Source organism: Pseudophryne corroboree, chromosome 3 (assembly GCF_028390025.1).
Source record: "Pseudophryne corroboree isolate aPseCor3 chromosome 3, aPseCor3.hap2, whole genome shotgun sequence".
Classification (NCBI taxonomy): domain Eukaryota; kingdom Metazoa; phylum Chordata; class Amphibia; order Anura; family Myobatrachidae; genus Pseudophryne; species Pseudophryne corroboree.
The window spans coordinates 358,704,013-358,992,370 of record NC_086446.1 but is presented as its reverse complement, the minus strand read 5'-3'; the positions used below and the strand labels follow the sequence as shown (position 1 = coordinate 358,992,370).

General features: G+C 42.5%; 2 protein-coding genes and 1 long non-coding RNA gene across 5 annotated transcripts; 2 read left to right on the top strand and 1 right to left on the bottom strand.

The window, feature by feature from the left end:
- Positions 1–52,529: 52,529 nt before the first annotated feature.
- LOC135055586 (keratin, type I cytoskeletal 19-like) lies at positions 52,530–114,748 on the top strand. Its single transcript, XM_063959818.1, has 8 exons — positions 52,530–53,010; positions 81,763–81,845; positions 88,964–89,120; positions 92,626–92,790; positions 100,848–100,973; positions 103,573–103,793; positions 108,414–108,436; positions 110,441–114,748. The coding sequence occupies exons 1-8, from the start codon at positions 52,633–52,635 to the stop codon at positions 110,530–110,532; spliced, it is 1,245 nt and encodes a 414-aa protein (XP_063815888.1). The 5' UTR covers positions 52,530–52,632; the 3' UTR covers positions 110,533–114,748.
- On the bottom strand, positions 67,115–228,565 carry LOC135055587 (uncharacterized). Of its 2 annotated transcripts, none has more exons than XR_010243780.1 (5): positions 228,444–228,565; positions 111,283–111,317; positions 88,945–89,057; positions 67,807–67,885; positions 67,115–67,218 (listed from the first exon to the last, which is right to left on the bottom strand). It is a non-coding gene; the product is annotated as an uncharacterized LOC135055587 (long non-coding RNA). The 2 variants fall into 2 exon arrangements; XR_010243779.1 differs by lacking the exon at positions 228,444–228,565 and adding an exon at positions 134,964–135,055.
- A 209-nt stretch (positions 228,566–228,774) lies between these two features.
- LOC135057786 (keratin, type I cytoskeletal 15-like) lies at positions 228,775–272,060 on the top strand. Of its 2 annotated transcripts, none has more exons than XM_063963540.1 (8): positions 228,775–229,143; positions 242,953–243,035; positions 243,339–243,495; positions 258,460–258,624; positions 260,834–260,959; positions 264,272–264,492; positions 265,619–265,671; positions 271,778–272,060. In XM_063963540.1, the coding sequence occupies exons 1-8, from the start codon at positions 228,796–228,798 to the stop codon at positions 271,861–271,863; spliced, it is 1,239 nt and encodes a 412-aa protein (XP_063819610.1). In that variant the 5' UTR covers positions 228,775–228,795; the 3' UTR covers positions 271,864–272,060. The 2 variants fall into 2 exon arrangements, with proteins under 2 accessions (XP_063819610.1, XP_063819609.1); XM_063963539.1 differs by having other exon boundaries at positions 271,757–272,060.
- The last annotated feature ends 16,298 nt before the right edge of the window (positions 272,061–288,358 follow it).

Here is a 288,358-nt window from a genome sequence, read left to right as displayed (position 1 = left end):
CGCAGAAGCTGCAAAAATCAAGACTAGTGTTGTCAAACAAAAGTTTCTATTACAAATACAACTCAATGAACAAATACAGTAGCTGAAAAATAAATAAACTGAACCGAGTTATGTTAGCATGGAATATAAGGACTGTACAGTAATGCCATGAAATGGATATTATTATTATTATTGTTGTTGTTGTTGTTTTTTGTTTGTCTGTTTTTTTGTGGGGAGGGGGGGGGGGGTTGGGGTGGGCAACATAATGCAATTCAATAAGAATTGCATAATTTTGGCACTGCCCATCCCTAAAGACCTGTGAATTGCATCATTTATCCATGAGAGGGCAGGGCCTAATGATGCATGTTCTCATCTTTAGCCTGCTGTTGAATTTCACTTAAAGTATAGCTGTACTAGTGACTCTGTGTTTGAGAGGTCAAAATGTTGACACAAGTTTGTCATTGGTCTGTTGTGTGTATGTCGACATAGGTCAACATGGACACCATATAAGTGTACCGCGTCCCCTCACATGGCTTGCTACGCTCACCATGCTTCGGGCATGGTGCCTCGCTGTGCTTGGCACCATAGGCGGATCCGGAGGAGGGGGGGCACTCGGGCCCGTGCCCCCCCCCTGTCGTTTCTGACTTCTTTTTTTCAAAAGGAGAACAGCAGCAGCACTACTGCTATTTCCGTCAGTCAGATTTGATAAAAGAGCCTGCAGGCACTAGGAGCAGGAGCAGTGTGAGCAGGGGGAGGCTGCAGCTCCAGCCTTCCCCTGCTCACACTGCAACCTACCTCCCCCACTGCCAGCCAGCCAGAGTCCAGCCCAGGCGCAGGGTTCAAATGCCAGCATCGAGTAAGACTGTTACTTATGACGGCGCAGAAGGCTTCATTAGCCCTCACTTAACCGTACAGTTTCCCAGCACTTCCTCCGCCACTTCCTTTACCACCATGCTAGGTGCAGTCAAACTCAGCCTCAGCTTTGAGAAGGTGGTCCATGTGATTGTGACAGGGCTGTCCTGCAGATGTCTTATGCTGCTTGTTGGAGAGCCATCTGGCTGCTTTTGCTAATCAAAGATGGGCAGTTCATGTTCTGCAGTCTGAGTCTCACTGCAGTGCCCAAAACAAGGAATGCTGCACCTGCCAGCACCAACTGAAAACTTTAATAATTATATTGTTCTGGGGTGCCCTCCAGGCTCCCATAACTAATGGAACAGGTGACCAACATTTGAACGCCCAATCAGCCTTTTCATCAGCGTGAAATATTGGCAATAAACCAGGATGCGCTCCTACAGCCAATCATTACCTGATGGCGTATTCTGTGAGGCCATGCCCCCTGTGATACTACTCCTCTTATCTGGGAGCACACGTGCCTTAGGTGCATGTAAATATAACTATTACCATTCCCCTATCATGGTGCCCCCCCCCCCCCCCCCCCTATCATTTTCTTCTGGATCCGCCCCTGCTTGGCACACTATTATATTCCCCCTCCAGGTCCACTGGGATGGTAAACTGTGAACAAGTCAGTTTCAATGAATACCTGTTGACATTTTAAATGTCGGTATTTTGACCTTGTCTGTATTTTAAATGCCGGTATTTTGACCTTGTCGGCAATCTGACCGTCGTTCAATTGCTGTCAGTAATTTGACCGTCGGGATTTTCATTGTAGGTAAATTGACCGCATCCCATATATATATATATATATATATATATATATATGGCATGGAAATGAGCTGGCACTCACAGAGACTTATTATTAAACATGCAAACAACACACATCAAACTGTGTTGTTTGCATGTTTAATAATAAGTCTCTGTGAGTGCCAGCTCATTTCCATGCCATATACTGATTCCAGAGGGCAGGGCACCGGAGCAGATTGACGTTATTCACAAGCTTAGAGTGCCGGACTTCTCTTTATCATATATATATATATATATATATATATATACAGGTTGAGTATCCCTTATCCAAAATGCTTGGGACCAGAAGTATTTTGGATATTGGATTTTTCCGTATTTTGGAATAATTGCATACCATAATGAGATATCATGGCGATGGGACCCAAGTCTAAGTACAGAATGCATTTATGTTTCATGTACACCATATACACACAGCCTGAAGGTAATTTTAGCCAATATTTTTAATAACTTTGTGCATTAAACAAAGTGTGTATACATACACACAATTCATTTATGTTTTATATACACTTTATATGCACAGCCTGAAGGTCATTTAATACAATATTTTTAATAACCTTGTGTATTAAACAAAGTTTGTGTACATTGAGCCTTCAAAAAACAAAGGTTTCACTATCTCAGTCTCACTCAAAAAATTCTGTATTTTGGAATATTCCATATTTCGGAATATTTGGATATGGGATACTCAACCTGTATATATATATATACAGGGGTTAAAGTGTGTGTGGGGGGGGGGTGTGGTGGAACTGAGTTCCACCACCTGTAATGGTAGGGGGAACTAGTTCCACCACCTCCATTGCCCTGCATAGTAATTCCTACAGAAAAGCCAGTCCCATCACCTACTTGAATCAATGATACAGGTGGCGCTAGTGTTACTGATGAGCTGCAGCCACCTCCTCTTTTCTCAGGTCCTGGTGGCTTCATGGTCCTCCTCCAACTACAGCTCACCCCTCCTGGTACTCACACACGCTGTGTAAGTTGTACAGCATTCATCCCCTCCTCAGGTCCCAGAAGCTTCCTTTTCTGGCACGGCATATGTGATGTCATGCTGTCACCGCTACTGAAGTGAAGAAGAGCCACAAAGAGGAGCAGGTTCTGTGCATCTTGAAGACAATATGAGAGGGGACTGTAGATACTAGATAGGTGGGGAAGATGCTAGAGGGATACAGGGCATGGAGCTGCTGGAGTGTCAGAGGCAGAGATGTGTATAAGGGGCACTAGTATGGGCATTATGTGTGTAAGTGACTCTGGTCACTATGTGTAAGGGGCACTACTATTGTGGGCAGTATGTGTAAAGGGTACTACTACTTTGGGCATTCTGTTTATAAGCGGCACTACTACTGTGGGCTCTTGTGTATAAGCGGCACTTTGGTGGGTATTATGTGTATAAGCAGCTTCTTTGTGAGATCACTGTCCCTTTAAAATGTATGGGAAGTAGGTGGCGGGTTGATGAGTTTCAGCACTTCTCCAGGACCACTTTAAGCCCTGTATAATATATATATATATATATATATATATATATATATATGCTACACCTGTTAGCTGCTGCTCTTGGGGGAAACTCTTTTAGTAGGAACCAGTATGACATGCAAACAAATACCAATTCCAGAGTGTGCTTGGTATGTAATGAAGTGGGAATATAACCTATTTTCAATGTTCACATACACATAACCATCAATGTATTTGTTTTACTTGAAGAGCATACACCAAACTTCTTTTTTAGATGGTGGTAGTCCAATCTGTAGCGTAATTATAGTCCAGTCTTGGATGACAATCCTGTAGGAGATACCCTCTCACTCAAAAAATTACCCATAAAAAGAAGCCAAATGGCCAATCAGTAAAATATATCAAATATTTATTGCAAATATTAATATAATCCAGTAGTCTTAATAAAATTATTTTACATATATAGATAAAAGATTCATTTATTCACAACCCATACAGGAGAGTATATTAAGGTGACCTTCCACCACCTTATTCGGGTGTGTGCTTGAGGAAGGATCCTCACTGGGCTTGGATCGTTTTAACCGATAAAACCCTACGTGTTTCATCCTTAAGGACTTCTTCAGGGGTAGGTATCAAATAGACATCTATGAAATTAGAACAGGGTGTTTTCCCAAATGGCTTTATCCAATCAAAGGATTTAAAAGATATTTTCCCATATAGCTTTTTCCAAGAGATGGATTTATTACATCAAAAAATATATGAAATCAGATCCAAATAGGATAATGAAGTACAGGATGTTCACCTAGTTTATGGGTTGGTAAAACCCAATGGTGTAAATGTATGAAGCAGTGATAAGAGTGGAGAATAGAGCCAGTGGAGAAGTTACCCATGGCAACCAAATAGCTGTTCTATATAATTATATAGTATGCAAATTATAAATGTTACTGCAATGCTGATTGGTTGCCATAGGCAACTTCTCCTCTGGCTCACTTCTGCACTCTCATCACTGTTTCATGCATTTACCCCATTCAAACAAGGCTTCTTTATAATTTGAAGCCCAAATGTAAAATGATAACAATTATAATATGGCAGCTTGATCAGTGTTTAATTGAAGTGAAGCCTCCAATGTACCTCATATATGCAAAAGGTGCTTCTTCAATAAGGAAACAACCAAGTTGTGAACTTGTCTCCAGATCAAAAGTACTGGGAGCTGGAGACCAGTACAGAACTTGGCTGTTTCCTTGCCTGCTGACAGGTGGAAACTTAGGGAAACATGATTCAGTCCAGGGAGTATATTTACTAAAGTTTGATTTGGGATTCATTTTATGGAAAAACTGAAACCTCAAGTCAGTCTATTTGCATGTAGGCACAATTACACGTTCAGCTATGGCCTCAGCCTGGGTAGCTAAGACTATTGAAGCCTGGATGGATGTGCTTGAGGACAGCCTCTCACCTGATGCATCCAGGGAAAAACTGGCCCACATATCCCATATCCAGGAGGCAGCCTCTTATCTGGGAGAAGCGGCCTTGGATACTGGACTAGTAGCCTCTAAAGTGTCTGCAACATCCATTGGCACTGAATTGGATAAGATAGTGGTAACCCTTGCAGCTTCTAAATATGCCTTTCTACCCTCAGTGTCTACCCCAAAGCCTAGACCATCTCTTTTCTGTCCTTTCACCTCCAAAATAAGGCTAAAATCCATTCCTATCCCTGGCAGACCAGCTCTCACAAGACCACCAAAATTGCCCTAAACAGGCTTGAAATTGCCAGACAAAGTCTGAAGACAAACCCTCTGCCTGATGGGATGGCCCTCCCCCCATCAATTCTTTTGTACAGGTCCTCTATCAGATCCAATTAAGGCCATGCCATCAGATCTAATTAAGTCCCTGACCCTACGGACAGCCATTTTTCATTCAGGTGTGATTATAGAGGTCACACACACACACACACACACACACACACACACACACACACGTACAATGGGGGAGAGGTTTCTATTCCACACTATTTCTGGTTCAGAAGCTGAATGGTTCACATTTGGTTATACTCAACCTCAAATCACTCAACAAGTTTATCCACGTTCCCAAGTTTTGCATGAAAACTCTCCATTCCATTGTCTTTGCATTGGAACCTGGGCATTTTATGGCATCTCTGGACATTTAGGATGCCTACATGCATGTGTCTATTACTCTCAAACATCAGCGATTACTCAGATTTGCTGTCCTTCAACAACATTTTCAATTTCAGGCAGTATCCTTCAGCCTGTTTATGGCCCCTAGCGTCTTTTTTTATATTCTTTATTGTTTTTCAACAGATAAACATATAAACCAGACCAAACTTTAACATTACTTACACATAGACATAGATATACACTTACATTTAAGTATGCATGGCTTGATACATTTACAGATTTAGATATATATAAATATAGGGTCTTTACTAAACCCCTAGGGTCTTTACTAAACCCATAGGGTCTTTACTAAAATAATGGCAGCATGAACAGCTTAACACAGAATACAGGTTGAACCCGATGGGCAATTTGCCTCTTTTCAACCTCACTAACTATGTAACTATCTCAGGCATCAGGTAGTGCCAATACTGCCATACCTGGATGACCTTCTGTTGTTAGCACACTCGCTGGAAGTTCTCCAACACCATCTTCAGCTAACCAGTACCTTCCTACAGGAATATGGCTGGCTCATCAACTAAAAAAAGGCTTCCCTGTATCCCTATTAGAGGATGTCACATCTAGAAGCATTCCTGGATTCTCAGGTACAGAGGATTTTCCTGTCAGCTGACAAACTTATGGCGCTTCACCTGTGTATATGCCAATTACTTCAAAATTGACGAGTCTCTATCTGCTCTGCAATGCACATTCTGGAGTCCATGGTTTCCACCTTCACAATGGTGGAATACGCCCAGTTTCAGTCCAGGCCTCTTCAGCACCTCATCCTGTCCTGGTGGAACAGTCAGCATCATATGATCTGGGCTTAGACAATAGTCCTCTATCCAGAAGTTCAGCTTTCCCTCTCATGGTGGCTGTACAAGCCTAACTCGGTCAAGCGTCGCCCCTTCTAGTTTCTGAATTAGGTGCACCTCACGAGGGATGACAGCCTCCAAAGGTGGGATGCAGTGATTGGCCAACATCCCTTCCAGGGATGTTGGACAACCCATGATAGTTCCCTACCTATCAACATCCTGGAGCTTCTGGCTGTATACACGGTGCTCACGCTAGCACAGGACCTTCTCCAGGGCAGACCTGTCCAGTCCGACTTGGATGCACTCCCTTGTTGCTGCCCCTTCTTGATTTTTCATTTGGACAGGGCCTTTCTATGAACCCAGTCTGGCTACCTTCCTAAGGTGGCATCCAGATTCCACCTCAATGAATAGATTGTGGTTCTGGCCTTCCAATCCCAGACCTTTCTGCAGGTGAAGCTTCTCTTGATGTGGTCCATGCTCTTTAAATTTATGTGGATCGCACTAGCTGCCTCAGAAGATGTGATGCTCTTTTAGTATTATATGGATTTCACAAGAGGGGCTGGCGTGCTAACAAACAGATTTTGGCTCGATGGCTTCGCATGACCATTTCAGAGGCTTACAAGCAGGCTGACCTACCTGTTCCTACTACAGTTACTGCCCATTCTACTCAATCTGTGGGACCCTCGTGGGCGGTCCATCATGGCACCTCCACTGGAGAGGTGGTCATGTGGTCTTCCATTCACACCTTTCTTAGGTTCTATGCCTCTCAGGATGCTTCCTTTGGATGCTGGATTCTTTTATCTGCTCAGGAGCATTCCCCCTCTTAAGAAACATTGCTTTGGGGCATCCCCAGAATAAACACTGTGGACCCCTATGGACACTGAAGAAGAAAATGAGAGTTATGGTAGACTTACCTTTGTTAACTTTCTTTCTTTGAAGTTCATAGGGTCAACAGGGCAGGCACCCATGCTGATGCATCTGGCTTCTCTGGGTCTTTTTCTATCGTCACTGAGTTCCCCTCTTTTAGCGTGAGTGTGTTTCTTGAGTGTGCCACTCTTCCTTCTCCTCTATCCAACTCCTGCCTTGGGCTTGTTCATTAAACTGGCTAGCCTGGGGCTGGGGGTAGGGTGTAGGGACCTGGAAGCAAAAGCTTTAACTGTTTGCTGCCCAGGAATCTCCAACCACCTACACCCCAGTGTAATACCTGTGGACCCTATGAACTTTGAAGAAAGAGAGTTAACAAAGGTAGGTCTGCCATACCTCTCATTTTTCAGCGCTGGCATTTATTCCAACCTCTACATAACATCACCAAGTATAGTTTCCTAAAACTGTACTCTAAAATCTATTATATCACCCTTTTAAATGCCACAGCTATATTAATAGCAATTGAAGCCTATATTTTAAGAAGAAGTATACAGAGCATACAGAACACTGTAGTTATTGTGGGGTTGCTTTCTTCCTATTGAGCCTCACGTGGCCACTTTCATCATGCTAAACATTTATCTAAAATAGATGACCTGTAATGTGTTTATGTTATCACTAGAAGTTTGAAAAAGTATTAGTAGCCTAATATTTAAAATATTAAATATCAAAATATTAAACATATTTTATAACGTATGATGTAGCACAGTATGATATATATTGTTTTATTTCATATTTATTACTTAGTGTATACAGCACATCTAAACAGACATATTACTGTAGACGGTTGAAATACTGTAGATGTATCTATCCATTCCACAGGATGTTGTACTATAAACTTATACAGGAATAGCTCTAGAGTCTGATTGTCAGCGATAGTACAAGGCAGAAGCTCTACCATCTCTCCTAATATATAATCATCATAAAATATGGGATATCAGAATGATTTCAGGTTGCAGTTACCTGGGATAAGAGTCATGTGCACTCAACCACAGCATAGATAGCATAGAGATGCAGCTAGTTAGTGTTAGTATGAAAGCAGTTCTTATTTGTACACTACAGTATAACGTAATGAAGTGTCATATATAATAAACAAGAGAAAAATGTGTCAGCAGTATTAATAAACATTAAAGATGCATTTTTCATATTAAAGTAATAAATTAAGTAGAGATGTGCAGCGGGCATTTTTCGTGTTTTGTGTTTTGGTTTTGGATTCGGGTCCGCGGTCGTGTTTTGGATTCGGACACTTTTTGGCAAAACCATCCTTTCGGGTTTTGGATTCGGATGTGTTTTGGATTCGGGTGATTTTTGAAAAAAAAACACAAAAACAGCTAAAATCATAGAATTTGGGGGTAATTTTGATCCTATAGTATTATTAACCTCAATAACAATAATTTCCACTCATTTCCAGTCTATTCTGAACACCTCACAATATTATTTTTAGTCCTAAAATTTGCACCGAGGTCACTGGATGACTAAGCTAAGCGACCCAAGTGGGTGGCACAAACACCTGGCTCATCTAGGAGTGGCACTGCAGTGTCAGACAGGATGGCACTTAAAAAAATAGTCCCCAAGCTGCGCATTATGCAAAGAAAAAAAGAGGTGCACCAAGGTCGCTGGATGGCAGTCGCTGGATGGCTAAGCTAAGCAACACAAACAGCTGGCCCATCTAGAATTAGACTCCAGTATCATGTGAATTATAAGGCAATATCACTGGAATTATTCGTTATAATCAATGGAATTATTGGTCCAATTCACTGGAAGAAAATGACAAAATCACTAGAATTAAAAGCGAGTATCACAGGAATTATTCTTTCTAATCAATGGTATTATTGGTACACATCACTGGAAGAAAATGACAAAATCACTTGAATTAAATGACAGTAAGGTCGGGGATTATATCAAATGGCAGTACCACTGGACATATACGAAAGTGTCAGAAAGGATGGCACTTTAAAAAAAAAAAGACCCCAAACAGCACATGATGCAAAGAAAAGAGAAAAAGAGGTGCACTGTGGTCGCTAGATGGCTAAGCTAAGCGACACAAACACCTCAGTATCACAGGAATTATTCGTTCTAATCAATGGTATTATTTATTGGTCCAAATCACTGGAAGAAAATGACAAAATGACTAGAATTACAAGCCAGTATCATGGGCAGCATTATATCAAATGGCAGACACTGAGCAGCACGATGCAGCACAAGACACTGTACTAGTATTAGTAATGTAGTATTACTGAGCACCACAAGACAATGAGCAGTGATACTGAGCACTGATGATACTACTGAGCACTGACACCGAGCAGCACGATTAGCACAAGACACTGTACTAGTATTAGTAATGTAGTATTACTGAGCACCACAAGACAATGAGCAGTGATACTGAGCACTGATGATACTACTGAGCACTGACACCGAGCAGCACGATTAGCACAAGACACTGTACTAGTATTAGTAATGTAGTATTTCTGAGCACCACAAGACAATGAGCAGTGATACTGAGCACCGATGATACTACTGAGCACTGACACCGAGCAGCATGATTAGCACAAGACACTGTACTAGTATTAGTAATGTAGTATTACTGAGCACCACAAGACAATGAGCAGTGATACTGAGCACCGATGATACTACTGAGCACTGATACTGAGCACTGATGATACTACTGAGAACTGACACTGAGCAGCACGATTAGCATAAGACACTGTACTAGTATTAGTAATGTAGTATTACTGAGCACCACAAGACAATGAGCAGTGATACTGAGCACTAATGATACTACTGAGCACTTACACCGAGCAGCACGATTAGCACAAGACACTGTACTAGTATTAGTAATGTGGTATTACTGAGCACCATAAGACAATGAGCAGTGATACTGAGCACCGATGATACTACTGAGCACTGATACTGAGCACTGATTATACTACTGAGACCTGACATTGAGCAGCACGATTAGCACAAGACACTGTACTAGTATTAGTAATGTAGTATTACTGAGCACCACAAGACAATGAGCAGTGATACTGAGCACTGATGATACTACTGAGCACTGATACGGAGCACTGATTATACTACTGAGAACTGACACTGAGCAGCACGATTAGCATAAGACACTGTACTAGTATTAGTAATGTAGTATTACTGAGCACCACAAGACAATGAGCAGTGATACTGAGCACTGATGATACTACTGAGCACTTACACCGAGCAGCACGATTAGCACAAGACACTGTACTAGTATTAGTAATGTGGTATTACTGAGCACCATAAGACAATGAGCAGTGATACTGAGCACCGATGATACTACTGAGCACTGATACTGAGCACTGATTATACTACTGAGACCTGACACTGAGCAGCACGATTAGCACAAGACACTGTACTAGTATTAGTAATGTAGTATTACTGAGCACCACAAGACAATGAGCAGTGATACTGAGCACTGATGATACTACTGAGCACTGATACGGAGCACTGATTATACTACTGAGAACTGACACTGAGCAGCACGATTAGCACAAGACACTGTACTAGTATTAGTAAAGTAGTATTACTGAGCACCACAAGACAATGAGCAGTGATACTGAGCACTGATGATACTACTGAGCACTGATACTGAGCAGCACGATTAGCACAAGACACTGTACTAGTATTAGTAATGTATTATTACTAAGCTCCACAAGACAATGAGCAGTGATACTGAGCATTGCTGATACTACTGAGCACTGATACTGAGCACTGATGATTCTACTGAGCACTGATACTGACTAGCACGATTAGCACAAGACACTGTACTAGTATTAGTAATGTAGTATTACTGAGCACCACAAGACAATGAGCACTGATACTGAGCACTGATGATACTACTGAGCACTGATACTGAGCACTGATGATACTACTGAGCACTGATACTGAGCACTGATGATACTACTGAGAACTGACACTGAGCAGCACGATGCAGCACAAGACACTGTACTAGTATTAGTGAGCAGCACAAAAGCACTCTGGAATTGTCACCCCCCAGATACCACTGTGACTGGAATGATGGTGACCGATTCAGTCACAGGACACTACTACCACAGCACCCTACAGCAGCAAGATGCAGCACAAGAGAGACACTGTACTAGTATTACTGAGCAGCAATAAGCACTGATACTGAGAACTGATACTGAGAACTGACACTGAGAGAACGTATCCATGTCCTCTCTGTACCCTCTACAATGCCCGAGTGAAAATGGCGGTGACGCGCGGGTCTTTATATGGAATCCGAATCTCGTGAGAATCCGACAGCGGGATGATGACATTTTGCCTCGTTCGGGTTTTCCGAGTCAGGCGGGAACAACCTGTGGACACACATGGACACGTTGAGTTCGGGGGGGTTCGGTTCTCGGCGAACCGAACCTGCTCATCTCTAAAATTAAGTACCCACAACGGTTGTTTTCCCATTTAAAAATCATCTCAAGGAATGTGCTTCACTCATGTGAACACACCCTCAGAGCATTATTTATTTTATCATTTCTGAAGTTAAATAGTGGCAAATACAGCTAAACAGCCATATTGGGGGATAACTGCAAAATGTAAGTATCCTTAAGATATATGGGGTGAGTACCACAGCAGATATATGCAATATCAGTTGTTGTCCCTCCATTTATGACAGCGAAAGCAGCCCCCATATAAATCTGTCAGATTCTAGTGCTTGTCACCGGCCAAATGTGACATCTGATTAAAGGGTACTTATTGCAAATTTTGCTGGAAAGGGATCCTCCAGATCTCTGTCCATTGGCCTCGACTGATGCTAAAGCTATCACTCTGCTTCCAGCTTTTCACTGGGATGGGCTCATATTGATAGATTCAAGCAAAAATATAAATGTTTGCTTTTAAACTTAACAATTCAACATATAGGGAACAAGGTTTGACTACTCTGTCAGGAGTGGGGTGCTGCATGCTACACAGATGTGCTGGTGGCCGTGAGGCCGATAGAACGTATTTTCCATATTGTGTATTAAACACGTCAGCACACCAGTGCAGGAGGGGAAGGGGCTCTGCTAAATTGCTCAACCTATCTGTATTTCCCCCTCTAGATCAATCACTGCTTGAATTTTACAGTCTACATTTTGAGTATTTCTTATGAATTTTTTAATATTACAGCTGATCTAACAAACAGGTTTGAAATAACTGTTAAACAACTTTGAGCATCTCTGCTTGTTAAAGCTTCTAAAAAGCGTTGTTCCATAAAGAAGCCCAGCTGAGAGGTGAAAGATAACCTGACATATGATAGGCTTGCTGAGTTTATTTACATCTATTCCTCCACGTAGCATCTCTCATCCAATATTATATTTATTCCATTCTACATATTAATTTTATGGGACATCTAAATGACAAAGTGGGAATGAGTGCCATGTGAATAAACCAATAACCACTATACAGTGATGACTGAGCTGACACAGGATGTGTGATTCTCATCTATAAACTGACTGTATTATAAAAAAACTTAATAAGGAATAAAATTGTAGGGAATATAACATGACAAAACACATTCTTGTCTCAATGTCATAACAGAGCAATTTACATGTCAGTGAATTGTGGCACGGGACTTACAGTAAATCATACATGTAATTTCAGTGTAATGCAGTGCTTTGGCATTTTTGGATTTGGAATTTTATTAACAATGTGTACAAAGTGTCTAAAAAAATCCGGTTGTTTTTTTTAATGTCTTTTACGTGTCCCTAAGAATGGCGTCTGATTTTACTTTAGCAATCTCAGAATGGTTGTCTTTGCAGGATAAGTGGAAATAAACTTGCATACAGTATGTGTAATTTGTTTGCCAAAAGAAGAAAGACAGGAGGGTCACATGAGCTTCACTGGCTTTCGGTTAAAAGTTATAATAGCCCCATATGTACAGTAGTTCCTTATTTTACTAAGGCCCAAGGTTTCTTGGGGGCCCAGGACAACTAACTTGTTGGGGGCCCCTACTACACTCTCCTCAATGCCATAAAATAGTTTCTATAGGTGAAGAAAATAACAGAATGAGTCCCATATAGAGGGTGACAGAGACAGACATATGGCAGGTGGTGCAAGGAGCCTCAGCCATAGAGCAGATGAGCAGTGGCGCCGAGAGGGAGGGGGGGGGCAGAGGGTACAAATTACCTGGGCCCAGGTTTGATAGAAGGGCCCTCTGAAAAGTGTGAGTGGGTGTGTCTCCTGTGCTAGACACGCCCCCAAAAAGGTGTGACCATGTCCCCAGCATGCTGTGGTCAAATCCCCTCCAGGGGGGGTGAGGGGGCCCAGAAAGTTGTTGTACCGGGGCCCAGGATTTCTCTTGGCAGCCCTGCAGATGAGTCAAACTTAGAGGAGAAAGCAGTTAGGGGATGGACAGGGGAGAATCGTGAGATACCTATGAATTCTGTTTTCTGAAAGGGTCCTGCAGTTCACTCCTGGCCAGCGGAGGAAGAAGTCTTTCCCACTGCGGGTAGAAAGATGAGCAGCATTTAGAGGATTTGGACATTTGAGAAGGGATGTATCGCACAGTGTCAGTGAGTGACAGATGTGCATAAATTAGCAATGCTGTCTGTGTCTGAGCACTGCCATTCTGCTACCTAGAGGGAGAGCCCCTAGTTTTCTATATAAAAAAGAAGACAATTCAAGCAGTAGAGCTCCATCTGCCCTTTTATACAGATGGGTCCATGACTATCTTGAACTTTAATAGGATTAACCGAGACTGGGCAGTCAGACTTAATCCCCTGCTGTAATGACTTAATACCCTGCTGTATTGTTCTCTCTGTATTGTATTGCAGCTGAGAACAATAGATGAAGGGTTTATGTTAATAAACCATGTTTTGCCTAGGCGCAGCAAACTAGCCAAGATAACTGTGTACCCATCTGTATATTTCCATGTGTGGTGGCCCCAGTACAACTACCCTGGAAACCTTGTCGGTAATCCTGGACTAATTCTACAGTTATTTTATTTCAGCCCACTATTCAACAAATGCATTTACTAAATTTACTAAGCAGTTTTGGCATCCAAAGCAAACTAAAGAACATCTGCAGCAGTTCAGAGTCTGAAAGTATAGTATTTATTAAACATCATTGTTGACTTTCTATTCAATTCCAATGGTGATTCCCACTGGTGTTGGAAGTCTTATAGCCTCACCGGTTTCTATTTTTCCAATGGATGCCACTATCAGATGAACCTGTGAAACTGATCCTGTCATCATGCTGTTGACATTAAAGCCATGTTAACTTTCTCATGTCAACAAAATATACAACACCTGTCTTGTCTTATTTTCTGTTGTCCTGTGTACCTTTGAAGCCTTGTCTGTGTCATACTTATTCCAACTATATTCAGCACAAAATGAAAACCGGTGAATCCTTGCCCGAAATACACACACAACTATGGGACTACATACACCACATACTGTACCTGACTGCAAACACTTCATCTAAAAAGATATCTAGATTTCAAAAAGAGTAAAGCTATATTTTAAATTTATATTTCTATGACAGCTAAGAATTCCTAAAATCATAGAAATATACCTGAGGTCTGACTCTGAATGCTAGTCAGGTATGATTTGAGTATACTTGGGATTTATGGGTTTGGGAGAAATTAGGTATCTAACCAATCACAGCTCACAGCGATGGCTCAGTTACATTCATTTTATAGATTAAAAGAGACTACTGTGATCACACCAAATTTTGTGTAGTTATCACACAGGGAGATCCTTTAACTCATCCATTGCATCAAATGCACCATCACAGCCATGTTGTTGCATTTTTTTTTTTACAGCACCATCAAGAAGGTCAGCTACATCTAGGGGCAGACAGACAACTTATTAGGAAGTAGCAGGTAATTGTTTAAACTAAATGTATTGATACTGCTGGCAGAAGTCTTATCAAATGTTTTTGTCATAATTAAAAATATTTTATTCTATGGCAATGAATATAAACTAGCTCACTTTGCTGATGATTTATTGGCAAGAATTAAGAATCCCATGATCTCATTGCCAAATCTCCTAGATGAAATTTGAGTTTTTGGTGACCTATCTAATTTCAAAGGTAACTACTCCAAGTCAGTAGCCTTGAACATTACGGAACACCCTCATATTGTAGTAGGCCTTAAAACTGAATTTCCCTTTACCTGGCACGCCTCTCAATTAAAATACTTGAGATCTGTCTTGATTATTTGAGGCTAATTATACCCCACTCTTGAACAAAATGAACTAAGATTTGCAGTCCTGGAAATCCAGACCTTTCTCTTGGTTCGGGAGGTAGTGAATTCTTAAAATGAATTGCCATTCTAAAATTCTCTATTGGGTCATTCCATGGTAACAAACGTTACATTTTTAAAGATATTTAATGTGAAATATATTTTTTTGAGCATGTGTTTTGAATATTTTGTGCAAAGTAAATGTTGTTTGTGTGGTACATGATATACTTTCATTTTGATGCAAAGCTTGTCATGAAAACTGGTAACAAACATTATATAAAAAGACCAGTTCATGGAATGACCCTATTTATTGCAGACTTTGTCTATTACATCACCTCCCAAATGGTTTCTGGCTGTTCAGGCCTTAATTAGAGACTTTGTTTGGGGAAGTAGTTGACCTCGTCTGAGATTGGATCTGATGTTTCATCAAAAATATAGAGGTGGATTGCTTCTCCCTAATAATCAGGGGTACTATCAGGCCTGCCTACTACTTAGAATTTTAGAATGGCCTAGGATAGACACATCTAAACAGTGGGTGCAAGTTGAGAACAAGCACTAACTGTCCCTACTGCTATCGCCCCATGGCTCCCCAACCTCCCTTGCATCTCCAATCCTACCAAAGGTCCCAATCTAACATGTTGGAAAGCTGTAAGGAAGTCCCCTGCTATATCCTCATTGGCTTCCTCTATATGTCATTTCTATTTACTGAGCAATTCCTCCCTTATAATGACATTAGGACTTTTTGATCATGGTATAATGTGGGTATTTTCAGGATTGGACTGCTGATGAGTGGAGGCAAGATTGTCCCTTTCAACGATCTACAATCTAGGTGGAACATACCACTGATGAGTACTGGCGCTACTTACTGGTCCATAACTTCCTACAATCTATTGGCCCTTTGAAAGCAAAGTTTTTGGCTCCTACACCATCTGAGCAATTGTGCGCCAGTTCAGCTACTCTGACGCATGCCATTTCTTTGATTTATAACCTCCTTTTGGTGGATACTTGCCTTACTCTTTCACTTTTTACTAAAATTTGGGACAAAGAGATTAGCGAGGAATTGGGTGAAGACAAATAAGAAAAAAGATTCTGCTTAGCTAATACCTGTTCCTCCAGTGTTTGTGTTGTAGAAACCCAAAACTGCTATCTCGTTGGTACAGATGTTCAAATACCGTTTCTAAGATGGGGATTGGTGTAGCTAATATTTGCTGGAGTTGTTCTAAAGACCCGGGTAATCTGATTCATATTTGGTGGCAATGCCCTGTGCTTCAACCCTTTTGGACAGAGGTACTCACCCTTTCTGCTAAAATTCTGGGGGAACCTGTTTCTTCAGATCTGTGTTTTGGTCCTTTTCGCTAATCTTCCAGACCCATCTCGAAATATAAGAATTACATATTGGGTCAATTGAATAACGCTGCTAAATTGATGATTCCTATATGGTGGCACTCCTGCTCTTCTCTAACAGTATTGGGCTGGCTTAATAAAGTAGACTTTTACATGGAAATGGATGATATATTCACTTCCGCAGATGCCGGGCATGCATCCTTCAGTGAAGTCTGTTTCCCGGGGATGGACTTCAAGGATTCTTCAGCCTTTAAGGATATCCTTTCTTCCAACCCACCCTTGGTTCCTTAGGCTTGCCCTGACTTGTGGGAGAATATTACCCCTGGGAATAAATTCAGTGTTGTACCCTTACTATGATATGGCTTTCACCCAGCCTAATTTTTTTTTGTTCTGGATGTCACTAGCATAAATCATTTAATTTGGATTGAGTCCACTCCCCTCTATGGATCTCTTTCCTTTCCTACTTTACACTCTCTTTTCTTTCCTTTTCCCTTCCTCCTCCATCTCTCTTTTTTTCATTATTCGGTATTATGCTTTTTTTTTTATCTCCATATATGTATCCAGGTTTTGTATTATAGATTTATGCCTTTATGGTCTTTTTTTTCATTGGTCTTACTGATTTTTTTTCTCAGATGATCTGGGGCTTTTTACAAATTCTAATGTATTTATATTTTCTCTTTTTAATGTTTATATGGGTTCGGTATGATATACTGGTGGCCTGCATGGTAAACCGACAGCGGCATCCCGGCTACCAGTATGCTGGCAGCAGGACGAGTGCTAGTAAGCCCCTTGCGGGCTCACTGCGCTCACCACTCTGCGGGTACAATGACTCGCTGGACTCTCCACAGGTTATATTCACCCTCTATGGGTGTCGCGTACACCCATAAAAGAAGAATCACCTCCCTTGGCAGTATTCCGGCACCGGCAATATACCATTGTGCGGGATTCCGGCATCAGCATTGTGATCGCCGGGATCCCATGCAGCAGTATGTTAAACGTTTACCGTTTATATGACGGACCTGTCTGTTGTTCTTGTTTCATTTCTGACTATACTAGTCTACCTTGTTCTCTCTATGTTGAACTTTAATAAAAATATTTTGAACTAAAAATGTTTTATTCTTTCACAAGACCATTACCTGCAGTTGCTTGACCATCTTCAAGGTCAGAAAGTGAAGAGAAAGGACCTACTGTAGTATTTCTAGAAGCAGTTTAATGCCATCATCACCAGTGCAGCTCAGTAGGAATCAACTGGTAGGTGCATTCTGGGGGAAAAAAGCTTTATTAAGGAAAAACAAAAAAAGACAAAATGTTACTACCTTCACTTCAACAGCCACAATACTATCCTAATAATGTCATGCAGCAATTATTATGACGGATACCCCTTTTATTAGGGAGATTAAGCACTTTAGCCACAACCTTCCTTAATGGTGTATGTTTTTGTTATATTTGTTGGTCCTTTTGCTGAACTAATGTTACCAGCTTTATCTGTAATGCTATTCTACATTTGCATTGCAATGGGTTGCACTTGTTTTAACAATAAATATGCAAGAAACATAATTTTTTAATTGACCTTAAAAACACATATATTTTGGCGTTATTGTTATTAGTTTACAATAATGTAGCTCTTAATTTCATTTTTGTGTGTTCTGAAAAAATATGGAAAGTGTTGATACTTGAATTAACAATTAGTATATTGTTTGCAACACAGTTGTCTTTTCTCATCTCCAACAGAATATCCAGAATTACAGCAAGGACAACAGCAGGAAAATCTCTATTAGTTTTACTTTATTTTCAAAAAGCCCAAGAGCATCTGAACCAGAAGAAGAGCTTACAGCTATCACCTATGCTGCAGCACTACCCCTATCCTGTAATAGACATAATTGAGGTCATGGTGGAATTTCAGAATACTCAGTGGACTTTGTGTCCACTCTGGCAAAACAACAACATAATGCACCAAAGGAGACAATATATTTTGTGCCATTTTTGTGGACAAATACAGTCTCATCTACCGTGGTTTCTTCCACAAATCTGCCAGCAGCATACTACCATCAATTTCTGTACCAATAACTCTGAGCAGGTGGAACCTACACACTAGAGGTGGTCATTCACGAGGTCACCATGAAGACTTCTCCCATGCCTCACATTTTAAAAGAAAAAAAAAATATTGTGTTCAATGTTGTAAACATTCATACTTACAAAGACTTTTTCAAATTAAGACCATAATGTAGCTTTTGGTTTTCGTAACAGGTATAAAACTATTTTTTGGGGGGCAAATATTTGATTTTATACACAATTTCAGGTTCTGTTATGGAGCTTTATTGGTAATTTTTTGAAAACAATGTAATGCATAATTATACTTGTGAAGCTTACACCTGTGTTAACACGGTGAACATGTAAACAATAGAGATGAGCGCCGGAAATTTTTCGGGTTTTGTGTTTTGGTTTTGGGTTCGGTTCCGCGGCCGTGTTTTGGGTTCGACCGCGTTTTGGCAAAACCTCACCGAATTTTTTTTGTCGGATTCGGGTGTGTTTTGGATTCGGGTGTTTTTTTCAAAAAACACTAAAAAACAGCTTAAATCATAGAATTTGGGGGTCATTTTGATCCCAAAGTATTATTAACCTCAAAAACCATAATTTACACTCATTTTCAGTCTATTCTGAATACCTCACACCTCACAATATTATTTTTAGTCCTAAAATTTGCACCTAGGTCGCTGGATGACTAAGCTAAGCGACCCTAGTGGCCGACACAAACACCGGGCCCATCTAGGAGTGTCACTGCAGTGTCACGCAGGATGTCCCTTCCAAAAAACCCTCCCCAAACAGCACATGACGCAAAGAAAAAAAGAGGCGCAATGAGGTAGCTGTGTGAGTAAGATAAGCGACCCTAGTGGCCGACACAAACACCGGGCCCATCTAGGAGTGTCACTGCAGTGTCACGCAGGATGTCCCTTCCAAAAAACCCTCCCCAAACAGCACATGACGCAAAGAAAAAAAGAGGCGCAATGAGGTAGCTGTGTGAGTAAGATAAGCGACCCTAGTGGCCGACACAAACACCGGGCCCATCTAGGAGTGTCACTGCAGTGTCACGCAGGATGTCCCTTCCAAAAAACCCTCCCCAAACAGCACATGACGCAAAGAAAAAAAGAGGCGCAATGAGGTAGCTGTGTGAGTAAGATAAGCGACCCTAGTGGCCGACACAAACACCGGGCCCATCTAGGAGTGGCACTGCAGTGTCACGCAGGATGTCCCTTCCAAAAAACCCTCCCCAAACAGCACATGACGCAAAGAAAAAAAGAGGCGCAATGAGGTAGCTGTGTGAGTAAGATAAGCGACCCTAGTGGCCGACACAAACACCGGGCCCATCTAGGAGTGTCACTGCAGTGTCACGCAGGATGTCCCTTCCAAAAAACCCTCCCCAAACAGCACATGACGCAAAGAAAAAAAGAGGCGCAATGAGGTAGCTGTGTGAGTAAGATAAGCGACCCTAGTGGCCGACACAAACACCGGGCCCATCTAGGAGTGTCACTGCAGTGTCACGCAGGATGTCCCTTCCAAAAAACCCTCCCCAAACAGCACATGACGCAAAGAAAAAAAGAGGCGCAATGAGGTAGCTATGTGAGTAAGATAAGCGACCCTAGTGGCCGACACAAACACCGGGCCCATCTAGGAGTGTCACTGCAGTGTCACGCAGGATGTCCCTTCCAAAAAACCCTCCCCAAACAGCACATGACGCAAAGAAAAAAAGAGGCGCAATGAGGTAGCTGTGTGAGTAAGATAAGCGACCCTAGTGGCCGACACAAACACCGGGCCCATCTAGGAGTGTCCCTGCAGTGTCACGCAGGATGTCCCTTCCAAAAAACCCTCCCCAAACAGCACATGACGCAAAGAAAAAAAGAGGCGCAATGAGGTAGCTGTGTGAGTAAGATAAGCGACCCTAGTGGCCGTCACAAACACCGGGCCCATCTAGGAGTGGCACTGCAGTGTCACGCAGGATGTCCCTTCCAAAAAACCCTCCCCAAACAGCACATGACGCAAAGAAAAATTAAAGAAAAAAGAGGTGCAAGATGGAATTGTCCTTGGGCCCTCCCACCCACCCTTATGTTGTATAAACAGGACATGCACACTTTAACCAACCCATCATTTCAGTGACAGGGTCTGCCACACGACTGTGACTGAAATGACGGGTTGGTTTGGACCCCCACCAAAAAAGAAGCAATTAATCTCTCCTTGCACAAACTGGCTCTACAGAGGCAAGATGTCCACCTCATCATCATCCTCCGATATATCACCGTGTACATCCCCCTCCTCACAGATTATCAATTCGTCCCCACTGGAATCCACCATCTCAGCTCCCTGTGTACTTTGTGGAGGCAATTGCTGCTGGTCAATGTCTCCACGGAGGAATTGATTATAATTCATTTTAATGAACATCATCTTCTCCACATTTTATGGATGTAACCTCGTACGCCGATTGCTGACAAGGTGAGCGGCGGCACTAAACACTCTTTCGGAGTACACACTTGTGGGAGGGCAACTTAGGTAGAATAAAGCCAGTTTGTGCAAGGGCCTCCAAATTGCCTCTTTTTCCTGCCAGTATAAGTACGGACTGTGTGACGTGCCTACTTGGATGCGGTCACTCATATAATCCTCCACCATTCTTTCAATGTTGAGAGAATCATATGCAGTGACAGTAGACGACATGTCCGTAATCGTTGTCAGGTCCTTCAGTCCGGACCAGATGTCAGCATCAGCAGTCGCTCCAGACTGCCCTGCATCTCCGCCAGCGGGTGGGCTCGGAATTCTGAGCCTTTTCCTCGCACCCCCAGCTGCGGGAGAATGTGAAGGAGGAGATGTTGACAGGTCGCGTTCCGCTTGACTTGACAATTTTCTCACCAGCAGGTCTTTCAACCCCAGCAGACTTGTGTCTGCCGGAAAGAGAGATCCAAGGTAGGCTTTAAATCTAGGATCGAGCACGGTGGCCAAAATGTAGTGCTCTGATTTCAACAGATTGACCACCCGTGAATCCTTGTTAAGCGAATTAAGGGCTCCATCCACAAGTCCCACATGCCTAGCGGAATCGCTCCGTGTTAGCTCCTCCTTCAATGTCTCCAGCTTCTTCTGCAAAAGCCTGATGAGGGGAATGACCTGACTCAGGCTGGCAGTGTCTGAACTGACTTCACGTGTGGCAAGTTCAAAGGGCATGAGAACCTTGCACAACGTTGAAATCATTCTCCACTGCACTTGAGACAGGTGCATTCCACCTCCTATATCGTGCTCAATTGTATAGGCTTGAATGGCCTTTTGCTGCTCCTCCAACCTCTGAAGCATATAGAGGGTTGAATTCCACCTCGTTACCACTTCTTGCTTCAGATGATGGCAGGGCAGGTTCAGTAGTTTTTGGTGGTGCTCCAGTCTTCTGTACGTGGTGCCTGTACGCCGAAAGTGTCCCGCAATTCTTCTGGCCACCGACAGCATCTCTTGCACGCCCCTGTCGTTTTTTAAAAAATTCTGCACCACCAAATTCAAGGTATGTGCAAAACATGGGACGTGCTGGAATTTGCCCATATTTAATGCACACACAATATTGCTGGCGTTGTCCGATGCCACAAATCCACAGGAGAGTCCAATTGGGGTAAGCCATTCCGCGATGATCTTCCTCAGTTGCCGTAAGAGGTTTTCAGCTGTGTGCGTATTCTGGAAACCGGTGATACAAAGCGTAGCCTGCCTAGGAAAGAGTTGTCGTTTGCGAGATGCTGCTACTGGTGCCGCCGCTGCTGTTCTTGCGGCGGGAGTCCATACATCTACCCAGTGGGCTGTCACAGTCATATAGTCCTGACCCTGCCCTGCTCCACTTGTCCACATGTCCGTGGTTAAGTGGACATTGGGTACAGCTGCATTTTTTAGGACACTGGTGACTCTTTTTCTGAGGTCTGTGTACATTTTCGGTATCGCCTGCCTAGAGAAATGGAACCTAGATGGTATTTGGTACCGGGGACACAGTACCTCCAACAAGTCTCTAGTTGGCTCTGCAGTAATGATGGATACTGGAACCACGTTTCTCACCACCCAGGATGCCAAGGCCTCAGTTATCCGCTTTGCAGCAGGATGACTGCTGTGATATTTCATCTTCCTCGCAAAGGACTGTTGGACAGTCAATTGCTTACTGGAAGTAGTACAAGTGGTCTTCCGACTTCCCCTCTGGGATGACCATCGACTCCCAGCAGCAACAACAGCAGCGCCAGCAGCAGTAGGCGTTACACGCAAGGATGCATCGGAGGAATCCCAGGCAGGAGAGGACTCGTCAGAATTGCCAGTGACATGGCCTGCAGGACTATTGGCATTCCTGGGGAAGGAGGAAATTGACACTGAGGGAGTTGGTGGTGGGGTGGTTTGCGTGAGCTTGGTTACAATAGGAAGGGATATACTGGTCAGTGGACTGCTTCCGCTGTCACCCAAAGTTTTTGAACTTGTCACTGACTTATTATGAATGCGCTGCAGGTGACGTATAAGGGAGGATGTTCCGAGGTGGTTAACGTCCTTACCCCTACTTATTACAGCTTGACAAAGGCAACACACGGCTTGACAAATGTTGTCCGCATTTCTGGTGAAATACTTCCACACCGAAGAGCTGATTTTTTTGGTATTTTCACCAGGCATGTCAACGGCCCTATTCCTCCCACGGACAACAGGTGTCTCCCCGGGTGCCTGACTTAAACAAACCACCTCACCATCAGAATCCTCCTTGTCAATTTCCTCCCCAGCGCCAGCAACACCCATATCCTCCTCATCCTGGTGTACTTCAACACTGACATTTTCAATCTGACTATCAGGAACTGGACTGCGGGTGCTCCTTCCAGCACTTGCAGGGGGCGTGCAAATGGTGGAAGGCGCATGCTCTTCACGTCCAGTGTTGGGAAGGTCAGGCATCGCAACCGACACAATTGGACTCTCCTTGTGGATTTGGGATTTCGAAGAACGCACAGTTCTTTGCGGTGCTTTTGCCAGCTTGAGTCTTTTCAGTTTTCTAGCGAGAGGCTGAGTGCTTCCATCCTCCTGTGAAGCTGAACCACTAGCCATGAACATAGGCCAGGGCCTCAGCCGTTCCTTGCCACTCCGTGTGGTAAATGGCATATTGGCAAGTTTACGCTTCTCCTCCGACAATTTTATTTTAGGTTTTGGAGTTCTTTTTTTACTGATATTTGGTGTTTTGGATTTGACATGCTCTGTACTATGCCATTGGGCATCGGCCTTGGCAGACGACGTTGCTGGCATTTCATCGTCTCGGCCATGACTAGTGGCAGCAGCTTCAGCACGAGGTGGAAGTGGATCTTGATCTTTCCCTAATTTTGGAACCTCAACATTTTTGTTCTCCATATTTTAATAGGCACAACTAAAAGGCACCTCAGGTAAACAATGGAGATGGATGGATACTAGTATACAATTATGGATGGACTGCCGAGTGCCGACACAGAGGTAGCTACAGCCGTGGACTACCGTACTGTGTCTGCTGCTAATATAGACTGGATGATTGATAATGAGATGAAATCAATATATATATGTATGTATATATAATATCACTAGTACTGCAGCCGGACAGGTAGATAATATATTTATTAGGTATTGGTAATGATGACTGATGACGGACCTGCTGGACACTGTCAGCTCAGCAGCACCGCAGACTGCTACAGTAAGCTACTATACTATAGTAGTATGTACAAAGAAGAAAGAAAAAAAAAAACCACGGGTAGGTGGTATACAATATTATATATATATATATATATATTATATACAATTATATATATATTAAACTGGTGGTGATTGATTATTAAACTGGTGGTCAGGTCACGTTGCAACTTGCAACTAGTACTCCGAGTCCTAAGCAGACAATCACAAAATATATTATTATACTGGTGGTCAGTGTGGTCACAACAATGGCAGTGTGGCACTGACTCTGGCAGCAAAAGTGTGCACTGTACGTTATATGTACTCCTGAGTCCTGCTCTCAGACTCTAACTGCTCCCCACTGTCAGTGTCTCCCCCACAAGTCAGATAATACACTTACAGTCACACTATCTAATCTATAAATATCACTTCAGCAAGTAGTATAGTAGTATACAGTATAGTAGTACTCCTCCTAATAATGCTCCCCAAAATACTGTTTCTCTCTCTTCTCTAAACGGAGAGGACGCCAGCCACGTCCTCTCCCTATGACTCTATAAATATCACTTCAGCAAGTAGTAGAGTAGTATACAGTATAGTAGTACTCCTCCTAATAATGCTCCCCAAAATACTGTGTCTCTCTCTTCTCTAAACGGAGAGGACGCCAGCCACGTCCTCTCCCTATGACTCTATAAATATCACTTCAGCAAGTAGTAGAGTAGTATACAGTATAGTAGTACTCCTCCTAATAATGCTCCCCAAAATACTGTGTCTCTCTCTTCTCTAAACGGAGAGGACGCCAGCCACGTCCTCTCCCTATGACTCTATAAATATCACTTCAGCAAGTAGTAGAGTAGTATACAGTATAGTAGTACTCCTCCTAATAATGCTCCCCAAAATACTGTGTCTCTCTCTTCTCTAAACGGAGAGGACGCCAGCCACGTCCTCTCCCTATGACTCTATAAATATCACTTCAGCAAGTAGTAGAGTAGTATACAGTATAGTAGTACTCCTCCTAATAATGCTCCCCAAAATACTGTGTCTCTCTCTTCTCTAAACGGAGAGGACGCCAGCCACGTCCTCTCCCTATGACTCTATAAATATCACTTCAGCAAGTAGTAGAGTAGTATACAGTGTAGTAGTACTCCTCCTAATAATGCTCCCCAAAATACTGTGTCTGAGTAGTATACAGTATAGTAGTACTCCTCCTAATAATGCTCCCCAAAATACTGTGTCTCTCTCTTCTCTAAACGGAGAGGACGCCAGCCACGTCCTCTCCCTATGACTCTATAAATATCACTTCAGCAAGTAGTAGAGTAGTATACAGTATAGTAGTACTCCTCCTAATAATGCTCCCCAAAATACTGTGTCTCTCTCTTCTCTAAACGGAGAGGACGCCAGCCACGTCCTCTCCCTATGACTCTATAAATATCACTTCAGCAAGTAGTAGAGTAGTATACAGTATAGTAGTACTCCTCCTAATAATGCTCCCCAAAATAGTATACTGTGTCTCTCTCTTCTCTAAACGGAGAGGACGCCAGCCACGTCCTCTCCCTATGACTCTATAAATATCACTTCAGCAAGTAGTATAGTAGTATACAGTATAGTAGTACTCCTCCTAATAATGCTCCCCAAAATACTGTGTCTCTCTCTTCTCTAAACGGAGAGGACGCCAGCCACGTCCTCTCCCTATGACTCTATAAATATCACTTCAGCAAGTAGTAGAGAAGTATACAGTATAGTAGTACTCCTCCTAATAATGCTCCCCAAAATACTGTGTCTCTCTCTTCTCTAAACGGAGAGGACGCCAGCCACGTCCTCTCCCTATGACTCTATAAATATCACTTCAGCAAGTAGTAGAGTAGTATACAGTATAGTAGTACTCCTCCCAATAATGCTCCCCAAAATAGTATACTGTGTCTCTCTCTTCTCTAAACGGAGAGGACGCCAGCCACGTCCACTCCCTATGACTCTATAAATATCACTTCAGCAAGTAGTATAGTAGTATACAGTATAGTAGTACTCCTCCTAATAATGCTCCCCAAAATACTGTGTCTCTCTCTTCTCTAAACGGAGAGGACGCCAGCCACGTCCTCTCCCTATGACTCTATAAATATCACTTCAGCAAGTAGTAGAGTAGTATACAGTATAGTAGTACTCCTCCTAATAATGCTCCCCAAAATAGTATACTGTGTCTCTCTCTTCTCTAAACGGAGAGGACGCCAGCCACGTCCTCTCCCTATGACTCTATAAATATCACTTCAGCAAGTAGTATAGTAGTATACAGTATAGTAGTACTCCTCCTAATAATGCTCCCCAAAATACTGTGTCTCTCTCTTCTCTAAACGGAGAGGACGCCAGCCACGTCCTCTCCCTATGACTCTATAAATATCACTTCAGCAAGTAGTAGAGTAGTATACAGTATAGTAGTACTCCTCCTAATAATGCTCCCCAAAATACTGTGTCTGAGTAGTATACAGTATAGTAGTACTCCTCCTAATAATGCTCCCCAAAATACTGTGTCTCTCTCTTCTCTAAACGGAGAGGACGCCAGCCACGTCCTCTCCCTATGACTCTATAAATATCACTTCAGCAAGTAGTAGAGTAGTATACAGTATAGTAGTACTCCTCCTAATAATGCTCCCCAAAATACTGTGTCTGAGTAGTATACAGTATAGTAGTACTCCTCCTAATAATGCTCCCCAAAATACTGTGTCTCTCTCTTCTCTAAACGGAGAGGACGCCAGCCACGTCCTCTCCCTATGACTCTATAAATATCACTTCAGCAAGTAGTAGAGTAGTATACAGTATAGTAGTACTCCTCCTAATAATGCTCCCCAAAATACTGTGTCTGAGTAGTATACAGTATTGTAGTACTCCTCCTAATAATGCTCCCCAAAATACTGTGTCTCTCTCTTCTCTAAACGGAGAGGACGCCAGCCACGTCCTCTCCCTATGACTCTAAAAATATCACTTCAGCAAGTAGTAGAGTAGTATACAGTATAGTAGTACTCCTCCTAATAATGCTCCCCAAAATACTGTGTCTGAGTAGTATACAGTATAGTAGTACTCCTCCTAATAATGCTCCCCAAAATACTGTGTCTCTCTCTTCTCTAAACGGAGAGGACGCCAGCCACGTCCTCTCCCTATGACTCTATAAATATCACTTCAGCAAGTAGTATTGTAGTATACAGTATAGTAGTACTCCTCCTAATAATGCTCCCCAAAATAGTATACTGTGTCTCTCTCTTCTCTAAACGGAGAGGACGCCAGCCACGTCCTCTCCCTATGACTCTATAAATATCACTTCAGCAAGTAGTATAGTAGTATACAGTATAGTAGTACTCCTCCTAATAATGCTCCCCAAAATACTGTGTCTCTCTCTTCTCTAAACGGAGAGGACGCCAGCCACGTCCTCTCCCTATGACTCTCAATGCACGTGTGAAAATGGCGGCGACACGCGGCTCCTTATATAGAATCCGAGTCTCGCGAGAATCCGACAGCGGGATGATGACGTTCGGGCGTGCTCGGGTTAACCGAGCAAGGCGGGAGGATCCGAGCCTGCTCGGACCCGTGGAAAAAAGCTGAAGTTCGGGCGGGTTCGGATTCAGAGGAACCGAACCCGCTCATCCCTAGTAAACAATACACCAACCTAACTTTATAAAGTGTCAGAAAATATGAGTAAAATATCAAGAGCAATTCTATTTACATGCAAAAAGTTTGATAATCAGAGACTGCCTCTCTACCTCTGACCATCAAAGCTCTGTGAGTCCTCGATGATAGCAAAACTCCTGCTAACTCAATATATATTACATAATCTAAGGTGGCAGGTTGTTTAATACCAGATTATGCAATATACAGCAGCAGGGCACAATATATGTGACATTAGATGGACTATATCATGACTGCAACTAGGGGGGCCCTAAGAGGTCACATGCCCCAGGCACTGGATATGAGGGGGCGCAGAGACAGTCCCCCATTCAGGTGAACAGCTGCAGCCCAAACCCAGGGCTGTCTTTTCGTATGGGCTCAATGGGATCTTTCCCAAGGGCCCCAGGAGTATAAGGGCCCTAGGCTGATAGCTGAGGGTCCCCTCTTTCCAGGAGTACCAGCTTTTTGAAAATCGGCCCTGGGGAACCGGAGATATCCAACTTGAAAGCAGAAGTCCCCATCTAAGCCTGTTAATTGCTCTTCCCAGCCAGATATATCGGGTTCAGTCTGACTTAGAGTTTTTCTGACGGTATAAACCAAAAGCTGAGACTCTCCCCTTTTGGTGGACACTGGCAGCTTGTCTCTACTATGCCCAGAACCAGTGGCGGATTTAGCGGGGGCGATTAGGGCGAACGCCCCCCCTACACATACCGGCACCGGGATGGATGGCCGGGTCCCGCCACGGTGCCGGACTGGAGAGCGGTGCAGCGCGGCGGGAGAAGGGGAGACAAAGAGAGACAGTGTAGGAGTGCACACGGGGGTTGCCTTGTGCGCACAGGCATCCCACCCTGCACACACGCTTGCTGCTGCCACTGATTCCCGTCTCCTTGACACTGAAGCGAGGAGAGCGCTGCGCGCGCCTCTCCTGCCCACTGTGTCCCCGTCTCCGGCATTCATTTTAATTGTCTGTGGCTGTCATCCAATCAGAGCTCACGGACCGGCTCTTGATTGGCTGCCGGCCCGTGAGCTTTGATTGGCTCACAAGCCGGCGCTATATTTCAAATAGCCGCCGGAGACATGGACTCAGTGAGGGGAGGCGCAGAAGAGACACGCGGTGCGCTCGCTCCCCCTCAGCATAAGAGACGGGAATCGGCGGCAGTGGCACTGGCAGCAGAAGGGTAAGCACCACTGGGGGCATTTGTATCTGGCACCACTAGGGGCATTTGCATTCTGGCACCACTGGGGGGATTTGTATTCTGGCACCACGTGGGGCATTTATATTCTGGCACCACTGGGAGCATTTGTATTCTGGCACCACTGGGGGAATTTGTATTCTGGCACCACTGGGGGAATTTGTGTATCTGGCACCACTGGGGGCATTTGTGTATCTGGCACCACTGGGGGCATTTGTGTATCTGGCATCACTGGGGGCATTTGTGTATCTGGCACCACTGGGGGCATTTGTGTATCTGGCACCGCTGGGGGCATATGTATCTGGCACCGCTGGGGTCATGTGTATCTGGCACCGCTGGGGGCATATGTATCTGGCACCGCTGGGGTCATGTGTATCTGTCACCGCTGGGAGCATTTGTGTATCTGGCACCGCAGGAGGCATTTGAGTATCTGGCACCGCTGGGGTCATTTTTGGATCTGATGTGAATTTCGGCTCATTCTATGTGCTATAATGTAAATTTTGGCTCATTTTGTGTGCTATAATGTGAATTTCGGCTCATTTTGTGTGCTATAATTTGAATTTCGGCTCATTTTGTGTGCTATAATGTGAATTTCAGCTCATTCAGTGTGCTATAATGTGAATTTTGGCTCATTTTGTGTGCTATAATGTGAATTTCGGCTCATTTTGTGTGCTATAATGTGAATTTCGGCTAATTTTGTGTGCTATAATGTGAATTTCGGCTCATTCTGTGTGCTATAATGTGAATCTCAGCTCATTCTGTGTGGTATAATGTGAATTTTAGCTCATACTGTGTGGTATAATGTGATTTTCGGGTCATTCCGTGTGCTATAATGTAAATTTCGGCTCATACAGTATGCTATAATGTGAATTTCGGCTCATACCGTCTGGTGTAATGTGAATTTCGGCTCATTCTGTGTGCTATAATGTGAGTTTCGGCTCACACCGTGTGGTATAATGTGAATTTCGGCTCATTCTGTGTGCTATAATGTGAATTTCGGCTCATACAGTATGCTATAATGGGAGTTTCGGCTCATACCATGTGGTATAATGGCAACAATAGGAAATTTTTGAAGCAAACGGGAAGGGCATCTCTAAGTGGGAGGAGCTATGATTAGGGGGAGTAGTCATAATTCTTAAACCGCCCCCCCTAAAAGTTAAGTCTAGATCCGCCACTGCCCAGAACCAGACATATCAGCCTTCAAGCAGCTGGTCCCTGCTCCAGCTCCACATGCCTAATATGCAGTTTTAGATTTTCATTGGTGAATTGCTCTGGCTCCTGAACTATGACCCCCAAGTCCCTAGAACCTCCTGAAAGGCGGGACTCTCTACTTTTTTATCCCATTCAAAGCTAAGAAATATATTTTCAGGAACTTGAGATATCTACAGTCAAGCAAGCTGCCCTCCCACAGGAAAATTATAAATATTAAGCCCACTCCACTATCCTCTCCTCCCCTACGTATTAAACACCCCCTACCATCCTGGAATTCATGTACCAGGGCCACTACATTCAGCCCAATGCCCCCTTCTACAGTTTAGCCCCATCTGTGCAGTACAGGAGTAATTAGCAGAATTTAGTGCTCCAGGTCCTACATGCTGAGCGGAAGATAGAACACCCCCTACCACCCACAGGACATCAAAGCTGCCACTGACAGCACCTCCACCCCTACTGCTAGAGGATGGGTATGGGGCCCAGTGCATTGCTGTGCCCAGGGGCCTACACTGCTGTTAAGACAGCCCTGCCCAAACCTCACATCCCACCCATCCTATGGAAGCTGCCATCATGAACCATAACCATACCCACCCCCCGCAGTGGTGCATAGAGACAGAGGAGGAGAGTGACCTGGCAATCCTGCCCAATCTGGAAGAAAAGAGCCACTGCCACTGGGTGAAAGGCTCCAAGGAAAGCTGCTCTGAACTACAGTATAAGAGCGTGCAGCCAGAGCCGGAGCTATCATTAGGCAACTGCCTAAGGGTGCTGGCCATTGGACGGCACTGTGTAGTCCTAAACTGACTGACAGCCACCACTGTCAATCAGTCACCTCATGCTAGATTGTGCAGAGCTGTCCCTTGGTCTGTTGAAGCAGGATGCAGAAGTAAAAATCCAGACATGAACCTGTGCTGCCACCTCCCCACACGTCCCGAGCACACTGCCTGCCTCTGGCTTTACACACCATAGCCCAGCCTGACTGCTCCATGCGTGGCACAGAGAGGATGATCTGGCATGTGCTGCTGTGTCTGGAGGGAACATCATATGCCTAATATGGAGCATGGCTGCCCCCCTAAAAGCTGGCCAACGAAGACACTGTTGATGTGGAGCCTGCCCCCTTCTGTCTATCCTTGGCTGGCTAACAAATAAAGGAGGCACCCCTTGTCACCATGTCCAGCGCTGGCTGATGGGACTTTCTACATCACCTCACTGTCATCAGCTTTGGTGAGTACCTGTGTTCCCCCTCAACAGCTGAGGACAGCAAATCTCCAGTACCATGAATTTCCACATATGTGTAACTATATGCACTGTAATATATGGGTACATATATGCACTGCATATACAGTGTATATGTATATATATAAATAAATAAATATATATATATATATATATATATATATACACACACACACACACACAGAAAATATACCCTTTTACGTGCTGAGGGTAGCCGCACCACAAGAAGGGCCCCTGTTAGTAGGACCTAAGAACATGAACAGAAACAATAGAAGTCCAGTATGCGCTAATCAATAGATGTTTGCTGATTGTGAAGTACCCAATTCAGAGTTCTCATTTAAAGGTCTTCTCAAGTTCTTTGAATTTTTGGGTTCCCAAATTGTGCCCTGTAAATATACCCTCTCACCAAGAAATAGATCTCCCGACAACAATTAAGACAGGTTATTAGGTGGTTTTAATTGGCAATTTCGAAGATGTTAGACATAGAAAAATCTTCTACTTAAACCATGACATTACAAAGATACAATAAAATTACAACAAAAGTTGGCAGTATTTTGGACTTATACACACATCACAAATGCTAGTTGACAGATAGAGTATCACCCTCACCTTGAAAAGGTGTGAGCTCTATGGTGAATATTTGGGCAAATGGGTGATGAGCCAATATTAATAAATCCTATGCGTTTCACCCAGAAGGACTTCTTCAGGGGTCAGTGACTTCTAGGTATATATACATACAGTAATTACTTCCTTGGCCCGGGTGACAGGAATCCTAGTTTCGGCCCTGACTATATAATAATTAGTGATGAGCAGGTTCGGTTCCTCGGAAACCGAACCCCCCCGAACTTCACCCATTTTACCCATTTTTGTGCTGCTTATTGCTTAATTGTGGGGACTGGGGAGCAGCTGTATTATATAGGAGGAGTACAGTGCAGAGTTTTGCTGACCAGTGACCACCAGTATACGTTGTCTGCCTGAAAAACACTCCATATCTGTGCTCAGTGTGCTGCATATATCTGTGCTCACACTGCTTAGTTGTGGGGACTGGGGAGCAGCTGTATTATATAGGAGGAGTACAGTGCAGAGTTTTGCTGACCAGTGACCACCAGTATACATTGTCTGCCTGAAAAACACTCCATATCTGTGCTCAGTGTGCTGCATATATCTGTGCTCACACTGCTTAATTGTGGGGACTGGGGAGCAGCTGTATTATATAGGAGGAGTACAGTGCAGAGTTTTGCTGACCAGTGACCACCAGTATACGTTGTCTGCCTGAAAAACACTCCATATCTGTGCTCAGTGTGCTGCATATATCTGTGCTCACACTGCTTAGTTGTGGGGACTGGGAAGCAGCTGTATTATATAGGAGGAGTACAGTGCAGAGTTTTGCTGACCAGTGACCACCAGTATACATTGTCTGCCTGAAAAACACTCCATATCTGTGCTCAGTGTGCTGCATATATCTGTGCTCACACTGCTTAATTGTGGGGACTGGGGAGCAACTGTATTATATAGGAGGAGTACAGTGCAGAGTTTTGCTGACAGTGACCACCAGTATACGTTGTCTGCCTGAAAAACACTCCATATCTGTGCTCAGTGTGCTGCATATATCTGTGCTCACACTGCTTTATTGTGGGGACTGGGGACCACCAGTATATTATATAGGAGGAGTACAGTGCAGAGTTTTGCTGACCAGTGACCACCAGTATATATAGCAGTACGGTAAGGAAGGCCACTGCTCTACCTACCTCTGTGTCGTCAAGTATACTATCCATCCATACCTGTGGTGCATTTCAGTTATGCGCAGTATATATAGTAGTAGGCCATTGCTATTGATACTGGCATATAATTCCACACATTAAAAAATGGAGAACAAAAATGTGGAGGGTAAAATAGGGAAAGATCAAGATCCACTTCCACCTCGTGCTGAAGCTGCTGCCACTAGTCATGGCCGAGACGATGAAATGCCATCAACGTCGTCTGCCAAGGCCGATGCCCAATGTCATAGTTGTTAGGCGCCGGGGTCCGCTTGTCCGCGCGACCCGGCGCCTAGCAACTAGGGACGCCGTGCACGTACAGCCGCCGGCTCCCTAGCAACGCTAGACGCCGGGCGCGCTGAAGCCGCACGGACCCTAGCAACGGGGACGCCACTGGCGGACCGCGTTCCCCGTTGCTGGGTTTTAGGATTTAATGCGTTCACCTGTTCTCTGGCCGTGCAGCAAGGCAGCTGCACGGCATTTAGTCCAATCAGCCTCTAAACAGCTGATTGGAGGACTCCCTGTTAAGTACACTCCCAGGGCTTCTCACAGACGCCGGTAATAGCTTCCTGCATGCTGCCTTTGTTTGCTGAGAGTCTGTTTCCAGTCCTGCTGTATCCGGTCATTCCAGTCCTCAGAAGTCCTGTACTCGGGAGTTACCATCTCGTCCCTGGAGTCCTGACTGATCACCGTTTTATATCCAGTGGTGTTCGTGAGTTGCGGCTCTGCCATGTGTTGCGGCTCAGCCGCTTTACCTTTATATTTTGTGTTTGGAGCATTTGCGGAGGGTTCCGCTTCCACAAGTCCTCTCTGGTACTCGGCGGTGCCGGGTAGGAGAATTGGACAAGTGGATATTTTGGTTGTCCTTTTCCTTGGCGGTTTCTCCGCACATATTATAGTTTTGAGTTTGCTTAGCCCCTGGCCTGGTTGTTTAGTTAGAGGGCCTCTTGTTATCACCCTGTCTCGGGTTTCCCTTTGTCTCTCATTAAGACCGGGGGGCATCGAAGTTGGGCAGACATAATCCGCCCTTCAAACGCGGCTGCCAAGGGCTCAAGAAACCATTGTCTCGCAGGGGATTTCTGACAACACGGGTGAGACAACAGAGTTAGGGCGCCAGGGGCTATTTTCCTGTCCTGCTCCCTTCCCCAGCATTCCGTTCCAGTGCTCCGGTCCTTGCCATAAGATCTCCTCTGACCAGAGTGCTGGAATCATAACATTATTACCGGCCATACCAAAACTTAAAATTAAACGGGGTTTAATTTTTTCCCATTCAGTTTTGTGAGAGTTTATCGGCCTCATGAATCCAACAGGTTTAGGGCCAAATCCTGGTCAGCTCTTAGTCAGCCAGATTCAAGAACTTACTCAGATGGTTCAGGATCTTTCTCTTCGGGTGAAGTCGCAGGAAGATCTTTTGCGAGCTTCCCCAAGGGTAGTCCCTGAACCAAAGATGCATTTGCCTGACCGTTTTTCTGGTGATAGAAAAGAGTTTTTTAATTTTAAAGAATCCTGTAAACTTTATTTTCATTTAAGACCGACTTCCTCGGGTACTGAATCTCAGCGGGTCGGGATTATTATTTCTTTGCTCCAGGGGGATCCTCAGACCTGGGCATTTGGTTTAAGAGCAGAGGATCCGGCATTGTTGTCAGTTGACGCTTTTTTTGAGTCTTTAGGGCTCTTGTATGATGACCCTGATAGAGAGGCGTCCGCTGAAAGTCAGTTGCGCGCTCTCAGACAGGGTAGAAATCCTGCGGAGGTTTATTGTACGGAGTTTAGCCGTTGGTCGAACGACTGTGGCTGGAATGACCCAGCCCTGCGCAGTCAGTTTCGCCTCGGCTTATCAGAGTCTCTAAAAGACAGTCTCCTTCAGTACCCCGCTCCTGAGACTCTCGATAAACTCATGGAGCTTTCTATTAAGATTGATCGTTGTCTCAGAGAGCAGAGGGCTGAAAAAGGAGCACCTGTAAGGTCAACTCCGTGTGTATATTCCATTCCTGAAGACGTAGAGGAGCCCATGCAGATGGGTCTCTCCCGGCTGTCTCCTGAAGAAAGAGCCAGAAGGCAAAATTCTGGTCTTTGTCTGTACTGTGGGGGTAAGGGACATTTTACTCGTAATTGTCCGAACAAGTCAGGAAACGCTTTGACCAGGTGAATTGTGAGGGGGTTCACCTAGGTCTGCAGCTTATCTCCTCGAATAACTCCCTTTTAGTCCCAGTTAAAGTTTCCTTTGGCAGCCTCAGTTCTTCGGTTTTGGCTTTTGTTGACAGTGGAGCTGCAGGAAACTTTATGGATTTAACTTGGGCTAAGGCCTTAGGCATTCCTCAGTTACCTTTGGGTAGGTGCGTCACCATGCATGGCTTAGATGGGAGTCCGCTGTCTAATGGGATTATTTCTCTCCGTACAGCCCCTGTACTACTTACAGTAGGAGCTCTACATTCCGAGAAAATTGAGTTCTTTCTTACACATTGCCCAGCAGTTCCAGTTGTTCTGGGTCACCCTTGGCTGGCCTTTCATAATCCCACCATTGATTGGCGGTCGGGGGAGATTTCACAATGGGGTACTTTTTGTGATAAGGAATGTATCACGTTTCCAGTCAGAGTAGCAGCTATCATTCCAGAACCCATTCCGGTGGAATACCAGGAGTTTGCTGATGTTTTCTCCAAAGGCAATGCGGACATTCTGCCTCCCCATCGGCCTTACGATTGTGCTATTGAGTTAATTCCTGGTGCCGCATTGCCAAAGGGAAGATTATATGCATTATCCGGGCCAGAAACTGCGGCTATGAATGATTATGTAAAGGAGAGCCTTGAGAAAGGATTTATTAGACCATCAAAATCTCCTTTAAGTGCAGGCTTCTTCTTTGTGGAGAAAAAGGATGGCTCGCTTAGACCTTGCATTGATTTTAGAGCCCTGAATAAGATCTCAGTTAAAAACACCTATCCTTTGCCTTTGATTTCTGTACTCTTTGATCAGTTACGTTCTGCTGTGATTTTTTCTAAAATTGACCTTAGAGGAGCGTACAACCTCATCCGAATTAAATCTGGAGATGTGTGGAAAACGGCCTTCAGTACTCAGTCGGGTCACTACGAGTACCTGGTGATGCCGTTCGGCTTGTCTAATGCTCCAGCAGTTTTTCAAGACCTCATTAACGATGTGCTCCGTGACTTCCTAGGGAAATTCGTGGTCGTTTACTTAGACGACATCCTGATTTATTCTGAATCAATGGAACAACATGTTACCCAGGTGCGTCTGGTTCTTCAAAAGTTACGTGAGAATCATTTATATGCCAAGCTGGAGAAGTGTGAGTTTCATGTCACGGAAGTATCTTTTTTAGGGTACATTATTTCCCCTCTGGGATTTTCCATGGAACCAAAGAAGCTCCAGGCCATCCTTAGTTGGGCGCAACCCACCAATTTAAAAGCAATTCAGCGCTTTTTAGGGTTTGCGAATTATTATAGGAGGTTCATTCATTCTTTTTCTGACCTGGTTGCTCCCATTGTAGCTCTGACAAAGAAAGGAGCGGATCCTACCAACTGGTCGCGTGAAGCTGAGTTGTCCTTCCGGGCCTTGAAACAAGCCTTTGTCTCGGCTCCAGTCCTCAGACATCCCAATCCGGAATTGCCCTTTGTTGTGGAGGTTGATGCCTCGGAGGTTGGAGTGGGGGCTATCCTTTCTCAAAAGGATCCGGAGTCTCTGGAGTTACATCCTAGTGCCTTTATGTCCAGGAAATTCTCCTCCGCTGAATCCAACTATGACGTTGGTAATTGGGAGTTACTGGCGGTAAAGTGGGCTTTCGAGGAGTGGAGGCATTGGCTGGAGGGAGCAAAACATACTATTTCAGTATTGACTGATCATAAAAACCTGCAATACATCGAATCGGCTAAACGGCTTAATGCCCGGCAGGCACGTTGGGCTTTATTTTTTACTCGTTTCAAATTTATAATCACTTTCAGGCCTGGTTCCAAGAATACTAAGGCTGATGCCCTGTCACGCAGCTTTCTTCCGGTTCACAATAACAGTCCTGTTACTCCCATACTTCCATCTTCGGTCATCTGGGCAGGCCTCACACAAGATTTATTTACCCAGTTAAAACAGCTTCAACACCAAGCTCCTGGAAATACTCCTGCTGGTCGTCTTTACGTCCCTGAGTTTTTGAGAGCTACTGTTTTAACGGAATTCCATGATAACAAAGTTTCCGGGCATCCGGGAATCTCTAAGACTTTGGAGTTAGTCTCTCGCTCAGTATGGTGGCCTGGTCTTTCTAAAGACGTTAGGGGGTTTGTTTATTCATGTCAGGTTTGTGCACAGCATAAGGTTCCCCGTTCCTTGCCTATCGGGCAACTTATGCCCTTAAATGTTCCTCTCAGGCCATGGTCCCATATTTCCATGGATTTTGTGGTTGACCTTCCCCTTTCAGCCGGATTCTGAGTCATATGGGTGGTAGTTGACCGTTTTAGCAAGATGGCTCATTTTATTGCTCTCCCCCGATTGCCTTCTGCCCAAGGGTTGGCAGTTTTGTTTCTCCGCCATGTTTTCAGACTTCATGGGTTGCCTACTGATATTGTTTCTGATCGGGGTCCACAATTCATCGCACAATTCTGGAAATGTTTTTGTGCCTCATTAAAGATGAAATTGTCGTTAACATCCGGTTACCACCCACAATCCAACGGGCAAACCGAGCGAGTTAGCCAATCATTGAAACAGTATTTGCGCTTGTATTCTGCCAAACTCCAGAATGATTGGTCCGAGTTTCTTCCGTTGGCGGAGTTTGCTTACAATAATTCTTGTCATTCCTCCACTAAAGAGTCTCCATTCTTTTGTTTTTGGTTTTCACCCCAGAGCTAATTCTTTTTTTCATCATTCCTCAGTTTCCTCGCTAACCTTTACCTCCCATCTCAGAGCCATTTGGAAAAAAGTGCACCTTGCTCTCAGAAAAGCGGCCTTTCGAGAGAAGAAATTTTCTGACAGGCTCCGACGTCCTTGCACTTTTAAGGTGGGAGATAGGGTGTGGTTGTCGACTCGTAACATCAGGCTTCGACAATCCTCGGCTAGATTGGGACCCAAATTTATTGGGCCATTTCTTATTATTAAAAGAGTCAACCCAGTTGCCTTTCGGTTACGTTTACCAAGATCTCTCAGGATTGGAAATACGTTTCATTGTTCCCTGTTGAAACAATACGTTTCTTCCAGTAGATTTCCTCGGAGGATCTCTCAGGGTAGATCTCCGGTGGATGTACAGGGACAACAGGAGTTCTTGGTGGAGAAGGTTCTCGATTCCAAATTGTCCCGGGGCCGGCTTTATTTTCTGGTTCACTGGAGAGGCTATGGTCCGGAGGAAAGGTCTTGGGTCCTGGATAAGGATCTTCATGCCCCGAGGCTCAAGAGGGCATTTTTTCGGGAATTTCCTCGGAAACCTGGCTTTAGGGGTTCCTTGACCCCTCCTCAAGGGGGGGGGTACTGTTAGGCGCCGGGGTCCGCTTGTCCGCGCGACCCGGCGCCTAGCAACTAGGGACGCCGTGCACGTACAGCCGCCGGCTCCCTAGCAACTCTAGACGCCGGGCGCGCTGAAGCCACACGGACCCTAGCAACGGGGACGCCACTGGCGGACCGCGTTCCCCGTTGCTGGGTTTTAGGATTTAATGCGTTCACCTGTTCTCTGGCCGTGCAGCAAGGCAGCTGCACGGCATTTAGTCCAATCAGCCTCTAAACAGCTGATTGGAGGACTCCCTGTTAAGTACACTCCCAGGGCTTCTCACAGGCGCCGGTAATAGCTTCCTGCATGCTGCCTTTGTTTGCTGAGAGTCTGTTTCCAGTCCTGCTGTATCCGGTCATTCCAGTCCTCAGAAGTCCTGTACTCGGGAGTTACCATCTCGTCCCTGGAGTCCTGACTGATCACCGTTTTATATCCAGTGGTGTTCGTGAGTTGCGGCTCTGCCGTGTGTTGCGGCTCAGCCGCTTTACCTTTATATTTTGTGTTTGGAGCATTTGCGGAGGGTTCCGCTTCCACAAGTCCTCTCTGGTACTCGGCGGTGCCGGGTAGGAGAATTGGACAAGTGGATATTTTGGTTGTCCTTTTCCTTGGCGGTTTCTCCGCACATATTATAGTTTTGAGTTTGCTTAGCCCCTGGCCTGGTTGTTTAGTTAGAGGGCCTCTTGTTATCACCCTGTCTCGGGTTTCCCTTTGTCTCTCATTAAGACCGGGGGGCATCGAAGTTGGGCAGACATAATCCGCCCTTCAAACGCGGCTGCCAAGGGCTCAAGAAACCATAGTCTCGCAGGGGATTTCTGACAACACGGGTGAGACGAGACAACAGAGTTAGGGCGCCAGGGGCTATTTTCCTGTCCTGCTCCCTTCCCCAGCATTCCGTTCCAGTGCTCCGGTCCTTGCCATAAGATCTCCTCTGACCAGAGTGCTGGAATCATAACAATAGTAGAGAGCATGTAAAATCCAAAAAACTAAAGTTCAGTAAAATGACCCAAAAATCAAAATTAAAAGCGTCTGAGGAGAAGCGTAAACTTGCCAATATGCCATTTACGACACGGAGTGGCAAGGAACGGCTGAGGCCCTGGCCTATGTTCATGGCTAGTGGTTCAGCTTCACATGAGGATGGAAGCACTCATCCTCTCGCTAGAAAACTACAGTGCCACTCCTAGATGGGCCAGGTGTTTGTGTCGGCCACTTGTGTCGCTTAGCTTAGTCACATAGCGACCTTGGTGCGCCTCTTTTTTTCTTTGCATCATGTGCTGTTTGGGGACTATTTTTTTGAAGTGCCATCCTGTCTGACACTGCAGTGCCACTCTTAGATGGGCCAGGTGTTTGTGTCGGCCACTTGTGTCGCTTAGCTTAGTCACACAGCGACCTTGGTGCGCCTCTTTTTTTATTTGCATCATGTGCTGTTTGGGGACTATTTTTTTGAAGTGCCATCCTGTCTGACACTGCAGTGCCACTCCTAGATGGGCCAGGTGTTTGTGTCGGCCACTTGGGTCTTTGTGTCGGCCACTTGGGTCGCTTAGCTTAGTCACACAGCTACCTCATTGCGCCTCTTTTTTTCTTTGCATCATGTGCTGTTTGGGGACTATTATTTTGAAGTGCCATCCTGCCTGACACTGCAGTTCCACTCCTAGATGGGCCAGGTGTTTGTGTCGGCCACTTGGGTCGCTTAGCTTAGTCACACAGCGACCTTGGTGCGCCTCTTTTTTTCTTTGCATCATGTGCTGTTTGGGGACAATTTATTTGAAGTGCCATCCTGCCTGACACTGCAGTGCCACTCCTAGATGGGCCAGGTGTTTGTGTCGGCCACTTGTGTCGCTTAGCTTAGCCATCCAGCGACCTCGGTGCAAATTTTAGGACTAAAAATAATATTGTGAGGTGTGAGGTGTTCAGAATAGACTGAAAATGAGTGGAAATTATGGATATTGAGGTTAATAATACTATGGGATCAAAATGACCCCCAAATTCTATGATTTAAGCTGTTTTTGAGGGGTTTTGTAAAAAACACCCGAATCCAAAACACACCCGAATCCGACAAAAAATTTTCAGGGAGGTTTTTCCAAAACGCGTCCGAATCCAAAACACGGCCGTGGAACCGAATCCAAAACCAAAACACAAAACCCGAAAAATTTCCGGTGCACAGCACTAATAATAATACACAATCATACATATCAAGATATTGTACCTGAACCAAGTTTTTAAACTCCAAAACTGTGCTCTATCACAGGTCTGGTGGTTGTGTGGGCCTTATTATACTTATGTTCAGCAGGAGTCTGTGGTAGCAATAAAGGAGTCAATACACAGGAGGAACATCTATACTAGAATCATCTGTGGGTTGCAAATAAAAGTAAAGTAAGTATATAATATTAAATTTTCCACCTGGCACTAATCCCTGAAAATTTCAAGCGGCACATTGAATATGAGTGCAGGCCATACTTGCCTACTCTCCCGGAATGGCCGGGAGGCTCCCGAAAATCGGGTGACCCTCCCGGCCCCCCGGAAGAGCAGGCAAGTCTCCCAATTCGCGGGGTCCCCCCTGCCCGTCCGCCCAGTTAGTGTGTAAAGTGGGCGGTCCGGGCAGTTGATGACGCGATTCTTGCTGAATCGCGTCATCATAGCCACGTCCCCTGCAGTGTAATGCCGGCGATCGCGGCATTACAGAGCGGGGGCGTGGCTTAAAGGAGGCATCATCGTGACCCCGCCCTTGCTCCTCCCCCACCCTCGCTCCGCCCCCATACCGCCTCCGGCCCACCCCCATATCTATGTCACAGCCTCCCCTGCCCTCCCTCTGAGCCGACCTGGCTGCACTCTCCCGCAGAGAGCAGCCAGAATGTCGGTAAGCATGGTGCAGGCAGCTTTACATTTTCAGCTCCAGGCTGCCACTTTGTAAATATGGCACAGCATCTTAAGTTACAGCATTATAAGACTTTATTTAAAAACAGCTTGGTGATTAACATTTGAAATCTAAACAAAGATTCAGAAATCAGCTGTGTTATGTACAGAGAAAAGTCAAAGACACACAGTGCTGGAGAGTATGGCAACTGAAATGAATCTTTAAGCTCTCACTATCATTATGTTCATAGCATCCAGGATAAATTAATACTTGTAGACTTTCATAATGAAGATTTAAAAATATAGTATGTTATTATTGTACATAGAGAGGAATTTTACATGTGTCATAATTGGACAATCCTGTTTTTCCAGGTAATGAACTTCTGCAGAAATCCCAAAAATACTAATCGTTTCTCTCAGCAGGCTGGGACATTACAGTGAGCAATGAGAGAGATATGTAAGAGAGGCTTGTCATCCCATGATTACTTTTAATGTGTAGGATGATGTCAGTCAGAAAGTAGCTGTAGAGAACCTCACCTACAGGGGGGTATAGAGTGTATGAAGGTTACACATTTTACAAGACACAAATGGAGACTGTCATGAGAAATATTTTTATTTTTACAGCTTAATAAATATATTATTATATATAGACACTTGTTGTTCTTATGATTGAATTTGGTTGAGATGTAATTTATGTACTTGTTTATCTCTTTACTGTACAATAAATCAACCACTGCAAAATGTGTTGTTCTTAAGCTGTGGTATAAGAAAGGCAAGCTGATGGAAATACAGCACTTGTACATAAGTATGTGAAGAAATTGATTTTGAAATATAAGATTGTATCCTTCAATACTTTTACATTCACCTTCTAATACGATCTACAGTATCATGCAATGTTCACATGGTTCTATGTTTACAAATATCCAGTATGTCTGCATTGTGAGCGATGTTGGGATCCCAGCTTCAGCCTTCTGACCAGTGTCGGGATTCTGGCATCTGTATTCCACCAGCCGGCATCCTGACCGCCGGAATGCTAACCAGATCCCATCAGGAGTGTGCACAGGACCATCCTGCAGTGCTAAAGCAGTGATCCCGACTGCAGAGTGCTGTTCCGAGCACCTGTCTAACCAGAAGCAAGGGCCATGGGACATCGCTTTGTGCTGCGACACCGGCTGCACACCCCTATTTACAGCCCTACTGCCATATACTTGAGCAGGTATAAAATGTTTGCTTTATGTCTGCAAATCTGATGCAAAAAAAGGTATTTAACAAACAGCGGCTGTAACTAGAGATGAGCGGGTTCGTTTCCCTGAGAACCGAACCCTACCAGACTTAATTACCCGGCTCGGGTTTTCCCGCCTGACTCGGAAACCAGAACGAGGCAAAATGTCACCATCCCGCTGTCAGATTCTCACGGGGTTTGGATTCCATATAAGGAGCCGCGTGTCGCCGCCATTTTCAATCCGGCATTGGAGAGTGTAGTGAGAGGACGTGTCTCTGTCCTCAGTGTCTGTGGAGGGAAAGTGGGGTGGTGATTCCAGTGCTGTCTTGTGCTGCTCAGTCCAGAGTAGTGTCTTATGCTGCATCAGTCCAGTCACAGTGGTGGTGTCCTCTGCTGCCATATGTCCAGTGTAGCTGTATAAGTCCAGTGCAGTGGTGCTGTGTTGTGCTGCATATGTCCAGTGATACTGCTGTATATGTCAAGCGGTACTGCTGTATATGTCCAGTGGTACTGCCATATAAATGCAGTGATACTGCCGTATATGTCCAGTGGTACTGCCGTATAAATCCAGTGATACTGCCGTATATGTCCAGTGGTACTGCCATATAAATCCAGTGGTACTGGCATATAAATCCAGTCCAGTGGTACTGCCGTATAAATCCAGTGATACTGCCGTATATGTCCAGCGGTACTGCCGTATAAATCCAGTGATACTGCCGTATATGTCCAGTGGTACTGCCATATAAATCCAGTGGTACTGGCGTATAAATCCAGTCCAGTGGTACTACTGTATAAATCCAGTGATACTGCCGTATATGTCCAGTGGTACTGCCGTATAAATCCAGTCCAGTGATACTGCCGTATATGTCCAGTGGTACTGCCGTATATGTCCAGTGGTACTGCCGTATATGTCCAGTGGTACTGCCATATAAATCCAGTCCAGTGATACTACCGTATATGTCCAGTGATACTGCCATATAACTCCAGTGATACTGTCGTATATGTCCAGTGATACTGCTGTATATGTCAAGCGGTACTGCTGTATATGTCCAGTGGTACTGCCATATAAATGCAGTGATACTGCCGTATATGTCCAGTGGTACTGCCGTATAAATCCAGTGATACTGCCGTATATGTCCAGTGGTACTGCCATATAAATCCAGTGGTACTGGCATATAAATCCAGTCCAGTGGTACTGCCGTATAAATCCAGTGATACTGCCGTATATGTCCAGCGGTACTGCCGTATAAATCCAGTGATACTGCCGTATATGTCCAGTGGTACTGCCATATAAATCCAGTGGTACTGGCGTATAAATCCAGTCCAGTGGTACTACTGTATAAATCCAGTGATACTGCCGTATATGTCCAGTGGTACTGCCGTATAAATCCAGTCCAGTGATACTGCCGTATATGTCCAGTGGTACTGCCGTATATGTCCAGTGGTACTGCCGTATATGTCCAGTGGTACTGCCATATAAATCCAGTCCAGTGATACTACCGTATATGTCCAGTGATACTGCCATATAACTCCAGTGATACTGTCGTATATGTCCAGTGATACTGCTGTATATGTCAAGCGGTACTGCTGTATATGTCCAGTGGTACTGCCATATAAATGCAGTGATACTGCCGTATATGTCCAGTGGTACTGCCGTATAAATCCAGTGATACTGCCGTATATGTCCAGTGGTACTGCCATATAAATCCAGTGGTACTGGCATATAAATCCAGTCCAGTGGTACTGCCGTATAAATCCAGTGATACTGCCGTATATGTCCAGCGGTACTGCCGTATAAATCCAGTGATACTGCCGTATATGTCCAGTGGTACTGCCATATAAATCCAGTGGTACTGGCGTATAAATCCAGTCCAGTGGTACTACTGTATAAATCCAGTGATACTGCCGTATATGTCCAGTGGTACTGCCGTATAAATCCAGTCCAGTGATACTGCCGTATATGTCCAGTGGTACTGCCATGTATGTCCAGTGGTACTGCCATATAAATCCAGTCCAGTGATACTGCCGTATATGTCCAGTGATACTACCATATAACTCCAGTGATACTGTCATATATGTCCAGTGGTACTGGCATATAAATCCAGTCCAGTGATACAGTGATACTGCCGTATAAATCCAGTCCAGTGGTACTGCCGTATAAGTCCAGTGATACTGCCATATAATTCCAATGATACTGTCGTATATGTCCAGTGATTCTGCCGTATAAGTCCAGTGATACTGGCGTATAAATCCAATGGTACTGGCATATTAATCCAGTCCAGTGGTACTGCCGTATAAGTCCAGTCAAGTGGTGCTGCCATATAAGGTCAGTGGTGCTATCCTGTGCTGTATATTATTTACTCCATATAAAGGGGTTATTAATATTTAATCCAAATAATTTTTACAGGGTTTGCCCTGTGTGGTGTAGAGGTACACTCTCCTTTGCTGCATCTTGTTATATAACTCCAGAAAAATAATGGAGCACACAAATTTGGAGGATAAAATAGGGAAAGATCAAGAAACACTTCCTTCTACTGCTGTTGCTGCCGCTGCTGTTGCTGCTGCTGGGAGTCGATCATCATCCCAGAGGGGAAGTCGGAAGACCACTTGAACTACTTCAACTAAGCAAATGACAGCAGTCATCCTGTTACAAAGCGGATAACTGAGGCCTTGATAGCTACAGTATGTTGGTGTTAGATGTGCATCCGGTATCCGACATTAGTGCAGTGGGACTGCAGTGCCAACCCTAGATGGGCTAGGTGTTTGTGCCGCACACTTGTGTTGCTTAGCTTAGCTATACAGCTACCTCATTGCACCTCTTTTACGTTTTTGCAGGATGTGCTGTTTGAGGACTATTTTTTTTAAGTGCCATCCTATCTGCCACTGCAGTGCCACTCCTAGATGGGCCAGGTGTTTGTGCCGCACACTTGTGTCGCTAAGCTTAGTTAACCAGCGACCTTGGTGCACCTCTTTTTTTCTTTGCATCATGTACTGTTTGGGGACTAGTTCTTTTAAGTGCCATCCTGTCTGCCACTGCAGTACCACTCCTAGATGGGCCAGGTGTTTGTGCCGCACACTTCTGTCGCTTAGCTTAGCCATCCAGCTACCTCATTGCACCTCTTTTTCTTCTTTGCATCATGTGCTGTTTGGGGCCTACTGTATTTTTTAAATCTGCCATCCTGTCTGCCTCTGCAGTGCCACTCCTAGATGGGCCAGGGGTTTGTGCCGCCCATTTGTGACGCTTAGCTTAGTCATACAGCCACGTCTCTGCAACCTTTTGGCCTAAAAACAATATTGTGAGGTGTGAGGTGTTCAGAATAAACTGGAAATGAGTGGAAATGAATGTTATTGAGGATAATAATACCATAGGATCAAAAGTACCCCCATTTCTGTGATTTTAGCTGTTTTTATGTTTTTTTTAAAAACCATCCAGATCCAAAACCAAAACACGAAAGGGTGGTTTTGGCAAAACCAATCCAGATCCAAAACATGAGCATGGAACCAGAACCAAACCTAAAACACAAAAAGTGCCCGCCACACATCTCTAGTTGTAACCAATCATATATTGAAGATGGGCTCCCAGGAGCAGTTACTAGGCTTTCTCACAATGGGTTTGATTCAGATTTGGGCACAGAAGTGCCCACAGGTATGTCTGTTGGCAGTCACCCATCAGTGGAAAGACTACATAATAACCTGCACTGGCATGACCTAAGAATAAACATCAAATTTAAAGAAATTTATGTTAAAAAAGGAAGATAAATTTACTTACTAGTGCATAGACAATATTTATAAAACACCATTCATAGTCACTCATAGGCTAGACCAGTTCCAATAATTTACAGTAACAAATTACCAGCTAAAAACTTACTGTGTATATCAGTGTTTAATAATCTATATTTTGTGGCTTAAGATAATGTATATTGTAGCAAATTAGTCAAGGGAAGTTCATTGAAGCTAATCATACATTTGTAGCCAGTAATGACATATACAGTAACTGCTATAACTAATGAGCTTGCAGCAGTCCCCAGTTAGCTCATATGCGACTTTATGCAAATGCTACTATAAAGTCCTTCCCTTGTGTACGTATGAATGTGCAAGAACTGATACTCCCCCTTTCAGCATCTGTAATACCAATTGGTGCATCTTAGACACACCATCGGGTGCACCATCAACACATGCACTAGCCCAATAGCAGCTACTCTCCATCTGGGTATGGCCTCCTATGTGAGGAGTTCAGCGTCTGTCTATGCAAGCACTGTTGCCAACACCCCCATGGTCAGAAAATGGTTCGTCTCTGTATGTGCGCTAAGATATTCAATACATTTCTCTGTGCGTGCGTCTAAAAACCCACCTGTGACTCTGTAGAAACAATCAGAATGTACAACTTAAATGCAAGCACAGTAGCAAATATCACTTCACTATGTTCGACATCTGCGGTGCGTCCACCTCTCTATCAGGCCCTAAGAGTTAGATTTCCATTTCAAATTGTTTCAAATAAATTATTATGGTTGAATATAGAAGTTTTATTTACTTTAATAAATTACATCTGGTAAACCAATGTCAAGCTAAAGTTATGTTAAACAAAATATGTTTGGCAAGGAAAAAGAGCCAATCAGTGCCTAGAGTTTATTATATGGGTGCAGATATCAGTAACTCCTGATCCGTTAGACACATTGGGGGAAATGTAAAATTTAGTCAAATTCTCCTGTTTTTTTAAAGTGGCAATCACTTACATGGCAAAATCAGCCTGGTTTTACCATGTAAATGATTGCCACTTTAAAAAAACAGGAGTATTTGACCAAAATCTCTCACTTTCTGATTCTCACACCCTATTACATTACCCCCATTATAATTTTTAGTAATTGTGTAAAAATTTCTTTATGTTTCTATTGGAAATTATTACAGCAAACACTCACTCATAAAAATAACTGATACTAGGAGAACCAATGAGGGAAGTTAGGTACACATACAAGGGGATGCAGTTACATGACCGGCGTTCACAATACCTCCCCTTACATCACGCCCCCTTAGAATCCCGACAGTCGCCATGCCGACTAGTGGGGACTATTCACACTTCATGACACCCATAGAGTGGGAATAGAATCTGTGGGACAAGGGGCTTGTTGCGCTCACCCCACACCCCCCTGTCGGCCATCTCGATAACCAACCCCATACAAGAACCTAGTGAGATAGCGATATTGGTACCACTAGCTTAACGGTAGCACTGTCATTATTTTGCATACAGAAGGGGTATATTTTTATTTATTAGAGATAAGCCTCTAAGATAGGGCTTAGGGAAGTCTGTTTGACAATGACAATATATGTACATGTATTTCTATTGCTGTCATCATCTTAGCATAGCGATAGTTGAAATCCCCTACACGAAAAAAAAAAAATCTTATTAATTAAAATAAAGCATTTTTCCTTAGGAAAATCTAATATTTTGATTTATTATTTATAGAAACTAAAACTGTTTGGGCTTCTAGTGCACCGTAAATGGTTGAAATGTGCATTCAGGGGAATAGGCCCCAGTGGAGCAGAAAGTTCTTCTTTAATGTTGAGCCATACTTGCCAACTTTATGGCTGCTCTCTCCGGGAGAGAGCAGCCAGGTCGGCTCAGCAGTGACGTGACGTGCAGAGGGGGTGGGCCAGAGGCAGAACGGGGCGTGGCGGAGGTGGTATTGGGCGTGGCTGCAGGATCTAGTCATGTAAGCCACGCCCCTCCCCCCGCTGTGTAATGCTGCTATTACCAGCATTACACAGCAGGGGGCGTGGCTATGATGACGCAATTCACCAAGAATCGCATCATCGCCTGCTCGGACCACCCACTTTACTCGCTAAGTGGGCAGCCGGGCAGGGGGGACCCCTGAAATCGGGAGACTTGCCTGCTCTTCCGGGAGGCCGGGAGGGTCACCCGATTTTTGGGAGCCTCCCGGCCATTCTGAGAGAGTAGGCAAGTATGCGTTGAGCTGAACTGCAAATTATTTTTAGTAAGTAGTGGACTTAACTGATTTTCTGTTGTGAGAATAAAGAATATGGTGTATCCCATACTGCCACTCACGGTGATAGGGGCAACACAAATAAGCTGTTTCCATCTTAAACAAGTACGGTATGCCTGATGCTTACAGTGTGATGCTTTTAATTTTACAAACTACTACTTCTTTTACTCAGTAGCACTGAGATGGGGACATGAGTACTAATTACACAGGCCCATAGTGATGAAGGAACCCGGCGGGGGGCCCACGTCTGCCACAACAGTTCTCCCCAGCTCGACACACACTGTGCTTTCAATCAAAGGAGTCTCACTCTGGCGGCTCAGCTGTTCATTAACAGTGGCTGCTGAGGAGCTCCTCCATGTATAGTAAGTGAAGGTACAGTAAATCCTGCAAGACACTGACTATGAGCCGCTGGCATCTGCTGCTCCGGTGCACTGTACCTGACCAGGCTGCTGCTCTATGAGTGACATCCAGGTAGTGTGTGTGTGTGTGTGTGTGTGTGTGTGTGTGTGTGTGTGTGTGTGTGTGTGTGTGCCAGGGGAGGGATTTGGCAGCTATTTTAGTTGCCCTGGGCCCCCACCAGCCTTAACCTGGCCCTGCTATGACTGCTACTACTACTTCTACTGCTACTACCACTTCTACTACTACTAATACTACTGCTGCTGCTGCTACTACTGCCGCTGCTACTACTACTTTGATTGCTACTGCTGCTACTAATACTACAATGACTGCAACTACTACTGCAGCTACTACTACCACTTTCACTACTACCGCTAATACTACTACTACTTTGATTGCTACTACTGCTAATATTACTATGATGACTGCTACTACCTCTAATACTGCTGCTGCTAATACTACTACTGCTCCTACTACTACAATTATGACTGTTACTACTGCAACTACTATTATTACTGCTATTACTGATGCTACTACTGAGGATACTACTATGACTACTACTACTACTGCTTTTACTACTACTACTACTACCACTACTACTACTACAACTGATACTGCTACTATGACTAAGCAACAGCAGCAGTCATCTGCGCCTGGGTGGAGGTAGGAATCACACTGATTAATCACACTGATCTCAACGACTGGTACTACTACTTCTACTACTAATGCTACTACAGCACTTTGACTGCTACTACTACTACTACTACAACTGCTACTACTACTGCTACTACTACTACTAATACCACTATGACTGCTACTAATACTACGACTACTGCTACTACTATGACTGCTACTAATACTACTATTACTGCTACTACTATGACTGTTACTTCTGCTGCCACTACTGCCACTACTACTATGATTGCTACTATAACTGCTATTGTTGTGACTACTACTACTGCTACTACTTGTGGAACAACAAGTGCTAGCTTGCCTGGATATTAAGAGCCTGCTGGGACATGTAGTCTGACTGTAAAGATAATATTAAAATAATTATAGTACTCACACCGAAGGGAGAATTCTTTTATTTTTAATTTATTTTAAATCATACTCAACAACCTATTGACTTGGATCACCTTTGGTCCATGTAGTAGTGCACTGGTCTTCATAAAAAAAAACTAAAATTCTGAGCCCAAATAGACAGTACTGTACACTCGTTACAGTATGACTGCATAATGGAAGTGTCACAGTTACATCACGTCACATTGCGACTAAAACACATATTCAAGGAAAAATTAGCTTATCCCAAGTTGAATTGCACAGGACCTGGTACACTGAGGAGGGCTGTTTACCGCTACTCTCGCAATAATATATGAGGACACATCTGTACATAAAATACGTGTGTGTTGGTTACCTCAGACAAGAAAGTGTAAATAAAATAACAAAAGGAGCATATTATATAATTGTTAAAAAATATTCTTTAACCTATGCCAACCATCTAAATATTATTAGTAGTAGAAGTAGTAGTTATAGTACTGTAGTAGTAGTAGTAGTAGTAGTAGCAGTAGAAGTAGTAGTGGTAATTGTAGTAGTAGCAGTGGTAGAAGTAGTAGTAGCAGCAGTACTGGTAGTAGTTGTAGTAGTAGTAGTAGTAATGGTGGTAATGGTAGTTGTTGATATTGTAATAGTAGTTTTAGTAGTAGTAGTAGTAGTAGTAATGGTGGTAATGGTAGTTGTTGTTGTTCAAGTAGTAGTTTTAGTAGTAGTAGAAAGTTGTGGTAGTTGTTGTTATAGTAGTTTTAGTAGAAGTATTGGTACAGTAGTAGTAGTAGTAGTAGTAGTAGTAGTAGTAGTAGTAGCAACAGTAGTAGTAGTGGTAGTGATAGTAGTAGTGGTGGTAGTGGTATATTGTTGTTGTAGTAGTAGTGGTAATAGTAGTAGTAGTAGTAGTGGTAGTAGTAGTAGTAATAGTAGTGGTGGTGGTGGTAGTAGTAGTAGTAGTGGTAATTGTAGTAGTAATAGTAGTAGTAGTAGTAGTAGTAGTAGTAGTAGTAGTAGCAGTGGTAGTAGTAGTGGTAGTTGCTGCTGTTGTAGTAGTAGTAATAGTAGTAGTAGTAGTAGTAGTGATGGTAGTTGTAGTAGTAGTCATAGTGGTAGTGGAAGTTGTTAATGTTTTAATTGTAGTTTTAGTAGTAGTATAAGTACTAGTAGTAATGGTGGTAGTGGTAGTTATCGTTGCAGTAGTAGTTTTAGTGGTAGTAGTAATAATGGTACTGTAGAAGTAGCAGTAGTAGTTGTAGTAGTTGTAGAAGTAGTGGTTGTAATCATAGTAGTAGTAGCAGTAGTAGTAGTAGTAGTAGTAGTAGTAGTAGTAGTAATAGTAGTAGTGGTAGTAGTAATGGTACTGTAGTAGTAGTAGTAGTAGTAATAGTGATAGTAGTAGTAGTGGTGGTAGTGATATATAGTCCTAGTAGTGGTAGTAATCATAGTAGTAGCAGTAGTAGTGGTAGTGGTAGTAGTAATGGTACTGTAGTAGAAGTAATAGTGATAGTAGTAGTAGTAGTGGTGGTGGTAGTGATATATAGTCCTAGTAGTGGTAGGGATAGTTGTAGTAGCAGTGGTAGTTGTTGTTGTAGTAGTAGTAGTAATAGTAGTAGTAGTAGTAGTAGTATCATCATCACTTTTTTGTTATATATGCCTAACTGGTAGAATAAGCGTACTTTATACAGATGGTATATGGTAGAGATTGGGGCTATAGATCTGTATGTCGTTACTAAGTACAAGGAGAGCATCAAAAGCAGCTTGGGAGGGAAAGTAAGGGGCATCCAGTTACCAGACTACTGGCTTGGTGCTGGGTGGCTTCTGCTGGTAATTAGAAAAAATAAATAAAAACAAAAACCAAGTTATTCAGTAATGGTAGCAGTTTTTAAAAGAAAAAAAATGCTTTCTAAGTATACAAAACTGTCAAACACTACATTTCATACTACCAGCGCTGAAGAAGTTAATGTATTAGACAGTGTAATTATACTCTGCAGTCTCTGGCTCTGCAGTAGAATTCTTTGTGACTGAATTCTCCATGTACAATGTTGTGGTACACTATAGTACTTGTACATGATTATAGTGAAGTTTCAGCTTAGCAGATCAGCCTCCACCTCAGACACACCTTGTTGATATAATATGAATGAGTTAAAGAAAGAGAGAGAGAGGTTCAGTTGTTATTCAAAATAATAACACAGAGGTGCTGGATTGAGCAATGAGAAACATACTTAATGAGATGACACAATCCTATTTGCCTTGCTCGGCAACTCCCTCTCTGAGAGGCATAAAGTAGACTAGCAAAGATACACTTCTAGAACAGAGCAGCCGTGCAGAAGACAGTTGATGTTTATTGAAGATTCACAGCTGATGTCATCATGAGCCACTACACTAGTAGCTTCCTATCCTCTCCCAGCTTAATTAATGGAGGTCTAGAAAAGTCCTACAACTCCTCTACATACAGCATGGGAGGCAGAAGCGATGTCTCTATTTCTAGATCCAGCTCCCTTTCCTCTGGGATGGGGGGCTATAATTACACCACGGATTATAGTGAAAGGCTGCTGTCTAACAATGGCAAGGAGACCATGCAAAATTTAAATGACCGGCTTGCCTCGTACCTGGAGAAAGTACGTTCCCTGGAGGATGCCAATATGGAGTTGGAGAAGAAGATCCAAGAGTGGCATAAAAACAGGACACAAACCAAAAAGCGAGACTACAGTGTGTATGAGAAGACCATTTCAGAACTTCAAACGCAGGTAAAAGATGCTTAATGTGACTTAATAGACCATACTGTAATATCTCAAACATCCACTAATGTGTCAGTGTCAGATTGAATCATTGGGCCTAATTACATCACAGGCTCACTTATAGTAACAGGCTGTGCTACAGAATGTCAGATACACAACTTCAAAAAGAAAACAAATGCATTCAAGTCTAAATTTCTGTATTTTTCTCCATTTTTCTCTGTTACTTTTAGGATAATTTTTGTCTTGGTATAAATTAGAGATGAGCGGGTTCGGTTTTACTCGGATTTACTCGGATTTACCCAAATCTTATTGGCTCACGGACGTCACGTGTTTTGGTTAGCCAATAAGAAAAATCCAGAAAAAAAGAACTTGCAATAATTCTGGCGTTAAGAACCGAGTAAATCCGAACCTGCTCATCTCTAGTATAAATTGTATCACAGTATTTACTATGTACTTCCACCCTGTTTGGTGGGTTACTTTGTCCTGTATATAATACCCCACTTGCAAGTTATTTGTTGCTCTACAATATTCTTTTCAGTCTACACGTGTTGGTTATAATGTAGTCTTCATTCCCTTAGTTTGCTTAATCCCTTATGATGTGAAAGTTTCTAGTAAAACATGTCCCTCTTTTCTCTAATACTGCCTGGATAGAAAGCATCCTTTCCTCTTTCCTGGGCAAACTGGTTTCACAGTCCTTAGTTTCCAGCTGTCAGAGTGTAGCACGTGTTTTCTCTTGTCCAGCTTTAAGACAGTGTATACTGCTCCTTAGATTAGTAAGTCTCTTTAAGAAAGCAATTATGCCATGCTATGCCATGTAACACCTGAAAAATATTTTATCATGTTAGCATTTGGATCTAATTTAAATACAAAAGGTTCTATAAAAGGGGATGCAATCAATTTTCCGGCTGTCGGGATCCCGGTAGTCAGGATATCAACGCCGGAATCCCGACAGCTGGCAATGCCGATAGCCGGAATCCTGGCGCAGAGGGGCTATTCCCACCCGTGGGTGTCCACGACACCCGTAGAGTGAGAATAGAATCTGTGGTGAACGCAGCGAGGCTTGCGCTGCCTGTTGAGCGCAGCAAGCTCACAAGGGGACTCTTAGCGCTTGCCCCGCTGCCGGCATTCTGGCGGGTGGGATGCCGCTGTCGGGATCTTATAGCCAGCATCCCGCCCCCTGGTAAATAGTATGTATTCCCTATAAAAGTAACTAGAAGTATATATAACTTTAATGACACAGTAATTCACCTCATAGAAGAGATGTCATATTAAGAACATACAATCCATGTTGAAAAGGGCATGCAAAGATTAAACAGGTTCCATCATATTACACTGACCAACATTCAGAACCTGCCGACATACTGGTGTCAACATTCTGAATGTTAACCTTCTAAATGGCAGCTAGTGATACCACACCTATTTAGCAAGTGCATTTGATTTCACACAGATCGCTAGCACCACGTATACGTACTGTAGGTGTGGGCAAGTGTGCATTTGTGATGATGATGATGCTAGGAAAACAAGCATGCGGGTAGGGGCGGTGCTGTCACATAGATGCCTGCAACTCAGCACATTGGCGAATATCCACATTTAGCACTGTGCAAGTGTTATTGCTGCTGATTTGTGCACAACACTGAATTGGTCCCAGTATTGCTCCTTATTTATAGTTAATTATGCTAGCATGACCTCATGTTATTCATATATGCCCTTTAGAAAAGGATAATGATTATATGGAAGATCAACTATTATTTGCTTCATTAGTTACTAAGGGCAACTTCTCCACTATTACACTTCCCTACTCTTTTCACTGCATGATACAAAGGGCTGTATCCAATTAATGGTAATTTACTGTAGTTAATGGATTTGGCCGGGGTTATCCAATTATCCCAGATAGCTGGCACTTACTGTCAGTGGGTCAGTGGCATAACTAAAAAAAATTCTCCCCCAAGCCAAAAAATTATCTGGCGCCACTCCCACCCCCCATAATTGGCACTAGTAAAGCGATAAATCTGCGAGTGCCTTGGGGCGTTGCCTTGCTGAAATGGGCGTGGTTTTGCAGGAAAAGACTACCTTATACCCCAGTTTTGCAACCTGCATGCCAGACGTTGGCCACCACAGGAAAAAAATAATAATCAAGATTCATGCCCCTTACATTATTTGTCATTTTCCTTCGTATAGTAATGCCCAGTATACAATATGCCACATACTGCAATGGCCCTTAGACATTATGCCACACACAATAATGCCCATGACACAAAATGCCACACACCATAATGCCCCCGACACATTATGCCACGCACCGTAATGCCTGTGACACATTATGATAGGCATTGAAATGCCCGTTATTCATTATGCTACACACTGCAATGCCCCTGATACATTATAGCACATACAATGCCTGTGACACATTGTGACACACACTGCAATGTCCGTGATACATTATGCCACACACTGCAATGACCCTGAGACATTATACCACATACCACAATGCCCGTGATATAGTATACCACACACCGTAATGCCTGTGACGCATACCACGATGCATACCACAATGCCCGTTATACCCTTTGCCACACACCACAATGCCCGTTAAACATTATGCCACACACTGCAATGCTCCTGAGACATTATACCACATACCACAATGCCCGTGATATAGTATACCACACACACCGTAATGCCTGTGACACATACTGCAATGCCCGTTATACCCTATGCCACACACCGCAATGCCCGTTATACATTATGCCACACACTGCAATGCCCATTACACATTAAGTCCTACAGTAAGGGTTCTAATTACTTTTAAATTACCTGCTCGTTGCCAGAGGTTTCATGCTCTTGGTTCCATGCACGGTGTCAGGGGTTTTCATGCTCAGGGTGTCATGCTCGTTGCCAGGGGTTTCATGCAGTAGGTGTTATGCTTGTTGCCAGAGGTATTATGAGCTGGGTTTCAAGCTTGTTGCCAGGTGGTAATATTCGTTGCCAGGGGTTTCATGCACTGGGTGTCATGCTCGTTGCTAGGGGGATTTCATGAGCTGGGTGTTGTGCTTGTAACCAGGAGGTAATGCTTGTTGCTAGGGCTGTGCTCCCAGTGCCACATATGCCTACAGTGCCAGGTACACATATGTCCCCAGTGCCAAATATGGCCCCCCAGTGCCAAATATGCTCCCCCAGGACCAAATATGCTCCCCCAGTGCCAAATATGCCCCCCAAGTGCCAAATATGTCCCCCAGTGCCAAATATTCCCACCCCCAGTGCCAAATATGCTCCCCCAGTGCCAAACATGCCCCCCCCAAGTGCACAATATGTTCCCCCAGTGCCAATTATGCCCCCCCAGTGCCAAATATGCTCCCCCAGTGCCAGGTACACCCTCCCCCCCGGGCTCCTCTGCTGCTGTGCTGTTTTGGGAAGGAGGGACATGGAGGGCACAGCGCGTGCCTCTCCTGTGTGTCCTTCCTGTGTCTCCAGCGATAAAACGGGCTATAATTGGTTAGCCCGATAATGAACATTGGGCTAAAATTGCAATAATAGCCCATTTTATTGGCCGACAAATTAGTCCAGTTAATTGGATACTCCCAAAAGACTTTAGTAAGATATATAAGGGCTTCCCCTGCAGAACATCACTGGGTTTCTGACTTGCATTGTGGAGAGTACTGCCATGTAGCCATAAACTAAAACTGACAACTACTGTATTACACTGGCCTAATAGGAGTTTGTGTCACAATGTAGTGACTTCACTCAGATAAAGTGACCATTATACTATTTTAGTTACTCAGGTAAAGTGACCATTACTGTATATTATTTTAGTTACTCAGATAAAGTGACAATTATACTATTTTAGTTAGTTATAGAGCATTACAAGTAAAGTTCTCCTTTATATTTCTATGGAAGCATTGATCTATATGAAGAGCCACCTGTGCAACACAGTGGAGGAAAGATGACGGAAAGTAGATTACGTTTTACTTTATCCTACACATGTAACATCATCTGCCTTGCTAAATGAAATTCTCCTCTCTCTCTACATGAACTTTCATCTCTTCTCTGTTTGTGCGTTACAAATGAAATGGAGGCGAAACTTATATAAATAATCCTAATGTACGTTCACTACTCTCAGATATGTTTGTACATACAGTAAAGGCGGAAGGGATGTCAAAAGTTCAAACTTGAATCCTGATTGGTTCAGTTGCTATAACCAAAATAAAACATTTGTGGAAATGATAAGTACTGTAGTACAGAACTTTTTCTATTGGCTGAATTCCTTTGCACAGCAAATTTGGGATGGTCATCTTTGGAGCTTCCAAAAAGATCTTGAACTTACATAAAATATTGTAATTACTAACTGCTACAGGGGGAAATGTATCAAAACTTTGAGAGAGATAAAGTGGAGAAACTGCCCATAGAAACCTATCATCTTACACAGTATCTATAATTTGTCTAGCACAGTCTATAAAATGAGAGTTCAAAGTTGATTAGTTGTTATGTGCAACTTCACGTCATCTCTCTCCAAGGTTTGATACATCTCCCCCTTTATGTTTTATTAACACAAATGAGATAAATGGAATATTTTATTTACAGGAGTGCATGTGGTAAATGCCTGTGAATAACAAAAGAATGAGTTGTTTACTATAATTATTATCAAAATGACACAGTGCATTATTGCCCTAACAAACATGATTACCCATCCTTTGTACTGCTATGCAGTAAATGAGTCAGTAACTTCATAACACAATACAGCTCTATGCAAGGAAAGGACAGCAAGACTGTTCTAAATCTATTCTATACCCCATATACTATTATCAGGGTGTTTGATAAGAGACTAGCATTTCTAAAAACTGGTGCAAAGGAAATGGTAGTGTTCCCTAAAGCAAGCAGTCAGATGTGTATTGTCTTTTCCTAAGCTGTCCTAGAAAAATGACCACAAAAACCATCTGGCTCCTGCTGCATGAGTAACACTAACAGTTTCCTTTAGAAGTCAACAATAGTAAGTTGCTAGTAAGCAGTGCTGATGTTAATACTGCTGTACCAAGCAATATAGAGAATTTTTGTAAGTTTTACCACTTTCTCTTGAACACATATTACTAAACTTAGAGGGTGACCCACATGATCGCTAGAGGGATATGTATCAAGCCTAGAAAAGAGACAGAGTGGAGACGTTGCCCAAAGTAACCAATCAGCTTCTGTCATTTATCGGGCACAGTCTTTGAAATGGCAGTTAGAAGGTGTTTAGATGCTTTGGGCAACTACTCCACTTTACCTCTCTCAGAAGCTTCATACATCTCCCTTTTATCATAAATGTATAGCATATTTGTAATGACCTCCAGATAAAGCAGGGTAAGCTTTGCTGTAAGTGGTACAGACTGCTTCTTTGAGGTAACATGAGGTAACACATGGTATCCTGAGTTACACCTTTGTAACCAGACTATAATGTCATCTTCTGGCACCTTGCTGCACTCTGCAGAGATTCCCAAAGTGCCCTCCAGGGGATGGAGATCAGGAGTTTGTTGAACAATATTAATGTAGAAATAATACTATACTTTATTCAACTATACTATACTTTGTGTGTTTAGTCAGATATTTTGTTTTACATGTAATTTTTCAGTAACTAATCTTAAAAAGTAATCAATATTCCTTTTCTCTTTCCCAAAGCTGTTGTTTCTAGTTATTATCTTCTCTTCTTGGGGCATGTGGATCAGCTCCTACTGTAACTGTCATTTATCAAAAACAGCCTATAACAGTTAGGAGCTGATTGGATGGTACTTTATCTCCATCCATTTTATATCTCTCCAAAGCTTAGTACATAGACCCAGTAGTACCAACCATGTTACAGGCTGTGTTTGTAAAATGACAGGAGAAGGTTGGTTGGTACTTTATCTCTAGCCACTTTGTCTCTCTCTTAGGGGTCTATTCATGAATCTGTGAACAGAGTGGAGAAAAGGACCAGTGGAGAAGTTGCCTATGGCAGCCAATCAGCTTTGAAGGAAGCCTTTATCAAGTACATTCCATAAAATGTAAGGGAGATGCTGATTGGTTACCATGGGCAGGGTCGGACTGGCCCACAGGGGTACCAGGGAAACCACCGGTAGGCTCCACTGCCTGAAGGCCCACTCCTTCCTCTAGGGATCAGGTTCCAGACTGTGCATTTGTATTATACATGGTAGATAAGTTGCATTACACTGCACTAAACTATTGTGTATTTCAAGCTTCTGCGAATGCTGGCCACACACCCTTTGTAGGCTGGCCACACCCATAAGTATGGGCCCCTATAACTGAATTCCCCTGGTGGGCCCTTCATGTCCCAGTCCGACACTGACCATGGGCAACTTCTCCACTGGTCTGTTTTTCCACTCTTTTCACTGCTTCGTGATTAGACCCATAAGGCTTAGTACATCCGCCCCCATTATCTCTCTCCACCATATTTATCTCCAAGTGTTGATGCATATGCCACCTTAGGTGAGTATGTTAGCATTATTTTTTTTTATGTTTAACCTTTTTACTATCCATCCTGTCCTCTTTCATTGACATAAAAAATATATTGTGCTCAAGCTGCATCTCATCCAGATGCCATACCCGCATAAGCTTAGGTAACACCAATAAGAGCCAATTCACAAATAAAAATATCTGAACTATTTCATTACACATGTGGGGGGCTGAATCACTTAATCACTAATAGGGGTCTATTTACTAAGCCTTGGATGGAGATAAAGTACCAGCCAATCAGCTCCTAACTGCCATGTCACAGGCTGTGTTTGAATTATGACAGTTACTGTAGGAGCTGCCTGGCTTATACTTTATCTCCGCCCACTGTATCTCTATCCAAGTAAACAGACCCCTAAAAATCACTAAATGATATGGCCACACACACAACAATTGCTGGGAAATTTGAAAACTACATCACTGGCCAATCAAATCTGCTTATATTGCCAGTGTATGTTGTTGCTTATCCCTAATTATCTTGGGCTCAGGAGCAATGATGTATAATGCACTACATTTGTCTAATTACAACTTGGATAAGTGGGCACTTCTCCCCTCATGTATTCTAACACTTTTCTATTTGGTCTCCAAACATTGCCGAATATCGTACTAATAAATATACAGTATATCTTCTTAAATCTGTCTTATTATCTGCATACTGCTGGGGGGTTCTAATATTCACATTTAATGATGTACTTTATTCATTTTTATCTGATGGTTTAGAGGATTTTCATGTAATTAAAAGACCTACTTTAAGGTAACTGCAGTCTCTACATATCAAATTCACTAAACATTTGGCATCTGAGCTACTGGAACTTTCAAAACGTTACCAGAATGTGGTCAGCCAACTGTTTCCAAAAGCAGGGTTAAAAAGTAACCGTTCTGAAATGTCTGAGCTCCTTTGTGTGTGAAAGTTCTCTGAATGGGGATGTAATTTCAGATGATCAGACATCAGACCTTCGTAGCACGCTAATCCAGCACCAGGCACTATATTATGTTGACACTTCTTGATTTTCATAAACAGACAATAACTTCTGCTTCAGGCAGAAACTCAAAGACTTTTATTTACAATGGGAAACTGAGTGAGGAACACAGATCAGGATCATACAGTAGCAAGGGATTGTCCTATGATACCATGGCTACTTAAAGGTGTCATCTGTGTAAGTGGTGTACACAATTAAACATTACATTTTGTTATTTACATCAGTATGACATCTAGTAGCAATGTTAAAATCCCATATATTTATGCACTTTGTACTTGTTTTGTTCATGTGCCTCCATGAGGCATATAAAATGTCATATGAAAAAAAGTACTGATGTTCAAATGATTGCCTTGAAGCATTGCAGCATCTTGTGAAGTCAGTAATGCCTTCATCTACATGCAATCTACACATCTGCCATTTTATAAAAATAAGTTTCAAAAGTAATACATTTCTATGTGTATAAGGAGACCTACTGTGTACTGTATGTACATATATACTGTATGTCTACGGCTGGTGCTAGGTTCTTCTGCCACTCACTAGACTCCTACTTAGACTTCCACTAATGCCCCGCAGAGCAGGAGACTTGGATTGTGGAATGGCCACATCTATCAGCTTACTGTGAGTGCTAGCTCTGTATACATATAGGGGGTCATTCCGAGTTGTTCGCTCGTTGCCGATTTTCGCTATACTGTGATTAGTCGCTTACTGCGCATGCGCAAGGTTCGCAGAGCGCATGCGCTTAGTTATTTTACACAAAAGTTAGGTATTTTACTCACGGCATAACAAAGCTTTTTCATTGCTGTGCTGATCGTAGTGTGATTGACAGGAAGTGGGTGTTTCTGGGCGGAAACTGGCTGTTTTATGGGAGTGTGCGGAAAAACGCAGGCGTTCGAGTTGCAAAACGCAGGAGTGGCTGGAGAAACGGGGGAGTGGTTGGGCAAACCCTGGGTGTGTTTGTGACGTCAAACCAGGAACGAAAAGGACTGAGCTGGTCGCAATGGCTGAGTAAGTCTGGAGCTACTCAGAAACTGCTAAGAAATTTCTATTCGCAATTCTGCTAATCTTTCGTTCGCACTTCTGCTAAGCTAAGATACACTCCCAGAGGGCGGCGGCTTAGCATGTGCAATGCTGCTAAAAGCAGCTAGCGAGCGAACAACTCAGAATCACCCCCATAGTGTATTACAAATACTGCGTTCAGTATAAGGTTCGCTATTAGATCCTATTCATGGGCATGCAACACTCATAAAATAAGATTAATCTGCAGATTTATTTATGTAGCAAAAACCTCCCATTCCCGGAGGGTTGGAAGTGAAAATTTAAAGTGCCACTCAGTCAGTGTAAGACATGCTGTGCTTTATACTGACTGTGAGTGCCACTTTAAATTTTCACCACCAACCCTTATGGAAGCATCAGATTACAAAATCTGCCACTTCATAAATATAAAGCCTGTAGTCATTAAAATGGTCACGTTATCTACATGCACTGGTGAGACATTTTTTGGACAAAAAAATTACTACACAGTGGTCACTTGTGCACTTTAATGCGGATATTTGTCCCCAGAGTTTTTCTGTTTAAAACAGATTTCTGTCATGAAATGTTCCAAACATTTGGGAGAGCACCAGAAATGTACATACTGTACTGTAGCTGTGTTTTCATAACTTTTAGTGCATACTGCTTCAGGGATAAATTCTTGTAGATTAGTTAGAGTTGGTTGTAAGAATACCGGGTCTTGCCTAATTAGGTAATAAGAAATCCAAGTATTGCAAATGAGAGGTGCAGAATACTGTATATGATTCAGCATCTCATGGAATGCTGTAAAACATTCAGCATTCTCTGGTGTTGCCACATACAGTATGCAAAGGGTGACCGTGCCTTGTAATTAGACTAATAATAATTGCATACACTTCTTAAAGGCCAAAACAGAAGATTAGTCATAATTATATTTTTATGAGTGTGTGAAACGTGTGGTTTTGCTGTTCATAGTCTCACAGTGTTTAACCTTCTGCTATAACATGGCAAACAAACAGGATAATAGAGTGGCCTACACAGATCTGCTGCTAAGACAACTGACATTGTAGTGATTGTTGCAACAAAGGAGCTTGAAATTGGGAACTTACTATACCAATCAGTCTCAGAAATATGACAATAAATCAGAATAACATAAACAACCATTTATTACAACTGCATGTTTTCATGTATGTCTTCCATCCATTTGAATACAATAGTTTATCATTCCTAAAATTCCAACATTTACTAAGTGATAACAGCCACTATGATACTAATAGTAATATATGACAACTTGGAGAAGATCTTTGGATTGCCCCTTATTATTTTTAACTACATCTTAAAATGTTGTTATACAGAATATGGAAACTACACTGGATTGTACGCTCTTGAATACTTAAATTTAGAGCAAAAAAAGTTGAATAAAGAAGCCATTAGCACAAAAAGATATATTGTACATGGACACTGCACATGACTTCAGCTTTTATAGTATGGTGCCTATAACATTTTAGATTTATTGCAAGAAAAAAATATTATTTTCTACCTTCATCATAAGCTATTTTAGTCAGTGCAACTCAGTCAGTATACAGTATGTTCCTATACTTCATATCAATGCTTTAAAAATGTACTACATTATGTTATACACAGTACTGTGTAGGTCATTTGCAGAGCCGTAACTAGACTTTTTGGTGCCCTGGGCCAGAGAGATAATTGAGCTCATTGTTATTCAGTTACAATACCCTTTATTAAATAAAACATTTCAATATACTGCCATACCCATGATTCAAACCTATATCCTGTTGAATTCTAATCAAACACCCTACTCATTGATCTATTTGATCCTGCATAAAAATTATGAACAATATATGAAGCTACTGCTACTTTAAAAAAAAATAAAAAATAATCACCATATCTATGTAGTGTGCAGCCACACACTACATAGATCTGCTCAGCCACAATGCTGATAATTTTGTTTCACAAAGTACAAGGTAATCTTTAAATAGTTAGAATTCTCTAGGTTAGAATGATCTACCCTTCTATACAAGGGCAGATTGCTCAATGAATAGATTGTCTGACTGCAATGCCACAGGCAATGGGTTCAAATCCTGGGTATGCCAGCATTTTGAAAATGTAGTAAAGGACAGTGTGACTGAATAACAAAGAAATCTCAAGTTGAGTTCATGAATTTAGTATAGGTATTAGTGACAGAAGGGGTCAGGGTAGGAGATGGGTGGTCAGGAGATGCTACCTTCAAAAAGGGGTGAAGCTGCAGTGAAAGTAATTAAAACAGATAATTGACAAGTGCCACCAACAGCGCCCCCTAACCTGCAGCGCTATGTGCAGTGCCTCCTCCGCACACACCTAGTTACGGCCCTTGTCATTTGATGCTATATGTGGCCCTCATCACTTTGCAGGGCTGAATTCTGTCAAAGTAACAGTGAGGCTATTCTGGTTGGTTAAATTGGAGGAAAAAATATGGCTTCACCTGTTAAAAATTTATAATTTACCTCACTATATTGTATGTTTTTTGCAGTATAGTTATCTGTCTGTAGTTGTGCACTGTTACTACATGTCTTCTGTGTGTTGCTCAGATAATTATTATAATTTCATCAGCATTACAGAGATGGTTCTGTCGTAATGATTACTTGAGTTTTTGAACAATATGTACAGGTAAAGAATATATTTCTGATGAATTGTGCCAAAACTCTGGCTCAGTCATTGCATTCTTCAGATGTCTTCTGACACCAGTCAAGTGAAGTCATTCAAATGACTGGATCAAATAGGCAGATATGAGGGTGCATATCTTGTAGAATGCATGTAAATAATTACAATGAGTGATTATACATACAGGTTGAGTCTCCCTTATCCAAAATGCTTGGGACCAGAGGTATTTTGGATATCGGATTTTTCCGTATTTTGGAATAATTGCATACCATAATGAGATATCATGGTGATGGGAACTAAATATAAGCACATAATGCATTTATGTTACATATACACCTTATACACACAGCCTGAAGGTAATTTTAGCCAATATTTTTTATAACTTTGTGCATTAAACAAAGTGTGTCTACATTCACACAATTCATTTATGTTTCATATACACCTTATACACACAGCCTGAAGGTCATTTAATGCAATATTTTTAATAACTTTGTGTTTTAAGCAAAGTTTGTGTACATTGAGCCATCAGAAAACAAAGGTTTCATTATCTCACTCTCCCTCAGAAAAGTCCGTATTTCGGAATATTCCATATTTCTGAATATTTGGATATGGGATACTCGACCTGTATTATAATACAGATCAGTGGTTGTTTTACAGCTTAGTGAACAAATCTCAGAATGTGGATCTAAGTATGATCTGTATACAACTCTGTGTCTATAGAATAATTTGCATACTGAGAGACATTTATTGATTCTGTATCTATGTAGTTAAGTCAAACTATCTTAAGATGGCTGCAGTACTGAAGGATATAAAGAGCCATACTGTTTTTTGAGAAGTGTAGGAAGCTGAACTTGCTTAAAACAGATGTATACTTATGGACCCCTGACATCGTTCCCTTCCTCTAATCTACAAAAGCTAATTTTTCTTTAGCGACTTCCTCTCATCTTGCTTGACATTGTTTTTCCTATATCCACTAGAATGCCTTCCTTTACACAACTTGAACCAACTGCAGGTATCCATAGGCATAAGTGGTGGGAAAAAATCCCAATCGCTAGCAAAATACTTCTGCTGCCCCCTGTGTGTCTTACAGACAGTGAACGGGACATGAGAGAATCTTTAGCACAAGGTCAAAAGGGCAGCATGGATGGTGTAATGGTTAGCATTACTGCCTCACAGCACTGAGGTCATGGGTTCAATTCCCACCATGGCCCTAACTGTGCGGAATTTGTATATTCTCACCGTACTTGCGTGGGTTTCCTCCGGGTACTCCGGTTTCCTCCCACAATCCCAAAATATATTGATAGGTTAATTTGCTCCTGACAAAAATTAACCCTAGTATGTGTGTGCGTGTACATGTGGTAGGGAATATAGATTGTAAGCTCCACTGGGGCAGGGACCGATGTGAATGGCCAAATATTCTCTGTAAAGCGCTGTGGAATATGTGTGTGCTATATAAATAACTGGTAATAAATAAATAAATAAATAATAAAAGGATTTAGGGGCCTATTTATCACCATCCACATCCAGGATGCGGATGACAGGTGATAAAATCGCCCAAGCATCACATCACTAGGATGTATCAATTATCGCATGCAGGGACAGAGCTTGTGGTTAAGCTCTGTCCCTGTGATCACACTCTGCAGCATCATCGGGGTATTTTTCATAAATAATACCCAGATGTCCTGCTGCGTGTTCGCCGCCCCCACCGACATCGCCACTACTGTCGCTGCCCGGTCAACCCCCCATCTCGACTACCCCTGCACCCCACGGACACTCCCAGCAGATCAATATACTCACCAGTCTTGGGAGCTGGTCTGCGCTGCTCCTGCTGGTCTGCCGGGCGCCAGATCCTGTGCGCTGCGGTGACCCCCGGTGCTGTAAAGTGCGCTGCCGCTTTGCAGTGCCACTTTACTGCACCAGGGTCACGTTGCAGCACATGGGAGACCCGGCACCCGGCAGTGCTCAGCGGAGCAGCGGACACCGGCTCTCTGGACAGGTGAGTATGTTTTTTTTTTTGGGGGGGGGGGGGGGTTTACTTTTTTTTCTTTTTTACACTCTGATCAGCTTGTGTGTCCATCAGGGGGCTGTGAAAGCCGGGCAGATGCCTCCCTATCGCAATGCTGCCCTGTGATCTTGCCAGCCTGAGCTGGCGAGATTATCACAGGGCACACTGCGTTATTTTTTCACACTGGTTTTTTTTTTGGTAAATTTGTCCACATCACATTTCCCATTATAAGTATAGGGAATGCGATGTGGCTTACTAAAGAAAAGTGAATTAAAGGGTGTGGAGCAGTTTTTCATGACCTGAATGTATTAATGTGAAAAGGGTGTGGAAACACCTTTTTCACATTATTTTAGTAAAAATAATGTTAATAAATAGACCTCATAGGGCAGTACACATTGGGAGAGATGTGTGCTAAGCGATCTATCACAGACCGCTCAGCACACAGCGCGATGTGTGCTGAGCGAGGGGGGTGCTCATTTCACTCGGCAGGTGAAATGAGCAATGTGCTAGATTGTGCCTGCAGGCCAATCTCGCTGTGGGGCATACATGTGGAGAGATCCATGCTTAAAATCTAAGCAATCTAGTCACATTGCTTAGATTTTAAGAACGGATCTCTCCGTGTGTACCCCCCTTATTATTGGTAAAGTATGCACCTGCTGCAGCAAGGGTTTTCTGTGCCTAAAATGGAAGAAAACATCTACTGGTGGTGAGTGTACAGTAAAATAACTAGCTCATTGATCACCAGAACTTGGAGTCAGGAGAAATTCCAGAGTATGCACTACAAGATGCCATGTGCATCTGACGGGCATTTTGATGCAACTGGCTAGAACAACTGACTCTGTGACATCCCAGCCCAGTATGGAAACCATCCCTTCTCCTCCATATCCATGATAGGTGGTAGAGGAGTTGCTGGTTGCTTTGAAGTGCATCAGAAACTAATTCAAATATTAGTACAACAGACAACATTGACATATTTTTATTTTTTTATTGAGTGCTTGCATTTTTTGTAGAAGAATTCATTGTGCTAGGCTAAGGCCTCAGGCAACATGCCCTGTCTGGTTTTCACAATACTCCAGATTCAAGGATCTGTGAGACAAAAAAACAACACTAAGACACCACTGAATATATAAAGCTTTCCTTTTATAAAAGGAAGAGTAAACACTGTAAAATGTCAGAATAACAATCCATTAAGATGGCTACATAAAGAAAAAATATATTAAAATGAAAAAACACATACAGTATATTCTTCACATCTGATATAAATCACAAAACAATAATCATAACACCATTATTCGTGAACTGCTAATATCATGAAGATAGGACATAAGTTATTGCTCTAATTAGGAAGTGAAAATTAGAAACTATTATAGTCCCACCATGCACTGCAAGATCCAGATCCACTTCCATCAGAACAAACTCAAATCTTTTCCGCCAGGAAGCACAGTCAGATATGGTATTATTTGTCGGCAGTTATTATGTCGACAGCCATCAGGTGTTAATGAAAGTTTTGACACAATCAAACTGTCAACATGCAGCATGTTGACAATGACAGTGACCATGTCAACATTCATGTCTACCTGTCTACCTGGATTCATGTTTACCAGTCTACCTGGATGATATGCCGACATGATGTACGGTCTGCAAGCCGTCCCTGGTGGACTAGTGGTCTGTTACCTTCTCCCGGCGTCAGGGACAGCTCCAGCATCTTCTTCTGGGTCCCAGCAGTGCTGTAAGAGTGACTTCAGATGCAGACCTGTGATGACAGAACATATCCTTAACTCTAATGCAGCCTAACCCTATCCCTCCTGGTGGCACCTCCTGTAACCCTAACTGTAAGTGTCCTCAGACTGTTGACATGATGCTGACAAGTTTAGACATACATGAGCACAGGCGAATAAATTAGTTCCTCGGTTATTTTGATTAAGCATATGTGCTCAAGCATGGATATCCTTAAAATCTGGACTGTTAGTATGCCTCGAGGACTGAGGTTAGGAACCACTGGTCAAGAACCAATGAACCACATTGGATTGATGAGATTTGTTTTGGACACAAGCTACACACATACAGTCTTACTTTTTCAGTATATTGTAATTTTTTGTATCATACTTGCCAATATAGATTAGTAGAATTAGTACATCTGCCCCTAAGGGGACTATTTTTGACAAATTTGGATTTTGGATTTGCCTTAAATCATGCGGAAACTGCATATATTAGTATTAAGACTATTTAACAGTAGGTTAGAGCAGGAAATGTTGCAGATATTTACTGCCTTAACCAAACTGCGGCTCCATCCCTCTGTCCCCATAAGTTTAATGAGGGTGACAAACTGCAGTTATTTATCAAGCTCCAAAAAGCAATGACAGAAAGAGCTATCAGACATTTAGGAAGGATATCTTCATATCCCTCCTCTCCATATAATCAGTTAAGGTCTGACATGCGCAGTAACAAAGCTAGGACAGAACACTGCTTATTAGTGCAGATGTCCCAGCATGAGAGAAATGATAAATTACAGTATATATTACTATATATCCTTACTTCACTGCGAAAAGTGGCCATAAGAAATGTTAGTTTATGAGCACAATATACAGTTTAAACATTCTTAAATAGACCCCTGAAACTTTGGGGATTGTGACCACGGGCAGCTCCAGAGGTGGGGGTTTAAATTTCAAATATGGGAGTTGCACCAACTGCCAGTGAGTGAGTTTGAAATGCAGTTGGTGACATTTGAAGTGACCTGCAGCCCCTGCTCTGGAGCCGCCACTGATTGTGACCCTATTCAAAATCAAAACGATATACTCGGTCGATGTTATGTGAAATTTAGAACTGACACACATAGCCATATTTCTTACTGATCTCTATTTTTTTTTCTTGCTGAGAAGAAAAAATAGTAAATTGGGGCCAACGTAGAGTTGGATGCAAGTCAGGTGCAGTTGCTTCTGCATTGCATGCATGGAACTAAGGGGGTAATTCTGAGTTGATCGCAGCGGGAACTTTGTTAGCAGTTGGGCAAAACCATGTGCAATCCAGGGGGGGGGCAGATATAACATGTGCAGAGAGAGTTAGATTTGGGTGTGGTGTGTTCAATCTGCAATCTAAATTGCAGTGTAAAATAAAGCAGCCAGTATTTACCCTGCACAGAAACAAAATAACCCACCCAAATCTAACTCTCTCTGCACATGTTATATCTGCCTCCCCTGCAGTGCACATGGTTTTGCCCAACTGCTAACAAAGTTCCTGCTGCAATCAACTCAGAATTGCCCCCTAAATGCTTATATTTGCATGTGTTTGCTCCTATCCATGCATTGGCTTTAGTTTGATACTTATCATCATCAACCAGGTGCACTGTTAGCAGCCCCATTTTAAATGTAAAATATATACTAGAGATGTGCACTTGAAATTTTTCGGGTTTTGTGTTTTGGTTTTGGGTTCGGTTCCGCGGCCGTGTTTTGGGTTCGACCGCGTTTTGGCAAAACCTCACCGAATTTTTTTTGTCGGATTCGGGTGTGTTTTGGATACGGGTGTTTTTTTCAAAAAACACTAAAAAACAGCTTAAATCATAGAATTTGGGGGTCATTTTGATCCCAAAGTATTATTAACCTCAAAAACCATAATTTCCACTCATTTTCAGTCTATTCTGAATACCTCACACCTCACAATATTATTTTTAGTCCTAAAATTTGCACCGAGGTCGCTGGATGACTAAGCTAAGCGACCCAAGTGGCCGACACAAACACCTGGCCCATCTAGGAGTGGCACTGCAGTGTCACGCAGGATGGCCCTTCCAAAAAACACTCCCCAAACAGCACATGACGCAAAGAAGAAAAAAAGAGGCGCAATGAGGTAGCTGTGTGAGTAAGCTAAGCGACCCTAGTGGCCGACACAAACACCTGGCCCATCTAGGAGTGGCACTGCAGTGTCACGCAGGATGGCCCTTCCAAAAAACACTCCCCAAACAGCACATGACGCAAAGAAGAAAAAAAGAGGCTCAATGAGGTAGCTGTGTGAGTAAGCTAAGCGACCCTAGTGGCCGACACAAACACCTGGCCCATCTAGGAGTGGCACTGCAGTGTCACGCAGGATGGCCCTTCCAAAAAACATTCCCCAAACAGCACATGACGCAAAGAAGAAAAAAAGAGGCGCAATGAGGTAGCTGTGGACTCTCCTTGTGGATTTGGGATTTGGAAGAACGCACAGTTCTTTGCGGTGCTTTTGCCAGCTTGAGTCTTTTCATTTTTCTAGCGAGAGGCTGAGTGCTTCCATCCTCATGTGAAGCTGAACCACTAGCCATGAACATAGGCCAGGGCCTCAGCCGTTCCTTGCCACTCCGTGTGGTAAATGGCATATTGGCAAGTTTACGCTTCTCCTCCGACAATTTTATTTTAGATTTTGGAGTCCTTTTTTTACTGATATTTGGTGTTTTGGATTTTACATGCTCTGTACTATGACATTGGGCATCGGCCTTGGCAGACGACGTTGCTGGCATTTCATCGTTTCGGCCATGACTAGTGGCAGCAGCTTCAGCACGAGGTGGAAGTGGATCTTGATCTTTCCCTAATTTTGGAACCTCAACATTTTTGTTCTCCATATTTTAATAGGCACAACTAAAAGGCACCTCAGGTAAACAATGGAGATGGATGGATACTAGTATACAATTATGGATGGACCAGCGACTGCCGACACAGAGGTAGCTACAGCCGTGGACTACCGTACTGTGTCTGCTGCTAATATAGACTGGATGATAATGAGATGAAATTAATATATATATATATATATATATATATATAATATCACTAGTACTGCAGCCGGACAGGTATATATATTTATTATGTAATGACTGATGACGGACCTGCTGGACACTGTCAGCTCAGCAGCACCGCAGACTGCTACAGTAAGCTACTATAGTAGTATGTATCAAGAAGAAAGAGAAAAAAAAAACCACGGGTAGGTGGTATACAATTATGGATGGACCAGCGACTGCCGACACAGAGGTAGCTACAGCCGTGGACTACCGTACTGTGTCTGCTGCTAATATAGACTGGATGATAATGAGATGAAATTAATATATATATATATATATATATATATATATAATATCACTAGTACTGCAGCCGGACAGGTATATATATTTATTATGTAATGACTGATGACGGACCTGCTGGACACTGTCAGCTCAGCAGCACCGCAGACTGCTACAGTAAGCTACTATAGTAGTATGTATCAAGAAGAAAGAAAGAAAAAAAAAAACACGGGTAGGTGGTATACATATACAATTATATATATATTATATACAATTATATATATATATATATATATATAATAAACTGGTGGTGATTAATTAAACTGGTGGTCAGGTCACTGGTCACACTATCAGCAACTTGCAAGTAGTACTCCTAAGCAGACAATCACAATATATACTGGTGGTCAGTGTGGTCACAATGGCAGTGTGGCACTCTGGCAGCAGAGTGCCAGCAAAAGTGTGCACTGTACGTTAAAATATGTACTCCTGCTCTCAGACTCTAACTGCTCCCCACTGTCAGTGTCTCCCCCACAAGTCAGATATACAGTCACACTATCACTTCAGCAAGTAGTAGTACTCCTCCTAATGCTCCCCAAAATTACTAAAGTAAATAATACTGTGTCTCTCTCTACTCTAGTAGTCTCACTCTCTATAAACGGAGAGGACGCCAGCCACGTCCTCTCCCTATCAATCTCAATGCACATGTGAAAATGGCGGCGACGCGCGGCTCCTTATATAGAATCCGAGTCTCGCGAGAATCCGACAGCGGGATGATGACGTTCGGGCGCGCTCGGGTTAACCGAGCAAGGCGGGAAGATCCGAGTCGCTCGGCCCCGTGTAAAAAAAACTGAAGTTCGGGCGGGTTCGGTTTCCGAGGAACTGAACCCGCTCATCTCTAATATATACACAACTTAATACTATCAACACACCCTCAGTAAACATTGCCTATGTCTTCCATGCACTTGTGGTACGTTTGCCATGGTGAGAAGGACACAAATTCCAACCAATGGGTGCTGTCTGGCCTCAGTGTGGATATGAAATACTCTAGACTGAATGTTTGCACAGGAATTAAATTAAACAATTGTTTGTGTACTGCAGATCATCAACACTGTGTAATTAAAGTAAGTCAAACATCAAAATGTATATGAGATTAGCAGTTTTGAAGTAGGTTTGTGCTACAGTATATTAGCCATTACATTATTGAAGTAGTCAACATAAACGTTAAACTACTGTAGGTTATAATTGTGCCTTCATGCTATAATATATATGAGAAAGAATATCTGTAAATTAAATCCATTTATCTTCATACTTAACAAGAAAAAAAATGCTATAAATAAAATATGAATACTAAATTAAAGATTTCTTCAATTTCTGCACATTTTTCTTATTTATAAGTTTCAGATCTTCAAAGTAAATTGAATATGAGACAAAAACAACCTGAGTAAACAGAAAATACAATTTTTAAATGATCATTTCATATGAAAAAAGTTATCCAACACCAACAGGCCTTGTGTGGAATAGTAAGTGCCCTCTCAATTACTCATCCCACCAATGAGCCAGATTGATATTTGGGTTCAATTAGTTTGGATCCAATTAGACTTGATTACTGCCAGCCCTGCTGAATGTAAACATCACTTAAATAGAACCCTTGGACTTGGAACAGCAATGAATGTTCTCAGAAGTGGACAGCCTTCCAAAATTCCTCCAAAAGCGCATTAACCTCTGTTAATGTCAGCGTTCATTATTCTGACTTAAGAAAGAGACTAGGTAAAAATAGTATCTAATAGAAAGCTACAAGATGAAAACCACTGCTAACCATGAGGAACATAAAGGCTTGTCTCACATTTGCCAAAAAAACACATAGATAACAATCGAGTCTTTTGGGCTAATCTTTTATGGACTGAGAAGTCAAAAATTTAACTTTTTGAATTACATGGGTCTTTTTACTTCTGGCGTAAAGTTAACACCGTAGGGGGTATATATTATAGGGTCCGAGTTTGCACAAAATGCTGGATATCAGCCGGGAAAGGAAGTATTGTTAAAGTGGCAATCATTTACAAGGCAAAACCAACCTGATTTTGCCTTGTAAATGATTGCCAGTTTAAAAATATGGCAATTCTCAGACAACATCCCACACTTCCAGCAAACTCAGACCCTATTACATATACCCCCATATCAGAATCAGAATCGACTTTATTGGCCATGTACACTCACGTATACTAGGAATTGTTTGCGGTTTACAATGCTTTGCCAAATAACAACATACAGTATCACAATAGAAACATCATACCAACCGTCAAACATGGTAGTGATAGTGTGATGGTGTGGGGGATGCTTTGCTGCTTCAGGACCTGGTAAAATTGCCATAATTGGTTTATTCTATTGTCTAACAGAAAGTTCTGAGTGATAATGTCCAGTCATCAGTTCATGATTTGAAGCTTAATAACAATTAGACTATGTGGCAAGAAAGTGATCTGAAGCACAAAAGTAAGTACTGTACAACTCTGAATGGCTCAAAATAAACATAATTAAGGTTTTGGAGTGGCCTAAATAAAGTTCTAACTTGAATCCAGTTGAGATGCTCTGGCAGGACCTTAAATGGACAGTTCATGATAGAAAACCCTCCAAAGTAGCTGAATCAAAGCAATTCTGCAAAAAAAGAGTAGACCAAAATACTCAACAGCGATGTTAAAGACTGATATTCAGTTTTTGGAAGCAATTGATTGCAGTTGTTGCTGCTAAAGGTGACAAAACCATTTTTTAAGTTTAGGGGGCAATTTATTTTTCACAAGGGTGACATAGGCGTCAGATGATTTTTTTCCTTCGAAAAATAAAATTATCCTTTAAAAACTGTATTTTTTATTTACTCAGGTTGTCATAAGGGGGGTACACACGGAGCGATAATCTAAGCAATCTGACTAGATTGCTTAGATTTTCAGCAACATCGCTCCGTGTGTAGCCCCCTCAGCGATAGCAATGCGCGGCCCCGCACATCGCTATCGCTGCTGCTAGATTGGCCTGCATGCAGGCCAATCTAGCGGGTCGCTCACTTTACCCGCTGGGTGAAATGAGCGGCTCCCCCGTCTCCCCCCGCACGCTCAGCACAGATCGCGCTGTGCTGAGCGCCGGGAGAGATGTGTGCTGAGCGGTTCGCTCAGCACACATCTCTCCCAATTCGGGCCGTGAGTACTGGCCTTTATATTCAATTTTCTTTGTTGATTTGAAACATTTAAGAGTGACAAATATGCAAGAATAGAAGAAATCAGTAAGATGGCTAAAAGTTTTTAAAGCCACAGTAAATGTAATTTAATAAGGAAGTTGGTCCAAAAGCACACAGATACCTTAGGCAAAGCTTAGAGTTGTTTAGTGCTATTTCTCACGTATAGGAAATCCAATAACCTTATGAGAGCAAATGCAAGGGACAGAGGTGGGGAGGTTGGGGAAGACAGATGTAAATAAAAAATGGCAGGCATGATAACTAACAACTTGGTGAATGGCGGGTACAAATTATTAGCAGCAAATTATGGATATTGTATGTGCACTGTATGTGCGAAATTCACATACTTGATTGCCTAGTGCAATCATATGTTCAGCGATGCTTGCTGGTTTGGCAATTACAACTATGCAAATGGTTTGTCTGATTGCTTGTGGGATTTGTGGAACAATAATTTTTTTTTTCAAATTTCTGAAGTTCCTGTATTAGTACTATAAGAAGAACACATCCGTGCTAAAAACAATATGTATTTATGCAAAGACAGGCACGTAGGGCTTTATGCAGAGTTGAAAGCATATTGTTCTTTAGTTTCAAATGACACCAATGATATCCTATAGTTATTTCAGGTGACAGAGATACAAATGGCTTTTGTTTCTTATGCACTATGTATTACAACAGATTTGCACTAAATCCTCATTACATTAAAGGGATACATTTTACTTTACATTGATATAAAGTACCCACCCGAATTAGCTATTGTATTATTAAATCCCTTATCCTGCAGTTAAGACTGAAAGAGCATTGTGCCTATTTGACAATACTTATGCTGTAGTAAAACAAGTGGGCAGTTAAGTGTGGTATCATGTGAGTTGAGTACAGTAGTTATTGAGGTCAGAGAGATGTTTTGTTTAAATTATGTTCATATGGCAGGTTTAGATGGTCCCACCCTTGATCACAGCTAATATTACACATGGTTGGATTAACACATTTACTTTAGTAAATTATTGGTGGAACTTCAAACATGAAGCCCACGCCTTGTCAGTGACAAACTATCAAGAAACTAGGCTGCGTCTACAAGAAATACTGTACACCAGAAAATTTAAAGGAGACACTGCAAGGTAGTGATTAGGAAAGATTCATCGTGACCTTTTCATTTATTACATAATATAAGGGTAGTACAGGATGAGTATCCCTTATCCAAAATTCAAAATCCCACATTTTTGGTTCCCCTACTGAGATAGTAACACATATACATGTATATTATTTGATATATCTATATAATATATCTATATATACACATAATATATAATATACTGTATATGTCATTATCTCAGTAGGGGACACAAAAATGTGGGATTTTGACTTTTGGATAAGGGATACTCAACCTGTACAATATATGGTATACAGGTTGAGTATCCCATATCCAAAATGCCTTGGGACCAGAGGTATTTTGGATATCGGATTATTCCGTATTTTGGAATAATTGCATACCATAATGGGATATCATGGTGATGGGACCCAAGTCTAAGCACAGAATGCATTTATGTTTCATATACACCTTATACACACAGCCTGAAGGTCATTTTAGCCAATATTTTTAATAACTTTGTGCATTAAACAAAGTGTGTGTACATTCACACAATTCATTTATGTTTCATATGCACCTTATACACACAGCCTGAAGGTCATTTAATAAATTATTGTGAATTATTTTGTGTATTAAACAAGGTTTGAGTACATTGAGCCATCAGAAAACAAATGTTTCACTATCTCATTCTCACTCAAAAAATTCCGTATTTTGGAATATTCCGTATTTCGGAATATTTGGATATTGGATACTCAATCTGTACTATAAAATGTTCTCCCATTTATATTAGTAAAGCAAGTTATAACAGTGAATAAAAACAATAAAAAGATCTTAAAAATAAAATTGATTGATCTCAATATTTACAGCTCTTTATAACTGTGCATTGGGAGCATTTATATCAGTAAAAGACAGTTCAGGGGTACCATTGGTAGCACAGTGTGAAAACTAGAGCACTGCTGTCCCGACCTTAGCCTAGCACTCTGTCTTCCTTCTTTCCTACTGGCTGCCGGCTGGTGAGCGCTGTTCTGACTGTTATGAATGGACATGGTGCTTCCCGATGGCATCATCATCTCCCTGATGTTTAGAGGAGGAAGGTCCCAGCTGGTCTCTGCTGTATGACTTACTTACCCACACCTACCAATGCATTTCACGCCACAAGGAGAGCTTTGTCAAGAATCAGATAACATTGTAGCGAGTATTATATAATATAGAGCTCAAACTAGTAGCCTTATACAATACAGATTTTTTTTATAGTGACCACAGTGCAATATATACAGCATATTAGGGACTAATATACAATGCATACCCTCCAACATTTTACACATAAATATCGGTACAAATAAGGAAAGGGGGCATGGCCACAGGTAAAGAGGGCATGACTACACCCCCTTTCCTATACTTTCAATGGATATTTGAACAGTCAAAAATCGGTACAAAGCTCTTTTTGGCAGTTACAGACCATAAAAAAAAGGTACTGTACCTGTCAAAAAGGTACAGTTGGAGGGTATGACAATGCAGAGAACATTCTAGTGAAAATAAACAGTATAAAACAGAGAGCATTTATACAATAATGGGAACATTATAGTGACCTACTGTATATGCAGTACAAAGAGTATTCTCATGCCTACTACACAAAACACAATGTATACTAGTGACTATTCACTATTACCTTTGTTCTGGAATTCACTAACAACAAGATAAAACAAATACCTTGTTGGTTTACAAATCCCTAATGTTACAGTGTAGACCCTTCAGATATCTGGAAGCTATATAATGGATGTCCAAACAAATCTGTTGTAGCTTTATTAGACAATTCAAAATGGATCAGAATTTGCTACAATACTTAACTTGTGCTGCAAACCTGTCAATTGCTTATTAACAATACTTTAATTTGAGGTATGCTGTATGTGTAGTTTAATTGTGTGTGTGTGGGGGGGGGGGGGGCAGGCAAATTAATTTGTTAAGATGTCCCTGGTCCATGCTGTACCTTGTAGACAGCTCCTAGCAGACGATGAAATACTTCTAGCCATTAAACAATCGGTTTTAAGGGGGTTAGCACTATCCAACTCAAGGGAAGATGTACTAAGAATTGGAGAGTGATAAAGTGGACAAAGATAAAGTACCAGCCAATCTGCTCCTAACTGCCACTAACCTCTCCTCTGATTACAGACGTAGGGGGAGATTCAATTGTTTGAAAAGTCAGTTGGGAGTCTGTTTTTCCTCTCTAATAGACAGGAAAAACCAGACACCCAACTGACTTTTCAAACATTTTAATTCCCCCATAATGTTACAAGTTTGAATATGTAAAATACTTAACTATCACGCCACAGATTTAAAAAAATAAAATTGGTGTGATGAAATCTATGCAGGCATAGTTTGTCTAATGATGTTGTTGTTTTATAAAGCCTATAAAATGTGTGAAAAATGTAATGACCTATAATAAAATATAGTGACCTCTGAACATATATTAAATTCAGAAACTATTCTGTGGATTTCTAAGGCCGTGGACATTACAGAGTGCATTCTATTGACGCCAGAAAATAGAGCATTCCAATAACCTACTACAGTATATATATTAATGTCTCCATAAACTCATCATAACATCCTCAGTTGTTGAGAGCAAGCCGCCAGTAAATAAATCTCCACATTACACAGGACACAAGCACTTTTGAAATTCATTCAAAGGGCGGTATTCAATTGTTTGAAAAGTCAGGTGGGTGTCTGTTTTTTCCTATCTAATAGACAGGAAAAACAGACACCCCACCGACTTTTCAAACAATTGAGTATTCCCCAAAGAATTTAGATCTGAGCTTTTTATTTAATTTTATATATACATTTCAGAAACTGAGCTATACATTGGAATTCTGTTTATAGGCAAGTGGGAGATGTCAGATGTTTAAATGCCTTGATGGTTTTAGAAGTTTGATCATCTACACAACATACTATTGGATAATCGTTACCCCATGTGTATTAATTGAAATTATTTTTGCTAATTGCCCTCTCCCCCATTGTAACTACTAAAAGTAAGTTTAATGCCTGCTGGCAAGCACACTTGCATTGGTAAATTCTGTAGTTGGCCAAGGACATTAACCAAGATTTCATTACAATTGTGCATAACCAATTTTAAGCTATATATTTCACTCATACAGTATTTAGTTACTGTTATCTGCTCAGTATGGCAGCCAATCCAACTGTAATTTGGGTGGGCTGCTGTGGATTGCTTGATGACTGGATATATCTTATACCATAGTTGTGTAATTTACCCAATACAAGCAGATATAACTTCCAAAGAGCCGACAGATTTTTGCACTGTAAGTTTCAAATCTGCAGATAGGTGATAATTGGTGGTGAGAGGGGCATCTATGGATATAGAAAAAAACTGCAACCCTGAATAAACACACTTAGTTGTCTGAAGCAGTTTTTTCCTCAAGTAACATAGTACAGGTTGAGTATCCCATATCCAAATATTCCTAAATACGGAGTATTCCGAAATACAGACTTTTTTGAGTGGGAGTGAGATAGTGAAACCTTTGTTTTTTGATGACTCAATGTACACAATCTTTGTTTAATATACAAAGTTATTAAAAATATTGTATTAAATGACCTTCAGGCTGTGTGTATGAGGTGTACATGAAACATAAATGCATTTTGTGAATGTACACACACTTTGCTTAATGTACAAAGTTATGAAAAATATTGGCTAAAATGACTTTCAGGCTGTGTGTATAGGGTGTATATGAAACATAAATGCATTCTGTGCTTAGACTTAGGTCCCATCACCATGATATCTCATTATGGTATGCAATTATTCCAAAATACGGAAAAATCCGATATCCAAAAAACCTCTGGTCCCAAGCATTTTGGATAAGGGATACTCAACCTGTATTTAATGATTCCTAAAGTAAGTACAGTGGTCATGTCTTGGGAAATTTATTAATGGAGGAACAACATAGCCCAGCAGCTATTATTAGGTAAGAGTGAAGTTCCCAGTCGAAACTGCCAAATGGGATGTTTATAAAAAAACAAAACAAAATACTATGGCCTGGTGCTTTTGATTAATGAAGATAGATACAATATATAAAGAGACCGATAACGCAGCAGTAAAAACCACTACACATATGCTTGTGAACATATGTTAGTTCTAAATGGGTCACAAAAACCCAAATATAATAGCAGCCACTTAATATTTAGAGATCTGCGCTATTATCATTCATCATATACGTAGTCTGATATGGGGAAAAAATACAATGTACCACTGTTCATGCTCTATATGATTATATTTATTTTTAAATAATATATAGTATATTGAATAAAAATATTTATAAAATGACACAAACAGCAGTGAACATAATTTATATAAAACAATAATAAACAATAACACTTGTTTATCAGGCGCAAGTTTCCCTTAAGTCTAATTGAACACTTGTAAATAAATAATTGTAGTTGCTGCTCCCAACAGGTGATTTGGATTATCACCTAATTAAAGACAATATTTGGAAATAAATGAGAGCGCAATTGCAATTAAAAATATAGTAAATACTTTAATACATGCACAACATATATTAGACAAAATTAAAAACAAAGTTATTCTAAAAGGTTATTCTAAAAGGTTATTCTAAAAAGTCAAATAAATTATTGGTGCTTGACACACCTCCAGAGGGTTCCACAACCTGTAACTGATCCGGTAATTGTCTGTAAATCAATCACTGTCTCAAATGTTGGTAGCTTTTTCTACTATGTTTGAATAAAGTTCCACAGAATGATGGTTTTTTAGAAGTAAATCTGATGCTCACCGCTGCTGGAGTTCAATAGCAAAAAACTTCCCATTATCTGATGCAGCGGAGGGAGAAGGAGCATACACCTCTCTGGATCCAAATGCCGTATGAAGAGAGGAAGGAGTGGCTGTCAGCAGCGCCGCTCACAGTGTCCCTGTCAGCCCGTGCTCCGTACTCCACAATTAGGGGCGAGCTTGATGAGATGTTTCTCAGGGTACACGTGGAAAGGAGCGCGGCTGTAGACTGGCAGTGGAACAGTGGAGACAGAGCCCGGCAGTGTTGTGGTCCTCACGGGGGTAGCCTTTACGCGTTTCTCCGCTGTCAACGTATAGCGGTTTCCTCAGAAGGTATGAGGTCTGAGGAAACCGCTATACGTTGACAGCGGAGAAACGCGTAAAGGCTACCCCCGTGAGGACCACAACACTGCCGGGCTCTGTCTCCACTGTTCCACTGCCAGTCTACAGCCGCGCTCCTTTCCACGTGTACCCTGAGAAACATCTCATCAAGCTCGCCCCTAATTGTGGAGTACGGAGCACGGGCTGACAGGGACACTGTGAGCGGCGCTGCTGACAGCCACTCCTTCCTCTCTTCATACGGCATTTGGATCCAGAGAGGTGTATGCTCCTTCTCCCTCCGCTGCATCAGATAATGGGAAGTTTTTTGCTATTGAACTCCAGCAGCGGTGAGCATCAGATTTACTTCTAAAAAACCATCATTCTGTGGAACTTTATTCAAACATAGTAGAAAAAGCTACCAACATTTGAGACAGTGATTGATTTACAGACAATTACCGGATCAGTTACAGGTTGTGGAACCCTCTGGGGGTGTGTCAAGCACCAATAATTTATTTGACTTTTTAGAATAACCTTTTAGAATAACTTTGTTTTTAATTTTGTCTAATATATGTTGTGCATGTATTAAAGTATTTACTATATTTTTAATTGCAATTGCGCTCTCATTTATTTCCAAATATTGAACATAATTTATATGTACTGTTAATTTATATGTTCACAGCTGGTTGTGTCATTTTATAAATATTTTTATTAAATATACTACATATTGTTTACAAATAAATATTATCATATAGAGTATGGATATTGTGCTGCCTTTTAATTACACACTTAGAAATGTGACAAATGGGAAGACCAGACAAACAGTATAGATGTTAAAAGACACTAACGCTGGGCACACACGCTACGATTGCCAAGATAATTACAGCATGTATGCAGCCAACCGATCCGGAAATAGCAATCGGATGGGCATGCCAGATCGTCCAGCAAGTATTCTACAACTGTAGAGATCATTTGGCACTGCTCTGCAGAAGTGTATTAATAATTGCGATTGATACATCAGCAAACAGAAAGGCAGCATCCACCCAATAACAACTGACCATCAAAGTTCATTGAATCTTGTCCCTAAAATATACAAGGATAGTATGCTATAAGGTAATGAATGGAAGGACGATTAATTATAAGAGTGCAATACAGCGGTAATATGTAATTCATCAAGTTAATTGTAGTTTTTCATCTGTCCACAGCTCATCAATGGACAGTTACATGGTGCTAGGCTGACACTACAGATGGAAAATGCCAAGCTTGCCTCGGATGACTTCATGCGCAAGTATGTTTATATCCGCATTACACCTGCCATTCTGCATGGATTCTTTTCTGTTCCAACCACCCCAACATATTCCCCCTGTACTCTGCTCAGTAATCACTGCTTTGGCCTGGCTATTGTGGTACCCAGCATTATATTATATCTAATAATACCTCTAACTCCCAGGAATAGTCCCAGTCCTGCCCCTAGTTTGAAAACTAATGATAAGTGAACATTTGGCAAATTTTGTTCAAATGAAGTTTCACCTGCAGAACATTTCATTTGCTGAGGTTCCAAGTTCTAAAGTTACATTTGCATTGTCTTTCCACTCTGTTCCATTCCATACTGTCAGCCTGATTCAGAAATGTCCGCAAACCCAATTGTACCGCAGCTGAGCGATTATCGGCTGTTTGTGCATGCATCTAAGTGTTCCGATAGTCTTGTGATGGTGGTCACAGAGAGGATTTATTCGCGAAGTGACTGACAGTCAGGGACCACTTGGCGAGGGTAATGGGAAGTTGCAGCAAGATGCAGGCGTGTCACTATGATTTTGTGGGTGACTTTGATGCTGTGACTGCGGTCCCATAGGCTTTCACAATGTCTCTGGCATCTTACTTCCTGCAGCCATGCTGCATGACCATAGCACTGCTCAGAACTTTGCTACTCGTCTGATCTGAGATTGATGCTGCATCATTATATGCAGCCACTAGGATATGCAAATATGCTATCGGCGGCTCCGACAAGTCCAGACAGCAGTGACATTAGCACATTTTCACAAAGTAGCTACATACAAATTTGCAATGGCGAATGCATTTGCATACATCTCTGAATCAGGCCCTGTGTCTGTAAGTGTGCTTTTTAAAGACTGTATAGTCTGTGAATAGCACTGACATGATGATGATACGCTCAGTGTACTGTGTTGTGTGTTTGGGGTCAGATTTTACATTTGACCAACACAGTATCTGTTTTTTATATTTGTTTTTTTAAGACCAATCCACTGGGAGTTGGTATATTATGTTGACATTCATAATGTCAACTTGAGAATGTAAAAATGGTCATAATGTTGACTGCTATTTAATGTCGACCTTTCTTATGCGACATTCTGTACATGTTGACATTTTCCAGCTGACGACATTTGTGATGGTGTCATTTTGGATTCGGTATGAAATGAGATGCTGGAGCTCAGAATAACGACAGTGGCATCCCAAGCATCAGAATACCGACCGTCCCCCAAGAAGTACCCTAAACCTCCCCCACCCTCTACCCTAACCCTGCCTTGTGGGTGCCTAACCATAACTGTCCCCGGTGGTGCCTAACCCTAACCCGCCCCAGTGGTGCCTAACCCTAACCCACCCTTTGTCACTGCCTAAACCTAATCCTCCCTGCTTGGTGCCTAACCATAACCTCCCCTTGTAAGTGCCTAACCATAACCCCCCTCCCTGGTACATAACACCCCCTTCCAGTCCCTGCACCCTAACCACCTTCTAATGCCTATACCTTACCTCCCACCACTTGCGACAGAGCATTCAGGATTCCGGCATTGATATTTCGGCCGTCGGTATCCCATCCGGCGCCATTGTAACTACATTCCATAATTTTAACCATTCCTTCCAATGTCAATGATGTAGAATCTATGTCATGGATGGCTCCACACTTAGGTGGCCAATGATATTGTATAAATGATAAGTCTCATCATCTGCTCCAGCTGCGTGCTCAGTGGTCACTGGCATCGAGCTTCTGTTAGCTAGGGGTATCTGGCTCATGGATAAAGAGTTATTGGATGTCCTTTAGAATGTCCAATCATTATTTAAACAGGTTGATTACTACTGTCCAACAGTTATCATGGTGACATCATTATGTCTACACAATTGAAACCTGTATGTCAACATGATTAACTGTTTCCAAATGGTCCCTGGTGGTCTAGTCATGTCTTACTTTGTTTCGATGACAGCGGTGGCTCCAGTATCTTCATCTGTGTCCCGGTGACCAGATTAGGGTCCGATCCAGTGGCACTGTCTCAGCAGTGGCATTCTAAAGAGTATTTTTCCCACTACCCATAACCCTCCCCCAGTGCTTAACGCTAACCTTCTCCCCACACCCGAGATTAACACTTACACTACCGGTGGCACCTAACCCAGAATCAGGGCCGATGCTAGGGTGTGTGGCACCCCCATGCAAACAAAAATTTGTGCCCTCCCATATTTTACAAAGGGACATCATGCATCAAAAAAGGGGAGTGGTCTCACAAGGAAGGGACATGGACACACAATAGTACCCCCATTTCAAATTATGCCCACAGTAGCACAATCTTATTCACATTACCCCGCGTATCGTAGTGCTGCTTATACACATATTGCACCCAGTAGTAGTGCCGTTTATACACATAATGCCCCTAGTAGTGCATATTACACAGATAATGCCCACAGTAGTAGTGCCACTTATACATAATGCCCATAGTCAGCAGTGGATTTAGGGGTCATGCCGCCCCTAGGCACAAAATTTTTGGCCGACCCTCTAAAAAAAATAAACAATTATATGTCTCTTACTCTTAAATCCATTGCCACTCCATTGCCTTCTCATTATCTCTTTCATAGCTCTCTCCTTGTCAGTTCCCTCAATATCTCACTGCCCTCCCCACTTCCACAGCTCACAGTGCTCTCTTCACACTTCACTGCTCCCCACAGGTCACACTGCCCCGTTCACACCTTACTGCTCAATAACCCGTCACAACTCACTGCCCTAACTTATGTCAGTGCTCCCCCTCACACACACTGCTTACCTATTGCTCACACTGTACACACACTGCACACAGAGAGTCACACACATAGACTGTGACATACTGCACTACTGGCTGCAGTGATGTGCGGAAAAGATAGGCAGGGAGGTAGAGCCTCTCCTGTTATACTCCAGTATACTCCAGAGTTTTGACTGTAAAATTCTTAGAATAATACAAAGAAGATATTATAAATATCTTCTTTGTATTTTTCAGATTTTTATAGTTTAAACTCTGGAGTATACTGGAGTATGACAGGAGAGGCTCTGCCTCCCCGCCTATCTTTTCAGCACATCACTGATCAAAACTCACAAAATTTCCAGCAATATACACTGCTGCACCTGTGAATAATGCCCACATGAACCCTCTGGTTCATATATATGTGTGTGTGAAAATATGGCTCTGATAAGATCCACTGAGTCCCCAGCCATTTACCTCACTGCACACTAACCCCCTCCCCCAAGTGTAAGGAGAATGAGCCACATCCTATTAGCCCAGCTGAACTGGAATCAGTATGATATGCCGGCTGACAGTATCCCGACGTTCATAATACCAACGCCGGGATCCCAATGAGGAGAAGACCGACAGAGGTGAGTGAGTGGTGTTCTCCCCTCTCTCCACCCCTTAGCCCTCCCTGGCCACAGCCTAACCTTAACCACCCCCCGGAGTTACCTTATCCTAACTTCCGGTCCATGCTGCCTAAACCTGAATTACCCTCCCCTGCAGCCTGACCCTAACCCTTCCCGGGGGTGCCTAACCCTAATCATCCCTGGCCACAGTCTAACCTTAACCACCTCCTGGAGTTGCCTAATCTTTACCCGTCCCTGCTGCCTAAACCTAAATCTCACACCCGCAGCCTGATCCTAACCCTCCCTCCCCACTGCCTAATCTTAACCTAACCCCCCTGTCTGGTGCCTAAACCTAACCCCCCTCTCATGACCCTAAACCTAACTTGCCATGAACACTTCCGGTCGGGATTCCACCTGTTGGGATTCAGCCTCATGGATTTTATCCTCAGCCGCCAGACAGGGATGTTAATAAGCTGCAGGATCAACCCCCACCTCACTACCACCAGCTTCTCTCTCTCTCTCTCTCTCTCTATCTGGCAGAGGGTGTGTGTGCTGGGGGCAGGAGCAGGAGGAGGGGGGCAAGATGGCACCTGAGAGAGGGGGAAGGCTCTGTGCAACACCTCCCTCTCCTCCGCTGGCTGCTATGTTTCCTCATAATACTCCCTCCCACTCACACCCCACAAACACATACACTCACACACGTGCACAATTGCACATACTGTACTATACACATATGCCTATTTCCCTCCACTCTGGCTTACAGTATAATACCTCACAAGCAGCAGCTGTCCCTCTCTGGCAGCCTGGTCCATGTAGCTCCACCCCTTATGCGCCATGAAGCCCTGTCCCCTTTCTGCCGAACACTATCAAGTGGGGGAGGACTGGAGGCTTGAAGCTGCCGGCGCTGGTGCCTGTCATACAGTGTGACAGGCGCAGCAACCAGCAGCAGCAGCAGGGGGACAGGCGCAGCGGCAGCACAGGGATGCAGAGCAGGGAGAGCGCCTCTCCTGCCTGGTGCCTCCCTGCACTGCATCCATTTGCTGAGCGGGTAGAGCCAGGCCTGCCCAGAATCCTCAGACTGACAACATTTCACATGGCAACAGTTCAGATGTGAACATGTTGCATACTTCCCAACTGTCCCAATTTTCGCGGGACAGTCCCATTTTTTTTGGGACTGTCCCACTTGTGGGTTGCAGTGTCCCTTGGTGATGGGGGGGCGCGGTTAGGGGGCTGCCTGTCACTCGCTGCTTTGCTGGAGAGCAGCAGTGAATAGACACTGTGTCTATTCACAGAGACAAGAAGGACTGGGAGCATGGCCAGCAGCTCACAGAGCGCTGGCCATTCCCAAACAGTAACAGAAGATGGGGCCATGTACGCAATTGCGGCATTACCGCAAAGCCATGGCACCTTTTTCTGAGGCCACACCCCATTTTTCTGGGTGGTCGCAGCTACGCTACGCCGAAGTCCCGCTTCTATCCTCCTAATAGTTGGGAAGTATGCATGTTGTCATTCTGAGAATGTCGACATAGTGCCAGTCAGCTTCTGACCAGATATCATTGTCCTGAAGAACAAATTTGTCACAGACAAATGGCTGAGAGGTAACGGCCCCTGACATATTTTCAATCATTTTTCCTTTTGAATTCACAGATCTATATTTACCAGACATAACCTCTTATCCCTTTATGAATATTGGTATCACTTTTGCTACCTGCCAATTCATAAGTTTCACATCATAAAGTAAGGAAATGGGAAATAATGGTTAGGAAATAACTGAGGGAAGCTCTCTGGGGTCTAGCAGGTTCAAGACATTTGGTCTAGGTTCATTATAAATATAAAATTTTGACTTACTGCTTTTGGGCCTGACCTATCTGTAAGCCAGTTAGTAAGAGCAGGTCTGTGGGGTTCAGTATAAATTAGCACTGACCGGGACACCCACAGAGGGAGAATAACCTGTCTTGCCAGTATTCCAGCGTCAGCACTGTACCATTTTTCGGTATTCCTGTGTCGGCATTCTGATCACTGGGATCCCGAGCAGTGGTATATTAACTGCTTCCTGGTCTGTGGCATGAACAAATCATGTACAGTAGCTTACTGTAATTAGACTGAATTTATTGTAACTTGGATAACTAGCATAGCAATGTATAACACAAGAAGGTGTACTAAATGTATATGAGGTATTAAAAGTTATAATAAATATACTAATAACAAATATCAACACTTCTAATGTAACTTATGCAAAAATACTGTATCACATATCAATAGTACAATATTGTCTATTCACTTTGCAAATACTTAGTTACTGGAAGTGCAAAATAGGGTATATGAGACTGCATTAAAAACTTATCCTTTAAATAGTAAAAAGCAGCACTAGCAAAATAATATCTTCAGTTTAATACACATATGCTAAGACAATATAAAACAATATGAAAAGTAATAGAAATAATTTGTTTTATAATTAAACCCTTTAGTAATTAGTTTTTCAGTCTTATATAATGTCCAAGATAAGTCTGCACCACAAAGTTCCAATGACAGATGCTTAGGTGATTAAGGGACTTTAAAGAACATCCTGTTTAACTTCCTTTGGAGACAGAAATAGTCACAAGAAGTATAGCTCACTAGTAAATGTCTCCATTTATGGGTTCTGGCTATTTGACCACCCTGTCAAAGATTGATAGATAGATAGATAGATAGATAGATAGATAGATAGACAGACAGACAGACAGACAGACAGACAGACAGACAGACAGACAGACAGATAGATAGATAGATAGATAGATAGATAGATAGATATGCTCCTGTTGTGCTCTGACCCCATGCACAATGCACAAGCATGGCTGCTCCCATTCCCTTGAGCAAATGCAGATTCAACAACAGTGATTGCGGTCACAAAGTAAATCAGCAGCTTTCTCTATGCTGCAATCTAGAAGTATATGTGATATCTGCTGCATTCAGCATTTGATAAATTGATACTTAAATAATACTAAAACTGATGTTTCCATATGGGGTTGATACATTTGATACAGTAAATAGAACCCATAAAAAACAACACAAGAGTATCTAATCTTTTCACCATTAACACATAGCTTGCAGATCAAGTCATACAATTATCATATGTTCCTAATAGTGTTACTAAATTGCATATTAAAAATGTATTTAGTGGTTGCTATTTTTTGTTTATATACAGTATATCCTTAGATAGAATGCTTAGTATCTGCAAGGTCTAGATGAAAGACAAATAAACATTACCTTAAAGAACACCCTCCAGTCCTACCAAATTCCAGCTAGAGGAATGTTGCACATAGGTTTCAAATGTAGCATTATACCCATACATGATCTCAGCGATGCTAAGGAAATATTTGTAGATCTGAAGATAGTTTTCAAAGTAATTGGCCATATGATATTGGTCAAATACTTTAGTTTTATTTTCATATTTTTGGACATAGTTACTCAATAATTGCCACATTTATACATATGACATGAAGTGCACCTGGGACAAAGATCAATGATACTAAATGATAGGGACAGCTGGGTTCTCAGACCACTCACACACACACTCATTTTTGAAAAGGCCTTGATTGTAAGATGTTACACCCTACTTCATTTCAGTGTTGCAAATCAGAATTGTTCTGTGGAAATTTGGATAATTGTGGAGTATTGAGTAGATGCACTTCAGTTTAGTTTACAGTAGTGTGAGTATATCCACAGGCTCAGAAGATTCCTAAATTTGCTCCAGAAATGAATGAGCGCAAAATAAGCTGTTGAAGTTTCCCTAAAGACCCACCTTTGATTTGTGGTTCCAGGTATGACACAGAAAGGGCCTATCGTACAACCTTGGAGACAGATTTGGAGGGCCTTCGAAAAGTGATGGATAATCTCACCATTGTCAGGACAGACCTAGAGATGGAGGTTGAAGGAATGAGAAAACAGCTGATTTACATGAGGAAAAGCCACGAGGAGGTTCAGTATCAGTTTATTCTTTGCATATATTGTTCATACAGTATGTACATATTCACATGTACACCCAGTAAGGTGTGGGCAAAACTAAATATACTGGGTGAGGCTTAACAATTACCTTAAACACAAAAAGAACATTGATTATTTGTATGGGGAGAGCTATATACACTTACATGAACAAAAGTAACTGAGCAGTTCTCAGGACTAAAACTTCTATTATAAGAAGACATAGAATAATGAGTTGATACATTGGGCACAATCAGTCTGGTTTCTGTCTATTGCTTTCATTGCTATTGGGAATCAGACTACAACACTGCACACCCTGCACTCATGTATTATACTTACCCCTCCGGAATCCCGGCCATTTCTGAGTGATTTTTGCATGTACACTGAAGATGTCCCCATAAACAAAGCACAGGTGCCATGTTCCCGGAGACCTGCGCATGAGCAGTAGGCTCTGGCATTCAGCCAGAGTCTACTTGCTACCGGAGAGAAGGAGGCCCACAATGGAGGCTGCACGCGGGTCCCTTCCTCTCTTAAAATGCCCCTGGTCGCCAACCCTACAAAGATGAAAAATGCATCTTTAAATTTGTGGCACAATACTTATTGCTAGTGACTTACATGCGTTGCATTAATGATTAATAAATATTGTGGCATAAATTTAAAAATGGTATTCTGGTATGGATCCATATGAAGAAAAAGGCTTTCTTTATGCCTGAAGATGGTGGAGAGGTAAACTGATGCGGCCACACAGGCAGCCCACGCCCATATCAAGTGCTTCCAGCCACATTCTTCTCTGGTATAAAACATTAAAGGTCTAAGGGGGACATTTACTAAGCAATGATAAGAGCGGAGAAGTGAGCCAGTAGAGAAGTGCCCATGGCAACCCAGCACTGAAGTAATATCTATAATTTGCATACTATAAAATTATACAGAGCTTCTGATTAGATGATGGGGCAACTTCTCCACTGTATATTTGCCCCAACTTTTCACTTCAAAATAATATGAACTCTGCAAAATCAATGCCAAAATGTAACATAACAGTTAGTTTTGATGCCGTTTCTTAATCAGTGAAGTCTGGTCATCACCTCTGTAATCAGGAGATGTGTATTATATAAGACATTATTATCTGACTACTGTAGATTATTGAGGCTTTTAGAAGTTTCTCCTGAGGTCCTTGATCTTTATAAAAGCCACCAACCTCATCAGCCAGTTGTACCATAATATACATATACTTTTTAATAGTAAAAACATTATCCTACAGTAGTGCACAGAAATTATTTCTGACAAAAAGAAAGTGAACAGAAACAATAAACAGTACAACTCTCCAGTTTTATAGGTAAGGATAATCCTACATACAAAAGCTCAATAATGCTGTAAGCAAATACCTCCACCCAAATAACAAAAGCCACATTAGTAGTAACATCAACAACAATAATTGTTAGGTGAATAAAGCAGGAGCAGGTTTTAATTATTACTATTGTTCAGTACATAATAATGTGTTCATGTTCTGTATATACTTTCTATGCCATGGTGTGCCATTTATGAACAGAAACTTTACTCTTGCTTTCTGAATAACACACTGTAGAGTAAGAATACTCCAGATAGGAGTGCATCAAATAATAGTTTATTGTAAGATTAGTGTTCCATAACAAAGGGATGTAATGTATGTTGTAAGTAGAAATGAACAAACCTCCTCTGGTTTGGTTAGCCAAAATAATTTTTCGTATTAGCCATTCATTTAGACATTCATTTTATATTCAAAAGGTCCCCATTTATTTTATTTCCTGATTAAACAGAGAAACGTAGTTGCTATTTTTGTGTATAAAACTGGTAAAAAACTAAACAATTGTAGCAATTTCATATGCAAAATAATATTGAAGGTTATATAAAAAAATTGCTAAAATGTGCAAATCTGCACTAAATTAATCTAAAAATACATTTTAATTAATTAAGGCTTAGTCACAAACAGCAAAATCATTGCAGCCCCATGCCTCTTTTTTTGTGCAAGTTTGCCTATTTGAATGCAGGTGCATTTAAGTTATGTACCCAACTCCTGTTCTTTGGAAAGTCCCTGCAAAACAGAGATAGCCTACATTTGTATATTTTTGTAGATACTCAGAAAGATGCTCACAGTAAAGCAGCAAAAAATACTGTCCAACCTGCTTCCTTTTTTACATTTTGCTCTTATATTACTCTTCAGTTTTGGTTGATCTATCTCAACAAAGCTACCATAGTTCTTGACATTGGTGCTCTAATTCCAATTGGCAGCCCCCACCCCCATGTAGATGCCATGCTGGCACAATAAAGAAGAGGACCATTGGGAATAATCCTTCTCTTCATAACGTTTAAATGTTAATAAATAAATGTTTTTATTACTGTTTTTATTACATCTGACTTTTGTTTTTTGAGGTTTTTACTACATTAATTGAAGTAAACCAAGAATCCATTTATCTGCTTAAGTGCCACACAAAGGCGTAAAATATGGGAAACAAAGTTTTGGACAAGGTCTTGTTTTACCAGTTGGGAGCAAAAATAGGCACATTTGTGCTTACAAGACACATCCCAATCCACCCAACGTCTTCCACCTTCAAGTACAATGCCATATTGATCTTTATATAAATGAGGACTTCCATAAAATCTCACCCAGTTACATAAAAGTAGGCACAAAGACATCAGAAAGAGCATTTGCCCTGTATATTTGTATTTGTGCAATCAGAAATGATCTTTATTGTCTGAGTTGCTCTAGATGAAGAACAGGTTGTAAGATTTTTGTGTCTATGAACAGTTTAGGACAAATAATTATTATTTGATTGCTATTTTTTATTTGTGACAGATGTTCCATCAGATTATTAAACATACAGAATTGCTGCTTTACTCATCTTTAATCATAAAAACTGTTTTTTAACCTCACTTTTCAAGGCAATAGAGGGGCTATGGGCCTAATTTAAGTTTGTGGCTGATGTTCATGTAACAGAGCAATTATCAGCAGACTGTGCATGTGCTGCGATCGCAATACGCGTCCGTCAAGGCACCGCTGCAATCTCGTTTGCAATGAGGATTTTATGGAGACGTGATTGACAGGAAGTGACTGTTTGGATGTGTTAATGGGGAATGGTTGGAAAAACACAGGTCTGTCATGGCCGTTTTCTGTGTGTATCTGCCTTCGGCTGTGAGCTTTTATGTACAAATACATGGCTCCTGCATCTCTACTATGTCCAGTCTGCATAGCCATAAGGCTACACTAGCATTAAATGCTCCTCGTTATTTTGTATACTGTGCAATGGCTCAAATGGGCATCTCTCTTCATTTCTGGGCAGCAGCTTCCCTTGCTAACATTAGCAGTTCCGTAGCCTCGAAAATCACAATTGCAATGGCTTACAAATATGAATTAGGCCCAATATCTTATTAATATGTTATGCTATCTTACTTGTTGTCATTGTTTTGTAGTGTGCACTAATGCATGCAAATATATAAAGCTGTGTTTTTAATTGCTTTAATAATTCAGGATATGAGGCAGGCTCAAGCTCGAAAGCAAGGTTCATCTGTCAATGTGGAAGTTGATTCCCCAAAAGGAGTTGATTTAGCAAAGATCATTGCAGATATGAGAAAAGAGTATGAATCCATCATTGAGAAGAACCGCAGGGATGTTGAAGAGTGGTACAAACAGCAGGTAAGAGGAATTAACATATGTATCTGGTGCATAAATTGCATTTGAAGCATTGGACCCATAGAAAAAGTTTAGTCAGCATTCTGCTTATTTCTGTCCATCCTATATTCTTCTATTTTCCATATCAGTTTCCTAAACTTTCTCTTCAAGGAAGCCAATAGCCTAGATTTGGAGGCTATATATGATTGAGCAAATAAAAATTACTGAGATACTAAGTAAGTCACTTGGGATAACCTTACAACCTGTCGTAAACATTAAGCTATATTGTAAATTTTTTCCATAGTTTGCACTTTTCAGAGCCTATATAAAATGGCCAATAATCCTTAATAACAACCTATATGTTTATAAATAATCAACCAAGGTTTCCCATGTACTAATAGTGATGATGATGATGATGATGATGATGATGTTGTTATTATTATTATTATTATCATTATTATTATTATTATTATTATGTTACCATTGGATTTGTCATATAACAATAATCCTACGGAAGGCATATCAACAAGTATGACATATAAAAAAGGCTGGGCAGACAAGTAGAGTATTATTTAAAATGCAAAACAGAACACTGCACAAAATGTTCATGCTAAATAGAAATATATGCAAATATATTTCCCCCCATTTTTGCATATTTCTCAGTATTAACATTAATCATTAGGACAGATCTACCGAAATGTAATGTTAATGACACGTTTCCTTTTTCCTGAGAGCTCAACACATGTATTTAGATAAGAAAGCCTAATGTTTGGCGGCTGATATACAAATTGACACTCAAAGTTGGCAAGCAGTAAAAGCAGCCTTGTACTTATCCAGACTTGATGGAGGCTTATGACAAGCCACTGCTTGCTTATTGCATATATTAATGTTCTCTTAGTTCCTGTGGAAGTATGAACTATAGAGCTCTCTAATGTTTGGTATATACACCACGCTAATACATGCCCCTTCAGATTAGGTTTAAAGGAAAAAATTAATTTGTTCCACATTTTATGTTATTCCAATATAATTTCAGCTTTAGTTTTCTCTGGCTTGTATTCAAACTGGAATAAGTTCAGTCATTTTTAATTTTCCTCTGGCACTACACTTAAATACTGTTATTGTAAAAGAATGAATTACTTTGATGCAGACACAATATATTATACTACATATCCAACTGTACCCACCATTATACATGGGAGTGATCATTTTTACCCTCTTTTTCTATCTGCTCTCTGTGGGGGGGGGGGACAAAAGGGTCAGGCGAATTGTAACAGCGTGGCACCTGAGTCTACGATTGGACAAAAAGAAACAGAGAAGGATTGGACTTGAAGTGGCGCACTTAAACATTAAATTGATACATAAAATATAACTTTTATTAGAGTATATTTGTTAAAAAGACCTGTAGCTGTGAAATATTAAAATAAAAAACATATAAATTGACAAAACAAAGTGTAATGTGTGTGAATAAAAATACACACTGTGCTGTGTAGTGCTACACATATATAATATATTATAGGTACTATGACCCTTGAATCAGATTATATGTGTTGTTAGGCTGAGTGCCCAATGGCGCTTTGAAGTCACTGATCAGTTGTACTAGATAGGCTTGCTGAGGGTACTTAAAAGTGCAATATTCCAATAGAAAGCTCCACTTCAGTTTGGGCGCTGTGACCCCTCACTTATGTGCAATCATATGCTTGTACAGCTATGAGTCAGTGTTTATCCTCACTAGTGATCTCAATGTAATTAGCTGTTCTCAATCAGTTTACAGCCGGTAATATCTGAAGTCAGTATCACTTTAAGTGAATAATCTGTTTGGGCGCTATGACCCCTCACTTATATGCATTCATATGCTTATACAGCTATGAATCCGTGTTTCTCCTCACTGGTGATCTCAATGTAATTGGCTGTTCTTAATCAATTTACAGCAGATAATAACTGAAGTCAGTGTCACTTTAAGTGAATGATAATTGATGTTCACTTATATGCTTATACAGCTATAGATCAGTGCTTCTCCTCACTAGTGATCTCAATATAATTAGCTGTTCTCAGTCGATTTACAGCAGGTAATTAATAAAGTCAATATCACTTTAAGTGAGTAATCACAATGTTCATTAGTGATATTGTTAATGAGGGACACTGTAATGTCCAAAAATGCATATAAGCTGACAGTTTTCCACAATATTCACTACTATTATAGTTGAATATAGATCATAGCTGTAAGGCACAGGGTTTAGTGAGTTGTTTGAGTATTGCACTCTTGCCATACACTGGAACACTCCATCAGCTGTTAATAGCAGTATATCCTAACTAGCTGTTTTGTAATTATCAGCAGTGTGATGGACCTCTATATATAAAAAAACAGCATTTAACCTGAGTAGCACATAAACACTGCTAGATAATTGTTCTATACTTGTAAAGTAACAAGCAGTGCTGTAGAGATGTCTCAGCTGCTACATTAAGCAGTGTATCTTAGTCTTGCTACAATGTTGCTAGTACATGCAGCTTGCTGAGTCATATGTGGTTAAATAATCCTCTCAGTGCAGGAAAGCTTGTGAGCTCCATCAGTGTCATGAGGCTTCACAATAGCCAGCTCAGCTTTAGTATAGATCTTGCTCTATTCCTAACAACCCAATACATTTAGCACATTGTTATTATACACAGCAGCACAGTGTGACTCGCCGACACGTGTTTCACAGTTAAGTTTTTTCAGGGCTAACCAGAATGCCTCCAAATAGCCCTAATTTAACAGTACAGATACACCAATCGTGGGGCAGATTCCCGATCACATGACTGGGCCATCCAATCACGTCACGTCTCCTGTTAATGGGATTTGGACTGTGCTCAGTCTAATCATGTGACACCTATTAACCTCTCAGAGAGCTCAAATTACGTGCACCAGAGACAGACATAATATTAAATCTGTGTCTCTGATTCTGGGCTACGGTTCAAGTCATCTGACTGGTTAGATCCAATGGAATCATAATAATAGGTTCCTGAGAGTAATATTAAAGGGATACTCGGTGTTTCCAGTATGAGAGATAAACTTGAATATGCTTAGTAAGTGAGGTGAGTGTGTATTGGAAAAGTGATGTATAACAGTTGTCATTGGCAACCACATGTCTGCTAAAGGTACGGATCCTGGAGCACGCCAACAGCATTAAAAATGCCAAACAAGATGCAAGGAGATTCAAAACATTAACACCAGTGGCCAAACACTTCCTACATTACCATGGATGTGAAACTGGCGGTTTAAAAGCTTTTGGCATGCAAAATATACAACTGGGTATCAGGGGAGGTGACCTTGATAATGAACTGCTCAAATTAGAGACCAAGTTAATCTTCCTCATGGACAGTATACAACCACTGGGCATGAATGAACTCAACAGTTATTTGCCATTCCTCTAGGGGTGCTGAGTGGGATAAGCACCATCACTTACCTTGTAAAGGAAAATTTTGGACATTTTTTGTTACTTTTTGGCTCCCTATCCCTAATTGATGGGGAAGCATAAAGGAAGTTCGTAGGTGTGACATGGGGAAGAATTTTTTGATTAAGGGTTGAGTGGACCTGTTCCCTGAGTAAGGGGGTTACAGACCCTTTCATCCCCAAAAGTATGAAGAATACCAATGTATTACACTTCATAAGATCCTGATTTAACATCTTGAAAATTGGACTATTAAAAGACTGTATGTCCTAACCTTGACATAAATTATTGCTCTGTGATGAAGATTTATGATTTTATTGATCCCATAGGGTACTTCAGTGTAAATTATCCAGATGGGCCTACGATAAACTAGGTGACAAACAACAAGCAAAACAAATAATCCATATGTGATCCATTGGTTATCTATGTTGGAATAATGAGTATATAGGAGAAATTATACTTACCGTCTTGAACATATACCTCGAATTTAAAAAGAGACAACTATTCCAGGAATAATGGGGACAAGGAGATATATGCAGATTTGGGAATAATATGGGAAAATACATCTGAGAAAATTAGGGATGTGTACATCCAATCATACTGAGAGGAATAGGTTCCATAGGTTCCTACGATACAAGATAAGGGATGCTACCGTGGGATGAGATAGTAGGTATATTTATATACAACAGGTAGACTCAATATCTGTCAATTATAAGGTGGCTCAACATATTAAATGTATTATAATAATGAGATTGCTGGGAACTACTCCATGAATTAGTATTCTGTAGGACCACCTTCATAATATATTTGTAAGTGTACAATTTGTATGCATATCACATATTTTTAATCACATTTATTTGGAGGGTCACTATTAGATCAAATCATCATTATAATTTCACCATTTTCAGTTCACTCACCAGATACTAAACACTCTTGGCAATGAAATATTTACATGACCATTATAAATAACATACAGTCACTATCTTATTTTCACTGTATTAAATTAAATTCTGACACAGACACACATAGTATACCACTCAGCTGTTTTTCACATTTTTATTGTTTATTTTATTTTCACATTGCACAGTTTGAGGTGTTAATTTTGTTGTTTTTCCTATTATGTGGTTGCCAATGACAACTGTTATACATCACTTTTCCAATACACACTCACCTCACTTACTAAGCATATTCAAGTTTATCTCTCATACTGGAAACACCGAGTATCCCTTTAATATTACTCTCAGGAACCTATTATTATGATTCCATTGGATCTAACCAGTCAGATGACTTGAACCGTAGCCCAGAATCAGAGACACAGATTTAATATTATGTCTGTCTCTGGTGCACGTAATTTGAGCTCTCTGAGAGGTTAATAGGTGTCACATGATTAGACTGAGCACAGTCCAAATCCCATTAACAGGAGACGCGACGTGATTGGATGGCCCAGTCATGTGATCGGGTATCTGCCCCGCGATTGGTGTATCTGTACTGTTAAATTAGGGCTATTGGAGGCATTCTGGTTAGCCCTGAAAAAACTTAACTGTGAAACACGTGTCGGCGAGTCACACTGTGCTGCTGTGTATAAAAACAATGTGCTAAATGTATTGTGTTGTTAGGAATAGAGCGAGATCTATACTAAAGCTGAGCTGGCTATTGTGAAGCCTCATGACACTGATGGAGCTCACAAGCTTTCCTGCACTGAGAGGATTATTTAACCACATATGACTCAGCAAGCTGCATGTACTAGCAACATTGTAGCAAGACTAAGATACACTGCTTAATGTAGCAGCTGAGACATCTCTACAGCACTGCTTGTTACTTTACAAGTATAGAACAATTATCTAGCAGTGTTTATGTGCTACTCAGGTTAAATGCTGTTTATTTGATATATAGGTTTCCATCACACAGCTGATAATTACAAAACAGCTAGTTAGGATATACTGCTATTAACAGCTGATGGAGTGTTCCAGTGTACGGCATTAGTGCAATACTCAAACAGCTCACTAAACCCTGTGCCTTAGAGCTATGATCTATATTCCACTATAATAGTAGTGAATATTGTGGAAAACTGTCAGCTTATATTCATTTTTGGACATTACAGTGTCCCTCATTAACAATATCACTAATGAACATTGTGATTACTCACTTAAAGTGATATTGACTTTATTAATTACCTGCTGTAAATCGACTGAGAACAGCTAATTATATTGAGATCACTAGTGGGGAGAAGCACTGATCTATAGCTGTATAAGCATATAAGTGAACATCAATTATCATTCACTTAAAGTGACACTGACTTCAGGTATTACCTGCTGTAAATTGATTAAGAACAGCTAATTACATTGAGATCACTAGTGAGGAGAAACACGGATTCATAGCTGTATAAGCATATGAATGCATATAAGTGAGGGGTCATAACGCCCAAACAGATTATTCACTTAAAGGGATACTGACTTCAGTTATTACCTGCTGTAAACTGATTGAGAACAGCTAATTACATTGAGATCACTAGTGAGGATAAACACTGACTCATAGCTGTACAAGCATATGATTGCACATAAGTGAGGGGACACAGCGCCCAAACTGAAGTGGAGCTTTCTATTGGAATATTGCACTTTTAAGTACCCTCAGCAAGCCTATCTAGTACAACTGATCAGTGACTTCAAAGCGCCATTGGGCACTCAGCCTAACAACACATATAATCTGATTCAAGGGTCATAGTACCTATAATATATTATATATGTGTAGCACTACACAGTTAGCACAGTGTGTATTTTTATTCACACATATCACACTTTGTTTTGTCAATTTATATGTTTTTGGTTTTAATATTTCACAGCTACAGGTCTTTTTAACAAATATACTCTAATAAAAGTTATATTTTATGTATCAATTTAATGTTTAAGTGCGCCACTTCAAGTCCAATCCTTTTCTGTTTCTTTTTGGGCATAACTATATATTGGCAACAATATATTCAGTGGCAGCACCCCCTATATAATTCAAATATCTGATATAGAATATAACTAGGGGTTTCCTTTGTTCTAATTTGGAACTTTTCTATAATATGCTAGTGCAGTAGTATCCCTTTCCCTTCTAACGTACAAAGAGTCTACGATTGGCAATGATAAGATGATTCACAGGTAATCACATCATCACATTCTCTACTCAATTCACTGGAGAAGTGAGTGCAATGAGAATATAGTATGAGGCATCGTATAACGTCTTCAACAGAAAATAGATGGCATAACATATGTACTGAGTGCATCAAGGCCCATATACCCCTGTCACTCTTGGGTGTATGTTTCCATTAAATAATAAATACAGCCTCAATATTCAACCTCAGTCTTTCTAATGTCAGTTTAAAGAACTAAATAATAAAAAAACAAACCAATAATACTAGCCAATATTCAAACTACTGTATGCAGCTACAGCCGCACAAGAAATTGTAGGGGGAAGGGCGAATGCAGCTCTGCAACTGGTTAAATCTGCCACTAAATTACATCCCTCTGGGACATGTAGTTCACCTGTAAAAATAACAATATGAAAAAAGCACACAGGAACTGTCTTCAAAAAAACATATTTTATGTAAATAAACACTCCCAAAGACAAGACCTCTATCATCACTTTAACATTCACCAAGCTCTAAGTTAATCCATTTCTAGCTTCAAAGCTCTGAATTCACAGAGAAAAATAAAAATGATATGAATGATTAAAGGACTGTTGTTATAAGCATGAGAGCTTGTTGATGTAAGAAGCCTGTCTAAAGAAACAGTCATTCTGCTCTGATTGGTCAGAATGTGTAAAAAGATGCTCTGTTTAATCAGAAAGTGGGGTCTGCAATGGAGAACTCAGTGTTATGATGATGCAAATTCACAGTGAATCATGTCATCACACCCCATACAGCTCACTGACGAAGCAGACAGAGCCTGGGAGTCTCACAGACATTCAGGAAGAGTAGCCAAGTATGCCTAATGGTTCTTGGCCTGCATGTTCCATCTCTGATCACAAGGAGAACAACGCTGAAGATGCATGCAGCAATGCAGTTGCACATTTGTATGTGCTTGCTTACTAAGCATGTGCAGTGTGAAATTATGCAAAGTACTCTACACTACCTGGCGCATCACTCACTCTGCATCATGCCCAAAACGTCTAATTGTATTTTTATTCAGTGACTAGCTGTAACCACACAATGAAATTGCTTCTGCCAGAAAAAAAGTTGATTTGAGGTGTTAAAGTTGTATTGCTTTGCATAGGGACCCTGTCGCAGGAGCGGCCCATGTGACCAGCAGCGCTATACAGACTGGTGGCAGCAGCACCTTCACCCAACACTCACACCGTTGTCACTGTGTGCACTGCGCACAGACTACTATATAGCCTATCCTATTCGGTTGAATGCAAGCCCAAAGCACCTCTCCCCTCACCCCTCTCTGGCTACGTGCATGGTGCCACACCTATCTCTTGCATTGATGACGCCAATCAATTTTGTTTTTGTTATTGCTCAGCTTTAACTTGATGGATTGAGATGAAACAATTATGCAGTTTTCATGAAAATCGGTTTGGTAGGTTTTGCACCAACTGGGAACAAGCCAACAGACACAGCATTCTTATAATATTAGTATACATTGTTGTAATACTGTATATACCATTCTCTTCCAGTCAACAACAGTACAGCAGGAAGTGAATACACACACTGAGGTACTTCAAAGCAGCAGAAACCAGATCAAAGATTTGAAACGTTCTCTACAAAATCTGGAAATTGAGCTACAAGCTGAGAACAGCCGGGTAAGTAATATTCTCCATTCACGGCCTAGGTCTTAGGCTTGCTCCACTGCAGTATAAGTGTACAGTATGTGCTTTTTTTTTTCTTTCTCTGTAATGTTTATGTGAAGTGGTCAGGTTAGAAGAGACCTACAGTATGGCAAATTACTGTACTAGTGTAGTGGACAACCACCAGTCAGAACTAGAATATTGAGAGGGATAAAAAAGCTACATTTCAATAGTTCAGTTAGATCAGGCATGGTACCAATGAACTGGCGTATAGCTGAGGTAGTGCCATTATTTACAAAGGGATCTAAAAATCTTCCAGGAAATTACAGACCAGTTAGTTTAACATCTATAGTGGGGAAATTATTGGAGGGAATTTTAAGGGATAGCATACAGGAGTATCTGCATGCTGCTAAGTTTATTAGAAAAAAACAGCATGGGTTTGTAAGGGACAGATCATGTCAAACTAACTTAGTTAGTTTCTATGAGGAAGTGAGCGGCAATCTTGACCAAGGAAAAGCAGTGGATGTGGTATACTTAGATTTTGCAAAAGGCTTCAATACAGTGCCTCACAGGAGACTGATCATCAAATTAAAGGAGCTTGGCCTAGGAAAAACTATTTGTACATGAATAAGTAATTGACTGGATAACAGGGTACAGCGAATAGTGGTCAATGGGATGTCCTCCAGCTGGGCACCAGTAGTCAGTGGAATACCACAAGGGTCCGTACTCGGGCCTCTACTGTTCAACATATTTATCAACGACCTGGAAATAGGCCTGGAAAGCCCAGTGTCAATCTTTGCAGATGATACTGAATTGTGTAAGGTAATTAATTCGGAAATAGATGTGGAGTCTCTACAGAAGGACTTATCTAAACTTGAAATCTGGGCGTCTAAATGGAAAATGGGATTCAATATAGAAAAATGCAAAGTTATGCACTTCGGAACTAAAAACAAACTTGCAACCTACATATTAAATGGGGAAAATCTAGGGGTAACAGTATTGGATAAAGATTTGGGGATACTCATTGATAAGCAAAGAAGGCAAGTAAGGTGCTAGCGTGCATAAAACGGGGAATTGAGACAAAGGACGAGAGTGTAATCCTGCCGCTATACAAATCATTGGTACGTCCGCACCTGGAATATTGTGTTCAATTTTGGGCACCACATTATAAAAAAGATATCTGTGAACTCGAAAGGGTTCAAAGGCGTGCTACTAAATTGATTAAAGGGCTTGAGGTACTGGATTACGAGGAAAGGGTGACTAGGTTGAAATTGTATACACTAGAAAAGAGGCGTCTAAGAGGAGACATTATCAATATCTTCAAATATAGAAAGAGAAATTACAAAGAGTTATCAGAGGAATTGTTTATTAAAAGAACTCTGTATAAGATGTGAGGTCACTCGTTGAGGCTAGAGGAGAGAAAATTCCATACACAACATAGGAAAGGGTTCTTCACTGTTAGGGCAATAAGGATCTGGAATTCCTTGCCAGAGAAGGTGGTAAGGGCGGACTCTATATATGCATTTAAAAACGGATTGGATTAATTTCTGACTGAAAAAGATATCCAAGGTTATAGCATTTAAAATATTGACATTGTTAATCTGGGAGGAACATGATTTACAGTTGATAACTAAACATAAAACATTATTTCAATTGGGACATTATAATGAACTCGGTTTAAAACAGATTACAGGTTGAACGCGATGGGCATTTTGCCTCTTTTCAACCTCATTAGCTATGTAAACTATGTAAACATTCAGATGACATTTTAGCACATTTGTGAAGCTAAACCAATCAGTATACAAAAAAAATAAAATAAAAATAGAATGTTTAATGGGTGAAATTAACGTACTGTATTGATAATATGGTAAACGTTTTATTGCACCAACTCAGTATGGAACTTATAAATGCATTAGAATATTTATGATATTAAACAATCCAATATTATACCATTATATTTTAGAAAATGTATGTTATCCAACATAAATGACACCCGCAGTAAAAGCAAAGGAAAAGTATATGGGTGAAACTTGAATCTATAGTAAACAAAGTTCATGTACATAGCTTGGCAATAAAATTATTTTTGAAGACTTCAAACTGAGGACATTACCATTTATAATGTCTTCCATTACATGTGGGATCTATGGGTTGAGCATGCCTGCTCATTTGTGATGATCAAGCACCAATACAGACTATTCCTTGGCACGGGTTTGTGGAGAAAGAATAATGCAGCATCTGCATTATGAAAGATCAGCCTATTTGGTGCTCATATTATTGAATGGCCGGCATCATCGTATCCGAGTGTGGATCTAATTTTGGAGACAGCATGAGAACGACTATTCCTTGCTTAATGGACCCTTATTGCTATGACTGAGCTCTGTTTAAGATCTCCTTACAGCATGCCAGACATTTGACTGAAAGGTTTCTTATTATTAAAACAAATACAGTATGTTAATTTAGTACTACATGTATGAATGTTTGGAATGTACAGTACCCATCCATTAACAGTAGAAAGAGAAATTGGGTTGGTGGGAGGATACACCCAGGCATGAGACTGGAGTTCAGATTTAGAGTCAACACATTGTGGTGGATAACAACCTTCTTCATCTTTTAGAAACATGGGCTGGAGATCACATTAGAGGAAGTCCAGAAGAACTCAGCAGACCAACTTGAGAAGATCCAGATGCATATTTGCCAATTGGAGACTGAGCTGAGAAAAGTTAGGAATGACCTAGAAAGGCAGAGCAATGAGTACAGGATCCTTCTGGATATAAAGAGTCGCCTAGAGAATGAAATTGCCACATACCGAAGACTGATTGATGGAAATAACAGCAGGTATAAATGCATGTTTCAAAGGGAGAAAATCAACACTGACAGACACCGAGCACATTCACTTGTAAACATATTGGAACGTCAAACATATTGGAACAATGTAACTACTGCTCAACCAATTAATGCAGTCAGTGATCTTGGTACCCAAAAGAAATCTATTACCGACAAGCAGGAGGTCACAGGGGATTGAGAAACAGCAATATGTTTCACTATGAGTCACTATCATGTTTGGTTAGTTTTACAATACATAATTTCCAAAAAGAATCCAGTAAAGATCTGATCTCTTTTGTTGCAAAAGAAGCTACCAGAAACACTATATAATGCTCCAGACAACATAACACTAGTGAACACGTACCACTGGCTCGGGCCTGTTAAGTTTATGATCTTGTGCACTGGTGTATTTATAAAGGGTGCAGAGTGTGCGGTGCACACTGGCCTCCACCACACACCCTGCAACCATTAATTTAAATACTTACCCTCCGGCATCCCGCAGCTCACTGGGAAAATGGCATGCGCTCTAGGCTCTGGGACAGCGCTAGGGTCCCCTAGGGACCCTAGTGCCCAGAGCTGTACAGCTCTGCAAGCTAGTGCGGAAGGGGCACCAACGTATTCTGCACACGGGCCTCCTCCTCTCTAGAGACGCCTCTGGCTAAATGTTTATATGGAGATTTCCATTTTACACTTTTTCAACAAGCACCGGTCATTTAAAAAAAATACTGTTCATTCAGCTGCTTTCTAACCTATAGAGTTTTCTATTTATGTTGTGAATACATTGCTTCTTAACCACAAACACCGACATTATGGTATAACAGCAGGCAAACATATTCCCAGAATTTCTATTCTGAAAAATGTGTGTATGAATGTATAGGATACATACCTCCTGATTTTCATGGGACAGTCCTGTGTGTCAGACACTGTCCCGCTATCCTACCCATGGCACACTTTGGTGCAGGTGAGTTGGAAGCCCCCCCCCCCCCCCCCGTCACTTGCTGCTGTTTAGCAGAGCAGGGTGAATAGATGCTGCACTCATGCACACAATACTGTAGCTCAGATTTGCACTTACAAACTGTTGGGAGGTATGAGGTCAATAGCTGTAAAGAGGTATGAGGTCAATAGCTGTAAAGTTCCTGTGAATGTAAACTTAATATCAAAGAAAGACTGCTTAGCAAAAGATGTTGCCAAGAGTATGTCATAAATGTAGACACACATATTGACACTTTAAAAACACCATCATTAAATATTGTTTATATCATATAGGATTTGTAATACAGACTATAGACAGCAAAATACATTTTTAATTAGTGACTCTGACCTCAGGCAATAGCTTAGGTGTCATCGTTGTCTTTGTTTTCAAGATCACACACTCCCTTCTCTGCAATACAACACCTCTTCAGGTTAAAGATTACCAAAACACATGATAGACAGCCATGTTCTTCTTTGCACGGTGAAGCTGGCGGGCACCATCATGTGTATATTCCACTAGTGGGACTAGTCTCACTTTATACAACCACACTGGCTTTCAGTTCAGATTTCATTATTAAATATTTTGCAGTAGTCAAGAAAATGTGTGAAGAAAGATGTTATAAATGGGAAACTGTGACAGACACTGAATACATTCCATTTACATTATAGAGTATGGGAAGCAGATAGCTTCCCGACAAACGGGATCCCGGCGGTCAATATACAGATGTCGGGATCCCGAGGGAGGACACAATACTGACATCAATATACAGACGCCAAACGGGATGCAGGCATCAAAATACCGACAGCCGGCATCCCGATTGTCCTGACAGCAGAACGTGCTGCCGTCTGGCCTCACATAGGGGGGTAGGTTTAGGCAGAAGAAGGGGGGTTAGGCTTACGGTGCAGGCGTGGAAACATTAGGGTTAGGGATCAGGGAGGGAGGGTTAGGGACCGGGGAGGGAGGCTTAGGGTTAGGCACAAAGGGGAGGTTAGGGTTAGGCACCTAGTGTGGAGGGTTTGGGTTAGGCATTGGGAAAGGGAGGGTTAGGGTAGGGAAAAGGTGAGGGTTAGGGGGGTAAATGGGGGGCAGTCAGGATTATGATGGATGGGATGCCGATGTCGGTATACTGACAGCCGGCATTCCATCCATCGGTATATCATGTACATATTTCTATGGGAATTTTTTTCAATTCTTTTAAAGGTTAACTGTAATGGAATAAAGATAATTTGATTCTGCAATGATCATGTATGCACTACTCATGATCCTACTGACACCAGAGGATATATTTACTAATGTTTGTTTACAATTTTAATGTTGATTTAAAATTGAATGAAGTCGAATCAAATCGACATTCTTTTTCTCTGGCCAAATTGTTCTTCAAATAACTAACAATTGATTTTTAAATTGATTTTAAAATCTATTTTGATGTGTCTCGATTTTGACTAGTGGTTTTTGTTCGGTTTTGAGTGTCCATTTCCAAATTAAAAAAAATTAAAAAACAAAATCACCTATAAAATTGAATGAAGGTGAATAAAAATCCTCAAAAACACTTCATTATGTACTCCTATTGGTCAAAACATATCACATGCAAGAAGCTGCTATGGCTCCTCTAAGTCTGGTTGGTGGGGCATTTGCACATGCACAGGACCCCTTCTGTGCATGTGAAAAATGGGTCCTGTGTTGTCGCACACAGTGCCCCCTAAGCTACAGCCTGTCACTGTTTGGGAGCTGGTAATTCATAGACATAGGAGCAATCTGCACTGTGTATATATCTGAATGAGGCCATTAATTCCTACAGCCAGTAAACCAGACGTTTGAGTCCCTTTTTATTAGAGATGTGCACAGATCCAAATTATTAATATTTGGCCTGATTTATTGACAGATGCTATGGCGAGTGCAGCTGCCATTATGCATGTTGAGGATGTGCAAGATTAATCAAAAAATCCAGCAGCCATGTAAAGTACAGAGCTGCCCAGTGGAGCAATCGCAAAAGCACAGCAACTGTGCACGCATTCCCAGCACACACACATCCTTTGCTAATCAGCAGCCTGAACAGAGATGCTAGAGGTATGCTGCTTGAGCAAGGATTCATAAGTGCACCCAGCAACACATCCCAAAAACAGTTGTGACGTGCCTGAGTTTTTTGCCACCAGTCCCCAATCAATGCTCACAAATGGTGCCAGACTGTGAATCACTCTGTGTAAAGTCAAATGTTGTTTATTAGACTTTGGCATATGCACAGTGTGAAGCATACGCATGCGCAATTTACCAATAACTGCTCAATTGCAAATACATTGGCATTGCATCTGCCATCTCTCCTTTTATAGGCATCATTATGGAGGTTTAGGAAATAGAATGTTGTTTAGAAGCTAAAATCGTCCATCTGCTATTAGTGTATTATTTTGGGTATTGTTTATTTTCTGTTTGATTTTTGCTAGATTTTCAAAGTGAATGTTAGTCAATTAAAGGAGCCTATATTCGTCTATGTAAAAGTACCAATGTTTTATCTTTATTCAAGTTTGAAGGGTATTCGGTTTTATATTCTATTTTACATTTGATTTTGCCTTTAGAAAATCTCCAAATTGCAAAATCAAATTAAAATCTAATACAAATACACCAAAACCCCCAAATCAACCAAAATTTAACATTAGTAAATACAGCATACCCCCAGATCTAATAGAGGGAGTTTTATGGCTGAAAGTTTTGGAGAACTGACTGATGGGATATTAAATGACTTATAGTTATAGGTCCAATTATTGAAACCAATTATTAGTATTGCTCTTTGTATTTTTTTTATGCCATCTTGCAGCAAAATAGACAGTATAAAACTATGTAAATGAATTATGAATCTATAAACATATTGGTGCTGACGTAAAGTTGTATGCACCTATACCTGCTCCAGCTTTGTCTTGCATACGATGAGTTTCAGGCATCTCTGTGACCAGACTGTCCTTATCTGCACATTTTGTTTCACAGCTGTCACCATTATTAGTGTGCACCTGTACCAGCATATACTAGTGCAAAAGATCTCTCTGAAAAATGGCGTATTTACATACCTCCCAACTGCCGTGCCCGAAATGGCCTGGAGGGGGGTGGGTGGGGCCTCTGGCAGAGGGGTGAGGCATAGCGGCGTAACCCCTGTTTTCGTAATATTGGGAGCATGCCCATAGCTCCCAGAGCAGAGCAGAGGTGATCACTTGCTCTCCCATCTGTCTCCCCCCTTGCCCGTGAGACACTGCGGCCCACAGGTGGGATAGTGTCCAATTAGCTGGACTATCCTGCTGTATTCGGCACAGTTGGGAGGTATGATTGTTGATACGCTCACTGATCTTAGCCTATTTGTGGTCACCCCATTACAACCTGGTTACAACTCTTCATTTGCAAACAGAGATGCATGCAGTTTGTCTATACATCATGAATATGCTCTGTTCTGAAGCATAAGCAGAGCAAAAACACATATGATATGCTCTGCAAATTAGCTTGCGTTAAACTGTGCATCAATCCCATGGACAGCAAATGTAAAAATGTTGCTTTATATGAATAAATGTACAATATACCCTAATAAATGTATATGTAAATATGTTATTAGCTCTTGAAATGTCTTTCAGCATGATAACATAATATCTGTGCTCACATATATCTGTATCTTTTTTTTGCAGCGAAGTGTATACTCATTCATCAGGTAATATTTTACTTTTCGCTATTTATGAATATTGGCTCTATAATTACAGATACATAATATTATTAGACATTTACTATAGTTTTCTAAGTGGGAATATGAAATATGACAAAAGTTTATATGTGAACTAAAATCTACGAATCATAGGGATCTATGGGCGTAATTCAGCTTCAGTTGTAACATTTGGTATATTGCAAATGGACGCTTATCGGCCATTTGAGCATGCGCAGATTCGGCAGCTATCGTGTGCGGGCATTCACAATGTGATCACATTCCGGAAGGATGCAATCGCAATGTGAGTGACAGGCGATGGGCGTTCAGGGGCGGCAATGCGGCACTGGGGGGAGGAGAGCAGGAAACACAGGTGTGTCATGGCAGTTTTCGGGGAGGTCTGATGACGTCGCCTGTGTTTCCTGTGATTGTAAACATGGCGGTTTCTGATGATTTCTGTGATGCGATCGCAATTGGATTGCCATCGCGTGGCTGGGTGGCACTTACCATGCTGGGCAGCCCCCAGCTTGTGATTGTAAGCAGCAGCAGCAGCAGCTTTGTTGTTTTAGCAAAACTGCTACTAAAGTTGAATTAGGCCCTATGTATTAAGGCTTTGAGAGAGATAAAGTGGATGGAGATACGTACCAGCCAATTAGCTCCTAACTGCCATGTTACAAGCTATGTTTGAAAAATGACAATTAGAAGCTGGTTGGGTTGTATTTTATCTCCATCCACTTTATCTCTCTCCAAGGCTTAGTACATGGGGCCTAATTCTGAGTTGATCGCAGCAGCAAGTTTGTTAGCAATTGGGCAAAACCATGTGCACTGCAGGGGGGGGGGCAGATATAACATGTGCAGAGAGAGTTAGATTTGGGTGGGTTATTTTGTTTCTGTTCAGGGTAAATACTGGCTGCTTTATTTTTACACTGCAATTTAGATTGCAGATTGAACACACCCCACCCAAATCTAACTCTCTCTGCACATGTTATATCTGCCCTCCCCCCCTGCAGTGCACATGGTTTTGCCCAATTGCTAACAAACTTGCTGCTGCGATCAACTCAGAATTACCCCCATAGACCCTAAAGTATTTGAAGTAAATTGTTATTCTTACAAAAGTTTTGCAGGTGTTCTTTTAAGTAAACCTAATTGTTTTGCACAATTCCTACACTACTTTGCAAATGCAAATCATCATGCATTTGTAACAAGTATATCATAACAAACATGCTTATCTGTGAGTCTGACTCTTAAAAGATTTAAAACTTTACTAAAAATAATAAACTAATAAATAAAATGAATTAATTAATGTGTTTCCTGTAAACTTTAATTGAGAAAAGATGCAATTCATTGCTAATACATTTTCCCTGTATGGCTATCTGCATATTTTTGTAGGGAATGGAGATTTCAAGCCTCTTAAGTACATACTCTAGATAACTAATGCAATCAAAACAACAGAGGGAATGCACTTTCTCCCTTTACTCCCACCACTGAAAGAAAAAATGAATGGATTTGTTGACTTTGATAGTGGAGGGACTGTGCATGGTGTCACTACTTCTTACTAAGTCTATAGGCTACATCCTTATATGTATTGGTTCAGCTTACAAAATGTCTACATCCATTGTGTGTTGCTGATGTTTAGTATTTAATTCATTTTTATATTGTAAGCTCGCAAGTGCAGGGACTTCTTTCCTCATGTGCCTTTCCTTTTCTTACTTACACTATCTTATACTCCATACTCCCTTTGATGGCACCTAACCCCGGGTTTTCTATACCTGTCCTATATTGTCTTGTACTGTAAGTACTGGTTTCTTGTTTGCTCATTTGATTATGTACTGTGTATTGGGCGCTGCGGATCCCTTGTGGAGCCATATAAATAAAGGTTAATAAAAATAATAATAATAATAATTACATAAAAACTTTGGCATGTATTATACACTAACAATGACAAAATACTTATTGTTTATCATGGAATAAGCATCCAACTGTTAAAATTTTATTCTCTGTATGTCTATTTTTCAGATACTAGCCGTAAAGTCAAGACTATAGTCCAAGATGTGGTTAATGGAAGAGTGGTAAACTCCAAAATATCCGAAATACCCCAGAAACTGTGAAAGTCATAAAGGGTTGAAATAGTGGATACAACACATTCTATATCATGAGCGGCCGATCGATATACTGTTTACATGTGCCAATATTTATCATTGTACAGCAGGAATAGTCTAATACAAACATGTTAAAAAGATATTTATTAAGAAGAGTACAGTCAGTTTGTGTAGATGGGGTTTTGTATCACAGCCATAGTAAAACCTCTAGGTAAGATGAATTTCAGGGAAGTATGATATCAGTGCTACCCATTCCATCATACACTTACTGTGTATTTAAAAAACATTATATACCTTGTAACTTAAGGGCTGCAAATTATAGCATGTTCCCGAAAAATGTGATTCTGCTGAGAATTTATGATGCATTGCTTTAAAAAATGCTTCGATTCTTTTAGAAAGTGGTGCAGAACTTTGTAGATTTTTAAACAGAATAGGTGGCACCAGTGCTTTTTTGTGGTGGTTCTCAGGAGCATGAGGTACTGGAACCTTTATTTGGTCTAATTTTTAATACTTATAATTAGTTCCACATATAGGAGAAGACATCAGTGAAACCATTTCAGAAAGTAATATAATTGTCATCATAACATTTATCCAGATTACGGAAGCTATTATGCATTTTGAATCAACGTGTAACTTTAGGTGAGTGCTGGCACCATCTTTTATAGAAGAAAACAGTGGGTGGCACTCTTAACAGATTAGGGCACTGATCCAACAACATGTATTTTCCTTTGTGAATTATTTACTGTAGCTAGAACTCACCTTGTAGAACTTAATTGTACTGGCATCTTCACCTTCTGTAAAAAATAAAATAAAATAAAACTAAAAACAACAGCAAACATTGAAAAAAAAACATTCTTTACAAAGCGATGTGGAACATGGTGCTATATAAATAAATAAATAAATAATTATAATAGAATAAACGGCTTTTTAACTGCTACGTAATATTTAATTTACCTACATACATAATATTTTATTACGCTAATGCAAATACTGTACCCTACAACATGCCATTTTGCAATCAGATTCACACGGATTATTTTAGTTTCAAAACGTACATAATATAATTGTTTAATTGTATTTGTTTTTGGATAAAGAATAATATGATTTTTTTTTTCTTGACAAAGATGAACTTTTATACTGAACACCTTTAAAATAACAAAAATATATACATAAAATAAATACTTATACAGCAGTGTAGAGTTCAATTCTTTAAACTCTGAATGAAGGTACTCAGAGCACTGTAACCATTACTGTTACCAGAATAATCCAATATCCAAAGCCAAGTATGCAGCATTAAAATGACATTATACCAATATGGCAACATTATGTGTTATATTATTAACACAGGAAAGTTATAATGGGATATTGTACCTATTCCAACAAAAGCATATCTTGAATATTTGTTTTCTGGATCGTTCACCAAACACTACATGCCTACTGTATCTACATAGACCCACAGCACCATATGCACAGCCCTCATCAGGACATATGGCCATAAGTCTTCAGGGTTTGCTCTACTTTGAAAAGAAAACTTAATAGTGGATGACTTAAACATGTTACCATACCAACCAAAACTGCATTCAATATAAGGTAAGGCAAAACACAGAAAAATAAATCCTTGTGGGAATATAATGAATAGGAACCACAGGTGTTCTCACACTGTATAAGTTAATACACTATTATATTTTAATGATAAAGTGATATTTTAACAGATATATTTGATAGATGAAATCTTTGCAGGACACTAGAGAGAATGGCATAATTAAGATGCATTGTACATTAGATTATACCAGTTGTTCCAAACTTTATTGAATCACAGCGCTCTAGAGTATAAAAATAGTTTTCAAGGCACCCCAAGACCAAAAGTGTCTTATTGAGAAATTCAGATTTTTTTTTAAGTTAAGTAGATTGTTATTATATGTCATGCTTAGGGTCAGTTATGTGGTGAGGGACAGGATTCGCTTTTGTTTGTCCGCATAGTTATGAATGACAGTCACAGGTACTAGTTTTGCCTATTACATTGACTGTAAATAATTTGAATTGGTCCTGGACCACCTACCCAGGGCACCCCTGCAAATGTCCTGAGGCACCCCAGGGTGCCACAGCACCCAGTTTGGTAACCACTGGATTATACAGTATGTGCATAGCTCTTTTATTTTGCAATCACTCACACTGATGTCTTTGAAGAGGTGATTTTGCCTGCAGTTGTTTTCTTTCTTTTTATTTATATTGTATAGATGTTTTAATAAAATATTGTTATTTTTTTGTACTTGCTAAAACATGTCTTTTCATAGCACTTACAGTATTTAGGTTTTATATTTTAAAGGTGAAATTGAAACAAAATTTCGGACTAATGTGATCAACAGTTTGGTGCAAATAACCGCTCATCAAATCAGGCTGTAATGGTTCTATCACATAAAGCCAATTGTCATGGAGTGACCACCCTCATACTCCCCCTCATGCAGTATACAAAGGCATTTAATCTTATCTCTTTACAGAAAGGCTTAGATTTCAAATATTGTGAGTGATGTTTTATTTTGAACACTGATAAAAAAGTGGATGAAGTAGCACTAGCAGTACACGGCTTTGTCATTTAAAGCAAACCACACAACTGACAGCTACACAGTTAGATTGTTCTTTCTTGAACATAATGATGGTGCACAGATGTGTTTTACAACATAAAGTAATGTGATAATGGAGAAAAAAAATTTAAATTGGGGTTTATGATATAAAAGAGTGAGACAAGTAGCACATAGCCAGTGTGTGTGATACTGTAGCACTTACATCGGGTTTTTCATCTCTGGTTCTCAAGAGACACTAATGCTGCTGACACACATGCAGTCACATATGGTCACTAAACTCAGTTTTGGAATGACTGGATTTTAGGGCCAATTTTGCAACCATCATCTATGGGTAAATTGACTACATTTGAGAATTTAGGGGCAGATTTAAAAGTGGATGCTAATTTGATTTTGAAGCAATTGTGCATTGTTGTTTGATTTGTGCCACACTCCACTATTAACTTTGTGTGGAATGTGGCCACCATACAATCAATATGCAGAACAGGGGTAGTGAAGTGGCATGCTCTCTTGGCAGTGCAGTGCCAGGCTGTAACATTGTAACCTGACACCACCCTCCAGCCCATTTCCCACATGGAAAGCAGCAGTCAACAACATCACACGTAAGTAACTGCTGACCGCTGCCTGTACATGTTAGCAGTTGTCTTAAAGTGAAAGGGTTGTATGGTTGCGATAAAGACACTGGAGGAGTAACCTTATGTTACTCATTGAGAGGTTTAGCTGCCTTCTAAAACCCTGGTGCCATAGCCATCCACCTACTGTAAGTTTACTTTGTGGTAGCACCAGCACCAATTTTTGTGATTTTGAAAATCACTTTTAAAGACCTTAATTAACACACTTCAATACTGCTTTAATTATATAGAGGGATAGATGAAATTGGGTCATGCTGTGTTAATGCATCCTGAGGACCAGATCTGAAAAGCGCTTCTCTTAACAATTAAAAGAGAACTATCATTAATAAACATTTTAATAAGTTTGTATTATTGCTGTTAAACAACTTTTAAAAACCATGCACTGTTTTGACATTGTTTACTGTATTTTGTTCTTAGACTCTTTCTTTTATAGTATTGTACTATACAGTAGGTCAAACCTCTTAATGGGCAGAATTTAAAAAGGTAACACAAATAGATTGTACAATATATACTTACCAAACTAAGGGCAGAATTATAAAAACATAAAAATTAAAAAAATATGTGTTACATCTTACAAAGTAATTTTATTTTCAATTCCATTTTAGCGCAAAAGACATGTAGGATGACTGTATTCCTTTATATGATGTAGTGGTAAGGTAACTGTTCAAAATTTTGAATGGTCTTGGGAGGTCAGGAAGGTTAGAAATGTTACTTCTTTTTATAATTTATATACTTGCAGGTACAATGTAAAGGAATTTAGAAATGATCAATATAGGAAGTTTAAAGGAATGCTTGTAGATGAATATTAATTATGGCAATTGATGAAGACCCTTATAGATATATAAAATATATATATTGTTTCAGTCACCTTAGAATGTTTATTTATGATCTGCTATGTATTGCTCAGTAATTTTGTATTTAAGCACTTAAATGTTAGCTGTGAATGTTAATATACTGTACTTCTGTGTATGTTCCCTCCTCATCTATGTTTTGCTATCTATAATCTGAAATAAAGCAGCCATTCTTCCACATTGTTGTGACGTGACAATTATTATAGTTAGATAATTGTGATTGGACAATATATGATGTATCAGACATTAGAGCAATGAAAAGAAACAAACTAACTTTAGATAAGAATATTTGAAGGATATAATTCTATACAATGAGGTGCAGCGAGGTCAATGGCTGAGGAGGCAATAGCTAGTATCAGAGCCAGAGTCACACATATTACACACAAATATATGATTTGGATGTGAGTCTTGATGGGTGCGGTATACAAGTTAGACAGTTAAAAGATAGACAGTCACTAGGTCGACACCATATGGTCGTCAGTCAAAATTAGTCAGGATCAAAAGTCCGACAAGGTTAAAAGTCTGACAGTCAAAAGGCAGACGGGGTCAAAACACCAACAAGATTAAAAGGTCGACAAAAAAAAGTTTGTGTTTCTAAACATTTGTTTTTCCAAATTTGTTGAAATTCATTCTCTGGCCACACTTCGGGCTCAGTGGCTCCCTCCGCTTCGCTCTCCACACGGTTACTAAAGGTAATAGTTTGTGATATGGATAGTAAATGAAAAAAAAAAGCTTTATAAGCATGAAAAAAACCCTAAAAAACATGTGTTGACCCTGTCAATCTTTTGATCTTGTCAACCTGTTGACTGTCGGACTTTTGACCCTGTCGACCTTTTAACTGTTGGACTTTTGACTCTGTCAGACCTTTGACTGTCGAACATATGGTGTCGGCATAATTGACTGTCTATCTTTTAACTATCAACCACCTACCAGTCTTGACTATTTAAATGTTTGAAATAATACAAAGATGATGTGAATAATGCAAAGATGATATTTATAAGATATATATATATATATATATATATATATATATCTTCTTTGTATTATTCTAATCATGATTTTAGCCAAAACTCTGGAGGTTCTGCCTCTCCTGCCTACCCTGAACACACCACTGTTCCACATCACTGTTCTATACCACTGTAGCTATGCTACATGCACACAAGTTGTCCCCCCGAAAAAGTCTATTCTATAAACTGTAAGTAATTCTTTGGCAAAGAACTTAAGTAAGACACTGTTACAGGTTGAGTCTCCCTTATCCAAAATGCTTGGGACCAGAGGTATTTTGGATATTGGATTTTTCCGTATTTTTTAATAATTGCATACCATAATGAGATATCATGGTGATGGGACCTAAATCTAAGCACAGAATGCATTTATGTTTCATATACACTTTATTCACATAGCTTGAAGGTCATTTTAGCCAATATTTTTTTATAACTTTGTGCATTAAACAAAGTGTGTGTACATTCACACAATTCATTTATGTTTCATATACACCTTATACACACAGCCTGCAGGTCATTTAATACAATATTTTTAATAACTTTGTGTATTAAACAAAGTTTGTGTACATTGAGCCATCAAAAACAAAGGTTTCACTATCTCACTCTCACTCAAAAAAGTCCGTATTTCGGAATATTCCGTATTTCGGAATATTTGGATATGGGATACTCAACCTGTATTATTTAAAATTCTATACAGTGCTGTGTTAGCAGCAGTTCAGAGCATGTACAGAAATGATCAGTGAGAACTTGAAGGGCAGGGATATCCATTCCTCGCCACTGCAGAGAGTGCATAGTAATGTAACACAGCGGAACGCCTTGCATGACTGGCATTGTGGAACGCTATGTTTTGTATTGTACAGTAAGTCACTTTTTTAATATTTTGCTCATACTGTTTCTGTTTATATACTTTGTAAGGCCATTGTGGTGCTAGTAGGGCTAATATGCACTTGTAATCCAGTCCATGGAGACACTACATTTTAATATCTGTACACTGGTGCAGCTGCTGGGCCAGGATGGGCGCAGTGCTGGGCCAGGCTTCTCTAGGTGTTTGTACATCAAACCTCAACCCAACTCCTTACACCTAAATGACTGGTCCGATGCTCAATAGCATTGTAAATTTAGATAATGTAAAGGGTAATACTTTGCTTTTCTTTATTAAAATGTCTATTTTTTATATTCTGACAGATAAAATAGCTCAATCTGCATATGATATGAGGTACAGTACTGTATCTCTCTGGTCAGAAGCAGATTATTTGACATGCATCTGCACCTTATGGTTTTTATTTCGAGCATTAGGAAAAATCATTATGTGGTTTCCAACTATGCAGTGTAAAATCGTGCTTTTTCTTATGTGACTTTGCCTTTAGCAAATCTCATGTTTTTCAAAGTTCATTGCAAGTCGTCCTAAGTTTGAAACATGTTGCAAATGCCGTTAATGTAAAATTTTTACTTATAAATGTTTCACTTAATGACAGTGCTGTAATAATGTAAATCACTTGTACAATGGCTAGTCTATTTGCTGTATATAGAAAATTAATTTGAAAAGTGGTTAACATGCTGAACTGCCCTCCAGCTGAGACTGCAAAAACACCCCAAAAAAGTAGCTAAGAAACAAAACTTAAAGGGTAATTTCATTGATCACAGTTTTACTATCCTGTATACGCCCGATCCTATTCAATTAGGAAGCTCAGTAGGACAGACCTGGCTAGTACCCAGTTGGGAGACCAATCGGGGAACTCCTGGTACTGTGGATTTCTCTTCATTGGATGAAATCTTTCACATACTTTTGCCTTATCTAAATCGTTTACCCACCAGCACAGACCTTCAGAACCGAGTATAATTGGGTACCACATTCAATAACTCATATTTTCACCTTCTAATTTTAATTTAATTGTACACTGGTCAAAACATGTATATTGACAGTACAAATTTCATGTCATTATTTTAAAATCATATGGAATAAAAGTTACATTTTAAATTCATCCATTAACACATATTCACCTGTTTTCTGACATGTAACATTTATGAATTGCAAAGAGTGCTCCCAAAAGAGTTTTTTTTTGTGTGTGGCTTTTTCTTCTTTCATATTGTAATTTATAAAGCATAAAGCAGTGAGGCTTTTATTTTCCTATTTGCAGATCTGGCCATTTGTGAACTGAGTGCATACAAGGATGTCGCTTCATTTTGTGGTAATGAAAAGGTTCTATGACTGACTTGCTCAAACCAGCCACCAACTGTTTTTCTAACCAATTGATTGAATAAAATCAACAATTCACTTAATACCCTTTTTAGGGATCTATATACTAAAACTTGGAGAGAGATAAAATGGATAGAGGTTATGTACCAGCCACTCAGCTCTGAACTGCCATGTTACAGGCTGTGTTTGAAAAAAGACAGTAAAGAGCAGAGTTGCTGGTACTTTAGCTCTCTCCACTTTATAACTCTCGAAGGCTTAGTACATCTGCTTCATAGCCAAAAACCAGGAATTTGCCAGGGCACGCAGAGTTGACCCAGGTCCTCCTTGTATTGGAAAGGATCAGACCTGGGTTAACTGTCCTGGGTCCATGACCCTGCAATCAACCAGGGTTAACTCCATTGCTTGCAACCTGGGTCAGTGATCTGGCTTATGTCTAAATGGTGCGACCTGGGTTTTAAGACCTGGGTTGCACAAAGAGGTAGCGGATTGGTAATACGGGGCTGCCTGGGGCTGTTACTGATGACCACATTTTTGTGAGCCAAAAAAGCAACACCTTTAAATGACTTCACACAGAATACCAGTGCAGACATGGCTTATGTGTAAAAGGGGTCGACCAGGGAAACATCTGGTTCTGCGGTATAGTGTTAATTGGGTTCTCCGATCTGAGACCCAGGTTACAGCAGTGTTGAAAAACTCAGGACAGAGCTTTGTATGCTGGTGCATATGTCTGAAAGGGGTATAAATGTCTTGAAGTTTAAGGTTTCTATTTACTAAGCCTTGGATGGAGATAAAGTTGCTGGAGATAAAGTACCAGCCAATCGGCTCCTAACTGCCATTTTTCAAACACAGCTGGTAGCATGGCAGTTAGGAGCTGATTGGCTGGTACTTTACCTCAAGCAACTTTATCTCCATCCAAGGCTTAGTAAATAGACCCCTAAATCTCTTATCAGGAAATAAAGCTGAATTTGAGCAATTTGAACAGTTTTGACCATGTACCAAAAGATTTGATTGAATTCTACCTCCCGACGAAGACGCCCCAGGTGCGGAGAAAATGCGTTGAGGAAGGGAGATCCCTGGAGTGACACAGCACACCCTATACAACAGCGGCTGTATGTGCCGGCTATTTATACCAGCAAGCCTTGTGCTTTATCTATAGTGGCTTTGGAGACCACTGGACCTGATACACACGTCCATACGGCTGCGTTCAGTGGCTTACTGCATTACAACAGCTGCCTCTATAATGTTATGAGAGCTTGGTAATACCGCTGGACTCTTCATCAGTTACCAGTTTATGCATTTAGCGGCTTCCTGCAAAACTGTACCCACAGTTCCTATACTAACGGATACTCACAGCGGCTGGATCCGCTGCCTGATACCAGTGATTGCCTGTGGCGGCTCTCCACACAATCGTGTCTGCTGCATGCTCACTAAGCGGCTGGTTCCAGCTGTTGCCGCATCAGGACTACTACCCACCACCTATGCATACATCTTTGGCGTTGAGACTGACTGAAACAATACTGAGAGTCTCTGCCTGCTACAGGAACTGGGGTAACTATATGTATCTATTTTATACGCTTTGAATACAAATTTTGAACTCCAAGGATTCTCAACACTACATATGGATGTGATATATTGTATCACTATATATATCAAGAGTATCATTTGATCATTATTATCACCTTTTTAACTGTGTGTTGTTTAAATGTTTTGTAAATGTGGAATAAAATATTTTATTTTTAATTGATTGTTCCTGTTCTCAAGCGCCTACCAGATATATATTCTACAATTTATAGTTTTAGTTTTTTGCTATTTAGAGGAGGCTGGCTCCCTCCTCACCTGGTGGCAGCTGATACACAGGTTTTTACACATATATTTATTAGTGATGAGCGGGTTCAGTTTCTCGGAAACCGAACCCCCCCGAACTTCACCCTTTTTACACGGGTCCGAGCCATACTCGGATTCTCCCGTATGGCTCGGTTAACCCGAGCGCGCCCGAACGTCATCATCCCGCTGTCGGATTCTCGCGAGATTCGGATTCTATATAAGCAGCCGCGCGTCGCCGCCATTTTCATTCGTGCATTGGAAATGTTAGGGAGAGGACGTGGCTGGCGTCCTCTCCGTTATTGTTGAACTTGATTGTGCATTATTGCTTAATTGTGGGGAGGGCTGGGGAGCAGCTGTATAATATAGGAGGAGTACAGTGCAGAGTTTTGCTGATCAGTGACCACCAGTTATCCGTTCTCTGCCTGAAAAAAACGCTCCATATCTGTGCTCAGTGTGCTGCATATATCTGTGCTCACACTGCTTAATTATGGGGACTGGGTAGCAGCTGTATTATAAAGCAGGAGTACAGTGCAGAGTTTTGCTGACAGTGACCACCAGTATACGTTGTCTGCCTGAAAAACACTCCATATCTGTGCTCAGTGTGCTGCTTTATTGTGGGGACTGGGGACCACCAGTATAATATTATATAGGAGGAGTACAGTGCAGATTTTTGCTGACCAGTGACCACCAGTATGCTATATATAGCAGTACGGTAAGGAAGGCCACTGCTGTACCTACCTCTGTGTCATCATTAAGTATACTATCCATCTACATTCTATACCTGTGGTGCATTTTAGTTTTGCAGTTTGCTGACACAGTGACCACCAGCATACTATATATAGCAGTACGGTACGGAAGGCCACTGCTGTACCTACCTCTGTGTCGTCATTAAGTATACTATCCATCTACATTCTATACCTGTGGTGCATTTTAGTTTTGCAGTTTGCTGACACGGTGACCACCAGTATACTATATATAGCAGTACGGTACGGAAGGCCACTGCTGTACCTACCTCTGTGTCGTCATTAAGTATACTATCCATCTACATTCTATACCTGTGGTGCATTTTAGTTTTGCAGTTTGCTGACACAGTGACCACCAGCATACTATATATAGCAGTACGGTACGGAAGGCCACTGCTGTACCTGCCTCTGTGTTGTCATTAAGTATACTATCCATCTACATTCTATACCTGTGGTGCATTTTAGTTTTGCAGTTTGCTGACACAGTGACCACCAGTATACTATATATAGCAGTACGGTATGGAAGGCCACTGCTCTACCTACCTCTGTGTCATCAAGTATACTATCCATCTAGATTCTATACCTGTGGTGCATTTTAGTTTTGCAGTTTGCTGACAGTGACCACCAGTATATATAGCAGTACGGTATGGAAGGCCACTGCTCTACCTACCTCTGTGTCGTCAAGTATACTATCCATCTAGATTCTATACCTGTGGTGCATTTTAGTTTTGCAGTTTGCTGACAGGGACCACCAGTATATATAGCAGTACGGTACGGAAGGCCACTGCTCTACCTACCTCTGTGTCGTCAAGTATACTATCCATCCATACCTGTGGTGCATTTCAGTTGTGCGCAGTATATATAGTAGTAGGCCATTGCTATTGCTATATAATTCCACACATTAAAAAATGGAGAACAAAAATGTAGGTTAAAATAGGGAAAGATCAAGATCCACTTCCACCTCGTGCTGAAGCTGCTGCCACTAATCATGGCCGAGACGATGAAATGCCATCAACGTCGTTTGCCAAGGCCGATGCCCAATGTCATAGTAGAGAGCATGTAAAATCCAAAAAACAAAAGTTCAGTAAAATGACCCAAAAATCAAAATTGAAAGCATCTGATGAGAAGCGTAAACTTGCCAATATGCCATTTATGACACGGAGTGGCAAGGAACGGCTGAGGCCCTGGCCTATGTTCATGGCTAGTGCTTCAGATTCACATGAGGATGGAAGCACTCATCCTCTCGCTAGAAAAATGAAAAGACTTAAGCTGGCAAAAGCACAGCAAAGAACTGTGCGTTCTTCTAAATCACAAATCCCCAAGGAGAGTCCAATTGTGTCGGTTGCGATGCCTGACCTTCCCAACACTGGACGGGAAGAGCTTGCGCCTTCCACCATTTGCACGCCCTCTGCAAGTGCTGGAAGGAGCACCCGCAGTCCAGTTCCTGATAGTCAAATTGAAGATGTCACTGTTGAAGTACACCAGGATGAGGATATGGGTGTTGCTGGCGCTGAGGAGGAAATTGACAAGGAGGATTCTGATGCTGAGGTGGTTTGTTTAAGTCAGGCACCCGGGGAGACACCTGTTGTCCGTGGGACGAATATGGCCATTGACATGCCTGGTCAAAATACAAACTAAATCAGCTCTTCGGTGTGGAATTATTTCAACACAAATGCGGACAACAGGTGTCAAGCCGTGTGTTGCCTTTGTCAAGCTGTAATAAGTAGGGGTAAGGACGTTAACCACCTTGGAACATCGTCCCTTATACGTCACCTGCAGCGCATTCATCATAAGTCAGTGACAAGTTCAAAAACTTTGGGTGACAGCGGAAGCAGTCCACTGACCACTAAATCCCTTCCTCTTGTAACCAAGCTCCTGCAAACCACACCACCAACTCCCTCAGTGTCAATTTCCTCCTTACCCAGGAAAGCCAATAGTCCTGCAGGCCATGTCACTGGCAAGTCTGACGAGTCCTCTCCTGCCTGGGATCCTCCGATTCATCCTTGAGTGTAACGCCTACTGCTGCTGGCGCTGCTTTTGTTGCTGCTGGGAGTCGATCGTTATCCCAGAGGGGAAGTCGGAAGACCACTTGTACTACTTCCAGTAAGCAATTGACTGTCCAACAGTCCTTTGCAGGGAAGTTGAAATATCACAGCAGTCATCCTGCTGCAAAGCGGATAACTCAGGCCTTGGCAGCCTGGGTGGTGAGAAACGTGTTTCCGGTATCCACCGTTAATTCACAGGGAACTAGAGACTTCATTGAGGTACTGTGTCCCCGGTACCAAATACCATCTAGGTTCCACTTCTCTAGGCAGGCGATACCGAAAATGTACACAGACGTCAGAAGAAGAGTAACCAGTGTCCTAAAAAATGCAGTTGTACCCAATGTCCACTTAACCACGGACATGTGGAAAAGTGGAGCAGGGCAGACTCAGGACTATATGACTGTGACAGCCCACTGGGTAGATGTATTGCCTCCCGCAGCAAGAACAGCAGCGGCGGCACTAGTAGCAGCATCTCGCAAACGCCAACTCGTTCCTAGGCAGGCTACGCTTTGTATCACCGCTTTCCAGAAGAGGCACACAGCTGACAACCTCTTACGGAAACTGAGGAAGATCATCGTAGAATGGCTTACCCCAATTGGACTCTCCTGGGGATTTGTGACATCGGACAACGCCAGCAATATTGTGCGTGCATTACATCTGGGCAAATTCCAGCACGTCCAATGTTTTGCACATACATTGAATTTGGTGGTGCAGAATTATTTAAAAAACGACAGGGGCGTGAAAGAGATGCTGTCAGTGACCCGAAGAATTGCGGGCCACTTTCGGCATTCAGCCACCACGTACAGAAGACTGGAGCACCAACAAATAGTCCTGAACCTGCCCTGCCATCATCTGAAGCAAGAGGTGGTAACGAGGTGGAATTCAACCCTCTATATGCTTCAGAGGATGGAGGAGCAGCAAAAGGCCATTCAAGCCTATACATCTGGCCACGATATAGGCAAAGGAGGGGGAATGCACCAGACTCAAGCGCAGTGGAGAATGATTTCAACGTTGTGCAAGGTTCTGTAACCCTTTGAACTTGCCACACGTGAAGTCAGTTCAGACACTGCCAGCCTGAGTCAGGTCATTCCCCTCATCAGGCTTTTGCAGAAGAAGCTGGAGACATTGAAGGAGGAGCTAAAACAGAGCGATTCCGCTAGGCATTTGGGACTTGTGGATGGAGCCCTTAATTCGCTTAACCAGGATTCACGGGTGGTCAATCTGTTGAAATCAGAGCACTACATTTTGGCCACCGTGCTCGATCCTAGATTTAAAACCTACGTTGTATCTCTCTTTCCGGCAGAGGTTCAAAGACCTGCTGGTGAGAAAATTGTCAAGTCAAGCGAAACGTGAACCGTCAACATCTCCTCCTTCACATTCTCCCGCAACTGGGGGTACGAGGAAAAGGCTAAGAATTCCGAGCCCACCAGCTGGCGGTGATGCAGGGCAGTATGGAGCGAGTGCTGACATCTGGTCCGGACTGAAGGACCTGCCAACGATTACTGACATGTCGTCTACTGTCACTTCATATGAATCTCTCACCATTGAAAGAATATTGGAGGATTATATGAGTGACCGCATCCAAGTAGGCACGTCAGACAGTCCGTACGTATACTGGCAGGAAAAAGAGGCAATTTGGAGGCCCTTGCACAAACTGGCTTTATTCTACCTAAGTTGCCCTCCCTCCAGTGTGTACTCCGAAAGAGTGTTTAGTGCAGCCGCTCACCTTGTCAGCAATCGGCGTACGAGGTTACTTCCAGAAAATGTGGAGAAGATGATGTTCATCAAAATGATCAATTCCTCCGTGGAGACATTCACCAGCAGCAATTGCCTCCACAAAGTACACAGGGACCTGAGATGGTGGATTCCAGTGGGGACGAATTATTAATCTGTGAGGAGGGGGATGTACACAGTGAAAGGGGTGAGGAATTGGAGGATGATGATGAGGTGGACATCTTGCCTCTGTAGAGCCAGTTTGTGCAAGGAGAGATTGATTGCTTCTTTTTTTAGTGGGGGCCCAAACCAACCAGTCATTTCAGTCACAGTCGTGTGGCAGACCCTGTCGCTGAAATGATGGGTTCGTTAAATTGTGCATGTCCTGTTTATACAACATAAGGGATGGTGGGAGGGCCCAAGGACAATTCCATCTTGCACCTCTTTTTTCTTTAATTTTTCTTTGCATCATGTGCTGTTTGGGGACAATTTTTTTGAAGTGCCATCCTGCCTGACACTGCAGTGCCACTCCTAGATGGGCCAGGTGTTTGTGTCGGCCACTTGTGTCGCTTAGCTTAGTCACACAGCAACCTTGGTGCGCCTCTTTTTTTCTTTGCATCATGTGCTGTTTGGGGACAATTTTTTTTAAGTGCCATCCTGCCTGACACTGCAGTGCCACTCCTAGATGGGCCAGGTGTTTGTGTCGGCCACTTGTGTCGCTTAGCTTAGTCACACAGCGACCTTGGTGCGCCTCTTTTTTTCTTTGCATCATGTGCTGTTTGGGGACTATTTTTTTGAAGTGCCATCCTGCCTGACACTGCAGTGCCACTCCTAGATGGGCCAGGTGTTTGTGTCGGCCACTTGTGTCGCTTAGCTTAGCCATCCAGTGACCTCGGTGCAAATTTTAGGACTAAAAATAATATTGTGAGGTGTGAGGTGTTCAGAATAGACTGGAAATGAGTGGAAATTATGGTTATTGAGGTACATAATACTATGGGATCAAAATGACCCCCAAATTCTATGATTTAAGCTGTTTTTTAGGGTTTTTTGTAAAAAACACCCGAATCCAAAACACACCCGAATCCGACAAAAAAATTTCGGTGAGGTTTTGCCAAAACGCGTCCGAATCCAAAACACGTCCGAGGAACCGAATCCAAAACCAAAATGCAAAACCCGAAAAATGTCCGGTGCACATCACTAATATTTATATATACCCGCCTGCACAGCGCCAACAAACCGTATATTGAAATAATGTACCAAAATATTTGAAAATGTTGAACCTAAGTGACCATGCTGGTGCTTCTATGTACATGTACATGTGCTTAAAATATATATTTAAATATTATTTTTATGTGAATGGTACAGTATATTGAGAACCTGACAAAATTGTGATGATTGAACGCAACCCTCATACTGAGAATGTGAACTTTAATGCAAATAGAAAATGGCAAATCTAGAAAGTGAACATCAAACACTAAAAGCAAGTTGAGCCAAAAGATTGAATTAGGGTCTATTGAGGATTGTACCCCAAACATGTTGGAGCCATTGAACTGGTGAAATGTAATAAAAATTTTGAATCACTTGAACACTTGAGCATCTCAAGATGTTCCACATATGAGAAAATGAGTGTCCTGTTTACACAACCATATAGAAAAATGGCAGGCAATTTATATAATATTTTAACACATGTCCTTGTGTTTGACTTTTACTGACTCTCCAAGCCAGAGGCATTACTATTTGCTACAAGTGCCTAGAAAACAATCATTTTATTTTTGTAACTGCGACAAATGAATTGGTACATAAATGACGTGTTCTTTATTTTTAATTATTATTCTGTGCTGACAACGTAAATTTAATCAGTCCTGTTGCAGCAATGGTTTCCTATTTAGCGATGATTCACAGAGTTGCAAGCTATAAAGGAAACATATGATGCACTAGACAGAGTATCTATTCCAAGTTTCACTACTTAAATCATGGTTGTCCAGCAGGTGGCTAACTCCTTTGTACCATTAAAATGCTTTTTTGGGATCTAGCATCAAAATCTTTGTAAACTTTTACTGTGCAAATGTATATATTAGTTTGGCTATATGCAAATACTGGCAAACAGATCTTTGGGGTGAGACAGAGGGGTGGTCTTCAGTTTTCTGGCTGTCGGGATCCCGGCGCACAGTATACCGGCGCCGGAATCCCGACAGCCATCATACCGACACTTTTTCTCCCTCTTGGGGGTCCATGACCCCCCTGGAGGGAAAATAAATAGCATTGGGCACGCAGCATGCCACCGTGCCCACAAGGGGCTCATTTGCACTCGCCACGCTGTCGGTATGCCGGCGGTCGGGATCCCGGCACCGGTATGCTGGTCGCCGGGAGCCCGGCCACCGGCATACCATAGTTCACCCGAGACAGAGCGGGTCTACTATGATATTCCAGCTGTCGGGCTCCTGGCGCCCAGCATACCAGCGCCAGGATCACAACCGCCAGAATGCCGACAGTGGGGCGAGTGCAAAAGCGCCCCTTGGTGGCTCGCTGCGCTCACAACACTGTGCTCGCCACGCTGCAGGCACGGTGGCACGCTATGTGCGCCACGCTATTTATTCTCCCTCCAGGGGTGTCGTGGACACCCCAAGAGGGAGATTAGTTGTCGGTATCCCGGCAGTCGGGATATCGAATGCTTCCCAGAAAGTGCAAGTGCCTGAGATCCCAGACAGACATCCGCTTTCCTAAAGGGAGACAAAAAGGCAATGCTATATCATTAATTATATGTAAGACAACTCACATCAACTTTACACTGTTCAGAGGGATAAGAATGTTTATCTTACTGAAGAAATGACAACCTAAGCAATATAATACATAAAGTTTATAGGTATTGTGAATTTCTAAGGGACAGGATTAAATCTACATACACGGTTTGTCTTTAATAGAAATATGTAGCTTGCAACATTGCTGATTAATGCTACAGGGAATAATGAATTGTGTTTGTGAGGGCATTCTTCCATCACCAAGATTTTCTATGGTAAAAGTCCTCAATGCTCAGTATCTTTTTGTGTTTTTAAGTGACTTAAGATTCTTATAAAGGGAAACCTTTGCTAACAATGAATATCTTTTTCACAAGGAAATCAGACAGCAGTTTGTTCCTTATTGACTTTTGAGATTTTTAGATTCAACAGTAAGTATAAGATTATACTTACTTTAGCAACAGCCAGATGATGTAAGCCCTGCCCCAACCAGAAGCTTGGCATTTAGATTGATAAACATGCCTTTGAAAGGTATAACAAAGAACATTTCTGCAAAACATGTGAGTGGGATGGGATTTGCAGCCTCTGCATGTCACATATTTTGCATGTCTACCAGATCTCAGCAGAGCTCTCTTATCCTCCTTCAACAACCAAAAAATACATCAATGTAAATGAAATAGAAATTACATCATTTTAGAAAATGCACAGGCTGCGTCATCTACCTCAGGGGTAAAGCTATTGGATCTTTGCCAGCCTGGCATCGGCAAACTACACAACAGTCATCCACACGATTTTTTCCCTTTCCAGCTCTTGTAATGGAATAGAGGACAAATACCCCTAGAGCTGTAAGAAAATCCAGTTAGTTGAGTTAGTTACTGTACACACGAGGACTTAGTGGTAGCTAGAGCAGTGTGGCTGCAAAAAGGGGTGGAGCTTCATGGTAAGGGGCCCGTCCCTCATTTTCAGTCACTTGAGGTACAAAAAGGGGTGGGGTTTCGCATCCCAACACCCGTTTTTCATCACTTGCGGGGGTTTGGGAGGTGCGGGATGCCTCCCGGGGAGTGCTGTACTTGCAGTGTTGGCTCCTACACAGTGACAGGAGCCGAGTGTTGCACATAATATAACAGTGCAGCAGTTGACTCCTGTCACTGAGCAGGAGCCGGCATTTTGGTGTCCCCCCTCGGTGGGTGACACTCGGGAGCGGGCCGTACCCCCCGCACCCCACATGTGACGCCACTGGCTAGAGCATACTTCATTTAGACAAAGTGGACGGAGATAAAGTACCAACCAATCAGCTCCTAACTGCCATGTTACAGGCTGTGTTTGAAAAATAACAGTTAGGAGCTGGTTGGCTGGTACTTCATTTCCATTCATTTTATCTCTCTCCAATCTTTAGTACATACTCTTCAAGACTTAGTATGTACTAAGCCTTGTAGAGAGCTAAAGATGATGGAGATAAAGTACCAGCCAACCAGCTCGTCATCCAACGTTGGAAGATGGGTCTTATGCAGTAGGGTAAGTATGTAAATGTTTGCAAGTGTGTATAATTGTCTGTGAGTGAGTGTGTGTGTGTATGTGTGTGTAAGTATGTGTGTGTGTGTGTGTGTGTGCGTGTGTGTGACCATCCCCCTGTCAGTGTATTCCCCCCTCCCAATGCCAGCAACAGGAAGAACTATATCTCCCAGCAGTCTTTGTGCCTCCCAGCATACCAGGAACCATCCAGCAGCCCCATCCCCATTCGGAAGAAGAGGGAAGACTACCAGAGAGAACCAGACAGGTGAGTATCTTTTATTTATTTTCCCACACAGGGTCGGTTCTAGACCTTGTGGCGCCCCCTCCAGGTAAAATAGAGTTGGTGTGCCCAAAAATAGCGATGTGGCTTCTTCATAGGGAAGGGGCTGGGCCAAAGTTATTCCCCTGTACTTGTGCCCCCCCTGTAGCTTTGCCCCTAGTAGATGTGCCCCCAGTAGCTGTGCCCACTGTAGCTGTGCCCCCAGTAGCTGTGCCCCCTGTAGCTGTGCCCCCAGTAGATGTGCCCCCAGTAGCTATGCCCCCTGTAGCTGTGCCCCCAGCAGATTTGCCCCAGTAACCGTGCCCCCAGCAGCTGTGCACCCTGTAGCTGTGCCCCAGTAGATTTGCCCCCAGTAGCTGTGCCCCCAGTAGATTTGCCCCCAGTAGCTTTGCCACCTGTAGCAATGCCCCCAGTAGTTGTGACTCCTGTAGTTGTGCACGCTGTAGCTGTGCCCCAGTAGCTGTGACCCCAGTTGATTTGCCCCCAGTAGCTGTGCCCCCCTATACTTACCAGCTCCGCTCCTGGTTCCGGATCGCTGCTGCTCTGTCCTCCATCTCCGGCCGCCTGCTCCTCTCCATGGGAGAGACGTCATGACGTCTCTCCCACAGCAGCACTGTACAAACACTAGAGGTCAATTATGACCTCTAGTGTCTGTCACTGGAGCCGGCTGCATCGGACACCCACACAGCTCACGGCGCCTCCTGCAGCCGGGGAGAGCGGGGATCAGGAGTAGCAGCTCTTTCCATGGCGGCGGCGCCCTCGGGGCAGCAGCGCCCCGGACAAAAATCCTGCTTGCCCGTGGCAAGAGCCGCTACTGTACCCACAGTAATGAAAAACCTGGGAGCGAAGTACGGTAAGCAAGATTTTTTAACCTCGCTAAACCTTGCGCTCATTTGAATTCCCCCTAAGTGTAATAGATTGGGTTAACTTTACTAAGCATTGATTTTTGGGTTTTCTGCAATTTTAAATTTGATTTTCAATCCAGATATCAGAACTGATGGAAAATTGCATGAGACCACCGGACTGAACATAGTTTTTGTAACATACAGTAGACAATAATATAAACCTATTGAGCTCGGGATATACTCCTAAACTTGATCCTTACACTGGCCCTCATTCCGAGTTGTTCGCTCGTTAGCTGCTTTTAGCAGCATTGCACACGCTAAGCCGCCGCCTACTGGGAGTGAATCTTAGCTTTGCAGAATTGTGAACGAAAGATTTGCATAATTGTGAATAGAAATTTCTTAGCAGTTTCTGAGTAGCTCGGGACTTACTCTGCCACTGCGATCAGTTCAGTCAGTTTCGTTCCTGGTTTGACATCACAAACACACCCAGCGTTCGCCCAGAAACTCCCCCGTTTCTCCAGCCACTCCCGCGTTTTTCCCAGAAACGGCAGCGTTTTTTCGCACACGCACATAAAACGGCCAGGTTCCGCCCAGAAACACCCACTTCCTGTCAATCACACTCCGATCACCAGAACGAGGAAAAATCCTCGTTATGCCGTGAGTAAAATACCTAACTTTTGTGTAAAATAACTAAGCGCATGCGCTCTGCGAACCTTGCGCATGTGCAGTAAGCGACTAATCGCAATATAGCGAAACTTGGCAACGAGTGAACAACTCGGAATGAGGGCCACTGTACGGTCATTTGCCATATCAGGCCTGCAGCCAGTATATTGTTTAAACATGTCATTCATTGGATTATCCCACCTGCTGTGCTGCACACCAGATGGGGCGATGTCATGAACGACCAGTGCTAATTTCGTGGAGGAAAGGTCCGGAATGCCAGTCTTGAAGCTCTTTTGAAAAATGCAGTCACCGGGAATGGCATGCTGAAAACCTCACGCCGACGTTACCATGTTTTATGTTTTTGCAGTTGGGTGCAAGGGTGAGGGAGGAACACAGTATGTTCTTAGCCCCGTTTCCCATTTATAGCAGGAGACAGATGCTAGAGGACATACTTGCCGCCTATGCAATAAAGGGTTGGCCCGCTCATCAAAAAAGGGGTGTGGTCTCAAAAAGAAAGGGGCATGGTCACACCATAGTATCCCTAATTCAAATTATGCCACACAGTAGCACAATCGTATTCACATTACACCACATAGCAGTGTCCCTTATTCATGTTATGACACACATTAGTGCCCCTTATACATAAATCCAAGAGTAGTAGCACCCCTAATACACATAATGCCCACAGCAGTAGTGCATCTTATACAGTAGCCACAGCAGTAGTGCCCCTTATGCAATGCCCCCAGTAGTAGTGCCCCTTATGAAGTGCCCCTATAAAATACCCTCATTAGTAATGCCCCCATTTGTAATGCTTCCAGTGGTAATACCCCTGTGTAGTAATGCCCCAGTGTAGTATTGCCCCCCAGTAGTAATGCCCCTGTATAGTATTGCCCCCGTAGTAGTGCCCCCAGTAGTAATGCCCCCTGTAGTAGTGCCCCTTGTAGTATTGCCCCTGTCTAGTAGTGCCCCCAGTAGCAATGTCCCCATAGTTATGCCCCCATTTAGTATTGCCCCCAGTGGTAATGCCCCCATGTAGTATTGCCCCCAGTAGCTATGCTGTCAGTAGTATTGCCCCCACAATTATTCCCCCAGTAGTATTGCCCCCTGTAGGTATGCTCCTGGGTGTGGTATGAGTTGCCAGCGGCCGGGTCCCCGGCGGCCAGCATACCGACGCCGGGATCCCGACCGCCGGCTTGCCGATAGCAGGGTGAGCGCAAATGAGCCCCTTGCGGGCTCACTGCACTCACCACACTGCGGGAATGGTGGTGCCGTGCCACGCTATCTATTCTCCCTCCAGGGGGTCCGTGGACCCCCAAGAGGGAGAAAAGGTGTTGGTATGCTGGTTGTCGGGATTCTAGCGCTGGTATACTGTGCGCCGGGATCCCAACAACTGCTTTACTGAATACCACCCATGCTCCCAGTAGTATTGCACCCAGTAGTAATGCCCACGTAGTTATGCCCCGATGTAGTATTGCCCCCAGTATTTATTCTCCCTGTAGTAGCATCGCTTACACACACAACCCCCCCCTCCACAACTCTTACCTTTAGTCCCACTCCTGCGTCCGACCGCTGCTGTCCATCCAGCGCCTGCTCCTCGGAACTATGGGAGAGAAGTAATGATGTCTCTTCCATAGTGCACATCGCCAGAGCCGGAAGCATGAGCTCTAGAGTGATCTACCTCCAGTTGCCATTGTGCGGAGGGAGCTGGGTGCTTGCTGGTAACAAAATCTCAGCAGGCGCCTGCACCTCCCTGTGGCTCCAGGCACACATTGTGGGTTGGGTGGGATGAAGGAGGTGGAACTGGTTCCGTCTCCAAATTAAACTGACGGAATGCAGTTCCACCCCGTTCTGTCTTACTTTAACCCCTGGGCCATCGGTTCACTGATACCTATTACAATCAGTTCCAGTCTAATACCTGTTGCCATTGAAATCCAGTCTGATACCAATTACCTTTAGTTTCAGTCCACTATCAACTAGTATTGGTTGCAATCCGATACCAATTATCATCAGTTCCATTCCCATGCCAATAACCATCGATTCCTGTCCGATATCAATTACTATTAGTTCCAGTTTGGTTCCGGTTACCATCGGTTCCAATTCCCTGGGTTTAGATTGCTAGTTATCTCTCACAATTAATGTATTTCTAGCTCCAAGTGACCCAGAAAGAGGGTCACCACCTGCCCATCGAGTGCAGCAAAGCACACATTCCCTGGTGAAGACCACCGGTCATGCTAGTTTTAATCTCCGATATACATCTCCTGATACCCTCCAAGCCTCCAGTCAATCCAATTCCAAGTTCCAGCTGATAATTGTCTCTAATGATGCGAAGAAATTACATTAAACTCTCTTGCTTTCAACACTCCATTAATCCAGCTCTGTTCTGTTCTGACACTGGTTTGGAGACACTCACATAGCAAATCCTGACACTATCTTAATATGGAACTTTTGTGTGTGGGCAAATCAAGGGTCATGAATGCTATAAAAAGATTTTCTTCCTGGTACCATAGTTCAGAATTTAGAGTGGAAACTAGGTAAATTATAAAAGAGCCTAATTGTCCCAGGAAGGCAATTTTACGTCTGTATGCAACAGAGAAACTAGACATTGGGTCTTGTCTGCTAGTCCATTGCCTCCAAGCCACTCCTCCTTGCATATATCTGTATAAGATATTTAAAATAAGGGTTTCCTGTAAATACAATGATAATACGACACTTTCTGGCTGTGGGGTAGAAAGGTAGGACAGCCTGTGTAAAAAGTTTGCCCTTACAGGGGATTCAGTCCTTTCTAAGTGGCATTAGCTGTTAGGGGATTGGGGTTTATGTGAAGTTTCTAAACAGGTTTGAAATGTTTCTGGAAGTCTGTCTCAACTATTATATACAATTTTTGTATTTGAATATTTTTTTGTATTTGTATATATATTCTCTATTTTATTTTTTTATTAATCATATTATTTTAATTAGTCTAATTAGTTAATATCCTTATTGCTCCCAATGGTTCAAAGCCTTTTAAGAAGACTGAGGTCCAGATTTATCAAGCCTTGGAGAGTGATAAATTGCACAGTGATAAAGTACCAGCCAATCAGCTCCTAAATGCCATGTTATAGGGCCTTATTCAGGTTCAGTTGTAAATTTGCAAAGACTATCAGCCATCTGCACATGCGCTGCAACTGCATTGAGCGTGTCCGCGATTCTTCTGTGATTGCATAATTCCAGGATGCGATCGCAGGTTGATTGACAGGTGGCGGACATTTGTGGGTATACACATGGCATTTGTGGGGAGTGGTTGAGAAAACGCAGGTATGTCATGACAGGTTTCAGGGCTTGCATATGGCATCAGCTGCGATTGCTGCGACTTAAAACATGGTGCCCGGTGAGACTGCATTCTCATCATTCTGAGTAGCCCTTAAGTCAATTGCGAATGCACTGGTGGGCGGCTTGTTCTGTGCTGGGTGGCCTTTTAACATGCCGGGCGGCTCTTGCTGTGCGATTCTCAGCAGCTGCATTTCTGCCACATTGTGGGTGAAGGAAATACTAGCTGGCTAGCTGATCAAATTGCTTCATTCAGAAATGAAGGTAAAGGTTCATAGGGGCATTCTTCAATGGAGTGGTCCAGAAACTTTGACATTGTCAAACATGTACAGTATTGTCATACATGTATTTTTAAGTGTTGTGTAAAACGATTAAATTTCTCTTAAATAATAGTGTTGCAATGGAAATTAGCAACTTCAAATGCTATACCTCTAATCCTAAACTGTTCTCCTCGAAGTAAACATCATGGACCTGCTTGTTCTTGTCTTGCTGGGTAATAAAAGTGTCAAGAAGTGAATTATAATAACATGTTTTGTACACTAATCACACATCTGCAATCAGATTTACATACATACATACACCTAGAATCCCACCCACAGTTTAACAAACTAGTCACCAGCAAGAATAAATTACAATATAAACAACAGACCTGAATTATAGAGAGGTGAAAGAGTTATTATAGATCTTCTCTAGCCACAGTGATTCATTAAACACATACTGCAAATCACTAATCGTAGCACAGTTCTCTGGCACACATACCTCCAAACTGTCCCGATTTTCGCGGGACACTCACGTTTTTTTGAGACTGTCCCGCTGTCCCCACCCGTGGGCCACAGTGTCCCATAGTGGCGGGAGCTGGGAGGCTCATGGACTTGCTGTTCTGCTATAGAGCAGCGGTGAATAGATGCTGTGCACGTGCGCACACAGCTTCTATTCATGGAGGCAGGGGGACTGGTGGCATGCCAGCAGCTCACAGAGTGCTGGCCATGCCTCCATAGTAATGAGAAACGGGGGCTGTGGCTCGCGATAGCGGCATTACCGCGAACCCATGTCCTTTCTCCAAAGTCACGCCCCTTTTCAAAAGCCATGCCACCTTCTACTGGCGGGCACGGCTGTACCGCGCTAGGAGTCCCTCATTCGAATATGGAAAAGTTGGGAGGTATGTATTATTATAGGCACTAGTAGACTTCTATAATGTTATCCTATATTATTTTGTCTTTTTGGGGGTACAGGCATATTTCCTCATTTTCAGCTATACTTAGTACATGAAAAAGCAGCAAGGATTATCAGGTGAAACACTTAATATGCATTCTCAAATTGGTTTGCACGATAAATTAACACCCAATAACAGGCTATAGGTGAAATTAATGGGCAATATGCACGATAAGTTAACACTTGAAAACGTAACACTTTATCACCTCTAATTGAATTTCCCCAGCTCACTGCCGTTTGGGACTTGAATCACTCGCTTTTTCTATTCCAGTTAGTTTATAGACCAGGGATACACTTACCTGGTCACAGGACCTTCAGCAAGCCGGAGGTGAGTTTACCTGAGTACTGGTAATTTATTTCATAGGAAAAAGCACAGTTGGAAGCCAAATATTCTTTCCTCTGTGCTGACTACATATGGGAAGCTGACATGTTTGAAAACATTACAAAGCAAACATACTGTAGAACTATTCTCCCACACTTGAAAAGGGTCAGAAATCCAACTCCCAGTAAGTAATGAAAATATGTTCCCACATTACATAAACAGAATCTCCAGTGTGAAGGAGAGATTAAGTCATATTATTTATCAAACATGTAAGACCTGGACAAACTGGATTTACCAGATCTCAGTTTGTTTTTACTGTACAATCTAACACAAATAACAATAATACAATGCTATAACATCAGGTTCAAAACCTCAGTGCAACTCCTATTTACATAAACCACCTTATAATGCCTCTAGCCTGGGTAGTCTCACCTTTAACGTAATAAATATGTCTGTCTAACACCTCCTTTTACTTCATATAATGTTTCCCTTTTTCTAATGAGGATATCAAGTAATAATACTATGACCCTTTAAATGTACACTGTGAGGTGTAGCTACGCATTCACTTTATCTGTGAGCATCATAAGTATGGGTGACATAACTGGTATATTCAGATTAAGACACTGGTCAAATTTTAAGGCAGAATACCACTGCTGGGTGGCTATGGACAATGCATTAGGATTAAGGATGAGCGGGTTTGGTTCTGAGCCGGGATCTGAGTCCAGCTTGGGACTTCCCGCCTTACTCGGATCCCAAAACGAGTAAAAATTTCATCATCTCAATGTCGGATTTTGCAGGTTTTGGATTCTATATAAGTCCCATTTTCACTCCGGCATTGTAGAGTGTGCTGGACGGACGTGTCCATCTCAGTAATGGGAGGCGTGACATGGGGCGAGTGCTCTGTCTGCTGTATCTTAAAAAGGGGTGCTTTGTCTGCTACATCTGAAAAAGGGGTGCTCTCTCTGTCTGCTATATCTGAAAAAGGGGTGCTCTCAGAGCCTGCCCTAGGCATAGGCAAACTAGGCAAATGCCTAGGGGCACAAGCAGGTTCTGCTGATTAAACTGATATGCGGTATGCCTATATTCTGTGTATGACTGAGGCTGTATCTGCATACGAAATGCTAAGTTGCAGTGTATTCCTGGAAATCACTTTAATGTAGCATTTCGTCTGCAGATACAGTTGCACACAGAATATAGGCATGCCGCATATCATTTAATCAGCAGAAGCTGCTTGTGCATCCTAGCCACACAGCAATGCAAATAGGATACATCAGCAAAAGATGTTCAACATTAGCAGAGTTGCCAGCTGCTTCACGTCAGGCATCTTCTGCTGCATGGTGTATTGACGCAAGATGTATGAGGACAAATCTGTATCCAAGCAGAGGCAGAGTTCACAGTGTTAGCAGCCGTGTGTGAGTTCTGTGTGTGGGTGGGTTGGTTGTGCAATAATGTGCTGCATATGTGCAGGGCCGGATTAACAATGGGGCGGATGGAGCTGCAGCTCCAGGCCCCCCACTGAAAATAGGCCCACAGGATCCACTGCAGTGCTGCAAGTGTTGACAGGGAAAAGTTTTTCCTGTCACCACCAGCAGCTCACTCCCTTCCCTCACCCCAGCCAGCCGACAAAAGTCCATCCTATCTCACAATTAGACTGTGGGCCAGCCGAAACACCATCCCCGACCAGTAAGAAGCTCCGCCCCCGTTATTGCGAAAGCTCCACCTCCCGTACCCTAAGAAACTCAGCCTCCCACACCAGACAGAAGCCCCACCTCCCTCACCTAGCAGAAACTCCACCTCCAGCAGCCGTCAGAAGCCCCGCCTCCCTCACCTGACAGAAACTCCGGCACCCTCACATGACAGAAGCTCCGCCTCCTGCAGCCGTCAGAAGCTCCGCCCCCACTGCCACCAGAAGCTTTGCCCCCTGCGCACAACAGAAGCTCTGCCTCCCGCCCCACCCCCACAGAGGCTCCACCTCCAGCAGCCATCAGAAGCTCCACAGCCATCAGTAGCTCCGCCTCCTGCACTCATCAGAAACTCTGCCTCCCGCACCTGTCACAAGCCCGCCTCCTGTACCAGTTGAAAGTTTATAAGCTCTGCAGTCACGATGTCAGGGTAAGAACTTGAAGTTCAGAACTTTTGAAGCAATGTTCACGTGAGTAGAGCTGGGGGTCAGTGGGGATGACTGGGGTGGTGGTGGTGAGTAATTTACCATTTAGGATAGAGGTCTACTACTTGTTTGCTAGGAATTTCACAATGCAGCAGTTATCACAGGGGTCACAGCTCTTCCTGTGGATATGCTCCACCCCATGACTGCCCCTCCCCACCTGTATCTCTACCCCCACCCCACCTGTATCCCTGCTCCCTCTCCACCTGTATCTCTACCCCCTCCCCACCTGTATCTCTGCTCCCTCTCCACACGTATCTCTATCCTCTCCCCACCTGTATCTCTATCCCCTCCCCACCTGTATCGTTGCTCTCTCTCCACCTGTATCTCTACCCCCTCCCCACTTGTATCATTGCTCTCTCCCCACCTGTATCCCTATCCCCTCCCCACCTGTATCTCTGCCCCCTCCCCACCTGTACCATTGCTTCCTCTCCACCTGTATCCCTGCTCCCTCTCCACCTGTTCCTGCTCCCTCTCCACCTGTATCTCTATCCCCTTTCCACCTGTATCATTGCTCCCTCTCCACCTGTATCCCTGCTCCCTCTCCACCTGTATCTCTATCCCCGTGCCTCTGTGTCCCACCCTACCTATATCTCTGCCCCCTCCCCACCTGTATCTCTGCCCCCTCCCCACCTGTATCATTGCTCCCTCTCCACATGTATCCCTGCTCCCTCTCCACCTGTTCCTGCTCCCTCTCCACCTGTATCATTGCTCCCTCTCCACCTGTATCCCTGCTCCCTTTCCACCTGTTCCTGCTTCCTCTCCACCTGTATCTCTATCCTCTCTCCACCTGTTTCTATATCCCCTTGCCTATGTGTCCCACACTACCTATATCTCTATGCCCTCCCCACCTGTATCTCTGCCTTCCTCCACACCTGTGTCTCTGCCCCCTCTCCACCTGTGTCTCTGCCCCCTCTCCACCTGTGTCTCTGTCTCCCTCCCCACCTGTATCTCTACCCCCTCCCCACCTGTGTCTCTGACCGTCTCCACCGGTATCTCTGTCTCCCTCTCCACCTGTATCTCTACCTGCTCCCCACCTGTGTCTCTGACCGTCTCCACCTGTATCTCTGTCTCCCTCTCCACCTGTGTCTCTGCCCCCTCTCCACACATGTTTCTGCCTTCTCTCAACCTGTGCTTCCGCCTACCTCTCACACTTGTGTCTCTGCCACCTTCACTACTTGTCTCTCTGCTACCTTAACTGCCTGTGTGTCCACCTGTGCCTTCCTACTTGTGCCTCTGCCTCGTTCCCCACTTGTGTCATTGCCCCCTCCCTACTTGTTTCTCTGCATTCTCCCCACTGTGTCCCTTCCCCACCTGTGCTTCTGGCCCCGTTTACACATGTGACTCTGCCCCCCTATCCAGCTGTACCTCTGCCTTCCACCCCACCTGTGGTTCTACCTTCTCTCTACCTGTGCTTCCACCTCCCTCTCCACCTCTCCAAATGCATTTCTGTCTCCCTCCCCACCTGTATCTTTGCCCTCCTCTCCACCTGTATCTCTATCTTCCTCTCCACCTGTCCATCTACTCTTCCGCCTCCCTCTCCAAATGTTTCTCTGCCTCCCTCCCCACCTGTGGCACTACTCCCTTCGACCCGTGCTACTGCCCTTCTAACTGTAACCGGATTCGCAAGGACAGAGCTCTCTCACAAGCTCTGTCTCTGAATGTGATAATTGATACATCCTTGTGATGTATTCAGTCATCTCAATACGATTTTGGTCGAATTTATCACATTCTATTCACATCTAAGATGTGGATTGCAATAAATATGCCCCATAGTGTAGAGATGTAGTGTAGTAGTAGTGATTGTACTAAGCTGTGATAAAAGTGGAGAAGTGAGCCAGTGGAGAAGTTGCCCATGGCCACCAATCAGCATTGACGTAACATTTATAATTTGCATACTATAAAAGTATACAGAGTAGTTCCACTGGGTCACTTCTCCACTTTTATCACTGCTTAATACATCTCCTCCATAGTGAAGAGATGTAGTGTGAGAAGGAAGAGCAGTGATGTAGTATGCCACCACACACCCCTACCCTCCCAGGGAGAAATTCTGTGATGCTAATCACACCCACTGCGCTGTGGTGGATTTAGCGGGGGGCGATTAGGGCGAACGCCCACCCCCTACACATACCGGCACCGGGATGGAGGCCGGGTCCCGCCCCTACACATACCGGCACCGGGATGGAGGCCGGGTCCCGCCATGGTGTTGGGAACGGGGCGGAGAGCGGTGCAGCGCGGCGGGGGAAGGGAAGAGAGAGAGAGAGTCCTGACGCGCGTACAGCGGCCTCTGTTCTGACCACACCCCCTCCACCCTGTACGTGCGTAAGGACGATCTTTCTCTCTCCCCGTCCCCCCGCCACGCTGCACCGCTCTCCACCCCGTTCCCAATGCCGCGGCGGGACCCGGCCTCCATCCCGACTCCTCATGCTGCTGCGGACAAAATATGAGTAGGTGTCACTGTCAGTGTATGCCATGTCTCCTCCCCTCCAAGCTAAAGTAAGTGTGTGTGCCCTCCTGTGTGTGTGCCCTCTGTGTTCCATGTCTACCCCCTCCGCTCCTAGCTAAAGTGCCTGTGTGCCATTTCTCCCCCCTCTTCTCCTAACTAAAGTGTATATGTCCCCCCTCCTAGCTAAAGTGTGTGTGTGCCATGTCTCCCCCCCTCCCCTCCTAGCTAAAGTGTCGGTGTGCCATGTCTCCCCCCCTCTTCTCCTAGCTAAAGTGTGTGTGTGCCACGTCCCCCCCTCCTCCTAGCTAAAGTGTGTGTGTGCCACGTCTCCCCCCCTCCCCTCCTAGCTAAAGTGTCGGTGTGCCATGTCTCCCCCCCTCTTCTCCTAGATAAAGTGTGTGTGCCACGTCCCCCCCCCTCCTAGCTAAAGTGTGTGTGTGCCACGTCTCCCCCCTCCCGTCCTAGCTAAAGTGTCGGTGTGCCATGTCTCCCCCCCTCTTCTCCTAGCTAAAGTGTGTGTGTACCACGCCCCCCCTCCTCCTAGCTAAAGTGTGTGTGTGCCACGTCTCCCCCCCTCCCCTCCTAGCTAAAGTGTCGGTGTGCCATGTCTCCCCCCCCCTCTTCTCCTAGCTAAAGTGTGTGTGTGCCACGCCCCCCCTCCTCCTAGCTAAAGTGTGTGTGTGCCACGTCTCCCCCCTCCCCTCCTAGCTAAAGTGTCGGTGTGCCATGTCTCCCCCCCTCTTCTCCTAGCTAAAGTGTGTGTGTGCCACGTCTCCCCCCCTCCCCTCCTAGCTAAAGTGTCGGTGTGCCATGTCTCCCCCCCTCCCCTCCTAGCTAAAGTGTCGGTGTGCCATGTCTCCCCCCCTCTTCTCCTAGCTAAAGTGTGTGTGTGCCACGTCCCCCCCTCCTCCTAGCTAAAGTGTGTGTGTGCCACGTCTCCCCCCCTCCCCTCCTAGCTAAAGTGTGTGTGTGCCATGTCTCCCCCCCTCTTCTCCTAGCTAAAGTGTGTGTGTGCCACGTCCCCCCCTCCTAGCTAAAGTGTGTGTGTGCCACGTCTCCCCCCTCCCATCCTAGCTAAAGTGTCGGTGTGCCATGTCTCCCCCCCTCTTCTCCTAGCTAAAGTGTGTGTGTGCCACGTCCCCCCCTCCTCCTAGCTAAAGTGTGTGTGTGCCACGTCTCCCCCCCTCCCCTCCTAGCTAAAGTGTCGGTGTGCCATGTCTCCCCCCCTCTTCTCCTAGCTAAAGTGTGTGTGTGCCACGTCTCCCCCCCTCCCCTCCTAGCTAAAGTGTCGGTGTGCCATGTCTCCCCCCCTCTTCTCCTAGCTAAAGTGTCAGTATGCCATGTCTCCCCCCCTCTTCTCCTAGCTAAAGTGTGTGTGTGACACGTCCCCCCCTCCTCCTAGCTAAAGTGTGTGTGTGCCACGTCTCCCCCCCTCCCCTCCTAGCTAAAGTGTCGGTGTGCCATGTCTCCCCCCCTCTTCTCCTAGCTAAAGTGTGTGTGTGTGCCACGTCCCCCCCCCCCTCCTCCTAGCTAAAGTGTGTGTGTGCCACGTCTCCCCCCCTCCTCTCCTAGCTAAAGTGTCGGTGTGCCATGTCTCCCCCCTCTTCTCCTAGCTAAAGTGAGTGTGTGCCACGTCCCCCCTCCTCCTAGCTAAAGTGTGTGTGTGCCACGTCTCCCCCCCTCCCCTCCTAGCTAAAGTGTCGGTGTGCCATGTCTCCCCCCCTCATCTACTAGCTAAAGTGTGTGTGTGCCACGTCCCCCCCCTCCTCCTAGCTAAAGTGTGTGTGTGCCATGTCTCCCCCCCTCTTCTCCTAGCTAAAGTGTGTGTGTGCCACGTCTCCCCCCCTCCCCTCCTAGCTAAAGTGTCGGTGTGCCATGTCTCTCCAAGACAGGGACAGCTCGATGGCCATTTGAGTGGAGTGGCGGGACACATGACTGATCTGGCAGAGGACCTCCAGTTCAGAAGTGGACCTCAGACAGTGAGACATGGGACAAAGATCCGCAGGTCTGCAGCTTGGGGTGAGATACTGTTTAAGCCCTTATGCTGCAATACTCTGAGTAAAGTAGGGGTCAGGCTCCCCTGTGTTTTTTTCCCTCGCTACCCCAGTGTAAGTTAATTAGGGGGTAGGATTCCCCTTGCCTCCAGTGCCTGCATTATTTTGGCTCATTCAGTGTACTGTAATGTGAATTTCGTCTCATTCTACGTGCTGTAATGTGAATTTCGGCTCATACAGTGTGCTATGATGTGAATTTCGGCTCATTCTGCATGCTATAACGTGAATTTTGGCTCATTCTGCGTGCTATAATGTGAATTTTGGCTCATTCTGCGTGCTATAATGTAAATTTCGGCTCATTCTGCGTGCTATAATGTGAATTTCGGCTCATTCAGTGTGCTATAATGTGAATTTCGGCTCATTCATTGTGCTATGATGAAAATTTCGGCTCATTCTGCGTGCTATAACGTGAATTTTGGCTCATTCTGCGTGCTATAATGTGAATTTTTGGCTCATTCTATGTGCTATAATGTGAATTTCAGCTCATTCAGTGTGCTATAATGTGAATTTCAGCTCATTCAGTGTGCTATAATGTGAATTTCGGCTCATTCTGTGAGCTATAATGTGAATTTCGGCTCATTCAGTGTGCTATAATGTGAATTTCGGCTCATTCAGTGTGCTATATTGTGAATTTCGGCTCCTTCAGTGTGCTATAATGTGAATTTCGGCTCATTCAGTGTGCTACAATGTGAATTTCGGCTCATTCAGTGTGCTATAATGTGAATTTCGGATCATACTGTGTGCTACAATGTGAATTTCAGCTCATACAGTGTGCTATAAAGTGAATTTCGGCTCATTCTGTGTGCTGTAGAAACAGAATTTGTCAGCAGATAAGAACCACTTGGCCCATCTAGTCTGCCCCTTTTTTTTTTTTTACATTATTTTTATCTCTAACCTTATTTGATACTTATTTCTTTGTAAGGAGATCCTTATGTCTATCCCATGCATGTTTAAATTGCCCTACTGTCTTAGCCTCTACCATCCCTGATGGAAGGAATGGCGATTCGCCAGTCTGTATCACCAGTGCGCAGGGTTCTCTCCACTAACTGGCAACATTTTATTAGTAATGGCAACAATAGGAAATTTTAGAAGCTAAAAGTTAAGTCTAGATCCGCCACTGCCACTGCGTGGCGCGCAATATGCCCTTCATGAATTTAAGCTCCAGGCCCATGTGGACCTTAATCTGGCACTGCATATGTGTAAGGGGCACTATGTGTGTCATTAGGTGTATAAGGGCATTAATAATGTGCGTCATATGTGTAAATGACATTATGTGTGTCATAATGTGTATAAGTACATTAATAATCTGCAGCATACAGTATGTGTAATGGGCTTTATGTGTGTCATTATGTGTATAAAGGCATTAATAATGTGCGGCAAATGTTTAAGGGCACTATGTGTGTCATTATGTGTATAAGGGCACTAATAATGTGTGGCATATGTGTAAGGGACATGTGTATAAGGGCATTAATAAAGGTTGGCATAATGTGTAAGGCACATTATGATTATAAGGACATTAATAATGTGTGTCATGTGTGTAAGGGGCATTATTGTGTGGTATTATGTGTATAAAGGCATTACTAATGTGTCGCATTATGTGTATAAGGTGCTCTACTGTGTGGCATAATGTATAGAAAGGGCACTACTGTGTGGTCTGATGTGAATAAAAAGCAATATGGTGTGGTGTAATGTGAATAAAGATCAATTCATTGTGATGTATTGTGAATATTGGGCACTACTGTGAGGAGTAATGTATATAAGGTAAATTAGTACTACTGTGTGATGTAACGTGCATAAGGGACAGTATTGCATGATATAATGTGAATAAAGTTGCACTACTAGTGGCGTAATTTGAATTGGAGGTACCACTGTGTGGCAATGCCCATTCCCAGCAAAAACATGCCCTTTTTAGGCTGTGTACCGAATGTGCGCACTGTCCCTTATTAAAATATATGGGGTAGGAGAACCAAAATTAGGAGTGCTATGGGTGAGGGGTGATAGTGCTGGGAAAGGGGTGCAGGGACAGAGGTGGAACTAGCAGCGGTGCTTGGGGGCACCAGCCAAAATCTTGCCTAGGGCATCATATTGGATAGGGACGGCTCTGGGTGCTCTCTCTGTCTGCTGTATCTGAAAAAGGGGTGCTTTATCTGCTTCATCTGAAAAAGGGGTGCTCTCTGCTGTATCTGAAAAAGGGGTGCTCTCTCTGTCTGCTGTATCTGAAAAAGGGGTGCTCTCTCTGCTGTATCTGAAAAAGGGATGCTCTCTGTCTGCTGTATCTGAAAAAGGGGTGCTCTCTCTGTCTGCTATATCTGAAAAAGGGGTGCTCTCAGAGCCTTCCTAGGCATAGGCAAACTAGGCAAATGCCTAGGGGCACAAGCAGGTTCTGCTGATTAAACTGATATGCGGTATGCCTATATTCGGTGTATGACTGAGGATGTATCTGCATACGAAATGCTAAGTTGCAGTGTATTCCTGGAAATCACTTTAATGTAGCATTTCGGCTGCAGATACAGTCGCACACAGAATATAGGCATGCCGCATATCATTTAATCAGCAGAAGCTGCTTGTGCATCCTAGCCACACAGCAATGCAAATAGGATACATCGGCAAAATATGTTCAACATTAGCAAAGTTGCCAGCTGCTTCACGTCAGGCATCTTCTGCTGCATGGTGTATTGACGCAAGATGTATGAGGACAAATCTGTATCCAAGCAGAGGCAGAGTTCACAGTGTTAGCAGCCGTGTGAGTTCGGTGTGTGGGTGGGTGGGTTGTGCAATAATGTGCTGCATATGTGTAAGGGGCACTATGTGTGTCATTAGGTGTATAAGGGCATTAATAATGTGCGTCATATGTGTAAATGACATTATGTGTGTCATAATGTGTATAAGTACATTAATAATCTGCAGCATACAGTATGTGTAATGGGTTTTATGTGTGTCATTATGTGTATAAAGGCACTAATAATGTGCGGCAAATGTTTAAGGGCACTATGTGTGTCATTATGTGTATAAGGGCACTAATATTGTGTGGCATATGTGTAAGGGACATGTGTATAAGGGCATTAATAAAGGTTGGCATAATGTGTAAGGCACATTATGATTATAAGGACATTAATAATGTGTGTCATGTGTGTAAGGGGCATTATTGTGTGGTATTATGTGTATAAAGGCATTACTAATGTGTCGCATTATGTGTATAAGGTGCTCTACTGTGTGGCATAATGTATAGAATGGGCACTACTGTGTGGTCTGATGTGAATAAAAAGCAATATGGTGTGGTGTAATGTGAATAAAGAGCAATTCATTGTGATGTATTGTGAATATTGGGCACTACTGTGAGGAGTATTGTATATAAGGTAAATTAGTACTACTGTGTGATGTAACGTGAAAAAGGGACAGTATTGCATGATATAATGTGAATAAAGTTGCACTACTAGTGGCGTAATTTGAATTGGAGGTACCACTGTATGGCCATGCCCATTCCCAGCAAAAACATGCCCTTTTTGGGCTGTGTACCGAATGTGCGCACTGTTCCTATTTAAAATATATGGGGTAGGAGAACCAAAATTAAGAGTGCTATGGGTGAGGGGTGATAGTGCTGGGAAAGGGGCGCAGGGACAGAGGTGGAACTAGCAGCGGTGCTTGGGGGCACCAGCCAAAATCTTGCCTAGGGCATCATATTGGATAGGGACGGCTCTGGGTGCTCTCTCTGTCTGCTGTATCTGAAAAAGGGGTGCTTTATCTGCTTCATCTGAAAAAGGGGTGCTCTCTGCTGTATCTGAAAAAGGGGTGCTCTCTCTGTCTGCTGTATCTGAAAAAGGGGTGCTCTCTCTGCTGTATCTGAAAAAGGGATGCTCTCTGTCTGCTGTATCTGAAAAAGGGGTGCTCTCTCTGTCTGCTATATCTGAAAAAGGGGTGCTCTCAGAGCCTTCCTAGGCATAGGCAAACTAGGCAAATGCCTAGGGGCACAAGCAGGTTCTGCTGATTAAACTGATATGCGGTATGCCTATATTCGGTGTATGACTGAGGATGTATCTGCATACGAAATGCTAAGTTGCAGTGTATTCCTGGAAATCACTTTAATGTAGCATTTCGGCTGCAGATACAGTCGCACACAGAATATAGGCATGCCGCATATCATTTAATCAGCAGAAGCTGCTTGTGCATCCTAGCCACACAGCAATGCAAATAGGATACATCGGCAAAATATGTTCAACATTAGCAAAGTTGCCAGCTGCTTCACGTCAGGCATCTTCTGCTGCATGGTGTATTGACGCAAGATGTATGAGGACAAATCTGTATCCAAGCAGAGGCAGAGTTCACAGTGTTAGCAGCCGTGTGAGTTCTGTGTGTGGGTGGGTTGGTTGTGCAATAATGTGCTGCATATGTGTAAGGGGCACTATGTGTGTCATTAGGTGTATAAGGGCATTAATAATGTGCGTCATATGTGTAAATGACATTATGTGTGTCATAATGTGTATAAGTACATTAATAATCTGCAGCATACAGTATGTGTAATGGGTTTTATGTGTGTCATTATGTGTATAAAGGCACTAATAATGTGCGGCAAATGTTTATGGGCACTATGTGTGTCATTATGTGTATAAGGGCACTAATAATGTGTGGCATATGTGTAAGGGACATGTGTATAAGGGCATTAATAAAGGTTGGCATAATGTGTAAGGCACATTATGATTATAAGGACATTAATAATGTGTGTCATGTGTGTAAGGGGCATTATTGTGTGGTATTATGTGTATAAAGGCATTACTAATGTGTCGCATTATGTGTATAAGGTGCTCTACTGTGTGGCATAATGTATAGAATGGGCACTACTGTGTGGTCTGATGTGAATAAAAAGCAATATGGTGTGGTGTAATGTGAATAAAGAGCAATTCATTGTGATGTATTGTGAATATTGGGCACTACTGTGAGGAGTATTGTATATAAGGTAAATTAGTACTACTGTGTGATGTAACGTGAAAAAGGGACAGTATTGCATGATATAATGTGAATAAAGTTGCACTACTAGTGGCGTAATTTGAATTGGAGGTACCACTGTATGGCCATGCCCATTCCCAGCAAAAACATGCCCTTTTTGGGCTGTGTACCGAATGTGCGCACTGTTCCTATTTAAAATATATGGGGTAGGAGAACCAAAATTAAGAGTGCTATGGGTGAGGGGTGATAGTGCTGGGAAAGGGGCGCAGGGACAGAGGTGGAACTAGCAGCGGTGCTTGGGGGCACCAGCCAAAATCTTGCCTAGGGCATCATATTGGATAGGGACGGCTCTGGGTGCTCTCTCTGTCTGCTGTATCTGAAAAAGGGGTGCTTTATCTGCTTCATCTGAAAAAGGGGTGCTCTCTGCTGTATCTTAAAAAGGGGTGCTCTCTCTGTCTGCTGTATCTGAAAAAGGGGTGCTCTCTCTGCTGTATCTGAAAACGGGGTGCTCTCTGTCTGCTGTATCTGAAAAAGGGGTGCTCTCTCTGCTGTATCTGAAAAAGGGGTGCTCTCTGTCTGCTGTATCTGAAAAAGGGGTGTTCACTATGTCTTCTGTATCTGAAAGGGGTGATCTGTCCATTCATACAGGGGCTATACCCCAGTGTAAAATTAAAATAGTAAAAGCTATAAACAAAAAGCCTACAAATATAATAAATATATATATATATATATATATATATATATTATGCTGTACCCTAGTGTACTATACAATTTTTATTTTATTTTCATAAGTACTGTGACACTGCTGGTCAGACCACAGTATATTATTTCCTACTCATACAAGTATTGTGCAATGTTGTTGGTGAAGTCAACAGCAATGTGTAATTATTATTAAATATATTTATAACTCATTTGTGCAATGCTTTCGGTGAAGAAAACAGCAGTTTGTAATTATTATATATATATATATATTTATTTCTGACTCATTTGTGCAATACTGTCGGTGAAAATTACCGCAGTGTGTAATTATTATACATATTTCTGACTACTTTTGCTACGCTGTCGGTGAAGTCAACCACAGTGTGTAATTATTATACATATTTCTGACTTATTTGTGCAACACTGTTGGTGAAGTCAACAGCAGTGTGTAATTATTATATATAATTCTCACTCATTTGTGCGATGCTGTCGTTGTTATGAGCCATGGCAGTGGCTCATTCCTGTTTTGCATTTTGGTTTATGTATTTTATGTTATACTTCTGTTTCTGTTCCCCGTGGGTGTCATGGGGTGTCCGGAGCCCACCCTTAAGGAGAGGGTACTGTTATGAACCACAGGTAGTGGTTCATTCCTGTTTTCCGTTTATGTATTTTATGTGTTAGTTCTCTTACAGGCCAGGATTTCTCTTTGCTCTGGTTTAGAAGACTCTTGTTTGCTGCTGGTGGTGAGTCTGTGTAATTGCAGCCTGTTCCCATGTGTTCAGCCTCACCTGTGTGTTAATTGCACCTGTCAGTTGTGCAGCAGGGTAGCTGCACAACATAATTAATTAGTTTCTCTGCAGCTATTGGAGGGCTGCCTGTTATATTCTGTCTCAGTGCATTTCACAGACGCCGGTGATAGTTTCTTTCCAGTTTCTGAGCTTCTGTCTAGCAGTTTCTGTCTAGCTGCTTCCAGCCCTGATCCAGTGTCTGATCCAGTGTCTGATCCAGTGTCTGATCCAGTATCCTGCCTTGAAGCATTCCTGTCCAGAAGTCCTGTGGCTTTGTCTGTGCCTGATCGAGTATCTGGCTTCTTGGTGTCCACCGGTCTGTCGTTTGTGATTCTGCCTGTCCTCCGGTCCTGCTACATTGGGGGTTCCTGTCTGTTTGCCAGTATTTGTACCAGTTTCGTGAGTAGTGGCTTTGCCGCTTCCATCAGCCTAGGCCGCTGTATTCTTTTGTTATACGAGTTACTGGTGTTTTGCAGAGGGTTCTGCATATGCTGTCACCGCCGGTACACAACAGTATTGTGTCGGCATGTGGACAGCATTTCCTTGGTTGTTGTTTATCCTGGCTGCTGTGCCGCATATACGTTTAGTTTTAGTTCACTTTGTAGCCCCTAGCTCTCAGTTTGGTTTAGTTAGAGGTCCCCTTGTCATCATCCCATCTCGGTTCACGCCTTGACTCACATTAAGACCTGGGGGCATCGGAGTTGGGCAGACCTAATCCGCCCTTCAAACGTGGCTGCCGGAGGCCAAAGAAACCATAGTCTCGCAGGCGTGAACTGACCACGCGGGTGAAACAACGGAGGTAGGTTGCTAGGGGTTACCATAACACCTGGCCATTACTTCAGCGTCACATTCTGGTGCTTTGGAGTTGCTACACTACACCTCTTTGTCCAGAGCACCAAGAACGTAACAGTCGTGAAGTCAACTGCAGTGTGTACTTATAATACATAGTTCTGACTCATTTTTGCTACACTGTCGGTGAAGTCAACCACAGTGTGTAATTACTATTATATACACTTCTGAATAATTTGTGCGAAGCTGTCAGTGAAGTCAACCACAGTGTGTAATTATTATATATATTTCTGACTCATTTGTGTGAGGCTGTTGGTGAAGTCAACCCCACTTTGTGTTGATAGAAATGGAGGCTGCTACTAGTCATGACATTGACAATGCAAATACATCAACATCATCTGCTAAGGCAGATGCCCAGGGGCATAGAGAGCTTATGTCAGGGTATGTAAAATTATTTAATTTTAGAGTGGTAAAGAAAAAAAAATCAAAAGGAAAGTTAGCTGCAGAGGCAGTAAGACAAACTGCGCATTCAGAATCAGAACCATCAGACATGCATGAGGAACATTTAGGGGTGTCCACGTAAGCTATGTGTGAGTTTGACATTTCTCACACTGTCCTCATAGAGAAGCCTCTTTCACCTCCTTCCACCATTTCTAAACCATCTGCACATGTGGGGAGCAGTACACGTAAATATGGTTTTGAATCTGATGAGGAGGACATAATACAAATTGAGGATTTGTGTGTGGAAATAGGACAGGATGAGGGGCATATGTGTGTACTATCTTACAGTGAGGATGTTGATGGTGTTGTCGAATACCAAAATTTAACCAGTTTGTTTCTTTGTTGCAACTAAGTAAAAGATTGAATTGAAGTCAGATTTGTAACACAATTAATTATTTATTTAAATGGTTCCGGTATGAATGGTCGACCATGTTATGGTCGACAGTCATTAGGTCGACCACTATTGGTCGACAGTGACATGGTCGACATGGACACATGGTCGGCACATGAGAGGTCGACACATGAAAGGGTCGACATGAGTTTTTTTACTTTTTTGGTGTAGTTTTTTGCGTAAACCCCAATTAGTGCACCGCGTCCCCTCGCATGGCTCGCTTCACTCGCCATGCTTTGGGCATGGTGCCTTCGCTCCGCTACCGGTTCGCTCGGCACAGATTACCGTTCCAATCGTAGTCCACATGGATCGTAAAGTATGGAAAAGTTCCCCAAAAGAAAAAAGTTAAAATACTCATGTCGACCTTTTCATGTGTCGACCTTTCATGTGTCGACAATTTTCATGTGTCGACCATGTGTCCATGTCGACCATGTCAATGTCGACCATGTGAACGGATACCATTTAAATGACCACGCCCATATATAGGCTGAGAGGCACATCCTTTAAGCCCAGGTCAAAGACATCAACAGAGAAAAATATGGCGATTCACTTAGTTTTAGTTACACCCAATTCTTTTAACACTCCTACTGATTTCATGAATCTTGGAGTACACTTTTACGCTCATATTAGGACAGGGTACCAGCTAGAAGCTGGTTAGCCTTATTTGGTGCTAATTCCAATTCTATTACACACAATCGGCAGTAGTCAATTCTTTTCACCCCCTTCCACACCTGTTCTGCTTCTGCTGACTGGCATGGTATAATCATTTCTGCTCGCTACCCCCATGGTAGCGAGGGCACCCAACCCGTTACGCAGCTAAACTTAATTACTATGGATGCAATATGTGCATTAACAGAGATCTTGTTAGAAAGGAGATAGGGCATGATATATCATTTGAATACCACCCAATGACTCTGCTAAACTCTGTTAAAGCTACAAGTATCTGATAAGTGAACTAATATCTGTATAAAGGTCACTTACTGTATCTAACAAAATGGATAGAGGGTGAGGGTTTATATTATATGATAGGTATAGCTGTATGCCTACTAAATACTAAATACGAGAGTATATTTAGTTATTATAATAAATTATATTCCTTATGCACTTAGATAATTAACAATTCCCCACTTTGATCATGCACATTCTACACGTGCTATATCACTTATCAGACTGCATAAGAAATATAACGTTCATATTCTCTCTCTTTCTCTTGTGGTAACCATCTGAGTACAGCATAGGCCACATCTCTTACTGTATGGGCTACATCTATAAAAAACATATATGAGTTGAATGAAAATTATGATCACAAGAATACATTTCATCAAGAAATACAATATCAAATAGAATATACTTAAAAAACAAACATTTTCCTAATCCTGAAAATTGAATACTAGGAATTAAACATTTATCCTTTCAGGTCCATATCATAATTAGTGATGTGCACCGGAAATTTTTTGGGTTTTGTGTTTTGGTTTTGGATTCAGTTCCGTGGCCGTGTTTTGGATTCGGACGCGTTTTGGCAAAACCTCCCTGAAAATTTTTTGTCGGATTCGGGTGTGTTTTGGATTCGGGTGTTTTTTACAAAAACCCCTCAAAAACAGCTTAAATCATAGAATTTGGGGGTCATTTTGATCCCATAGTATTATTAACCTCAATAACCATAATTTTCACTCATTTCCAGTCTATTGTGAACACCTCACACCTCACAATATTATTTTTAGCCCTAGAATTTGCAACGAGGTTGCTGGATGACTAAGCTAAGCGACCCAAGTGGCCGACACAAACACCTGGCCCATCTAGGAGTGGCACTGCAGTGTCAGACAGGATGGCACTTAAAAAAATAGTCCCCAAACAGCACATGATGCAATGAAAAAAAGAGGTGCACCAAGGTTGCTAGATGGCTAAGCTAAGCGACCCAAGTAGCCGGCACAAACACCTGGCCCATCTAGGAGTGGCACTGCAGTGTCAGACAGGATGGCACTTAAAAAAATTGGCCCCAAACATCACATGATGCAAAGATAAATTAAGAAAAAAGAGGTGCAAGATGGAATTGTCCTTGGGCCCTCCCACCCACCCTTATGTTGTATAAACAGGACATGCACAATTTAACAAACCCATCATTTCAGCGACAGGGTCTGCCACACGACTGTGGCTGAAATGACTGGTTGGTTTGGGCCCCCACCAAAAAAGAAGCAATCAGTCTCTCCTTGCACAAACTGGCTCTACAGAGGCAAGATGTCCACCTCCTCCTCATCGTCCGATTCCTCATCCCTTTCACTGTGTACATCCCCCTCCTCACAGATTATTAATTCGTCCCCACTGGAATCCACCATCTCAAGTACCTGTGTACGTTCTGGAGGCAATTGATGGTGAATGTCTCCACAGAGGAATTGATTATAATTAATTTTGATTAACATCATCTTCTCCACATTTTCTGGAAGTAACCTCGTACGCCGATTGCTGACAAGGCGACCGGCTGCACTAAACACTCTTTCGGAGTACACACTGGAGGGGGGGCAACTTAGGTAAAATAAAGCCAGTTTGTACAAGGGCCTCCAAATTGCCTCTTTTTCCTGCCAGTATATGTACGGACTGTCTGACGTGCCTATTTGGATGCGGTCACTCATATAATCCTCCACCATTCTTTCAATGGTGTCAGAATCATATGCAGTGACAGTAGACGACATGTCAGTAATCGTTGGCAGGTCCTTCAGTCCAGACCAGATGTCAGCAGTCGCTCCAGACTGCCCTGCATCACTGCCAGCTTGTGGGCTCGGAATTCTAAGCCTTTTCCTCGCAGCCCCAGTTGCGGGAGAATGTGAAGGAGGAGCTGTTGACGGGTCACGTTCCGCTTGACTTGACAATTTTCTCACCAGCAGGACTTTGAACCTCTGCAGACTTGTGTCTGCCGGAAAGAGAGATACAACATAGGTTTTAAATCTAGGATCGAGCACGGTGGACAAAATGTAGTGCTCTGATTTCAACAGATTGACCACCCGTGAATCCTGGTTAAGCGAATTAAGGGCTCCATCCACAAGTCCCACATGCCTAGCGGAATCGCTCCGTTTTAGCTCCTCCTTCAATCTCTCCAGCTTCTTCTGCAAAAGCCTGATGAGGGGAATGACCTGACTCAGGCTGGCAGTGTCTGAACTGACTTCACGTGTGGCAAGTTCAAAGGGTTGCAGAACCTTGCACAACTTTGAAATCATTCTCCACTGCGCTTGAGTCAGGTGCATTCCCCCTCCTTTGCCTATATCGTAGGTAGCTGTATAGGCTTGAATGGCCTTTTGCTGCTCCTCCATCCTCTGAAGCATATAGAGGGTTGAATTCCACCTTGTTACCACCTCTTGCTTCAGATGATGGCGGGGCAGGTTCAGGAGTGTTTGCTGGTGCTCCAGTCTTCGGCACGCGGTGGCTGAATGCCGAAAGTGGCCCGCAATTATTCGGGCCACCGACAGCATCTCTTGCACGCCCCTGTCGTTTTTTTAAAAATTCTGCACCACCAAATTCAATGTATGTGCAAAACATGGGACGTGCTGGAATTTGCCCACATGTAATGCACGCACAATATTGGTGGCGTTGTCCGATGTCACAAATCCCCAGGAGAGTCCAATTGGGGTAAGCCATTCTGCGATGATGTTCCTCAGTTTCCGTAAGAGGTTGTCAGCTGTGTGCCTCTTATGGAAAGTGGTGATACAAAGCGTAGCCTGCCTATGAACGAGTTGGCGTTTGCGAGATGCTGCTACTGGTGCTGCTGCTGCTGTTCTTGCTGCGGGAGGCAATACATCTACCCAGTGGGCTGTCACAGTCATATAGTCCTGAGTCTGCCCTGCTCCACTTGTCCACATGTCCGTGGTTAAGTGGACATTGGGTACAACTGCATTTTTTAGGGAACTGGTGACTCTTTTTCTGACGTCTGTGTACATTCTCGGTATGGCCTGCCTAGAGAAATGGAACCTAGATGGTATTTGGTACCGGGGACACAGTACCTCAAGCAATTCTCTAGTTCCCTGTGAATTAACGGTGGACACCGGACACACGTTTAACACCACTGAAGCTGCCAAGACCTGAGTTATCCACTTTGCAGCAGGATGACTGCTGTGATATTTCATCTTCCTCGCAAAGGACTGTTGGACAGTCAATTGCTTACTGGAAGTAGTACAAGTGGTCTTCCGACTTCCCCTCTGGGATGAAGATCGACTCCCAGCAGCAACAACAGCAGCGCCAGCAGCAGTAGGCGTTACACTCAAGGATGCATCGGAGGAATCCCAGGCAGGAGAGGACTCGTCAGACTTGCCAGTGACATGGCCTGCAGGACAATTGGCTTTCCTGTCTAAGGAGGAAATTGACACTGAGGGAGTTGTTGGTGTGGTTTGCAGGAGCTTGGTTACAACAAGAGGAAGGGATTTAGTTGTCAGTGGACTGCTTCCGCTGTCACCCAAAGTTTTTGAACTTGTCAATGACTTCTGATGAATGCGGTCCAGGTGACGTATAAGGGAGGATGTTCCTAGGAGGTTAACGCCCTTATCCCTACTTATTACAGCTTGACAAAGGCAACACACAGCTTGACACCTGTTGTCTGCATTTCTGTTAAAATAATTCCACACCAAAGAGGTGATTTTATTTGTAATTTGACCAGGCATGTCAATGGCCATATTCATCCCACGGACAACAGGTGTCTCCCCGGGTGCCTGACTTAAACAAACCACCTCACCATCAGAATCCTCCTTGTCAATTTCATCCCCAGCGCCAGCAACACCCATATCCTCATCCTGGTGTACTTCAACAGTGACATCTTCAATTTGACTATCAGGAACTGGACTGCGGGTCCTCCTTCCAGCACTTGCAGGGGGCGTGCAAATGGTGGAAGGCGCCACCTCTTCCCGTCCAGTATTGGGAAGGTCAGGCATCGCAACCGACACAATTGGACTCTCCTTGGGGATTTGTGACTTAGAAGAACGCACAGTTCTTTGCTGTGCTTTTGCTAGCTTAAGTCTTTTCATTTTTCTAGTGGGAGGATGAGTGCTTCCATCCTCATGTGAAGCTGATCCACTAGTCATGAGGAACATAGGAGAGGGCCTCAGCCATTCCTTGCCACTCCGTGTCGTACATGGCAAATTGGCAAGTTTACGCTTCTCATCAGACGCTTTTAATTTAGATTTTTGGGTCATTTTACTGAACTTTTGTTTTTTGGATTTTACATGCTCTCTACTATGACATTGGGCATCGGCCTTGGCAGACGACGTTGATGGCATTTCATCATCTCGGCCATGACTAGTGGCAGCAGCTTCAGCACGAGGTGGAAGTGGATCTTGATCTTTCCCTATTTTACCCTCCACATTATTGTTCTCCATCTTTTAATGTGTGGAATTATTTGCCAGTAATATATCAATAGCAATTGCCTAATGTACCGTACTGCTATATATATACTGGTGGTCAGCAAAATTCTGTGCTGTCCTCCTACTATATACTGCGCACAACTAAAATGCAGCACAGGTATGGATGGATAGTATACTTGACGACACAGAGGTAGAGCAATGGACTACTGTGCTGTACTGCTATATATATACTGGTGGTCAGCAAAATTATGCACTGTCCTCCTACTATATACTGCGCACAACTAAAATGCAGCACAGGTATGGATGGATAGTATACTTGATGACACAGAGGTAGAGCAATGGACTACTGTACCGTACTGCTATATATATACTGGTGGTCATCAAAATTCTGCACTGTCCTCCTACTATATACTGCCCACAACTACAATGCAGCACAGGTATGGATGGATAGTATACTTGACGACACAGAGGTAGAGCAATTGACTACTGTGCTGTACTGCTATATATATATATATACTGGTGGTCAGCAAAATTCTGCACTGTCCTACTATATACTGCACACAACTAAAATGCAGCACAGGTATGGATGGATAGTATACTTGACGACATAGAGGTAGAGCAATGGACTACTGTACCATACTGCTATATATATACTGGTGGTCAGCAAAAGTCTGCACTGTCCTTCTACTTTATACTGCGCACAACTACAATGCAGCACAGGTATGGATGGATAGTATACTTGACGACACATAGGTAGAGCAATGGACTACTGTACTGTACTGCTATATATATACTGGTGGTCAGCAAAATTCTGCACTGTCCTCCTACTATATACTGCCCACAACTAAAATGCAGCACAGGTATGGATGGATAGTATACTTGACGACACAGAGGTAGAGCAATGGACTACTGTACCGTACTGCTATATATACACTGGTGCTCAGCAAAATTCTGCACTGTCCTACTACTATATACTGTGCACAACTAAAATGCAGCACAGGTATGGATGGATAGTATACTTGAAGACACAGAGGTAGAGCAATGGACTACTGTACCATACTGCTATATATATATATATATATATATATATATATATATATACTGGTGGTCAGCAAAATTCTGCACTGTCCTCCTACTATATACTGCGCACAACTACAATGCAGCACAGGTATGGATGGATAGTATACTTGTCGACACAGAGGTCGAGCAATGGACTACTGTACTGTACTGCTATATATATACTGGTGGTCAGCAAAATTCTGCACTGTCCTCCTACTATATACTACGCACAACTAAAATGCAGCACAGGTATGGATGGATAGTATACTTGACGACACAGAGGTAGAGCAATGGACTACTGTACCGTACTGCTATATATATACTGGTGGTCAGCAAAATTCTGCACTGTCCTCCTACTGTCGAAGTCAAAAATATTACATAGAAAGAACATACAAACTCTACACACATATAAGTTGCTATACTTGCAAATGCGCACAGCGAGCACAGCAATATAATGTAACACACACATTTACACGGACATGCCACAGAGACGGATTCGACACTTATTTCATACAGTACATAATTATAATAATATCAAGCGCCAGACATCATGATGATTTAAAATTATATAATGAAGTAATGTCATGTATGTGTATTATTTGAACGAAGCAAGATACACTTGTCATATTTGGTATTTAAGCAACCAGATTAATGTGTAGATTCATTTGATACTTGTTATTAAGTTGTAGGACATTGCAACAAATAGTTATGATTAAATGTATGAAAGCTAAAATCACTCTTATTAGTACAATAGACAGGAAACTCAAGCCAGCCCTTTGGATGTCTTCAAGGCTGAACCTGTTTTGCATACGAATAAACCAGTGACTCATCATGAATGAGAAAGTTCCCTCCCCCAAACTAGATAACACATTGCAGAGACACACAGTTCTCAGTTGCTGTTTTGCATCAGACGATGATGGAGTTGCTGCCAGATCAGTTCCTGTATTTATTTGCAGAGAGAGAGAGAGAGAGATATTAAGAGGAGGATGCATTGAAAGATATGGTTATTGTATCGCTGGCCTGTAACTGTAACTGTATGTATTTTGTATTAGTAACATAGTATCTAAGGTTGAAAAAAGACATTTGTCCATCGGGTTCAACCTATTTGTGGTCTCCTATGCACGATTATTTTGTATAAAATTTTGACTGAAGTTGCTGACTGCCGTTCCGATTAACCCCTCTTTTTTATAATAACCATAGTGCGTGACTATGCCCCGTAACCCTGGATATCCTTGTCCATTAGGAATTTATCTAACCCATTCTTAAAGGTGTTGACTGAGTTGGCCATTACAACTCCCTCAGGCAGGGAATTCCAAACACGTATCATCCTTACCGTAAAAAAGCCTTTACGCCGTATTGTGTGGAATCTCCTCTCCTCTAACCTGAGCGAGTGTCCACGAGTTCTCTGTGTTGATCTAACCAAAAACAGGTCCTGCGCAAGATCTGTATATTGTCCCCTTATATATTTGTAAATGTTGATCATGTCCCCTCTTAATCTCCTCTTTTCCAGTGTAAACATGCCTAGTCTTGCAAGCCTTTCCTCGTATTCCAGCGTCTCCATACCCTTAATTAGTTTGGTCGCCCGCCTTTGAACCTTTTCTAGCTCCAGGATATCCTTTTTGTAGTAAGGTGCCCAGAATTGTACACAGTATTCAAGGTGTGGCCTCACAAGTGATTTATATAACGGGAGTATAACACTCTTGTCCCTAGCATCAATTCCCCGTTTTATGCATGCTAATATCTTATTAGCCTTCTTTGCTGCAGTTCTACTTTAACTGCTTACTGTATGAGTTGTAACCATGTAACTATAGGTATACTGTACATTGTAATATATTGAATCCATATCCTTTTAATAACAAATATATACAGTACATCAATGAGCTTTGGAACTCAGATAATGTGTGGGTGTATTGTTTTCTCTTATGGGAAGCAGTGTTTTGCTATGTATAGCGCACATTCATGGCACATGGTAATAAGAGGTGCAGGCGTTTACAATATATATTAGAGCGGGCATTTTAAATATTTGTTAGAAAGCAATTTGGTATTCACAGATGAGGGCTCTTACGGGATATCATGGTCTTAATGATGCACTGTACATTATAAACGCGACGCTGTGGTCGATCAGCTTGTGGTGGACGCATCGTGAAGCTGAGAAAATCATATCCATGTGTTCTGTTGTGTTATCAGTAAGCCAATTATATAAAATTTCAAAGGACAATGCGTTTCTCATAATATTTAAGATGCTAAAATGTATTTTTATTGTTGCAAAACAAAGTTCAAATAAGTCATATTGTGTTTGATTCAGATTGGATTGTTTATTTGTTAAATAGATTTAAAAGTACATTTAAAAGTTGCTGCATAGCCTTGATATAGTTTTTTTTTTAAACTCAGGCCTAAAATAACTTCTGGTGCTTGTATAATGTGTGATTTATTTGTGACACAGGAAGCCGCATGGCCTGTCCTCCATTTTGGACCAACCACATGGCCTGTCCACCATTTTGTGTAAACCTCATGGATGTGGAATGGGGAGGAGCAGTGGCCATTTTAGGAAGGTCATTTTCTAAATAGCTGATTTTCAGTCTGCTCAGAACAATCAGTTTCCCTTGTCACATCAAGCACCATTTATGAGTTACCAATGCATTTATTTAATGCATGCCATAGTCAATTACAAATAGTTTCAATTGGGCCTAGTGAGAGTAAATGGTGAGATAAGTTTTTTTTTCTCTTTCCTTCTTGTCTGTGCGTAATTACTTTACATCAAGTGGGGAGTTGCACACAGATAGAAAAAGGAAAGAAAGAGTTGGTTTTGTTTATTTTCTTTTCCTTCCAAGACTTGTAGAATCTGCTTACTAGGGAGGATAGCCATTGAAATGCAAATTAACCTGTGTAACTGTAACTCAGTGAAAAGCAAATAGCTTTGATATGCAAATAAGAGGTAAGGTGTCTCATAGGAGACCAGTGAATGGTACATATATATAATATTATTATAATTATGTGTATATTTATATCAGTGTATGTTCTGCAAGATAGCTATCCAATCTGAATCATATCATTTAAATTATAGATTATTGCAGTCATTATAGATCTGTGTGAAATCAGATACATTTGTTGCTACATAGGTAAATTTGAAATAACAGTGTTTAAGGAAGTAAATATAAAGCACAACATGCAAGTCTGGCCTGGTCGTTAAAGGTTTATACAGAAAAAAGTGGGTGTTGTGTTAAGTGAGCGATTATAGTTAGTATTGCTCACATTTATAGAGACTGTGTGGTTTGTTGAATTGCGTACGCACATTGGTACACGTGGTACGGAATGTGAGGACAGCGTACAAAAACGTGCAGGTGGCGCAAGGCCGCACACGTGGCATAGGGGTACGCATGGTTGTGTAATTACGCAAGCTTGCATAGGGTTGTGTGCGCATAATAAAACCACAAGATATTTGTTCAATTAGGGTGGGATAGTAGCCATGCTACAATAGCACAAAACTATCCGGTTTCTAAAGCAGATTAGTATAAAGCTTTTATTTAAACTGTATTGCCTCTGGGGATAAAGCTGCCAATCAGACGAATTCAAATTTTCTGTACAGAAAAACAAAGTGTATTTTGAGTGAGCAAATGTAGGAGTGAGTGGATTTGAACCCCGGAATTCGGGATCCCGTCGTGTGGTACACCAAGTAAGTGGAGGCTTGGCGGCGTGAGGCGGCTGACTCACGTTAGTATAGATTGAAATACGCAAATCGTGAGGAGATTTGCAGAGGAGCATAATAGGGAATTGTACATTGTGTAGTATTGAAGTAAAAAGGTTTTTTGTTACGCTCCGGCTGAAGGGTCGCAGTTTGTACATCGACCCGTGGTTGTACAGCAGATAGGTAACAAGTACCTATACGCTGTGCGATTGGACCACGCGTTTGTGGGTGCGATATATAGCGCAACTTGATACCCCTTTACGAGCTTTTGCATAAAACCGCGGTATCATTAGCGCTGTATAGAGCATACGCAAGCGTGATTTGTGTATAAGTGCATAGGGAGTTTTCGCTGGTCTCTCTCAGGAAAATCTCCAGCGGTGGATATTTGCTGGAAAGGGTAAGTCGCTCCTAGCACTTCCTGTAAATATAAACCAATTAGGTCAACCTCACTGGGTACGCGGTGGTCACTATTGGAGTAAGTCGTGGCACTCAGCGGAGAAGGAGTGGGTGAAAGCACTCTAAGAACTTTCACCGTCTATCCGTGTCGTGCATTGGGGATTGCGTAAAAGGAAAAAGTCCACGATGGAATCCAACTACACAAGCGGTGGACGTATGGTAGCCAGGGTTCAGGGTGAAGATCCGCAGCCCAAGGGGTCAGTGAGGTTTGTTATGTGTGGAAAATATGGTCCACACACTGAAGACTTTTTTTGTCTGAATGGGTACGTATGACTGACAAAGATAGGGTACCATTCCCTAGGGTGGGCAGCTTTGAACCAGAGGTATTGCAGAACTTAAGGATAAGGATATGTCTAATAAAATCCCGAAAATAAAGGGTCAGACATACAAATTGTTTAAACCTGTGGTAGCAAGAGGGGTTGGTGAGTTTGATCCTAAGGTATTGCAGGTGGTATGTCTAACCAAAGTCATATAAGACAAGAATGGAAATATAAGAACTGTTTGAACTTGCAGCAACAATAAACAAGTAGGAAAAAAAAAGAGAATGCACATACACCGCCTTATGTAGATGTGGAAGCAGTTACGGCCAGCATACAAACTATAGAAAATAATAAAAATATGAAAAATATGACTGTAACCTATATATGTACTAATGAATGTTGAAGTTTTATTTAGGAGAAGAAGGTGACCTGATTGTTTTCAGCTATTTCTCATGCACCCAGAGGAGTATCCAACCGGTAAAAGAAGAGCAGTAGCCTGCGGGGGAAGTGGCTGAGACCAGTGGAACAGGTAAGTATGGTATTATTCGTGTACATATATAGTAAAACCCCAAAATAAAAAAAATAAATCAAGAAAGTAACGTCAGAAATGGAGAAAAAACCTGTCCTTTCAGTTACCATATAAGAAGTATTCATTCCTAGTAATGCCCCTAGTCAAGATGAGCTCGGAAATGTTTGTTGGACCATGTACAGAACCTTAATATGGGATGAGAAGGATTGAATGAATACTTCTCATACCCTAGAAGCTTGTTAAACTTTTTTTTTTTTTTTTCTTTTGCAGTAACAGAAAACTCTCCATCTGGATAAGATCACTGGTAAACACTAATTCGGCAAATGGGAGGTGGCTGTCTCTGTGCTAATGGACGGGCTCAATAAGGCATTGAGGGTCAGGATGCAGACATCTTTGCAAAATTGGAAAGGGGTCACAGTAGCTAATCTTAGATAGTGTGCTATTGAACATCACAAGAATAGTGCTAGGCGCAGAGAACAACAGGTGGAGAGGTTGAGGATGGTAAGTATACTAGCACATACAGGAAAGACCCATCAGTCCAAACCCCAGATCCCTAATGGTCAATAATATGTTACACTTGTAGGAAGGAAGGGCATTTTGCAAGAGATTGTAGGAGTAGTAGAACACATAGTCAATATAAACCCCTTAGACAGAAAACACAAGCTACATTATTAAACACATAGATGGGACCAAGGGACATATAGTAAGGAATCACGAGCCATATAGAAAACACAGATTCGGTTAATGGTAAGAACAAAATAATTGCAACATTACCCTTTGACAAAACTTGCTGGGGTTAAGATGGAGCCTCTAAACTTTTGCTTCTTTTTCCTAGCAGAAATGGCCCCTGATTAACTTAATTTTGTTAGATATGATATACATATACTGTGCTCCCACTCAGGAAATACAAAGTATGTTAGACACCCCTCAAAGGCTAATGTCGCATTCTACTGTTCTAGATGCACGTCCATCACAGGTAGAGGAAATTATCTCACAGATACCGGGTTCCCTATGAACTTAGGATGGACAGGACACTGGATTGATGGCTGGGATAGTCCCAATAGCGATACGACAAACAAATTTTTTTTTTAAGGGGAGTAGACCAAGTAGAGAATCACTTCCCCGTAGTGCCCAATCCAGTTGTAAAATTTTTATAAAATCTTCTTCACCTCTACAAACTCATCTGTCACCAACCTCTATTCTGTTTCTCTACAGTTTCCTCTTCATCTTTTGCATTCACACAGGGTGGTACAATACATGGACCCGAGTACAGTTCAAACTCCACATGCCTAGGTCCTTCAAAGTTCTGCCCAAACCCAGTATATCTCAACAGCACGATAACACCAGTATTACTGCAGTGTGCCTTGTCATGCACAAAGGGTGGAGAATGGGAATACTGGTGAAGGGAAATTTTGTATAGACACTGATATGCCTGTTGGTGAATGACAAACCTGACATTTTATTTTTCATTTTCTTCTTCCTTCTCTCCTCTAGAGATGTTTCTTTTTTCTTTTTCTTTTTTTTTTTGAGTTATGCTCATGGTACTCTACATTGCAAACACACGATAGTAAATTAAAATGAAAAATGTGTGTTCCCTACAGGAAAAGGCAGTCTGGAGGACAAAGGGGTATGGCCAGGAGTCCTCGGGACTGTGGACAGGTGGACACGGTAAGCCAGTAGCCCCCAGAGCATACCTACCAAGTCTAGCTGAGGTGGCACACGGTCTAACTCATCTAGGCAAAGAGGGTATGTGCAAGCTGATGAGAGCCTACTGGTGTGCGCCAGGATTCTATTCTCATGCAGGTAAGAGAGCAATGACCTGTCTTACTTGCTTGAGGAAGAATATTGGTAAGGCAATACCAACAGAGCCATTCCATATCCCTCCTACAGACGGATCTTTTCAGGAAATACAAATTGACTTCATACAGTTAACACCCTTTAGGAATTATTGTTATGTATTGGTGTGCACTGATGTTTTCTCAAACTGGGTAGAGGCATTTCCTGCCGCCACGGATGCTGTTGTGTTTACCGCAAAGAAAAATTGCGCAGAAATTTGTGTGTAGATAATGGTACCTCTAGAAGTAGGAGCAAAGCTTGAAATTGTACTATTGTGATCATAGATACTGCCACTAGTATTATGTAGCATCGGAACCACTCCCAGATCTTCACTTAACGAATCACCCTCTTTGAAATTTGTTTTGGTTTTGGTATTTGTGTCTTTTTGATTGTTTTTGGAAGACAACCTCATGTCATGATTGATCCGAACAATGATCAGAAATACACCAATGAGGTGACAGTACAGTACCTTATTGAGATGAGCCAGCATTTGAGAACTTGACAAAAGAACTTGAAACTGTTGATTGCTGGTATGCCAAATACTAACTGTCTTGATTGTGAACCAAGAGACTGTGTGATTGTTCTTACACTCAGGTTGCCTAATAGACAGGTGGGAAGGACCATACCAAGTTTTGTTGACAGCACTATCACAGTGAAAGTAGCCGAGAGAGAGACTTGGGTCCACGATTCCCATTGCAGGAAAGTCGGTAGTCCAGAAGGAACTCGTAAATGGAGTGAGATCACAAAAGTATCACCAGAGACTCTGTTCTGTGAAGACTGAGAGGCGGCACTGTTGAACACTACCTGAGCGTACTAAAGGATTGCAAAAAGACCAGTCATTGTAATTGATTTGTTATGAACAAGAGTTGTTTTGTTCTATTTCTCTTTTCTCTCTTTCCCGCTGACAAACATTTTTTTTCAGGACATTTTATTTTTGTGAGGTTTTTTTATGAGGAGTCGAGTGTGGGACTGGAACTGGTTCTGGAGGAAGGAGTGATTTCCTTATAGGATCCCAGGATTAACCAATCAGTTTGTTAAAGTCAGAGAAAAATCAAAGGTCTAGTAGTTATGGAGTTCGGAAGTAATCAGGAACAATCAAACAATGGCTATACACACATTGCAGATAAAGAGCTCATTAATATATGTGGAAGAAAGGTTTATGAGTGGCTGCCCCCGAACTCCGAAGGTTTATGTCATTTAGGAAGGACACTACTTATAACCCTTGTTCAATTATTAAACAGACCTAGCATACGCTCCAGAAATGGAAATAATGTTCAGAAAATGATAGGAATATGTAGATCATGAAAACTTTTATATGTCACTTTCACGATTTGTTTGTGTCTTCTTCATCTACCCAGCAGACCCTCAATCAAATCCAAACATCAGTGTACAAAGACGTAGGTACATGTATGTGTGAAATGTTCATCGCAAATCAGACATTATAGGCCAAAGCAATGTCCCAGCATACTCTATAGGTTGAATGTTGTCCCACACCCAACTAGTGGTCCCGTGACCGCCGAGTGCATATAGAGGATGTCTCGTCCTCTTCCCTGTCTTCCCCAAGTATAGTCAAGTGTCTGATTTGCGAAATGAATACATACTTGTGTCTAGGTCACCAATTATTGTCTGAAATATTTTTTCTTTTGGTAATAATTGATGGCAGTTATTGTTTACTGCCAAAGGGTGGACTGTCGAAGTCAAAAATATTACATAGAAAGAACATACAAACCCTACACACATATAAGTTGCTATACTTTCAAATACGCGCAGCGAGCACAGCAATATATGGTAACACACGCATTTACATGGACATGCCAAGAAATGCAGCACAGGTATGGATGGATAGTAAACTTGACAACACAGAGGTAGAGCAATGGACTACTGTACCATACTGCTATATATATATATATATATATATATATACTGGTGGTCAGCAAAATTCTGCACTGTCCTCCTACTATATACTGCGCACAACTACAATGCAGCACAGGTATGGATGGATAGTATACTTGACAACACAGAGGTAGAGCAATGGACTACTGTACTGTACTGTACTGCTATATATATACTGGTGGTCAGCAAAATTCTGCACTGTCCTCCTACTATATACTACGCACAACTAAAATGCAGCACAGGTATGGATGGATAGTATACTTGACGACACAGAGTGTTGCCATATAGACCATTACATAACAATATAATTTAGTAGGTACCAAAGTTAGAACAAATTATGTAAATTAAATATGATTTATTACCCAATGTGATTTTAACCAGTTAAGAGTGTGTGTATATATATATATTATTGTAAGGTACAACTTAAATAGGTTTGAATGTATTAGTCTTATGTTTTGAGAATTTAGTAGCATGTATTTCTGTGTGTTTTACTGCAAGATTATGGGTCATTATGTAAGAGACAGGTTTTCTCTGTGTAAGCCATATAGCCAGAATACACAATACATTGAGCATTACACAAATTCATCCCTTCCATGCCATTATTCATATCTGTATTAATCAAAGGATTAATGTCTGATCTGCGCTATACCAAGTACAATTAAATCAAAGTTTACATGATATGTAGATATATGTATACTGTATACTTGATTCACACACAGCAAATAAATAATTATAACTTGGTGGATAAAGTCAATAGGTCACCTAGCTCAGGTCTCATAATATGCAAACAGTTACTGGTATGAACAGGGTGCATTGGAATTCACAATCAAAGATCTTCATACCTTTAGAAAGTATATCAACCAGCTGGCCTATTGTCCAGTTATACTGCTGGCCAGAGGCAATGATAATATAGGATCAAACCCACTATAAACAGGTCACAATCATTTATGCTAACACCCTAGGGCCTAGGCGAAATAGATCGTTTACACATCCATACAAAGGTAGATCTCTGATGGATAAAGAAATACCAAATTTTATGATCCCAAATTCCCTACATGCTCACCACCGTGGGACGGAGTTAGCAGAGAACGTTTTATTACACTTTGGAATCTGTCAAAACCTATAATTATGTACTTCATTGGAAACTGTGGGGATATACTAGTTTTGAATTGGTAGAATATAGGATAAAAAGCAGCAGACTTTTTAGTTGGAGGGAGGAAGAAAGGAGGAGGAGAAGGAGAAGGAAGGAAGTCAGTCAGGAGGAGAAGTCATGGAGAACATGCAGAAGGAATGATTCTTGGGATGGCAATCTTTAACTTGCAAGTATAAATATGTTAGTAATTTAATTGTTTGTGAAACTTATGTCATGTTGTTTTATGTTATGTAATGAAGGAAGCATAGCATAGCTTAATATAATAATTAGTATATATATCACTACTGTGTATATCTTATTCTGTACGATTTGATCTGCCTGTAAATAAAGAATCATATAAAAAGAGCGGTAATATTCAAGCTTGAACTCTCTTTAAGGAATCTTAACTTCATAATTTCATAAGTCATATATATATAAGGACTGCATATATTTATCAGCCAATTAATTTGTAAGCCTGACATAATATATTTGCAGATATATATGATAACGCATATTAATTTAAATATATCCATATATTAATAACCATATATGTTATATTAAATATTAATATTCATAAATATGATTCCATAAATCAATATTGGCGACCACGAATTGGACTTGTTATTACTGAATCTGATTATCTGATTTATAATATTTATGAGGAGTAGCAAATGCTATAAGCTGGCTACCAAATCTGCAGAATCACGGTGGGGATGTATCTATGAAAATTTATTACCATTGTGTAATGTCAATTTTGTATTCTGTATAACCTAGGATAAATGTGTTAGTGCAATATACGTTATTTTAACTAACATAATATCTATTAGGAAGCAGCACCAATGGCTGTAAGCCTGCTGGCAAAGTACAAGATCACAGTGGAATAGGTTACAAATGAGAATAAAGAATTTAAAGGCCTAGAATAGAAAATGTGCACAGTGGAAATGAGTATTTCCAAATAAATGTATAAATGTACCAGGTATTAGAGTTTAACCTTAAGACACCGGTCAATCTTAAGGAGAGGATACCTTCAGTACTAAAAACAAAGAATATATAAATTTAGCATTGCAATGTTAAATATGCAAAAAGTTGCAGCAGCATTAGGAAAAATGCGCAGAACTGCGGCTTTAGAAGCCAAACAGAAATGTAAAGAAGAATCAGGTTCACGTCTTCGTAAGGCGTGCCTGACCATTAATGCAAAAATGCATTCATTATTTAAGTCCCTTAACAGGAAAATAAACAGAAAAAGATTAAGTCAAAAGCAAAAAGTCTGTCAGTTTGTAATCAAATTGTCAAGATCTCTCATGAAGAGATAACATCCAGCAAGCAAGCTGAGGTTATGGAAACACCTAACAGAAATAGTGTAGTATGTGAGACACTGTCTACAGGATTCAGAAATGACTTAATCAGTCAAGATCCTAAAATGAATAAAAGTTACATGTTGCAGGACTGCATCAATGTGCAGCGCATGGAGTCTGTTATGGTCACACAGACCACAAGCAGAACAACCTCTTTGGTAAATGAAGAAAGTAGCAATGTGCAGGATGTGTCTATCATCAGACAGCACATTAATGTAAAGGAGGTAGCAGCAATAGGAGATGTCCCCTATACTGTTTCTACTAAAGGGGAAGATTATTGTAACTCAGATTATGAGTATTCTGCTGAATACACTCTCAGAGTTCCCAATGTAAATGAAGAATTTGTTAGGCCCTTAGGCAAAGGTGAATTGTCAGCAGATTTAAACACTGATAGCTGCAGTACAGTGCACACAGGGGTGGAGAAGTTCCCCATGGTGAAAACTCCCATGGCAACCAGAGTTGCAAACCTTGAAATGTATTCACCTGGAAACATGTTTAAAGGGAAAATCCATTAAATTAATTCAGGAATGCATGTTTACAAACAAAGTTCCCAAACTTATGTAACCCCCACCGAGCACTCAGAGACTTCTTGTGATGGTGCAAATGTTTGCAGGCTCTCAGAGAGACCACATGCAGAATGTAATTCTGCAAACCACACACCAATTAACAATGACAAAAAGGATCACCAGGATGAAAATGTTTTTATGCACTGGTGCCATAACCATTTTATTAAAGGTGTGGACAAACAGAAGGCCCTGGAACCTACAAAACATATTTGGCAAAGTCTAACAAGTTTCTCTCCCCACAAGAATATTTTTCAGGAAATACAAGATGCTTCAAGACCAAGAAGCCATGCCAAGCAGCAAACGTTATGGTTGAAGACAGTCTGTGACCAGGCTGCGTCACAAGGGAGTATGGTCGCAAGTGAATACGGTAGTATCATTCCTTTACTTGTTAGATCCAATGTAGCCATTGTTTGCTTTGATGTTCCAACAGACACAGTTTCCAAATTAAACCTGCATCATATCTGCAGCGACAATTGTGCTGCCATTGACACACAAGGTGACAGGAAAGATTGGCACAGGCCAGAAACAATTGTTTGTTTGTTATTCAATCTTTAAAGACACATTTGTAAATTCTGTACCTGATAACATGCAGCAGATAGGACAGAATGCATAGCACGGTATGTTAAATCACTGTATAAATATCTGTGATATTCATTGTATGTCTTTTTGTTTGATTCATAGTAATCCTGGCAACCTATATACAGAATGGTGCAAGACTCCAAAAAGACTCTAATTTACAAGGGAAAGGGTCTTCAATAACCCTTTCATCGCTGCTATCCAGCAAAATTTACATAGCATCCCTAAAGACTGATATATGGACAAATCCTCAAGGAGTTTTCTAGTTTCACAAGAAAGGGGAAGGTTTTCATTAACCCTTTCATCACAAGTAATCATTACTTGTCTTTCAAACTACATGTACACCCCCACAACAGTGTACAGCACATCTCATCACTGTGATTATACAGAACTGTCTCATCCCTTCATATACCTTAATCAAATATATATGTAAACATTTGTCTGATATATATATATATATATATATATATATATTTATTTTATATCATTGTATTATATACCTTGTAAATATTTTATGTTTTTTTTTTATATTACACAGTAGATACTACCTATGCTTCCTTCGTAAAAGCTTCAAAAGTAATTAAATATCTAATACTGGATGGAATTAGATTTAGTCAAAGCCATTCCTAAATGATATTTAATATCTGTTTGAAGCAAAATTGTATTCATTTATTGTATTGATAGGATGTTACTATATACACATCAAAAGCATTTTAAATAATTATTAGTCAAAATATAGGTAGGATATGGGTTAAACTGGTATAGGGTTATTTAAGATTGAGATGTATAAATAGGTTCAAGGTAGAATAAGGAGACTTAAGACTGCAGGGTAATTTATTCAGTGAGGAAATACAGAACAGAGTAGGTGTACTACTCACAGTCATTTGTGGTACTATTGCCCGAAGACAATTAAGACCTACTATTAACAAGGAAAGAAAGAAAGAAAGAAAGAAAGAAAGAAAGAAAGAAAGAAAGAAAGAAAGAAAGAAAGAAAGAAAGAAAGAAAGAAAAAAAAAAGACTGTTTCATATATGCCTGTTCTATTCAAAATCACAACCTGTTTGTGCAAAAGCAATATGGACACATGTCACAACTGCGGCATTGGAAAAACATTTAAAGGACGCACAAGGCTAAAGACCATTACTGAGGGTCGTCACAAGTACGGAATGTTCAAGACACAGCACTCGACGTACACAGCCCTCTGCCTCAAACAGCGAAATGGCAAGCAAAGGAGCAGCTGCTATGAAGAATTCTACTTCAACTGCCTCCATGATGCAAACGTAATACGTCTCCAATGGCAAGCAAACCACGCAGATGACATTACTCTCCCAGTAAATTGCTACAGCCAAGAACAGCAAAAATGTCCAAACATACTGATCCAGATACAGAAAAAAAAGGTCTACAATTGGGCTATGGTATTCCAAATGTCTGTAGAAATTAGTTTTCCTCATGAATACTGAATAAAAACCTCAGTCTTGTCTGCTTTAGTTAAAAAGTAGAATAAGGTTAGGTAAGCTAAGAATTTTTAGAGATTTTTAAAATCACAATGGTTATTATTATTACACTTATGGTATATATTATGGTTACAACGAAAGTTATGTTTGAAGGAATATTTTGAAATGTATTTGGAAGCAATTACGCTAGTTTAATGTGTGGCCAATCAAAATAATTACTCATGGCCACAAGGGGGCGACTGTTGCCATATAGACCATTACATAACAATATAATTTAGTAGGTACCAAAGTTAGAACAAATTATGTAAATTAAATATGATTTATTACCCTATGTGATTTTAACCAGTTAAGAGTGTGTGTATATATATATTATTGTAAGGTATAACTTAAATAGGTTTGAATGTATTAGTCTTATGTTTTGAGAATTTAGTAGCATGTATTTCTGTGTGTTTTACTGCAAGATTATGGGTCATTATGTAAGAGACAGGTTTTCTCTGTGTAAGCCATATAGCCAGAATACACAATACATTGAGCATTACACAAATTCATCCCTTCCATGCCATTATTCATATCTGTATTAATCAAAGGATTAATGTCTGATCTGCGCTATACCAAGTACAATTAAATCAAAGTTTACATGATATGTAGATATATGTATACTGTATACTTGATTCACACACAGCAAATAAATAATTATAACTTGGTGGATAAAGTCAATAGGTCACCTAGCTCAGGTCTCATAATATGCAAACAGTTACTGGTATGAACAGGGTGCATTGGAATTCACAATCAAAGATCTTCATACCTTTAGAAAGTATATCAACCAGCTGGCCTATTGTCCAGTTATACTGCTGGCCAGAGGCAATGATAATATAGGATCAAACCCACTATAAACAGGTCACAATCATTTATGCTAACACCCTAGGGCCTAGGCGAAATAGATCGTTTACACATCCATACAAAGGTAGATCTCTGATGGATAAAGAAATACCAAATTTTATGATCCCAAATTCCCTACATGCTCACCACCGTGGGACGGAGTTAGCAGAGAACGTTTTATTACACTTTGGAATCTGTCAAAACCTATAATTATGTACTTCATTGGAAACTGTGGGGATATACTAGTTTTGAATTGGTAGAATATAGGATAAAAAGCAGCAGACTTTTTAGTTGGAGGGAGGAAGAAAGGAGGAGGAGAAGGAGAAGGAAGGAAGTCAGTCAGGAGGAGAAGTCATGGAGAACATGCAGAAGGAATGATTCTTGGGATGGCAATCTTTAACTTGCAAGTATAAATATGTTAGTAATTTAATTGTTTGTGAAACTTATGTCATGTTGTTTTATGTTATGTAATGAAGGAAGCATAGCATAGCTTAATATAATAATTAGTATATAGATCACTACTGTGTATATCTTATTCTGTACGATTTGATCTGCCTGTAAATAAAGAATCATATAAAAAGAGCGGTAATATTCAAGCTTGAACTCTCTTTAAGGAATCTTAACTTCATAATTTCATAAGTCATATATATATAAGGACTGCATATATTTATCAGCCAATTAATTTGTAAGCCTGACATAATATATTTGCAGATATATATGATAACGCATATTAATTTAAATATATCCATATATTAATAACCATATATGTTATATTAAATATTAATATTCATAAATATGATTCCATAAATCAATAAGAGGTAGAGCAATGGACTACTGTACCGTACTGCTATATATATACTGGTGGTCAGCAAAATTCTGCACTGTCCTCATACTGTCGAAGTCAAAAATATTACATAGAAAGAACATACAAACTCTACACACATATAAGTTGCTATACTTGCAAATGCGCACAGCGAGCACAGCAATATATGGTAACACACGCATTTACACGGACATGCCACAGAGATGGATTCGACACTTATTTCATACAGTACATAATTATAATAATATCAAGCGCCAGACATCATGATGATTTAAAATTATATAATGAAGTAATGTCATGTATGTGTATTATTTGAATGAAGCAAGATACACCTGTCATATTTGGTATTTAAGCAACCAGATTAATTTGTAGATTCATTTGATACTTGTTATTAAGTTGTAGGACATTGCAACAAATAGTTATGATTAAATGTATGAAAGCTAAAATCACTCTTATTAGTACAATGGACAGGAAACTCAGGCCAGCCCTTTGGATGTCTTCAAGGCTGAACCTGTTTAGCATACGAACAAACCAGTGACTCATCATGAATGAGAAAGTTCCCTCCCCCAAACTAGATAACACATTGCAGTTTCTGTTCTCAGTTTCTGCTTTGTATCAGACGATGATGGAGTTGCTGCCAGATCAGTTCCTTTATTTATTTGCAGAGAAAGAGAGAGATATTAAGAGGAGGATGCATTGAAAGATATGGTAATTGTATCGCTGGCCTGTAACTGTATGTATTTTGTATTAACTGCTTACTGTATGAGTTGTAACCATGTAACTATAGGTATACTGTATATTGTAATATATTGAATCCATATCCTTTTAATAACAAATATATACATCAATGAGCTTTGGAACTCAGATAATGTGTGGGTGTATTGTTTTCTCTTATGGGATGCAGTGTTTTGCTATGTATAGTGCACATTCATGGCACATGGTAATAAGAGGTGCAGGCATTTACAATATATATTAGAGCGGGCATTTTAAATATTTGTTAGAAAGCAATTTGGTATTCACACTACTATATACTATGCACAACTAAAATGCAGCACAGGTATGGATGATTAGTATACTTGATGACACAGAGGTAGAGCAATGGACTACTGTACCGTACTGCTATATATATACTGGTGGTCAGCAAAATTCTGCACTGTCCTCCTACTGTCGAAGTCAAAAATATTACATAGAAAGAACATACAAATTCTACACACATATAAGTTGCTATACTTGCAAATGCGCACAGCGAGCACAGCAATATATGGTAACACACGCATTTACACGGACATGCCACAGAGATGGATTCGACACTTATTTCATACAGTACATAATTATAATAATATCAAGCGCCAGACATCATGATGATTTAAAATTATATAATGAAGTAATGTCATGTATGTGTATTATTTGAATGAAGCAAGATACACCTGTCATATTTGGTATTTAAGCAACCAGATTAATGTGTAGATTCATTTGATACTTGTTATTAAGTTGTAGGACATTGCAACAAATAGTTATGATTAAATGTATGAAAGCTAAAATCACTCTTATTAGTACAATGGACAGGAAACTCAGGCCCGCCCTTTGGATGTCTTCAAGGCTGAACCTGTTTAGCATACGAACAAACCAGTGACTCATCATGAATGAGAAAGTTCCCTCCCCCAAACTAGATAACACATTGCAGTTTCTGTTCTCAGTTTCTGCTTTGTATCAGACGATGATGGAGTTGCTGCCAGATCAGTTCCTTTATTTATTTGCAGAGAAAGAGAGAGATATTAAGAGGAGGATGCATTGAAAGATATGGTAATTGTATCGCTGGCCTGTAACTGTATGTATTTTGTATTAACTGCTTACTGTATGAGTTGTAACCATGTAACTATAGGTATACTGTATATTGTAATATATTGAATCCATATCCTTTTAATAACAAATATATACATCAATGAGCTTTGGAACTCAGATAATGTGTGGGTGTATTGTTTTCTCTTATGGGATGCAGTGTTTTGCTATGTATAGTGCACATTCATGGCACATGGTAATAAGAGGTGCAGGCATTTACAATATATATTAGAGCGGGCATTTTAAATATTTGTTAGAAAGCAATTTGGTATTCACACTACTATATACTATGCACAACTAAAATGCAGCACAGGTATGGATGGATAGTATACTTGATGACACAGAGGTAGAGCAATGGACTACTGTACCGTACTGCTATATATATACTGGTGGTCAGCAAAATTCTGCACTGTCCTCCTACTATTTACTGCGCACAACTAAATGCAGCACAGGTATGGATGGATAGTATACTTGACGACACAGAGGTTGGTAGAGCAGTGGACTACTGTACCGTACTGCTATATATATACTGGTGGTCAGCAAAATTCTGCACTGTCCTCCTACTATATACTACAATGCAGCACAGATATGGAGCGTTTTTCAGGCAGAGAACGTAGATATTTGCAGCACACTGAGCACAGATATTTGCAGCACACTGAGCACAGATATTTGCAGCACACTGAGCACAGATATTTGCAGCACACTGAACACAGAAACTGAGAGAACGCAGCCACGTCCTCTTGCTATCATCTCCAATGCACAAGTGAAAATGGCGGTGACACGCAGCTCCTTATGTAAAATACGAATCTCGCGAGAATCCGACAGCGGGATGATGACGTTCGGGCGCGCTCGGGTTAACCGAGCAAGGCGGGAAGATCCGAGGCTGCCTCGGAACCGTATAAAATAGGTGAAGTTCGGGGGGTTCGAATCTTGACGAACCGAACCCACTTATCTCTAATCATAATGTCTTTGTTGATGTTCTTCTTTTATATCCTTGGCATCCTTTATATAATTGGTAATAATCGTATCCAGATCTGTAATGTCATTGGTCAAATAAGTACAGCAGTGAACTCAAAGTGCTGTATCAGAAATCATACAATATCCTCCAATTTGCGGTATTAAAGAGTCTAGAACAATGTGGTATTGTAATAGTTCATGTCCAGTATTCTGGAACGTCTTATCATAAAGTTCAGTAATGTTATCAATAACTTTAGATAAAATGAAATGTCAACTCTCAGTTGATTAATCATAAAACTCCAATAAGCATAGGAGAACTTATTACCAACCTGTTTACATTCAATGTTTTATTGATGCACTGGTGACAGGAACAGGTTTCCTAATTATTGGGTCAATCATTCTTTTAGGACTAGTTCATCCTGTAAGAAAACTTTTCTCAAGTTATGTGTTTTTGTATAAAATTGCTAAATTAATCTTCTTAAATAACAAATACCTTCAGAATTTATTGGTAACCAATTGTATGTCATATCCTAAGGATATTGTGACAACTATCATTCCCAGTTATGTATGATATCTCCTTCAGCCTCTGAATTTACTCCTGGTTAAGTACAATACTAAATAGAAGTATAATCAAATACTAAATCATAAACTTTAATGAACATCCTATATAACCATTACTTTTTATATACCTAACTCATTATGTTTAGCAAATCCAGGAACATTAGGTTTGTATATGTTAACAATCCTTTCACATTTCCTTAAATCGATATTTCCTGTCTGCATAAGGTAATCTTTTCTGTATTATTGAACTGTTTTACTGGAATACACCCCATGTGTGTGTAGCTAATAATATTACTATTGGTTCTATCTTGCTATAAGCACTTATACTTTCTATCTACCTGAATCTGTTTCACAGTTATCACACTCTACAAAGTTTTGGTAGTCACATCAAATGTAACTTTCATAGAGAACTTTGGCTTGTTACTATACAATGCTGGTATCTTTGTATACATACCTAACAATTCTATTAACAATAATTAGTAAAAATATTTATATAGCAGTAGTACCCGAAATCTTTCCCAACAATTAATAGTATTATTGGACTGGATAGATATTCCTCAGAATAATATCCTAAATTATCCATACATCAATCTATATATCACTCTTTAAGTGGAGTACAATACTCACAACCACATTTTTCAAAGGGTGATCTTTATACCGGTCATAAAGCTCTCTGGATTTCTTGCTTAGAAAAGAGGAAGGAAGGGTCTTATTGAAATAATTCCCATCCACATTAATGGATGAGTACTTATACCTATGCCACACTTCTGCTCGCTCTCTCTTCAAAATAAAAAACAAGTCCCAATTCTGTTATAAATAACATCGCTCCCAGTATACTTTCAAGAAAATTAAAAGTTCTGTAGGATATTAGCTTATAAGCCTATAGTCTATTATAGACAATCATCTTCATCTCGATTGAAGAGTTCATTCAAATATAACTCTGTGGTAGTAATAGTCTCTGTATCTCCATACAATCTTGAGTTTTTGGGTTCCTTTAAGCTCTGGTCTCTGACCTTTTATTCCAATGCGAGCTCATGGATCTAGGTGTCCTTCTCCCGCAGCCTTTGCAACGGCTGTATCAGTAGTCAGCGGTACTTGCCAAGGACCATCCTTTGTGATCTGTAATGGAACTGAAACATAACCAACTTCTCACCATAAAACAGTCTCCACTCTCTCAGTGATTTGTCCTGTGTTAGACTGAGTGTTCTTGCTGGTTAAATATCCTTCCAAGGTTCTTGCAGCTTTCAATATTCTTGTAACTGTTTAAATAATTTGTGTGACACTTTGAACTGTCAAATCAGTTTGTAGTTTTGAATCAGTCTCTGGATAATATATCTATGCTGGATTCCAAAAAGAACAACAAAAAAATAATTTATACAGAAGAGAGACTAAGCGAAGGTTTAGGTGTAATTCTACGAGATGTGCGGCTGGCACTTTCCGTGTTTTGTGTTTTGGTTTTGGTTCTAATTACACTTTCGTGTTTTGGTTTTCGCTTGGTTTTGCCAAAACCACCCTTTCGTGTTTTGGTTTTGGATCTGGATGATTTTTGAAAAAAACATAAAAACAGCTAAAATCACAGAATTTGGGGTAATTTTGCTCCTACGGTATTATTAACCTCAATAACATTCATTTCCACTCATTTACAGTCTATTCTGAACACCTCACAATATTGTTTTTAGGCCTAAAAGTTGCACCAAGGTGGCTGTATTACCAAGCTAAGCGACACAAGTGTGCAGCACAAACACCTAGCCCATCTAGGAGTGGCACTGCAGTTGCAGACAAGATGGCACTATTCAAAAACTAGTCCCCAAACAGCACATGATGCAAAGACGAAAAAGAGGTGCATCGAGGCTGCTGTATGACTAAGCCAAGCGACACAAGTGTGCGGCACAAACAACTGGCCCATTTAGGAGTGGCACTGCAGTCAGACAGGACTGCACTTTTCAAAAACTAGGCCCCAAACAGCACCTCATGCAAAGATGTAGAAGAGGTGCAATGAGGTAGCTGTATTACTAAGCCAAGCGACACAAACACTTCCCACTGGAATTATACATCCAAATCACTAGAATTATACGTTCAAATCACTGGAATTAAATGGCAAAATCACTGGAATTATACACCCAAATCACTGGAATTATACGTCCAAATCACTGGAATTAAATGGCAAAATCACTGAAATTTTACGTCAAAATCACTGGAATTATACGTCAAAATCACTGGAATTATACGGCCAAATCACTGGAATTATACGTCCAAATCAGTGGAATTAAATGGCAAAATCACTGGAATTATACTGCAAAATCACTGGAATTATAAATCCAAATCACTGGAATTAAATGGCAGTACCACTGGATATATACGGAAGTGTCAGACAGGATGGCACTTTAAAAAAAATAGTCCTCAAACAGCACATCATGCCAAGAAGTAAAAGAGGGCAATGAAGTAGCTGCAGGGGCGGATCCAGAAGAAAATGAAAGGGGGGGCACCATGATAGGGGAACGGTAATAGTTATATTTACATGCACCTAAAGCACGCATGCTCCCAGATAAGAGGAATGGTATCACAGGGGACATGGTCTCACAGAATATGCCATCAGGTCTTGATTGGCTGTAGGAGCGCATCCTGGTTTATTGCCAATGTTTCACCCTGATGAAATGGCTGATTCGGCCTTGAAATGTTGGTCACCTGTTCAATTAGTTATGGGAGCCTGGAAGGCACCCCAGCAAAAATAAGATTTTACTTACCGGTAAATCTATTTCTCGTAGTCCGTAGTGGATGCTGGGGACTCCGTAAGGACCATGGGGAATAGACGGGCTCCGCAGGAGACATGGGCACTTTAAGAAAGAATTTGGATTCTGGTGTGCTCTGGCTCCTCCCTCTATGTCCCTCCTCCAGACCTCAGTTAGAGAAACTGTGCCCGGAAGAGATGACAGTACAAGGAAAGGATTTGGGGAATCCAGGGTAAGACTCATAACAGCCACACCAATCACACCGTATAACTTGTGATAACTTTACCCAGTTAACAGTATGAACAACAACAGAGCATCAGATCAACCCTGATGCAACTATACATAACCCTAATTTAAGCAATAACTATATACAAGCCTTGCAGAAGAAGTCCGCACTTGGGACGGGCGCCCAGCATCCACTACGGACTACGAGAAATAGATTTACCGGTAAGTAAAATCTTATTTTCTCTAACGTCCTAGTGGATGCTGGGGACTCCGTTAGGACCATGGGGATTATACCAAAGCTCCCAAACGTGCGAGAGAGTGCGGATGACTCTGCAGCACCGAATGAGCAAACACAAGGTCCTCCTCAGCCAGGGTATCAAACTTGTAGAACTTTGCAAAGGTGTTTGAACCTGACCAAGTAGCCGCTCGGCAAAGCTGTAATGCCGAGACCCCTCGGGCAGCCGCCCAAGAAGAGCCCACCTTCCTTGTGGAATGGGCCTTAACTGATTTAGGCAGCGGCAACCCTGCCGCAGAATGAGCCTGCTGAATCGTGTTACAGATCCAGCGACCAATAGTTTGCTTTGAAGCAGGCGCCCCAAGCTTGTTGGAAGCATACAGGATAAACAAAGATTCTGTTTTCCTGACCTTAGCCGTTCTGGCTACATAAACCTTCAAAGCCCTGACCACATCCAGTGACTCGGAATCCTCCAAGTCAGTAGTAGTTACAGGCACCACGATAGGTTGGTTTATATGAAAGGATAAAATCACTTTCGGCAGAAATTGTGGGCGGGTCCGCAATTCTGCTCTATCCGCATGGAAAACCAGATAGGGGCTTTTATGTGACAAAGCCGCCAATTCTGACACACGCCTAGCCGAAGCCAAGGCTAGTAGCATGACCACCTTCCACGTGAGATATTTCAATTCCACCGTTTTGAGTGGTTCAAACCAATAGGATTTCAGGAAACTCAACACCACGTTAAGATCCCAAGGTGCCACTGGAGGCACAAAAGGGGGCTGAATATGCAGCACTCCCTTTACAAACATCTGAACTTCAGGCAGAGAAGCCAGTTCTTTTTGAAAGAAAATGGATAAGGCCGAAATCTGAACCTTAATTGAACCCAATTTAAGGCCCAAAGTCACTCCCGCCTGTAGGAAGTGAAGGAAACGGCCCAGCTGGAATTCCTCCGTAGGGGCATTCCTGGCCTCACACCAAGCCACATATTTTCGCCATATACGGTGATAATGTTGAGCTGTCACATCCTTCCTAGCCTTTATCAGCGTAGGAATAACTTCATCCGGAATGCCTTTTTCTGCTAGGATCCGGCGTTCAACCGCCATGCCGTCAAACGCAGCCACGGTAAGTCTTGGAACAGACAGGGCCCCTGTTGCAACAAGTCCTGTCTTAGAGGCAGAGGCCACGGGTCCTCTGTGAGCATTTCTTGCAGATATGGATACCAAGTCCTTCTTGGCCAATCCGGAACAATGAGTATTGTTCTCACTCCTCTTTTTCTTATGATTCTCAGCACCTTAGGTATGAGAGGAAGAGGAGGAAATACATAGACTGACTGGAACATCCACGGTGTCACCAGTGCGTCCACAGCTATCGCCTGAGGGTCCCTTGACCTGGCGCAATATCTCTGTAGCTTTTTTTTGAGGCGGGATGCCATCATGTCCACCTGTGGCAGTTCCCACCGACTTGCAATCTGCGTGAAGACTTCTTGATGAAGTCCCCACTCTCCCGGGTGGAGGTCGTGCCTGCTGAGGAAGTCTGCTTCCCAGTTGTCCACTCCCGGAATGAACACTGCGGACAGTGCACTTACATGATTCTCCGCCCAGCGAAGAATTCTGGTGGCTTCTACCATCGCCACCCTGCTCTGTGTGCCGCCTTGGCGGTTTACATGAGCCACTGCGGTGATGTTGTCTCACTGAATCAGAACTGGTTGGTCGTGAAGCAGGGACTCCGCTTGACGTAGGGCGTTGTATATGGCCCTTAGTTCCAGGATGTTGACGTGAAGGCAAGTCTCCTGACTTGACCACAGCCCTTGCAAATTTCTTCCCTGTGTGACTGCCCCCCACCCTCGGAGGCTTGCATCCGTGGTCACCAGGACCCAGTCCTAAATGCCGAATCTGTGACCTTCGAGAAGGTGAGCCCTCTGCAGCCACCACAGGAGAGACACCCTGGCCCTGGGGGATAGGGTGATCAACCGATGCATCTGAAGATGTAATCCGGACCACTTGTCCAACAGATCCCATTGAAAGGTCCTCGCATGGAACCTGCCGAAGGGAATGGCTTCGTATGATGCCACCATCTTTCCCAGGACTCGCGTGCAGTGATGCACCGACACCTGTTTTGGTTTTAATAGGTCTCTGACCAGTGTCATGAGCTCCTGAGCCTTCTCCATCGAGAGATAAACCCTCTTCTGGTCTGTGTCCAGAATCATGCCCAGGAAAGGCAGACGAGTCGTAGGAATCAACTGCGACATTGGAATATTTAGAATCCAGCCGTGCTGTTGTAACACTTCCCGAGAGCGTGCTACGCAGATCAGCAACTGCTCTCTGGACCTCGCCTTTATGAGGAGATCGTCCACGTATGGGATAATTGTGACCCCTTGCTTCCGCAGGAGCACCATCATTTCCGCCATTACCTTGGTAAATATTCTCGGTGCCGTGGAGAGACCAAACGGCAACGTCTGAAATTGGTAATGACAATCCTGTACCACAAATCTGAGGTACGCCTGATGAGGTGGATAAATGGGGACATGAAGGTCTGCATCCTTTATGTCCAGAGACACCATAAAATCCCCCCCTCCAGGCTTGCAATGACCGCTCTGAGCGATTCCATCTTGAACTTGAACCTTTTCAGGTATATGTTCAGGGATTATAAATTCAATATGGGTCTGACCGAACCGTCCGGTTTCGGTACCACAAACATGGTCGAATAATAACCATTTCCTTGTTGAAGGAGGGGAACCTTGACCACCACCTGCTGAAGATACAATTTGTGAATTGCAGCTAACACTATTTCCCTCTCTAAGGGGGAAGCTGGCAGGGCCGATTTGAGGTATCGGTGAGGGGGCATCTCTTCGAATTCCAGCTTGTATCCCTGAGACACAATCTCTATCGCCCAGGGATCCACCTGGGAGTGAACCCACTTGTGGCTGAAATTTCGGAGACGCGCCCCCACCGGGCCTAGCTCCGCCTGTGGAGCCCCAGCGTCATGCGGTGGATTTACTGGAAGCCGGGGAGGACTTCTGTTCCTGGGAACTAGCTGTGTTGTGCAGCTTCTTTCCTCTGCCCCTGCCTCTGGCAAGTAAGGACGCACCTCGGACTTTCTTGCCTTTTTGTGATCGAAAGGACTGCATTTGGTAATACGGTGCTTTCTTAGGTTGTGAGGGAACATATGGCAAAAAATTTGACTTTCCAGCAGTAGCTGTGGAGACCAGGTCCGAGAGACCCTCCCCAAACAATTCCTCACCCTTGTAAGGTAAAACCTCCATGTGCCTTTTTGAGTCGGCATCACCTGTCCACTGCCGAGTCCACAGGACCCTTCTGGCAGAAATCGACATTGCATTTATTCTAGAGCCCAATAGGCTAATGTCTCTTTGAGCATCTCTCATATATAGGACAACGTCTTTTATATGCCCCAGGGTCATTAATATAGTTTCCTTGTCTAAGGTATCAAGTTCCTCAGATAAGGTATCCGTCCATGCTGCTACAGCACTACACACCCAGCCGACGCAATTGCCGGCCTTAGTAAGGTACCTGAATGTGTATAAATGGACTTCAGGGTACCCTCTTGCTTTCTATCCGCAGCATCTTTTAGGGTGGCCGTATCCTGTGACGGCAGGGCTACCCTCTTGGATAAGCGTGTTAAAGCTTTGTCCACCCTAGGGGAGGATTCCCAGCGTAACCTGTCTGTTGGCGGGAAAGGATACGCCATAAGAATCCGTTTGGAAATCTGCAGTTTTTTATCTGGAGATTCCCAAGCCTTTTCACATAACTCATTTAGCTCATGTGAAGGGGGAAAGGTCACCACCTGCCTTTTTCCCCCATACATATGAACCCTCTTGTCAGGGACTGGGGTTTCCTCTGTGATGTGCAACACATCCTTAATTGCTATAATCATATAACGGATGGATTTAGCCAATTTAGGCTGTAACTTTGCATCATTGTAATAGACACTGGAGTCAGAATCCATGTCGGTATCTGTGTCAACAATTTGGGATAGTGGTCACTTCTGAGACCCTGACGGCCTCTGCGACATAGGATCAGGCATGGGCTGAGACCCCGACTGTCCTAAGGTTTCAGCTTTATCCAACCTTTTATGCAAGGAATTAACATTATAATTTAAAACCTTCCACATATCCATCCAATCAGGTGTCGGCGCCGTCGGCGGAGACACCACATTCATTTGCTCCCGCTCTGCTTCCACATAGCCTTCCTCGTCAAACATGTCGACACAAGCGTACCAACACACCACACACACAGGGGCTGCTCTTTTTGAAGACAGTTCCCCCACAAGGCCCTTTGGAGAGACAGAGAGAGAGTATGCCAGCACACACCCCAGCGCTATATGTCCCAGGAATCACACAGTAACTTAGTGTTAACCCAGTAGCTGCTGTATATTATGTTTTTGCGCCTAATTTATGTGCCCCCCCTCTCTTTTTACCCTCTTCTACCATGAATCTGCAGGGGAGAGCCTGGGGAGCTTCCTCTCAGCGGAGCTGTGGAGAAAAAATGGCGCTGGTGAGTGCTGATGAAGAAGCCCTGCCCCCTCAGCGGCGGGCTTCTGTCCCGCGTTTATGTACAATATTATGGCGGGGGCTCATACATAAATACAGTGCCCAACTGTATATATGTCCAACTTTTGCCAAGAGGTCCTAATTGCTGCCCAGGGCGCCCCCCCCCCCCCCTGCGCCCTGCACCCTACAGTGACTGGAGTATGTGGGTGTAGTGTGGGAGCAATGGCGCACAGTTGCAGTGCTGTGCGCTACCTCAGTGAAGACTGGAGTCTTCTGCCGCCGATTTCGAAGTCTTGCTTCTTTCACCCGGCATCTGTCTTCCGGCTCTGCGAGGGGGACGGCGGCGCGGCTCCGGGATCGGACGACAAAGGGTGAGATCCTGTGTACGATCCCTCTGGAGCTAATGGTGTCCAGTAGCCTAAGAAGCAGGACCTATCTTCAGAGAGTAGGGCTGCTTCTCTCCCCTCAGTCCCACGATGCAGGGAGTCTGCTGCCAGCAGAGCTCCCTGAAAATAAAAAACCTAACAAAATACCTTCTTATAGCAAGCTCAGGAGAGCTCACTAAACAGCACCCAGCTCGTCCGGGCACAGATTCAAACTGAGGTCTGGAGGAGGGACATAGAGGGAGGAGCCAGAGCACACCAGAATCCAAATTCTTTCTTAAAGTGCCCATGTCTCCTGCGGAGCCCGTCTATTCCCCATGGTCCTTACGGAGTCCCCAGCATCCACTAGGACGTTAGAGAAATATAATTGTTATAGTTTTTAGTTGGTGGTGGCAGGTGCAGCATGCCTTGTTTTGGGCACTGCAGTGAGACTCAGACTGCAGGACACGAACTGCCCATCTTTGATTAGCAGAAGCAGCCAACTGGATCTCCAACAAGCAGCATAAGACATCTGCAGGACAGCCCTGTCACAATCACACGGACCGCCTTCTCAAAGCTGAGATGAGTTTGACTGCACCTAGCATGGTGGTAAAGGGAGTGGAGGAGGAAGTGCTGGCAAACTGTGCGGTGCAGTGAGGGCTAATGAAGCCTTCTGCGCCGTCATAAGTAACAGTCTTACTCGATGCTGGCATTTGAACCCCGCGCCTGGGCTGGACTCTGGCTGGCAGTGGGGGAGGTAGGTTGAAATGTGAGCAGGGGGAGGCTGGAGCTGCAGCTACAGCATCCCCATTGGTTACCACAAGGACTTGCTGTTAGAGCAGCGGCGGGTCCTAATGCTTGCCGGCTGTTTTATCAAATCTGACTGAGGGAAATGGCAGTAGTGCTGCTGCTGTTCACCTTTTGAAAAAAGAAGTCAGAAACAACAGGGTGGGCATGGGCCTGGGTGCCCCCCCCCTGGATCCGCCTATGGGTAGCTGTATGACTAAGCTAAGCGACACAAGTTTGCGGCACAAACACCTGGCCCATCTAGGGTTGGCACTGCAGTCCCACTGCACTAATGGTGGATACCGGACGCACGTATAACACCAGCATACTTGTTATGGCCTCAGTAATTGGCTTTGCAACAGGGTATATATATATATATATATATATATATATATATATATATACAGCAGTATCACTGGACTGGATTTATACGCCAGTACCACTGTAATTATACAGCAGGATTACTGGAATTATACGGCAGGATCACTGGAATTAAATGGCAAAATCACTGTAATAATACTGCAAAATCACTGGAATTATACGTCCAAATCACTGGAATTATACGTCCAAATCACTGGAATAAAATGGCAGTACCACTGGACATATACGGAAGTGTCAGACAGGATGGCACTTTACAAAAATAGTCCCCAAACATCACATGATGAAAAGAAGAAAAAAGGTGCACCGAGGTTGCTGTGTGACTAAGCTAAGTGACACAACTACCTGGCCCATCTAGTAGTGTCACGCAGTGGCTGAATGTCGAGAGTGGGCCGCAATTGTTTGGTCCACTGACAGCCTCTCCAGCACACCGCTGTCATTTAAAAAAAAATCTTCAATTGGTGGACTTATACGGCAGTACCCCAAGACTAATACAGCAGTACCCCTGGACTCATACGGCAGTGTCAGACAGGATGGCACTTTTCAAAAACTAGGCCCCTAACAGCACCTCATGCAAAGATGTAGAAGAGGTGCAATTAGGTAGCTGTATGACTAAGCCAAGCGACACAAACAATTACCACTGGCATTAAATGGAAAAATCACTGGAATTAAATGGCAAAATCACTGGAATCAAATGGCAAAATCACTGGAATTATACGTCCAAATCACTGGAATTAAATGGCAAAATTTCGGTATCGCCTGCCTAGTGAAGTGGAATGTAGATGGGATTTGGTACCGGGGACACAATACCTCCATCAATTATCTAAATCCCACTGCACTAATAGCGGATACCGGACGCACGTCTAACACCAACATAAGTGTCAAGGCCTCAGTTATGAAGGCTTCCATCATCATGTGAAGCTGAACCACTAGTCATGAACATAGGCCAGGGCCTCAGCCGTTCCTTGCCACTCTGTGTCGTAAATGGCATATTGGCAAGTTTATGTTTCTCCTCAGACCATTTCCATTTCTTTTTTTGGGTCTTTTTACTGAACTTTGGCTTTTTGGATTTTACATGCCCTCTACTATCACATTGGGCATCGGCCTTGGCAGACGACTTTGATGGCATTTCATCGTCTATGTCATGGCTAGTGGCAGCAGCTTCAGCACTAGGAGGAAGTGGTTCTTGATCTTTTCCTTCTTTATCCTCCAAATTTTTGTTCTCCATTATTTTTTTGGAGTTATATAAAACAATATGCAGCACAGGAATGACTGATGGCTTATGGCCAGGACACTACCACTGGTCTGATGCAGCACAACACAGCAACACTGTAAGGGACTTCTTGTTGTTGTTGTTGTTGTTGTTGTTGTTGTTATTATTATAATAATACTGTAGCAGTGGACATATAGCAGCAGCGTATAACAATGTGACTGCCTGGTCACTGGAATGACTGATGGCCAGGACACTACCACTGGTCTGATGCAGCACAACACAGCAACACTGTAAGGGACTTGTTGTTGTTGTTGTAATTATTATTATACGGCAGCAGTGGACATATAGCAGCAGCGTATACCACTGTGACTGCCTGGTCACCGGTATGACTGATGGCCAGGACACTACCACTGGTCTGATGCAGCACAACACAGCAACACTGTAAGGGACTTATTATACAGCAGCACTTGGCATATGGCAGCAGATGACACCACCACTGTGAATGATCACTGGACTGACTGATGCCCAGGACACTAGCACTGGTCTGATGCAGGACAACACAGCAACACTGTAAGGGACTTATTATACAGCAGCACTGGACATATGGCAGCAAAGGACACCACCACTGTGACTGATGCAGCACAACACAGCACCACTGGACAGCACTGGACATATGGCAGCAGAGGACACCACCACTGTGACTGATGCAGCACAACACACCACCACTGAACTGATGCAGCACAACACAGCACCACTGGACATATGGCAGCAGAGGACACAACCACTGTGATTGGACAGATTCAGCACAAGCCACGGACACTGAGGACGGAGACACGTCCTCTCTCTACACTCTCCAATGCCGGAGTGAAAATGGCGGGGATGCGCGGCTCCTTATATGGAATCCAAACCCCGCGAGAATCCGACAGCGGGATGATGCCGTTTTGCCTCGTTCTGGTTTCCGAGTCAGGCGGGAAAACCCGAGCCTGGCTCGGAACCGGACTCGAATGATGAAGTTCGGTATAGTTCAGCTCTCTGAGAACTGAACCCGCACATCCCTACTATTGAACGAATGATTGGACCATGCCATGATTCAAATTCTGCCACTCCTGTCTCTTTTGTAAATTAATAATATTTAATTCTTTAAACCTTCCCTGGTAAATTAGGACTTGATTGTATTCTCAACATTACATATATTAATTGAAAAATATTTCCTATAACAAGTGGGTAAATCATGTCTTCATACAAATTCCTGTAAAATCACCCTTTATCAGTAAGAAAACTTTACTGCATTTGAAGAATAGACCGCACATCTGGCCATCTTATTATTCATTTCTCAAATAGCGCAGTAAACTCCATTGCGCTTTACCCATTAAAACATGTTACACATACTATAGTTTCTTTTAAGAACAAGGGCCCTCATTCCGAGTCGTTCGCTCGGTATATTTCATCGCATCGCAGTAAAATTCCGCTTAGTACGCATGCGCAATATTCGCACTGCGACTGCGCCAAGTAATTTAACAATGAAGATAGTATTTTTACTCACGGCTTTTTCTTCGCTCCGGCGATCGTAATGTGATTGACAGGAAATGGGTGTTACTGGGCGGAAACACGGCGTTTCAGGGGCGTGTGGCTGAAAACGCTACCGTTTCCGGGAAAAACGCAGGAGTGGCCGGAGAAACGGTGGGAGTGCCTGGGCGAACGCTGGGTGTGTTTGTGACGTCAACCAGGAACGACAAGCACTGAAATGATCGCACAGGCAGAGTAAGTCTGGAGCTACTCTGAAACTGCTAAGTAGTTAGTAATCGCATTATTGCGAATACATCGGTCGCAATTTTAAGAAGCTAAGATTCACTCCCAGTAGGCGGCGGCTTAGCGTGTGTAACTCTGCTAAAATCGCCTTGCGAGCGATCAACTCGGAATGAGGGCCAATGTTGTTTTTAATCATCCCAAAAACATCCTCAGTAACATATACTATAGCTTTCTTATCTTTATCAAATAATCTGTAAAATTTGTTACATTTGAAAAAAAATTATATTGCTTTAAGTTCTGTTATTTTGTTCAAATGCTAGAACACAATGTATATTTCTCCATTAAACTTCATACTACTGTAGTAAGCTTGTGCAATCTAATTCATGGTAGTTACCCTTAGATGTGCAGAAATTATGACATTTGCCATCAGGGGCAAACACAGGATTTGCAAGGGGAGGGGGTTTCCAGAGAGAGGTGGAGCCAAGCATGGGGGTTGAGACTCAGGTGAACCAGTATATACCTGGTCTTTTAAACATTAAACATGCATTGGCGTTTCTATAATAGGTGCAATGGGTGCAGTGCACACGGGCTCCTGGGATCAGGGGGGGGGGGCACACCGCACCCATTGTACCCATTTTAAAACTTACCTTTCCGGAGTCCAGCGCCGGGAACTGTGATCGCGCCAGAAATCGCAGCCAAAATGGCCGCCACGCATGCGCAGTAGCCAAATTGGTCTCCAGATCAAGGTGGTCATTCCGAGTTGTTAGCTCGCTGCCGTTTATAGCAGAATTGCGATCAGGCTAAAAACTATGCAATTTTACACAGGGCCGAGCGACGCTTTTCAGTCGCTCTGCTGATCAGTAAGTGATTGACAGGAAGTGGGTTTTTCTGGGCAGAAACTGAGCGTTTTCTGGGAGTGTGCTAAAAAACGCAGGCGTGCCAGCCAAAAACGCAGGAGTGGCTGGGGAAACGGGGGGAGTGGCTGGCCAAACGCAGGGTGTGTTTGTGACGTCAAACCAGGAACCAAACAATCTGCAGTGGTCGCAAGATAGGAGTAGGTCTGGAGCTACTCAGAAACTGCAGGGAAATATTTAATAGCAGAACTGCTAATCTTTCGTTCGCAATTCTGCTAAGCTAAGATACACTCCCAGAGGGCGGCGGCCTAGCCTGTGCAATGCTGCTAAAAGCAGCTAGCGAGCGAACAACTCGGAATGAGGGCCCATGGCGGGTGCCACGTTTCTGGAGACCTGCGCTTCGCAGTAGACTCCTCCACAATGCCGGAGTCTACAGCGCCGTGCAGAGGAGGGGGCCCACCCGGAGGTGCACTCGGGCCCCCTCCTCTGTAAAAACGCCCCTGTAAACATGTGTATATATAGGTAAACTAAATATATATATACACACACACACACACACACACACAGCATATATAGTATATATATATATACACACACACATTATACATACATATGTACACACACACACACACACACATATATATATACACACACAGTATATATATATATAGTGTGTACATATGTATGTATAATGTGTATATATATATATATATATATATATATATATATATACTACACCCCACTAGGATGTAGTTGGACACCCGACGAGTTGCTTTAATTTGTCTCTTATGGGCCCTACACATTGCGCGATCCGCCGCTGAGCTACTCGACGGCGGATACGCCCGATGGGTGACCCGGCCACGGGGGGGGGGGGGGGGGGGGGCAGTGACAGGGGGAGTGAAGTCTCTTCACTCCCCCCATCACCCGGCTCCATAGCAGTGCAGGCAAATATGGATGGTCCTGTCCATATTGGCCTGCATGCACAAGCGACGGGGCACCAGCGATGAAAGAGCACGGGGCTGCGCATCGTTCATTGCTGGTGCCTCTACACTGAAAGACATGAACGGTATCTCGTTCATTAATGAATGAGATCGTTCATATCTTTCAGTATTCTCGTCCAGTGTGTAGGGCCCATTAGAGTGCTGGAAACACAATCTTGAGAATAAATAAATATATATATATATATATATATAAAAAAAAATTATATATATATATATTTTAGAGAGATGTGCACCGGAAATTTTTCGGGTTTTGTGTTTTGGTTTTGGATTCGGTTCCGCGGCAGTGTTTTGGATTCGGACGCGTTTTGGCAAAACCTCTCTGAAAATTGTTTGTCGGATTCGGGTGTGTTTTGGATTTGGGTGTTTTTTTTCAAAAACAGCTTAAATCATAGAATTTGGGGGTAATTTTGATCCTATAGTATTATTAACCTCAATAACCACAATTTCCACTCATTTCCAGTCTATTCTGAACACCTCACACCTCACAATACAATTTTTAGTCCTAAAATTTGCACAGAGGTCGGTGGATGACTAAGCAAAGCGACCCAAGAGGGCAGCACAAACTCCTGGCCCATCTAGGAGTGGCACTGCAGTGTCAGACAGGATGGCACTTAAAAAAAATTGGCTCCAAACAGCACATGATGCAAAGAAAAGAGCAAAAGAGGTGCACTGTGGTCGCTGGACGGCTAAGCTAAGCGACACAAACACCTCAATATCACTGGAATTATTATTTCTAATCAATGGTATTATTGGTTCAAATCACTGGAAGAAAATGACAAAATCACTGGAATTATTCGTTCTAATCAATGGTATTATTGATCCAAATCACTGGAAGAAAATTACAAAATCACTGGTATTATTCATTATAATCAATGGTATTATTGGTCCAAATCACTGGAAGAAAATGACAAAATCACTGGAATTATTTGTTCTAATCAATGGTATTATTGGTCCAAATCACTGGAAGAAAATGACAAAATCACTGGAATTATTCGTTCTAAGCAATGGTATTATTGGTCCAAATCACTGGAAGAAAATGACAAAATCACTGGAATTATTTGTTCTAATCAATGGTATCATTGGTCCAAATCACTGGGAAAAAAAGACAAAATCACTGGAATTATTCGTTCTAATCAATGGTATTATTGGTCCAAATCACTGGAAGAAAATGACAAAATCACTGGAATTATTCGTAAACATTTGTAGAAAGTCGCTGCTTTCTGATTACAGAAATGCTCAGATATTCCTGCGAATCCACAATCCCTTCCCAGAGGAAAAAGAAATTGAGAAACCGTTGTTTGAGAACGTTTGTTCTCTGTCCCTTACAAAGGAACAAACCACTTTCGAAGAAGACTGACATTTTGGGGATTATGGAGACATAATGTTTTTGAATATAAATCCTAAAGCAGGTGGTGTATTAGAGCAAAAGAGTGCAAGAGACCAGCCATGCAGTTTCTGAAATATTATGACAAAATGTTACTGTATTTCATAAGCACTCATTCCTAACTCTGTTAAGTACTGTTTAGTATACTGTATCTGGCTTCCATGAGGTAGTTGTCCATTATTTCAGCTTCCACTGACCTTTTTGAAAGCGGTAGAAGTTATCGATTCTTTTTTTTATTTTTATTTTCCCCTATTTTTAATTTTCTCCTGCATAGCCCAGTAAAATATTGCAATGTTAAGTATTGACTTGTACCTTCTGGGGGGTCCACTTCTTTACCAAACCCAGCCAAATCTCATCCTAACCCTCTGTTCCACGTTCTCTATGTACCCCATCTGTGTCACCCATGTCTGTCTACCCCTCCCCTTTAGATTATAAACTCTCATGAGCAGGGTCCTCTTCCCTCATGTGCTTATCCTTTGTCTTACTGTAATAATCTTCAACTGTACCACATCCAGCAGTCTTCTGCCACCTGATACTTATTCCAGTGTCATCTGCTGATGTAACTATGTTTATTTACCCTGTACTTGTCCTATACTGTCATCAACTGTAAATTGCTGTTTTCCTGTTTGATTATTTATGTACTCTGTAATTGGGTGCTGCGGAACCCTTGTGGTGCCATATGAATAAAGGATAATAATAATAATAATAATAATAATAATAATATAGGTTGTATAATCACCAGATGTATCTCACACATCGCTCAGTACAGTATACTGGGTGTATAATCCCCAGGTGTATCTCACACTTCGCTCAGTACATATTACAGGATGTATAATCACCAGGTGTATAACACACATCGCACAGTACAGTATATAGGGTGTATAATCCCCAGGTGTATCTCACACATCGCTCAGTACAGATTACAGGATGTATAATCACCAGGTGTATAACACACAACGCACAGTACAGTATATAGGGTGTATAATCCCCAGGTGTATCTCACACATCGCTCAGTACAGATTACAGTATGTATAATCACCAGGTGTATAACGCATATCGCACAGTACAGTATATAGGGTGTATAATCCCCAGGTGTATCTCACACATCGCTCAGTACAGATTAAGGGATGTATAATCAGTAATCACCAGGTGTATAACACATGTCGCACAGTACAGTATACATACTGGTCACTACAATGCAGCAGATATTGAGCACTGATCAGGATACTAGAAGTGACACAGAGCTGCAAGATACAGAAATGGCCTACTGTTCAACTATATACTGTTGGTCACTAAAATGCTGCACTGTAATACTATATATACTGCTCACAAAAATGCAGCACAGATATGGAATTGATACTTGCAGTGACACAAAGCTGCAAGATACAGCAATGGCCTACTGTACACAACTATATACTGTTGGTCACCAAAATGCTGCACTGTAATGCTATATATACTGCTCACAAAAATGCAGCACAGATATGGAATGGATACTTGCAGTGACACAGAGCTGCAAGATGCAGCAATGGCCTACTGTACTGTACTACTATAATTATATACTGGTGGTCTCCAGTCCCCACTCTAAAGCACACTGAGCACAGATATTTGCAGCACACTGAGCACAGATATGGAGCGTTTTCAGGCAGAGAACGTAGATATTTGCAGCACACTGAGCACAGATATTTGCAGCACACTGAGCACAGATTACTGAGTTTTTCAGGGAGAGAACGCAGCCTCGTCCTCTCTGTTCAATCTCCAATGCTTGAGTGAAAATGGCGGCGACGCGCGGCTCTTTATATAGAATATGAATCTCGCGAGAATCCGACAGCGGGATGATGACGTTCGGGCGTGTTCGAGTTAACCGAGCAAGGCGGGAAGATCCGAGGCTGCCTTGGAACCGTGTAAAATAGGTGAAGTTCGGGGGGGTTCGGATCTCGGAGAACTGAACCCGCTCATCTCTTTTATATATATATATATATATATATATGTGTGTGTGTGTGTATATAAATATATGTATATATATATATATATATATATATACATACACATATATATATATGCATATTAAACATTGAAACTGTACTCAAGGAGGAATTAAATAAAGTACAGTACCTCTGGGAAGTGGGAACATGAGCACACAGCAGCAGCATTGACTCCCCCTGGAGAAGGGTGAGCGATGAGAGATCACAGCAGCAGCGTGGACACACATCAAGGTGAGACGCTGCACAGTGCACAACCCTCGATTCGTGGGTGTTTGAATAGGGGCGGGGCCAATGTTTGAGGGGCGGAGCTTAATCGCGGACCGCGACATGCGTCTCTATTGTGTGGGGAAACAAAATTGGTCTGTCGGGGGGAAAGGTTTCTGGGTTCTGTGTGCGCCACTGCCCATAGCAAAAGTTTGCAGTAACACTTTACTACTGCTTATACTAATTCACATACTAATTTCAGTTACCCCACTGTAATTCACCATCCCATTATCCCCTATGGATGCTAGAGAAATTATATTCTCCTGGTACTGTCAGTGTTTAAATGCAAGTAGTAATTATAATTAGTGATGAGCGGGTTCGAATCCTCGGGATCCGAACCCGCCCGAACTTCACCTTTTATTTCACGGGTCCGAGCAACTCGGATCCTCCCGCCTTGCTCGGTTAACCCGAGCGCGCCCGAACGTCATCATCCCGCGGTCGGTTTCTCGCGAGATTCGTATTCTATATAAGGAGCCGCGCGTCGCCGCCATTTTTCACTCGTGCATTGGAGATGATCGTGAGAGGACGTGGCTGGCGTCCTCTCAGTTTCTATGTTCAGTGGGCTGCAAATTGTGCTGCAAATATCTGTGATCAGTGTGCTGCAAATATCTGTGCTCAGTGTGCTGCAAGTGCAAATATCTACATTCCATATCTGACTGTGCTCAGTGTGCTGCAAATATCTGTGCTCAGTGTGCTAATTGCTTTATTGCGGGGACTGGGGACCAGCAGTATTATATAGTAGGAGGACAGTGCAGAGTTTTGCAGACCAGTGACCAGTGACCACCAGTATTATACGTTCTCTGTCTGAAAAACGCTCCATATCTGTGCTTCATTGTAGTATATAGCAGGAGGACAGTGCAGAATTTTGCTGACCACCAGTATAACTATATATATAGCAGTACGGTACATTAGGCCACTGCTCTACCTACCTCTGTGTCGTCAAGTATACTATCCATCCATGCCTGTGGTGCATTTCAGTTTTGAACAGTTTGCTGACCACCAGTATATACTACATAGCAGTACGGTACAGTAGGCCACTGCTCTACCTACCTCTGTGTCGTTATGTATACTATCCATCCATACCTGTGGTGCATTTCAGTTTTGCACAGTTTGCTGACCACCAGTATATACTATATAGCAGTACGGTACAGAAGGCCACTGCTCTACCTACCACTGTGTCGTCAAGTATACTATCCATCCATACCTGTGGTGCATTTCAGTTTTGCACAGTTTGCTAACCACCAGTATTTACTATATAGCAGTATGGTACAGTAGGCCACTGCTCTACCTACCTCTGTGTCGTCAAATATACTATCCATCCATACCTGTGGTGCATTTCAGTTTTGCACAGGTTGCTGACCACCAGTATATACTATATAGCAGTATGGTACAGTAGGCCACTGCTCTACCTACCTCTGTGTCGTCAAGTATACTATCCATCCATACCTGTGGTGCATTTCAGTTTTGCACAGTTTGCTGACCACCAGTATATACTATATAGCAGTACGGTACAGTAGGCCACTGCTCTACCTACCTCTGTGTCGTCAAGTATACTATCCATCCATACCTGTGGTGCATTTCAGTTTTGCACAGTTTGCTGACCACCAGTATATACTATATAGCAGTACGTTACTGTAGGCCACTGCTCTACCTACCTCTGTGTCGTCAAGTATACTATTCATCCATACCTGTGGTGCAATTCAGTTTTGCACAGTTTGCTGTCCACCAGTATATAATATATAGCCGTACGGTACAGTAGGCCACTGCTCTACCTACCTCTGTGTCATCAAGTATACTATCCATCCATACCTGTGGTGCATTTCAGTTTTGCACAGTTTGCTGACCACCAGTATATACTATATAGCAGTACTGTACAGTAGGCCACTGCTCTACCTACCTCTGTGTCGTCAAGTATACTATCCATCCATACCTGTGGTGCATTTCAGTTTTGCACAGTTTGCTGACCACCAATATACACTATATAACAGTACGGTACAGTAGGCCACTGCTCTACCTACCTCTGTGTCGTCAAGTAAACTATCCATCCATACCTGTGGTTCATTTCTGCACAGTTTGCTGACCACCAGTATATACTATATAGCAGTACGGTACAGTAGGCCACTGCTCTACCTACCTCTGTGTCGTCAAGTATATTATCCATCCATACCTGTGGTGCATTTCAGTTTTGCACAGTTTGCTGATCACCAGTATATACTATATAGCAGTACGGTAAAGTAGGCCACTGCTCTACCTACTTCTGTGTCGTCAAGCACACTATCCATCCATACCAGTGGTGCATTTCAGTTTTGCACAGTTTGCTGACCACCAGTATATAATATATAGCAATACGGTACAGTCGGCCACTGCTCTACCTACCTCTGTGTCGTCAAGTATACTATCCAGCCATACCTGTGGTGCATTTCAGTTTTGCACAGTTTGCTGACCACCAGTATATACTATATAGCAGTACGGTACAGTAGGCCACTGCTCTACCTACCTCTGTGTCGTCAAGTATACTATCCATCCATACCTGTGGTGCATTTCAGTTTTGCACAGTTTGCTGACCACCAGTATATACTATATAGCAGTACGGTACAGTAGGCCACTGCTCTACCTACCTCTGTGTCGTCAAGCATACTATCCATCCATACCTGTGGTGCATTTCAGTTTTGCAGTTTGCTGTCCACCAGTATATAATATATAGCAATACGGTACAGTAGGCCACTGCTCTACCTACCTCTGTGTCGTCAAGTATACTATCCATCCATACCTGTGGTGCATTTCAGTTTTGCACAGTTTGCTGACCACCAGTATATACTATATAGCAGTACGGTACAGTAGGCCACTGCTCTACCTACCTCTGTGACGTCAAGTATACTATCCATCCATACCTGCGGTGCATTTCAGTTTTGCAGTTTGCTGTCCTCCAGTAATAATATTAAGCCGAACTGTACAGTAGGCCACTGCTCTACCTACCTCTGTGTCATCAAGTATACTATCCATCCATACCTGTGGTGCATTTCAGTTTTGCACAGTTTGCTGACCACCAGTATATACTATATAGCAGTACGGTACAGTAGGCCACTGCTCTACCTACCTCTGTGTCGTCAAGTATACTATCCATCCATACCTGTGGTGCATTTCAGTTTTGCACAGTTTGCTGACCACCAGTATATACTATATAGCAGTACAGTACAGTAGGCCACTGCTCTACCTACCTCTGTGTCATCAAGTATACTATCCATCCATACCTGTGGTGCATTTCAGTTTTGCAGTTTGCTGTCCACCAGTATATAATACATAGCAGTACGGTACATTAGGCCACTGCTCTACCTACCTGAGTGTCGTCAAGTATACTATCCATCCATACCTGTGGTGCATTTAAGTTTTGAACAGTTTGCTGACCACCAGTATATACTATATAGCAGTACGGTACAGTAGGCCACTGCTCTACCTACCTCTGTGTCCTTATGTATACTATCCATCCATACCTGTGGTGCATTTCAGTTTTGCACAGTTTGCTGACCACCAGTATACACTATATAGCAGTACGGTACAGTAGGCCACTGCTCTACCTACCTCTGTGTCGTCAAGTATACTATCCATCCATACCTGTGGTGCATTTCAGTTTTGCACAGTTTGCTGATCACCAGTATATACTATATAGCAGTACGGTACAGTAGGCCACTGCTCTACCTACCTCTGTGTCGTCAAGCATACTATCCATCCATACCAGTGGTGCATTTCAGTATTGCACAGTTTGCTGACCACCAGTATATACTATATAGCAGTACGGTACAGTAGGCCACTGCTCTACCTAACTCTGTCGTAAAGTATACTATGCATCCATACCAGTGGTGCATTTCAGTTTTGCACAGTTTTCTGACCACCAGTATATAATATATAGCCGTACGGAACAGTAGGCCACTGCTCTACCTACCTCTGTGTCATCAAGTATACTATCCATCCATACCTGTGGTGCATTTCAGTTTTGCACAGTTTGCTGTTCACCAGCATATAATATATAGCAGTGCGGTACAGTAGGCCACTGCTCTACCTACCCCTGTGTCGTCAAGTATACTATCCATCCATACCTATGGTGCATTTCAGTTTTGCACAGTTTGCTGACCACCAGTATATACTATATAGCAGTATGGTACAGTAGGCCACTGCTCTACCTACCTCTGTGTCATCAAGTATACTATCCATCCATACCTGTGGTGCATTTCAGTTTTGCAGTTTGCTGTCCACCAGTATATAATACATAGCAGTACGGTACATTAGGCCACTGCTCTACCTACCTGAGTGTCATCAAGTATACTATCCATCCATACCTGTGGTGCATTTAAGTTTTGAACAGTTTGCTGACCACCAGTATATACTATATAGCAGTGCGGTACAGTAGGCCACTGCTCTACCTACCTCTGTGTCCTTATGTATACTATCCATCCATACCTGTGGTGCATTTCAGTTTTGCACAGTTTGCTGACCACCAGTATACACTATATAGCAGTACGGTACAGTAGGCCACTGCTCTACCTACCTCTGTGTCTTCAAGTATACTATCCATCCATACCTGTGGTGCATTTCAGTTTTGCACAGTTTGCTGACCACCAGTATATACTATATAGCAGTACGGTACAGTAGGCCACTGCTCTACCTACCTCTGTGTCGTCAAGCATACTATCCATCCATACCAGTGGTGCATTTCAGTTTTGCACAGTTTGCTGACCACCAGTATATAATATATAGCAGTACGGTACAGTAGGCCACTGCTCTACCTACCTCTGTGTCGTCAAGTATACTATCCATCCATACCTGTGGTGCATTTCAGTTTTGCACAGTTTGCTGACCACCAGTATATACTATATAGCAGTACTGTAAAGTAGGACACTGCTCTACCTACCTCTGTGTCGTCAAGTATACTACAGATGTAGCCACCTTTATCTTGACTGTTTCTCCGCCGAGACGGGCGTTTAGTCACGCTAAGGCGATAGCTGAGTTTAATCACAGGTAGGCGCGTTGAGGCGATCTAGATACTCATCATGCATTACACATCTCCACCACTGTGTGGCTAATGCTCCACTAATCCAGTACTTTCGATCGTACAGTATAGCGGCGGATTGATCTACAGCTCTGGCAATACTGTAGGCGTAACGGGAGGCGGTGGAAAAAGTATGGAGTACTGTATGTGTATGGAGACGCAACTACAGTAATTGTGTAAAAGGAAGAATGTACAGGACAATATATAAACACCGTGCTTTTAAAATACATGAGCGTCTGGGAATGGAGGGCTACAGTAGCTAGCAGGAGGCGGTGGAAAATACCGTGCTTTACAAATGCGAGCGTCCGAGTCCTCTAAGGCATAAACCAACACCAATGGGGTGGGGGCCGGGCGCTGTTTGCAGTACTTTCACACATGAAATTGGGAGTCTCTCATGAGGCGTCGTGGGCTAGGGGTGAAGGCTCCCACCTCCCACGCTGGGGGTCCTGGGTTCGAGACGTGATGTGCCTTCTTTTTTTGTTTGTTTTGTTATTGTAATAATACACTGTATTATTTTATCTACATTGTAAGACAGTCAATGGAAAGGTGCACACAAGTTACATATAAATCAGAGTACATCTGCAGGAGCGATTCTTTACGCTAAATGCAACTAAATAGCGGGAATGAAATGAGGGTATTCTGACGCTACTAACTGAGCAAAACAGTACTGTAGATCTTCAGCGTTTGTGTATTGCACATGACCTGAATTCCCTCCCTGTGCAGGCTCCCAGGGGGAAAGGGCGATGGGGGTAGGGGGAGACGATGGGAAATACTGTACTGTGCCTTTGAAATGCAATTACATGAGCGTCCGAGTCCACTACGGCATACTGTAAACCAACACCAATGGGAAGGAAATGCCAACCATTTTTTTATGTGTTCCCGTGACATTCATTTAAAAAAAAATTTTTTCTCTCTAATACATCCAATGGAAGGATGCACACAGGTTTCACATAAATCAAAGTACATCTGCAGGAGCGATTCTTTACGCTAAATGCAACTGCACAACGGCAATGAGTAAAAATGAGTGTATTCTGACGCTACTAAGTGAGCAAAACAGTACTATACAGTAGAGATGAGCGCCTGAAATTTTTCGGGTTTTGTGTTTTGGTTTTGGGTTCGGTTCCGCGGCCGTGTTTTGGGTTCGAACGCGTTTTGGCAAAACCTCACCGAATTTTTTTTGTCGGATTCGGGTGTGTTTTGGATTCGGGTGTTTTTTTCAAAAAACACTAAAAAACAGCTTAAATCATAGAATTTGGGGGTCATTTTGATCCCAAAGTATTATTAACCTCAAAAACCATAATTTACACTCATTTTCAGTCTATTCTGAATACCTCACACCTCACAATATTATTTTTAGTCCTAAAATTTGCACCGAGGTCGCTGTGTGAGTAAGATAAGCGACCCTAGTGGCCGACACAAACACCGGGCCCATCTAGGAGTGGCACTGCAGTGTCACGCAGGATGTCCCTTCCAAAAAACCCTCCCCAAACAGCACATGACGCAAAGAAAAAAAGAGGCGCAATGAGGTAGCTGTGTGAGTAAGATTAGCGACCCTAGTGGCCGACACAAACACCGGGCCCATCTAGGAGTGGCACTGCAGTGTCACGCAGGATGGCCCTTCCAAAAAACCCTCCCCAAACAGCACATGACGCAAAGAAAAAAAGAGGCGCAATGAGGTAGCTGACTGTGTGAGTAAGATTAGCGACCCTAGTGGCCGACACAAACACCGGGCACATCTAGGAGTGGCACTGCAGTGTCACGCAGGATGTCCCTTCCAAAAAACCCTCCCCAAACAGCACATGACGCAAAGAAAAAAAGAGGCGCAATGAGGTAGCTGTGTGAGTAAGATTAGCGACCCTAGTGGCCGACACAAACACCGGGCCCATCTAGGAGTGGCACTGCAGTGTCACGCAGGGTGTCCCTTCCAAAAAACCCACCCCAATCAGCACATGATGCAAAGAAAAAGAAAAGAAAAAAGAGGTGCAAGATGGAATTATCCTTGGGCCCTCCCACCCACCCTTATGTTGTATAAACAAAACAGGACATGCACACTTTAACCAACCCATCATTTCAGTGACAGGGTCTGCCACACGACTGTGACTGATATGACGGGTTGGTTTGGACCCCCCCCAAAAAAGAAGCAATTAATCTCTCCTTGCACAAACTGGCTCTACAGAGGCAAGATGTCCACCTCATCTTCACCCTCCGATATATCACCGTGTACATCCCCCTCCTCACAGATTATCAATTCGTCCCCACTGGAATCCACCATCTCAGCTCCCTGTGTACTTTGTGGAGGCAATTGCTGCTGGTCAATGTCTCCGCGGAGGAATTGATTATAATTCATTTTAATGAACATCATCTTCTCCACATTTTCTGGATGTAACCTCGTACGCCGATTGCTGACAAGGTGAGCGGCGGCACTAAACACTCTTTCGGAGTACACACTTGTGGGAGGGCAACTTAGGTAGAATAAAGCCAGTTTGTGCAAGGGCCTCCAAATTGCCTCTTTTTCCTGCCAGTATAAGTACGGACTGTGTGACGTGCCTACTTGGATGCGGTCACTCATATAATCCTCCACCATTCTATCAATGTTGAGAGAATCATATGCAGTGACAGTAGACGACATGTCCGTAATCGTTGTCAGGTCCTTCAGTCCGGACCAGATGTCAGCATCAGCAGTCGCTCCAGACTGCCCTGCATCACCGCCAGCGGGTGGGCTCGGAATTCTGAGCCTTTTCCTCACACCCCCAGTTGCGGGAGAATGTGAAGGAGGAGATGTTGACAGGTCGCGTTCCGCTTGACTTGACAATTTTGTCACCAGCAGGTCTTTCAACCCCAGCAGACCTGTGTCTGCCGGAAAGAGAGATCCAAGGTAGGCTTTAAATCTAGGATCGAGCACGGTGGCCAAAATGTAGTGCTCTGATTTCAACAGATTGACCACCCGTGAATCCTTGTTAAGCGAATTAAGGGCTGCATCCACAAGTCCCACATGCCTAGCGGAATCGCTCCGTGTTAGCTCCTCCTTCAATGCCTCCAGCTTCTTCTGCAAAAGCCTGATGAGGGGAATGACCTGACTCAGGCTGGCAGTGTCTGAACTGACTTCACGTGTGGCAAGTTCAAAGGGCATCAGAACCTTGCACAACGTTGAAATCATTCTCCACTGCACTTGAGACAGGTGCATTCCACCTACTATATCGTGCTCAATTGTATAGGCTTGAATGGCCTTTTGCTGCTCCTCCAACCTCTGAAGCATATAGAGGGTTGAATTCCACCTCGTTACCACTTCTTGCTTCAGATGATGGCAGGGCAGGTTCAGTAGTTTTTGGTGGTGCTCCAGTTTTCTGTACGTGGTGCCTGTACGCCGAAAGTGTCCCGCAATTCTTCTGGCCACCGACAGCATCTCTTGCACGGCCCTGTCGTTTTTTAAAAAATTCTGCACCACCAAATTCAAGGTATGTGCAAAACATGGGACGTGCTGGAATTGGCCCAGATTTAATGCACACACAATATTGCTGGCGTTGTCCGATGCCACAAATCCACAGGAGAGTCCAATTGGGGTAAGCCATTCCGCGATGATCTTCCTCAGTTGCCGTAAGAGGTTTTCAGCTGTGTGCGTATTCTGGAAAGCGGTGATACAAAGCGTAGCCTGCCTAGGAAAGAGTTGGCGTTTGCGAGATGCTGCTACTGGTGCCGCCGCTGCTGTTCTTGCGGCGGGAGTCCATACATCTACCCAGTGGGCTGTCACAGTCATATAGTCCTGACCCTGCCCTGCTCCACTTGTCCACATGTCCGTGGTTACGTGGACATTGGGTACAGCTGCATTTTTTAGGACACTGGTGACTCTTTTTCTGAGGTCTGTGTACATTTTTGGTATCGCCTGCCTAGAGAAATGGAACCTAGATGGTATTTGGTACCGGGGACACAGTACCTCCAACAAGTCTCTAGTTGGCTCTGCAGTAATGATGGATACCGGAACCACGTTTCTCACCACCCAGGATGCCAAGGCCTCAGTTATCCGCTTTGCAGTAGGATGACTGCTGTGATATTTCATCTTCCTCGCAAAGGACTGTTGAACAGTCAATTGCTTACTGGAAGTAGTACAAGTGGGCTTACGACTTCCCCTCTGGGATGACCATCGACTCCCAGCGGCAACAACAGCAGCGCCAGCAGCAGTAGGCGTTACACGCAAGGATGCATCGGAGGAATCCCAGGCAGGAGAGGACTCGTCAGACTTGCCAGTGACATGGCCTGCAGGACTATTGGCATTCCTGGGGAAGGAGGAAATTGACACTGAGGGAGTTGGTGGGGTGGTTTGCGTGAGCTTGGTTACAAGAGGAAGGGATTTACTGGTCAGTGGACTGCTTCCGCTGTCACCCAAAGTTTTTGAACTTGTCACTGACTTATTATGAATGCGCTGCAGGTGACGTATAAGGGAGGATGTTCCGAGGTGGTTAACGTCCTTACCCCTACTTATTACAGCTTGACAAAGGGAACACACGGCTTGACACCTGTTGTCCGCATTTGTGGTGAAATACCTCCACACCGAAGAGCTGATTTTTTTGGTATTTTCACCTGGCATGTCAACGGCCATATTCCTCCCACGGACAACAGGTGTCTCCCCGGGTGCCTGACTTAAACAAACCACCTCACCATCAGAATCCTCCTGGTCAATTTCCTCCCCAGCGCCAGCAACACCCATATCCTCCTCATCCTGGTGTACTTCAACACTGACATCTTCAATCTGACTATCAGGAACTGGACTGCGGGTGCTCCTTCCAGCACTTGCAGGGGGCATGCAAATAGTGGAAGGCGCATGCTCTTCACGTCCAGTGTTGGGAAGGTCAGGCATCGCAAACGACACAATTGGACTCTCCTTGTGGATTTGGGATTTCAAAGAACGCACAGTTCTTTGCGGTGCTTTTGCCAGCTTGAGTCTTTTCAGTTTTCTAGCGAGAGGCTGAGTGCTTCCATCCTCATGTGAAGCTGAACCACTAGCCATGAACATAGGCCAGGGCCTCAGCCGTTCCTTGCCACTCCGTGTGGTAAATGGCATATTGGCAAGTTTACGCTTCTCCTCCGACAATTTTATTTTAGGTTTTGGAGTCCTTTTTTTTCTGATATTTGGTGTTTTGGATTTGACATGCTCTGTACTATGACATTGGGCATCGGCCTTGGCAGACGACGTTGCTGGCATTTCATCGTCTCGGCCATGACTAGTGGCAGCAGCTTCAGCACGAGGTGGAAGTGGATCTTGATCTTTCCCTAATTTTGGAACCTCAACTTTTTTGTTCTCCATATTTTATAGGCAGAACTAAAAGGCACCTCAGGTAAACAATGGAGATGGATGGATTGGATACTAGTATACAATTATGGACGGACTGCCACGGTTAGGTGGTATAAAAAAACCACGGTTAGGTGGTATATATTATAATAATAATACAATTATGGATGGACGGACTGCCTGCCGACTGCCGACACAGAGGTAGCCACAGCCGTGAACTACCGCACTGTACACTGGTTGATAAAGAGATAGTAGTATACTCGTAACAATTAGGATGACACTATGACGGTATAAAGAATGAAAAAAAAACCACGGTTAGGTGGTAGGTATATAATAATAAATAATACAATTCTGGTCGGACGGACTGCCTGCCGTGTGCCGACACAGAGGTAGCCACAGCCGTGAACTACCGCACTGTACACTGGTTGATAAAGAGATAGTAGTATACTCGTAACAATTAGGATGACACTATGACGGTATAAAGAATGAAAAAAAAAACCACGGTTAGGTGGTAGGTATATAATAATAAATAATACAATTCTGGTCGGACGGACTGCCTGCCGTGTGCCGACACAGAGGTAGCCACAGCCGTGAACTACCGCACTGTACACTGGTTGATAAAGAGATAGTAGTATACTCGTAACAATTAGGATGACACTATGACGGTATAAAGAATGAAAAAAAAAACCACGGTTAGGTGGTAGGTATATAATAATAAATAATACAATTCTGGTCGGACGGACTGCCTGCCGTGTGCCGACACAGAGGTAGCCACAGCCGTGAACTACCGCACTGTACACTGGTTGATAAAGAGATAGTAGTATACTCGTAACAATTAGGATGACACTATGACGGTATAAAGAATGAAAAAAAAAACCACGGTTAGGTGGTAGGTATATAATAATAAATAATACAATTCTGGTCGGACGGACTGCCTGCCGTGTGCCGACACAGAGGTAGCCACAGCCGTGAACTACCGCACTGTACACTGGTTGATAAAGAGATAGTAGTATACTCGTAACAATTAGGATGACACTATGACGGTATAAAGAATGAAAAAAAAAACCACGGTTAGGTGGTAGGTATATAATAATAAATAATACAATTCTGGTCGGACGGACTGCCTGCCGTGTGCCGACACAGAGGTAGCCACAGCCGTGAACTACCGCACTGTACACTGGTTGATAAAGAGATAGTAGTATACTCGTAACAATTAGGATGACACTATGACGGTATAAAGAATGAAAAAAAAACCACGGTTAGGTGGTAGGTATATAATAATAAATAATACAATTCTGGTCGGACGGACTGCCTGCCGTGTGCCGACACAGAGGTAGCCACAGCCGTGAACTACCGCACTGTACACTGGTTGATAAAGAGATAGTAGTATACTCGTAACAATTAGGATGACACTATGACGGTATAAAGAATGAAAAAAAAACCACGGTTAGGTGGTAGGTATATAATAATAAATAATACAATTCTGGTCGGACGGACTGCCTGCCGTGTGCCGACACAGAGGTAGCCACAGCCGTGAACTACCGCACTGTACTGTGTCTGCTGCTAATATAGACTGGTTGATATTTAAAGAGATATTAGTAGTATACAACAATACTATACTGGTGGTCAGGCACTGGTCACCACTCCTGCAGCAAAAGTGTGCACTGTTAATTAATATAATTGTACTCCTGGCTCCTGCTAACAACCTGCAGTGCTCCCCAGTCTCCCCCACAATTAATTATAAGCTTTTAATTTATACATTGATGACTGTGCAGCACACTGGGCTGAGCTGAGTGCACACAGACTGAGTCACACTGTGTGACTGACTGTGCTGTGTATCGTTTTTTTTTTTCAGGCAGAGAACGGATATAGCAGAGACAAGTGAACGGATATATTATATTAAATAAAAGTTAACTAGCAACTGCACTGGTCACTGACTGTGGTAAACTAACTCTGTCTGCGACTCTGCACAATCTCTCTCTCTCTATCTAATCTATCTCTATTCTAATGGAGAGGACGCCAGACACGTCCTCTCCCTATCAATCTCAATGCACGAGTGAAAATGGCGGCGACGCGCGGCTCCTTATATAGAATCCGAGTCTCGCGATAGAATCCGAGCCTCGCGAGAATCCGACAGCGTCATGATGACGTTCGGGCGCGCTCGGGTTAACCGAGCAAGGCGGGAAGATCCGAGTCGCTCGGACCCGTAAAAAAAAACATGAAGTTCGGGCGGGTTCGGATTCCGAGGAACCGAACCCGCTCATCTCTACTATACAGTAGATATTCTGCGTTTGTGTATTGCACATGACCTGAATTCCCTCCCTGTCTACTGCATGATCTGTGCAGGCTCCCAGGGGGAAAGGGCAATAGGCTAGCAGGAGGCTACTGGGGACTCAGACTCATACAGTACTTGCATTTCAAAAGCACAGTATTTTCCACCGCCTCCCGCTTGCCCATCGCCCTTCCCCCCTGGGATCCTGCACAGGTCATGCAGTAGACAGGGAGGGAGTTATTCACGTAAACTAGGGCAAAGCTGCAGGAGCAGTTGTACTGTTTAGGGTCTATGTACCATATGGTATACATACAATTCTATAGCAGGGCAGACTCAATTGAAATGGCTACCGCCTGTGTCTCCTCGCCCAATGGAGGCCCTCGGCTATGGAGCAAGTAACAGCACAGATTTGGTAGGTCACGGGGCAATGCTAAAGGAGCGTCAGAATCCCCTAGCTAAAATACACAGGGGTGATAGGGATAAGTGAGGTCTTTGCGCATAACGATACACCACAAAGTTCCCCATGGTTTTGATTATGCCTTTTCTTTGAACACGGCATTTTCCACTGCCTCACCCTACCCCCATCCCACTTTCCCCTTCCCCCCCTGGGAGCCTGCAAAGTACATGCAGTAGACAGGGAGGGAGTTCCGATCAGGTTACAAGGCATGTGCAACAGTATACTACTGTATGTAGGAAAATCCACCGCCCACTCTGATTTATGTGAAACCTGTGTGCACCCTTCCATTGAATGTATAACAAAGAAAAATAATAATAATAAAGTGAATGTTACAGGAACACATTAAAAAAAGGTTGGCACTTCCTTCCCATTGGTGTTGGTTTATGCCTTAGGGGACTCGGACGTTAATACTTGTATTTCAAAAGCACAGTGTTTTCCACCGCCTCTCCCTACCCCCATCGCCCTTCCCCCCTGGGAGCCTGCACAGGTCATGCAGTGGACAGGGAGGGAGTTCAGATCAGGTACAATACACAAATGCTGATGATCTACAGTACTGTGTTGCTCAGTTAGTTGCGTTGGAATACACTAATTTATACTCATTACCGCTGTGTATTTGTATATAGCGGAATGAATCGCTGCTGCAGATTTACTTTGATTTATGTGAAACCTGTGTGCACCCTTTCATTGAATGTACAACAAAGAAAAACAATAATAAAGTGAATGTCACGGGAACATAGAAAAAAAAAGGTTGGCACTTTGTGACTCTCAGCATGGGAGGTGGGAGCCTTCATCACTAGGTTGGTATGGAAGAGGAGACAATTAGCTACCGGAGGGTACCAACCCCAAGTTTCTGTGACCCCCACAAGGCTCATGGCAAGCGTCGGAACCTATGGTGGGTCTGAATTAACGGTCCCATTATAGTCTATGGGAAAATGGGTCCACTTTGCGTACTGATATCTCTGGTTCTGGGTGTCCCAGAGACTCAGGACTGGTACCATACAAAAGAGGAGACTCTTGGCTTTCGGGGTACACCAACCACTAGTTTATGTGACACTGGAAAAGGAAACGGGAAGCAACCGTGTTTCGGGTCCCCTCCAGTTGTCCGCCTAGCTTGCACAGGATACAGGGTTTCTGGCTAGATAGGAAATACTGTACAGAAATGCTAAGCATGGTAATTTGACATCCAGGAACATAGGGAGGAGTTTTTATCTCACTCCATTATACTTAGAAAAATTACACTTGCCACTGTACGTTACAAGCTGTTTGTGCTAATTAGTACACTAGTAGAACATACTGTACAGAGATACTAAGGACAGTGATTTGGCATCCACGAACTTAGGGAGGAGCTTTTATCTCTCTCCATTGTAATCTTTCTAAGTATAATGGAGAGAGATAAAAGCTCCTCCCTAAATTCCTGGGTGCCAAATAACCGTCTTTAGTATCTCTGTATAGTATTTTCAATTAGGGTACTAATTAGCACGGACAGCTTGTAAAGTACAGCGGAAAGTTTAATCATTCTATGTAAAATGGAGAGAGATAAAAGCTCCTCTGGAAGTTCCCAGATGCCAAATCACCATTCTTAGTATCTCATTACAGTATGTTCTACTAGTATACTAATTAGCACGAACAGCTTTTAACTGGATGCCAAATCACCATACTTCGTATCTCTGTACAGTATGTTCTATTAGGGTACTAATTAGCACGAACAGCTTGTAACGTACAGCGGCAAGTTTAATCTTTCTATGTATAATGGAGAGAGATAAAAGCTCCTCAGTAAGTTCCTGGATGCCACATCACTATACTTAGTATCTCTGTACAGTATTTTCTATTAGGGTACTAATTAGCTGTTCGTGCTAATTAGTACCCTAATAGAAAATACTATACAGAGATACTAAGGACGGTGATTTGGCAACCAGGAACCTAGGGAGGAGCTTTTATCTCTCTATATTATACATAGAAAGATTAAACTTGCCACTGTACGTTACAAGCTGTTCGTGCTAATTAGTACACTAGTAGAACATACTGTACAGAGATACTAAGTACAGTGATTTGGCATCCACGAACTTAGGGAGGAGCTTTAATCTCTCCGTTGTAATCTATCTAAGTATAATGGAGAGAGATAAAAGCTCCTCCCTAAATTCCTGGATGCCAAATTGCTGTCCAGAGTATCGCTGTACTCTATGTTCTACTAGTGTACTAAACAGCACGAACAGCTTGTAACGTACAGTTGCAAGATTAATCTTTCTATGTATAATGGAGAGAGATAAAAGCTCCTCAGTAAGTTCCTGGATGCCACATCACTATACTTAGTATCTCTGTACAGTATTTTCTATTAGGGTACTAATTAGCTGTTCGTGCTAATTAGTACCCTAATAGAAAATACTATACAGAGATACTAAGGACGGTGATTTGGCAGCCAGGAACCTAGGGAGGAGCTTTTATCTCTCTATATTATACATAGAAAGATTAAACTTGCCACTGTACGTTACAAGCTGTTCGTGCTAATTAGTACACTAGTAGAACATACTGTACAGAGATACTAAGTACAGTGATTTGGCATCCACGAACTTAGGGAGGAGCTTTATTCTCTCTCCATTGTAAGCTTTCTAAGCATAATGGAGAGAGATAAAAGCTCCTCCCTAAGGTTCCTGGATGCCAAATCACTGTATGTAGTATCTCTGTACAGTATGTTCTACTAGTGTACTAATTAGCACGAACAGCTTGTAACGTACAGTGGCAAGATTAATCTTTCTATGTATAATGGAGAGAGATACAAGCTCCTCAGTAAGTTCCTGGATGCCACATCACTGTACTTAGTATCTCTGTACAGTATTTTCTATTAGGGTACTAATTAGCTGTTCGTGCTAATTAGTACCCTAATAGAAAATACCATATAGAGAAACTAAGGATGGTGATTTGGCAACCAGGAACTGAGGGAGGAGCTTTTATCTCTCTACATTATACATAGAAAGATCAAAACTGCCACTGTACGTTACAAGCTGTTCGTGCTAATTAGTACACTAGTAGAACATACTGTACAAAGATACTAAGTACAGTGATTTGGCATCCACGAACTTAGGGAGGAGCTTTAATCTCTCCATTGTAATCTATCTAAGTATAATGGAGAGAGATAAAAGCTCCTCCCTAAATTCCGGGATGCCAAATTGCTGTCCAGAGTATCGCTGTACTCTATGTTCTACTAGTGTACTAAATAGCACGAACAGCTTGTAACCTACAGTGGCAAGATTAATCTTTCTATGTATAATGGAGAGAGATAATAGCTCCTCAGTAAGTTCCTGGATGCCACATCACTATACTTAGTATCTCTGTACAGTATTTTCTATTAGGGTACTAATTAGCTGTTCGTGCTAATTAGTACCCTAATAGAAAATACTACACAGAGAAACTAAGGATGGTGATTTGGCAACCAGGAACTGAGGAAGGAGCTTTTATCTCTCTACATTATACATAGAAAGATCAAAACTGCCACTGTACGTTACAAGCTGTTCGTGCTAATTAGTACACTAGTAGAACATACTGTACAGAGATACTAAGTACAGTGATTTGGCATCCACGAACTTAGGGAGGAGCTTTATTCTCTCTCCATTGTAATCTTTCTAAACATAATGGAGAGAGATAAAAGCTCCTCCCTAAGGTTCCTGGATGCCAAATCACTGTATGTAGTATCTCTGTACAGTATGTTCTACTAGTGTACTAATTAGCACGAACAGCTTGTAACGTACAGTGGCAAGATTAATCTTTCTATGTATAATGGAGAGAGATAAAAGCTCCTCAGTAAGTTCCTGGATGCCACATCACTGTACTTAGTATCTCTGTACAGTATTTTCTATTAGGGTACTAAATAGCTGTTCGTGCTAATTAGTACCCTAATAGAAAATACTATACAGAGAGACTAAGGATGGTGATTTGGCAACCAGGAACTGAGGGAGGAGCTTTTATCTCTCTACATTATACATAGAAAGATAAAAACTGCCACTGTACGTTACAAGCTGCTCGTGCTAATTAGTACACTAGTAGAACATACTGTATAGATATACTACAGACAGTGATTTGGCATCCAGGAACCTTAGGAGGAGCTTTTATCTCTCTCCGCTGTAATCTTTCTAAGTATATTGGAGAGAGATAAAAGCTCCTCCCTAAGTTCCTGGATGCCAAATCACTGTCTGTAGTATCTCTGTACAGTATGTTCTATTAGGGTACTAATTAGCACGAACAGCTTGTAACATACAGCGGCAAGTTTAATCTTTCTATGTATAATGGAGAGAGATAAAAGCTCCTCAGTAAGTTCCTGGATACCAAATCACCGTCCTTAGTATCTCTGTACAGTATGTTCTATTAGGGTACTAATTAGCACGAACAGCTAATTAGTACCCTAACAGAAAATACTGTACAGAGATACTAAGTACAGTGATGTGGCATCCAGGAACTTACTGGGGAGCTTTTATCTCTCTCCATTATACATAGAAATATTAAACTTGCCACTGTATGTTACAAGCTGTTCGTTCTAATTAGTACACTAGTAGAACAGAGAGTACAGCGATACTCTGGATGGCAATTTAACATCCAGGAATTTAGGGAGGAGCTTTTATCTCTCTCCATTATGCTTAGAAAGATTACAATGGAGAGAGATTATAGCTCCTCCCTAAGTTTGTGGATGCCAAATCACTGTACTTAGTATCTCTGTACAGTATGTTCTACTATTGTACTAATTAGCACGAACAGCTTGTAACGTACAGTGGCAAGTGTAATTTTTCTAAGTATAATGGAGAGAGATAAACTCCTCCCTATGTTCCTGGATGTCAAATTACCATGCTTAGCATTTCTGTACAGTATTTCCTAGCTAGCCAGAAACCCTGCATCCTGTGCAAGCTAGGCGGACAACTGGAGGGGACCCGATATACGGTTGCTTACTGTTTCCCTTTCCAGTGTCACATAAACTAGTCGTTGGTATGGCCTGAAAGCCAAGAGTCTCCTCTTTTAAATGGTACCAGTCCCGAGTCTCTGGAACACCCAGAACCAGAGATATCAGTACGCAAAGTGGACTCATTTTCCCATAGACTATAATGGGCCCGTTAATTCAGACCCACCATGGGTTCCGACGCTTGCCATGAGCCTTGTGGGGGTCACAGAAACTTGGAGTTGGTACCCTCCGGTAGCTAATTGTCTCTTCTTCCATACCAACCTAGCGATGAAGGCTCTTACATCCCACACTGAGAGTCCCAGCTTTGAGTCCCAAAGTGCCAACTTTTTTTTTTTATATGTTCCCGTGACATTCACTTTATTATTGTTTTTCTTTGTTATACATTCAATGAAAGGGTGCACACAGGTTTCACATAAATCAAAGTAAATCTGCAGCAGCGATTCATTCCGCTATATACAAATACACAGCGGTAATGAGTATAAACTAGTGTATTCCGACGCAACTAACTGAGCAACACAGTACTGTAGATTGTCGGCATTTGTGTATTGTACCTGACCTGAACTCCCTCCCTGTCCACTGCATGACCTGTGCAGGCTCCCAGGGGGGAAGGGCAATGGGGGTAGGGAGAGGCAGTGGAAAATACGTGCTTTTCAAATACAAGTATTTGCGTCCGAGTCCCCTAAGGCATAAACCAACACCAATGGGAAGGAAGTGCCAACCTTTTTTTAATGTGTTCCTGTAACATTCACTTTATTATTATTTTTTTTCTTTGTTATACATTCAATGGAAGGGTGCACACAGGTTTCACATAAATCAGAGTGGGCGGGGGATTTTCCTACATACAGTAGTAAACTGTTGCACGTCTTGTAACCTGATCGGAACTCCCTCCCTGTCTACTGCATGTACATTGCAGGCTCCCAGGGGGGAAGGGGAAAGTGGGATGGGTGTAGGGCGAGGCAGTCGAAAATACTGTGTTCAAAGAAAAGGCATAATTAAAACCATGGGGAACTTTGCAGTGTATCGTTATGTGCATATACCTCGCTTAGTCCTATCGCCCCTGTGTATTTTAGCTAGGGGATTGTGACGCTCCTTCAGCATTGCCCCATAGCCTGCACAATCTGGACTGTTACTTGCTCCGTAGCCTAGGGCCTCCGTGGAGCAAGGAGTCATAGGTGGTAGCCATTTCAATTGAGTCTGCCCTGCTACAGAATTGTATGTGTACTGTACGGTGCATAGAACCTTAACAGAACCGCTCCTGCAGCTTTGCCCTGGTTTATGTGAATAAAAAAATAATAAAGTGTCTGGAAAAAACTAACATGCATTCGTACTTTAGAAATCTAACTCGGGACTCTGAGTATAGGAAGCGGAACACTTCACCACTTCGCCGCAGACAGATGAATAAATCCATTGGTTTTGATTATGTTGTAATGGCTATGGGATTAGGACGCTAACATACTGTACAAAATTCCTAATCTCAAGAGGCAATAGTGAACTTCTAACACGTCCATTTGCGACAGTGTAAACTACTGGTTTTATGTTGTTTTGTCTGCGGGACTTGGACGCTCACATATTCATAAAGTACTGTAGATGGATCATATACTGTATGCTGTACTATTTGCGTCTGTACCGTATATACTGTATTAAATAATGCAGCATAATGAGTATTTACTGTATTAAATAATGCAGCGTAATGAGTATTTACTGTATGCAGCGTAATGAGACGCTTAGTAAAGTAGTCCTTATTATATATTTCAGTATTGTATTTTACGGGAGACCACACGCATGCGCAGTGGTGATTGTAAAAGGCGACATCTGGTGGATGATCGCAGGTATTACACGTAAAGGTAACGCCAAACGCTCTGTCTGCCTCCGTGCGATTAGGTACGCCTCTCTGTGACTAGGCGCGCCTCCCTACGCTGCGTATGCTCGATCGGGACAAACGCCTCAGCCAGTCAAGATAAAGGTGGCTACATCTGTATGCATCCATACCTGTGGTGCATTTCAGTTTTGCACAGTTTGCTGTCCACCAGCATATAATATATAGCAGTACGGTACAGTAGGCCACTGCTCTACCTACCCCTGTGTCGTCAAGTATACTATCCATCCATACCTGTGGTGCATTTCAGTTTTACACAGTTTGCTGACCACCAGTATATACTATATAGCAGTACGGTACAGTAGGCCACTGCTCTACCTACCTCCGTGTCGTCAAGTATACTATGCATCCATACCTGTGGTGCATTTCAGTTTTGCACAGTTTGCTGACCACCAGTATATACTATACAGCAGTACGGTACTGTAGGCCACTGCTCTACCTACCTCTGTGTCGTCAAGTATACTATTCATCCATACCTGTGGTGCATTTCAGTTTTGCACAGTTTGCTGACCACCAATATATACTATATAGCAGTACGGTACAGTAGGCCACTGCTCTACCTACCTCTGTGTCGTCAAGTAAACTATCCATCCATACCTGTGGTTCATTTCTGCACAGTTTGCTGACCACCAGTATATACTATATAGCAGTACGGTAAAGTAGGCCACTGCTCTACCTACTTCTGTGTCGTCAAGCACACTATCCATCCATACCAGTGGTGCATTTCAGTTTTGCACAGTTTGCTGACCACCAGTATATACTATATAGCAGTACGGTACAGTAGGCCACTGCTCTACCTACCTCTGTGTCGTCAAGCATACTATCCATCCATACCAGTGGTGCATTTCAATTTTGCACAGTTTGCTGACCACCAGTATATAATATATAGCAATACGGTACGGTAGGCCACTGCTCTACCTACCTCTGTGTCGTCAAGTATACTATCCATCCATACCTGTGGTGCATTTCAGTTTTGCACAGTTTGCTGACCACCAGTATATACTATATAGCAGTACGGTACAGTAGGCCACTGCTCTACCTACCTCTGTGTCGTCAAGTATACTATCCATCCATACCTGCGGTGCATTTCAGTTTTGCACAGTTTGCTGTCCTCCAGTAATAATATTAAGCCGTACTGTACAGTAGGCCACTGCTCTACCTACCTCTGTGTCATCAAGTATACTATCCATCCATACCTGTGGTGCATTTCAGTTTTGCACAGTTTGCTGACCATCAGTATATACTATATAGCAGTACGGTACAGTAGGCTACTGCTCTACCTACCTCTGTGTCGTCAAGTATACTATCCATCCATACCTGTGGTGCATTTCAGTTTTGCACAGTTTGCTGACCACAAGTATATACTATATAGCAGTACGGTACAGTAGGCCACTGATCTACCTACCTCTGTGTCATCAAGTATACTATCCATCCATACCTGTGGTGCATTTCAGTTTTGCAGTTTGCTGTCCACCAGTATATAATACATAGCAGTACGGTACATTAGGCTACTGCTCTACCTACCTGAGTGTCGTCAAGTATACTATCCATCCATACCTGTGGTGCATTTAAGTTTTGAACAGTTTGCTGACCACCAGTATATACTATATAGCAGTACGGTACAGTAGGCCACTGCTCTACCTACCTCTGTGTCCTTATGTATACTATCCATCCATACCTGTGGTGCATTTCAGTTTTGCACAGTTTGCTGACCACCAGTATACACTATATAGCAGTACGGTACAGTAGGCCACTGCTCTACCTACCTCTGTGTCGTCAAGTATACTATCCATCCATACCTGTGGTGCATTTCAGTTTTGCACAGTTTGCTGACCACCAGTATATACTATATAGCAGTACGGTACAGTAGGCCACTGCTCTACCTACCTCTGTGTCGTCAAGCATACTATCCATCCATACCAGTGGTGCATTTCAGTTTTGCACAGTTTGCTGACCACCAGTATATAATATATAGCAGTACGGTACAGTAGGCCACTGCTCTACCTACCTCTGTGTCGTCAAGTATACTATCCATCCATACCTGTGGTGCATTTCAGTTTTGCACAGTTTGCTGACCACCAGTATATACTATATAGCAGTACAGTACAGTAGGCCACTGCTCTACCTAACTCTGTGTCGTAAAGTATACTATGCATCCATACCTGTGGTGCATTTCAGTTTTGCACAGTTTTCTGACCACCAGTATACAATATATAGCCGTACGGAACAGTAGGCCACTGCTCTACCTACCTCTGTGTCATCAAGTATACTATCCATCCATACCTGTGGTGCATTTCAGTTTTGCACAGTTTGCTGTCCACCAGCATATAATATATAGCAGTGCGGTACAGTAGGCCACTGCTCTACCTACCCCTGTGTCGTCAAGTATACTATCCATCCATACCTGTGGTGCATTTCTGTTTTGCACAGTTTGCTGACCACCAGTATATACTATATAGCAGTACGGTACAGTAGGCCACTGCTCTACCTACCTATGTGTCATCAAGTATACTATCCATCCATACCTGTGGTGCATTTCAGTTTTGCAGTTTGCTGTCCACCAGTATATAATACATAGCAGTACGGTACATTAGGCCACTGCTCTACCTACCTGAGTGTCGTCAAGTATACTATCCATCCATACCTGTGGTGCATTTAAGTTTTGAACAGTTTGCTGACCACCAGTATATACTATATAGCAGTACGGTACAGTAGGCCACTGCTCTACCTACCTCTGTGTCCTTATGTATACTATCCATCCATACCTGTGGTGCATTTCAGTTTTGCACAGTTTGCTGACCACCAGTATACACTATATAGCAGTACTGTACAGTAGGACACTGCTCTACCTACCTCTGTGTCGTCAAGTATACTATGCATCCATACCTGTGGTGCATTTCAGTTTTGCACAGTTTGCTGTCCACCAGCATATAATATATAGCAGTACGGTACAGTAGGCCACTGCTCTACCTACCCCTGTGTCGTCAAGTATACTATCCATCCATACCTGTGGTGCATTTCAGTTTTACACAGTTTGCTGACCACCAGTATATACTATATAGCAGTACGGTACAGTAGGCCACTGCTCTACCTACCTCCGTGTCGTCAAGTATACTATGCATCCATACCTGTGGTGCATTTCAGTTTTGCACAGTTTGCTGACCACCAGTATATACTATACAGCAGTACGGTACTGTAGGCCACTGCTCTACCTACCTCTGTGTCGTCAAGTATACTATTCATCCATACCTGTGGTGCATTTCAGTTTTGCACAGTTTGCTGTCCACCAGTATATAATATATAGCCGTACGGTACAATAGGCCACTGCTCTACCTACCTCTGTGTCATCAAGTATACTTTCCATCCATACCTGTGTTGCATTTCAGTTTTGCACAGTTTGCTGACCACCAGTATATACTATATAGCAGTACTGTACAGTAGGCCACTGCTCTACCTACCTCTGTGTCGTCAAGTATACTATCCATCCATACCTGTGGTGCATTTCAGTTTTGCACAGTTTGCTGACCACCAGTATATACTATATAGCAGTACGGTACAGTAGGCCACTGCTCTTCCTACCTCTGTGTCGTCAAGTATACTATCCATCCATACCTGTGGTTCATTTCTGCACAGTTTGCTGACCACCAGTATATACTATATAGCAGTACGGTACAGTAGGCCACTGCTCTACCTACCTCTGTGTCGTCAAGTATACTATCCATAAATACCTGTGGTGCATTTCAGTTTTGCACAGTTTGCTGACCACCAGTATATACTATATAGCAGTACGGTAAAGTTGGCCACTGATCTACCTACTTCTGTGTCGTCAAGCACAATATCCATCCATACCAGTGGTGCATTTCAGTTTTGCACAGTTTGCTGACCACCAGTATATAATATATAGCAATACGGTACAGTAGGCCACTGCTCTACCTACCTCTGTGTCGTCAAGTATACTATCCATCCATACCTGTGGTGCATTTCAGTTTTGCACAGTTTGCTGACCACCAGTATATACTATATAGCAGTACGGTACAGTAGGCCACTGCTCTACCTACCTCTGTGTCGTCAAGTATACTATCCATCCATACCTGTGGTGCATTTCAGTTTTGCACAGTTTGCTGACCACCATTATATACTATATAGCAGTACGGTACAGTAGGCCACTGCTCTACCTACCTCTGTGTCGTCAAGCATACTATCCATCCATACCAGTGGTGCATTTCAATTTTGCACAGTTTGCTGACCACCAGTATATAATATATAGCAATACGGTACAGTAGGCCACTGCTCTACCTACCTCTGTGTCGTCAAGTATACTATCCATTCATACTTGTGGTGCATTTCAGTTTTGCACAGTTTGCTGTCCACCAGTACATAATGTATAGCAGTACGGTACAGTAGGCCACTGCTCTACCTACCTCTGTGTCGTCAAGTATACTATTCATCCATACCTGTGGTGCATTTCAGTTTTGCACAGTTTGCTGACCACCAGTATATACTATATAGCAGTACGGTAACGTAGGCCACTGCTCTACCTACCTCTGTGTCGTCAAGTATACTATCCATCCATACCTGTAATGCATTTCAGTTTTGCACAGTTTGCTGACCACCAGTATATACTATATAGCAGTACGGTACAGCAGGCCACTGCTCTACCTACCTCTGTGTCGTCAAGTATACTATCCATCCATACCTGCGGTGCATTTCAGTTTTGCACAGTTTGCTGTCCTCCAGTAATAATATTAAGCCGTACTGTACAGTAGGCCACTGCTCTACCTACCTCTGTGTCATCAAGTATACTATCCATCCATACCTGTGGTGCATTTCAGTTTTGCATAGTTTGCTGACCACCAGTATATACTATATAGCAGTACGGTACAGTAGGCCACTGCTCTACCTACCTCTGTGTCCTTATGTATACTATCCATCCATACCTGTGGTGCAATTCAGTTTTGCACAGTTTGCTGACCACCAGTATACACTATATAGCAGTACGGTACAGTAGGCCACTGCTCTACCTACCTCTGTGTCATCAAGCATACTATCCATCCATACCAGTGGTGCATTTCAGTTTTGCACAGTTTGCTGACCACCAGTATATAATATATAGCAGTACGGTACAGTAGGCCACTACTCTACCTACCTCTGTGTCGTCAAGTATACTATCCATCCATACCTGTGGTGCATTTCAGTTTTGCACAGTTTGCTGACCACCAGTATATACTATATAGCAGTACGGTACAGTAGGCCACTGCTCTACCTACCTCTGTGTCGTAAAGTATACTATGCATCCATACCTGTGGTGCATTTCAGTTTTGCACAGTTTTCTGACCACCAGTATATAATATATAGCCATACGGAACAGTATGCCACTGCTCTACCTACCTCTGTGTCATCAAGTATACTATCCATCCATACCTGTGGTGCATTTCAGTTTTGCACAGTTTGCTGACCACCAGTATATACTATATAGCAGTACTGTACAGTAGGCCACTGCTCTACCTACCTCTGTGTCGTCAAGTATACTATGCATCCATACCTGTGGTGCATTTCAGTTTTGCACAGTTTGCTGTCCACCAGCATATAATATATAGCAGTACGGTACAGTAGGCCACTGCTCTACCTACCCCTGTGTCGTCAAGTATACTATCCATCCATACCTGTGGTGCATTTCAGTTTTGCACAGTTTGCTGACAACCAGTATATACTATATAGCAGTACGGTACAGTAGGCCACTGCTCTACCTACCTCTGTGTCGTCAAGCATACTATCCATCCATACCAGTGGTGCATTTCAGTTTAGCACAGTTTGCTGACCACCAGTATATAATATATAGCAATACGGTACAGTAGGCCACTGCTCTACCTACCTCTGTGTCATCAAGTATACTATCCATCCATACCTGTGGTGCATTTCAGTTTTGCACAGTTTGCTGACCACCAGTATATACTATATAGCAGTACGGTACAGTAGGCCACTGCTCTACCTACCTCTGTGTCATCAAGTATACTATCCATCCATACCTGTGGTGCATTTCAGTTTTGCAGTTTGCTGTCCACCAGTATATAATATATAGCAGTACGGTACATTAGGCCACTGCTCTACCTACCTGTGTGTCGTCAAGTATACTATCCATCTATACCTGTGGTGCATTTCAGTTTTGAACAGTTTGCTGACCACCAGTATATACTATATAGCAGTACGGTACAGTAGGCCACTGCTCTACCCACCTCTGTGTCCTTATGTGTACTATCCATCCATACCTGTGGTGCATTTCAGTTTTGCACAGTTTGCTGACCACCAGTATATACTATATAGCAGTACGGTACAGTAGGCCACTGCTCTACCTACCTCTGTGTCGTCAAGCATACTATCCTTCCATACCAGTGGTGCATTTCAGTTTTGCACAGTTTGCTGACCACCAGTATATAATATATAGCAGTACGGTACAGTAGGCCACTGCTCTACCTACCTCTGTGTCGTCAAGTATACTATCCATCCATACCTGTGGTGCATTTCAGTTTTGCACAGTTTGCTGACCACCAGTATATACTATATAGCAGTACTGTACAGTAGGCCACTGCTCTACATACCTCTGTGTCGTCAAGTATACTATGCATCCATACCTGTGGTGCATTTCCGTTTTGCACAGTTTGCTGTCCACCAGTATATAATATATAGCAGTACGGTACAGTAGGCCACTGCTCTACCTACCTCTGTGTCGTCAATATACTATCCATCCATACCTGTGGTGCATTTCAGTTTTGCACAGTTTGCTGACCACCAGTATATACTATATAGCAGTACGGTACAGTAGGCCACTGCTCTACCTACCTCTGTGTCGTCAAGCATACTATCCATCCATACAAGTGGTGCATTTCAGTTTTGCAGTTTGCTGACCACCAGTATATAATATATAGCAGTACGGTACAGTAGGCCACTACTCTACCTACCTCTGTGTCGTCAAGTATACTATCCATCCATACCTGTGGTGCATTTCAGTTTTGCACAGTTTGCTGACCACCAGTATATACTATATAGCAGTACGGTACAGTAGGCCACTGCTCTACCTACCTCTGTGTCGTAAAGTATACTATGCATCCATACCTGTGGTGCATTTCAGTTTTGCACAGTTTTCTGACCACCAGTATATAATATATAGCCATACGGAACAGTAGGCCACTGCTCTACCTACCTCTGTGTCATCAAGTATACTATCCATCCATACCTGTGGTGCATTTCAGTTTTGCACAGTTTGCTGACCACCAGTATATACTATATAGCAGTACTGTACAGTAGGCCACTGCTCTACCTACCTCTGTGTCGTCAAGTATACTATGCATCCATACCTGTGGTGCATTTCAGTTTTGCACAGTTTGCTGTCCACCAGCATATAATATATAGCAGTACGGTACAGTAGGCCACTGCTCTACCTACCCCTGTGTCGTCAAGTATACTATCCATCCATACCTGTGGTGCATTTCAGTTTTGCACAGTTTGCTGACAACCAGTATATACTATATAGCAGTACGGTACAGTAGGCCACTGCTCTACCTACCTCTGTGTCGTCAAGCATACTATCCATCCATACCAGTGGTGCATTTCAGTTTAGCACAGTTTGCTGACCACCAGTATATAATATATAGCAATACGGTACAGTAGGCCACTGCTCTACCTACCTCTGTGTCATCAAGTATACTATCCATCCATACCTGTGGTGCATTTCAGTTTTGCACAGTTTGCTGACCACCAGTATATACTATATAGCAGTACGGTACAGTAGGCCACTGCTCTACCTACCTCTGTGTCATCAAGTATACTATCCATCCATACCTGTGGTGCATTTCAGTTTTGCAGTTTGCTGTCCACCAGTATATAATATATAGCAGTACGATACATTAGGCCACTGCTCTACCTACCTGTGTGTCGTCAAGTATACTATCCATCTATACCTGTGGTGCATTTCAGTTTTGAACAGTTTGCTGACCACCAGTATATACTATATAGCAGTACGGTACAGTAGGCCACTGCTCTACCCACCTCTGTGTCCTTATGTGTACTATCCATCCATACCTGTGGTGCATTTCAGTTTTGCACAGTTTGCTGACCACCAGTATATACTATATAGCAGTACGGTACAGTAGGCCACTGCTCTACCTACCTCTGTGTCGTCAAGCATACTATCCATCCATACCTGTGGTGCATTTCAGTTTTGCACAGTTTGCTGACCACCAGTATATACTATATAGCAGTACTGTACAGTAGGCCACTGCTCTACATACCTCTGTGTCGTCAAGTATACTATGCATCCATACCTGTGGTGCATTTCCGTTTTGCACAGTTTGCTGTCCACCAGTATATAATATATAGCAGTACGGTACAGTAGGCCACTGCTCTACCTACCTCTGTGTCGTCAAGTATACTATCCATCCATACCTGTGGTGCATTTCAGTTTTGCACAGTTTGCTGACCACCAGTATATACTATATAGCAGTACGGTACAGTCGGCCACTGCTCTACCTACCTCTGTGTCGTCAAGCATACTATCCATCCATACAAGTGGTGCATTTCAGTTTTGCAGTTTGCTGACCACCAGAATATAATATATAGCAGTACGGTACAGTAGGCCACTGCTCTACCTACCTCTGTGTCGTCAAGTATACTATCCATCCATACCTGTGGTGCATTTCAGTTTTGCACAGTTTGCTGACCACCAGTATATACTATATAGCAGTACGGTACAGTAGGCCACTGCTCTACCTACCTCTGTGTCGTAAAGTATACTATGCATCCATACCTGTGGTGCATTTCAGTTTTGCACAGATTGCTGACCACCAGTATATAATATATAGCCGTACGGAACAGTAGGCCACTGCTCTACCTACCTCTGTGTCATCAAGTATACTATCCATCCATACCTGTGGTGCATTTCAGTTTTGCACAGTTTGCTGACCACCAGTATATACTATATAGCAGTACTGTACAGTAGGCCACTGCTCTACCTACCTCTGTGTCGTCAAGTATACTATCCATCCATACCTGTGGTGCATTTCAGTTTTGCACAGTTTGCTGACAACCAGTATATACTATATAGCAGTACGGTACAGTAGGCCACTGCTCTACCTACCTCTGTGTCGTCAAGCATACTATCCATCCATACCAGTGGTGCATTTCAGTTTAGCACAGTTTGCTGACCACCAGTATATAATATATAGCAATACGGTACAGTAGGCCACTGCTCTACCTACCTCTGTGTCGTCAAGTATACTATCCATTCATACCTGTGGTGCATTTCAGTTTTGCACAGTTTGCTGTCCACCAGTACATAATGTATAGCAGTACGGTACAGTAGGCCACTGCTCTACCTACCTCTGTGTCGTCAAGTATACTATCCATCCATACCTGTGGTGCATTTCAGTTTTGCAGTTTGCTGACCACCAACATATACTATATAGCAGTATGGTACAGTAGGCCACTGCTCTACCTACCTCTGTGTCCTTATGTATACTATCCATCCATACCTGTGGTGCATTTCAGTTTTGCACAGTTTACTGTCCACCAGTATATAATGTATAGCAGTACGGTACAGTAGGCCACTGCTCTACCTACTTCTGTGTCGTCAAGCATACTATCCATCCATACCAGTGGTGCATTTCAGTTTTGCACAGTTTGATGACCACCAGTATATACTATATAGCAGTACGGTACAGTAGGCCACTGGTCTACCTACCTCTGTGTCGCCAAGCATACTATCCACATCCATACCTGTGGTGCATTTCAGTTTTGCACAGTTTTCTGACCACCAGTATATATATACTATATAGCAGTACGGTACAGTAGGCCACTGCTCTACCTACCTCTGTGTCGTCAAGTATACTATCCATCCATACCTGTGGTGCATTTCAGTTTTGCACAGTTTTCTGACCACCAGTATATACTATATAGCAGTACGGTACAGTAGGCCACTGCTCTACCTACCTCTGTGTCGTCAAGCATACTATCCATCCATACCAGTGGTGCATTTCAGTTTAGCACAGTTTGCTGACCACCAGTATATAATATATAGCAATACGGTACAGTAGGCCACTGCTCTACCTACCTCTGTGTCGTCAAGCATACTATCCATCCATACCAGTGGTGCATTTCAGTTTAGCACAGTTTGCTGACCACCAGTATATAATATATAGCAATACGGTACAGTAGGCCACTGCTCTGCCTACCTCTGTGTCGTCAAGTATACTATCCATTCATACCTGTGGTGCATTTCAGTTTTGCACAGTTTGCTGTCCACCAGTACATAATGTATAGCAGCACGGTACAGTAGGCCACTGCTCTACCTACCTCTGTGTCGTCAAGTATACTATCCATCCATACCTGTGGTGCATTTCAGTTTTGCACAGTTTGCTGACCACCAGTATATACTATATAGCAGTACGGTAACGTAGGCCACTGCTCTACCTACCTCTGTGTCGTCAAGTATACTATCCATCCATACCTGTGGTGCATTTCAGTTTTGCAGTTTGCTGACCACCAGTATATTCTATATAGCAGTACGGTACAGTAGGCCACTGCTCTACCTACCTCTGTGTCGTCAAGTATACTATGCATCCATACCTGTGGTGCATTTCAGTTATGCACAGTTTGCTGACCACCAGTATATACTATATAGCAGTACGGTACAGTAGGCCACTGCTCTACCTACCTCTGTGTCGTCAAGTATACTATCCATCCATACCTGTGGTGCATTTCAGTTTTGCACAGTTTGCTGACCACTAGTATATACTATATAGCAGTACGGTACAGTAGGCCACTGCTCTACCTACCTCTGTGTCGTCAAGTATACTATCCATCCATACCTGTGGTGCATTTCAGTTTTGCACAGTTTGCTGTCCACCAGTATATACTATATAGCAGTACGGTACAGTAGGCCTCTGCTCTACCTACCTCTGTGTCGTCAAGTATACTATCCATCCATACCTGTGGTGCATTTCAGTTTTGCACAGTTTGCTAACCACCAGTATATACTATATAGCAGTATGGTACAGTAGGCCACTGCTCTACCTACCTCTGTGTCGTCAAGTATACTATCCATCCATACCTGTGGTGCATTTCAGTTTTGCACAGTTTGCTGACCACCAGTATATACTATATAGCAGTACGGTACAGTAGGCCACTGCTCTACCTACCTCTGTGTCGTCAAGTATACTATCCATCCATACCTGTGGTGCATTTCAGTTTTGCACAGATTGCTGTCCACCAGTATATAATGTATAGCAGTACGGTACAGTAGGCCACTGCTCTACCTACCTCTGTGTCGTCAAGTATACTATCCATCCATACCTGTGGTGCATTCCAGTTTTGCACAGTTTGCTGACCACCAGTATATACTATATAGCAGTACGGTAACGTAGGCCACTGCTCTACATACCTGTAGATAATGAGCTGAGGACAGTGGACGGTGGTTCAAGGATGTGGCTGGAGACAATGAACTGTAGACTGTTGTTTGTAAGACGAGGCTGGAGATAACGAGCTGAGGACTGTGAACGGTGGTTCAAGGACGTGGCTGGAGACAAGGAACTGCGGACTGTGGCTCGGAATACGAGGCAGGAGACCCGGGGACAACCGTGCCCAAAGGGTCTTACTGGACCGGGTTTTCCGGGAGCGTCTCCACAGGCAGCAGCAGGTTAGGAACGGTGGGACTGCAGCAGCAACCGAAAACCAGCTAAGCAGGGTTAGAAGTAATTAGAACACGGCAGGAATCCTGGGAGCACAGGCTAAAGCACCTAAAACAGGGTTGTAACTTGAAGCACTGGCGTCCCTGTCCTGAACCAGCCCCCTTTTATAGGAAGAAGTTTCCCTGGATTGGCTGGAAGAAACAGGAAACAAGAACTATGCCAGATACTTGGTCTCCAACATGGCGGCGCCCAGTACAGCAGACCTTTTATATAGCCATACTGCTCACTGCCCCATGTCTCCTAGGCAACGGTTCAGTAAGAGAGAGCCGCTGCAGCGGCGTCCCGCCGCCACGAGCGGACCCCTCACTGCCGATACCGCTACCCTTACCCCGGACCCGGTGCAGCAGCCCTCTTCTGCCGCTGCCCAGCCGTCGCCCGTGAAGCCAGCCCTGCAGTCCCAGCGTATCGGTAAGACCCCGGACGCTGACAAGTCGTAAGTTCGCGAAGAGGGAGATTGTTGATATGAAAAACACAGTCAGAAAGAGAAATGTTGATGATGTTTCTATCAAAACATAAGGTCTAGAATTATTTGAAATGTTGAGATTTTCGTGCTTGTTTAAGATCAAATTTCTCATAGGTTACTACAAGAAAGTGAATAGTAAAACTTTGTGTAACATGGAGAAGCTTGTAGTAAAGGTGGGGATGGAGGGGTTTTGAAGCCTGTCTCTATATTGACATCTTTAGGGATACTTCAATCCTTAATCAAGATGGCCACCTACTGTATTTTTGGGCATGTGTGGCACCATGTTTTTATGTATTAGAAGGAGAATGTCACAGTGGAACATGGATGTGTTCCAGTTAGCTCAGTGAGACCCTACATTTACTGCATGAGCCACTACACTCAGAGGCGGAACTACCGGCAGTGCAAGCAGTGCGTTGCACTGGGGCCCGCCTCTGTTCAGGGGCCCAAGCATGTAATGAGTCAAACTGACTCATTACATGCCGCTGTGCGCTGCGGGCAACCGCTGCCCGCAGCGCACAGCCGCCCGGAGAGAGAGGAGAGGAGCGGCGCGCACTGCAGCGGTACGGGGTAAGGTGGAGGACGGAGGTGTAGGAGGGAGCCGCAGCAGCGCTTTGTTACTGGTGGAGGTGCTGCTGCTGCTGCTCCTCTGCTTCACTATAGGCTGTCTCTGAGAACAGCCTATAGTGAAGCAGAGGGGCAGCAGCAGCATTGCCTCCACCAATAACACAGCGCTGCTGCGGCTCCCTCCTCCACCTCCCTCCTCCTTCTTCTCTACTGCCCGGGAAGCTGCACAAGGAGCCTGAGCCAACAGAGAGGGTAAGTATAATTCTTCTTTCTTTCTTTCTTTCTTTCTTTCTTTCTTTCTTTCTTTCTTTCTTTCTTTCTTTCTTTCTTTCTTTCTTTCTTTCTTTCTTTCTTTCTTTCTTTCTTTCTTTCTCTTTCTTTTTTTATTTGTTGGGACTGCCTGCCGCAATGTGTAAAAAGGGGGAATCAGCCTGCCGCAATGTGTAAAAAGGGGGGACTGCCTGCCGCTATGTATAAAAATGGGGAATCTGCCTGCCGCTATGTATAAAAATGGGGAATCTGCCTGCCGCAATGTGTAAAAGGGGGAATCTGCCTGCCGCAATGTAAAAATGGGGAATCTGCCTGCCGCAATGTGTAAAAAGGGGGAATCAGCCTGCCGCAATGTGTAAAAATGGGGAATCTGCCTGCCGCTATGTATAAAAATGGGGAATCTGCCTGCCGCTATGTGTAAAAAGGTAGAATCTGCCTGCCGTAATGTGTAAAAAGGGCACGCTGTCTGCCGTAATGTGTAAAATGGGGATGCTGTCTGCCGTTATGTGTAAAAAGTGTATGCTGTCTGCCGTAATGTGTAAAATGGGGACGCTGTCTGCCGTAATGTGTAAAAAGTGCACGCTGTCTGCTGCTATGTGTAACGAGGGCACGCTGTCTGCCGCTATGTGTAACGAGGGCACGCTGTCTGCCATTATGTGTAAAAAGTGTATGCTGTCTGCCATAATGTGTAAAAAGAGGATGCTGTCTGCCGCTATGTGTAACGAGGGCACGCTGTCTGCCATTATGTGTAAAAAGTGTATGCTGTCTGCCGTAATGTGTAAAAAGTGCACGCTGTCTGCCGCTATGTGTAACGAGGGCACGCTGTCTGCCGTTATGTGTAAAAAGTGCATGCTGTCTGCCGTTATGTGTAAAAAGGGGAATCTGTTCGCCGTAAGGTGTAAAAGGGTCTCTACCTGGTGTAGTGGTGCTATAGTGCGGAGTAATTTGAAGAATGGAGACTACTGTGCACCGTTTTATGAATTGGTATTATTTTGTGGACACACCCCTTCCCCACGAAGCCACGCCACTATGTATTTTTGCGCGCGCCTATGGCGCGCACTGCCCATGGGGTGGACTTGGATGGGATGGGGGGGGGGGGGCCCAAAGCATTTTGTCGCACCTGGGCCCACCGCTTGCTTGTTCCGCCACTGACTACACTACTACCATTGGTACCATTTGCATCCTGCATCACTGCTCACATACAGTCATTGGCTGGCGATCTTTATGCTACACTCAAGCTTGGCTCCATGCTGAGAGTATGGTGCATGCATAACTTTGAGTACAGCTTTACATCCACAATATTGCTCAATAACCACTTCTATGGTTAAGTACTGGGCTGTTCACTGACCTCATTGCATTCACTGGGGTGTACCATTACTCTGCCATACCATCACCAATAGTAGACACATATTCCACCAGAATATTCCAGACATATTGTGTATGTAGCGGTTATAGGACTCAGGGGCAGATGTATTAACCTGGAGAAGGCATAAGGAAGTGATAAACCAGTGATATGTGCAAGGTGATAAAGGCACCAGCCAATCAGAGCCTAACTGTTAATTTACATATTGGAACCGATTGGCTGGTGCCTTTATCACCTTGCACATATCACTGGTTTATCACTTCCTTACGCCTTCTCCAGGTTAATACATCTGCCCCTGAGAGAGATACTGGATGCAAGGAATAATAAAGAGGGAGGTACCAAGGTGGTTCACATTGGATATTAGTGATATTGTGATGACATTGACTGTGATGGAGATCTGAAAGGAGGCTGTGATTCTGTGAGAAGGAAAGATAAATTTTGGACATGTTGAGCTCTGGATAGTATTATTCTTTTCATCAGGACATACAAGAGAGATAATTGTGCTACATAAAATACAGTAGTATAGAAGGGAGAAGCGTTAGGTTTGGGTGTTTTCAGAATAGAGGGGTTCAGTGAGTATAAAAAGGACAGACTCTTGTGGGACACCAGCAGATAGTGGGAGAGAGGGAGAGAATATCCCAGAGAAAGAGACATCGAAGGAACATTTGAATAGGTAGAAAGTAAACCAGGAAAGAACTGTGTCATAAAGGCCAACAAAGTGAGGGGTGTGGAGGAGAAGAGGATGCTCAATAGATTCAAAAGCAACAAAAAGTTGCAGGAAGTCAAGTATAGATAAGTGACTATTAAGGGTAGATTTGTTAAGCTTCTAAAAATTAAAATCTGTGGTGTTGCCCATAGCAACCAAACATATTATAGATATTATTTCACTATTACATCCTAGAAAATGATAGATTAGTTCGCCTCCATGCATGTACCCTCTACATAAAAGTTTTCAGTCCTTTTTCTGTTTTTATGTACAGTTTGTTGTTTATGATTTGTTATACTGACTGTCTGAAGCTGCACAGCTTTGTTATGTCTTATGTAGTTGAGATGTCAAATTTTGCATTTGTGATTATTGTAATGAAGAATTTCAAATTTTGCTTAATTTCTACATAACTATTTGTTTCATATTTTCTGCTCACAGGGTTAACTCTTTGTTTTTTCTATTATGTGCACACAGATTAGCACTTTGCTTTTAAATAATCATATAGTAAACAAAAGTAAATTAGTGCATTAAAATCAGCTGAAAAAAATCAATTCCTTTGTAAGCAATTAATATGTGTAAATTAGTATGTTGAGGAAGTATTAATACTGGATGTCTTCACAATCATTCCTGCCCTGTTAGTACTCACAGCCCGAGAAAAGCAATACTGTATACTTTCTGAGGTTTAAATGTAATGCATGTGCAAAAAGACAGGTAAGGTTCATACCAATTCTACAAAGAGCACAAGAATAGACTATTATTCTCTCAAAATATTGTGGTCCAGAGTCAACATGACATATCCCCAGGGAACAATGGAATAAAACAAACTTTGTTCCACTACCTCCCTTCTGATGCGCCAGTTCAACTCCTTGGGAGGTTAAATGAAGATATTTTCTATTCCTCTGGCCACTGGCATTTAAGGAATGCCTATCACCTCCAGCAGAAGTTCTCAGCCTGGTCAAAGTAAAGCTATTATCTGAATAATCACCCACTGCTGTCCTGCCAAGCCCTTAATGCAAACTAAGACAAATAAGTAGCAAGTAAACGATTATATTGAGCACAAGGTGAGTGAAATTCGAGCAGGCTACATGGTTCACTTGCTGAGCCAATAACATTCTGCTGAAGTTAAGCAACAAGACTTCCTTATTTTGTGTTACTATGGGAGCAGAATAATCACACTTTAGCTAATCATTATGCCCTACGGTAGCAGGTCTGCACACATAAGCTCTGCTGTATCTTTTAATCCCTCATCACCCATTATGTCTTTTAGTCGACTGGGTGTGAGAACAAGCATGTTCCAAGATCCTGGACACAGACTGAGGAATGAAATTAAAATGATCAATGGTTACCCATATTGTCCAAGTCAGAAGGAAATCCTGATGAATTTGAATGATCGCCTGGCAGCTTATCTTGAAAGAGTGAAGACTCTGGAAGTATCTAACCAACAACTAGAGCTGAAGATTAAAGAGCTGTCTGAGAAACGGATGGTAGCCCGTGACAACAGCCGCTATCATAAGACCATCTCTGAACTTAAGAGTCAGGTGAGATTGTTTCTCCATCTTTAAACTAATTTTAGTACCACAGATTTAAAGTGGACCTTCAATCTACATGTAAAACTACAAGGTTCTCTTTAAAATGTTAAGGGGCCCATATAGAGTTCGATGTAAGTCACATTTTAGCTCCTACATGCTTTTATCATTACTGCATCTTACACTTACGACTCTATTCCAATAAAATAGGGGACACGTGGAGGGAAGGGGCAGGCTAGCATAACCCAAACACAACACATGCATCTTATTTACCATGTAGAAATAGAAGTAGCAGTATACACTATACCACTGTCAGGAAGAGTATACGTTGCTTCAGTTTCTCCCGGTTGCAAGACTGTGCTGATGATAATGGACCATGTTAACATAAGTTTAAAAAATAAACAATTAGCAATATTTAAACAAAAAAGTGTATCCACCCAAAAATAATTTCCAACACTAGTGCTGCTAATCAACATCTAAATCGGGAAACCAAAAGGCAAACATTATTACCAGCACTGGGTTTTGCCAGCCATAGCACGGGGGCCCCAGCAACAGTTGCGTAGCTGGGTTCTGAAATAATGGGGAGCAAAGAGTAAAATAGGCACCGCAGGGGCATGGCTACACAGTGATGTGGGTCTGACTGTATCATAGTGGGCATGTGCTCACCCTCCACCACCATTTAATTGCTGTACACTGCGAAAGCACCTTATTCCGCTAGACATGCTTTTTCCCTTAATCCAGCTCTGGATACACCACTCACACCATACTCACAGAAGGCAATCACCTATAAAGGCACACTGAAAAGTAAATTCCATGTTACTCTAATAATTTGCAGCCTCTAAGAGATAAGGGGAATACTCCGTATCCCCTTAGTGGTAAAGTGGTCAATAATATGATTACTCTTGAGACCAGGTAAATCGGGGAGGAGATATCTGTTTTGTGATAATAATAAATATTTCCCAATCATGTGATGGACATTAAAAGGTATTTATTATTCCAAAAACACTTCATAAAGGGCATTCTCTAAAGCATATGATTCTTTTGTGTGTTGCAGCCCCTTTCATCAGACTGAACATTAAATGATGGGTTTTGGCAAGTGAACACCCGGTGTACTTGCTTGTACAGAATCCAATGACATCTTCTCATCCCAAAAATGTAGCCCTTTATAGAAGATCTTGAGAAGAATTAAACCATCCAGAAACACAGAGTATTGTTAACCACAAAACCTCCCCCAACAATTTCCACAAACTCTTCTGTTACAGACAAGTCGCAAATACACACACACACACACACACACACACACACACACACACACACACAATCACACAGATTGGGTCAACGGATATAGTGTCCTCCTCCCTTTTACAGTACCTTACAGGCTGGGTAGTGGTAGTGGGCACCTGCAGCAGCTCCCCCTCCTATCTCCCATGGTACATTGTCACAAAATGCTATTTTATGGAGACAAGTAGACTTCAATGTAGCTTTTTACACATCAATAAATATATACAGAACACATACAGAACAACAACATCCAGCAATTGCAATGTTTTGCAATGGTGAAAAACCTGAGACACCACAAAAAAGAGCAAATGCCAGGCACACATGCTAGATCAATGCTTTCACCAAAAGGTTACAGAGTTGGTTGGCTCTTTTTTTTCCCCAGAGAATTAAATATTTGCTGTTAAATGTAAATTCTAAGTTAGCTTTGATAGGAGGAAGTATGTGATTTTTTTTTTTTACATTTTAAGTAGACATTCCCAATAACATGTACTGTATGCAACTTTAAGCAAAATAAATCATGCAACAAATGACTATATCATCCTGAGTTTAGCTGATGGTCTCACCTTCTGTTACTCTGCAATCATACCCTTTGCTTTTCAGTATTACATTCTTTATGAGTACTTTATGAGTATTACATACTCTTTTGTGGTCCAAGAACCACTGCCTGATGAAGTCAGTAATGATGAAACACATCAGATACAATTGAGGAGTGGTACATTTGCAGTATAGGATTGCCATAAAGAGGCTTGGACAGTGTTCCAATAGCAATAAGTGGCTGGAACATTGAGGCATTTATTACATGCTTTATTTACATTTTTTGAATGTATATGCTTTTAATACCAGATTTATTTTCCATAACTATAAGCTAATTAAGTGGAACAGCAGATAAGAACATGGAATGTTTTAATTTAACACACAAAAATGCAAATCGAGCGCTAATATAGCTAAAGATACCTGTATTAATACGTATACAATATACTGTATATATAGGAATATATATATATATATATATATATATACATACATACACACACAGTATATATAAATATATATATATATAAATATATATATATATATATATATATATACATACGTACACAAAATGATCAGCAGGCACTCTCCTTCCTCGTCGACCTTGCCGTGTCGCAAATTAGAAACATTCAATACATACATTCCAGGTGCAGCACTCAGCGGTCTAATTACATTATTCAAACAGCCAACTTACATAGCAACGCATTGGGTTTTATTCATCCATTTTCAAGCAGCACATACAACACAAAACAATGACTTTAAGTACCTTAAATACCATTTCCCTTGCTGAAGATGCAGGGTGCCCTCTCCCGCCTACAGCTATGCGTGTCTGACTTCATGGTAATCCCATTGCCGCCCATCCACATCAGCTTACAGGCGTAATAATATGAATGTTACAATTCACAAGAAGACACCCAGGTTTAGTTGATCATTTAAAACTCAAGGTTTCACTGTATCAAGGATATATATAAATTTAGCCTCACACTGCAACAATTTCTTATGTCAATCACTTCTAATGCCAATATCTGGAATGTGGTCTATAATCATATGCCTGAAACTGGAAATGTTATGTTTGGCTTCCTTGAAATTTCGGGCTATAGGCTGGTCAGATTCCTGTCCATTTATGCTAGCTGATCAGCTCTGATGGCTGATCTGTGGCCAGCCATACGTTCTTAAAAGAGTTTTACCCACATAACATAATCTACAAGGGCATTTAATTAAGTATACAACACTGGAACTGGTGCAGGATAAGACATGACATCTCATATTTATGCCCTGTGTGAGGGTGGCAGAAATGTCTCCCAACTCTCATGTGGCTACAAGTCGTTCAGCCTGTACACTTCTAGCATCTATTATTCCTCTTGGTTTTAACCTTAATAGCCTTCAATTGTTTGGTGACATCCAAATGCACAACCCAATAATTGTTTTTACCCCTACGATAACAATGTCTGATTCTAGTGTGTTTCAGACTGTTAATTTAATTTTGTATCACTTGCCATAAACTGGCACTCACATTCCACATTGTCTTGTGTGCCATGTTGTATTTGTGTACCCAATTTAATGTATCAGTATCAACAGGTCTAGATGTTATTTTCAAGGTATCAGTACATGGGATTAAGACAGTTTTCTCTCTGGCAGATTGTAGTGTATTTTCTAACCCCTAGATCTAAATGTTACCATAATCTTGTCAAGGTCTCTATCTAAATTATATGTCTCACTTGTAATTGTCTTAACCCTTAAGAGTTGTGAGAATGACATACCATTTATGGTTGCCTGTGGATGATGGATACCTGCTTTGAGAAGCGTATTTCTATCTGTTAACTTTGTGTAGATACTAGTTGAGATTCTACTATACATTATTCTTATATTCACCTCTAAATATGACACCTCTTCAAGGCTCATTGTATAGGTTAATTTTATAGGACAATCCCTTCCACTGATGTCTTCTATTAATTCCTGAAACTCAACATAGCTTCCACTCGAAAGCATTATCACATGATCTATAAATCATTTACAGAAGACTATCCATCCTCACTTTACTTGATTAAAGAAAAATGATTTTTTTCCACTAAATATATATATATATGAAAATAGGATATAGTCACGCATTGTAACAATAGAGTCTTGAGATATAAATCAGTCCAAATGTATTTATGCCGCAGTCCTCCTTCAAGAGTCAACCCGTACTCCTCAGCTCATATAAAAAAAGAACAATGGAGGGCGCAATGGTGAGTATAGAATCAAAAGTAATTTACTGAAAAAGTATTCACTCACATACATTTAAAGTAAAAAGTAACCAGCGCAATGTAGACAATCAGTGTAGCCTCCGGACAGCCAACACCGATGAACATCGCTGCTCCCTGGATACCAAAAGCCGCTGTGATCTCCCAGCTGCACGGACTTTGATCGGACCTCACACACCGGTACTCCGGTCAATGGATACAAGTCAGACGTTCTGCTGGCGACGTCCAACGCGTTTCGTCACAGGACTTCGTCAGGGGGTGTGGCTAGCACCATTACATCAGGCAATTTATACTAAAGCAGCATTATTCATTCAATGAGGATACATAATTGCAAATTAGCAGCACTAACAACATAAGCAGCATTTTTCAACCATAAAAATACAACATATCAAAATACATCAAAACAATATTACGTAATACACATACAGAATATATTTAAAAACACATCGAGATAACGACAGTAAAATAAATCAAGTATTAAAAGAAAATATGCTAATTAATGGCTAATACAGCCTAATTAAGTATTAAAATAAATCAGCTATCAATTATTTCAATCAATGCATTATTGTGCTAAATATATAGATATACAATTTTAATAGTTTTTATATATATATTTTTTATCCAAAAGTGGCTTAAGTTGGTCTAATTAGGCTGTATTAGCCATTAATTAGCATATTTTCTTTTACAAAAACGTGCACATGGCGCAAGGCTGCACACGTGGCATAGGGGTACGCATGGTTGCGTAATTACGCAAGCTTGCGTAGGGTTGTGTATGCATAATAAAAGCACATGATATTTGTTCAATTAAGGTGGGATAGTAGACATTTAATACAATAGCACATAACTATCCGATTTCAAAAGCAGGTTACGCTAAATTTAGTTTAAAAACTGTAAGCACCTCTGGGGGTAAAGCCGCCAATCAGAACGAGTGAAAATTTTCTTTACTGAAAAACAAAGCGTATTTGAGTGAGTGAACGCGTAGCAAGTGGAGCTGAACCCAGGAACTGAAGTGGTCTAAGTGGCTGGAGTGGTAACACTGGGTTAGTAGAGGCCCGGTGGCGTAGGGTTCGCTACCTTGCGTGATTAGAACTAAGTGGTCTAAGTGATCTGAAGTGGTCTAAGTGGTCCCATACAACTAAGGTGATCTGGAGTGGTCTAGGCTAGGTGGTCTACAGCAATCGTAGGGCATATAGATAACCAGTATCTATTAGTGATGAGCGAGGTTCGGTTTTACTCGGTTTTACTCGGTTTTACTCGGTTCTCAAAACGGCATCTTATTGGCTATCCAAAACACGTGACATCCGTGAGCCAATAAGATGCCGTTTTGAGAACCGAGTAAAACCGAGTAAAACCGAGTAAAACCGAATCCGCTCATCACTAGTATCTATAGCAGGCATTCCCAACCACGGTCCTCAAGGCACACTAACAGTGCATGTTTTAGTGATTTCCAGGCTTCAGCACAGGTGACATAATTAGTAGCTCAGTTATTATGATTTAACCATCTGTGCTGCAGCCTGGATAACACTAAAACCTGCACTGTTGGTGTGCCTTGAGGACCGTGGTTGGGAATGCCTGATCTATAGGCTGTGCTATTGCATCGCATGTCCGTGTGTTCTGCACAGCACAACGTGATACCATTGTGTCATATGCGCTGCGGAAAAGCATACGCAGAGGTGATTGTATAGACAAAGGGGGTTTTTTTTTATAACGTCGGGAAATCTCCCTGGGGGGCTTCCACTGGAAAGGGTGAAGGATAGTTATCTAATTTCCCTGTTTTTCACCCTACAAACAATTCCAGTTGTAAGATACCGAAAAGGAATTTTTCGCTGCCTCTCTCAGAAAAATATTCCAACAGAATCTCCACCGAAAGAAATTACGGTGCTGTAAGGTCTGATAGGAGCCCTAAGTTGGGTACATCGCCTTCGCTATCAACATTGTATGGTAGTACCGGCCAACGTGGGCGAGAGTGGGTGGAAGCGCTCGGAGAGCTTTCACCGTCACCTTATATTGAGTATTTTGGTATTTGTGGGAATAGCCAAGAAGGCAAGACCCACAAATTATGGGAGCCAGTTGCTCAACTAAGGAACGTATGGTAGCCAGGGTTCAGGCAGAAGAGTTGGGATCGAGAAGGTCAGACTCGGGACCGAGAAGGTCAGATTATGTGTGGAAAATATGGTCCACACGCTGAACTTTATTGTGATGAATGGGTACGTATGACTGACAAAGATAGGGTATCATTCCCTTGGATGGGCAACTTTGAACCAGAGGTACTGCAGAATGTAGGTATTAAAATATGTCTGATAAAATCCAGAAAACAAAGGGTCAGACATACAAATTGTTTGAATCTGTGGCAGCAAGAGGGGTTGGTGAGTTTGATCCTAAGGTATGTCTAACCAAAGTCATATAAGACAAGAATGGAAATATAACAACTGTTTGAACTTGTAGCAACAATAAACAAGTAGGAAGAAAAAAGAGAATGCAAGTACACCACTTTATGTAGATGTGGAAGCAATTTCGGCCAGCATACAAACTATAGAAAATAATAAAAATAGAAAAAATATGACTGTAACCTACATATGTACTAATGAATGTTGAAGTTTTATTTAGGAGGAGAAGGTGACCTGATTGTTTTCAGCCATTTCTCATGCACCCAGAGGAGTATCCAACCGGTAAAAGAAGAGCAGTAGCCTGCGAGGGAAGTGGCTGAGACCAGTGGAACAGGTAAGTATGGTATCATTCGTGTACATATATAGTAAAACCCAAAAATAAAAAAAATAAAAAAATCAAGAAAGTAACGTCAGAAATGGAGAAAAACCTGTCCGCACATTAGTATTTGCCCATAGGAAAGCGGACAGAGACAAGGTAACCCCCGGGTATTTCTTTCAGTTACCATATAAGAAGTATTCATTCCTAGTAATGCCCCTAGTCAAGATGAGCTCGGAAATGTTTGTTGGACCATGTACAGACCCTTAAAACGGGAAGAGAAGGATTGAATGAATACTTCGCATGACCTCCGTAGAAGCTTGTTAAACTTTATTTTTTTTTGTCTTTTGCAGTAATAGAAAACTCTCCATCTGGATAAGATCACTGGTAAACACTAATTCGGCAAATGGGAGGTGGCTGTCTCTGTGCTAATGGACGGGCTCAATAAGGCATTGAGGGCAGGGTGCAGACTTCTTTGCAAAATTGGAAAGGGGTCACAGTAGCTAATCTTAGAGTGTGTGCTATTGAACATCACAAGAATAGTGCTAGGCGCAGAGAACAACAGGTGGAGAGGTTGAGGACAGTAAGTATACTAGCACATACAGGAAAGACCCATCAGTCCAAACCCCAGATCCCTAATGGTCAATAATATGTTACATTTGTAGAAATAAAAGGCATTTTGACAGAGATTGTAGGAGTAGTAGAACACATAGTCAATATAGACCCCCTAGACAGAATACACAAGCCACATTATTAAACACATAGACGGGACCAAGGGACATATAGTAAGGAATCATGAGCCATATAGAAAACACAGATTCGGCTAATGGGAAGAACAAAATAAATGCAACATTACCCTTTGACAAAACTTGCTGGGGTTAAGATGGGGCCTCTAAACTTTTGCTTCTTTTTCCTAGCAGAAGAAGCCCCTGATTAACTTAACAGGAATTTTGTTAGATATGGTATACATATGGCGTGCTCCCGACCAGGAAGTAAAGGGTATGTTGGATACCCACGAAGACTAATGTTGCATGTCGCTGTTCTAGATGCATGTCCATCACAGGTAGAGGAAATCATCTCACAGATACCGAGTTCCCTATGAACTTAGGATGGACAGGACACTGGATTGATGGCTGGGATAGTCCCAATAGCGATACGACAAACACAGAATTTTTTTAAGGGGAGTAGACCAAGTAGAGAATCACTTCCCCGTAGTTCCCAATCCAGTTGGCAAATTTTTATCAAATCTTCTCCACCTCTACAAACTCATCTGTCACCATCCTCTATTCTGTTTCTCTACAGTTTCCTCTTCATATTTTGCATTCACACAGGGTGGTACAATACATGGATCCAAATCCAATTCAAACTCCACATGCCTAGGTCCTTCAGAGTTCTGCCCGAACCCAGTATATCCCAACAGGATAACACCAGTATTACTGCAGTGTGCCTTGTCATGCACAAAGGGTGGAGGAAGGATGAGAATACTGGTGAAGGGAAATTTTGTATAGACACTGATATACCTGTTGGTGAATGGCAAACCTGACATTTTCTTTTTCATTTTCTTCTTCTTTCTCTCCTCTAGAGATGTTTTTTCTTTTTTTTTTTTTGAGTTATGCTCATGGTACTCTACATTGCAAACACACAATGACTTCGTACAGTTAACACCCTTTAGGAATTATTGTTATGTATTGGTGTGCATTGATGTTTTCTCAAACTGGGTAGAGGCATTTCCTGCCACCACGGATCCTGCTGTGTTTACCGCAAAGAAAAATTGCGCAGAAATTCGTGTGTAGATAATGGTACCCCTAGAAGTAGGAGCAAAGCTTGAAATTGTAATATTGTGATCATAGATACTGCCACTAGTATTATGTAGCATCGGAACCACTCCCAGATCTTCACTTAACACAGGCCTGGCCAACCTGTGGCTCTCCAGATGTTGTGAAACTACACATCCCAGCATGCCCTCCCACAGTTTTAGCCTTCCCTAATAGCAAAACTGTGGCAAAGCATGATGGGACTTGTAGTTTTACAACAGCTGGAGAGCCACAGGTTGGCCAGGCCTGACTTAACAAATCACCCTCATCAAAATTTGTTTTTGTTTTGGTATTTGTGTCTTTTTTGGGTTGTTTATGGAAGACAACCTCATGTCATGATTGATCCGCACAATGATCAGAAATACACCAATGAGGTGACAGTACAGTACCTTATTGAGATGAGCCAGCATTTGAGAACTTGACAAAAGAACTTGAAACTGTTGATTGCTGGTATGCCAAATACTAACTGTCTTGATTGTGAACCAAGAGACTGTGTGATTGTTCTTACGCTCAGGTTGCCTAATAGACAGGTGGGAAGGACGCTACCAAGTTTTGTTGACAGCACTATCACAGTGAAAGTAGCCAAGAGAGAGACTTGGGTCCATGATTCCCATTGCAGAAAAGTTGGTAGTCCGGAAGTAACTCGTAAATGGAGTGAGATCGCAAAAGTATCACCAGAGACTCTGTTCCGTGAAGACTGAGAGGCGGCACTGTTGAACACTACCTGAGCGTACTAAAGGATTACAGAAAGACCAGTCATTGTAATTGATTTGTTATGAACAAGAGTTGTTTTGTTCTATTTCTCTTTTCTCTCTTTCCCGCTGACAAACATTTTTTTTCAGGACATTCTATTTTTGCGATGTTTTTTTATGAGGAGTCGAGTGTGGGACTGGAACTGGTTCTGGAGGAAGGAGTGATTTCCTTATAGGATCCCAGGATTAGCCAATCAGTTTGTTAAAGCCAGAGAAAAAAAAAAATCAAAGGTCTAGTAGTTATGGAGTTCGGAGGTAATCAGGAACAATCAGACAATGGCTATTCACACATTGCAGATAAAGAGCTCATTAATATATGTGGAAGAAAGGTTTATGAGTGGCTCTCCCCGAACTCCGAAGGTTTATGTTATTTAGGAAGAACACTACTTATAACCCTTGTTCAATTATTAAACAGACCTAGCATACGTTCCAGAAATGGAAACAATGTTCAGAAAATGATAGGAATATGTAGATCATGAAAATTGTATGTCACTTTCACGATTTGTTTGTGTCTTCTTCATCTACCCAGCAGAACCTCAATCGAATCCAAACATCAGTGTACAAAGACGTAGGTACATGTATGTGTGAAATGTTCGTTGTAAATCAGACATTATAGGCCAAAGCACTGTCCCAGCATACTCTATAGGTTGAATTTTGTCCCACACCCAAACAGTGGTCCCGTGACCGCCGAGTGCATATAGACGATGTCTCGTCCTCCTCCCTGTCTTTCCCAAATATAGTCAAGTGTCTGATTTGTGAAATGAATACATACTTGTGTCTAGGTCACCGATTATTGTCTAAAATATTTTTTTCTTATGTTAATAATTGATGGCAGTTATTGTTTGCTGCCAAAGGGTGGCCTGTCGAAGTAAAAAATATTGCATAGAAAGAACATACAGACTACACACATTTATGAGTCGCTATGCTTGCAAATACGCGCAGCGAGCACAGCAATATATGGTAACACATGCATTTAAACGGACATGCCACAGAGATGGATTCAACACTTATTTCATACAGTACATAATTATAATAATATCAAGCGCCAGACATCATGATGGTTTAAAATTATATAACGAAGTAATGTCATGTATGTGTATTATTTGAACAAAGCAAGATAGACCTGTTATATTTGGTATTACAGCAAGCAGATTAATGTGTAGATTCATTTGATACTTGTTATTAAGTTGTAGGACATTGCAACAAGGAGTTATGATTAAATGTATGAAAGCTAAAATCACTCTTATTAGGACAATAGACATTTACAGAAACAGGTAGTGGACAGGAAGGTCAGGCCAGCCCCTTTTGATGTCATCAAGGCTGAACCTGTTTAGCATACGAACAGACTCATCATTAATGAGAAAGTTCGCTCCCCCAAACTAGATAACACATTACAGAGACACACAGTTGCCAGTTGCTGTTTTGTACCAGACGATGGAGGAGATATTGCCAGACCAGCTCCTGTATTTATTTGCTGAGAGAGAGAGAGATATTAAGAGGAGGATGCATTGAGGGAATGGTATTGTATGCTGGACTGTAACTGTATGCATTTTGTATTGACTGATTACTATATAAATTGTAACCATGTAACTATATGTATACTGTACATTGTAATATATTGAATCCATATCCTTTTAATAACAAATATATACATCAATAAGCTTTGGAACTCAGATAATGTGTGGGTGTATTCTTTTCTCTTAAGGGATGTAGTGTTTTGAGATGTACAGCGCACTTTTATCGTATATGGTAATAAGATGCGCCTGTCGTCTGCAGTATATATTAGAGTGGGCATTTTAAATATTTGTTAGAAAGCAATTTGGTATTTACACAGGCATAATACAAACACAGCAAGAAAAATACAAATAGTTACAGTAAGGAATTGCAACAAAACAATATTCAAGCAGAATTAGAGAAAACAGTGCAATCCAAGATTTTCATTTAACCCTAGGGGAAACAGTGTCTAAAAGGAAGATCCAGCGTGCCGTATATATAGCGTTCCTGTTATCCGGCACTCAATTAATGGTAAAGAACTTGCTCCTGTGCCCTCATTGATTTACATGCACATAACCTCCTATAGGGCCTAATTCAGACCTGATCACTGCTGTGCGATTTTGCACAGCAGCCGCGTCTAGTTCCCTTCACAACGGGCAGCAGCAGCGGGGGGCACAGCAGCAGCGGATCTTGCCATGGCACCGGCGCCCTCTGGAAGGCGGCGCCCCGGGCAAAAGTCCTGCTTGCCCGTGGCAAGATCTGCTACTGCTTCCACAAATAAATATAAATTTATTTACATCAAAAATAATCAGCACATGTGAAATATCTAGATAAGTGGCCCTTCAGAGTAAAATATAATTAATGCTGCTGCATGTATTCATTCTAAATACCACGGTTCAATTTTACGAGTGATTTCCTCGTGTGTGGGACATAACTACAAAGTATCAATTTAAGTAAAAACAAAAGTGACTCTGGAATCTGAGTTTGATATTAAGTGGCAGCTGTCACCAAATTTAAATATATGGACTAAGTGGATTTAATATAGACGGATGATTAATGATCTACATGTATTAGCAGTATAATGATTACAGATTGAGTGGTTTAATTAGCATTTTAGTAATATATGCATGTATTAACATTGTAAAGAATTTTTAGGATTTTTTAAACTGTAATAAAACCATATAAAACTCTATGCGCTCTCTTCCTTTATATGTATTAGTTGTGTTTAATTTTTGGTAATACTTCAGATTACCAAGTGGGAGCTGCTTGTAGTTTTATATTTTTTATGTTTTTTGACTAGTATAACATATTAGAAAAGCACTTTGCGCCTGAATTAATATATACACACAGAAGTATTAAAAATCTTTAGACTGTGCTCTACGTCTGTGTGTTTATATATAATTTTAGTAAATAAATAAAACAAATAATCACCCTGAAGTGCGAGTCTCAAATGAGGGAGATGTTTCTTCAGGAGAGATATCCTCTATTATCCAATGTAAATCCTGTGTAACTTCAGATGTTTCCAATGCATTTATGTAAAAAGAAAAAAATGCAATAATGCAGACACCCTTATTGTAGAAAGTAAGACTTTTTTTTTATAAATTGCACTCACAAGATAAGGAATATACTCAGGCATATAGTATATGCAGATGTCCTCACAATTGTTCACCCTTTCATATATCCACTTTGATGTTTTCTCATATTATACATAGGAGAAAGAAAGAGTGCAATAGTGCAGATGATCTCACGTACATAAAATTATTTTTAACAGGTAAAATGTACACTCACAAACATAAAACTAATAGAAGCATATAACACATCGGCAGATGTGTACGGAGTATTTGTATACTCATCAAATGGTGTTAGTCTTGTAGCACTCTAAAAGGGTTCCAGATAGCTCCTTCAGAGTTCCACAGACTCATGCCCTCCACATTCTGCCGAGGTTAATATCCAGAAAATACCGCTTAATGCATTTCGGATCCTGATGGATCCTTCCTCAGAAGCGTTTGTGGCTCATTCATAATGGCTATATTTAAACCCCTCTCAATTAGTCCTAATCACAATCAAATTACCCCTCTCAATTAGTCCTAATTACAATCAAATTGTGATTAGGACTAATTGAGAGGTATATAGAGCCACAAACGCTTCAATTTCAAGCGTTAATAATCAGTAAACAATTTAGTTGATACATATATTGCAGGAGTTCTATTATATCATATATATTCCAGTTCCTTTAGTTAATAAGTGTATATTCCATCTAATATCTCATCCTCATGAAAAGACACTTACTTTAAAATAGCTTGCACAGGACTATGGTGTATTTTCTACAGTGCATTGCTGTTATTAATCTGGTACATTATATTACATGCACTAGTAGTATTTACTATAGATATTTATCAAGGGACCCAGGCCATTCACTCTGTAATAGTTGGCCAAACCTCTGTGTTGGTTGACCACACCCCATCTATAGGCTAGCCACACTCCTTAACATGGGCCTTTACCACTGCATTCTCCCTGTGGGCCCTTCATGCCCCAGTCTGACACTAGTCACTGATAATTTCAAAGCCCCTTTCTCCGTGACTCCATTGGTAATCACAATATGCTCCACCAATCTCCTCCAATGTGTCATGCAAATAATGAACATAAGGTATCTCAGGGGCTTTGAGACTATTGGTGATCAGGATGATGTTTAAAGAAACCTTTTAGTGAACGTGACAAGCTATTATTACTAATTGGTGCATGTGTACACCGAGAGTGAGACAAGCTGCAGTCTCCTGCAGTGAAAAGAGAAGGGGATACATTTGTTTTACATATATTCCTGCTCCCACTATGCATGCATGTTGTAGACAGGACAGACTTTAGCAGATAAATATATAGATAATAAACCAACAAATACATTTATGGGGTATTTGAAGAAATGTGGTAGTACCAAGAAAAAAAACCATTGTGAAAATGTCACTTAAACTATTACATACTTTTAAAGTTTCTTGTTTCTCTTTGAAGATACAGAGGACAAAGGTTTTGAACTCTGAGCTATGGCTGAACATGGAGAATACAAAAACTGCAGCAGATGGCTTTAAAGCTAAGTGAGTGTTCCCAGTCTTCACATAACTTTTTCCCAAAGGCATCAGTTACATTATGGCATGGTGTTCTGCATGACCAGCCTTGCAGCACTAGCTTGAAAAGAAAATCAAAGGTTTTAATGATAGATGCCGAAATGCAACCGTGGCACAATGATTGGTCCATTTAGACCTTCAAAGACACAGCCAACAGCAAAGTGTATTAATGAACACTGTGTTTTGAAAGTGATTTATAGGCCATGTTCTATAAATGCACTGAGTAAGGTGTACAAGCTTCTTTACCAACAGTTTTTTTCTTCAATCACTCAGGTATGAAGCTGAACTAGCTCTGCGTCACAGCATAGCTGCTGATGTGAAGAAGCTAAAGGATAACAGCAGTGATCTGGATATGGAGAAACGTTGTCTGGAAGTAGAGTTGCAGATCTTAGGTGATGAGCTAGAAAACCTCAAGAAAGATCTCAATGAGGTATAGCAATAGTCATTATCAAAGTACAGTATATGTGTTCTAGTTCACCCCAAACTCCTAAACCCAGAATGTTTTTATCCTTAAGCTTCAGATTCTTTGAGAATTTTTAGTTCATAAAAATTCTGGTACCGGTACTCACCAAAACTGACAAAGATCTGGTGGCCAGGTGTGGCCTCAATTGTTACTAATGGCTTAACAAGTTCATAGAAACATAGAATCATAGAATTTATCGGCAGATAAGAACCACTTGGCCCATCTAGTCTGCCCTTTTTTTTTTTACATTATTTTTATCTCTAACCTTATTAGATCCTTATTTCTTGGTAAGGATATCCTTATGTCTATCCCATGCATGTTTAAATTGCTCTACTGTCTTAGCCTCTACCACCTCTGATGGGAGGCTATTCCACTTGTCCACTACCCTTTCTGTGAAGTAATTTTTCCGCAAATTTCCCCTGAACCCCCCCCCCCCTCCAGTCTCAGTGCATGTCCTCGTGTCCTATTGCTTCTCTTCATTTGGAGAATGTTTCCTTCCTGGACCCTTGATATATTTGAAAGTTTCTATCATGTCTCCCCTTTCCCTTCTCTGCTCCAACTATACATATTGAGATTTCTTAGTCGTTCTGGGTATGTTTTGTGATGCAGGCCATGCACCATTTTAGTTGCCCTTCTTTATACAGTTTCTAATGTATTAATATCCTTTTGAAGATATGGCCTCCAGAATTGAACACAGTATTCTAGATGAGGCCGTACCAATGGCATATACAGTGACATTATTACTTATTTCTTTCTGCTGCTGATTCCTCTCCCAGTGCAGCCAATCATCTGACTAGCCTTCCTCATTGCTTTGTTACATTGCTTACCTGCCTTTAAGTCACCTGAAATAGTGACTCCTAGATCCCTTTCCTCCTCAGTAGTTTCCAGTATAGTGCCATTAATACTATATGTAGCCTTTGGATTTTTGAGACCCAAGTGCATGATTTAGCCTTTTTTGGCATTTAACTGTAATTGCCACACTCTTGACCATTCCTCTAGTCGAGGGCCACAGTAATTGTGGCCCTCGAACCACTTTCACCAATACCCACCTCTTCCAGAGAGGGAAATTACTCTTAAAACTGGGCATATACTATACAATTATCTGGCAGGCTATCTGTCCAATTTGGCTGGTTGGAATGAAAATCTGATAAATGTATGTGTACAAATGATATGCTACCATTTGCTCCCAAACACTGGGAAACAGATAAAAATGGTAGTTCAGATATATTGCTGGCAACCTTTTCCACAATGGAATTTAACAACAATCCAATTTTACAATTTATTGTCACCAAATTACTTTCTTGGTTACAATATATTTTAGTGTTAAAGAAACTGTTGCGCTTTTGTCACAATACTATGCATTAAATAACTTGCACAACATAACATCGTACTTTTACTGGTCAACTATTATAATGCAGTATAGTTAACTAAATATCTGTAAATTTAGACTACAAACAGAATGAACTTGGTGGCGAGCGCTGTTTTACTCAGTTCTGTAAGGGTCTTGGAGCCATTGAGTATAGTCAAGGAAAAAAAAGGTTTTGTAATACCAGGCACCTCCGTAGTTTCTTGCTGCTCACAATGGAGGCTTACTCAACCTCCTTGAGATACTAAACAAAGCAAATACAGTATATAAATATGGAAGCGCTGGAGACTAAGATTCAATTAAAAACAGGAGACGTTATTTCATCATCTCCTACAGATTATAAAATACATAATTTAAACACATCAATAAAAAACAATAATATAGCAATAAAAATATGAAAAAGCTGGATGGCTTGTACTTGATCTAATATGGCCAATATGGTTTTATACAGAATACTTTCATTCTTAACCGTAGCAAAAAAATAATAATACTGTCACTTTAAGAAAAATATTGTATTAGCTGCCTCTAGGTCTGGTCAATATATTATTTTATTATATCAATCTGTGCAAGATTTACTTTGAGGCACCCCTATCCAATTTATAATACACTATACACAGCTCCATATTACACTATACACCGGGCACAGCCTGTATATTACATCACACAAGGGATATAAGATAAGACACAATTAACTCACTCACAATCTATCTTAGGCTATGACTCTGTCTCCATGGTAACAGTAACCAACCTCATGATTCATGTGAAAGTGATGCTACCCATACCTGGTGCCTGTGTTCCCTCTGCGCCCTTGTACACCAACTTTCCCCTATCAGTGTCCTTTCTGCCCCCTTCCCCGATATATTCCCTAGCTCCCCAGTACCTTTGTCCTCTCTGCCCCCTTTCCTGACATTCACCCCAGCTCCCCCTAGCCTGTATGACCTTTCTCCCCCCCCCTTGACATGTATCTCAGCTCCACCTAGTGCCTTTGTCCCCTCTGCCCCCCCCCCCCCCTCTCCCTGACATGTTTCTTAGCTTCCCTGGTTACTGTGTCCTCTCTGCCCACCTGATATGCCTAGCTCCCCTACTGCATATATCATTTCTTCCACCCCTACCCTGACAAATACCCCACCTCCCCTGATGCCCATGTGCTCACCTCTGCCACTGCCACACTGCTGCTGGGCTGCCTTCTCTGCTGCCCATGTCTGGAAGCAGGAAGGCACGCCGCTGAGTCAGGTCTCCGGCAGCCATTTTAAATATAATGCTGGCTCATGAGACAATCAAAGCTTGCGGTCCAGCGGCCAATCAGGAGCTGTATCTGCCGGACCACAAGCTCTGATTGGCTGATTGCCGCCACCACAGTCAAAGTGTCAAAAGCCAGCCCTGAATATGCCGCTGGTGGTGGGCAAGAGCGGGCAGGTGCTACCAGATTGAGGGTGCTGGCTGGGTGACTGTGGCCGCGATCTCAGGTGCAGCACTCTGGGTGATTGCCCTGCTTGCCCGCCCCTAGACCACTCTACAAGCAATCATACACAACCCCCGTTGTCTTTTAAATAGCTGGAATGAAGTAGTCTGCTGAAATAAGTTATTGAAAGGAGTTTTAAACATGCTAGCAATGATGGCAGAAGAAATTCCTGTCTGCAGAAAAATAAAGGAGCAATTAATTAATGCCACTGAGTTCCATCACATACTGTAAAAACATTGTATTAAGAAACACTGTTAAAAGTGAATGTTTTTAGCTTCAATTAAACTTCGATGGAATAACAACAGACACAGAAATATAATAATTAAAGAGATACAAGCTTTAGTTAACTTATAATATTATTATTAATAATAATAATAATTACAGCGCTTTTCTCCCACAGGACTCAAAGTCCCTTTACAAAATGAAAAAACATAGCAGAGTTTTAGTGTTACAAAAAACCAAAAAACAAATAACAATGAACATAACGGGCACCATAAACATACTGTAATGCAGGGTTGGTGTAGCCATTTTGGGTAATAACTTTCAAAGATTATACATCCCACCCTGAAAAGGTACTAGATGAGGCTGCCATTTTGGGTGCACTACATCGATAACCTTGGGTGGAATAGACAACCCTAAAAGAGATGATACAAAATGGAGAAGTTGTGGCGTGCTAAAGCTAGATGCCAAGACCCTTACATAACCATTAGATTCATATATATTTCATCCCATCAACAGGTGAGGCAGCCATTTTGGATGCATCTTAGTATTTCAAAATCTGTATGGGAATTCCAAGGCAAACTGCAAATTACTGTAGACCTTTCTTAAAAGAGTGAGCAGTAAGCCACTGTTCTGTAATCCACTGGAGTTATTATCAAGCAACCAATCATATTCATTGCTTCTGGAATGCAATATGTACTCATTACATACCATGGCAGATAGCAGCAACATCAAACAGCAAAGCCTATTCCAATGTTCAGCACCTTCATTGGTTAAATCATATAAAATACTTGGCATAATTATTATTGTTAAGGGAAGAATATACAGCGCTATAAACTGGATATAGACAATATAGCTTTTTTATTTAAGAAAAAAATTAACATATAGTTGTAGCAACAAGAAAATAAAAAAAATATATATATGGATGTTAAAATATGTAAAATAGGGCAAACACAGCACAACACTTCATTAAATATATTACCACATATAGAGGCCAAACACAGTCTCCTGTATAGAATCCTTGGAAAAAGATGCCACAGTCCAGGGGGTGTATATAGCACTTGTGAAGATGGTATAGTCCATATGGAGTGAATGGAGAACCTTCAGAGCTTGATTTTTGGACGATTAGAGTCCTATTGAAAGCATGGTCTCTTATTCCTCTCTCGGACACCAACAAGTTCCCCGTTTGGAGCGTGAAGGACTTCTAGGCGTATTCCAGGATCTAGATGTATAATTGTAGTGATGGCCTCTGCAAACCAACGCGTTTCGCTGTGTCAACAGCTTTGTCAAGGTGTGTGTGTGTCCATTGTGAAATTGCCCTTTATAAAGGCTGTGCTGATTGCCCATTGTTAGCAGCTGTATTTAGTTTACAATCATCAAATATCATAAAAAATAAAACTATATCCAGTTTAAAGTAATCTTAATAAATGGAGACAAGTGTATATGTACCCAGAAACCACTTTTGTTTATTATTACTTAAATTCAGTATGTGTAACAGTTAAAACATTTCCAAGTTTAATATTGCAATCATGTGATCGCATATGTATGCTTCCTGTGTTTGGAACGCATACTAAACTCCCATAGGTCACAGGGATCGAAGACGCCGATCACGTGACGCTGTTTGCGTACACGTGACCGCCTCTAATCCTCGCGAGACCCGCAGTGATCACGTCAAGGTCACGGTCACATGACCGGACCCACGTGCGCAACGCGACTCCCGGAAATAGGTCACGTGGTCACGGTCACATGGCCGGACCCACGTGTATGACGCGAATCCCGGAAGTGAGTGCCCTACTGGCAAACCGGACACGTCAACCAACATCCACAATGGGCTCAATTGCCCTTAGTTCAGTATAATCATATTTAAAGAGAAAAAAACCCAGATTATTTATCTCTTTGATAAGACATCATGAACTAAGAATAGAAGAAACTTTGTTTTCAATAAGAGAAAATAGATTCTTTTAGAACCACAGACTTTAAAATAGATGTATATACTAGAGATGAGCGCCTGAAATTTTTCGGGTTTTGTGTTTTGGTTTTGGGTTCGGTTCCGCGGCCGTGTTTTGGGTTCGAACGCGTTTTGGCAAAACCTCACCGAATTATTTTTGTCGGATTCGGGTGTGTTTTGGATTCGGGTGTTTTTTTCAAAAAACCCTAAAAAACAGCTTAAATCATAGAATTTGGGGGTGATTTTGATCCCAAAGTATTATTAACCTCAAAAAACATAATTTACACTCATTTTCAGCCTATTCTGAACACATCACACCTCACAATATTATTTTTAGTCCTAAAATTTGCACCGAGGTCGCTGTGTGAGTAAGATAAGCGACCCTAGTGGCCGACACAAACACCGGGCCCATCTAGGAGTGGCACTGCAGTGTCACGCAGGATGTCCCTTCCAAAAAACCCTCCCCAAACAGCACATGACGCAAAGAAAAAAAGAGGCGCAATGAGGTAGCTGTGTGAGTAAGATTAGCGACCCTAGTGGCCGACACAAACACCGGGCCCATCTAGGAGTGGCACTGCAGTGTCACGCAGGATGGCCCTTCCAAAAAACCCTCCCCAAACAGCACATGACGCAAAGAAAAAAAGAGGCGCAATGAGGTAGCTGACTGTGTGAGTAAGATTAGCGACCCTAGTGGCCGACACAAACACCGGGCACATCTAGGAGTGGCACTGCAGTGTCACGCAGGATGTCCCTTCCAAAAAACCCTCCCCAAACAGCACATGACGCAAAGAAAAAAAGAGGCGCAATGAGGTAGCTGTGTGAGTAAGATTAGCGACCCTAGTGGCCGACACAAACACCGGGCCCATCTAGGAGTGGCACTGCAGTGTCACGCAGGATGTCCCTTCCAAAAAACCCTCCCCAATCAGCACATGATGCAAAGAAAAAGAAAAGAAAAAAGAGGTGCAAGATGGAATTATCCTTGGGCCCTCCCACCCACCCTTATGTTGTATAAACAAAACAGGACATGCACACTTTAACCAACCCATCATTTCAGTGACAGGGTCTGCCACACGACTGTGACTGATATGACGGGTTGGTTTGGACCCCCCCCAAAAAAGAAGCAATTAATCTCTCCTTGCACAAACTGGCTCTACAGAGGCAAGATGTCCACCTCATCTTCACCCTCCGATATATCACCGTGTACATCCCCCTCCTCACAGATTATCAATTCGTCCCCACTGGAATCCACCATCTCAGCTCCCTGTGTACTTTGTGGAGGCAATTGCTGCTGGTCAATGTCTCCGCGGAGGAATTGATTATAATTCATTTTAATGAACATCATCTTCTCCACATTTTCTGGATGTAACCTCGTACGCCGATTGCTGACAAGGTGAGCGGCGGCACTAAACACTCTTTCGGAGTACACACTTGTGGGAGGGCAACTTAGGTAGAATAAAGCCAGTTTGTGCAAGGGCCTCCAAATTGCCTCTTTTTCCTGCCAGTATAAGTACGGACTGTGTGACGTGCCTACTTGGATGCGGTCACTCATATAATCCTCCACCATTCTATCAATGTTGAGAGAATCATATGCAGTGACAGTAGACGACATGTCCGTAATCGTTGTCAGGTCCTTCAGTCCGGACCAGATGTCAGCATCAGCAGTCGCTCCAGACTGCCCTGCATCACCGCCAGCGGGTGGGCTCGGAATTCTGAGCCTTTTCCTCGCACCCCCAGTTGCGGGAGAATGTGAAGGAGGAGATGTTGACAGGTCGCGTTCCGCTTGACTTGACAATTTTGTCACCAGCAGGTCTTTCAACCCCAGCAGACCTGTGTCTGCCGGAAAGAGAGATCCAAGGTAGGCTTTAAATCTAGGATCGAGCACGGTGGCCAAAATGTAGTGCTCTGATTTCAACAGATTGACCACCCGTGAATCCTTGTTAAGCGAATTAAGGGCTGCATCCACAAGTCCCACATGCCTAGCGGAATCGCTCCGTGTTAGCTCCTTCTTCAATGCCTCCAGCTTCTTCTGCAAAAGCCTGATGAGGGGAATGACCTGACTCAGGCTGGCAGTGTCTGAACTGACTTCACGTGTGGCAAGTTCAAAGGGCATCAGAACCTTGCACAACGTTGAAATCATTCTCCACTGCACTTGAGACAGGTGCATTCCATCTCCTATATCGTGCTCAATTGTATAGGCTTGAATGGCCTTTTGCTGCTCCTCCAACCTCTGAAGCATATAGAGGGTTGAATTCCACCTCGTTACCACTTCTTGCTTCAGATGATGGCAGGGCAGGTTCAGTAGTTTTTGGTGGTGCTCCAGTCTTCTGTACGTGGTGCCTGTACGCCGAAAGTGTCCCGCAATTTTTCTGGCCACCGACAGCATCTCTTGCACGCCCCTGTCGTTTTTTAAAAAATTCTGCACCACCAAATTCAAGGTATGTGCAAAACATGGGACGTGCTGGAATTTGCCCATATTTAATGCACACACAATATTGCTGGCGTTGTCCGATGCCACAAATCCACAGGAGAGTCCAATTGGGGTAAGCCATTCCGCGATGATCTTCCTCAGTTGCCGTAAGAGGTTTTCAGCTGTGTGCGTATTCTGGAAAGCGGTGATACAAAGCGTAGCCTGCCTAGGAAAGAGTTGGCGTTTGCGAGATGCTGCTACTGGTGCCGCCGCTGCTGTTCTTGCGGCGGGAGTCCATACATCTACCCAGTGGGCTGTCACAGTCATATAGTCCTGACCCTGCCCTGCTCCACTTGTCCACATGTCCGTGGTTAAGTGGACATTGGGTACAACTGCATTTTTTAGGACACTGGTGAGTCTTTTTCTGACGTCCGTGTACATTCTCGGTATCGCCTGCCTAGAGAAGTGGAACCTAGATGGTATTTGGTAACGGGGGCACACTGCCTCAATAAATTGTCTAGTTCCCTGTGAACTAACGGCGGATACCGGACGCACGTCTAACACCAACATAGTTGTCAAGGACTCAGTTATCCGCTTTGCAGTAGGATGACTGCTGTGATATTTCATCTTCCTCGCAAAGGACTGTTGAACAGTCAATTGCTTACTGGAAGTAGTACAAGTGGGCTTACGACTTCCCCTCTGGGATGACCATCGACTCCCAGCGGCAACAACAGCAGCGCCAGCAGCAGTAGGCGTTACACGCAAGGAAGCATCGGAGGAATCCCAGGCAGGAAAGGACTCGTCAGACTTGCCAGTGACATGGCCTGCAGGACTATTGGCATTCCTGGGGAAGGAGGAAATTGACACTGAGGGAGTTGGTGGGGTGGTTTGCGTGAGCTTGGTTACAAGAGGAAGGGATTTACTGGTCAGTGGACTGCTTCCGCTGTCACCCAAAGTTTTTGAACTTGTCACTGACTTATTATGAATGCGCTGCAGGTGACGTATAAGGGAGGATGTTCCGAGGTGGTTAACGTCCTTACCCCTACTTATTACAGCTTGACAAAGGGAACACACGGCTTGACACCTGTTGTCCGCATTTCTGGTGAAATACCTCCACACCGAAGAGCTGATTTTTTTGGTATTTTCACCTGGCATGTCAACGGCCATATTCCTCCCACGGACAACAGGTGTCTCCCCGGGTGCCTGACTTAAACAAACCACCTCACCATCAGAATCCTCCTGGTCAATTTCCTCCCCAGCGCCAGCAACACCCATATCCTCCTCATCCTGGTGTACTTCAACACTGACATCTTCAATCTGACTATCAGGAACTGGACTGCGGGTGCTCCTTCCAGCACTTGCAGGGGGCATGCAAATAGTGGAAGGCGCATGCTCTTCACGTCCAGTGTTGGGAAGGTCAGGCATCGCAAACGACACAATTGGACTCTCCTTGTGGATTTGGGATTTCAAAGAACGCACAGTTCTTTGCGGTGCTTTTGCCAGCTTGAGTCTTTTCAGTTTTCTAGCGAGAGGCTGAGTGCTTCCATCCTCATGTGAAGCTGAACCACTAGCCATGAACATAGGCCAGGGCCTCAGCCGTTCCTTGCCACTCCGTGTGGTAAATGGCATATTGGCAAGTTTACGCTTCTCCTCCGACAATTTTATTTTAGGTTTTGGAGTCCTTTTTTTTCTGATATTTGGTGTTTTGGATTTGACATGCTCTGTACTATGACATTGGGCATCGGCCTTGGCAGACGACGTTGCTGGCATTTCATCGTCTCGGCCATGACTAGTGGCAGCAGCTTCAGCACGAGGTGGAAGTGGATCTTGATCTTTCCCTAATTTTGGAACCTCAACTTTTTTGTTCTCCATATTTTATAGGCAGAACTAAAAGGCACCTCAGGTAAACAATGGAGATGGATGGATTGGATAGTTTACTAGTATACAATTATGGACGGACTGCCACGGTTAGGTGGTATAAAAAAACCACGGTTAGGTGGTATATATTATAATAATAATACAATTATGGATGGACGGACTGCCTGCCGACTGCCGACACAGAGGTAGCCACAGCCGTGAACTACCGCACTGTACACTGGTTGATAAAGAGATAGTAGTATACTCGTAACAACTAGTATGACACTATGACGACGGTATAAAGAATGGAAAAAAAACCACGGTTAGGTGGTATATATTATAATAATAATACAATTATGGATGGACGGACTGCCTGCCGACTGCCGACACAGAGGTAGCCACAGCCGTGAACTACCGCACTGTACACTGGTTGATAAAGAGATAGTAGTATACTCGTAACAACTAGTATGACACTATGACGACGGTATAAAGAATGGAAAAAAAACCACGGTTAGGTGGTATATATTATAATAATAATACAATTATGGATGGACGGACTGCCTGCCGACTGCCGACACAGAGGTAGCCACAGCCGTGAACTACCGCACTGTACACTGGTTGATAAAGAGATAGTAGTATACTCGTAACAACTAGTATGACACTATGACGACGGTATAAAGAATGGAAAAAAAACCACGGTTAGGTGGTATATATTATAATAATAATACAATTATGGATGGACGGACTGCCTGCCGACTGCCGACACAGAGGTAGCCACAGCCGTGAACTACCGCACTGTACACTGGTTGATAAAGAGATAGTAGTATACTCGTAACAACTAGTATGACACTATGACGACGGTATAAAGAATGAAAAAAAAACCACGGTTAGGTGGTATATATTATAATAATAATACAATTATGGATGGACGGACTGCCTGCCGACTGCCGACACAGAGGTAGCCACAGCCGTGAACTACCGCACTGTACACTGGTTGATAAAGAGATAGTAGTATACTCGTAACAACTAGTATGACACTATGACGACGGTATAAAGAATGGAAAAAAAACCACGGTTAGGTGGTATATATTATAATAATAATACAATTATGGACGGACGGACTGCCTGCCGACTGCCGACACAGAGGTAGCCACAGCCGTGAACTACCGCACTGTACACTGGTTGATAAAGAGATAGTAGTATACTCGTAACAACTAGTATGACACTATGACGACGGTATAAAGAATGGAAAAAAAACCACGGTTAGGTGGTATATATTATAATAATAATACAATTATGGATGGACGGACTGCCTGCCGACTGCCGACACAGAGGTAGCCACAGCCGTGAACTACCGCACTGTACACTGGTTGATAAAGAGATAGTAGTATACTCGTAACAACTAGTATGACACTATGACGACGGTATAAAGAATGGAAAAAAAACCACGGTTAGGTGGTATATATTATAATAATAATACAATTATGGATGGACGGACTGCCTGCCGACTGCCGACACAGAGGTAGCCACAGCCGTGAACTACCGCACTGTACACTGGTTGATAAAGAGATAGTAGTATACTCGTAACAACTAGTATGACACTATGACGACGGTATAAAGAATGGAAAAAAAACCACGGTTAGGTGGTATATATTATAATAATAATACAATTATGGATGGACGGACTGCCTGCCGACTGCCGACACAGAGGTAGCCACAGCCGTGAACTACCGCACTGTACACTGGTTGATAAAGAGATAGTAGTATACTCGTAACAACTAGTATGACACTATGACGACGGTATAAAGAATGGAAAAAAAAACACGGTTAGGTGGTATATATTATAATAATAATACAATTATGGATGGACGGACTGCCTGCCGACTGCCGACACAGAGGTAGCCACAGCCGTGAACTACCGCACTGTACACTGGTTGATAAAGAGATAGTAGTATACTCGTAACAACTAGTATGACACTATGACGGTATAAAGAAAGAAAAAAAAATACCACGGTTAGGTGGTATATATTGTAATACAATTATGGATGGACGGACTGCCTGCCGAGTTCCGACTGCCGACACAGAGGTAGCCACAGCCGTGAACTACCGCACTGTACTGTGTCTGCTGCTAATATAGACTGGTTGATAAAGAGATAGTATACAATACATACAACAATGAATATACTACTATACTGGTGGTCAGGCACTGGTCACCACTAGTCACACTGGCAGTGGCACTCCTGCAGCAAAAGTGTGCACTGTTTAATTTTAAATTAATATAATATTATGTACTCCTGGGGGCTCCTGCTATAACAACCTGCAGTGCTCCCCAGTCTCCCCCACAATTATTATAAGCTTTGCCTTTTATACATTGATGTGCAGCACACTGGGCTGAGCTGAGTGCACACAGACTGAGTCACACTGTGTGACTGGCTGCTGCTGTGTATCGTTTTTTTTCAGGCAGAGAACGGATATAGCAGAGAACGGATATATATTAAAATAAATAAAAGTTAACTAACAACAACTGCACTGGTCACTGTGGTAAACTCTGTCTGACTCTGCACAATCTCTCTCTCTCTTCTAATCTAATTTCTAATGGAGAGGACGCCAGCCACGTCCTCTCCCTATCAATCTCAATGCACGTGTGAAAATGGCGGCGACGCGCGGCTCCTTATATAGAATCCGAGTCTCGCGAGAATCCGACAGCGTCATGATGACGTTCGGGCGCGCTCGGGTTAACCGAGCAAGGCGGGAGGATCCGAGTCTGCTCGGACCCGTGAAAAAAACATGAAGTTCGTGCGGGTTCGGTTTCAGAGAAACCGAACCCGCTCATCTCTAGTATATACATAACATAACATGTCTAACATTCCCATATGTAGCAGTTTAACAGCTGCTTTGGGTTAAAACATCACATTTTGAAGCGCCGGGACTATTACCTTGGTAATCTTTCTTTGCATAATTATTATTGTATCTTACAATGAAGAGGACGAGGTCCTACACTTTCCCGTGGATTTTTCCTTCACTTCCAATGTGAAAGGAGTAATATTACGATATGTAATAAGGACAAAAAATATGATCTCTGCGGAGGAGACATGTCAATAGTCACAAAGTAATGCAACAGTTTTTTGAGTTAATGTGCCCAAGGCTATTTAAAATCATGGTTGTTTTTGCCATTTAAATAATTGCCCTTTTAAACAGTTGGATAAACTTGCCAGAAACTCGCCGATGCCTGCATCTGGCAGATTCAATTGCTGGCGGGAAAAAAAAAAACAGTGGCACAGGGTTTTTCCTACAGACGCAGGGTTTTGGTATTCAAGTGTGGAACTGAAAATGGGAAACCGCTGAGTCCTTTTTCTCGCACCGCTATAGCATGCCTGATTTTTCCTAAAATTGTTCCTTTTTGGGAAAAATCACTGTGACTTGATCTGTGACCCCCAGCGGCAACCCTACTGAAGACTAATTAAGCAATTGGAAGTTTACAATTAGCTTAATTAGGCTGTAATTACCTTACAAAGAAGTGTCTTCCGCATCCAGCGTCGGAGATGGGTTATCTGCATCAGTGATATGTGCCTTCAAGTGTGTGTGAGTGTATGTGAGTGTGTTAGTGTGTGTGAGTGTGTGCATGTGCATGAGTCTGTGTGTGTGACACCGGTGTGTGTGTGAGTGTGTCTGACCCCCTGTGTGTATGATCCATCCAGAGCCATCCACTGGGAGAACTACATCTCCCAGCAGCCCTTGTACCTCCAGCAGTCCTCGGTACTCCCAGCAGCCCACTTTCCGAAAGATGGAGGGGAGACCACTGGAGACCCCTGGAGGATTTTTTTTTTACTTGCCACATGGTTTTCAGAACTGAAAACCATACAACCATTTTATTTATTGGATACCGAGAGTACTGGGAGCGTGCATACCCGCGGTATTCCAAAATTGGACACTAGGTAAGCAAGTATTTTTGCCTCGCTAAACCTCGATCCCAATTGAATTCCCCCATATGTGGTATAAGATTTTGACAACACACAAAACAGGCTCCACAGACACATTGGCCTACCAGGAATCTTCCAGGTGAACGGCCTAGACAAATGAACGGACTAGACAAAACGCAGTGTCACATTAATAAGGAGACTTGTGAGGAAATCCATAGAGGTCAATAATTACTTTGAAGGGACTACACCGTTCAGTGGCTGGGACTGGAGTGAAGGTGTAGAAGTCAACCATATCAAGAATTCTGCATACATCTGTTCTATATGACCTGTAAAGAAGCCATTACTAAAAAAAAAGAGAAAAAAATATTAAAGCATGTCTTGAGTTTGCCATAAAACATCAGTGGCCTAACTAAAAGTGGGATAAGGTTTTGTGGCTCCAACTCAAAACTGTATGATGGTCATTCCGAGTTGTTCGCTCGTTGCCAATTTTCGCGATGCTGCAATTTGTTGCTAAATGCGCATGCGCACGGTACGCAGAGCACATGCGCTGTTATTTTACACAAAACTTAGTAGATTGGCTGGTGTTCGTGCAGCGCTTTTCAGGCGCACTGCTGATCGGTGAATGATTGACAGGAAAGGAGCGTTTCTGGGTGGTAACTGAGCGTTTTTCGGGAGTGTGCTAAAAAACGCAGGCATGTCAGGGAAAAACGCGGGAGTGTCTGGAGAAATGGGGGAGTGACTGACCGAACGCAGGGCGTTTTTGTGACGTCAAACCAGGAACTAAACGGACTGAGGTGATCGCAATCTAGGAGTAGGTCTGGAGCTACTCAGAAACAGCAAGAAAATATTTAGTAGCAGTTCTGCTACTCTTTCGTTCGCTATTCTTCTAAGCTAAGATACACTCCCAGAGGGCGGCGGCCTAGCGTTTGCAATGCTGCTAAAAGCAGCTAGCGAGCGAACAACTTGGAATGAGGGCCAATGTTTGGTGAAACCTAACACTGCCCATTCTTCAGCAACCACCATCCTACCCTCAAATTGTGGGGGTGGCAACATCATGTTTAGATGCTAATCTTCAGTGGGGACTGGACATCTTGTTAAAATTGAAGGACCAATGAATGGTGCAAAATACAGGGAGATACTGTGACACAACCTGCTTCAGTCTGCTAGGAAATACAGCTTGGGAGAAATCTCACTTTTCAGTAAGAGAATGATCTCAAGCACAATGCCAAAACCACAATGACATGGTTGAACAACAATAAAGGTTTTATTGAACGGTCTAAAATGGCGTCACGCCAATGCCACAGTGGACCTGGGACTCCTGAGTTGATTGCAGCTATAGCAACAAGAGCAGGACACAATACCTGGGACTTGTTTGACAATGCAGCTATCCAGTTGGAGGCTAGGGGCTCATTAGTAGGAATTGTTATATCTATCTTTTTACTCCAGTGAGCTCTAACCATTTCACTTTTGTTTCGTATTACTCTTTGTTTATGTGTTTGACAGTCGATTTGATTGTTGTGGACATCATCTCTGACACAAGTGCCACACCATTACACAATTTTAGGCACATCTTCTGTATGTAAACGTAAGGTGATTATTTTTGTTCTGTGTGAAGGAGGTGGATCCAATTTATTATCTTATTAGCACTGTAACAACCAATTCAAGCTAACACTGTTCTAAAAATAAATGTCCAGATATTTCTCAAATATACTTACCAATAAGCTAAACATACTGTTTCTCTTTTAATAACAGAGGAGAAATCATCATCTTCATGAGAAATCAAGGTGTCAAGTCAATGTTGAAGTAGACAGCTCAACAGCAATAGACTTACCCAAAGCCCTGGAGAAAATGAGAGAGCAATACAAGGAAATAACCGACTATTATCAGAAAGCCTCAGGAGCTTTGAATAAGCACAAGGTTTAGATCATTATTTTGGGATACAAGTTGGTGGGTTTTTAGAAGTTTGAGCCACAGGTTAGTACATTTTAGGAAGAGCCCTTCAGCTTTCACTGATGTCAGTACCTGCTTTTACTTTTACCATAAGTTCAGAACTCCTGCAATTAGGATTTAGGTTCTCAATAGGCTATGCCAGTGGTTCCCAAACAGTCCTGGCTTTAAGGATCTTCATGGCTGAGCACAGATAGTTAGATCAAAGTTACTGAGGTACAGAACTATTAACTCATCTGTTCTCAATAATGGATAACTTTAAAACCTGGACCATTAGTGTACCTTGAAGACTGAGTTTGGGAACCACTGGTTTATGTCATAGTTGGCTTTTGCTTCACTTGCTTACATCTACAGTATCATGCCACTTTCATTGTTTTGATGACTTCTTCACGACTTATGCTTTTTGTGCAGGTAGACACATCTGAGCACTTCAACATTAATCTTCATAGTATGTATTTTAAATATTTACAGTAACCACTGCCTCTTTGATCCATGTTACCTTAAATATGGAGCCAACTCCTGATACTAATGGTAAGGAGATCTCAAATGTCATTGGCCTGATGACCAGAGTAGGACACAGTGCTTTGTCTGCAGTCAATTTGAAAAGTGGTTCTTTCGTTTCAACTTTTAATAACATAGTGTACAATAAATGTTAAGATTAATTTTTAAGGACATTGATACATGGGATTATGGGGGTCATTCCGACCCGATCGCTCGCTGCAGTTTATCGCAGCGCAGCGATCGGGTTGAAATTGCGCATGCAACAGCGCCACAATGCACCGGCGCATGGAAGATGGCCGAAGGCCGTCGTTTCCCTGCGATCGCCTCTGCCTGATTGACAGGCAGAGGCGGTCGCTGGGCTGGGAGGGGGCGGCCTGGCAGCATTTGGCCACTGTAAAGGGGGTGCAGTCCGGCCAACGCAGGCATGGCCGGACTGTGGGGGGGCGGGCCGCAGTGGCTGCGTGACATCACACGCAGCCACTGTGGGCTGGGGAGCGACGAGTAGCTCCTGGCCAGCACGCTAAAGCTGCACTGGCCAGGAGCTACTCCTGAAGTGCAAAAGCATTGCCTCTGTGCGATGCTTTTGCAGTTCTGTGGGGGGGGGGTAGGGAGGCACTGACATGTGGGGTGGGATAGCCCTGTGCTGGGCGTCCCCCCGTATGTCTATGGACATGATTGTAGCCCTGCATACTGTTGGCTTTCCCTGACGAAGGTGCTGCTGCACCGAAACAGCTGTTGGAGTTGCCAACATGCGGGGTTATCAACATGAATTGAACTGCTAAGTATACGATTTGTACTATCATTTGCATGGTGCACTTTAAAATGAGAATTCAGTAAATTGTTTATTGCTACATAAGGTGTGCTGGTTTTTGTGGATCATTGTCACATCGTTTGGATGTTAATATTTGACCGAGCACCCTGCCAAAACGATTGAAGATGTGTGCGTTCCAAATTTGCATATATATATATATATATATATATATATATATATGCACACACCTACACCTTTAATCCGGCACTCTGTCAAAGATCATGCAACTGCCCATGTGCCTGTGTTATACGTTTACAAAGATTCACCAGACAGGACCAAGTCCAAATCCAGACGTCACTACAGGATTTAACAAAAAGTTTTTGATGCTCATATATTACCACCATATGAGCCATAATATGTTTTGTTAAGTCCTGCTGTGCCGTGTCTGAATTTGGACTTGGTCCCTTCTGGTGAAACATATAAATATTATATATACACCTATATATATATAAATATATATATATATATATATATATATATACACACACACACACACACACATACATACATACATACATACATACATACATAATACATACACACACACATACATACATACATACATACATACATTCATACATACATAATACATACACACACACGCACACATATGCAGTACATATACAGGTTGGTCCATTAGTGTGGAAATACCCTTACTTTTAAAACAAGGAAATGAGTAAGGAAATATGAATCCAGTGTCTACATATGATATGGGAGTGGGGGAAGACTTTCAATGGTATATCACCAGTATATGCTGCCAGCATATGTGTAGACACTGGAGTAATATTTACTTAACTACAAACTGTACAAACATGTGAAACTTAACTATTAATGCTTCTGATCTACATTTTTATTTTTTTCTTCAAGTACAAGGAAGTCACCCATCTGAGCCGAGTTGGCACAAACTTTTTTTACAGCCACACTGGAGAGTTGAGTATGTTGAGAAGGAAAGTGCAGGACCTGAAGGTTGAAATCGAAGTTCTTTATAGCATGGTACAGTATGAACACATAAAGTACAATTTTATCATGTTGCAACAAAAGCCACACTGTCTCCAGGAAATAAACCATACCAGTCAAAATAACCCAGTCAAAGGATGTGCAGATTATTTACAGAGATTCTACGTGTTTTTTATATTCCCTAAACTTATCATTACACTCTAGGGCCCTCATTCCGAGTTGTTCGCTCGCTAGCTGCTTTTAGCAGCATTGCAAACGCTAGGCCACCGCCCTCTGGGAATGTATCTTAGCTTAGCAGAATTGCGAACGAAAGATTAGCAGAACTGCTACTAAATAATTCTGTGCAGTTTCTGAGTAGCAGCAGACCTACTCCTAGATTGCGATCATCTCCGTCCGTTTAGTTCCTGGTTTGATGTCACAAACACGCCCTTCGTTCGGCCAGACACTCCCGCGTTTTTCCCTGACACGCCTGCGTTTTTTAGCACACTCCCAGAAAACGCTCAGTTACTACCCAGAAACGCCCATTTCCTGTCAATCATTCACCGATCAGCAGTGCGACTGAAAATCGTCGTTCGAACACCAGCAAATCTACTAACTTTTGTGTTAAATAACTTAGCGCATGCGCTCTGCGAACCATGCGCATGCGCAGTTAGCAACAAATCGCAGCATAGCGAAAATCGTCAATGAGCGAACAACTCGGAATGACCCCCTATATGTTGATCATTTATTTAGCAAATTTGCTGTATATTAGATACAGTATATTTTGTTATATACACAAATATATATATATATATAGATATATATATATTATATTTTAGGGATGAGCGGGTTCGGTTCCCTGAGAGCCGAACCCCCCCAAACTTCACGTCCTGAGCCCGGATCCGAGCCCGGATCAGGACTTCCCGATAGACTCGGAAACCAGAACGAGGCAAAACGTCATCATCCCGCTGTCGGATTCTCGTGGGTTTTGGATTCCATTTTCACTCCAGTCCTGGAGAGTGTAGCGAGAGGACGTGTCTTCTCAGTGTCTGTGCGGGAAAGTGGGGTGGCGCGTGGGGTGGCGACCTGCTCTTATGTGTCATACCAGTGCTGTCCTGTGCGGCATCAGTCCAGTGGTGGTGTCCTATGCTGCCATAAGTCCAGTAGTGGTGTCCTGTGCTTTCATAAGTCCAGTGCTGCTGCCGTATAAGTCCAGGGGTATGCCGTATTAGTCTAGTCCAGTGGTGCAGCAGTATAAGTTCAGGGGTACTGCTGTATAAGTTCAGGGGTACTGCCGTATAAGTCCAGGGGTACTGCTGTATAAATCCAGAGGTACTGCCGTATAAGTCCAGTCCAGAGGTGCAGCCATATAAGACCAGTGGTACTGCCGTATAAGTCCAGCGGTTCGGCAGTATAAGTCCAGTGGTACTGCCATATAAGTCCAGGGGTACTGCCGTATAAGTCCAGTCCAGTGGTGCAACCGTATCAGTCCAGGGGTACTGCCGTATAAATTCAGGGGCACTGCCGTATAAGTTCACCAATATTGTGCGTGCATTACATCTGGGCAAATTCCAGCAGGTCTCATGCTTTGCACATACAATTAATTTAGTGGTGCAGAATTTTATGAAAAATGACAGGGGCGTGCAGGAGATGCTGTTGGTGGTCCGAAAAATTGCGTGCCACTTTCGACATTCAACCACTGCGTGCCACTCCTAGATGGGCCAGGTGTTTGTGCCGCACACTTGTGTCGCTTAGCAAAGTTATCCAGCTACCTCATTGCATCTCTTTTTCTTCTTTGCATCATGTGCTGTTTGGAGCCTAATTTTTTTAAAACTGCCATCCTGTCTGACACTGCAGTGCCACTCCTAGATGGGCCAGGTGTTTGTGCCGCACACTTGTGTCGCTTCTACCTCTGCGCAACCTTTTGGCCTAAAGACAATATTTCGAGGTGTGAGGTGTTCAGAATAGACTGGAAATGAATGTTATTGAAGTTAATAATACCGCAGGAACAAAATTTAACCCAAATTATGTGATTTTAGCTGTTTGTGTTTTTAAAAAAAATCATCCAGATCCAAAACCAAAACACGAAAAGTGCCCACCGCACATCTCTAATATATATATATATATATATAATGGATAAAAAAAGCACTCATAAGACTTGTAATGCAGTGAAAAGATTGTCGTTTATTGATTCAACATATGGTTCAGGCGTGCACCCGTCGTCAGGGGTCCCTGACAAAGGACGCCCATCCGAAACATATGTCGGACCAATAAACGACAATTTTTTCACCACATTGCAAGTCTCATGAGTGGCGCCTCTATCCCTACACTGTACATGGGCTGCCATACCCAAGGAGGGCACTGGAGCTGATTACCTGAAAGTGAAGAGTGCCAGAAATTTCCTCTATATATAAATGTATGTGCGTGCGTGTGTCTAAATAAATAAATATATATATATATATATATATATATGATTGAGGAAGCAACACTCTGGAGTCTTGAAAAAAGCGATTTTATTATATGTGCATGAAAAAAATACACAGATATTTCAGGGCATGCACGCCCCTTCTTTTAGGTGACACACGGTGTGTCTCCTTAAAGAGGGGGCGTGCATGCCCCAAAAGTCTGTGTATTTTGTTCATGCACCTCTCATAAAAATCACTTTTTTCAAGTCGCTAGAGTGCCACTTCCTCTCCTCAGCATGGGAGAGTCGTAATTATATACTGAGTGTATATACCTTTTACTGAGTGTTTTGTTTGATATAGCCCCAGTAAACCCTGGAGGAAGGTGGCTGTTACCACCGAAACAAATTCATCTACTGATGGATAGGGGACTATTCTGACACCCTGAAATACATAAGGAATGGGTGATTATATTATACCCTGACTATTGACTGCACTTTGCTATTTTTGCACTTATGCCAAGGCATTGTTTTCTATGACTTAATAAAACTTTTTTGATATTGAATTGGTGTGCTGGCTACCCGTGTTTGTCGTGGTTCAGGTGGACATGGACATGGACTAAGCTATTATATGTGTGTGTGTGTGTGTGTGTGCGTGTGTGTGTGTGTGTGTGTGTGTGTGTGTGAGTGAGCGTGTGTGTGGGCGTGCAGTATATATATACAGCAACCACTGTACTATATACTGATTTGTTGTACTATATACTGACTTGTATCCAGGTATCTGCTTGGAATAGACCTCAGGTTACATAGGTTTCCTCATAAAATGAACATATAGAAAACAAAGTGATTGTCCTTACACTCTCTATGGGTAGAACTGTTCTCTATCTCTGTATCCCTAGAAAGACACCCCTGTTTGTATGACTGAGACTCATTTAACTAAGGAGCATTCACGGATTCCTCCTTTGCAGAAATCTGTCGGAGAGGCGGCACTATTTGAGACGGAGTCTGGTTATGCTACTCAGTTGGAGAAGATCCAGGAAGCTATGTTAAAGATAGAAGATGAGTTGGCAATAATTAAATCTGAAGCTGAAAGTTTGAATTCTGACAGTAGACTATTATATTATCTGAAAGACCTTCTGGAGATGGAAATAAGAACATACCGTATGCTAATGGACGAGGAGGATAACAGGTAAGACTATGTCTACAGATTACAATGGAATTAAATGAAAATATGACAGTGCCTGATTCTGAGAAGCAGAATAATGCAGCTGCATGTGCGCTTTTCTCCGAAACAAAACTGCTGATATCAGCAAATGAAGCTGCCACCCAGAAATGAAAAGAGATGCTCACCAGCCATCACTACTCAGTCGCAATTGCATATACATACGCAGCCTGTATGAAAGAATAATACCGCTTTCACATCGCAAAAGCCGGATCCCACCCGGTAAGAGAAACGTGTCCTTACCGGGTGGGATCCGGCATTTGGTCTCCTTTGATGGCTTTCCGACCTGGCAATATAACGGGTCGGTTGCCATAGCAGCGGGGGGGGGGGGGGGGGGGGGGCGCAGCAGCAACAGGGGCGGGGGTGGAGGCGGCGCTGGGAGATGAGCTCATCTCCTGCGCCGCCTCTCCCTATGCTGTGAATGGGAACCGTGTCGCATCGACGCGGCTCCCATTCACACTGCGCCTGACCCGGTATTCAACCCGGGTATAATCCTTCTTTTATACCGGGTTGAATTACCGGGTCAGGCGACCCGCTAATTCGCCGAAAGTGCTTTCACATCGCACACTGACCGTGTCGATACCGGGTTATTTGTGCGATGTGAAAGGGGTATGAGACACATCAAGCTTAAGGGTAGCCCTTCAGCTGCAGACTGGTCCCGGCAGTAGTTATGCAGGCACCATGATTTTGTACGTTAGAGCTTGCAGCTGACGTTAGCTATACGCCTTGAAAATGGCCATGAAACGACTGCATTTTTACAACCACACCCCCCTAACACCATGTTAAAAACCCCAAATGGTCACATTGCAATGCGACCGCAGCACATACCCAGTCTGCTGGTGATTTCTCAGTTCCGTGGAACATCGGCTTTGTGTACATCTCTGAATCAGGTCCAGTGTCAGTAGAGATGAAACAAAATCACTGATGATTAAGTCACCCATGAAAATTATGTAAATATGAAATAATATTGATGGTATGACAGACCCTGGGGAAGATGCACATGGTGAACTTAGGGGGTTCTTTCTTCAGAGTTTTTGATGGATTTGGATTATTTATTTTTATTTTTAAATCTGACACATTGTACTTTCCATAGGATGCAAGATGTGATCGGGGAGTCTTCTTGTGAAATTCCAAATAACAGACACAGTAAGTTTGAAAAATGATATTTAAAATATAGATATCCAGAAAAAATAAATAATTAGATATATGCCTAATTAAACCTGGATACTGTTGACATTTATTTTAAATGTGTATTGTTATGTATTTTTCATGAGTTTAGCCATAATTAGTGTATCCCATAATGAGCATATGGGCAGAAGGGATGGTGTAGTGGTAATCATTACTGTCTCACGGCACTGAAGTCATCAGTTCTATTCATGATCATGACCCATTGGTATGGTGTTTGTATGTTCTCCTATACTTGTGTAGGTTTCCTCTGGATGCTCCCAGAGTCTCCCATATGCTAAAAACATACTGGTAGGTTAATTGGCTTCTGGTGTGTATGTGGGAATATTATTATTATCCTTTATTTATATGGCACCACAAGGGCTCCTCAAGTCCGCAGTGCTTAACAAACTACATAAACAAATGAGCAAAACAAAAAATTATTGACTTACAGTACAAAACATTGCTGGACTAAGACATGGTTTATAAAGGTGGCAGGGCAACAGAAACCAAGGGTTAGGTGCTGTTGTAGGTACTGTAGAATGGAGTAGATGACAATACAAGTAAGTGAGGAAAAGTACAATAGGGAAGAGGGCTCTGCTTGTGAGAGCTTACATTCTAAAGGGGAGGGGCAGACAGAGAGATGTGACACAGATGGAGTAGATAATAAGCATGGATCAATGGGTTATCATGAGAGTCGAATGGTTTTCATGAAGAACTGGGTCTTGAGAGGTTATTTCAAGTGTTGTAGAGAGGTGGATAGTCTTATAGAAAGAGAATTCTTGAGGTAGGGAGCAGCACAGACAAAATCTTGGAGGCGATAGTGGGAGGAAGTAATCAGGAGAGGCAGCAATCATTTGTGGAGCAAAGAGGGTGGTCGGGAGTGTGAAAAGAGATAAGATCAGAGATGTAAATGGAAGTGGATTGGGTAAGGGCTTTGTAAGTGAGTGTGAGAAGCTTGAATTGGGCTCTGAAGGAGAAGTGGAGCCAGTGTAGCACTTATAAGAGAAGGGAGGCAGATGTAGTATGTTTGGAGAGGAAGATGAGCCAGTCAGCAGCAATGAGGACAGATTGGAGTGGAGCAATGAGGCTAGCTAGGAAGAGGTCACTGTAGTCCAAACTGGAGATGACCAGTGACTGGATTAGGGTCTTAGTAGCATCCTGGGTGAGAAAGAATCTAATCCTGGAACTATTTCTTAGGTGGAAATAGCAGGACTGCATAAGGTACTGAATGTGTGGTTTGAATGAGAGGGAAGAGTTAAGAATAAGACAGCGCACTTGGGGGCCAGAGGAGATGTTTGTGTTGTCAATAAATAATCACATTGGGGGAGGTGAGGTTATGCGGGAGTTAGGAACAGTGACGTATCTCCCCACTAGGCACATGAAGCATATGCCTAGGGGCACCACTTGTTGAGGGGAGCACAGGAGGCTAGCACCCCTCCCCCCCCCCATGCCGCCTGCTGCATCTGAGCAGCAGGTCCTCTTTTCTTTTTACTAGGAGAAGAGAGGGTGAGTGAAGTGTGAACAGGGGGCGTAGCTACACAGGACCCCGAGGGCTTCTGTCAGAGAGAGAGATGGAGCGACTGTCAATCCCCAGCCGCTTGTGAGGTAAGTGTGTGTGTGTGTGTGTGTGTGTGTGCAGTGTGTGTATATATTTCAGGTGTTTGTGTATGTGTGTGTTTGTGCAGTATGTGTGCAGTGTGTGTGTGTATGTATATGCAGTATTTGAGTGTGTGTGTGTGTGTGTGTGTGTGTGTGTGTGTGTGTGTGTGCAGTGTGAGCAGGGGCACAGTTTGTGGGGCGAGGGAGAGTGATTGGGCATTAAACTATGATGGGAACAATGTGAGCAGTAGGGGGCAGTGATGGGTCAGGGAGCAGTTATGTGGGCAGTGAGGTATGATGGGGTACTGAGCTGGGGGTGGCAGAAAGGTGTAAGGAGCTATAAAAGGGTAATAAGAATGATATGGCGAGATGTGAAGGGAGGTAACAGTAAGAGAAATATATTTTTTTTAAGGAGGTGGGGGGGGGGGCAGTAATATCGTTGTACCTAGTGGTGGCCTGACCCCTAAATCTGCCTCTGGTTAGGGAAGATGATTATTTTAAGAAAAGTGCTTGGACATCCAGGTAGAAATAGCAGAGAGATAGTTGGAGATCCGAGAGAGGAGAGTGAGAGGAGGCGAGGTCAAGTGAGGATAAGTAAATCTGATCATCATTAGCATATTGATGATGTTTGAGGCCAAAATAGCCGATGAACTCACCTAAAGAGGAAGTATAGAGGCAGAATAAGAATGGTCCAAGAACATAACCTTGGTGGATGAGAGGAGACAGAAAAAGAATGACCAGAGAGGTAGGAGGTCAGGCATGAGAGCAGTATCATAAAAACCAAGAGAATAAAGGATTTGCACAAGGAAAGGGTGGTCTACATACCTCCCAACTGTCCCGATTTTCATGAGACTGTCCTGTTTTTTGGGACTATCTCACTGTCCCACCCACGGGCCGCAGTGTCCAGCGGTAGAGGGGCGCAGTAGGGAGGCTCTTGTCAGTCACTGCTCTGCCTAGCAGTGCTGCGGTGAATAGATGCTGTGCGCATGCAGGACGCAACACGCAGCAGGAGTCCCACATCCTCCTTATTCAAAGTTGGGAGGTATGGGTCTACAATGACAAAAGCAGCAAAGTGAATAAGCACACAGTATTGGTCCTTGGCCCTTGCATTTGGCAGCATTGTTGACTTTCATGAAGGCAATTTCAGTGAAGTGGAAAGGTACAGAAGCCAGACTGAAATGGGCCAAATAGACAGTGGGATGAAAAAAAGATGGTGAGGTGGTTGTAGACAATATGCTCCAGGAGTTTGGAGGCAAAAGGCAGCAGAGAGATGGATCAGTAGTTGTGAGTGTTAGGATGAAGGGTGGGTTTTTTTTTTTAAGAATGGGTGAACAAATAGCATGCTTGAAAGAAGTGGGGACAGTAACTGATGAGAGGGAGAAATTGAAGACATAGGGGGTAATTCCAAGTTGATCGCAAGTTAAATAAAACAATATTTCCAAGTTGATCGCAGCAGGAATTCTGTTAGCAATTGGGCAAAACAATGTGCACTGCAGGGGAGGCAGATATAACATGTGCAGAGAGAGTTAGATTTGGGTGGGGTGTGTTCAATCTGCAATCTAATTTGCAGTGTAAAAATAAAGCAGCCAGTATTTACCCTGCACAGAAATAAAATAACCCACCCAAATCTAACTCTCTCTGCAAATGTTATATCTGCCACCCCTGCAGTGCACATGGTTTTGTCCAACTGCTAAAAAATATCCTGCTGCGATCAACTTGGAATTACCCCCATAGGCAAGATGGGAACAGGCAACAGTTGAGAAGTAGCAGAGGAGGTGGGAGTGTATAGGGTCGAGGAGTGAGGTAAAAGGGAAGATTGTATGAGGGCTGTGCTTCCTCTCCAGACACATGGGAGAAAGAAGTCAGAGTTGGTAAGATGGATAGGAGTAGGCTGGGTGGGTTGCTGATGGTCTGTTGGATGTGATGTCCTGATGTATGGAGGCTATTTTTTATGTGAATTGGGTGGGTGGCAAAGTCAAGGGCAGAGAGTGAGGAGGGCAGGAAGAGGAATGGAAAAGGAGGAAGTTAAAAGGTGTCAAAGAGACGACAGGGGTTTGGGGACTGGGATTTGCTCCTGGCTGTGTGGCTCACGGCATTCCCCTGTTCAGAGGTAGAACCATAATACGACATGGCCATTCCTCCTGCAGTTAGGTCATGGCCTTTACATTATTGGGGCCCAGCCAAGCTCTCTATGGCCCTGACTGGTACTAATTGCAATGTAGTATAAACTCTAACACCTTATTATGGCTAGTTGAGACCTGTGCGGAGTCTCCTGAGGGATGAAAACCAACTGAGAAATCTATGGGAAGGTGCCAGAGTGTTCTCAGTGTAAGGTATTCTTTTGAATATATATAGTCTCTGGGGCAGATGTATTATATTAATCAAATTTTTAATGCACAAATGAACACTCTTTATCTTGGCGATAATAAAAGACATTTCACCTGAAAATATCGATATGCATTGAAAATAAAACATTTTATTTTAACGCTACAGTATTATATTGTAAAATAAATTATGGACATGGTACAGAACTATTTTACAGCATCAACTGCATACAATAATAAACAAACTGTGTTATGTGGGAAAAATATTTTTCAGGAATTTAATTAATGCACCTGAATTAGCCAAGTAATACATTTCGGATATCAACAGATCATGTTGAAATTAGTAAAGTGAAGTAACAAGTGGGTCAGGGGTAGGCGACCTGCAGCACTCCACCTGCTGTGGAATTGCACATACAGTATGTCCTGCCACAGTTTTAGCATTTCATAACAAAACTGTGGCAGGGCATGCTGGTATGTGTAGTATTATAGCAGATGGAGTTGCAAAGGTTGCCTAACCCTGTAGTGGGTACTGAATTAACTAGTAAGGAAAATGGGAGTGAATAAGATGTGGACAGACTTAGCATTTTAGGATTAGCTGTCTCTGCTGCAGTACAGGCCAACTTATTATCTTTTATGCAGTATATGTTGCCACAAGGCGCCAACCCCACCACATAGAGTTACTATAGATCATTACATATGATAACAATGATACTACTAAAGGCTGGGTGGAGTATGGAGGAAGTATAAGATCTGGTAGATCTATGGCTCTAAAAGCAAGTAGAGATAAGTCCTGTGGAAAGAGGGAGGAGGAAATAAATCATCGTTCAATGAACCTGTTCCCAACAAGTACCCAATAGTGCTAAGAGGAGTGAACAGGGGAAGAGGGTCCGGACTGTGAGGGCTTTTAGTCTAAGAAGGATTCTGAAGAGATCTTTCTTAAACATTCCATCCTGTACATTATTACATGCACCAACATTCCACAAAAGGAAAAGATGTGCATGTGCCCATGTACAGATGTGTCCACATACATCTTATATCCCATCATGTATGGCACAGTTTTGCATGCCATAGACTCAGAGATTTAGCCATGCCTTGTGATTTTTCTTAATTTGCTTCTTTAATATGTTACTTTATACATATTCTATTATGGCAAACAAATTTTTTTAAATTCATCCACTCGCTACTCGTGAAAAACAGCTTAGCCATGTTTTGCATGTTGTGCCAAATTTAAAAAAAAGCAAAGATGTAAGTGGACACATCTGTATGTTATAGATTTTGTTAAATGTCATAAAGCTAAATGACGATGTGCAAAGTTTGCAGCTATTGAAGGACAGCTAAAGCATATTTTTATAGTTAAAAATATGTGCAAGGGCAATCAATTACTAAAGTGGTAATTAATAGAGTGAAGAAAAATGCATACAGAGCCTATAGGAAAATATATCATGAGTCGGAAGTAATAGCGCCCAAGTTCACCAGACGTGTGGGTTTTTGGCCAAACGCAAATCGCGATCCAACCGGAATTTCTGTGTATGCCCAGAATTTACTGCGAGGGGGCGGCAACGCTCAGTTTCCAAGGCGGAGGGGAGTGTTGCAGGGGTGGCGGCATGGAAATGTGGAAGTGGTGGCGCAAATGGGGGGCATGGCGTGTGTGTGATCAGGGCGGCTGCGTGAAATCACATGCAGCTGTTCTGATCAAAAAGATGGCGGCGGCCCTCCTGCCATTGCAGCCAGGCTGTGCCGGCAGGTGGCTTCCCTACTTTCTGTGACCATGCACTAATTGCAGCACAGTTGCAATTAGTGTGGGTCGCAGATGGGGGGGGGGGGGGGCAGTCAGCATACGAGGCAAACGATTGCAATTCTGCTAAAAAGCAGAATTTGCAATCCTTACTGAATAGAGTCCTCAGATGTTTTTTCAAAGGGGCAGTCATTTACAAGGCAAAACCATGCCTTGTAAATGACTGCTTCTTTAAGAAATTTCCGTGTTCAGCCGGCAACCCCCACATCCAGCGAACTCGGACATTATTACATCTGGCCCCATATGTTATTGTCTCTACTGAGAACATCTAGACTCTACCACAATGTCTTATTTTAATTCTACAGTATGTCTATATCAAAGCACAATTGCTCATTGAGGTTTTCAGTGTTATTGTGTTTGATTTCAGAGTCATTTTCCGTCATCACCAAAAACCCACCAGTCGAAGATTTGACAAGTGGACACACAACACATGGTGGCCTTTCAGGTTTCTAGAAATCACATGATAAAAGTTAATTAAAACTATTTATTGGTATACAAAATCAGCAGTCGTGATTAGATTTTTTTTTTTTTGTACATGTTGATTCATAAGACAGGAGATGTCTCAATTCATAATGTCCATGAAATGCATCTTATACTGTATTTAGGTACATTGTAAAATAAAACTATAACCTCAATTCTGTTATTATTTTTAGTCGGAATATGTTTTGTTTTTTACCAGTCTGTGCATTGCTTCAATAAACAGGATTGTTTGCTGACTTAGGCAAATTACTGTATATACTGGATAGTACCAATCATCTTTAAAAGAATGAATATAGGATATAGGCTAGATCTCTGCACTCAAAGAGCCCTAGCCAGCATCCTACCTGACTTATAATTCCCCCCAAAATACCTGTTTTTACATTTGCGAAATGCCAATTTAATTTTATCATTTACTGTAACAACTTGTTGAACGCCATTCGTGTCTCACATACCTGGTCATGTATGAAGGGATACTGAGACTGTTTAGGACTCATCTCCAAGAGATTGATTTTTTGGAGTAAGACCTCAATTTGGGCGTGTTTTTGATTTTTGAGGAATGAACTCAACTGGATAAGTTTACTTTTCTAAACACTTTTGTAAGCCTCCCAAAACTACTGTCTTTGAGGATGCACCAAACAAAAGAGCTTAATAAATTCATCCAGGACATCTTTCAGCTGCTTCAAGTTTTTACAATATGGGTTTTGAATAGGGATGAGTGGGTTCGGTTCCCTGAGAACCGAACATCATGTCCCAAGCCCGGCTCGGGTTTTCCCCACCAGACTCGGAAACCAGAACGAGGCAAGACATCATCATCCCACTGTCAGATTCTTGTGGGTTTTGGACTCCATATAAGGAGCCACGTGTCGCCACCATCTTCACTCCAGTCCTGGAGAGTGTAGTGAGAGGACTTGTCTCCTCAGTGTCTGTGCGGGAAAGTACTGTAGCATTTGGGATGGCGACTTGCTCTTATGTGTCATTCCAGTGATGTCTTGTGCTGCATCAGTCCAGTGGTGGTGTCTTGTGCTGCATCAGTCCAGTCACAGTGGTGGTGTCCTGTGCTGCCATAAGTCCAGTGCTGCTATATAAGTCCAGTGCAGTGGTGCTGTGTTGTGCTGCATCAGTCCAGTGGTGGTGTCCTGTGCTGCCAAAAGTCCAGTGGTGGTGTCCTGTGCTGCCATAAGTCCAGTGGTGCTGCCGTCTAAGTCCAGAGGTACTGCCATATAAGTCCAGTGGTACTGACATATTAGTCCAGAGGTACTGTACTGCTGTATAAGTCCAGAGGTACTGCCGTATAAGTCCAGTCCAGAGGTACTGCCATATAAGTCCAGTGGTACTGCCGTATAAGTCCAGTGGTACAGACCTGTGCTGTATATTATTTACTCCAAATAAAGGGGTTATTAATATTTAATCCAAATAATTTTTACAGGGTTTGCCCTTTGTGGTGTAGGGGTACGCTCTGTGCCACATATTGTGTTATATAACCCCAGAAAAATAATGGAGAATTGGAGGATAAAATAGGGAAAGATCAAGAACCACTTCCTCCTAGTGCTGAAGCTGCTGCAACTAGTCATGACATACTGTAGATGATGAAATGCCATCAACGTCGTCTGCCAAGGCCGATGCCCAATGTCATAGTAGAAGGCATATAAAATCCAAAAAGTTCAGTAAAATGACCAAAGAAAATAAATTTAAATGGTCTGAGGAGAAACGTAAACTTGCCAATGTATATATAATATAGTTAAGCTGGCAAAAGCACAGCAGAGAACTGCGTTCTAAGATGGTATCACAAATCCCCAAGGAGAGTTCAAGTGTGTTGACGGTTGCGATGCCTGACCTTCCCAAACACTGGATGTGAAGAGGTGGCTCCTTCCACCATTTGCACGCCCTCTGCAAGTGCTGGAAGGAGCACCCACAGTCCAGTTTCTGATATTCAAATTGAAGATGTCACTGTTGAAGTACACCAGGATGAGGATATGGGTGTTGCTGGCGCTGAGGAGGAAGTTGACGAGGATGATTCTGATGGTGATGTGGTTTGTTTAAATCAGGCACTGGGGGAGACAGTTGTTGTCCGTGGGATGAATAAGCCCATTGTCATACCTGGGCAAAATACCAAAAAAGCCACCTCTTCAGTGTGGAATTATTTCTCCACAAATCCGGACAACAGGTGTGAAGTCGTGTGTTGCCTTTGTCAATCCGTAATAAGTAGGGTTAAGGATGTTAACTACCTAGGGACATCCTCCCTTATACGTCAACTGCTGCCCATCCATCAGAAGTCATTGCCAAGTTCAGATACTTTGGGAAAGAGCGTAAGCAGTCCACTGACACCTAAATCCCTTCTTCCTCTTGTACCCAAGCTCCTGCAAGCCACACCACCAACTCCCTCAACGTCAATTTCCTACTCTGTCAGGAACATCAGTAGCACTGCAGGCCATGTAACTGGCAAGACTGATGAGTCCTCTCCTAACTCGGATTCCTTCGGAGGATCTTTGAGTGGTACGCCTACTGCTGCTGCCTCTGATGTTGTTTCTGCTGGGAGTCGATCGTCATCCCAGAGGGGAAGTCGGAAGATCACTTTTACTACTTCAGCTAAGCAATTGACTGTCCAACAGTCCTTTGCGAGGAAGATGAAATATGACAGCAGTCATTCTGTTGCAAAGCGGATAACTAAGGCCTTGACAGATATGTTGGTGTTAGTTGTGCATCCTTTATCCGCCATTAGTGCAGTGGGATTTAGACAATTGATGGAGGTAGTGTTTCCCCGGTACCAAATCCTATCTAGATTCCACTTCACTAGAAAGCGATTCCCGGACTGTACAGAGACATTAAGAAATGTGTCCTCAGTGCACCCACTGTCCACATAACCATGTGGACAAGTGGAGCATGGCAAACTAAGGATGACATGACTATGACTGCCCACTGGGTAGATGTGTTGCCTCCCGCAGCAACAACAGCAGCGGCACCAGTAGCAGCATCTCACAAACGCCAGCTATTTCCTAGACAGGCTACGCTGTGTATCACCGGTTTCCGTAAGAGGCACACTGCTGACAACCTCTTACGGAAACTGAGGGACATCATCGCATACCAGCTTATCCCACTTAGAATCTCCTGGGAATTTGTGATATTGGACAACGCCACCAATATTGTGCATGCATTACATCTGGGCAAATTCCAGCACGTCCAATGTTTTGCACATACAATTCATTTGGTGGTGCAGAATTTTTTGAAAAATGACAGGGGCGTGCAGGAAATGCTGTCGGTGGTCTGAAAAATTGCGGGCCACTTTCGGGATTCAGCCACTGCATGTCGAAGACTGGATCACCAGCAAACACTTCTTAACCTGCCCTACCATCACCTGAAGCAAGAGGTGGTAACGAGGTGGAATTCAACACTTTATCTGCTTCAAAGGATGGAGGAGCAGCAAAAGGCCTTACAAACCTATACATCCACCTACAATATAGACAAAGGAGGGGGAATGCACCAGACTCAAGCGCAGTGGAGAATGATTCCGTGTTGTGCAAGGTTCTTCAACCCTTCGAACTTGCCACACGTGAAGTCAGTTCAGACACTGCCAGCTTGAGTCAGATCATTCCCCTCATCAGGCTTTTGCAGTAGCAGCTGGAGAGATTGAAGGAGGAGCTAAGAAGGAGCGATTCCGCAAAGTATATGGGACTTGTGGATGGAGCCCTTAATTCGCTTTGCCAGGATTCAAGGGAGGTCAATCCGTTGAAATCAGAGCACTACATTTTGCCCACCGTGCTCGATCCTAGGTTTAAAGCCTATGTTGTATCTCTCTTTCTGGCAGACACAAGTCTGTAGAGTTTCAAAGACTTGCTGGTGAGACAATTGTCAACTCAAGCGGAACGTGGCCCGTCAACAGCTCCTCCTTCATTCTCTCCCGCAACTGGGGCTGCGAGGAAAAGGATAAGATTTCCGAGCCCACCCACTGGCGGTGATGCAGGGCAGTAAGGAGCAAGTGCTGACATCTGGTCCAGACTGAAGGAGCTGCCAACGATTACTGACATGCCTGCTGTCACTGCATATGATTCTGTCACCATTGAAAGAATGGTCGAGGATTATATGTGTGACAGCATCCAAGTAGGCATGTCAAACAGTCCGTATGTATACTGGCAAGAAAAATAGGCAATTTGGATGCCTTTGCACAAACTGGCTTTATTTTACCTAAGTTTCCCCCATACAGTGTGTACTTCGAAAGAGTGTTTAGTGCAGCTGATAACCTTGTCAGCGATCGGCGTAGGAGGTTACTACCAGAAAATGTGGAGAAGATGATGTTCATCAAAATGAATTATAAATTCCTCCAGGAAGACCTTTACCAGCAATTACCTCCAGAAAGTATACAGGGACCTGTGATGGTGTATTCCAGTGGGGACAAATTAATACTCTGTGAGGAGGATGATGTACACACTGAAAGGGGTGAGGAATCGGAGGATGAGGTCAACATCTTGCCTCTGTAGATCCAGTTTGCGCAAGGAGAGATGAATTGCTTCTTTTTTGGTGGGAGGGATTAATTGCTTCTTTTTTTGTGGGGGACCAAACAAACCAGTCATTTCAGCCACAGTCGTGTGGCAGACCCTGTCGCTGAAATGATTGGTTTATTAAAGTGTGCATGTTCTGTTTATACAACATAAGGGTGGGTGGGAGGGCCCAAGGACAATTCCATCTTGCACCTCTTTTTTTCTTTGCATTATGGCCCTCATTCCGAGTTGTTCGCTCGCTAGCTGCTTTTAGCAACATTGCACACGCTAAGCCACCGCACTCTGGGAGTGTATCTTAGCATAGCAGAATTGCGAACGAAAGATTAGCAGAATTGCGAATAGAAATTTCTTAGCAGTTTCTGAGTAGCTCGAGACTTACTCAGCCATTGCGATCAGTTCAGTCAGTTTCGTTCCTGGTTTGACGTCACAAACACACCCAGCGTTCGCCCAGACACTCCCCTGTTTCTTCAGACACTCCCGCGTTTTTCCCAGAAACGCCAGCGTTTTTTCGTACACGCCCAGAAAACGGCCAGTTTCCGCCCAGAAACACCCACTTCCTGTCAATCACACTACGATCACCAGAACGATGAAAAAAACTTGTTATGCCGTGAGTAAAATACCTAACTTTTGTGTAAAATAACTAAGCGCATGCGCTCTGCGAACCTTGCACATGCGCAGTAAGCGACTAATCGCAATATTGCGAAAATCGGCAACGAGCGAACAACTCGGAATGACCCCCCATGTGCTGTTTGGGGCCTAGTTTTTAAAAGTGCCATCCTGTCTGCCACTGCAGAGCCACTCCTAGATGGGCCAGGTGTTTGTGCTGCACACTTGTGTCGCTTAGCTTAGTCATCCAGTGACCTTGGTGCAACCTTTTGGCCTAAAAACAATATTGTGAGGTGTGAGGTGTTCAGAATAGACTGGAAATTAGTGGAAAAGAATGTTATTGAGGTTAATAATACCGTAGGATCAAAATTACCTCCAAATTCTGTTATTTTAGCTGTTTTTAAGTTTTTTCAAAACTCATCCAGATCCAAAACCAAAACCCGAAAGGATGATTTTGGCAAAACCAATCCAGATCCAAAACACGAGCGATGATCCAGATCCAAAACCAAAACACAAAACACGAAAAGTGCCAGCTTCACATCTCTAGTTTTGAAGAATAAGTTCAGAAAGGCACCAGGGCCGCGTAGGTTTACTAAGGAAACTAAGACCTTATCTGACTAATGGAGTCGCAAAATGTAATGGCAAACTGCTCTAATCAAACTGGTAACATTCCTCAGGTGCTGCGGGAGGGGGTTACACTAGACAAGAAAAAACAAAAGGGTTTTTCCAATGCACCCTGAGGGCTATTAGTTACAAGACCTGTACACTATATAATAATAGAAAATTTAGAGATCTTAGTTACATATATTTTGCACAAAATATGATAAGCCTCCAGGCCACTTCACGGTGTCTCTATTGCTGGAGGTCCCTAATACTAAGTATAAGTCCAGGGCGTAGACTCTACAAAGCCAGCTCAGGCCCAACCACTCCAGGGCAGCACACCATTGAAATACTAAAGTGTTAATATGTGTTAATAAGAAAGAAGCAGAAGCTATGTGTTAGAAAGTGATAGAAAAATAAGGGTGTTAGTAAAATACTCAAAAGAGCAGTATAAGTGGAAAAATAAATAGGAGTGTTACAAAAGTGCTAAATAAATATTATGGTGTGCTACCCTAAGGCACACCAAATCTGGGGGGTACTACACCCAAAACTCAAACACAGCAATAATAATTATATCCACTTTGGGTCATATAATTGCTTAATGTAAGGCCACATGATAATGGCACATATAAAATATATCCAGATTGAGAGCTAGTTTACCTTGAGTCACCCCTGTATCCTCCAAATGGCACTACAGGATCCAGCATAGGCCTGCCTAAGGTGGTCATTCCGAGTTGTTCGCTCGTTGCCGTTTTCACAACGGAGCGATTAGGTAGAAAATGCGCATGCGCATGCGCTTAGTTATTTAACACAAAACTTTGGAGATTTACACAAGCTCGAGCAACGTTTTTTCATCGCTCGAGTGATCGTAGAGTGATTGACAGGAAGTGGGTGTTTCTGGGCGGCAACATGGCGTTTTCAGGGAGTGTGCTAAAAAATGCAGGCGTGCCAGGTAAAAACGCAAGAGTGGCTGGAGAAACGGGGGAGTGGCTGGCCGAACGCAGGGCTTGTTTGTGACGTCAAACCAGGAACTAAACGGACCGAGGTGATCGCAATCTAGGAGTAGGTCTGGAGCTACTCAGAAATTGCAAGGAATTATTTAGTAGCAGTTCTGCTAAACTTTCGTTCGCTATTCTGCTAAGCTAAAATACACTCCCAGAGGGCGGCGGCCTAGCGTTTGCAATGCTGCTAAAAGCAGCTAGCGAGCGAACAACTCAGAATGAGGGCCTATGTCTGATAAACAAGTAGTTGATTCTAGAGTACATAGAGTGGGGATAGGAGTAAAATGTATAGTCCTTTACACTAGGATAGAGCCAAGCTTCAGCCAGCTGGTATTCATGAAAGAGTCTGCACAAGTGATCGGATTTGAGCTAGGATTGTCCACCTGCACTTGTAGAAGAGTCAGGTACAGTCCAGTTAAGGTCCCATTTTACCACCAGGTCACCTTCCTGAGGGGACTCGCTTGCTCAAGAGAGTTGAAGATGAAGGCCGACTTGCCCTGATTTGGGTCATATAGATTAACCAAAGTACAGATGTGTCTTCATACATTTAACCTTAATACGCAATGAGTCACGAGAAGCCCAAAGCATTTTTTTCACCTGCAATGCCATGTGACTAGGACACACAGGGAGACTGTACTGATTAAATAATATACAACACGTGTATATCTGTGTGTGACTGAGTCTGTTATGTAGCACAATGGAACATGTGGAAAAAAGCGGCTGCCGCTGCATTGTGGTACATGGTATAAAGATTCAAGGGGGTAACCAATTATCCACGGTTAATAACCAGAGCTAATTGTCCTGCCAGTGGCTATCCTGTTAGGCCCAATAAGCCAGCGTGAGCTGTGGTTTATCTGGGATTTTGTTTCACCATCCTCATGCAAGCAAAACCAAATCCCTAAAAACAGCCCGGTCGCTGTTTCTACCGAAAACAGACAAGTTTCACTGTTCCTGTGTGTTTTTGGGAGAGAATTTATTTTTTTACAGGCGAATAAAGTAGATAATCTGTGAAAAAATACAGGTGAAACATTGTTTCACATGCTTGATGTTTCTTCACCTCTAATTGTATACCCCGCTCAGAGGCTCATTTGCACACAGATGTAAAAGTGTCACATACCAAATTATCAGCACAGTCTCCCTGTATGTCCTCAATATGCATCTGCTGTCTAGAAAGCCTGGGAAGAGAGGGAGGAAATAACAGGGGGAAAGGAGAAAGAAGGGTAGCATAAAGAGATAGGAGGAAGGAAAAACACAATAGAATACAAATTCTTTAGCAGAATAATCCCACAGTGAAACTACATCTGTGGGTAAAATACTGCATCAATAAACGTGGTATCACACTACATTTTTGGGTGTTATGGATCAAAGGAAGGTCAGAAGGACACCAAATGTTTGACATGCATAAGGTTGACATGGTCAAAAATGGTCGACACATGAATAGGTTGTTTCTTTGTGTGTCAAAATTTCCCTCCCAGCACGTGGAACCCCAATTAGTGCACTGCATCCCCACACAAGGCTCGCTGTGCTCTTAGTTGTAGTCCACGTGGTTGGTAAAATATGAAAAAGTCTTAAATATGTTTAAAAAAAAAATTATTTCGACCATATGCTTTGTTGATTATTGTCATGTCGACCATTTGAACCTGTTGGGAGGAGGGGATGCAGAAATTTACCACAACAGAGAGTAGCAAAATAGGCATATCAATAACGATTATAGTGCACACAGATGATATATAAGTATAATACAAAAAGATGATGATCCAAAAACAGAGAACAGGTATAGCTAGTAGCAACCTATAAAAACGTGTGTCGACTAACATAGGTGGATTAAATAGGTCTGTACCAACCCAAGTTAAAGAAAACAATACACTATATAGGCAAAGACAACAGGAAAACAACTTTCTTCTCCCCAATCCCAAGACAAATTTCAAAGTAGCTGACACGGTCAAAAGAGGAAGAATAGAAAAGTGGAACCGCATAATAAAGTGGAGCTTCGATAGCAAACTGATATAATGGGCCTCCTTAAAGACATTACAGAAATAAGCATCGAACAAATATATAACAGCAAGAGATTGGAGGTGGTATCAAAGTTGGAAACCACTGCCAACTAAAGAGTCCAGAAACCAAGGCCCCACACAATAAAGCAAGAAGCTATCAATCTGATAGAGGTAAAAAAACAAAAACAAATAGGGAATCAGGGACCAGGATGAGGCCTTCTTTTATTCTGCCGAACTGTTTGCCAAAAATCCTGTTGAGCTAAGACAAGACAGGCTGGGCTCGCAGAGATGGCCAACCAATCTGGCAATGAAACTTACTGAATGCCCATGCTCTTGCAGAAAGGATCCAACTCACGAAGACAGAGCATCTTTCCCTCACTACTGTTCTGAACACAGACATGGAAACCCCACCAGAACTTTATCTCTTGTCTGTGGAGCTCCTCCATCAGAGGGCAAAGTCCACATTGCTAATGTAAAGTCTAGCAAATGAGGTCTTGGAAGATTTGGATGATATAGCCATTGAAGACAATTCTAGCTGTTTCAGTATCGCATCCTTGGTTTTGAAGAAGTGAAGGTGGCAGAGGACATCTCGTGTGATTACAGCCTAAAGGTCTTAGGGCCACAGGGCACAGAGAGCTCTGTCTTATAAAACCTGATTGTCAGAATATTCCCACAACAGATCATGGTGAGAACATCTACTAAGCCTCAATTTATCATGGTAGACTCTGTTGTTAAGATCCTGAAGGAGGCATTTAATGTACCTCAACGCATTAGTCTGCATGTAAAAATAATCTTAGATCATGGCCAAAAAGTCTGTGGACTTCCATAGAGCCAAAACCCGAGTATCTATTTAAGAAAGTTCTTCCTAAAATTTTGAAATTTGAGCTTTCATAGAATCCTCAATTTGTTGTTCCAGGTCTTCAAAATCCTGCTTTGTTGGCAAGGTGTTAAGGTACTAAAGGATCACATCAAATTCTCCATTTATACTAGAAGTTGTGTGAGAGAAGCATGGTGAGTACAAAGCCGCAATATCGGACAGAGGTTCAGTTGTCAGAGAGTTGTCATAGGAAGTGTATTAGAGCTTGTGAAAAATGGCAGTAGAAATAGGTGCCGATGCAGACCCATGGTCTATTTTGGAATATTTCTAGAAGGGTCCTTCTTGTCATTCCCTATTTATAAAATGGTTCAGCGAACTGTAGGACAGAATATAGGGGCACGGTCACATAGTAAGCATAAGGATGCACAGTGGAACCGAGTAGAGAAGAACTGCTTAGTGTTCCTTTGCCCCTAGGTAGTGAGAAGAAAGGCTTCAGGAAGACATGACTACTGTAACACACTGTAGTATACATACTTGTGAACAGATGGTTTGAATGGAGGATGAAAGTCTAAAAGACAGCAGGAGCCAAAATGGGAGGCAATGTGTAGTGCCACTGTGACTCCTATCCAGGTTCACACACAGAATTACCACACAGAATGGCTACAGCAGGAAGGAGATGTGTGGGAACGCAAACTGGCTACTGCAGGAGGGGATCAGTTTCTTTACAGTGAACCCTGCCTAGCAGAGATGGGTGCCCTTAGGGAGAACAAGATTTAACAGTAGGAAAAAGTGGCAAATACAAAAGGTTTGAGGGTCATTCCATGCCAGTTCACCCAGACATGACACCCACCTATTCAGATTTTCATGATACTTTGTACACTTGATACTACCACATAGCTACTAACTCATGTAAAAATTTTCTACCCTAGGCCTCACAGTTTTTGAGATATAGGGGTCAAAGTTTCGAAAAATTGCTGGGAAATGCCATTCCTGATGCTCCTTTTTTTCTGAGGTGTATCTGGGGGAAAAAATTCACATCTCAGTGCCTAATCCATGTATCACTTTGAAATGTTGACCCCTTGTCAATCAAAATATGGAGATTCCAGAAATTGTTTTATTAATCTTTCCTGACTCTGAGAGTTAATTTTACATTCCTTTACTTCATACTTAATAATTACAGTATATTACTTAAAAATTATCGACGATAAATCATTGCGGCTGACTGAATAGGGGACTTTTACCATTTACAGTAAAAGGCCGTTTTTCACGCAAAAAACAGGTTATCGCAGCTAATTGAATACTCCCCTATGTGTAATTAGAAATCTGCACATATACATAGAAATATATAAATAAAAATAATCTTCTAGCGGGCAGAATTATTACTGAATAGTCATTTTCTTTTATAATGAGAGAAATACAATTAAACATTAACATATTCATACAGGCAATCAAAACTCCACTATTTTTCTTTCATAGCCTTTTAAAAGTATACTTTAAGGTTCATTTTAAACCAAAAAGGGACATGATAACTCATCTGCCTTAAATTGATAATTTAATTGAACTCACTTTTTTTTTTGCACCCAAAAAAATATGAAGTATGAAGTAAAGGAATGTATAAAAAACTCTCAGAGTCAGGCAAGATTGATAAAACATTTTTTTCTGGAATCTCCATACAGTATTTTAATTGACAAAGGGTCAACATTTCAAAGTGATATGTGGATTAGGTACTGAGAAGTGATTTTTTTTTTTTTTCGAGATACTCCTCAGAAAAAAACGGAGCATCAGGAGTGGCATTTTCCAGCAATTTTCGAAACTTTGACCTCCTACATCTCAAAAACTGTGAGGCCTAGAGAAGAAAATTTTGACATGGGTTAGTACCTATGTGGAAGTATCAAGTGTACAAAGTATCATGAAAATCTGAGTTGGTGGGTGTCATGCCTGAGTCGGGGGGTGTCATGCCCTTGAGTTACCTCCCTTTGAGGATCCACAGTCAAGAAACAGCCTCAGGAAGATGCTGCAGATGGAGGAGAGAGACAGGAGCTCAATTAAAAAAAATGAGCACTTCTAATATTTTTGTCTCATTTGTTTTATATGGTTCTACTTATATACTTTTAGGACTTCTGTAAAAATCTCAGGTAGTTTTAGGCCACATTTCAGGAGAAATATAGGAAATTATGAGGTAAATCTACATAGATTCGTGTTTCAGCTGATTTTAGACGAGATCAATCTCGGCTGGCATTGCTCGTTTTAGAGTGCAACTTTTCTTCAATTTGAGTTTTCCAATGTTGATGTCATGTGTAATGTAGAGCAGTGTTACGGGGAAGTTTTGTAAAACACTGCTGATTATGAAACAATGAAGCCCGGCCGGATCAGTGAGAACAATGCTGAGATTTATTGTGTAAAGTTTGGAGTTCCCCCTCTTAAGCATAACGAACCCTGGGCTCTTTGAGCCAATCCTGGTTCTAAAAATACTAGAAAAAATTGCGTAAAGGTCCCCAGTATTTTAAGAACCAGCACCGGGATCTTGGACCGGTCCTGGTTCCAAAAATACGGGGGTAAAAGGACGTAGGGGTCCCCCGTATTTTTGAAACCAGCACCGGGCTCCACTAGTCAAGAAGATAATGCCACAGCCGGGGGGAATTTTAACTCTCGTAAAACTTTGCTTTAAATTACGAATGACATAGACTGAAAACTCGAATTGAAGAAACACAGGAGCTTAGTAATTTACCAGTTATTTAAAAAAAAAAGTTGCAATCTAAAACTGCCAATGGCAGCCGAGATTGATCTAGGCTAAAATCGTCTTAAAACATGAATCTTATATATTTACCACATATATTTAGGGTTCAGAAACTATCAAGCACCACTGTATGGGGCATATTTATTTCCTTTTTTTTTACTAAAATAATGTGAAAAAGGGTGTTTTCACACCCATTTTCACATTATTTTAGTATCACCTGAATGTGTTAAAGGGCTTTTGCAGCAGTTTTCATGAAAAACTGCTCCAAACCCTTTAATATTTTAGTAAGCAAGATCATATTTCCCATACTTATAATGGGAAATGCATTCTGCCCAGATTTACTAAAAAAAAACAAAAAAAAAATCCCCACTGCAGTGAGCTCTGTGATAATTCCTACAGCTTCAGAGCTCACTGCGGATAGTGTACTTCTGCACTGCTTTCTCTGCCACTAGGCAGAGAAATCTGTGCAGGGAGACGTCAGTGTGATCAGCTCCAATGGACGCACAAGCTGTTCACTGTGTTTTTTTTTTTAAGGTTAAAAAACCCAAAACATACTCACCTACTCAGGGTCCGGAGATCGGGTCTCAGATGGTAGCTGCTGGTCATCGGGGCTCCCTGCTGCTCCGGTGACCTCCAATGCAGTAAAGTGATGCTGGAAAGCAGCAGCTCACGTTAAAGCGCAGGAGATCACAGCAGCAGGGAGCACTGATGACCGGCAGCCATCCAGGACCTCTGATCAACGATTCCTGGATGTTGGTGAGTATGATCACTGTGGGGAAGGTGGTCCACGGCGCGGGAGGTAGTCGTGACGGGGGAGATCGACCTTGCAGGGGTGGTAGTGATGTCGATGGTTGCTGTGCATGCACAGCAGGACATCGGGGTATTTTTAATGAAAATTTAGAGTGGCATCGCAGGGACAGTGATTGCTCGCATGCGATAATTGAAACATCCGTGCAATGTAATCAATTATTGCAGTGTGGATTGGGTAAATTTTTTCACATATCTTGCGTATGGTGATAAATCGGCCCCTATATGTGTTATCCCAAAAAACACAGACCTACTGTAGTAACTTGTATTAGTATAGCAGTAGTCATACCTAACCCTCTTCTATCCTTAACTCCAACACCCTAATAACTAAACATTTTGGTGCCCTGTACCTGAAAAAGCACTGATGCCGCCCACCCCCCCTTATATTTGAAATAGGGACACCATGTGCTCTGAAAAAGGGGTGTGGTCTCATGGGAAATGGTTGTTGCCACATAATACCTTCCTGATTCAAATTACGCAACAGTAGTATTGCAATACTAAAGGGCACAGTACTGCCCCTTATTCACATTACACTGCAGAGTAGTATCCCTTATTCACATTAATCCACAAAGTAATGCCCCTTATTCACATTACACTACACTGTAGTGCCCCTTATTCACACTGGGCCCAATTCATGTTTGTATAAAATTGCGTAGGATGATTGCATGGAACGTTGCAATGTGTAAACCAGGGGGCGCATACAACTAGACTAGATATTTATGATTATAGAAAACTATCAACACAGACAATTAAAAAATAACAAAACATAAACCATAAAATCAATGGTGAATTGACAATAGAAATGTATATACGTGTCCGCGGACTGTCCACTTTAAATCATGGGATGGAAGGAATACTGACATCCAAGGTTGTATTATGCATACCAATTCACAGCTGTTCTTGTGACTGGGAGGTAATCGGAGCAGACAGGAGAAACCGCACTATGCTACCACCTCACTGTAACTCTCCGCTGTTGGCAGAAGTCCTTAGGTCATAAGCATCAGACCAGAGTCCATATATATTAGCTTCTTTGCAGCTTTCCCGTTAGTGATAGCAGGAGGAGAGGGGGGGTGCGACTCACTGTTGTTCAGGTTAAAATCCCGTATGCAGCAGTTCCCTAGATTACAGCTCCAGGCCAGCTGATTTTGGCTGTGCAGCTTGGCATTCAGCAGCAGTGACCGAGGAGGTTTCCTTTAGGAAATGGCTTAGTGGAGTAGGTCCATATGGGTGGTATTCATGTGACCGGCGGTCTGCTGACCGACAGTCACATGACCTCCTCCACCATCCCGCCGGCTCAGTATCCCGATGGTCGGCATGTCGATGGTCCACGACACCCATAGAGTGGGAATAGAACCCGTGGCGACCGCAGGTCGCCACCGAGCCCGCAGCGTGGCGAGCGCAGCGTGGCGAGCGCAGCGAGCCTGCAATGGGCTTGCTGCACTCGTCCCTCCCCGCCGGGATCCCGGCGTCGGTATGCTGCCGGGATCCCGGCGTCAGTAAGCTGACCGGCGGTCAGGAGACCGCCGGTCAGCCATACTACACCCGGTCCATATGCAGGGGACACCAGTCTCTTTACGCATTTCTCCACTGAAATGAAGTAGTGGTTTCCTCAGAAGCAGAATTGTATAAAATTGCACAGTCGCAAGAAAGCAGCTGTGCAATTCTGTCTAAATAAAATTCTAATGCAGCAGAAGTCGTCCATAATAGATAGACATCTCCTGTTTGCATTAGCGACATCTGAGAGCCATCTTTGAGGATGCAGCCTCAGATCACTATCGCAACCATCATAACGATCAGTCATGATTCATGATAGTTACAGGCATTGGCCAGCCTGCATAAGCTGAAGCTTATTCAGGCTGGCTCTAGGATCCAAACACCGGGGTCCAGGAAATCTGCATCCAACAACACAGGCCCTGGACCAATCATGTCTTCATAACCTGGTTTTGAAGAATGGTAGCAGGTGCCACCCACATTATGCACCCAAAATTCCGCAGCATCATGCTGCAGCAGAAATGGGGTTGTGATTGACATCGCAAGACCCATTCTGCACATCGCAGAACGGGTCTTCCGCCTACACAGACGCCCAAACATCGTAATTATACTCAAACCAACAGGTTTGCGTACAAATATAAAGTCAGGTCCATTTGCCAAACTGGTAGGGGGGGGTTTAGGCTCGGGGGTGTGTGGGGGGGTTAGGCGGGTTAGGTGGGTTAGGTACTAGGGGGGGTGGTTAGCCATAGCCACCACCCTCCGAGGGTTAGCCGTAGCTGCCAGCCCTGAATTGTTGGAAATAGCCGCCATCCCAGGAGGGTTAGGATAGGGGACGGGGGGAGGGGTATATTATCAGTGCGGGATGCCGCTGTCGGTTATGCGACTGCTGGCAGCCCGACCACTGGGATAATATACCCAGGGCTTAATTCAGCATGGATCGTAGAGGTGCGAAAAAATGCACATCTACAATCCATTACACTGACATGCGGGGAGGATGCCCAGCACAGGGCATGTCCGCCCGCATGCTGGACCCTGCTCCCCCCACCCCACAAACATGTGAAAGCATCGCGCTTTCACACATTTAGGGTTGTTCTCTGCCTACGCAACCTAGCTGCAACCCGCCATCTTTTGGGTTGCCCTGCCCCACAACCGTCCAGGATACACCTGCGTTGTCTGGATCGCGCCCCCCCATGCTGCCACGACGCCCGCCCCATGAACGCATTTGCCTGTCAGTCAGGCAGAGACGTTCACACAAGTGAGATGCCATTGCATCTCACAGTGTGTGCATGCGTAGTGCAGCTTCTGCTCATGCGTACACTTCACAGAGCTTCAGCATGCGAGCGCTGCCGCAGTAGCATTCCATGCTGAATTAGGTGTCCAGCCACTTTGCTGCATGCCGATATGTCCCGCTTCCAGACTTCACAATGTTGGGAGGTATGAATAAAGTACAAAATAGTGATTTAGGTCAAAATGTTGACACCACAGTTATGAGGTCAACATTGTTAAAATGTTGACAGGCAACATGTCGACATTATCAGAATGTTGTCATTAGAGATGTGCACCAGAAATTTTTCGGGTTTTGGTTTTGGAATCGGTTCCGCGGCCGTGTTTTGGATTCGGACGGGTTTTGGCAAAACCTCCCTTAAATTTTTTGTTGGATTCGGGTGTGTTTTGGATTCTGATGTTTTTTTTCAAAAACCCCTCAAAAACAGCTTATATCATAGAATTTGGGGGTAATTTTGATCCTATAGTATTATTAACCTCAATAACCACAATTTCCACTCATTTCCTGTCTATTCTGAACACCTCACAATATTATTTTTAGTCCTAAAATTTGCACCGAGGTCGCTTGATGACTAAGCTAAGCGACCCAAGTGACCGGCACAAACACCTGGCCCATCTAGGAGTGGCACTGCAGTGTC

Excerpts from the sequence above, each read along its gene's own strand:
- LOC135055586 (XM_063959818.1), top strand. The coding sequence starts at position 52,633 with ATGAGCCACTACACTAGTAGCTTCCTATCCTCTCCCAGCTTAATTAAT. Across the intron at positions 81,846-88,963 it reads TCGGATGACTTCATGCGCAA|GTATGACACAGAAAGGGCCT; the intron begins GTATGTTTATAT and ends TTGTGGTTCCAG. Across the intron at positions 100,974-103,572 it reads TACAAGCTGAGAACAGCCGG|AAACATGGGCTGGAGATCAC; the intron begins GTAAGTAATATT and ends TTCATCTTTTAG.
- LOC135057786 (XM_063963539.1), top strand. The coding sequence starts at position 228,796 with ATGCCCTACGGTAGCAGGTCTGCACACATAAGCTCTGCTGTATCTTTT. Across the intron at positions 258,625-260,833 it reads GAGCTTTGAATAAGCACAAG|TACAAGGAAGTCACCCATCT; the intron begins GTTTAGATCATT and ends TTTTTCTTCAAG. Across the intron at positions 265,672-271,756 it reads AATTCCAAATAACAGACACA|TGTTATTGTGTTTGATTTCA; the intron begins GTAAGTTTGAAA and ends TGAGGTTTTCAG.